At 56.1% G+C, this 272925-nt stretch overlaps 13 protein-coding genes and 3 long non-coding RNA genes across 32 annotated transcripts in view; 9 read left to right on the top strand and 7 right to left on the bottom strand.

Moving 5' to 3' along the window:
* The first annotated feature begins 17968 nt into the window (after window positions 1-17968).
* On the top strand, window positions 17969-26204 carry CSF1 (colony stimulating factor 1). 2 transcript variants are annotated; one of them, XM_066983257.1, is made up of 9 exons: window positions 17969-18122; window positions 19324-19455; window positions 21198-21260; window positions 21602-21781; window positions 22015-22192; window positions 23798-23925; window positions 24221-24276; window positions 24424-24476; window positions 24770-26204. In XM_066983257.1, the coding sequence occupies exons 1-8, from the start codon at window positions 18102-18104 to the stop codon at window positions 24473-24475; spliced, it is 810 nt and encodes a 269-aa protein (XP_066839358.1). In that variant the 5' UTR covers window positions 17969-18101; the 3' UTR covers window position 24476; window positions 24770-26204. The 2 variants fall into 2 exon arrangements, with proteins under 2 accessions (XP_066839358.1, XP_066839357.1); XM_066983256.1 differs by having other exon boundaries at window positions 23129-23925; window positions 24770-26203.
* A 3143-nt stretch (window positions 26205-29347) lies between these two features.
* Window positions 29348-54389, top strand: AHCYL1 (adenosylhomocysteinase like 1). Its single transcript, XM_066983255.1, has 17 exons — window positions 29348-29515; window positions 42946-43057; window positions 43803-43946; window positions 44797-44897; window positions 45159-45261; window positions 45507-45601; window positions 46451-46557; window positions 46640-46756; window positions 46950-47013; window positions 48410-48498; window positions 49092-49162; window positions 49617-49711; window positions 49788-49886; window positions 50455-50523; window positions 51751-51829; window positions 52273-52393; window positions 52517-54389. The coding sequence occupies exons 1-17, from the start codon at window positions 29408-29410 to the stop codon at window positions 52521-52523; spliced, it is 1581 nt and encodes a 526-aa protein (XP_066839356.1). The 5' UTR covers window positions 29348-29407; the 3' UTR covers window positions 52524-54389.
* Window positions 54390-54978: 589 nt separating this feature from the next.
* STRIP1 (striatin interacting protein 1) lies at window positions 54979-65470 on the top strand. 3 transcript variants are annotated; one of them, XM_048055091.2, is made up of 21 exons: window positions 54979-55100; window positions 56320-56389; window positions 56674-56748; window positions 57282-57416; window positions 57804-57924; window positions 58860-58928; window positions 59164-59270; window positions 59370-59497; window positions 59968-60150; window positions 60281-60498; window positions 61077-61142; window positions 61359-61422; window positions 61875-61946; window positions 62219-62293; window positions 62517-62614; window positions 62881-63007; window positions 63102-63202; window positions 63362-63428; window positions 63714-63818; window positions 64119-64323; window positions 64640-65470. In XM_048055091.2, the coding sequence occupies exons 1-21, from the start codon at window positions 55005-55007 to the stop codon at window positions 64885-64887; spliced, it is 2430 nt and encodes an 809-aa protein (XP_047911048.2). In that variant the 5' UTR covers window positions 54979-55004; the 3' UTR covers window positions 64888-65470. The 3 variants fall into 3 exon arrangements, with proteins under 3 accessions (XP_047911048.2, XP_066839354.1, XP_047911049.1); XM_066983253.1 differs by lacking the exon at window positions 54979-55100 and adding an exon at window positions 55111-55266; XM_048055092.2 differs by lacking the exon at window positions 54979-55100 and adding an exon at window positions 55935-56244.
* A 1493-nt stretch (window positions 65471-66963) lies between these two features.
* On the bottom strand, window positions 66964-73436 carry ALX3 (ALX homeobox 3). Its single transcript, XM_048055104.2, has 4 exons — window positions 73164-73436; window positions 70054-70364; window positions 68867-68929; window positions 66964-68065 (listed from the first exon to the last, which is right to left on the bottom strand). The coding sequence occupies exons 1-4, from the start codon at window positions 73399-73401 to the stop codon at window positions 67748-67750; spliced, it is 930 nt and encodes a 309-aa protein (XP_047911061.1). The 5' UTR covers window positions 73402-73436; the 3' UTR covers window positions 66964-67747.
* A 21115-nt stretch (window positions 73437-94551) lies between these two features.
* Window positions 94552-122276, top strand: SLC6A17 (solute carrier family 6 member 17). Of its 6 annotated transcripts, XM_048055099.2 has the most exons (13): window positions 94552-94618; window positions 96289-96362; window positions 107447-107853; window positions 111091-111248; window positions 111515-111641; window positions 112345-112526; window positions 113611-113721; window positions 114782-115023; window positions 115759-115951; window positions 116326-116518; window positions 116712-116871; window positions 117446-117608; window positions 118043-122276. In XM_048055099.2, exons 3-13 carry the CDS (start codon window positions 107568-107570, stop codon window positions 118409-118411), a joined length of 2184 nt encoding a protein of 727 aa, XP_047911056.2. In that variant the 5' UTR covers window positions 94552-94618; window positions 96289-96362; window positions 107447-107567; the 3' UTR covers window positions 118412-122276. The 6 variants fall into 6 exon arrangements, with proteins under 6 accessions (XP_047911056.2, XP_047911055.2, XP_047911054.2 ...); XM_048055098.2 differs by lacking the exons at window positions 94552-94618; window positions 96289-96362 and adding an exon at window positions 99738-99760; XM_048055097.2 differs by lacking the exons at window positions 94552-94618; window positions 96289-96362 and adding an exon at window positions 100002-100291.
* A 3348-nt stretch (window positions 122277-125624) lies between these two features.
* KCNC4 (potassium voltage-gated channel subfamily C member 4) lies at window positions 125625-151358 on the top strand. 3 transcript variants are annotated; one of them, XM_013200394.3, is made up of 5 exons: window positions 125625-125821; window positions 127741-128487; window positions 135056-135992; window positions 137515-137700; window positions 150155-151358. In XM_013200394.3, the coding sequence occupies exons 1-5, from the start codon at window positions 125654-125656 to the stop codon at window positions 150214-150216; spliced, it is 2100 nt and encodes a 699-aa protein (XP_013055848.1). In that variant the 5' UTR covers window positions 125625-125653; the 3' UTR covers window positions 150217-151358. The 3 variants fall into 3 exon arrangements, with proteins under 3 accessions (XP_013055848.1, XP_047911064.1, XP_013055850.1); XM_048055107.2 differs by lacking the exon at window positions 150155-151358 and adding an exon at window positions 143622-144404; XM_013200396.3 differs by lacking the exons at window positions 125625-125821; window positions 150155-151358 and adding exons at window positions 126518-126767; window positions 143622-144403.
* Window positions 151359-170320: 18962 nt separating this feature from the next.
* Window positions 170321-172869, top strand: LOC106048464 (uncharacterized). The gene is made up of 3 exons (XR_001214202.3): window positions 170321-170837; window positions 172522-172668; window positions 172758-172869. It is a non-coding gene; the product is annotated as an uncharacterized lncRNA (long non-coding RNA).
* Window positions 172870-181407: 8538 nt separating this feature from the next.
* RBM15 (RNA binding motif protein 15) lies at window positions 181408-189209 on the top strand. Its single transcript, XM_048054549.2, has one exon. It carries the CDS (start codon window positions 181509-181511, stop codon window positions 184374-184376), a length of 2868 nt encoding a protein of 955 aa, XP_047910506.2. The 5' UTR covers window positions 181408-181508; the 3' UTR covers window positions 184377-189209.
* A 9657-nt stretch (window positions 189210-198866) lies between these two features.
* On the bottom strand, window positions 198867-209764 carry SLC16A4 (solute carrier family 16 member 4). 3 transcript variants are annotated; one of them, XM_013200367.3, is made up of 9 exons: window positions 209600-209764; window positions 209008-209117; window positions 207909-208041; window positions 207391-207534; window positions 206752-206913; window positions 205808-206356; window positions 204340-204551; window positions 203487-203580; window positions 198867-199216 (listed from the first exon to the last, which is right to left on the bottom strand). In XM_013200367.3, the coding sequence occupies exons 1-9, from the start codon at window positions 209613-209615 to the stop codon at window positions 199062-199064; spliced, it is 1575 nt and encodes a 524-aa protein (XP_013055821.3). In that variant the 5' UTR covers window positions 209616-209764; the 3' UTR covers window positions 198867-199061. The 3 variants fall into 3 exon arrangements, with proteins under 3 accessions (XP_013055821.3, XP_066838945.1, XP_047910482.2); XM_066982844.1 differs by lacking the exon at window positions 205808-206356; XM_048054525.2 differs by lacking the exon at window positions 207391-207534 and having other exon boundaries at window positions 209600-209763.
* A 2051-nt stretch (window positions 209765-211815) lies between these two features.
* LAMTOR5 (late endosomal/lysosomal adaptor, MAPK and MTOR activator 5) lies at window positions 211816-213841 on the bottom strand. Its single transcript, XM_066982845.1, has 4 exons — window positions 213692-213841; window positions 213403-213464; window positions 212667-212784; window positions 211816-212173 (listed from the first exon to the last, which is right to left on the bottom strand). The coding sequence occupies exons 1-4, from the start codon at window positions 213724-213726 to the stop codon at window positions 212113-212115; spliced, it is 276 nt and encodes a 91-aa protein (XP_066838946.1). The 5' UTR covers window positions 213727-213841; the 3' UTR covers window positions 211816-212112.
* Window positions 213842-213985: 144 nt separating this feature from the next.
* Window positions 213986-220029, top strand: PROK1 (prokineticin 1). Its single transcript, XM_013200368.3, has 3 exons — window positions 213986-215903; window positions 217148-217273; window positions 218039-220029. The coding sequence occupies exons 1-3, from the start codon at window positions 215832-215834 to the stop codon at window positions 218159-218161; spliced, it is 321 nt and encodes a 106-aa protein (XP_013055822.2). The 5' UTR covers window positions 213986-215831; the 3' UTR covers window positions 218162-220029.
* Window positions 220030-222353: 2324 nt separating this feature from the next.
* LOC106048442 (embryonic pepsinogen) lies at window positions 222354-226158 on the top strand. The gene is made up of 9 exons (XM_048054512.2): window positions 222354-222634; window positions 222756-222918; window positions 223235-223352; window positions 223846-223964; window positions 224070-224269; window positions 224576-224689; window positions 225175-225319; window positions 225560-225658; window positions 225849-226158. Exons 1-9 carry the CDS (start codon window positions 222579-222581, stop codon window positions 225984-225986), a joined length of 1152 nt encoding a protein of 383 aa, XP_047910469.1. The 5' UTR covers window positions 222354-222578; the 3' UTR covers window positions 225987-226158.
* Window positions 226159-230569: 4411 nt separating this feature from the next.
* KCNA10 (potassium voltage-gated channel subfamily A member 10) lies at window positions 230570-232341 on the bottom strand. The gene has a single exon (XM_013200352.3). It carries the CDS (start codon window positions 232339-232341, stop codon window positions 230791-230793), a length of 1551 nt encoding a protein of 516 aa, XP_013055806.2. The 3' UTR covers window positions 230570-230790.
* Window positions 232342-243878: 11537 nt separating this feature from the next.
* LOC136786950 (uncharacterized) lies at window positions 243879-245939 on the bottom strand. Its single transcript, XR_010826612.1, has 4 exons — window positions 245095-245939; window positions 244754-244971; window positions 244225-244319; window positions 243879-244095 (listed from the first exon to the last, which is right to left on the bottom strand). It is a non-coding gene; the product is annotated as an uncharacterized lncRNA (long non-coding RNA).
* Window positions 245940-246009: 70 nt separating this feature from the next.
* LOC106048431 (uncharacterized) lies at window positions 246010-250489 on the bottom strand. The gene is made up of 4 exons (XR_001214190.3): window positions 250422-250489; window positions 248764-248939; window positions 247674-247828; window positions 246010-246818 (listed from the first exon to the last, which is right to left on the bottom strand). It is a non-coding gene; the product is annotated as an uncharacterized lncRNA (long non-coding RNA).
* Window positions 250490-265611: 15122 nt separating this feature from the next.
* LOC106048463 (potassium voltage-gated channel subfamily A member 2) overlaps window positions 265612-272925 on the bottom strand; it is a 10216-nt gene continuing 2902 nt past the window's right edge. For 3 of the 5 annotated variants that reach the window (XM_048054547.2, XM_048054545.2, XM_048054546.2), the window contains exon 2: window positions 265612-272925. This exon is cut by the window's right edge and continues 827 nt beyond it. In XM_048054547.2, the coding sequence (XP_047910504.1) occupies window positions 271037-272536 (1500 nt within the window). In that variant the 5' untranslated portion in view covers window positions 272537-272925 and the 3' untranslated portion in view covers window positions 265612-271036. The other 2 variants (XM_066982987.1, XM_066982988.1) reach the window with 2 other exon arrangements.

Genomic DNA, 272925 nt, shown 5'->3' with positions numbered 1-272925 from the left:
GCTGGATCCCTGTCACCCCGCTGTGTCCCTCTGCCCTGTGGGTGCTGCCTCCCCTCCGCCTTCATCCCCAGAGGGACCTCTTGGTGTCCCCACCAAACCACTCGCTCCTGCGAGTCCTTGGGTGGCATTCCCTTTGCAGGAGCAGGAGGACAGCTCCAGGGGATTACTGGTGCACCAGCTTCCCCAGATCCCTCCTGCAGCATCCTCGGAGGCTTTTGAAAGCAGCACCTGAGCAGCCTCCTCCTCTCACCTCCTCTCCGTGAACCCGCTGCTGCTGCTCCTCTCTCTCATTTCTGCAGGGTGCTGAGAGGATGCTGGCGGGCAGCCGGTGTGCCGGGACAGCTGCGCAGTTGGTGGCCCACGGCTAAGCTGCAGAGACCCGGCTGGAGGCTGGTAATCTTCACGTGTTGAGGTTTTGCTCTGAAGAGGCCAAAAGGTAAAACGGCAGCCACGGAGCTGTGGTGGCTGAGGAGTGCTGGGAGGCTGCGGGGCAGAGGGCAGGGACTGCTCGGGTCCCTCCGAGTCCCAGGCCGTTGTCCCAGCCACGTACAGGTGGGACAAGAGCCCTGGTGAGGGAGAAAGCCATGGAATTTTTTTTTTTATTTATTTTTTCCTCCAGAGAAGCAGCCAGACCCATGGTGTTGGCTGCACACCTGCAGAAAGCAGCTAGGTTTTGGGGTGAAGAAGGAAAGCTGGCATACCTGGGGCCACCCCCGTGCCACTCCCCCATTGCTTCCCTGCTCCTCTCTGACCCCCATGGGCGAGGGAGGCTGCACCCCCCCCCCCCAGATGAGGGTCAGGAGCCCCCCAGACCCGCTGCAGGCACGGCTGCGCTCCCTGTGCCAGCAGCGAGGGCTTTGCCCTGGACCCGCAGCCGAGCCCCAGCACAGGAGCAGCACCCGCAGCCGGCGGCGGCACCCGGGGATTTCCAGAGGCGGTGGGAGACGAGCGGGCAGTGGCAGCACCCGGGTTTAATTAGAGGCGACGAGAGCATGCAAACGAGCAGGTTTCAGCCAAGCCGGGGGCGGCTGAGCTGCTGCAAATGGCCGCAGGCTCTGGAGGTGCTTCTTGGTGTTTCCCAGGCCCCAGAATAGTCGGGAGGATGGGTTCGGGGGGAAGCGGTGGGCGAGAGGTGCAGCGGGGGGGGAGGCCGGAGCTCAGGGGTTGTCCCTGCCCGTGGCTGTGCCCCCCGTGGGGACAGGAGCGCGTTCCCTGCTGCGCACAGCGCGGGGAGGCTTGAGCAGCACGGCGAGCCCAGGGAGAGCTTGGAAGGCTTTTATTCTGCTTCCTTTTTGGTGTTTGGGCTGAATCCCCCCCACAGGAGGAGCTGGCATCTCCATGGCCACAGGCCTATCCCTTGCATCCCACCCCATCCCTCCTTATCCTTGCTGCCCAACCTGGGGGTGAGCCTAACCTAAAAGCTTCCAATGTGCCCCCCCCAGAGCAGCACCCTTCCTAGCAGCAGGATCTGGCCCTTGGCAGCATCCCAGGGATGCCAGGTGCTTCCCTCTGCCCCTAAAACCCCACAAATTCAGGGGTCAGCAAAGTTCAGCCACCGAATCCCTCATGGTGTTGGCAGAAGAAGGAACCCTGCAGAGCCTGGGAACCCCAGTGCTTTCCTTGAAGACAGTGAGTCAAACTTCTTGCCTGGGTGGAGCAGGCAGAGCCTGTTGGGGGACTTGATCCCATCGCTGATGCAGCCTCGACATCCGATTTACTTTCATGCATGGGTGAATGCGGCTGTGGCTGGGGGAGGATGGGGTGATGGTGCTTGCGAGGGGACCACAGCCTCCCTGGGGTCTTTCCAGGAGCCCGGGTGGGTGATGAAGGCTGTGAATAAGGAGGCAGCAGGCGACGTGAACATATGACTCTGAGCTGGTCGGGATGCAGAGGATGCAGCCAAAAAAGGCTGTGACCAGGCAACGCTGTGTTTAATTGCAATAAGTGCTTCCCTTCCCCAAAATGCGAGGGGACCCTACTGGTGACGCGCTCCCCTGCGTCAAAGCCCAACGTGGCCTCGTGGTCGGTGCGTTGAGCCCGGGGCTGCTGAGAGCAGGGACGCATGGGGACCGTGCCACCGAGCACGTGGGTGCAGCGTGCACCGGGCTGACGCTTGACCAAGTAATGCTGGAGGAAATTGTGAAAGGGCGGCCAGATGCCGCCTGCATCGAGAAGCGGCAGAAGTGGTGTGAGCTGGGGGGAGCCCACGCCAGGAGGTTCCCACAGTGCCACCGGGGCGGGACGAGGGGGGGTTGAGCCGGGCACCTCGTGGATGGACTCCATGGGGAGTCACTTGGGTCCGGTCTGTCCTTGGAGGTTGGAGGAGCTGGGTCTGCAGTGGGTTTACGTGGCAAGGTTTTGGTAGCGGGGGGGCATAGGGGTGGCTTCTGTGAGAAGAATCCAGAAGCTGCCCCATGTTTGGTAAGGGCCCCGCCGCTGGCCAAAGCTGGGCCAATAAGCGATGTTGTTTGTGCCTCTGTGAGAGCAGATTTAAGAAAGGGGAAAAAAAATGCTGGGGAACAGCAGCTGGGAGAAAGAGGAGCGAGAAGCAGGCCCGCAGCCCCCAAGGTGAGTGCAGCAGGAGGCAGGAGGTGCTCCAGGCTCACAGCAGCAGTTCCCCTGCGGCCTGTGGAGAGGCCCCTGGTGGAGCAGGCTGTCCCCCTGCAGCCCACGGGTCCCACACGGAGCAGATCTCCACGCTGCAGCCCGTGGAGGGAGCGGCCACCTATGCTGGACCCGTGCTGGAGCAGTTTGCTCCTGGGGGATGGACCCCGTGGTACGGAGCCGTGTGGGAGCAGTTCTTGAAGAGCTGCTGTCTGTGGGCAGCCCCCGCAGGCTCAGTTCGGGAAGGACGGCATCCCGTGGGAGGGACCCCACGTGGAGCAGGGGCAGAGAGGGACCGAGAAGGAGCAGCGGAGACGAAGTGTCATAGACTGACCCCAGCCCCCATTCCCCTGCGCCCCTTTGGGGGAGGAGGTGGAAGAGGGTGGATGTCAGGAAGGTGTTTTTAGTTTTAGTTTCTCACTGCTCTAGCTCGTTAGAAATAGATAATAAATTACATTATTTAACAGACCCCGTGCTGTGTCTGTTTTGCCCATGATGATAGTTGTCGAGTGATCTCGCCATCCTTATCTCAAGCCTTGAGCCCTTTCCATCGAATTTTCTCCCCCTTTCCCTTTGAGGAGGAGGAGTGAGGGAGTGGTTGTGGTGGAGCTCAGCTGCCCAGCTGAGTAAAACCACCACATGGTCAAAGCTGGTTGCAAAAAGGGGGGCCGAACTGGAGAGGGGAAACAGCAGTGGGATGGTGAGTGTGTGAACCCAAATCCCACCCTCCTTCCTGCTGCTCTCACCGTCAGGTGGCATCTCCCGCGCTTCCCGGTGCTCCCTGGTCCAGGATGGGTGCAGACACCCATGGTCCCCAGTCCCCCTGTGCTGCTTCCAGACCAACGCAGCTGGGGTTTACTGGGGACATGCGGCTGCTGAGTGGACACATATGGCTGTTTTTTCCCTGAAAGGCAAATGCTTCCTGCCAGAAAAATGTCATACCATCGATAAATACTCAGAATGGAAAAATGTTTGACCTTCCCTATTGTGTGACTTCCATGGGAAGTTGGCCAGGGAATAGAAGGAGCTGGCTCCCTGGCTTATTCAGCCCAGTGCAGCTTCTGCTGGACACCAGGAGGGACGTGTGCCTGGATGCCATGAGCATCCAAGACCTTTTGCCAGCCAGCAAGGGCCTGATCAATGTCCTAAAAACACTCTGTGTAAACTGTTATAAAAGATTCTCCAAACCTCTTACGACTTGGATGCTCGCTCTGTCTTTTTTGGCACATCTCAGTCTGTCTTATCTGCAAGACCCAAGCAACTTCTTCAGAATAGGCCAAAACAAAAGCTGGTGCTTTTTCCTCCTGGTTTGGAAGGCGTTTGCTGGCTGTGGTACCGACAGACATGGCAAAGGTAAGAGAATAGCAAAACCAGGTGGTTAACCGATGGTTTAGAAGATAACTGCAAGTCACCAGGCTTCTCATCAGCAAGGGCTGAATATGCCTACAGGGTTGGGAAAGGAACTTAAGATTTGGTGTCTTTCAGTTGCTTGTGCATGAAGATGCTTGAATGTCTCACCTCTGCATCCAGGCACTGGGAGACAGGGGGACGGATCGTGCCAGCCCAGCCAGAGGACCATGGAGGCCTCCTGAGATGCCTCCAGGAACTTCCTGGGGCCACTAAGTGTCTGTGTCACTGCTATCATGGGGCACAGATGGTCCTAGAGCGATGCGTGTGTCTGAGCTGGGCCTGCAGAGCGCCTGCGGGTGCCCCCCTGGTCTTTGCCAGTCTGCTTGGAGATGCCTTGGCCAAGGCTGGTCTATGGGACTGCAGGGAGCTGAGCCCGGGGGGGGGGCTCTGAGCCGTCTCAGCCCCTGCCAGCAAGAGATGTCCACAGAGGTGCTGGGGTTCAGGTGCCCTCAAGGTGATGTCCAGAGCAGTGCTGCAGGATGCTCCTCAGGCCTCTCTGGGAGATGCCACACAGGAGGGCTGTGCAGAGGGTGCCAGCCAGGACGGGTCACGCGCACGGGCAGCCCAGCCCATAAAAAGGCTTCAGCATCTGGCTCCAGATGCTGAAATCGGGCGACTGCTTGAAAATGTAAGCTTGCACTGAAAAAATAATAAAGCAGCATGCTTCTGGCTTTCAGGGTGGTGCAAAGCCAGACATCAAGAGCACAGACTGCAAAGTCCTGGGGCCATGGGCAGTCTGGGGCAGGCTGAGGAGCAGCAGATGGAGAGGAAAGCCCAGCTCTGCGGCAGCTCAGACCCCATAAGCAATGCTCCATACGGCACCATCCTCTGTCGCCTTCGCAGCTAGCTTTTTTGGCTACCAGGCTGGTTATTTATAACTCTCCCCTTTTGTTTTTTTTTTTTTTGTGAGCAACATCTCATGGCTGCAGGGAGGACAGACACAGCCAGCCCCGGCACGCAGGAGGCAGCCACTTCTCAGAAGAGCGGAGAAGGGTTTGCAGGTCCCAGCTGGGGACACCAGCCCCAGGGAGGGGACACCACCCAAGGGGATGCACAGCACGGGTGTCCCCGTGCACGGCAAGGTGGCACCCAGCTCCAGGTTCCCCCAGGGCCCAAGGGTGACCCCGTGCCAAGAAAAAGGGGCTTGAGTTGCATTTGACCTGCAGTCCTGCTCGCCGGAGGGGTTAAATCTCCTCCTCTGCTCCTGGGAATTGCCGGCTCCCTTCCAGCCTGCATAAGCCTGCTTCGCCTGCCAAAGTCCCGCTCAGGGCGCTGACGGCCGTTGCGGGGTTTTTTGGCTGTAAACAGCGCTGCTCAGTGGTGTGGGGCAGCTGCGTGTCTGCCTCCGGCACTGCTCCACGGCACGGGGCTGCTCCAGTGGCACTGATGGAGAGAAAAAGCCGTGATGGGGGAATATTCTCTGTTTAGTGCTTTTCACGCTATCTCCAGGTATTTTGATAATATTCATTAATTATGATCTGGCAAGAGTTGCCTCCCCGTTGCTGGGACAGACACCAGCCATGGAGCAGGCGCTCAGCAGCAGCTCCACACTGCTCCCTCGCACAGCACGGGTTTGCTCTCCAGTGGGAGCACAGCAGTGGCCCCAGTCCCCGCCACTGATTTGGGCTCATTTCTGCCAAAAGCTCTTGGAGGGATGGCGCTGGCGCTGGTGGGGATCTGTGGCCACGGCGAGAACGGGATGCACGGGTCAGCGGTCGCTGTGTCTGGCCAAACCCTGCTGCTGGCTATTTTGAAACACGCGTGGGGACTCACTGCCCAGCTTGGTTTTCCCCTCCCTGGCCTCATCACCCCAAATATTTGGGGCAAAGGAAGAAGCGTGCTGCTTCGCACCAGGGGTTCGCTGGCGTCACCTTTGGTCCCTGGGAAGGACTCGTTGGGACGAGAGCGGGGTGGGAGCAGTGCCCAGCTCGCTGGAGGGGTTAAATCTCCTCCCTGCTCCCCAGAGGAGCCAGCTCCCTTCCAGCCTGAGTAAGCCCGTCCTCGCCCCTGCCAAAATCTTGCTCGGGAACGGCACAGACCAGGGAATGCGCCCAGCATAACCCAGCCTTGAGTAATTGATGCCGGCACCCCAAGTGCAGGGAGCAGCAGTGCTCCCCCAAGTCCCCCCAGACACGTCTGGGGGTGAGCACCCAACACCTCCGTGGCTCCACCGGCAGCTCTGGCACCAGCTGCGTGAGAGGTGGGAGCTTTGCCTTTGCTTCCCTTATTTTTTTTTTTTTTGATTTCTGACTCATCTCGGACTGTTGCCGGGAGGAAACTAGAATAAAAAGGATCTCAAACATCGTTTGTATCAGCTAAATAAAAACCCTCCCAAATATGCAGGGAGGAAAGTAAACCAGCTGCTGGGACCGCCCAGGACAGAGCCACTTCTCCTTCCCCCAGTCTCATTCCTATGGAGGAGGAAAATTAAATCTTTCCTTTCTTCCATGCCACAGCTGGTTTCCTGCTCTGCAAGCGCAAAGCCAGGCCCGGAGCTGCTCACACGCTGGGGGGCAGAGGTGATGCTTGGCAGCCCCTGGCAACCTCCGGTACCCCGAAGGCATCTGACCCCCAAACCCAAGGGATGCAGCACCATAGGGCTGCCAAACAGGGCTGGGAACCTTCAACGATGGGACCGGAGCAGGATGTGCTGCAGAGGAGGCTGTCGCGTTAATGAAGGCAATCCATTAATAAGGGTGTCTCAGAGATGAGGGTTCCCTGTTAGCAGCGGCGCTGTTGAGCCAAGGTGGACCTGGAGAGGAGGGTGCCCCCGAACCACGTGTACCCAGGGACGAGGGTGTCCCATTAAGGTTTCCTTGGAGGTGAGGGGACCCCAAAGGTGAGGATGCCCCATTAATCCGGGACCCCTGGTGACACCAGCGCCCCGTTAGTGCGGGTGTCCCTGCATGGCCCTGGCCCGCTGGGCTACCGAGAGGGTGTCAGATGGGGGGGGGGGGGGGAGTCCCTTTTCCTCCGCCAGGTCCCCTTTGCCGGCCAAGTGTGACTCAGCAGCGGAGCCCGGCTGGAATGCGTGAAACCCAGGGGGAAACAGCCCGAAAGCAGCGTGCGGTGTGCGGGGAGGTGTGAGCCGTGCCTCCAGCACGCCAAGCATCCCCCAGCGCAGCCACCTGCTCCAGAACCACTGGGGACGGATCCTGCTCACGGCCCCATCTCCCAGCCCGGCCCTGAGAGCTGCGGGTGGGCATGGTGCTGAGTTCACCCCCCCGGTGCTTGCGTGCTTCTTCCCAGGAATTACCCCCTGCCCCCAGCCTGCCCAGCAAAGCCCCGCCAGGATCCACTTTTCCCTTTCCAGAGGGGAAAAAACTGCTTGGCTGATGCTCAGCCACTTGGGTCCGGGTGAATCCTGGGAGCTGACAGAAAACAGTGGCCAAGTGTTTGCCCTGGTACTGGGGAGGATAAATTTGCCTTCCAGGCTCAGTAAATGATTTTTTTTGGAGAGAAGGAGGGAGGCTGCTGGGCTCCTGTCCCAGTCCTGCTCCTAAATCCTACCCATCTTCTCTCAATTGCAATAACAGCTCAGCTCCTGCTCCGTCCCTTGTGCCAGGTGCCGTGTGACGAGGAGCTAGCGATTTGTTTGCACCTTTTGGGGCTTTATTTCTTCTGAAACCCGCAGCCTGGAGATGGTCCTGCTGCAGGCGCCTCCTGCCCTGGCTGTGGGCACCGTGGGCAGGATGCTCAGCACCAGTCTGTCCCCGCAGCGCCTGGGCCGGGTGCTGGGCTCGGTGTGCTGGGGCCAGGGCCAGCACAGTGGCAGCGAGGCAGGGACAGGGCACGTGCTCCCTCCCCGCTGCCTCTGAGTCACCGGTGTCACCCGTTGTCACCACGCGGCTGGTGGGGCGTTTGGGGGGGAGGCTGGCAGTCAGGCGTTTCCTCGAGGTCTCCCCTCTGCTTTCCGGTCCTGCGGTGCCGCAGCGGCTCCGTCCGCAGCCCCGAGCGCTCTGCCTCTGAGGGTTTTGGTCCAAACAAAACCTTCACCTAGGGAACGGGACGGGGAGCAGGGTGAAGCACCTCCGGGGGCGGCACACGTGCCTCCCATCCCTGCTCCTTGCAAACCTCCCCCCAAAAAGGGATGTCAGCCCACGAGTGGCCCCAGTTTCAAACTGCATTTTTCCATCTGGGGCTGGGAGAGGCAGGGCAACCCCGTGGCTTCCCTGGGGTTGGGTTGGTTGGTTTGTTTTTTTCCCCCTGAAGCAAAGGTGCTGCTTTTGGGGTCAAACATTTTGTGGTGACGTTGAGCCCCAGCTACATGGGGAAGGGATGGGGTGAAGGCAGAGTGCCCCGGGGCCTTCGAGAAACCGCCCCAATGCTGGGGAAGAGGAACCAGCGGCTCCACATTGGCCGGGTACCAATCGGGCATCCCTGGGGAAGGAGATGGGCCCCGTCCCAGCGCTATGTCATGCTCCCTGGAAAGAATTTGTTTTCCTTCTCATTAACTGGCATTTCCCTTCCTGTGCTTGCCTGTTGGCTGTGCTGGCATGGGGCTGGCTGCGGGGGATGCTCAGGGAGCCTGGGGGCGTCTCCAGTGGATGGAGGGGGGGGACATGGCCCACACGGAAACCACAAACGGTTTCGATGTGTTTATTAGCCCAGACACGACTTCCCCTGCCCCTGTTTCCCAATGCTGGCCACTGCATTGCGAAGCCGCTCAGCTCAGCTCCGTGCATGCTGAGGACACGGGGGGGACGCGGCACCCACAGGAGCACGGTGGCAACCTTGGGTGCCCCGGGGGCATGGCAGAGGTGGGTTTGGGGAGGTGGATCTCAGCTACGGCACGGCTTTGGGCTACGTCCCCATGTCCCCATATCCATCCCCCTGTCCATGTATTTGTCCCCGTGTCCTGGGGATGGGGGAGCAGAGTCAGGGCGCCTCGTGGCCAGAGGGCTCACCGTCTCTCACTGTCGTGGAAAGGGTGAATGGTGCTGGCCCTGGGTCACACTCTCTCCCCGAGGAGAAGCCCGGGCAAAGGTTATTTTTTTATAAAAGATGCTTTTCCTCTTTTCCTTCCTCATCAGGAGCACGTGGTGATGAGGTCATGGAGCGCCTCGGCTCGCAGCAGGACGTGCTTCCAGCTCCGCGTCATCCCCTCTCCAGGGCCATGTTGAGCCTGTTCTTGGCTGGGCCCCTCCGAGTGGGCTGGGGGGGGGGGAGCTTTCTCCTGCCTCTGCCCCAAACCAGCGGCGCTCACCCCGTGCCCCTCCATCCCCACTTTCCTCCCGGCCAAGTGACCACATCCTGAGCCTGGCATCTGGCTGCGTCCTCTGCTCCCGCGGGGCTTCCCAGAGCAGCCTCTCCGTCCCACAGGCAAATGTGGCTTTGCCTGGAAAATCAGACCCAGATGTGGCTGAGCCACGGCTGCTGCAGCTCCTCCGAGCGGGGACAGGGCCCAGGAGGGTTTGGGGGGGCCCGGGAAGGGTTTGGGGGCATGGGGACAGCAGGAGAGACCTGCTGGTGGCCGGGACCTGAAAGCTCCTGGTGGGGTTTATCTCATCAGGGAGCATGGGCGGGGGGGGCCGTGTCCCCTCCCCAGCTGGGTGCTCCCCAAAGGGGTGGGGGTGGGGGGCTCCCAGGGCCCCCATCACTGGGCTGTGGGGTGGTGCCACTGCCCTTGGCTGAGCAAAGCCCTGTTTCTTTGGCTATGCTTAAGAGCACAGCAAAGCCTCCGGCTTGGCCTGGCAGCTCCGGGGTGGAAGGTCAGGGGCCAGCTCCCTTTTGATCAGCAGCTGACTCCCATCTTGGGATGGTTTTCTGAGAAACGGGTTGATTTGGGGCAGAAGAAAAGTGCCCCCCCAGCTGATGGGGCAGCCGTGCCGGGGGGGAGGCTGTGAGTTTTGTCAGAAGGGGGCCGCTTGGTGAGGCCAGGGCCCACCTCCCCGGGTGCGCGGGGGGCTGCCGGCCCCGCTCGGGGCAAACTGGCGGGGAGCTGTGGGGCGGCGACCGCACGCTAATCAAAAGAGGATGGAAAACTCTTGTGGTTGCTCGGGAATGGAGCAGGGCTGCGAGCAGACCACGCGAGCCTCCAGATACGACAGCAGTGGCCGCGGGATTAAATTCCGCTGCATTATGCTTAATTAGGAGCACCGAGGGGGGTGGGGGGGGCATTGGCAGACTGGCCCCATTGCACCGCCGGGCAGGGGGAGCAGCATGGAGCCCCCTCCCCTGGGGAAGGACGGGCAAGTGGGTCCCATGTTGAGCTGGGACTTGCTTGGCTCATCTCAGCCCCCCGGATTTGAGCCACCCCCTGATCCTCAGGGATCCTGGGGCCGGTCCTCTTACACTGCTTGGGATGGGAGGAATCCCTCTGGGAGGTGCTGACTCTCCCTGGCTCGGAGGCGCTCAGCCTCCTGTCCCAGTCCTGCCTCGTGCCCCCGGCCTGCATCCCACCCTTGCAGAGGCGCAGAGGACGACCCAAACTCAGGGTCTGGCCAAGCAGGCGAGGGGCCCCAGCAGCCCCCCATGCCCCTGAGCGTCGCCCTCTCTCCAGGGCCACCCCTGCCCTCGCAGGTTCCCCACCACGGTTTCGTGCTCTTCAGCCTCGCTGGGCACCGTTTCCGCTGGCTGCATTGCGACAGCACCTTTCTCCGGGGCAGAGCGTGCACCCAGGCACGGCGCAGCTTGGGGTGAACCCGTCGGGGTGACCAAACGTCCCCCTCCAGGCTTCTGCTCTCCGCTGCCGCCCTTGTGCCAGCACGAGCGAGGGGCGTTTGGAAGAAGCCCCTGGGTGTTTTTTTGCTGCCGATGCATCTCGGCCGCCTGCAGCGGGGTTCACGGGGGATGCGAGGGGCCGGCGGAAGGATGGGTGGAGACGTAGCAGCACATGCCAAGATGCATCAGACTGTTTTTCTGGTGGTGGCTGAAGGTTGTTTGTGCTGTCCCGGGGATGATACAATGCTCTTGGCGTAGGTGCATGTCCCTGCGGCCGGGCACACGAGGCTCTATCGACCGGGCAGGAGGGTGAGCGAGGCCGTGCTGCAGCATCTGCTCCTGCAGGCATTTTCTCATTCCCTGGCTGAGGGGAACAATTCACGTGCTGAAAGGGCCCTGTTTTGAAAAACAAAAGCAAAAAATGCATCAAAAACTGGAATCTACAACCACAACCATGTGCAAGCAGTCCGAGTCCCCTCACCCCCTCGCTGTAGGCTGCTCAGCTCTGCTTTCGGCCGTGGATGGGGGTCATGGAGGAGGATGGGGAAAAAGCGAAAGTGAAGGTGTCAGGGTGGGAAACGTCCCCACAGGAGGGAAGCTGAGGCCACCAGGATGGAGGCTGGGGAAGCCTCGGCCAGCTGCGAGGAAAGGGGAGGCCGGATTTAGCACCAGGGAGCGTGGGAGCAGCTCTGTGTGCTGTACGGCAGCCGTGCACCGCGAGAGCCTGGCTGCTCCTCGGTCCCACCGTGTCCCCCCTCGTGACACGGGGCGAGGGCTGCCTGGTAGCGGGGCCTTGGAGCTGGTGTTGCTTGTGAGGCATTTGGTTTCCCAGAGCCCAAAAGATGATTTTAATAAAAGCAAGTGGATTCCAGACCATTTCCAAGCAGAGAGTTTGGCTGGAGAATAAGGCTGGAAAGCTTTGTGCAACACCCCCAACTCCCTTTCACGCAGTTGTAGTGGGTCCAAATCTCCCCTTTTCAGCCCAAAGCGACCCGTTTGACTCAGCCGGTGCCGGGGCGCAGGGCTGCCAGCCCCGCTGGGCTCGCAGCACTCGTGTGCCACAGGGGCGCACGAAAGCGGGGTGCCAGCGGTGGCCCCCTCGATGCCACGTGGTCCCTCCGAGCATCCCAGCCGGCAAGTGCACATCGAGACCAGCTCAAAACATGTCCCTGTGGCGGAGGGGGGGCTGGATCCAGGCGTCGAGCCACACTCTCCTGCAGCCAAGGCTCATTAGGGCCAAACCACCGGCGGGCTGCACTGGCACCCCGGTCCCCAGGTAGGGCTGGGGCTCCGGGGGCTGTCCTGGAGCCGTGCGCTGGAGGGAGGAGGCAGCTTTACGGTGAAACCGCTGCTCCTAATGAAAAACAGCCTCGCAGTGGCCAAACAGCTGATCCACGGCCGGCAGGCTGAGTAATGCCTCGCATTCCTGGCAGGAGCCACTTCCTCCTGGAGGCGCGGGCTCTTTCCCTGGCGAGCGGGGCCCTTGGCATTCCCCTTGGCATGGGGCAGCCTCCAGACATTGAGGACAGCACCGGGCTGTAAAATTATGGCTTTCTGTGCCATGAAGGGGGTCAGTTTGGTAACTGAGCTGTCTGTCTGTCTGTCCGTTTGCCTTTCCATCCAGATGGCCCCATCGATGTTTGTCTCCTTCCGTCTCCATCCACAACGAGGAAGATGATGGCGTTTGAGTCCCGCTGCACTCTGCAACCTCCAGCACAGAGCACAGCACCCTGGGGACAGGTCCTTGTCCCCCAGAGCGTGACTTTGCCTGGCAGAGGAGGGAGATGCCCCTGCTTTGGGGGCCACCCCAGCTGCCAAGGACGGATGCGAGCAGGGGAAGGGGCTCAGCATCTCCCGGGGATGGATCCTGCACGGGGCAGAGCTCCTGGCCCCAGAGCAGGAGGGCGGTGGGTGTGGAGCAGGCTGGGGCCGTGACTCAGCCCTCGCATGGCTCTCGCACACAGCCTGTCCCGTCCCCCTCCTCCCTCGTCCCCAGCACAGCCCCGGCGGCACCTGGGGAGCCAGGGCCATGGCGGGGGCGCAGGCGGGGACGGGGCCTGCGTGTGATCGGGGCCAGTGGCTGATGTAAACAGCTCTGGCTGCAGATAAACAACCAGCCCTGCCGGGGAGGACAAGCAGCTCCTCTGTTCGTGCCCGGGGTGGCCGGGCCCGATCCAGACCCTCCCCGCGCTGCCCGGGCAGCATCTCCATGGCGGGGAGCGGGGCTGGTGGAGCAGAGCACCCCCCCCCCCTGCCCCGTGCGTGGGGCCGGCACGGGGGTGCGACCCTGACAGCCTGGGGACTGTCCCCTGTGGGGTGCAGGCACCCCGCTCGAGGGCGGCGGGGGGGGGATTCGGCCATCTGGGTGCACACAAAGGACAGCGATTGTGTTGTCCAGCAGAGCGGCCTGGATGCAGCAGCCAGAGCTGTGTCAAAGCTCCTGCCTGGCCCTTGCGGCATCCGGGAGCCCCTGACCCCCCCTGGTTTGGGTGCCGACGGTTCTCCCCCCCGCGGCGCCACTGCTGGGCTTCCCTGGAGCGCTCCCAAGCCCTTTGCCCATCCATCCCCCGCTCCTGGCGCAGAGACGCGCTGTGTCCCGTCCCCCCCCCATCTGTGCCCAGCTGCTCCCAGCGCAGCCCCCGGGCCCCCCCGTGGGGTGGCACCCGCCTGGCTCCAGCCGGGCTGAGCGGGGGGTGCTGGGGCTGCGCCCACGCTGCACCGCAGGCAGCGGGGGGTGCCAAGCCAGCAGTGCGCAGGGCTGCGCAGGGGGTGGAGGGAACTGGGGGCTGCCCACCCCCCCCAGCACCCCAGCACCTCAGCTCTGGCTGTACTGGGGAGCCCCGGGCACCCATGGGTGCAGCCCCCATGTTGCTGCATGGATCTGCGTGGGGTGCGGAGCCTCCTGCCGCCACGCTGTAAGCGCTGCAACCATGGGGCTGCTGGTGGCAGCTCCTGCCCCCACCCTGCCCCCCCCCAAATCTTGATGGGTGCTGGGGCCACGGCAGGGCCCGTCCCGGCGAGCAGCAGCCCCAGGAAGGCGTTTGCCTTGGGCTTGGCTGCATTCCTCGGCCTTGAGGTGCCGGTGGAGGGAAGAGCGGGGCTGGAGCCCGGCGTGACTCAGCCGTGGCGTGCTGGGGATGCGCTGGGGACGCGCTGGGGACACGTTTGGGGCCATCACGCGTCCTCTGTCTCCCCTAGCCACATGGCACACACCACTGGTGTGGGGAACCGCTCCTGAGTGAAAGGGATGGGATTTATCCTGCTGGCTCCTGCCCAGGGACCCCCCAACAAGCTGGGGGGGGGGGGGGGAGCGGGGAAGTCTCCCGAGAGCCACCGTGGTTGCAAGCGGCCAGACCCTGGGTTACGATAACTATAAACAGGACTTTCTTCGCAGATGCAGCCTGACCCTGCGGTTCCCAGCCTGTCCCGCCAGCAGCCACCAAATCCCCAAAGCCCTGCACCAGTGTCCTGCAGCGCTGCCCTCCCATGGGGACCTCAGCACCCACCCAGGAAGGGGGTGCAGGGCCCCGTGCACAGGGGGTGCGCGAGGGTGTTTGTCGGGTCCCTCTGAGGAGCAGGGGCAGAGGGTGCAGGAGGGAAGGAGGGGGGATTTTGTGGCGCTGACTGCTGTGGGGTGATGGCTTCAGCCTTGTCCCGTCATCTTCTCGTGACACCCGCAGTCTCCAGCACTGCCGGCCACATTCCTCTGGCTCCTCAAGGACTGGTGCGGGGCATTCCCACGGGGATTTCCAGCCTGGCATGCACCTCCCTGCCCACCCCGGTCCCACAGCAGCACTGGCACAGGGGCAAAGCAGAGCCCGAGAGAGCGCCTGAGCCCAAGGGTGAATCAGCGGGAAAGGAACAGATGAGGAGCTCGCAGCACTTCCTTGCTGGAAATAACTTTCTCTGTAGTGTGGCGAGTGGGCAGATGTGACTTCAGCAGATTTCCAGATAAGCCGATGGAGGCGTGGGCTGAGCCTGATTGCATGTCCCATGCAGGGAGCTGGGATGGCTTTGGCTGTGCTGCAGGGTTCACCCCAAGAACCCCTTGGTGTTTGCCATCCCTAAAAAGCCTGCCAGAAGGAGGCACCGGGCTGGGCTGTGCTTCTGCTCCCATCGGGGCTGGGAAGAGGGGGAACGTCTGACCGCGCTGCCCCCCTCCAGCTCCCCGCGTGGCTGGGGTTGGGCTGAGGTTTCCTGGGTGCTCCAACCTCGGGTGCGGAGGAGGAGACGTGGTTGCAGATGGGATCTTGCTGGTGCCTGGCCCTTTGGAGCCAGGAGCATCCTGCATCCTGCCCCTTCCCTTGGGGCTGCCCGGGGCTGGGGGCTGGCAGACATGGACCACCAGCCCCTGGAGCAGCAGGGACCACAACCATCGGCAGCCCAGAGCTGAGCAGAGCCCGGGACGACGCCCTCAGCCCCACGGCCTCATCCTGCCTTTCTCCGCCAGGTAACAGCCCCTGGCTTGGGGATGGCTGTGGGGGAGATGGTGACAGCAGCCACCAGGCAACACCAGAGTGGTGATGGGGCCGCTGGTCCCAGTTTGCAACTGGGAAGGGGCCCTTGCCCTGTTCCCCCTCCCACAAATTCGGCATCACTAGGGAGATGCTGCTGCCGGTCACCCCTAAGCTCCCGCTGCCGTGTCTATTTCTGCCCCATGACTCAGGGATTTCGGCAGGTTTGGGAGGGGAGGAGGCGTGACAGCACTTCCCTGCCAAAATAAAAGAGGCGGCTGCTTCCTCTGCCTCCTGCGCGCAGGGGGTGGATTATTAACCCGAGCGCGGCGCCGTCTGTCCAAACCCCTGCCCGCGTTCACCAGCGATAGGACGACACTGTCCCATGACTCTGGGCTGTGACAATTTTCCGGTCACTTAAAGGGGGGGGGGGGGGGGAGTGTGCAAGAGAGAAGGAGCAGCGCAGCCCTCAGCGGGTGCACAAGGGCCCCACGCGTGTGCACGGGGTCCCCGTGAGTCACCCCCAGGCCGGCGTCACCCGGCCACGTCCCTTGGGTGCCCACCTCGGCATCCTCCCACTGCCAGGCGCCGCTAAGCCTCTGACAGCTCATGGTGGAAAATGAGAACAATCTCGGCAGCTGGGGGAGAAGGGGGGTGCTCAGCAGTGCAGCTCGCTTTTAACCCCAGCATCCTTCCTCTCCCTTCCCCACCATCCCCAGCATCGATGCTTATCCGAGCGCAGATCCTAAAGGGCACCCATGGGTGAGAAGGGCGCTCATGCACGTGGCTCCCATGGGTGCAGATGTGATGCCCTCTGGGGGCTGTCACTGCTGTCCCCATCCCCGGATGGCTCCCAGCTCTGCCCTGACCCCAAATCCCCATCGCTCCTCGTCAGTTCCCCAGCCCCGTCCCTCTGCTCTCTTGGGTTATCTCAGCTCCAAGAAAAACCCTCAGCAGCTTCTGAAACCCCGCTGGCGTTTCCGGCCTCGAGGAGCTGATATTGCCGCTTCCTCGAAGCTCGGATGTGGTGGCTGTCACTGACACGTGGCCCCTTGTCACTGCGCCGTTGTCACCGCTGCAGCCCAGGGCTTGCATCTAGTTGCGTTTGCAGAGTATTTTGCTTTCTGCTTCCCTGTTGGTGTGACGAACACTTTGCAAGCAAACATTTTGCCTCTTGGCAACTAATTGTTTCCAGTTGCATGCAAAACAAACAGGCAAAGAGCAGGAAAACCCCAAAAGCAGAGAGTGGGGCTTTCTGCATGCCGAGCGCCTTAACACTGGTGGCTTTTGTGTCCCTGGTGGTGGCGTGTCCCCAGATGGACCTGTGTGCACAGGAGTGCATGAACAGATCTGTGCACTCGCGGATCCCTTCGTGCACACCCACACAAGTGGAGCTGTTCATGCACACGTGGAGCCATCCATACACACGGATCTGTCCTCGCACGCCCATGCGAACGCATCCGTTCATGCATACATGGCTCTGTCCCTGCGTGACGATGCACGCAGACCCATTCCCACACCTCCAAGCCCACTGGCTGCCTGGCACCAGCAATAGGAAAAGCAGCTGGGGGGAGCCGGAATCAGCCGAATGCCCTGGGGCCTCTCATCATCCTCCTGTCCCGGGATGCCTCTGTTCCTGCCCTGCTCACACCTGCCGGCACTCGCTGCCCCGAGCAGCATCCCAGGAGCCCTGCAACCTGCACCCTGCCGGGTGCAGCGTGGGTTCCCTGTCCCAAATCACCTCCAACCCTCTGCATGGCAGAAGTTTTTCACAAGGGCTTTTCTCCTGCAGGATTTCCTGCAGGAAAACGGCTGGCATGGACAAAAAGCAAGGCGCAAAGTCACGTGTGCTGCACTGGTGCGTGTGTTTGTGTATGAGCACGTTTCTGTATCCCAGGTAGGGACTGTGTTTCTACACCCTGTGTGCACAATGGGTGTGTACAGGTGCGCACACAGCTGCATGGCTACACAAGTGTGTGTGCATGTAGGAGTTCATGCAATTGTACACGACAGCAGTGTGTGTTTGGGCGTGCACATGTGTATGTCTGTGCCTGCATGGGTGTCCATGCAGGACTGCGTCCGTGTGCAGGTGTGGGGGCTGTGCACGCATGTGGGGTGCTGTGTGTGCGTTGTATGTACGTGTGTGTGTGTGTGCACAGGGCTGTGCATGTGTGCTCGTGTGTGTGCACGTGCGTACATATGCGGGGGTGTGCCTGTCTGCGTGTGTGTATGCACCGACACATCCCAGGGGTGTGCGCGCACATATGCGTGTGCACGTCCCAGGGCTGTGTCTGCACGCACACGTGTGTGTTCCAAGGGGTGTGCATGTGCATACGTGTGTACACGCCTCAGGGCCATGCCTGGACGCGTGTGCACGCACACACGCACATTCCAAGCGCTGTGCGTGCACAGACACTTGTGCACGTGCCGGGGCCGTGCCTGGACGCGTGTGCACAGGCGCACGATCCGAGGGGCGTGCATTGCGCGCACACGCGCGTGCAAGCTCCAGGGCTGTGCCCGCAGCTGCGTGCGTGCGTGTCCATGTGTGCGCGTGCCCGCGGCGTGCCCGCGCATACGAGCGGGTGTCCGACGCCCCCCCCCCCCCTCCCCCCCCCCCCCTTTCCAAGGCCTGGACGCGCGCAAGCGGGTGCGCGTGCATGTGCCTGCGTGCGCGGGGGAGATGGGGGGGAGCCGGGGAGGGGGGAGGTGGGGAGGGGGATACGGGGGGGGGTGGGGGTGGCGGGGCCGCCCCGCGCCCCCCGGCCCGAGCCGAGCGGGGCCGAGCGGAGCCGAGCGGGGCCGCGCCGCGGCGCGCCGGGGGCTGGCCGCCCGCCAGCCCTTTCTCATAAACCACATGCTGCCGCGGCCCTATAAAGGGCAGCGCGGCGGCGGCGGCGGCTCAGCCCGGCCCCGGTCGCCGCCTCGCCCGCACCGCCCGGCCCGCGGCACCCCGGCCCCACGGCAGCCCCCATGCCCCGCCTCGGAGCCAAGGTACCCCCGCGCCCCCCCGCTCCCGCCCACCCCTTGAGCTCCTCGCCGGGCTCCGGGAGACCCCCGCCCCCCTCCCCTCTTTGCCGCCCCCCCTCCCTCCTCCCCCCCGTTTCCCCCCCCCCTCCCAGCTCCGGTCCCGTTGCCACCTGTGCGCCCCCCACCCCCTCCTCGCGGGTGCCCCCCCCCCCCGCCCCGCCGCGTCCCGGCCCCCGTGTCCCCGCCCGGGGCTCGCAGGGGGACGTGGCGAGTGCCCCCCCTTGGAGACCCTCGGATCCGGCCACGTCCCCGGCGCCGGGAGGCTCCGGCCCCATCCCGGCCCCTGTGTCCGGTTGCTTTCGCTCCCAGCCCCGTCCCGGTTCTCGCTTCCAGCCCGCCCCCGGCGGGGTGCGGCTCCATCCCCGTCCCCGCGAGGCTCCGACCCCGGCTCGGTCCCCGGCTGCGTCCCGGTCCCGGCGCGGGGGCGGCTCCGTCCCAGCGCCGGTCCCGGTCCCGGTCCCGGTCCCCAGCCCCGTCCCGGCGGGGCGAGGCTCCAGCCAGCCGTGGCCGTGGCCCGCCGGTGCCCCGGGCAGCATCCGCAGTTTCACAAGCCGGGAGGATTTCTGGGCCGGCTCCCAGGGAAATTCCCCCCGGCCGCCACCCGGGCACCCCCTCGGTGCCGGGATGAGGGACACGCGTGTCCCCCACGGGGGGGCTCTGCCCAGCCCCTGGCGCGGGGGGGTGAGCCCCGGCGGAGCCCCGCTGCCCCCCGGGGTGCTCGGGCCTCCCCGCGGCTCGCAGGGAGCTGGGGGGGGACGTTGGGGTGATGCCAGAGCCGACGCGTGGAAAGAGCCCTGCGGGTGCAGACGGCGGAGGCTGGGGGGTCCGGAGGGTGGGAGAGCATTTTTGGGGGTGGGTGGCTCGGCGCCCCTGCCCCCAGCTGGGGGGGAGGCAGGAGAGCCACGGTGGGGAGAGGGGACGGGGCTGGATGGGGGGGGGCTTGTGCCTCGGCCATTCGGCCCCTGTGCCTGCCGGGGCCTGGGAAATTCCCCGCTGACCTGGTGCCTGAAAATAGCAGGATGGCATGGGCACGGGTGGGAGAGCCGGGGTGCGTGTCTGTGTGTGTCGTCTGCTGCAAAGGTAGCTCCTCTGGGGGGGGAGGCAGGGAAGGGCGGGGGGCTCAGTGGTCCAGCACCGCTCCAAGCCGTTGCTCTGCTGTGCTCAGGTGTGCCTGCTCCGCTGCACCCTGTTGTCGTCCCTCCTCCTCCTCCTCGTCTGCAGCATCCATGAGACGGAGCAGAACAGCTACTGCCAGCAGATCATCACAGAGAAGCACCTGGCCGAGCTGGAGGAGCTGGTGAGTGCCCTCCTGGGCCCTGCCGCGGGACAGAGGCTTGCTTGGGGCTGGGTGGGTGCCAGTCAGCCCCCGTGAGCTCTTTGGTGGCTCCACGAGCAAAGTGACGGCACCCAGGAGCCAGGCACCAGTGGGCACCCGGCACGAGTGGGAGCTGGGAGCGATGCACCGCCGTGCCTTGAGCGAGGGTGGCTGCAGAAAAGTGCCAGTGGGAGAAACAGCTGGGGCCGTGAGCTGGAAGGGGGCAATGGGCACCAGCGTCTGCCACAGAGAGCACGGGGCAGGGGGCGGTGGGGAAGCGGCGGAGGGGACTGGGGCTGTGGTGTTTTCCAGGCTGCGGCGGCCGCGCAGGGGTTAAGCCAAGGAATCTGGCTGCATTCCTGAGTCCAGCTGCTTGCCTGGAAGCTGGGCTGGCAATGGGGCTGTGGGTGGGTGGCAGGCAGCGAGGGGGGCCGCCGGCCAGGCGATGGAGCCAGCCGGGCTGGTGCGACGGGTGCCTTCGCCCTGCGTGGCCCATCGGCAGTGCCGGGTGCTCGCACTCTCCCTGGGGGAGATAAATCCTGGCCCCGTCCCCGCTGCCGGGGCCGCATCCTGTGCTGGCCCTTGGCTCACCTCTGAGGGGGAATTACGTGGTTGCCCGCGGATGCTGAGGGGAGACACGGGAATCAGGGGCACACAGGGATTTGTACGGATGCGTTTGTCGCAGATTAAATTCTGCCGCTGCAGTGCTGCTGGCCTCGCAGCTAACAGGGAGCAGGAGGCAGCGGTGGTGCCACTGAATCCTGCACTGAGCTCAGCCGCCACTTCTTAGCATGTAACCGCTATGTCCGGGCTCACTTTACCTCTTCCTCTTCAAGCACCAAGCTGCGGTGCCAGGAGCTGGCAGATGTTGTATCTGCAAGCTCAGCTTCCTCTGCCCGGGCTGTTCCTGCAGCCCTGTGCCCCCAGGAAGCCTTTGCTTTGCAGCCCACCGGGATCAAAAACGGGCGCGTGGCGGGGGGAGAAAGGGGATGGTGCAGGTTTGAATGAGAGCCACGGTTTCCCTGCTGGAATCGCAGCCCTCTCCTCCTCTGGCCGTGCAAAGGCGTTTGCAGAGCCGGCCCTCGCTGCAGCCCCGCGGGATAATGGAGCAATTGTTTCCAGTACGGCACAGCTCTTCTGGCAGCCCGCGCCCTCCCAGCCTGGGATGCGGGCCCGGAGGCGGGCTGCACGCCCTGGAGGAGGGCTCGCCTTTGGGGCGGTTGTTTGGGGGATTTTCCTCCTTTTGCAATGGGAAATGTTCATGGCACGGGGCTCGGCTCAGGTCTGGGCGGCCGCGCTGCCTGCGGGATCCCAGCGTTGCGCAGAGCTGGGGATCTGTGACCTCGGCGTCACGGCCGCACCCCGGCGTGCTGCGAAGTGCCCCGGTGCAGGAGGCGGCAGATGCTCTTTCGCAGCCTGGCTGCAGCACGAGCTGGGCTGGGAGGGGGGGGGGGGAGGAGGAGGAGGATGATGGATGGGGAGGGAGCGGAGGGGGAGGCAGGACGTCCCTGGTACGGGGCCATGCTGGCGGGAGGAGAGACCTGGCCTTGACCTTAGGGGAGCGTCTGGAGGAGGAGGAGGGTGTGGGATCGGGGTGGGGGGGAGCGGAGCCCCCAGCACTGTGGGTCCGGGGGGCTGGTGCACACCCAGGCAGCAGGGCTGGGTCGTGCCCCCTCCCGCTGCGCTGCGTGGCTGTGGGGTGACACCCTGCTCTGTCCCTGCAGGCGGACACCCAGATGCAGCATCCGGGCAGGGTCTCCTTCAAGTTCATCAGTAAGGTGCAGCTGGTGAGTGGCTCCTCAGCGGGTACTGGGAGATGGAAGGGGACAGGGACTGGGGCTGGCTCCCTGGGTGCTTTGGGGTGTCCATATCGGGGTGCGCCCCTTTTGCCCACAGACCCCATGTCCCCTCAATCGTCCCCCTTTGCAGGAGGCAGGTCAGGCCCCTCGTGGGGAACTTCCTAGCCCTTCTGGCCAGGCTGTGAAGTCTCAGCTCAGGCAGACCGTGGGAGCACAGGAAGGCATTTTGTGTCTCTGTGCCTCAGTTTCCCTAGGGGGGGTGGGACGGTGGTGCTCCCCGTACCCATGCAGTAACCAGTCTCTCCTCTTGGGGGTCCGTGCCCTCCCAGAGCGACTCCGTCTGCTATGTGAAAGCTGCCTTTCCTCTGCTGGGCAAGATCCTGAACAGAACGGTGTTCAAGGAGAACTCTTCCAATGCCAAGAAGATGCAGATGGTGCGCAGGATGTATGACAGCATCGATGAGAACGTGGACCCCTGCATCAGGGAGGAGGATGACAAGGAGCGCATGGTATGGGGTCCCCTGCCCGGCCTGGTGGCTGCCAGACCCACAGGGGTATGGGGCCGGGTGCTTGCCTGTGGGGTGGGCGCATCCTGGAAGTGGAGCGGAGCTGGGTGGCTGTGGGGAGGGCCCCTAAGTGGGTCAGGCCCAGCCGCGGGTGCAGCACCGTACCCACAACGGGGACACCGGGCAGGATCAGGGCACGTGCTGGGACCCGGTGCTGAGCCCAACTCTTCCTCCAGCTCTCAGAGATGTGCTTCGAGGAGTTCACCACGTCCCCCTACGAGATGCTGGCGCTGGTGAAGCAGTTCTTCCAGGACATCAACCTGCTGCTGCAGAGCAAGGAGACCTTCGAGAAGGACTGCAGCCAGGTGTACCGCAGCATGTGCGTGGGGCCCAGGCAGCCCAGCTCCTCGCCAGGTAAGGCACCGGGGCTCTGCCTCTGCCTGGCAATCCCGGCGTGGGCTCGCCTGCATGGGGCAGCTTGAGAGCCGCGTGTGCACCTCCTGCGCACACGTGGGCGCAGCTCGTGTCTGTGGGTCTGTCTGCGTTGCTCGGCTGGTGGCCGTCCCCGTGGTGTCGGCGAGCTCTGTGTCTGCGTTTGGGGAAGGGGCCAACCACCCTCTGGGGGTGGGAAGAGCTTCAGAGAGGGGGCCGCATCCTGCTGGGATGGGAAATGCAGCTGGAAACAAGGCCAGAGAGAGGCACCGAGGGGTGTCAGGAGGCAGCTCCGTCGGCACGGCTTGAGGCATCATCAGGCTTGGCTTCGTCTCCAAAGACTGAGCATCTGGGTTGGCAAAAGAGCCGGCATGCTGCATGAGCTCAGCTGAGCCCCGTCGCTGCCCCGTGCCTCAGTTTCCCCTGGGAATGGTCCTGTGGAGTAAATGCCTCCAGGCGGGGCGAGGCTGAGCCGCCAGGGCGAGTGCTGCCCGCTGGGGTGGAAGAGCCCCTGCTGCCGGCCGTGCTTGTGCGAGCACCCACGCTGTTGTCTGCATGCCCGTGGAGGAGGTGTCTCACTGTCGTCTGTGCTGGGCTGTGCCTTGCCACCGCACCGTGGGGACGTTGAACCTGGCCAGCTCCTGCCAGCGATGCTGGGCCGTGGATAACCCGCTGCTGTCAGCTCAGGGGACCCGGTGATGGGGCTTGCTTCGTCCTGCCTGGTGCCTGTCACCTCTGTCTCGCTGCCACGTCTGGCCCTGCCTGCTTCCTGCCTCCCCTTCGCTCTCCTTTTTGGGGCTGTTTGGTTCGCATGGGAACGTGGGGGTGCTGGGGGTGCTTCCCCTGCCTCAGATCTGCTGTCTGCCCCTCTTGGAGGCTGGTGACCCCACGGCCGTCTCTTCTCTCTGCTTCTTTCAGGTGTGGGGACAGATCCTGACTGCAATTGCCTGTCCCCTGCCCTCCCTTCTGCCACCCAGCCCTCCCTATCCGCTGCCACCCATGCCAGCAGAGAAGTGGCACCTGCTAGTGCCCGGGTCCCTTTCAGCCTCCTCCATGGCACCCTCGCTGAGTTAGGCAGCAGCGCCCTGTCTCAGTCCCCCAGTAGCTTGGAGGGCAGCTCAGGGACTGACGAGGTCCCAGGAATTGGGCTCGGTGACACGGAACCAGCAGTGTCCCCCACGATGCAGCAGACGGCTGGAGCCGAAGCCCTCCTGGATCTGGCTGCCGCCGCCGTCCCAGAGGCCGAGGACGTCTCCATCCCCTCCCACGGGATGGCGGAGGGGGGCACCGGAGCCTCTGTCCTCCCGGATCAGCCCTCCTCGCCCCGCAGGATCAGCACCAAGACGCCGGCAGCGTCCCCCAGCACTGTCTCTGTGGGCCACCGCGGGGCCAGGATCCGTCCCACGGAGACACCCGAGCCGGTCACGCAGCTCCGCTTCTCCAGGATGGCCCCGTCGGCGCGGGGCCGGGCGCCGGGCAGCCTCGGGGACGGCGCGAGGGCGCGGGGCTGGGGGCTGAGTCGGCTGCGGGATCCCGAGGACGGCGGGGCCGGACCCAGCTTTGACTCGAGCTTTGTTCTGAGCGCAGAGCAGCGTAGGAAGGAGCCGAAAGCCAGGGAGAGCCACCGGGAGCTCCTGATATACGTCGCGGTGGCCAGCGTCGTGGCTGTCTTGCTGGCCATGGGCGGGCTGCTCTTCTACAAGTATAAATCCAAGGTGAGCCCAGCCCTGGGTGCGAGCATCCTCGTCCCTCCCTGCCTCCGTTTCCCCACTCGTCTCTTGGATTTCCAGGGGGGTGCCGTGTGGGTTGACGTGGGGACCGTGTGAACCCCCTTCCTGTCAGTCCCCCCGTTACGGGGCAGGGGGATGCAGAGCAGGGCGGAAGGGTGTTACTGGGGAGATTCCTACCCCCTTCTGGTTTTGTCCCCCTGAGTGTAGGGGGTGGGAGCCTCCCCCACTGGGAGCCCCGTTCCCAGGGCTCACCCCCCCCGTTCCCTCTCCCTCCACGCAGGTCCTGGAGCGGCCACTGGAAGAGGGGGGCTGCGACCCCGAGGAGCCAGAGCGGAGGTGGGTGCAGGGGCACCCGGTGCCATCACAGCTCTTGGTGGAGGGGTCCAGGGAGCCCCCCCACACACACTCTGGCTGTGGCCCCCGCCCTGGGGACCCCAGCTGGGGCCATCCTGCCCTAATCCCCTCCTGGGCTTTTCTTTGCAGGGCGCTGCAGGGAGCGAGGGGGTGCCCGGAGCTGGAGATGCAGGAGCTGTGAGGTGAGTGGGGGGGCCCAGGGGCAGGGGCCGGACCCCTCCCTGTCCCTGCAGGCGCTGACTTTGCTTTTTGTTCAGCTGCTGGCAGTGCTGAGCAGGGTGGGGACGCATGGACGAGCAGGGCTGTGCCCTGGCGCTGCCAGTGTGCGGTTTTGCAGCCTATTAATTCATTATTAGGATTATACGCATTTAAATAATATATTAAATAATGCATTTGGTTTTTTTTCCATTTTTTAAAATATATTGCTCCCCACCATAGCCTCGTGTCCCACTGACACTTCTCCTGCTCTCCCCAGGGCCCCAGGCGGGATGTGAAGCTGCTCGGGGGACGGACGGGGATGCTCCTCGCTGTGCGAAGAAGGGCCGGTGCGCGCTGGCCCCGCTGCAGCCTCCCCCCGGCGGCGATGATGCTCACACTCCCCCCTCCCTAGCCCCACGGCGGGAGACTGCAAAACCACGGGCAAAGACGGAAGGGTGGGGGGGACGCACCCCCTGCGGGACCCCGGCACCCGGGAGCACGTGGCTGGAAGGCGCTGGAGCATCACCAAGGGGCTCTGCGGGGCCGGCGGCGGAGGCAGGGCTGCGGTGCACGGAGCGTGGCGCTGGCTCCGGGATGGGGACGGGGTCGGATTTGGGCTGCGCTGCCTGGAGCTCGGAGGGGAGCAGCTCCCCGGATCCGGCCAGGATTCGCCGCTGCCCATTGCTCCTCTCCCACCCCGGCACAGCAGGAGCTGGAGCAGCACCCCGTGCACCCCTCCTGCACCCCAGCTGCTGAGGAGCCCTGGCCGGGACCCCCCCACCCGTCTGCCTCCCCGTGCCTGCACAGACTGCACGCCCCGAACTGCAAGGGGAAACCCTCACACTGTGAATATTTAATGCCCCCAGGCAGGGGGCGACGCTCGGTGCCATCCCCGTCCTGCTGCCCCTGTGGCACGTCCCACGCACCTGAGCTGGCCTTGGGAGCTGCCTGGCACCGCTTTGTGCATTAGGGTTTTATTTTAATGTGGCGGATAAATGCCTTTATCCGGCAGAAATGTTTTTTTTTTGGGGGGAGGCGGCTCCTGCCTCCCCACAAGGGTATTGCCGCGAGCTGGCCTCGCCCCAGACTGGAGTTTTGCAACTGTGCTTTGGAGCAGGGGAAGGCGGCGGTGCAGGGGCTTTCGCGGGGGTGGGAGCTGGAGCGGCCCCCGCCTGGCACCGCCTCGGGGCGCACCGGCAGCACCTTGGGGTGCAGCTGCCCCGGCCCTGGGCCCCATCCTGCCCCGCTGCGGCGTTCCCCCGGCCCCGCACTGAGCGTGGCCGCGCTGCTCTCTGGATTTGAAGCATTATTTTTATACAGTAGAAGAAAATTGGAACAAACCACACTTTTTAAAGCATTACTATTAATTTTTCTATGTGTATTTATGACGGCCAAAAGGAGATGTTTCCTGGGGTGAGAGACCAGTGTAAGTCAGGAGGGAAGCCCCGCAGCAGGGTGCCCAGGCTGGGGCTGGACCCGCTGCTGGTGTAAGCCCCCGACTTGGCACCACTTTGCACGGGGGGGGGAGACAGCCTGCGGTCGGACCGGGATGGGCTCATTTTGCCTCTGTTTTTTTTTCTTTTTTTTTATACAGTGAAATATTTTATATGAAGTCATTTAAAGAAGTCTATTTAAAGAAAAGAATAGAAAATGGCTTGTATATTTAATATTATTAATAAACACAGATGTGTAGCACTTTGCAATGGTGGGAGCTGACTTGGGGGGGGGGAGGTGGGGAATAGGAGGATGCATCTTGGGATGGGGGTGTCCCAGCCCGGATGTCTGTGCTGATGGGGGGCACGTTCTGCGGGGTGTGGAAGGGGGGCCCTGGCTCCCAGAGCAGAAGGGATGCGGGGATGGGGACAGGGATGGCTCCATGTGCAGCTGCGTACCTGTGACTTCTGCCTGTGCTGGGGGGGCCGTTTCAGCTGCTCTTGCCTGGCCCCCTGCCCCTTGGCAGGGAGCTGGGGGCTGTCCCGCTCCCTTCCCCTGCAGGAAAGCCGGGGGAGGCAGTGTCCCGGCCCCGGGGTGCTCCAGCTGCCCCAGCACTGACCTGGGACTGGTCCAAGGAGCGAGGCTCGGATCTGCAGGGAGCCCCCCCGGGGGGCTGGGGGCTGCAGGGCGAGGTCTGGCTGCGGCCAGGGCCCGGGGCCGGTGCTGGGGTCAGGGTCTGCGCTGCCCCTGCCCTTTTCCTGTTGATGCGCTCTGGAGTTCACGGCCGCGGCAGGAGGGCGGCAAGATGGATCCGGCCTTCCTGCTGCGCGGGGCATTCCACCCGCATCCCTACGCTGCGAGTGAGGGTGCGGGGCTGGACCCCCCCCCCCCAACCCCAAAATGCATGGGAAGGAGGCGAAGCAGCTGCTAAAAGCAAACACACTTGAGGCCGCTTCCTGCGAGCACTTCGCTTGGCGAGGCAGCGCACCGCGAGCTATTTCCTTCTCCCCCCTCCAGCTGCCCCAGCCCCTGTCCCGCTGCCGCCGCGCACAGACGGCTCCCCGGGGGCACGCGGGGGGTCGAGGAGGGGGCTCTGCCGCTGTCTGCAGCCCCGCGACGGGCCTGAGAGGGGTCTGCGGCTCAGGCAGTGTGGGGCTGAGCCCCTATCGCTTGCCCCTATCGCTCGCAGGGGGGGCAGGATGGGGCCGGGGAGCCCTTTGTGGGCTTTGGGGCCGCGTTTGCTGACAAACAGGATTCCTCGAGGGGAGCTGACTCAGCCCTGCCCTTCCTCTCCCCAGCAGCAGCCGGGGGTTTCCCAGGTCCACATCCCCTTCCCAAGGAAGTGGGACCTATATATATCCCGCCGATCCAGGCCACAGTCATTATGGTCTCAGTGGGGGGGTGCTTAAGGGCAGAGGCTGCCCGGGCGGCGGGAAGGGGGTGGGCAGGGTGCCCGGGCTGGGGGGGCTGGGGGCAGGCAGCCCCTGCCCTGCAGGCGGCTCCAGGTGGGAGCCGGCGGCAGAGGAGAGAGCGTTAACTCTGGAGCTGAATGATGGCGGGGCCGCGGCCACGCAGCACAGCTCGGCGGCGTGGCGCTGTCGGAGCGGAGATCCCGGCTGCCGGGGCGGGGGGTGAGGAGCCCCTCCCGGATTTACACCCCACCTATGCTCGCCCCGACACCCCCAAACTGGCAAAAGCGCAGAGAGGAGGTTTGGGGGGGCAAAACCAGCTTTCAGTGCCCGCTTTTGGGAACCATATAGGTAGGGGGGAGTGGTGGAGCCATCCCCGTCGCTCCTCGCGTGTACAGGAGGGTGGAAAATAATCCCCTGGGGCTTGAGGGGGGCAGTGGGTACCTGAGACCCCCCAAAATGTGTTTTTATTTGGTATGCCTTAAAAGCAGACGATCTGCTTCAGCAGTGTTAAAATGGGGCGGTTTTGGGGAAAAGACCCTTGGGCACCGCATGGCTCGGCCTGGGGGCACCCTCCCTGCAGCGTGGGGGGCTCGCGGCCCCCAGGCCCGAGGGGCCCCGGGCAGCCTGGCCGCAGACTGCTGACGGGGCAGCGCCGTGGGGCCGTGGATCCCCCACGGCCCTCGGGCGGCACGAGCTGGTCCCGGCCACCCCTGGCGTGGTGCTTGCCGCCTCTGGCGAGAACCAGCCCGGGGCCGTTTTGTGGCCAGACAGAGCGGTTTTGGTTAAAAACGTTATCTGCAGGCCCCTGTGGGCCGTTAACCAAAATGCTGATGTTGGCCCGCTCCGCGTGCTGCGGGAAGGCCAACGCCGCGCCCCGGCGGGGTCAGGCCTGGGGGGGCCGCGGCTGGCGCCCGCGGGTCAGATCCTGGGGCCTGGGGTGCCCACAGCCCGCGGCCCCCCAGGGACCCCAGCAGGGCGCAGGACGCGGCCCCCCGGCACCACCGCTGAGCCGGGGGCTGCGGAGCTGCGGGTGCCGGCCCTGAGCGGGGCGCGGGGTCCGGACCCCCCGGGCCGGGCACCCCCAGGCCCCGCTGGCTGGGGCAGGGGGTACGGGGCTGCTGCTGCTGCCGGGCCCGCCAGGCCAGCCCGCCCCCGCGGCTTTTTCCGGTGGGTTGTTTATTTTCTTAATCTATTCCCCCTCTCGTGATTTGCTTCTTTTTATTTTCTAATTTTTGATTTAATTGTAATTTTTATTTCTTTTTTTTTTTGTGTTATTTCTATTGTTATTATTTCTATTTCTATTTCTATTTCTATTTCTATTTCTATTTCTATTTCTATTTCTATTTCTATTTCTATTTCTATTTCTATTCTATTTCTATTCCTATTCCTATTCCTATTCCTATTTTTTCTATCTATTTTTATTATTTTTTTATTATTTGTTATTTTTATCCTTTTTATTTTTATTTCTATCTTTTCTTTTTATTCTTTTTATTCTTTTTATTCTTTTTATTCTTTTTATTGTAACTTCATTATTATTGTTATTGATATTTTTATTGTATATTTATTATTTTTAGTATTTTTTTTCTTTAATTATTTTTGTTTCTATTGTATGTTTGTTATTTTATTGTTATTCTCACTGTTACCCCCTCCGTTACCGTGACCGTTGCTGTGGGTGTTACTCTGGCTGGCACCGGCACTGCCCGGTGTCCCGTCCCGCCCCTCCCGGGCCCCCTTCGCCCCCCGCCCTTTGGCTTCGTGCCGCGGTTCGCCCCCCCCCGCCCCCCCGCCGCCCCCCCCGCCCCCCCGCTCCCCGCCGCCGCCGCCAGGGGGCGCCCCCGCGCCGCTCCCGCTCCTCGCCGCGCGCGGCCTCGCTTGCCCGGCGGGTGCGCGCTGACGTCAGCGCGCGCCGACGTCACGGCCGGGCCGCCCCCGGTGCCGAGCGCGGCTCCCGCAGTCCCCGCCGCAGCGCCGGCGCCGGAGCCTCCGCCGCGGGATCGCGCCCCGCGCCCCCCGCCCCGCCCCGCGCGCCCCGCCCCGCCGCGCCCCGGCCCGGCCCGCCCCGCCGCAGGATGTCGGTACCGGAGCCCGCCGGCGGCGAGGAGGCGAAGCAGGCCAAGGAGGCGGAGGACGCCGAGAAGTACTCCTTCATGGCCACCGTCACCAAGGCGCCCAAGAAGGTACCGGCACCGGCACCGGCACCGGGGGGCGCAGCCCGGGGGGGGCCGGCGGCAGGCTCCGGGGGCCCGCTCCCGGCACGGGCACCGGGGGCGGGGGCTGCGGGGGGGCCTCGGGGCCGTGCCGCCGGGGGCCCGGTCCCGGCCGCGGGGCGCTCAGCGCCGCCCGGCTCCGCGCGGCCGTGGCCCGAGGTCCCCGCGGGGCCGCGGGCTGGAAGCGGAGCGGGCGCGGGGGCCGCGAAGGCGCCCGGTGCCCGGAGCCGCCCCGTCCCGTCCCGTCCCGTCCCCGGGGCGCGGCCCTGCAGCGGGCTCGTGGCAGCCGCCGGCCCGCGGAGGGGCCGCTGTGGGTCGGCTGCCCCGGAGGCACCGCCGCCTGCCCGGGCCGGGGCCGGGGCCGGGGCCGGCCGCTGGGGGCTGTCCCCGTGCCCGGCCCTCGCTGTGCGGGCTGCGGACAGCCCGGGGGCAGGAGCGGGGGAACGCGGAGCTGGGACCTGCCTCCTCCGGGGGAGGCCCGGCGCAGCTCCAGCGCAGGGGCTGCTTTCTCCTTCGCGTTGCTCTTCTCTTCCACCGAGCCGGGAAGTTACCGGCCCGCGGCTGTGGCCGGCTGAGCTGGGAGGAAGAGCAAAGTGTGGATCCTGAGGCGTCCTGCGGGGCCCGAATACACGTAGGAAAAAGAAATGCCCCGTGCGCCTAGGGGGGGAGCGTCCCAGCACCCCGAGAGGCAAGGCTTGCTTGTTCCTGGGGGGTGGGGGTATTTTTATTTCCTTGACTTGCTGCTGCACGCGCAGGCTCCTTGCACAGTGCGAAGAGCAGCCGTCCGGCTGCGGCTGCTGCGGCCTCTCCCAGCTGGGTGCCGATATTAAAGGCAGCACGAGGCACTGCAGGCCGATAACATCAGCAGCCAGCGAGGTCTCGGGGAGCGTGCGATGCAGCTGAGGTCAAGGAACAGAGTGCTTCGGGCCGCTGTTCTCCTTGCCTGGCTAGCTCCTGCAAATAGAGCTCGGTAATGGTGGAGGCGTTGGCAGGAGGATGAAAGGCCGGGACGGGAGAATTGCCCTCCTGAGATAAGACACTGACTGCCTGCAGCTCAAGGCGTTTTCAGATGCCTTCGGAGCAGGATGGCAATTAAACCATTAAAATGCCTTCCAGTTTTAATGCAAGTCGAAGCTGCTTATTGCAGTTCTCTGCGCGGCCTGCGAAGAAGAGGGCTGAGAGATGATTTACCTGCATCGAGGTGGGGGATGTGATGCGTGGCCTCCAGGTTTTCGGGCTCCTTGAGCCTGGGGCTGCAGCTCGCGTCAGATGCTCGGAGGTGGGGAGGGCGGCACTGTGGCCAAGCCGAGCGCAGGCTCGGTCTCCTCTGCGTGTCCCGCTGCTGAAGGGGTTTTCAGAGAGGGGCCTTGGCTTGTGCTGGTGGTTGGGCAGTGCCAGCATGCAGCGGGAGGGCTGGTGTGAGCCTGCCCACGTTGCCGTCCCCAGCTCGAGGCCCCTCTCGGGCTGAGGGGAGGATCTCGGGCGCAGCTGGAGGCACGTCGGCCCCGGGGATGCTGTGAGGTCTGGGTCTCCCTTGCCGTTGGTAACGCTGCCCCAGGCACCGGCGCGAGCCCGAGCAGCGCAGCACACCCAGGGGATCGCTGACGTATTTTTTCCCCGCTGGTCATTGACTTGTTTAAGGTGAAAAAGTGAAACAGCAGGAGGTAAGAGATTAAAAGATTAAATATGATCAACTCTGGATTTAAGTTGGAGCCGCAGCAGTAGAGGTGAGCAGAGCTGTAGCCTTTACGCAGAAATGCGGCTGGTTTTCCTCCAAGATCTGGGGTTGCCTGGCTCCGCTGAAACTCCTTTTTCGCGACTGTTTATGGGAAATTGGTCTGTCAGCAAAATCACACCAGCTTTGGTCAGAGCGAGGCGGTTCCTTGGTGGGGAGTGGTTTAAAGGCAGAGGTGAGTGGTGTTGAGCCTTGTACTTTCTCCAACGTGTGCCTTGATGTTGCAGGGGGATTTGGGGGATGCTGAGGCTTGTGTCTTGCCCAGGTTAAGTGGAAACGGATGAAGGAGAGCTGGAGGGCAGGGTGTGCTCTTCCAGAGCTCCGTGTGCGCCTGGGCACCTGCTCTTCTCCGCCCCGGGGACCCGCAGGTGCCCTTGGCAGCGGTTTCTTTCCCAGCCGCCATCAGCCGGTCGCGGAGCCTTAAGCGCCTGGCCGTGCTGCGCCGTGGGTGCCCTTGAGGCTGGGGGATGCGGCGCTGTCCTTGGGGCCTGGTGGCAGAGCAGGGGCTGGCTCTGTAAGCCCTGGCCCTGTTTGTGTCTGCACCTCATCCGTGCCGTGTCCTTGTCGCGTGGGCCCTTCGCGTGCCTCCCTCCTGTGCAAGTGCGGCCCGCTTCTTCACAGCTGGGTGCTGGCGGTCGGACGGACAGACAGACAGACAGACGCTCCCCCTCTCTGCGGGCAGATCTGCTTATTCACGCAGCTGGAGCGTGAAATGGGCTGCGGCCTCGGATTTGCCCTCGGGGAGGTGAGAGCCGCCGGGCAGCCCTGCGCCCCGAGGAGCCGGCGAGCCCGTTGCCGGCCCGCTGGGGTCAGTGCGGTGTCCCCGCGGGGGCTGCGCGGCAGGGGATGCTAACGCACAGCGCCGCAGCTTTGCAGCGGTGCTGAGCCGGAGCCGCGCGGGGGTGGCAGGCGGTGGGAGCAGGGGAGGTGGGAGCAGGGGACGGAGCTGCGAGTGCCTGCAGTCCCCTGGCAGGGCCGGCCGCCGTCCCCCGAGCACCGTCTCCGCTGGGGCTTTTTGAGGTCGCCCCCCCCCCGGAGCTGCTCTCCCGCTGTTGAGCTCCGTCCGACCTTGCTGCGGTCTGCTTCTTTCTGTGCGGCCCCTTCCCGGGGCTGGGTTTTCTGCCCCGTTTCTCTCAGTCCTGACTTGTCTCTGGTCCCAGCTGTCCTGCCGGGGCCAGGTGCTGAGAAATTCACCTTCCCCCTCGGTGTGCTGGGGGGACAGGGCTGCCCTTGTGTGTAGTGACACAGCTCCTGGAGTCACTCATTTTTTCTCTTTAATTTCGTCCCTTAGACTGACTGCTTGTAAATCCTTGTCTGCCTTTGTGAGCTTGTCCACGGCTCTGGCCACCACCTCCTCTGCTGGCTGGTTAACCAGACGTGGTGTGCTCGCCTGTGTTTGCTTCCTTGCCCAAACCGTCTGCTCGTTTGGTTTCTCACCACCTTCTCCCAGCGGATTTTCCTTCCCACCCTGAGCTGCCCAGGCTGGGGTGCTGCTGGAGGGCTGCAGCTCTGCAGAGACCAGTGCGGTGGGTCTGGCCTTTCTCGGGGTGTAGGGAAGCAGCGAGCACGCTGCTGGGTTAGAGGGCTTGGGGCTGATCTGGCTGGGCCCCTGGCGAATGCAAGCCACACGGGTGTTAGGAACTGAGATGATTTACTTGGCGGTTGCTTGGGGCTGGGAGCAGGCAGGTCACTGGTGGTGCTTCATTAAATGACAGAATCTTTAATTATTTCTGGTAGGAGTTTCTCTTTGGGTCCTTTTCGTCGCTCCGACTTTTTGGAGAGTCTCAGCGATGTATGTAAGGGAGGCCCCTGCTTGTGACCCAGCACTTCTGCGGGGTCAGAAAGTGCTTAATTAATTAACGTTGAACTGAAGAGCAGGAAGAGAGGAGGCTTTCTGGGCTCTGACACAAACAGTCTTCAAAGCGATGTTGCGGGGTGAAGCACCTGAAGCGTCTCAGAACAGACGGGTCTTGCCTGTCTGTCCTCCCCCTCCTGCCACGCGTGAGGTGGGTTGGGGCTGGAGGTGCAGAAGGAGGTGCGTGTCCCTTCCCAGCGACATCCGAAAGCGGCTCCTGTCCCCTGACGGCGCGGGCTGCGAGTGTGCGGGCGTCGGGGCCGTGTGCCTGAATGGCACTGGGTCTCCCAGCCCCGCCGGGAGCCTCCTTCCCTTCCCTCTGGACCCTGGGAAGCCTGCTGGCGGCAGGAGGGTGCTGTTTGCCTTTGGCCTCTGCCCAAACGCAGTTGCCTTGTGGAAGGACTTGCCTACGCTGGTACTTTGTTTGGGACCCCGTCCGTTTTCACTGCGCGGCTCCCAGCCCCTGCAGATGCCGGGGCCTGCTCTCCTGCTCCCGGCTGGGCCTGGGGTCTCGCTCTGGAAAGCAGCTCCCTGAGGCGGGCCTGGAGGTGCCCCTTGCAGATAAGCGGCCGGCTCAGCGCAGGGCTGTGAGCCGAGGACCCTGCCCACGTTGTTCCTCCCGGGAGCCAGCGCGTCGCTTGTCCCAGGTGTTTGAGCAGTGCTTAGTCAAAGAGATTTGCTCGTATCTGGCCGGGCCTTTTATCACCGGGAGTTTCCTGCGGGCAGCGCCGCTGTTTGCGGAGGGCTTTGCTGCGCTTCCTGCTCAGCCCTCGGGCCGGGGCCGCTGATCTGGGAGCTCCGACCCGCGTCCACCCGGCAGTCGCGGTGACGTCGGAGGCGGCCGGCCCTGAGCCCCTGCCGCTGCCACGGAGCGCGGGCCGCAGAGGACCTCGCGCCAGCGCTGCAGCAGCACGCGGCCTGCCCCTCCCCGACGAGTGCGGGGACGGCCGCGTGGTTCCGATGGGGCTGCCGGGGGGGCTCGGGGAGCGGCAGGGAGCCCCCCCGTCGGGGCGGGAGGTGGGAGCTGGAGCCGTTTGCGCCCTTGGGAGGCCGCCCCGGTTGCCCTGCCGCGTTGGGCTGCTTGAGCTGTGCATTTTAATTACGCTCGGGGATCAATATGGTGGCCTTGGTAACGAGCTTATTGCTGCTGCAGAATCTGTTTACTTCAGGCTGGTGACAGCCAAAGAACTCTGGTGGCCGAGGACACGATGTTCCCGCACGTCAAACAGGGCGCGCTGTAATCCGGGTGAGGCTCCCCGGCCCTCGGCTGCTCCTGGGGCCCGCCGGCAGGGCCCGTGGGTGCTGCTCGGCTTCGCGGGCCGGGCTTTGGGCGGCCGCTGGTTTACGAGCAGGGTGCGGGCGCGGGGAATGGCTCCTTCAGCCTCTGCAGGGGGGGGAAGGCAGGCGGCCTGGAAAGGAGGCTCCTCGGGGCTTGGCCTCGCTGAAGCTTCGCGTTTTGGTTCCCGCCTTCCCGATGGCCTGCGGTGTGAGGTTCAGCCCACGCCTGCTGTCTTCTCTCTTCTCCTTCACCTCCCTGCAGGGAGCCCCGAATATTACACAGTTTCGCACCATGGGGAGAGGCTTGTGTGCAACCTGGGCCGCTTCTGGGGTGAGAACACCTGGCTTGGAGCTGTCTGCCGCCTGCAGGCAGCGCGGCCTGTCTCCATACGGTTCAGTTTCTTCTCCAAATACTCTCTGCTCTTGCTGTCCCCTCAAGGAGAGCTAGTTCACTTCTCAGCCCTCCTGCAGCCTTTACCTTAACTGAATGAATCCTGTTTGCAGGAGGCGCTCGGCTCTGCCCTGGCACGGTGGGTCGGTGCCCAGGAGGGTGACGTGCGTCCGTGCTGGCGCTGAGCCCTGAGCAGCAAACCGCCTGCGCTGGAGCCTGGCGTTCCTCCCCTGCCTTGCAGCCCCTCCGACCAGGACTTCTCTAAGGCTGAAGGCGTCCGTGTGGGTGGGAGGCAGCCCTAGGTGATGCACTCATGGAAATACCATTGCGAGGGGCTGGTGGGCAGTTGGCCAGGGCAGGGAACACGAGGAAATGGGAGAGCTTGTTCTTACGTTTCCGTCTGCGGGGCTGTATTTCCCGACTCGCCGGGATGCGCTGCAAATGGGCCGCTTCTGTTCTGATGCTGACTCTGCCAGGCGTTCTTCCCTAGAGCCAAGGCATAGGGATGGAACACCTTTTAAGTGTGGCTGCAGTCAAGGTGGGGTGATGTTTGCCATATTAACCTCTTGAAAGAGCAAAAAAGGTCTTGAAATACTGGGACTCTGCAGGCCGGTTCTGGGGAAGAAACGGGGACAGATGGGACACTCACGGTGCGGGGAGCGGGGGGTGAGCAGGCTGGTCCGCTCCCCAGGCACACGTGATGATGCCTTAGGGTTAGGGAGAGGGTTGGGGTCTTCTTGTGTTTGGCTCCCGGCTGTGGCTAACCCTCGCTCTGGCCTGTGCGGTGGGGCTGGGCGAGCCCTCTGAGAGCGCTTCCTCGTGTTCCCGTGGTCTTGGCCAGCCGTGATTGTAGATGAGTTTTGTTTAAGTCAAAAATCAGAGTTAATTACGGTTAATTCCCCGTTACACAAACAAGTTGCTGTGGCCTTCAAGCTCTGAAGTGGCCGGACACCCACGTGGGGCTGTTAGTCCTCCGTCTGCCTGCCAGCCCCTGTGAATGACTTCGCCCAGCAAGGTGGCTCCAGTTAATACCAGTTACCTCAGTGCCCGTACCTGTGGCTTGCCACACGTGCGCAGCTGGGGAGTTGCTGCAGATGTGCTGCCGGGCGGTGAGGCTGTGGTGTCTTCACACCCATCACAGCCAGCTCCGAGCGACAAGCCCGTTGAAGGCTTCTCCTAGGCTGTGCTTTCCCTGTTTCCAAGCCTTATCCGTCCTCTGCATCCCGTGCTGTCTCTGCTGGGGGGGTGTGTGAGCTGACTAGCTGACCCAGCAAGCAGAGCAGGCTGGTTTTCGCGCTGCGGGAGGCGATGCTTGCCTGCCCGGGTAGCCACAGCCCCGCGCTGGTTTCCTAGGGTTAACCTCTGACACACCACGGGCGTTCACTGCCCTTAAAGATCGCGGGTGTCGGCCCCGTGCAGCTCCTGCTCCACGGAGATATCCCTCTGCGTTACGGCGGGGGCGATCCTTTGCCTCGATTCCTGGAGTCCAAGGACCAGGCGCCTTATCTGCTGGGGGAGAGCGCTCGGCTCCTGCCGGAGGGACCGCACCTTTGACCTCGAGGCGTTTATAAGGCAGCAATTACTCCCAGTTACTCTTTAACAGTTGGACACTTAAAATCACATTTACTTTATTTAATCCCGTGTTCTGTTTATTTTTCCCTTAACTAGCAGTCACAGTGATTCAAGCGATGGCTGAAATCTTGTGGCGGTTTCCAGCCTATTAACCTTTGGAACGGGCCCGTTTTGTTCCCGGTGTTTCTTTTCTACCGAGCATTGGGTCTCGTGTGAAAGTTCTTAATTTTCCTCTTGTACTCATGGAAACTTTTTTTTTCCCAGTGCTTTACCCAGCCAGCCCTCGTCTGCCGGTGAAGGATGGAGGCTGGTATTAGGGCTTGGCTGGTTTGCTTTGCCAGGACCTCGGTGCTCTTTATTTCCTTGTCGGGAACGGTGTGAAGGTTTCCAGACAGAGGTCTGGCTGCGGTTCCTGCTCAGGGAGTTGGCTCTGCCTCGCCGGTGGAAAAACCAGCCCCGTGAGCCCTCCTGGAGCCAAAGGCACGGGTCGGAGCGGCACTGACCGTGGCGATGATCCCACCTGGGTCTGCAAAGTCGAGCGGCACCCTTGGGTGGCGAATCTGCCCGGCAGCTCTTTGTGTCAGCGCACCGAAGCACTTTGAGATGTCCTCTAAGGTTTGGGCTGCGGAGCTGTCACGTCCCCGAGGAGTTGCAGGTGAAGTCCTCCGGCTGCGGAGGCCGTGCCTGGAGCTGAAGCGGGTCCTGCTCGTGCACACGATGCCTGTAGCCCGTGCCGTGCCCCTGCTTGCTGTCCCTTGGTGCTCTGCCAGGTGTGGGGAGGTTCGGAAGATGCCGGCGTTGATGCAGGGCTGTTCCCTCCCGTGTGTGTGTGTGGGCAGCAGGTGGTGATGGCTGAAGCCCTGGGCATTGCTAACGCACCCCCTGCCTGGGTCTGCCCTGCCTCCTGCTCTGCCTGGGTGCCTCTTGCTGCCGAACGGATTCGAGCCGGTGGTCTGGTTGTGCCGTGAGCTTGGCCACTGCCTCCTGCGAACTCGTGCTGTCCCTCGTCTGCTGGCCTTGCGCTGGCTCGCTTGGCCAGAGCCGGGAGGAGATGAAGTGGGCTGCTAGCACGGGTCGTGGAGCCAGACGTACCTCTGAAGCCCTTCTGAAAGCCTCCGCTTGCTGGAGGTTTGGGGCAAGGGGTGGCGGGAGGGCGAGGTGGAAGCTGCTTGCTGTGGCTCGCTGGCCCTGACGTCCCCATCCGAGTGCCTGGTTTTTCCTCTTCCCTTCAGTCCCTGCAGGATGCTGCAGGCTAGAAATGCCCTCTGGGGCTGGGTAACCCTCACAGGGCAGGAACCTGCAAACACCCGTAGCTGCCTTAACGCTTTCTGCCCCAAAACCACGTGTGTCCCGTTGGGTCCTGAGCAGGGTCCGTGTCCCCCGCGTGCTGGGGGCTGCGGCCAGCCCACGGTGGGTCCGTGCCCCTCGTCTAGACGCTGCCGTCCTTTGGGAGGCCGCGGGAACGGGGCTGGGCTAACCCAGCCTGCAAGTAGGGCAGAGTGGGTCTGAGGACAGCGGCAGCGCCGCCTGCTCGGGGCCGCTGCCAGCGATTGTGGCAGGAGGCTGCGGGTCGCCTCGGGGAGGGCTGTTTGCTCCCCGTTAGGACATTGTGGCCCTCTCCAGACCCCGTGGTTGCAGGAGCGGTGCCCAGAAGAGTGCTGTCCCCTCTCCGGGGAGGTGGCCCAGGCAAACCTGCTGCTCTGCTCTTCTTATTGACCTAGAAAAGAAGAAAAGCCTCATGCTGTTTTTTTTTTTCCCTCCTCTCCCTGTTGGCTGCTGTGTGGCTGAAGAGACCTCAGCCCCTGGGGTGCTTTTTCCCTTCCTTCCTGCTGCATTGACTGAACGTGCTGACTTGCTTCTGAAAATAAGTGAATTTAAACAATTGCTGTTTAGAAATGTCCAAGCTCGCCAGCACGGCAGGACTCGGCTCTGCATGAGAAAACAGTCGCGGCTTCCCTGGGGGAAACCGTGCTGGGGGAACGGGCTTTCTGCAGACAACGAACCCCCAGCAGTAGCCTGGGTGTTTGAAGCTTCCCATCTCCAAGCCTGCAGAACTCAAAGAGCTGCTGATAAAGTCTGTGTGCCTTAGCAGCAGCTGAGCGTAAGTGGTTTTAGGTGGGTTGCTGCTTCTTCCTCACCTTGTCTGGAGCTCGGAGCCTGTTCTTGTCCCCGCTGCGTTACTGCAGGGCAGAAGTGGCTGCAAGGGCACCTTCCCGTCCCAATGCGGCTGCACCATCGCTCACCTTGTCCCTAAGGAGAGGAAAAAAAGGGGTAAACCCGGTGGCTTCCTTCCCCGGGGTATGGTGGGAGCCTGGCGCCGCTCCCCGGCACGTGTCTGTTCCCCGTGGAGCCTGTGCCTGGGAGAACCGGGTCAGCGCCTGGCCGGGGGCTGGCCTGGAGCTGACTGATGCCTTTTCAAACCCACCTTCTCTTTCCACAGCCCAAGGCTGTGCAAGGCGCGACTGGGGATGCGTGGCACCGTGCTTCCTCTCTGGAGCCGTTCTGGGCACGGAAGAGTTTTAAATTAAAAGTGGGGTCATCTTCTGTGATATGGACGTGCCTGGATCATCTGTGCCCATGGTAAATCCATCCGGATTTACAGACTCCTCTGTGGCTCAAAGGCAGGAGGCACTTTTCGTATTCAGTAGGCACCAAAAGCTGCTCTCTTGCCTGGCTGGTGGGGGAGAGCGTGGGATAAACCGCCGAGGATGGCAGCGGTCAGGAGGTGCCGGTTCACTCTGACGTTAGCTGCCCAGATCCTTGAATCCGTCAGCCCTTCCCGTGCTGTAACAATTAGCTGTGGCTGCGTGTGCTGGGGGCACTTGTGCTGCTGGCTTCAGGAGTACCTGGCCGACGGTCTCTGCACGGGTGCCTTAAGACAGCGGGACAAGCCGGTTGGTGAGGCCGACTTCCAGCTTTGCCGTGGTTTCGGGAAGCACTGGGCAGTGCAGCCAAGCCAGGAGGCTGGTGTTTGCCTCGGGGTGCCTGGCACCTCTCCGGGCCTCCCTTGGGGTGCAGTCCTGCACCGCTGAGGGGGTGCTCCCTCCCCACCTGCCGCGCCAAGCCGGAGGGGTCCCTGCCCCTGAAAACAGGCGGCCGCCGTTGGGGGTCGTCGGTCGGCGTGGGAATGGGTACGGACGTGCCGGGTTTCGCAAGGGGAGAAAACGTACTTCAGCCTCGGCGGGGGTGGCTGAGAGCCGGCGGCGTTCAGCACTGCTGGGCTGAAATTTGGCCAGCTGGTGTCGGATCCTACAGGGCTTCTCCCCAAAACCCTGCTGTACCAAGCGAGGAGCTCGGGCGGGGCTTGGTGCCCACCGGGACCCCGTTCCCATCTGCTGCTGCCCAGCCTGAGTGGGGAAGCGATGCCGGCCTGCCCCGGAAAACACACGGGCTCTGTTCTGGGGCGTCCTGTGCAGAGAAATCGGTGCTATGTTGTTTTGTCTCCTTGGTCATGAATTGCTGGGCCGAACAATATTTTCCTTGCTCTCAACCATTGTGCTCCACCCGGCTGGAAAAGCCGCTTCCAGCGGGACGGAGGCTGCGACGCGGTTTGTGAGCCTGCCCCCGCAGCCGGGCGCGGAGCCCCTCGCCCCTGCTGCCCCCCCTGCCCCTGCCAGCCCGGCGTCGTGCAGCTGCCCCCGCAGCCTGCAGCCGTTCGTTCGAACTCCTGCGACATCCACGGGATTAGGAGATTTTCTCCTTTGCTTTAATGCAGCTGGAGAGCCTGGCACGTGGAAGGTGGCGCGCTGCACCTGACCGCAGCGCCCGCCGCCCCCCCCTCGTCTGCCTCTCGGCAGGTTGCCGAGGCTGCGTTAATTTGCTGGGCTCGGAGGGGGTCTGATGTGCAAATTGGGCCTTAGATTTGGGAGCTGCTTGCGATGTTTGGTGATAATTTTAGACAGGGCAGATTTTGTTAAGCTGCAGAGTTGAGATGAGCCCCGGTAAAGCCACGGCGGGGATTACTGTGGTTAATTCAGCGCTTGGTTTCCTCAGCAGTGATTTTTATTCTTCCCTGGATTCTGACTCCGGTTCCAGAACTGCACGCTTCCCCTAAGCGGGGCTGTGCCCCGGAGCTGGCTCGGCGCCCGCGGCCGGTCCCTGAGGAGGGACCAGAGCCTGAAGGGGCCGGCGGCACGCGGCGGCAGGGAGATCTCGCCTGTCGTGGCGGCACAGGCACAGCGCTTTCACATCCATCCCCGCCCTCCTTCCCGTCATGGCCCCAGTGCGCTTTCCTCCAAGAAGCCATCCAGGCCCCACGGCTGCTGTGCCCCGGCCGCGTAAGCAGGGACAGATGTGTGCCTGTGGCCTGGGCTGCAGCGGCGACGCCTGGGTTCTCTGTTGGTTTTCTTCTTTTACCTCCTAGGTTCACACCTTTCCTGGAAATGTTTCTCTGAGATGGAGAAAATTCCTCAGCTAACACTTTCAGCTGTTCTAATGCCAGCAGCTGTTTTATGGGGCGTGTTTACACCCTCTGGTTTGATGAGCTGCCAGAGGAAGGGTTGGGAAGGACAGGGTGGAAATCTTGCTATGCCGATGTTGCTGTTTTCCCCCTGGAAATGCCCACCAGCAATTTGCCGATGCAGAGTTGTCGCGGGCCTTTCTCCGGCTCTCCGGTGGAAGGTTGACCCGAGCGACAGACGTTGGGACAGCCAGCGACGCCATTCCTTGCCTGGGGACCTGCACACCGGCTCCAGCCCCGAGGACGCTGCTGCTACCTGCCCGACGCCGCTTGCTGGAAGCGTTCCCGAACCTCTTCTCTCCTGGCACCCTGCAGTGTTAGGATGCCCTCGGGTTCCTCCCTCTGCGCTGAGCAGCCTAAAAGGATTGCAAAACCAAACCTGCAAATTCCATTTAGCATTCTTTTTCCTTCCACTAATGCAAATTCATGCAATTTGTGTCTGAATCACGTGGCGTCTGCTGGGAAGGCTGCTCTGGGCAGCAGATGCCAGGCTGTTACGTACCCAGTGCAGAGGAGCTGCCTGAAAACCTTTCAGCAGCAGCGCCCACAGAAACGCCTGGGACGCTTGTCTGGGAGCGCTGATGGACCCGGCCTGCGGAAAGGGTGTCTTCAGGCTGTCCCCGGAGGAGACGCTGGGTTTGTGTCCTTCACCCACGTGTCCTCCTGCTAGCTTGGACTGTGCAGTGGGCTTCGCGTCCCTGCTTCCCCTCCTGAGCAGAATACCAGTGCTGCTTCTGGCTCCTCAGCTGGCTTTCTCCAGGAGCTGTCTCCATTTTACAGCCCAAATAGCCGTAACAGCGCAGCGGCCGCCCCGTCTCAGGCTCTGCAGATTCTTCCTTTCTGGGACAGATGGTCTCAACTAAATGGCTTCATTCTTCTCCCCATGAAGACTGTTTGCCGCATCAGAGCTTTTGGGGAGCTTTTGGGGTTATTGTGACATGGAAAACCCCTCCTCGAGGCCGCTGTGGCTTGTCTCTTTCCATCATCTTGATCTCTTCAGGACTCCTCTCGAGGTCTCCTGGGTCCGTAGGGATGCTTTGTTAATCCCGCTCCCTGTGATGATGTTTCATCCCTGTTAAGTGGCAAAATTAAATCCTTCAGCAACACGATCAGAGGGAAGAGACCACGCTGGGGGTCTTGGTCAGCAGGGTGGGGGTCTCCTGCCTGGCAGCGTGCCGGGGAGGGGGCATCAGGCTCTATTCCTAATTCCCTTTAATCTCCGCTGTCTTTCTCTTGCAGAAGCAGCAATAGGGCTTTTGCTGCCTGATCGCACGGCGTGTCAGCAGCAGCAGAGCAGTTTGGGGCTGTTTCTCCCCTGCTTTGATGAGCCTGCTGTAGGTGCTGGAGCCTCGCGTTGCCTCTGGCTGAGCTAGGAGGGAAGGGTGGCTGATTTAGGACTTCTTTTACAATGGAAACATCTGTAACACAGAGGAGATTGAAAGTCAATGCAATGTCAACTGCTTTTTGTTGAAATGTTCTCTCGTTGAGTTTTCCCCCTGCCTTTAGTATTGCTTTTGGAAGGATGTGCCGTGTTTTTAACCTGCGGGATGCCCTGCTCCTGGGAAGGAGCCCGGAAGCACCAGGGATCTACGTTTCTGCTGGGACCACCCCAGCTTTCTTGCTGCTGCAGCATTTTCGGGCAGGATCAGGTGGACCTGGCTGGGGCAGGGGCTGCTGGAGCCCAGGCTCCTCTGAGCTGCGCGGGGACCTCTGCCTGCCCAGCGCGTGTCCGGAGGGTTGCACGGTACTTGTGTTGTGTGGGCAGTCAGACCTTTCCTGGAGGAGTGTTGTGAGCCAGAGCAGGGCTGAAGGGGACGTTTCCAGGCCTGCTGGGTGCTTTTTGTTTTGTTCTTTTCCATTAACCTCAGGTGTTAGGTGTCAAATTGGCTTTAACCTTCTGGTGGCAGAGATGACTGGGCTGAGGAGGTTCAATTTTGGGCATCTGTTCACAGCCACAGATCTGTTCCTCGATCCGTTTGGTACTGCTCATTTCTGTGTCTGGAGCAGTCGGGGTGGGCTGAAGGGAGCCCTGGGCCCGTGTAGCCTGGCTGATGGCCTGCCCCGAGGAGCACCTGCTGACTTAGCGCTTCTCTTCCTTTGCACGTCGCAGCAAATCCAGTTTGCAGATGACATGCAGGAGTTCACCAAGTTCCCGACCAAGACTGGCCGCCGGTCCCTGTCCCGCTCCATCTCGCAGTCCTCCACAGACAGCTACAGCTCTGGTAGGTTCTGGGCTCCTCGCGCCTGCGCGGCTGTCCCCAGCTCCGGCGTCGGGGCCACATGCTGCTCGTACCAGGTGTCGGGGTGCTCCGTGCTGCTGGGCGGTACTCAGACGTGGAGGGGATAATTCCCAGGCTTTCTGAAGTCCAGACATTGATTTTTTTTTTTTTCCTTCCTTTTCTCTTGGTCTTTCTCTGGCAAAAGTTTTTTTTTTTTTTTTTTTTCTTTTTTTCCCCTACGTGCTGAGTGCTGGGTTTTGTAGCAATCCAGCCTGGTGCTGAGCTGTCCCTCTGGCAGTGCCCCGCGCTCTGAGCAGATCTCACAGTAGGGTGAGACTGGGCACACGCAGCGTGAGGAAGTCTCTTAGTGAGCTCCAGAAGATGTTGGGGAAGGGGTTATACTATTTGATTGCCTCTTCTCTGGCTATGTGGGCTTCATCCACGTTCCACAAAGTTGGGTTTTAACTTACCTGCCTTTGAGAGGTTTGTGTTTGGGTAAACCAGCCTTATTCACTCATAGTTAAACTTCAGTGCATCACTTGGCTCTGGGTTGTTTTAGAGAATGAGAGTGCAAAAGCCCTTATGGGCATTGGCTTTCCTTGTGAAATTCTTAGTTTGAGCCATGAGCGTGCGTGTGCATGAAAGCCGGGAAGCGAAACGGAACAGAAACCTGCCCAAAGGGTGGGTTGGACAGAGGTCCCCCGGCGGCCAGGACCTGGGGTGACACGCGCTCCTCTGTTGGCTTTAGCTGCCTCCTACACAGACAGCTCTGATGATGAGGTGTCCCCCCGTGAGAAGCAGCAAACCAACTCCAAAGGCAGCAGCAATTTCTGTGTGAAGAACATCAAGCAGGCAGAGTTTGGACGCCGGGAGATCGAGATCGCCGAGCAGGGTAAGGGAGCGTGGGATGCGAGGGGTTTGTGGGGCTTGTGGCCGGGTCCTGTGCACACCGGGGGCAGGAACCGAGCCGAGGTGATTCCCAAAATTCTCATTATGGCCTTGGATAGCTTGACTGCACTGTCCCACCCCCCCCCCCAGTCAGCAGATGATGCGGAGAAGAGCTAGACACAGTAGCAAACATTAACAATGTGTTGCGTCCATCTTCTAATGACAGCAAGGGCTCTTGTAGGGTTTGATGTCCTGGTGGCTTTGGATGGGAAACCTCAGTGGGCAAGGATCTTTGCAATGCCTTTGGAGACGCTAAAACTGACTGCCCCAACCCCCTCCCTTGGGGCTTGCGGGAAGCCGAGTTACCATTTCCAGCAGGGCTGATTGGGTAACTCTGCGTTCAGGCTCCTTTTAGACACACGCTACAAAGCCAGAGAAGGGGAAGACAACACAGGCACATTTAGGGCAGCTCTTTTGAGATGTGGCAGCACCATTTATGTCTTCTTTATGTGCTTCTCAGTGTAGTTCTGCTGCGAGGCTGGTGGCTCCTTAGCTGGGGCACATTGGTTACCTGCCATGGGCAGCGCCTGCCCTGCACCCTCTGTTAGGTGGCTGGGGGGATGCTGTGTCCTGAACGGCTCTGTCAGATGATGGATGATGCTTATGTCTTGTCCCAGTTTGGACAGAGCCCCCAGACCAGGGGTGGGGAGTTTTCTCACTGGCTGTATGAAAACTACAGCAAGAACTGTGGGGCTGGATGTGTCCTGTGAGACCCCTGAGAGGGGAGCAGGTCTGGCAGAGAGGGAGTCCTCTGGAGTTACGCCATCATTAAAACCCCTCTTTTCCTTTTGCAGACATGTCTGCTCTGATTTCACTCAGGAAGCGAGCTCAAGGGGAGAAGCCTTTGGCTGGAGCTAAAATTGTAGGCTGTACACACATTACAGCACAGACTGCGGTGAGTGGCTGCTTGTTTGGGGCATCTGGGGTGGGAGAGACCAGCTTTTCCCTGGAGAGGAAAGTCTCTGAAGTCTCCTAGCCTTGGGGAATTGGTGGAGGCACCTTCGCTTTTCTGGTAACCTCTCAGAGAGGTTCTGCTGCCTGCGTTTTCCCAGGGCAATGTTTGCTGAAGCCGGTCCGTGGTCAGTTCGGGGCTGCCCGTAGCACAAGGCTGGGCTCGGGCTGTGCTGGTGCTGTGGCTCACCCCGCTGTCCCGCAGGTGCTGATCGAGACGCTGTGTGCGCTGGGAGCGCAGTGCCGCTGGTCTGCCTGTAACATCTACTCCACCCAGAACGAGGTGGCGGCCGCCTTGGCAGAAGCAGGTGAGTACAGCTGAGCCTGGGTGAGCGCAGTCCCTTCCGGTCCCTCTCCTGGCTCCGTAGCCTTGTTCTAGGAAAGGGTTGGACCAGATATCTTTTAGGGAGGGATAAGCAGGTCTGCTCTTGGTGTGGGCTGGGATTTGATCCCTGCGTGGCCCTCCTGTCTGTGGCTTTCCCAAGCTGGCCAAGCAGAAGAGAGCTCTGCCAAACTCAGCGGGTGCCAAGGATACTCCTCTTTCTCCTTCTAGGTGTTGCTGTGTTTGCCTGGAAAGGGGAGTCAGAGGATGACTTCTGGTGGTGCATTGACCGCTGTGTTAACGTAGAAGGCTGGCAGGCCAACATGGTAATGAGCCTTCTTCCAGCCCTTCCTCTGTGGAGCGGTCACTGGGGGCTCCTCACCCTTCCCTTCCTGGGGCTGTTCCTAGGAGCGTGCTGGGGCTGCCTGGGCACCTGCTGGTGTTGCAAAGGCCTCTGAGACCCTGCTAAAGCGGGCATCCTGCAGAACGGCAGCTGGAGCTGGGCTGGGGGCCACCGTGAGGGTTACGGGAGCTGTGGAGGCAGTGTCCAGAGTTGTGTAGCCCAATGGCACAGGAGCATCTCCTGCCACAGCTGCCAGTGAGTTGAGAAATCACAGGACCTCTTTCCCCCAAAGGGCAGCCCCATGGGAGCTGCCCCAACTGCTGCTGTCTTGACACAGATCCCATCTGCAGGGGTCTTTGAGGGAGACCTTTCCCTTGCTGAGAGCCAGTGATGCCTCTCGCTGCCTTGGCTTGGGGTCTGTGATGACTAGTCATGCGAGAGCATGTGGCACAGGGCCGTGACAGCTCCTGTAGCCTTTCCTCTCGGCTGCTTGCTTTTGGAGCATGAATGTTGTCTTCCTTCTAATCTCAGACTGTTTAGTTAGTGCTGTCTGTGGTCGTGTTTCCAGGCTGCAGAACAATAGCAGGGGCAGAAAACCCTGCTAGGGTTCATCAGCTCCACACAGTGGGTAAGAAATGCTCCCTTCCAGAGGAGACCCTGAATCACTGGCATCTAGGAGAACCCGGTAGTCCTGGTCCCCAGTCTTCGGCCCAAATAGCCTTCCATCAGTGCCTGGAGATGCTTTCCATCTCTATCCCCATCCTGTCCCCTGCGAGTGCTGTTCCCAGTGGAAAGACTGACTGCCCCATGCTCTTCCTTGCCTGTTCTGTAGATTCTGGATGACGGTGGGGACCTGACCCATTGGGTTTATAAGAAGTACCCCAACATATTCAAGAAGATTCGAGGGATTGTGGAGGAGAGTGTGACTGGTGTGCACAGGTAGGAGGTTTGGGAAGGCTGATCTGAAGATCTCTTATCCAGGTGCTGCTCTCTGCTCTGACCTGGCTCTGTCCTCTTCCAGGCTGTACCAGCTCTCCAAGGCCGGCAAGCTCTGTGTCCCAGCCATGAACGTGAACGACTCTGTCACCAAACAGAAATTTGACAACCTGTATTGCTGCCGGGAATCCATCCTGGATGGGTGAGTCCATCTCTTCTGCCCATCCCCACTTCAGCTCCTAATGGTGGATTTGGCTCTGGTTGCCCTCGAGTGGAGATTGTGCTCTTCGCTGCTTCGCCCTCGCTGTGTGTTTGCAGGATCTGGTTTTGGGGCCCCTTGCTGTCAGCGGTGTGCGCCTGACTAATCCCAACACAGGTCTCTCTCTGTCCCCCAGCCTGAAGAGGACCACAGATGTGATGTTTGGAGGAAAGCAAGTGGTGGTTTGTGGCTATGGGGAGGTGAGTTTCGTAAGCTTTGAGTCAGCCTCCTGCCCAGCCATCCTTCCCCCAAGCTGTCTCCTGCTCCTTCCCTGCTCAAAGGCCACTCACCTTTGCTTGATACAGGAGATCAGATCGGGCGAGCCATTATGGGGGAAATCTTGCTAGAGCCTACTGGGAGGCTGGAGAAGAAGCGTCAGATTTCCCAGCTTGCCTGTAGATTAGCTGGGCTGTAAATACGACGGCTGCTGGGAACGCTGGCCTGAATTATAACTACCCATGGGTGCACCCATCTGCTGTCCCTGGACCACGTTCAGCATCCAGCCTGGCTGTCGCTCTGCCTGTGGCAGAGGAGGTGGAGGGGCAGGCTGCATCTTGCTGGTCGATAATGTTCTGGCAGGGGGGAATCGTACCGCAAACTTGTAAATGATTCTGCCCTGGAAGAGCACGGAGCTGGGAGCTGACACCTTCCCTCCATCTGTGTGCTGTCTGTGTGGGTGTTTATCTTCCCGCGCTGCGAAAGGCCTGGCAGTAGCTGCAAATGCTCTTCCCGGCAGGAACATGCTGACTAATTTATTTAGACACCAGTGGAACCCAGCTCTGCTTGACCAAGAGGTTGCGCTGGCTCTTGCCCAGGCCCTCTAGGGTGCTGTGTGCTTCTCTAGCTGTGTGTTGTGCTGGGAGTTGTCATCTCTGGGGCCTGTCCCGAGTTTTACTGGATTTCTGCACATCAAGGGAGCCCTTCCGCCCTCAGTGGTTTTCCCTTTGGGTGTGGGTTGGAGTCCCAGTTTGTCCTTCCTGGCTATTTTCAGTAATTGAGTTTGGAGCTGGGTGATGAGTGGGGGCGCCTCTGGAGACGTTCCTTACCCAGCAGCACTGAGCTGGCCCAAAAACAGGGCTGAGCATGGGCATGTGGAGACTAGCCAGGTGTTCGTGTGGGTAAGTGGCATGGCGAACAGGGCTTTGCTGGGATGTCCTGTGTAATTCTGTAGTGGAGAGAGAAGGCTAGAGTTGGAGATGCTGTACGAGGAGCTTTGCTCTCCCACACGCTGATGAGGGAAGCGTGGGAAGGATTTGTCCCCCCCGTCAGTGCAGAACAGCTCTGAATGTCAAAGAAGCCCCTTGGTTTAGGGGAGCTGCAGGAAGTACACGCTAATCCATGCCGTGCTGGCTGGGAGCGTGGTGCTTTTGGAAGCTCCTGGTGGCTGTGCTGGGGGGCAGGTGGCCACGAGCAGGGAGCTGGGCACAGGGTACCCAGCAAGTGGGGCTTCTGCCTTGCTGAGCTGCTCCTGGCGTCAGGCAGATGGGCAGCTGTAGTGCTGCTCGACCTGGGATGTGCTCGGGCTGTTTTGGGGAAGGGATTTCAGCGCTCGGCGTGTCCTGCGTTTGGCTTCACACTGGTGCTTTGCCTCTGCAGGTCGGCAAGGGATGCTGTGCTGCTCTGAAAGCCCTGGGAGCGATAGTCTACGTGACGGAGATCGACCCCATCTGTGCTCTCCAAGCCTGGTGAGATGTTAAATGCTGCTTGCGAGCATCTCTTCCTCTGTTCTCTGGCCTCCTTTAAACTCTGACAGAAGCTAAACAGAGCCAGGAGAATCTGTGGCTGATCTCAGAGCGTGTACATCTTTTTGGGGTGTGATGGGGAAGTACAGGGGCAGTTTCAGGACTGGTTCAGTGGTGGGATATCAGCTGCTAGGCACCTGCCTAGCTGGCTTGGGAAGACTGCTTGAGGGTTCCTGCAGGGCTGACCGAGTGTTTCATACATCCTCCAGCTCTTACAGCATTTGTGAGAGCAGGTTTGATGCCGGATCCTTTGCACAGCCCTTCCACTTGCATCTGGCATCTCTGGGGGTGTGGAAAGGTAGCCTGGCTGCTGTCGTGAGCGATTCGGAGCTGCTCCAGCAATGTCTGGACACCTAACTGGGCAACCTGCTGTAGGGAACCTGCTTTGGCAGGGGGGTTGGACCCGATGATCTCTTGAGGTCCCTTCCAACCCCTACAATTCTGTGCGTGATAGCACTGAGACCCCTCCTGGCCTAAGGCAGAGAGGGACCAGGCTTCTCCTCCTTATCGCGGTTCCTGTCTCTCTTTTTTGCCAGCATGGATGGGTTTCGCGTGGTGAAGCTGAGTGAAGTAATCCGTCAGGTCGACGTCGTCATCACCTGCACAGGTAGGGATGGAGAAGGTCCTGGGTGAGCCTTGAAGCAGGCTGAGAAGGAGCAGTCGTTCCCAAGCAGGTGTCTCAAGGGCTCTGGGGCTGTTGGGGGTGGAGGACAGTTTGTTGCCACGTGTTGCTGATCCTACACCAGCGATAGCTACTCTGTGGGGAGAGCTTTTTCTCTTAACCCCCGGTTTGCTGTTTGATCGTGGCCTTCCCCAGCCCCTGGGATGAGGAACGTCAGAGTTCAAAGGTATTTGGGGCTCTCCCAGCACCTGGAGAATTCATAGGACCAAAGACCAGCATTCGGCATGTGTTTTTCTGTGGCCAGCCAGGAGGGTGCTCGTCCTGGTTGAGGTCCACTTGATGTTGTCCCAAGCTGGGCTTCTCAGACCCAAGTGCAGGGAAGGAGAAATTTGAGGGTTTATATTGCCATTGCCTTGGGTTCATCTGTGCCCTGCCGCAGGAAACAAGAATGTTGTGACCAGAGAACACCTGGATCGGATGAAAAACAGCTGCATTGTGTGCAACATGGGCCACTCCAACACGGAAATCGATGTGGTGAGTGTGCCTGCTGGCTGCGTCTGCCCTGTGGTCCTCCCACGGTGACTCCAGCCTCTTCCTCCTGCCCCTGCAGACCAGCCTCCGGACCCCCGAGCTGACCTGGGAGCGGGTCCGCTCCCAAGTGGACCACGTCATCTGGCCGGACGGGAAGCGGGTGGTGCTGCTGGCCGAGGTGCGCTGCGAGCTGTGCCGCCACGTTGCTTTGGGCGTCTGCCTGGAAATCACTGCGGGTCGGAGTTTGAAACAGATTTAAGCAGATGGAAAGGTGCTGGGACCCTCGGAACCTAGGAGGAGGTTCAGAGCACAGGAAAGGGTTACTTAATTTTTATTTTTTGCTTGAGGTAAGGGAGGTCTTGCGTACCACATGCAGCCATAGAGTATCTGGTTCATTCTTCTGAGCCAGGAGCCATTTCTGTCAGCCAAACGCCGTCTGCATCTGGCTTTGACAGGGTTTCCCACACAGCAAACTGGCTGGGTGTCTCCTCTTGCCACTCAAGCTCTACTGGCACTAGGAGGGGCTCCCTGTTTTTAGGGACTGCAAAATCTCCCTGCACCAAAGCTGAGGGGTAGGGTGGAAACTAAGAGTCTGGACAGCCTGGTCACATGCATGGCCCTTGAATCACTGTCCTCTGGTTGTCCCCTGGCCCAGGGAGGGGGTAGAGGTGAGTCCTAGCTCAGTTGATTCAATTTGCCTTGGAGGCAAGTTCAGCTCTCGGCACCCTTCTCCTGCTGTCTCCTAGGGCCGTCTTCTCAACCTGAGCTGCTCCACGGTTCCCACCTTTGTGCTCTCCATCACGGCCACCACTCAGGTCTGTACGCTGGCGGCTGAGGGGTGCGAGCGGTGGCGGGTGCCCTAAGGGTCTTGTAGGAGCCTCGGGGTGGGGGCGGTTTGGAAGAAGCTGGGAACCCGCAGCGCTTGGGATCGCACTGGCGCCACAGATGTGGTAGCCACCACCTCTTGGCTGCAGCGTGGTTAATGATGGCGTGAACTTACTGCTTGGGTTACAGCTGGGAGATAACTTTTAAATGAGTCAGGCTTTGTTCTGGCAAAGTTCCTGCTGTGCCATAAGCAACTGGAGAGCTCCCTGAGCACAGGTTTAAGCTTACTTCTAAGCAAGGCTTTGTTTTGTCTTTGGACTTCTGCTTTCTGTATGACAACAACAAAAACACGTAACTGGAGTGAGTTTTGGAGATCTGGGAGTCGGTGGTTAAAATGCTCTTGAGCATCATCACCGCCTCAGCTGGGCGGACACGGCTTGTGTCCTGCACTGTTTGCCCTGACTCCACCTTTCCAAAGAAAACGATGATTGAATTTGGCTCCGCTCTGCGATCTGTGCTCAGCGCTGGCCGCATGAGCAGCGTGGTGCCGCGGGCAGCCGAGGCCAGCGCAGCCTTCAGTCTGCAAGTGGTGGGAGGAAATCGCGGGGCTGCAAACGCGGGGGGGGGGGGCCAACGTCTGGGCAAAAATCACCGCTGTGATCGAGGGGATCGTGCTAATTGTGGGGAGTCTTCTTTTCCTCACACTTGTTTGTGGTGGGGACAGGGGCTGTGTTTTGGACCTCGTTCTCAGCTGCATGAACTGGCCCTCGGGAAGACGCAGTTTTATTTCTGTCAAAGGAGAGGCTGTGGTTTTTGGAGCAGTGCCTCCAGCTTAAAATGAGCAATCCCTTTATTTCCATGCGATGTGGCAGCCTTACGGTTTAAGGGAATTATAGCTGCTCCCCTTTCCTTCATCCCTGTGTTCTGGTTTTTCCTTGGGCGTTAAGGGCTGTGCTGCAAACAGGCTGGGTGGCATCTCATCTCTGACCTCTCTGGTCCTCCCCTGGTGGTGGTAGGATCCTGGAACCTGGACAGGGATGCTCCCTTGGGTAGAAGTACCTCCTTCGGGGCGTTTTGGAAATGGTCACCCCCCTCTCTCAGGCTTCCAAACCCTGATCTCCACTGCTGGGAGCTTTGTGCCGGTTGCAGGTGTTCAGTGCTGCCTGGCTGGTGGCTGTCCCTGACTGTCCCCGGTCTGTCCCCTGTGATCTCTGCAGGCTCTGGCTCTGATTGAGCTTTACAATGCTCCCGAGGGCCGCTACAAGCAGGACGTGTACCTGCTGCCGAAGAAGATGGGTGAGTGAAGAAACTGCTTGCTGTGTCCAGAGCCGCTTTATGCACTGACTTGTCCCCTGACTGATGGGGGGCAGCGGTTTTGGATGTAAGGAGAACTTCAGGTCTGGGTGGAACAAATCCTCCAGCGAGAGGATGAGTTCAGGGAAGCAGCAGCAATCAGCAACCTTGAAACACCTGCACCTTGTTCCCTGTATTTTCTTTAATGTTCTGTGGTGTGCCAGGTGTCCCTCATCCTGCAGGCTTCCTGCTCGGAGGCTTTCATGTGCCGTTTGGTGCACATCCTGCCCTGCTCAGGCACCAGGGCTTGGGCTCAGCTCTGCCACTGGGTTGCCTAATGGTGAATTCACGGTGCTAAACGGCAAGGACAGCCTAGCTAGACCACTGTGTGTACTCCCCTGCCCTGCTGCGGTGTGATGAGTCCGCTTCCCTCTCCTGCTTCCCAGACGAGTACGTTGCCAGCTTGCACCTGCCTTCGTTTGATGCCCACCTGACGGAACTGACGGATGATCAGGCGAAATACCTGGGACTCAACAAAAACGGGCCTTTCAAACCCAACTACTACAGGTCAGTGCTGGCTGGGTGTTGCTGGGGACATCACCTTCCACTGGGAGCTCTGTGACCCCTTTGCGGATGGGAGCTGTGTCCTCAGGTGCTCGTGGCCTCACTGTCACCTCCCTTCTCTTCTAGATACTGATGGACCATACCTATGAAGGACCAGACCACACAAGGCAACATTAGAGAGATTATTTTTAAAAATCATTTTATTTTGGCCTTTTTTTTTTTTTAAAACCAACAAAGAAACCTGTTTTTACATTTATCAGTGTGATTTTAAGGTCACCTATTTTTTTTTTCCTCCTGAGTTTCACCCTTTTATGTGATCACATCTCTGTCTGACCTTGGCAGACAACCTGGGATTTGCTTCCTGCTTTGATGTGGCTGAAGCCACTGGTGGCTCCCAGCCCTGGTTCCCTTTCCTGGTATGCGAAGGGCAATTAATTCCTGCAGTGGTGTTTTTTTGACCTTTCCAGCCCATGTTAGTCTCGTCCAGGATATCTGCAGATGTGGAGATGCTGTTCTACCTTATCTTACGTTTTCTTTCTTTGTGTGGATTATCTGCAACTTCTAAATTGCCTTAAAGAGCCCAGTTTTAGCTGCTAGATCTATGCTCCTAGCTCTGCTTGGGAGCAGAGTGGCGCCTGCTGGCCACCTCGTGAATAGGTGACTGTCCCCACCCGGCCAGGGTCCCTGTGCGGAGGTGGCCGCTGGCCTGGGTTTGGCTGGCTGGGTAAGGGGAGTTCACTGTTCCAGGGTGCTAATCTGAATTTGGACGGGGGTCACTCACCCAGCATTATCCTCATCTCTTCTAGTGTTTTTTTGTTTTTGTTTTTTTTTTTTTAGCCAAACTGCACCTTAGTTGAGTTTAAAACTTTTTTTTTCCTTTCTCCTTTTTGATTCTTAAAAAGATGTTTTAAAGAGGGGAAAAGCACGGGGGATGCGTCTGGCTGCAGAGTTTGGGCACTTGATGCATCAGAGCGGCCCCATCTCCCAGCAAGCGCTGTGGGTGGTTTTTAAGGGTGTCTGGGTTTTTCTGGGGGGCATTTCACTTTTGTTTCAAGATGGAGGCAGAGATCAACCTTCCCCCTGTCCCAGCCTGGTCTCTCTGCACCCTGGACCCCTGCACAAAGCCCTGGGCTCCCCTTTGCTGCCCCATCCCTCGAGCTGGGCTTTCTCAGCTGCCTCCCCTGCTCTCTCATAGTGTTTCAGCTGCTCTCATTGCCTCGTTCTTTCCTTCCCCATCCTTGCTGGTGACAAGTATTTCTCTTTTCCATCTCTTACAGCTAGCCCCAGGACAGGGAAAAGTCCTTGCAACCCAGTGAGGTTTTTCTTAGCTTTTTTTCCTTCCCCAATGCCTCTTTCTTCACCTGGCAAAGGCCAGAGCACAGCGGGAAGGACCCTAGCCCTGGGTTCACTTGTTCCCCTGCTGCCTGTGCAGCCTGCACCGCCCGGTACGCAGATAGCTGCTGTGGTACCCACGAGAGGGCTGCTCTGGCCGCCCCCTCCCCAGGGACAGGGGATGCTGTTTTAGTGCTGGGTCGTGGGCGCTGCTCATGGCGGAGGGTGTAATGCTCCTTTCCTCTTGGTGGGGACTGGAGGGTGATGTAAGGATGGATGGTGTGGCTTTTTTCACCCTCCTGTCCCCACCTTCTCCTTTGATTATCCCTCTGCTGGGCCGCACTTGCCCGGCAGGTATGTGTGGAGCCCTCTGCTGTCCCTCGGACTTCACAGGGGACTTGGGGTTGGGTCTCTGGGGGCCTGGGCTGGGCCCCCCGCCCTGGGAGCACAGCGTCCCCCCCTGTGCCATCCCTCGAGCCCGGGCGTCGGGGCTCCAGCTCTGTATAAGCCATGTTGTGCGGGGCAGCCGGGGCGGCGGTGGCAGCGTCGGGCTGGGAGGGAGAGGTTTATTTTGTATATGAATGATTTTTAATGAATGCAATATTAATCCTTGCAGATGAGCAATAAATCATTAAAGTCTAATTAAACTATTAGGAAAAAGAAAGCACTCCTCCTGTGGGCCCTTTGTTTGAAGAGCACTCGACTGCACCCCCTTGGGGTCCCTGGGGGTTGCATCTGAGCCCCGTGTTTGGCAGGAGCTCTGCCCGGCACCAGCTCTGGGCCGTGCTTTGGCCCTGCCCAGCCCCTGGGAGCTCCTCCAGGGCCCCGCGTTTGGGGTCTGAGCCTCCCTGACCCCTCTGCGGGGGGCTTTGAGCTTCTCCAAGCTCCTCTTGGCCCTCTGAGGGGCTGAGAGTTCCCTGGGGCCCCTCTATTGGCAGCTCGTCCCGCTCTAATCGGGGTCTGAGCGCCCCCAGTCCCCTCGGGTTGAGGGGTCACTGGTTCGAGGCCCCTCTCTTTCCTTCCCGGCCCCTCATTTTGGGGTCTGTCCCACTTCGGGGTCTTGCCACTCCCAACATGGCGGCCTGAAGCTGTCGAGCCGCGGGCGGAAGCGCCGCTCCCAGCATGGCTGCGGGCCGGGGCCGCGGCGGCCGTGCCACACCTAAGATGGCGGCTCGGGGGGCGGAGCTCGGTGCCGGCCGGGTACCGCACCGGACGTGGCCGCCGGGGGCGGGCGACGCCGAGCGGTGACGCGGCCGCCGCGGCGGGACGGGCGGGCGGAGCCATGGCGCAGCCGCCCGAGCGGCCGGAGCCCGGCGCCACTCCCAACATGGCGGCGGCGCTGCCCCGGCTCTCCCTGCCGCTCCCGCGAGAAGGGGGGGTGAGTCCTCGCGAGAGCTCGGCGCGCGCGGCGGAGGGCGGCCGCCATGGAGCCGGGCGGCGGCGGCGGCGCGGGGCCGCTCCCGGGCAACAACAAGGCCCGCGGCGGGGCGGCGCCGCCCGGGAAGGGCCGCGACCTGGGCCGCCCGCCGCGCAAGGACTCCGAGGTCAGCGCCGCCGCCGGGCCCGGCTCCGCGGGGGGCGGGCGGAGGCCTTCCCGGGAGGGGCGGGGCCCGGTGCCGGCGCCGGTCCCGGCCGCGCAGGCCCGCGGCTCCCGGTGCGCCGCCCGGTCCGGTTCCGTCTCGGCCCCCCCCGGGCTGGGCCCCGCCGCTTGGTTCCGGTGCCGCCCCTCCCAGCCCCGCGGCGGGCACGGCCCGGGTCGGTTCAGCCCCGCGGGGCACAGCTCGGGTCGGTTCAGCCCCGCGGGGCCCGGCCCGGCCAGGCCCCGCCAGCCCCCTTCGGGCTGCTCTGGGCTCGCCGCGCCCCGGTGCCGGCACCCCTCGGGCGCTCGGTGCGGGCCCGGCCCGGGCGAGAGGTGCCGGAGCCCTCGGAGGGGCCGCGGGGCAGGGCCGGGGCGCTGCCTCGTCCCCCGGCGCTCCCGGTGCGGCCCCAAAGCGTCCCGGCCCCGGGGCTGCGGAGCTGCCCTTGCCGGGGCAGGGGAACCCCCCGGGAGCGGGGGCCCCGAGGCCGGGCAGGGGTCGCTGGGGGCCCGCCGCCTTGGGCCGCTCGGGGCGGGCCTCGGCCCTCGGGGGCCTCCCGCGGGAGCTTTCCCGGCCCCAGGGCGCAGCTCGGCTTGTTCCGTGCGCGCTCTTCGCGCCCGCTGGCAGCTGCCTGTCGCTGCGGGAACCGGCTGAGTTCTCCGAAAGCCGTGCAAAAAGCTTGAGCGGCTCGGTCTCGCCCGACCCCCTCCTTTCCCGGGGCTGGGCCCCTCCTGCTTCGTGTTGGGCCGTTTTGGGGCTCCCGCAGCGTTCCGGAGGTGGGGCGGTGGCGGGGGCTGCCCAGCAGCGAGGCGCAGCCCAGCTCCATGCGGCAGCGGGGCCGGGGAGAGCGCTGCCGGGGGTTGCCTTGGAAACGTTTACGCCGCTGCGGGTAAATTTTTTATTTCTTAAACGGAAGATATAGTCCTGGATCTGCAGGAGGATGAGGTGAATCGTGATTGTCTCGGGGACGTTGATTTTACTGACAAATGCTGTAACTGAACTGAATTTTTCTGCTTTTAGGGCTACTCTGAGTCCCCAGACCTGGAGTTTGAATATGCAGATACCGATAAATGGGCAGCAGAGCTCTCTGGTAAGGGACTCATCCCGATGAATCAATGAATCAGCCATGGTTTTCTTTCCTGGCAGTGGTTAAAGGAATTCTGTCCACTCCAATATTCCTTTGTTATTGTCTTTGAATACCTCACTGGTGTTAAAAGGGATGCGATATCACGTAATGATTTTTATTTTGCCGTACACAGGGTTTATTTTTTGCATTTCCCTCATCTTAAATAGCAATTAACGTGTCAGGGTTGGAGCTTTCTCTGATGGCTTGGTGCAGGTTGTGGAGGCTTTTTCTCTGTGTTCTTTTGACAGAGCTGTACAGCTACACGGAAGGGCCAGAGTTCCTGCTCAACCGCAAGTGCTTTGAGGAGGACTTCAGGATCCACGGTAAGACCTTTCCCCTGGAGCGCTCGCCCCTCTGGGGGTGGGATGGGGCTCTCGTGGGAGAGACGCAGGGGTTGCTGCACTAATGCTGTGTCAGAGAGCCTGAGCAGGCAGTGGCAGTCTTCGTGTGTTTTGTATTGGAGACCCCGTTAGCACGTGTGGGCCGGCCCTGGTGCGCAGCTCACTGTGTCCAGCATGATCAGCATTTGCTGGTGTTAACGACCAAGGAGGTTCGTCGGTGCCAGGACAGCTGTGCTGGAACATGCTGGCAGCAGCAAGAGCATCCAGCTCGTTTTCCATCTGCTGCTAGTGCCAGTCCGGACGGATGGGATTCATCCAGCCGTGTGACGGGAGGCAGGAGACGGTCCCTCTGCCCTGGTCACACGCGCCTGGGCATTATTCCCAGCGACATCTTGTTTGCTGGCCCAGCCCTGTTTTCCTTCAAGCCGAATCCTTTTGAGCTCTTCCTGCGGTGTTTGTGCCCAGTGCAGACGGAGGTGCTGCATGCCCTCAGCCTGGCTGCTTTGGCTTTCCAGTGCGGGACAAGAAGTGGACGGAGCTGGACAAGAACCAGCATCGCACCCACGCCATGCGGCTGCTCGACGGGCTGGAGGTCACCGCGCGGGAGAAGCGGCTGAGGGTTGCCCGAGCAATCCTTTACGTTGCCCAAGGTACATCCTGACATCGGGCTGGCGGCCTTTACCCTGTTCCTAAATCTGGGTAAAGGATTGGAAGCTATTGATTTAAAATATTTTAAAGTGTTTATTTTTCATTGCATCTTTGCTTCCGCTTGGGATGCCTTGAACAAAGCTAATTCTCGAGGGAACTTGACAGTTTGTAGGAGCTTGGTCCAAAACTTAGAAGTCTTCTATGTGCTATCCCTGCTCTGCCTGATTTGGGCTCTGTTACCCACAAGAGCGCAGTTCTGTCCCTCTGCATCTGACTTTTGGCATTAAATTTAAGGAAGTGTTTGTCGTTCCCTCTGCAAAGCGTGCTGGCTGCACGGGAGGGCCTTGGGGTCCCTGCAGAGACGGGATCCAGTGAGGGTGTCATTGCAGGCACGTTTGGGGAGTGCGGCTCTGAGGCTGAGGTGCAGGCCTGGATGAGGTATAACATCTTCCTGTTGCTGGAAGTGGGGACGTTCAATGCTCTGGTGGAGCTGCTGAACATGGAGATCGAGTGAGTACTGTGGGCAGGCACCTCAGAAGTGGCGCCGGAGCTCTTCCCTGGGTGGGTTTTTTCACAGAATCACAGAATGTTAGGGATTGGAAGGGACCTTGAAAGATCATCTAGTGCGATCCCCCTGCTGGAGCAGAGAAGGAGACCCCACAACCCCCCTGGGCAGCCTGTTCCAGTGTTCTGTCACCCTCGCTATGAAAAAGCTTCATCTCAAATTTAAGCGGAACCTCCTGTGTTCCAGCTTGCACCCGCTGCCCCTTGTCCTATCATTGGGTGTCACCGAGAAGAGCCTGGCTCCGTCCTCCTGACACTCACCCTTTCCATATTTATAAACATTAATGAGGTCACCCGTCAGTCTCCTCCAAGCCAAAGAGACCCAGCTCCGTCAGCCTTTCCTCGTGAGGGAGATGCTCCACTCCCTTAATCATCTTTGTGGCTCTGCGCTGGGCTCTCTCAAGCAGTTCCCTGTCCTTGAACTGAGGGGCCTGGAAATGTACACAATATTCCAGATGTGGTCTCACCAGGGCAGAGTAGAGGGGAGGAGAACCTCTCTCGCCCTACTAACCACCCCCCTTCTGACACACCCCAGGATGCCATCGGCCTTCTTGGCCACAAGGGCACGGTGCTGGCTCACGGTCATCGTGTGCTGTCCCCAGCCCCATTCCTGGTCTATCCCTAATGTGATTCCTGGAGCCTCCGGAGTGACACACGTTGGTTTGGGTCACGTCATGTAGAATTAAATGTGATCAGTGCAGAAATTCACCAAGAGCTGTGTTGTCTGGCAGTGAATGAACCAGCCGTGTTCCTCCTTTCTTGTTGATGGGGGGGGCTTGTTGCAGCAATACCTGTTCCAGGGTTTGGCTCTGGTGTGTGGGTTGCTCGTGGCAGAGTTAAAATGTCCCCGGACTCTCCCTGAGGCTGTTCTCCCTCCGCAGTAACAGCGCGGCTTGCAGCAGTGCTGTGAGGAAGCCCGCAATCTCCCTGGCTGACAGCACGGACCTGAGGTATGGAGCAGGGTTTGGTAGGGTTTGGAGGAGAGGGGGGGACAAGAGTTGCTGGCTTGCTTTGCCTTCCTTTTTTCCTCTGTGCCTGAGCCCAAATTCCTTGGTGTGGAGTGGGTGAAGGGGAGGCAAGCTGTGGTTGTGGCAAACGAAGCCTTCCCCCAGAGCGCTGGCTGCTGGCAGGCTCCTTAACCCGTCTGAGCCTCTGGTAATTAGCCCAATCTCCTGCTCTTCGCAGGGTGCTGCTGAACATCATGTACCTGATCGTGGAGACAGTCCGGCAGGAGGCTGAGGGGGACAAGGCTGAGTGGAAGAGCGTGCGACAGACCTTCCGAGCAGAGCTAGGTGAGGACCCCACGCTTGTTGGGGAGGATGGGATGGGGGTTTCTGGGGCTGAGGGCAGGGTGTGAGGAGGGCCTGGCTATCGCTGCTCTCTGGTTCCAGGAGCCCCCCTGTACAACAACGAGCCCTTCTCTGTCATGCTCTTTGGGATGGTGACTAAATTCTGCAGTGGCCACGCTCCGCACTTCCCCATGAAGAAGGTGCTGCTCTTGCTCTGGAAGACTGTGCTGGTAAGGGAGAGGACGCGGGGTGTGCCAGCGTGCATCTTGCAGTTTTGTGTTTAGCGGAGGAAGGAAGTTCTGCCCTCAGAGCTGTCTGTAATTGCTCCATCCTCTCCTGTCTGGCCTTTAGCCGAGTAGACGTGTGCCCGATTAAAAACCTCTCAGGTTTCACGCCATAAGGGAGCATTGGGGGTTGGTCTCTGGAGCTGGATTCCCAGGATGGACCCAATTCAGGCCCTTAGCCGGGGTCCGTGTAAAGAAAAAGGTCCAGATACCTCAGCTGCATGAACACCCTCCCATCCCTGCTGTATTTCACAATGACAAAAGCAGCGTGGAGACAGACAGGTCTTGTTTTAGACCATGGGGAAGGATTTGGGATTCCTTGAGAGCAGATTTGGGAGGGTGGGTGGAGAAGCCCCCAATGCCATGTACGGAGGAGTCCTACCCCTCTGTTCAGGTTGCCGTGGTCTCCCTTGCAGTGCACCCTGGGGGGCTTTGAGGAGCTCCAGAGTATGAAAGCAGAGAAGCGGGAGGTCCTGGGCCTCCCACCGCTCCCGGAGGACAGCATTAAAGTCATCCGCAACATGAGAGCTGCCTCCCCCCCAGCGTCAGCCTCCGATCTTATTGAGCAGCAGCAGAAGCGAGGCCGGCGGGAGCACAAGGTGAGTCCAGAACCGGGGCCAGCGGTGTTAGTCAGGAGAAAGCTGGGGTCAGGATGCTGATCTTGGAGCAGTTTGTGCCCCGACAGTAGGCAGTAGGACAGAACCCGCCTTCCTGCTTTTTTTTCTCCAGGCCCTGATCAAACAGGATAACCTCGATGCCTTCAACGAGCGGGACCCTTACAAAGCTGATGACTCCCGTGAGGAAGAGGAGGAAAACGATGATGACAACAGCCTGGAGGGAGAGACCTTTCCCCTCGAACGTGATGAGGTGATGCCTCCGCCCACCCAGCATCCCCCAAGTGACCGCATCGCCTGCCCCAAGGGGCTGCCCTGGGCCCCCAAGGTCCGGTGAGTCTGTGGGGCTGATCCTGGGCTGGGCTGCAGGGAAAGCTGGAGCTGCTCAAGGAAAATAGAGGCTGTTACGTGGTGTGACTTCAGCAGGGGCGTGTGGAAGGTGTTGGAGATGGGGTGGTCAATCTGGCGGTCACGTCAGTGGCATGACACCCGCTGTTCCCTTTAGTTGGCCCCAAGGCTATTTATTCCTGATGCCCTGTGCCTGGGGGCTGCGGTGTATCACAGAATGGTTAAGAATGGAAGGGGCCCCTGGAGGTCGTCTGGTCAAACCCCTCTGCTCAAGCAGGGTTACCTAGATGAGGTTGCTCAGGACCATGCCCAGGTGGCTCTTGAAGACCTTCAAGGAGGAGACTCCGCAACCTCTCTGGGCGAGCTGTACCAGTGCTGCCACCCGCGCGGTACAGAAGTGCTTCCTGATGTGTAGATGGAGCCTCTGGTTCCCGTTTGTGTCCGTTGCCTCTTGTCCTGGCGCTGGGCACCACTGAAAAGAACTTGGCTCTGTGTCCCCAGCTGCAAGGGGGATTTAGGCTGACGGGAAGATGCGACTCTTCCTCTTGTCTCTTTTGCTGCAGAGAGAAGGACATCGAGATGTTCCTGGAGTCCAGCCGCAGCAAGTTCATCGGCTACACTCTGGGCAGGTGGGTCCCTGCAGAGCCGTCTCGGGGAACTGTCGGGGGGGGGGGGGGCTGTGGCAGAGGCTGCTGGCGTGGGGGCTGCCGCCACCCTCCGACTGGCGAGCTCAGGACTTCTCTGCTGCCAGCTCCTCTGGGTGGTGGTCCCTGACCTGCCCGTGGGGTGGGTGGCTCGTGATTGCTCCTGTCTGCGACCTGCCCAGCTTTTTCCCTTCTCTCCAGTGACACCAACACAGTGGTGGGGTTGCCCAGGCCCATCCATGAAAGCATCCGAACCCTGAAGCAGGTGAGTACATTGGTGGATTCCTCCAGTTCGTGCCTTTGTGTGGGTCCCCCTCCCCCTGCACTGATCACAGGTCAGGGCCAGTGGTGCGTTTTCCCGACCTCTCCCCACCTTGCTCAGTCCTGTGAGATGAGAGACCTCAAGTTTTCATCTCTTCCCTGGTTTCCCAGGCTGGCCAAGCCTCTTTCCTCACTGGCTTCATCCTTTTCTTACTGGGGTTGTCCCAGAGGTGAGACGAGCAGCCACCGTCCTCCCCTGCCTCCCTTCCCATCAGTGTTGGGTCACCACTAGGATAGGAATAGCAAAGGTTCCTGGAGGGACTTCAGAAGATGAGAGGACAGAGCGGGAAATGCAGCAATGCTGGGGCAGTCTCAGGATGCGCTGTGGGGCAGGCAGGGAGCGGTGACATCGGTGGGGGACCCTGGCCCTTGGTGCGAACCCTCTTCTTTCTGCAGCACAAGTACACGTCGATCGCAGAGGTGCAAGTGCACATGGAGGATGAGTACCTGCGCTCCCCGCTCTCTGGGGTGAGTGTGGGGTGGGGATGGGGCTCCAGAGATGGAGCCGTGGGCACGTGGTTCTGCCTGGCCTTTCAGCAGTCGGGAGGGCTGGGTTTGCTCTGCAGCTCGTTGGGGAAGGAGGAGCGATTTCTCCAGGGACAGAGTGGGGTGTGCGAGGGGACGTCGGGCAGGAGCCGGGGATATCCTACCCTCAGGGTCAGAGCACCCAGGGCTGAAACAGACCCTTTGTGCTGGTGGCTGCTCCCGGTGTGAGGTTTTCTGATCTCTCTTGGCACCAGGGGGAAGAAGAAGTGGAGCAAGTCCCTGCAGAGATCCTGTACCAGGGCCTCCTGCCGAGTCTGCCGCAGTACATGGTGAGCACTGCGGGTCTCCGCGGCTCTGCTCCATCCTCCTGGAGCCGATCTGGGAGCCTCTCGCCCTGGGGTCTCCCTCTGCTGTTCTGTCCCTTTCTGGTCATGTCCCCAGGTTTTCTTCCCTCTGAACATCTGCGTCGCTGTTCCTCTGTCGTCTGGTGGGGAGGGTGGCCTGTGGCTGGTCCCCCCCACCCCCTTTTCCATCTCTCTCTTTTCTCCCCAGATCGCTCTCCTGAAGATCCTCCTTGCTGCAGCCCCCACATCCAAGGCTAAGACGGACTCCATCAACATCCTGGCAGATGTCTTGCCAGAGGAGATGCCGTGAGTGACCCTGGAGGGCGAGCTGAGGTGCCCAGTTGTAATGGGGAGGGAAGGAAGAAAGGTTTGGAGCCGGGCAGGGTCGTGGGGGCTGGGACTGTGCTGAGGCTTCCTGGGCAGTCTGACCATCTTGTGGTGTAGCAGGACCTGAGTGCAGGTGCCTGCTGGTAGCCCGGGGAATGGCAAGGCTGCCCGCAGACACCTCTGGGGCAGCCTCTGGGGCTGGCAGGGTGCAGGCGCTGCCCCAAGGATTCCTCTGTGTGCCCCAGGACCACGGTGCTGCAGAGCATGAAGCTGGGAGTGGATGTCAATCGGCACAAGGAGATCATCGTCAAAGCCATTTCTGCTGTCTTGCTCCTCCTGCTCAAGCACTTCAAACTGAACCACATCTACCAGGTGAGCTGGGCCAGGGTCTGGCCACCAAGCTTCTGGGACGGGCAGCACCCAGGATGGGTCTGCGTTCACCTGCCCACTTGGCCTTTCTCCCCAGTTTGAGTACATGGCCCAGCATCTGGTCTTTGCCAACTGCATCCCCCTGATCCTGAAGTTTTTCAACCAGAACATCATGTCCTACATCACTGCCAAGAACAGGTAGTGGAGGAGGGTATGGGAAAGGGGGTTCCGCTTGCTTCCTCCCTCCCTGGCCAGGGCTTGGGTGCAGGCAGGCCCAGCTGTGGGACTGCACTGCCCCACAGCCCCACAGGGGTGTGATCCATGGGGGCAGCGTGATACCCTCCCTCCTTTCTGCAGCATTTCCGTCCTGGACTACCCGTACTGTGTGGTGCACGAGCTGCCAGAGCTGACGGCGGAGAGCCTGGTACGCTGCTCCCTTCTCTGCTGGCTCCCAGCGACCCGCAGTGCTTTCCAGAGGGGTTTGTGGGCGCGGGGAGGCAGCAGGGCTCCAGCACCCAGCCCCGGCACCCTCAGCACTTCTGTGCTCGGCCTCTGGCGCTGCTGGGGGTTCTGTGGGTACCCTTGGGCTGGCTGCTTGCTGTGCCGTGCCTCTTCGGGCAGCGGTCCTGGGACCAGCACAGCCCCTCCTTTTCCTATCTGCATCCCTGCTTCCATCTCGTGCTTTACTTCTGCCTCTGCTTTCCTGCAGGAGGCAGGAGACAACAACCAGTTCTGCTGGAGGAACCTTTTCTCCTGCATAAACCTCCTGCGCATCCTGAACAAGCTGACCAAGTGGAAGCACTCCCGCACTATGGTGAGGGCTGGGGAGCCCTCGGCTCAGCCCAGGCAGACTAGATTGGGTGAGGGGACCGTGGGTGCCTTGGGGTGCCCCTCACGATGCAACCCAGAACTCGCTGGAGAGCAGGAGAGCAGTGGGGGTGCCTGCAGAGTGGAGGGAGGTGGATGGGGAGTGGGAGACCCCTGGGGAGGGTGCGTGCATGCTGCACGGAAGGTCTGTGTGTGTGCCTGGGCTGGAGGAGGGGCTGGCGCCTGTGCAGCAGGGGGCACCCGGGTGTCCCCAGCTGTGCCGCCACCTGGCCCCGCCGTCCCTCAGATGCTGGTGGTGTTCAAGTCCGCGCCCATCCTGAAGCGGGCGCTGAAGGTGAAGCAGGCCATGATGCAGCTCTACGTGCTGAAGTTGCTTAAGGTGCAGACCAAGTACCTGGGTCGGCAGTGGAGGAAGAGCAACATGAAGACCATGTCAGCTATCTACCAGAAAGTGCGGCACCGGCTCAATGACGACTGGGCTTACGGCAACGGTACGTCCGCGGCAGCTGCCACGGTGTCCTGTTACCCTCAGTCCTTCCGCCCCATGCAGAGGTGTGTTTGTGCCAGAGCTGTTCCCGTGCTGCTTAGGGCTTCTGCAGCCCCTAGGTCTGGGCTGTGGGGAAGGATTTGGGGCGATGGCATTGTGGGGGAGGAGCTGGCAGCGGCCAGTGCTGGAAGCGTTGGTGGCTGCCTGCTCTGTGCCCACGCATACTGCTCTTTGTAAGGATTTGCAAAATCTCACCCTGGGGGATGTTGGTTGCCTGAAGCGCCCCAACTCTCCTCCGACACCCTCTTCCCTCTGCCCAGACCTGGATGCCCGGCCCTGGGATTTCCAGGCAGAGGAGTGTGCCCTGCGCGCCAGCATTGAGCGCTTCAACTCGCGCCGCTACGACCGGGCACACAGCAACCCTGACTTCCTGCCCGTGGACAACTGCCTGCAGAGCGTGCTGGGCCAGCGCGTGGAGCTGCCTGAGGATTTCCAGGTCAACTACGACCTGTGGCTGGAGAGGGAGGTCTTCTCCCGGCCCATCTCCTGGGAGGAGCTGCTGCAGTGATGGCCCCGCAGCGAGATAGTAGGGAAGCAGGAGGTGTTTGGGGACAGGCTCGAGGCTGGGGGGTGAAGCCGCAGGTGTGCGGCTTTAGCAGGGTCTGTGGGTGCCTGGCCCCCTGTGGCAGGGCTGGGAGGGATCCGGGATGCCATCGCGCCCCTCTGCCTCCTCCCAGGCTTTGCCATCCTCAATCCTGTGCTGAGGGTGAAGGCTTTGTAAAGAGGCCACGGTTCCCTGGGTGCCCCTGTTAGAGGGAGGACACTGTGCCCCTGCTCCAGCCTTTCCGATGTGGCGCTGCCATCGCCCTCCCACCTCATCTCACCAGCCAGGGCCGAGGAGGGAGAGCAGTTGGGGCAGATCGAGGTGAGGTGATGCTGCGGGACACGGGGCTACTGTGGCAGGAAAACCGTGGCTGTGTCCCCCCACCAGACCCTGCTGGGGGACGCAGCAAGGGGGCCAGGGGCGCTGGGAACGTGGTGGTGACAGGGCCGAGGGGCTGGGGGGGGCTGGAGGCTGCAGTCTTCCCTTGCCCCGCTGGGTGGGGTGGATGAGCTGTACATATATATATATATATTCGCGATACCTCTGAGCTGAGCGTGTCTGAACTCTCTCCGCGTCCTTGTCCCTTTGGCCCCAGGGAAACAGCAAGGGGTGAAGCCAGTGGTGGGGCTGAGCTGGTGCACAGGTTCGTGGTCTTGTGTTCCCCATCCTTGTCCCCACACGGTCCTCAGGGCACGCTTACGGTGGACCAGATCTGTTGGCCTAGGGGGTGATCGTTCCCCTGTACTCGGCTCTGCTGCGGCCGCCCCTCGAGTGCTGGGTTCAGCTTTGGGCCCCTCACTACCAGAGGGACACCGAGGCCCTGCAGCGTGTCCAGAGCAGGGCTGCGAGGCTGGGGAAGGGCCTGGGACACAAGTCCTGTGAGGAGCGGCTGGGGGAGCTGGGGGGGTTTGGTCTGGGGAAGAGGAGGCTCAGGGCAGAGCTCACTGCTCTCTGCAGCCACGTGTGGGGAGCTGGGGGGTCAACCTCTTCTTGCAGATAACCAGTGACAGGGCCAGAGGGAACAGCCTCGAGTTGTGCCGGGGGAGGTTCAGGTGGGAAATGAGGAGACATTTCTGCTCGGAAAGAGCGGTCAGGCGTTGGGACGGGTTGCCCAGGGAGGTGGGGGAGTCACCGTCCCTGGGGGTGCTCAAGGAGAGGTCGGGCCCGGTGCTTGGGGACAGGGCTCAGGGGGTGCTGGTGGCAGGGGGTGGTTGGGCCAGGTGATCCTGGAGGGCTCTTCCAACCCTAACGATTCCGTGATTCAGTGGAGGAGCTGGAGACCAAAACCTGGAGCCTGGCCGCAGCAGAGCTCCCCATTGTGCCTTGCTGTGCCTCAGTTTCCCTGACCGAGGGGTAGCAGCAGCTGTGGGTAGCTTGGGTTGGTGAATCCCAAAAGATTCCCCCCCGATTTCAGTGAGAGGCAAGGACAGGGGCAGGCTGAACCCGTGGTGCTCCTGCTGGGTGTCCCGTGGCACAAACCACCCCCAGTGCTGCACCCTGACCTTGTCCCCCGCTGAGCAGCGTGGGCGGGGAGGTGAGGTGAGGGGTTTGTCTGCAAAGCTGAGCCCCTGAGGGCTGCCTCCCTCCTGCGGGGGCGCGGGCACCCCCAGCACCCACCTTGTGCCTCCGCTGCCGGGGCAGGAGCCGGCGGCCGAGGTGTGAGCGAGCTGCGTCTCCATCGCGCCTCTCCGAAATGTTCCCCAGCTGTGCGGGCGATCAGAGACCGTGGCTTTTACAGCACGGCCCCAGCCATAAATAACTTATTAAAAGTGTGTTTTATTGTTTATAAATGAGTAACAAAATCCCTGCAGATGGCAGGGGCTGCAGGGAGGGGGGGTGCAGCGTGGGGCCCCTGGGGGTTGTCCACCTGCCGTGGCCATGGTGCTCCTGGGGTACTGAGGGTTTTGGAGGGTTTTGCATGGAAACCTTGGGATTTTTTTGCCCCAGATTGGGCCGGTCAGTGAGGCTGGGCCCTTTCTGAGCGTCTCCACTTCCCTTCCCCAGCACCGGCATGCGGCAGAACTGGCAGCAAAGGGGGAGGGCTGTTGGGGATATTTTATTATTTTTTGGCACAAGGGGGTGTAACAGCATCTTCTAAAGATGGGGTCAGCAGGAGCAAGAAGAGACCTGGTCTTGGCTTGATTTGGGCAATTTGGCCGGGGGGGGGGGGCGTTTACTGTCTGGAAAGTAAGCTCGGGTGCACTGCCTTGAGGTGTTTGGGGGTGCTTTGCAGTTTGCCCTGGGACCCCCCCGTCACAGAGCAAATGAAGCACAGCAGCTGCATGGGGGAATTCAGTTGTGTCCCCTCCCCTCCCCCCGATGCCTGAGGCCACTCCAAAAATGGGGACCCCCCCCTCCCCAAGTGACCATTTCGTCCCCCCCCATTTCTTCCCAGGATGGCTGCAGCTGGGGCGCCCAGGCCGGTAGGGGCAGGGGCACAGCGGCCCCCGCCATCAGATCCTGTTCGCCCTGGGCCGAAGGTGCTGGGGGGGGGTCCCGGGGGTTTCCGGAGCTGATTTCTGGGGTCCCAGCGCCAGCCCCGATGGCAGAGGCAGTGACGGCCGGGTCCCCGCCAGCCACTTGCTGCTTCTCTGCGTCCGCAGGGGGGGGGGGTCGGAGAGGTGCCGGGGTGGGCTGCGTTTGGGGGGGACCCTTTCGCTGCCCCCCCGTAGCACGACGCGGGGGGCGCGGGGGGCGCGGGGTGACCCCGCTGCCGCGGTGCCGAGCGCCTCGGGAGGGAGGAGGCGGAGGGGGAGGACGTGGCCCGGGGGGCTCGGGGGGGCTCGGGGGGGGGGGCTGGGGGGCCGCGTGCCGCGCGGGGGGGTTACGTGGCCCAGCCCAGCAGCCCGCCCGGCTCCTTGCCTCGCATCCGCAGCGCCAGCAGCGCGGCCGCTTTGTGCTCGTCCTCCGGAGGGGGCTCGAAGGGGCGGCCGCTGAGCGCCGGGGGGAGGCCGTGCAGGGAATAGAGGCTGCCGATGGCGGGGGGGTGCCCGGGGGGGGCGGGGATGCCCACGAAGCCGGCCACGTTGCTGTGAGCGGGGGGGTACGGCGACACGCGCGGCGACGGGATGCTCTCGGGGGCCGCGAGGCAGGGCCCCGCCGGGCTCCCGGGGCCGGCGCTCGGCCACAGGTTGCTCTGCAGCTGGGGAAAGGCACGGGAGGCCCCGGGTGAGGCGGCGGAGGGGCTGCGTGCGCCCAGGGGAGGGTGGGCACCGCGTCGCCCCCAGCCCTCGCATCCCCCTTGCCCCAGCGAGCGAGCGCCGCAGGGGCTGCCGCCGCTTCGCTTCGATTGCCTGCGGGAGCGAATCCCGACAGAAATCCGCGCAGCACGGTGCCCAGGGGGGGCTGCCCTGGGGGGGGGGGGGGCTGCCCCGGGGGGCTGCCCGCAGCGCTGCTGCCCCCCGGCACCCCCCCAGCCCCCTTCCCTTGTGGTGCTGCAGCCCCTACACCAAGCAGGGCGGTCACGGGAGAGCCCCGGGGATGTGTACAGAGCTGCTTTTTAAGCTATTTCTGTGCTTTTCAGTGTTTGAAAAGAAGGCGGTTTTGCAGAAAAGGGAGGGGCGAAACGCTGGTGGATTTATAGGGCAACGAGGAAGAGGAGGGAGACCCTGGGTGACCACGCACCATCGGGGGATGCTGGTGGGATTGATGGATCGCCGGCCCTGCAAAAGGGGTTTCCTTTCATGGGGGGGGACCCAAAACCTTCCCGGAGGGGCACGTTCCCAGGGGAGACGGCAGGGCCGTGCAGCAGCCTCGTCCTGCCCTAGCAGAAGGTGACGGTGACGCTGCATCTTCCCCTTTTCCCGGGGGGCCGGGTGCCTTGCCGGGGGGGGTGGACGTAACCACACAGCTCGTGGCAGAGGCAAAAGCTGGGCAATGTGGGTTACCGATGGGGGTACCGGGGTGCGATGGGGGTGCCGTGGGCAGCTGTGGGGTTTCTCACCTCCTGGATTTTCCCATAGCGTTCCCGTTTCCGCCACTTGGCCCGTCGGTTCTGGAACCAGACCTGGGGGGCAGAGGAGGGGCTGAGGCATGGAGACCCCTGCCTGCCCCGGCAGGAAGAGCAGCCCGTGCCCCCCCCATCCCTCCCCTCCACTGCCAAGGCTGCTGATTCTCTCCGTGGTGGGGAATGGAGAAAATTCCCTCATGGGCAGCCCTGGCCAGCCTCAAGCTCCCCAGACTTTTTCTCTAGCCAAAGAGCAGAAATGGCGCATCTCTCTTGGAAAAGAAGCAGTCCTGCTCCACGCGTGGTTATTTTCTCTCCCTTGTGATTCTGGGCTTCATTTACCCCAGGTTTTGCTGCAGGAGGCTCTTCAGGACAAGACGCCCCCCCCCCCACCCCCCGTCTGTGCTGCTGGGACCGTTCAGGTCCAGCAACGTGTCCCGGAGAGCAGGACGTGGTGCTGGGATTCCCACCACATAGCTCCCGATGCTACTGTTAATTTCAGCCAAATCCACCCCAAATCAGGGCTTGGAGCTCTCTCAGAGGCCATGGCAGGCGCTGCCAGGCTGGGTGTTTGCTGGCTTGGGGTAAGTGTCCCCTGCCCCTGCCGTGGCCCCAGCCCCTGCCCCATGCAGGGGGCAGCACCCGGGGCTCGGTGGCTCAGGGCAGTCAGCGCCCAGCCTCGCGCCACGCGCCCCCAGCCTCCTGCCCTGCTCTGTTCGCCCCCCCACCCGCGCTGCTTCACAACATGAAAGTGGGGTCCCGGGATGGGATCCCCAACCCCACCCAGGCTGCACCCTGGGGGCTTGGGCTGGGTGCGGGGCTGCTCCACCGCTGCTCATCCGGGGTTGGGATGGGAGGGAGGCCAGGGGGCGGTGAGGGGGCTGTTTGGTGGGGAACTGGGTACGGGGAGGCTGGGGGGTGCTGGCAGCAGCCTCCCAATTTTTAACTTTTGCTGTCCCTTGGAGGGGACAAAGGAAGAGGCGCAGCGAGGCACCACGGCAGTGGTGGGCGCAGTGAGCACCGGGGCTGGGATTTCCTCCCTGGGGCTTGGCCCAATCCTCCAGGGAGCAACAGCTCCTCGCTCAGCATCACCTCCGCAAGCTCTGCTGCGCAGGAGAGGAAAGTGTCCTCCAGCCCTGCCTGGCACAACCCCTCAGCAAGACGCCGAGAGCCCCGAGCCGTACCTGCACCCTGGCCTCGGTCAGGTCCGTCCGCAGCGCCAGCTGCTCGCGGGCGTAGACGTCGGGGTAGTGCGTCTTCTGGAAAACCTTCTCCAGCTCCTCCAGCTGGAAGGTGCTGAAGGTTGTCCTGTTCCTCCGCTTCTTGCTCTTGCTCCTGCCCAGCGGCAGGGACTCGGGCAGTGGGGGAGCCGGGTGCTCCCGCAGGCTGCCCAGGGGTGCTGCCAGCACGCAGCCCAGCTGTCCCGGGGCTTTGCTGGGGGCCCGGCAGGCTGCGGGCACCGCCTGGTACTCACCTTTGCATCCCTTCTCACCACCTGGGAGGGGAGAGGCACAAGATGGGTTGGTTAACGCAGCAAGGAGCCCCCCGTCCCTGCGGGGAGAGGGTGAAGACTGCAGTTCAGGAGCATTCCCCGTCACCCCATGAGATGTGTGGGTGCAGCTCCAGGGGAAAGGGGCTGCGCCTGGGTCAAAGCCATGGCAAGGAGCGTGGAGGGCAAAGCCCTTGCTCTGAGGGAGCGGGGGGCTGGCTCCCCGGGGGTGCCAGGGTAAAGCTTGGTGGGTGCTCGGCACCGCAGGACCCGCGCTTGGGGCACCTCTCAGGAGCTGCTCTGACGGTTACAGGGTGTGCGGCGGGGCAGAGGCGGGCGAGTGCGGGTTCACCTTCCCAGCCGAGCTTTGCTCAGCTCTCCCTGCTCCCTTCCTGCGCAGGCTGCTGCCTCCCCCCGGGGCAGAGCCGTTGGAGCCAGAGCGCCTGGGCCACATCCAGAGCCCTACGGCTCAGCTCGGTTCGAGGGGGGACAGGCACAGTGCACCCCATAAAGCCTCTGCCTGCCGCTGGTGCTGCATTTCCCTCAGCCGTAACTCTCAGAAAATGATTTGAAAAGGAGTAAAAAAAACAAATAAAAAAACACCCTCTTTGCTCCTTTCCCCTCCCTCCTGCACGATGGGAGCCAGAGCAATAGGTTTGGGGTTCCCCCCTTCCCCCCGCTGCTGCTCTGCCTGTGGGGAGTCCCACGGAATGGGCTCCAGGAGGTAAATCCCTGCCGGTGTTTCAGAGGCACCACGATCGCCTTTGTCCCCCAAGGAGGGGTGCTTGTCCCCACGGAGGGACGTGCAGCGCTCAGTGAGTCTGAGCGGCTCTGGCCAGGACCAGGTGCTGCGGGGTCCCCCAAGGAGCAGAACTGGTGAAGGGGACCTGGTCCCCCAGCAGTCGCAGGGGACACACAGGGGCTTTACCCGGACAGGAGATGAACTGAAATCCATTCTTTTGCCCCCACCCAGCCACCACCTCCAGAGACTTGGGCTGGCAGCAGGTGGAGGCCAGAAGCCCCCCTGGTGGGCTCGGCCCTGGAGAGGGGCAGGATGCGGCCCACCGCTGGGCGCTGGGCACAGCGCAGCGCTTGGGGCCGGCGAGGGGGGAAATCACCTCCTTGGGGACGGATCCTCCTTCCTGGCCTGTTACCGTCACATCTCGGCGGAGCGGGGTCCCCGTCCCCGCACACCCTCATGGGGCTCTGTGCCCCCCCGCAACCAGCCCCCGGAGCGGCCTTTTCTGGACTTTCCTTTCTGATTTTTGGTTGTTTCATAATTAAGGCAATTTGGAGGTTACTGCGCACAGCCACGAGTCGAGGTGCATCTGCTTTGAATTAATGGGAAAATGTTATCTTGGGGCGGGTTTGGGGGGGCGACCGCTCCCCTTCCCTCTCGGTACCGACCTGTGTCCGTGCCCCGGCGGCGGGTAACGGCGAGGGGACGAGGCCGAGCTGCCGCTTCCTCCCGGCTTTGTCTTCCAAAGGCTCGGCCGGGCTGAGCCCGGGTTAGAGCTGGGCCAGGGGGTTTAGCGATAAAAAACAAGCCCCACCAAAGAGCGGAGCAAAGGCAAGAAAAAAAAAATGCAACCGAAAATCAGGAAAAACAAAGTAAAAAAATCCGCTGCACAAACTGGTCTGATAAACGCGGCGGGTTTGGGGTTTTCCCCCTTTCCAAAGGCACCGCATTTCCAAGCGACCAGCGGGTTCCAGCAGTGGAGACAAATAAATAAATGGCCAGAAAGGAGAAGGCAGGAAGGGAGCAGGATACGGGCGCGCAGCTAAATAAACAGAGTCGCAGGGGGACAAAGAGGATGGGAAAAAGGGAAGGTACAGAGACCCCCAAACCGACACCCCCTGACCAATTCTGCGGCGCTGGGGAAGCGGCAGCTGGGGAGCAGCTGCACGGTTATTGGGTGAACCGGGAGGGGAAAGGAGCGCTCAGAGGGATCATTAGCGGAGGGACGGGGCACGGGAAGGGCTCCCGGGAACCGGGGGAGAGAGCGCGGCCGCCGGCACCCGGAGCAGGTAAGCGCGGCCCCGGTACGGCCCGGCCCGGGGGGTGGCGGGGGGGTCCCCGGTGCCCCGAGGCTTTCTCTACCTGTTGTGCCGAGCCCCACCTGGTTCCCATTACACTGCGGTGCTGCCTCTTTTTTTGGGGGGGGGTCTATTAAAGCGAACGGGGACATAAAAGGCCCGCGGGACGGGATGAACCGGAGCCCTTGGTGGTCTCCGACGGCCTCGTCCGGGAGGGAAAGAGCGAGGAGAGGAGCGGGCCCGGGGCGCTGCCCGGCCGGTGGAGACCGGGGAACGACGAGGAGCGCCCGGGGGAAGCGCCGCGTCCTGCCTGAGCCTGGCGGCGGCCCCGAGCCGGGACCCCCGGGCCCGCCGGGACCCCCGGACCCGCCGGGACCCCGCCGCTCCCGGCCCGGGAGCTGCCGTCGGCTGCCGGTGAGGCCGGGCCCGGGCGGCGGCCGGACGCATCCCCCCGAGGGACGGGGCCGCTTTTCCACCCCCGTAGCTTGAGCTCGCGCCGCTCCCGGCCCCGCCGCCCTGCCCGGGATCCCCGCTCCCCTCGGGCGTGCCGGGGTCGAGGCCGCCCGGTCTGTGCTCTAACGGGGCCGTGTCGCGACAGCGGGAGCGTGTCGGCGGGGAGGGGGCCCGGACGCACCGAGGGCAGCCCGCCCGGCGCATCCCCGGGGCCGACGGCAGGATCGGGCTCCGTGCGGGGGCAGAAAGGAGGAAAGGAAAGGGGGGGGGGAGGAACGGCCCCGGCTCCCACCTCCGCCCCGCAAGCCCCGGTACCTGCAGCCCCGGCCGGGTAGAAGGGCTTCCCACTGACGGCCGCGGCGAGGGGGCCCGGGCCGGCGGCCCCCAGGTACCGGGGCTCTGCCTTGTCCGGCGGGCAGTGGGGGCTGAGCGGCGGCGGGTGCCGGGGGGGTCCCGGCAGCCCGGCCACGAAGGGGCCGGGGGTCCGCGGTGGCCCCGGGGGGGGCTCGGCCCGGCGGCCCGGGGGGAAGGCCGGGCAGTCCCTCGCCTCCATGCCGCAGGTTGGAGGGGCCGGGGCGGCCGCGGGGAGCGGATTTTGTGCGGGGCTGGGGAGGAGGGGGGGTGTGGGGCTGGAAGGGAGGGCTCGCCCAGCACCCCCGGCACACTCACACCCACCCACCCCAGCCCACCGCACCGCTCGGGTCACGTGCGCCCTCCCACCCGCTCCGTTAACCCTCGAATCCCGGTGCCCCCCAGCCCCGGGCGCCCCGAGCCCCCTCCCGGGGCTGCGGGCACAAACCCGCTCCGTGCCCGGGCGGGGGCTGCGGGGTCTGGTCCTCGCCGCTCGCCGCTCCCGGGGGTCTTCGGGCTGCAGGAAACGCCCAGGGCCCTTCCTCGATTCAACGCTTCAACCCCAACCCTGGGAGCAGCTCCGAGTCCCAGGCAGGGGGACAAACCTCTGCCCTCGGTCTCTCAGACGCCCGTGGGGTTTTTTCCCCTTCGTGGGCCGCGGGAGGCTGTCTGCGGCCCTTCCCTCCTCGGGGCTGCGGCTGAGGCCTGGGCAGGCCGGGTCAGGGAAGGCGCTGACCCCGAGGCACGGCACGGGGGCAGGCAGGGCTCTGCCGAGGCCAGACCCACGGCTCCGTGTGCTCCGTGTCTCTGTCTGCCCTCGGAGCAGCCCCGCGGGGCTGAGCACCGCCGTGCCCCCAGCCCGGCTTCGCAGAGCTCCCAGCTCCCTTCTCTGCCGCGGGGATGGCGAGGCGAGGGGCCGGGGTTTGCCGGGGCTCGCTCCTCTTCCACCCTCTCTCTCCTCCTTTTCTGCTCCTCTGCATCCATCTGCAGCAGAGCCACTTCGGCTGCATCCTGGGGCCCCGGCGTCTGGATTTGGGGGCTGGGGGCAGGTTTTATACAGCTTTGGGGGTGGTTAAGTGCAAAACGATCGGGTCAGGTTTGGCGATTCAAAGGCCGGGTGTTACAGCAGGGAAGATCAATGTCAAAGAGAGAGGAGATTAGGTAGCAGAAGCAGAGAAACAAGCGGATAGCCAAGCTGCAGGATGATGTTTTGTGCTTCCATTTGCTGTTTTCCCATATGCATGGCACACAGCACAGCTTTCTACTAATCCTGGGACATTGCTCTGTGCTAGGATCTCCAAAAAAAAAATCTAAAAAAAAAACCTGTGGGTATCAGGGTAGCAGGGCAGGGGATGAACTGCTTTGGAGTAGCAAAAACAGGTGGAGAAGAACCAGGTGGGTCACAGACATGATAAACAGCCAAACAACAGCATAACACCGACAAATAATGTTGTACAGCGCGCTATTGCTTTTATTGGCAGTGCTGAGGCAGTATAGGTGTGCTTTGTTAGCCCGTGGCACAAATCTGAAATCAAAAGGCAATCTTGCTTTGAAGATTATGATAAAAATATAATGCAATCCCTATGTCCCATCCGCAGATGCAGGATTGATGCGATGGTGTCAGGTCGTTGCAGAGCCCCGTGTTATTGCAGGAACACCAGGTCTGCAGCGTGTGCTGTAAATCACGGCTGGGTATTCCAGCCCCCGGGGAGGGAAGCCGAAAAGCAAGGAAAGCGGTTGTGGGGCTGCGATGTGGGGCCCCGGCTTGTTCTGGTGGTGTCCCCTCCTTACCCCCCCAAATGCCTGTGATGGCTCCCTCCACATCCTGCTCTGCACGCAGCGCTGCCCAACACTTTCCCTTCGCAGCAGCTGGAGCTGCCGGGATTTTCCCCGTTCAACTGTCCTCAGCTCGCTGCACATTGTAAATTATTGCTAAATAGGGACTTTAAGTCCTCTGGCATGTGACAAGTCATTAAGTGTTATTAAACATAGCATAACTCCTGTAAAGATTTATTAGTTTCAAAGAACCTCTCCCAGTTTTACTGCTGGCATTTAGAGACTTTTAATAGCAGAGGGATGAGTCTATCCATGTGTGCTGCTGGTGTGTGTGGGGGGGGGGGGGGCGGCAGGGACAGGTTTCTGCCCGGGGATGTTCTGTCCTTCTGGGCTGGATCCATGGCGGGGACCCTCCTGGGCAGGCGGACGGCTCTTGGGAGGTGCTTGGTCTAGAGCCAGCAGGGATTTGGAGGATCTGGGTGCTGAAGGCAGTGGTGGGGAGAGAGTTTGTGAGCTCTTTTGGGTATTTGTTGTGCAGATGGCAGCCTGTGGAGGTGCTGGGGGGTTTTGTCCCATCAACCCAGCCAGTAGGGCTGACCCAGGACTCCTGGGGTCTCCCGGGCCCACCACCACCCCTCTGCCCTGCGCTTTCTCGTCTGTGGAGCCAGACCGCAGTGCCTCATCCTCCTGGCTTGGCCCACGGATGGGCTGGGTGCTTTGAGATCAGGGGAAAGGCTGCAGGGGAGGCCAACGTGGCGGTCTGCTTGTGGCCCTCCTTGTGGCCTGTGGCTCTGCCCTTTGCACTGTGCACGGGTGTTGGGACAGGACTGAGCAGGAGAGGGAGGTCACCACGGGACTCATGGGGTTCATTTGTCACAAACCAGAGTATTTGCGGAAGAAGGATGATCGTGACCCTTCAGGGAGAAACTTCACGCTGTCTTAGCATCCAAATGACACCTCTGCAAGGAGACATGCCACTGGTTCTGCTCTTGGATGGAAAAGTCCTTTTGTGTCCCAGTTTTGTCTATTTGCACATGTGCTACCAGATGAACCATGGCAAAAGATCTGCAAAGTGCAGCAGGAGGACTCCAGTGGGATGCTTGGAGTGAAAACATTTTTTGTTTTCGGTTTCTCTCTTGCTGGCTCAGAAGAGGATTTTTTCCCTCTTTGCATCCCATTGGCTCTCCCAACCATCTCAAGCCATCTCAGAGAGCTGTCTTGCCTCCCTGGAGATCACAAGATGTCACTGAAGTGCTCGGCAGGAGTCCGGGAGGGTTTGCATAGCTCTGTGGTTTGTAGGAATATCCCTGCACAGCCAAGACTTTGTAAAGCTACCAAGAGCCTTGGAAAAGCTCGCACGGCATTGAGCAATCCCTACTGCGCAGGATCGGGGGTGTGTTCTCTCCCTCTCGCCCTTCCTGCCTCCTGAAGGATTTGGGGTCCCTGCCTCAAAGCCAATGCTGGGGTGTGCCAAGGTGCTGGGCTGCACCAGCCTCACGTCCAACCTCCACCGGGGCATACCCAGTGCCCAAATCACCCCAAACTCCCTGGGTGCAGTAGATGGAGGCCACAGGAGGCAAGGGCCAGCCTGAGCCCCTTGGCAGCCCTCAGCCAGAGCCAATTCCACTTTCAGCCCCTCTCTGCAGTGCTGCGAGCAAGCAAAGGGCAAGCGGAGCAGCAGGCAGCGCCAAGGGGGGGCCAGCGGCCCCACTTTGACCGATGGGCTTTGTCTCAGGGATTTTGATTTTTTTTTTTTTTCCCTGAGAAATCTGCAGTTTGGGAAGAAAGCACTTCCTGGGAGCCTGCTGAGAAACAGCCACGGCTTCCTCTGGAAAGCGCAGGGGAGCTCAGCTCAGCGTGGCTCTGTGCCTCGGCTTCAGGGTTAGGGCAGGGCTGGGTGCAGGGGCGACTGCCCTCCTGATGCCACTGGGGCACCAAAGCGCAGCCTGTGGCATCCCCGGCTGTGCTGGGCCATTGCAGACTGAGCCTGGAGCAGGGCTTGGAGGCTGTTGTGCGGCTCTGATTCGCCTCTCCATGTCTGCCATGTGCGGACAAAAGGAGCTGGGATGTGCCGCAGGCCTCTGCCTGTTGTGGCAAGGACACGTGTTGTGGGGAATCCAAGAGGTTATTCCCTCCACCGAGGAAGATGTGGGACTTGGCCATACTGGCTGCCTGCATCCCTAGCCGGGGCTCCTCCAGGCTCCGCGCCCCAGGGCAGGAACCTTCTCCTGGTCCCCAGCGGGGATTCACCCCGGCTGGGCTCGGTGTGCTCTGGTGCGGGGCTGGGGCACGTCCCTGCCTCTCGCCCTCTGGGACACGGGGAGCGACCTCAGCCTGGGGGCAGCAGCTGGGCACGTACGTGTGCCCCGAGAACTGTGACCGAGCGCGGCCAGGCAGGGCTCTGCTCCGTGCAGGGCTCCTCATCGCGCTCCTCCCCATCCTTTCCATTGGGTTGTATGGCAAAGGGCTTTGCCTCTGTTCGGGCGGTTATTTCATTACGGATCTCATTTTGCTTTGTTTGGGTCAGCAGTAGCATGGGGCAGGGGCATTTTCCATATTCCCAGGCAGCTTGATGCCAGCCTTGAGCAGCAAAGGAGTCCATTTCTTTGCTCACATTTTTTCCTAAAGCTGCAGCAGTACCATGGGTTCAACCCTCAGCCTTTGCCTGTCTGCGTATCCCTCTTTTCCTCACAAATACCCCAGAAAATCCCCCAATTTCTGTTGCCTGATTCATTGCAGAGCTTTGTCTCCAGCCAAAGTTCGATCTTGCTCAGGAATGTGCGTGGTGATGGCAGGAAAATGACTTTATTAATTCACCTGGGGAAATCTTCCTTGCTGCTCGCGATCCTGGTTTGCGTTAGGCTGAGTGGGAGACAGAGCCCCTCGGCCTGACCCTGCCGGAAATCCATCGGTTCCACCGAGCCGGAGCCAGATTTGCTGTTTAATGAGGCTGGCGAAGTAGAAAATGGTCCCGCTCCCAGGTCTCACAAAGGAAAAGCGTGGACACAAACATATCCCCGCATGGAGTAACAATGCACAAAGGCAACGGCAGCCTGCGTGCCACACACGCGCTTTACACAAATACCTATATACACGCGTATTTATAGCCATCCAGATGTATGCACAGATAATTCAATTGCATGGAAATGTGTATTATAGACGTGCACACAGCACAGGGCATTTCTCTATCAGTGTGTGTTACCAACACATGGACAGCAAAATCGTGCAAGCGTGCATCTAGATTGCGGAGACACAGATGAGCGTGTGGCAGTTGCACCCGCACAACGGCAGAAATATCTCAATTTGTACAAACATATTGTGATCGTATTTCCTATATAATCCAGCCCTGCCTGGCTGGATTACAGCCTTGTAGAAATAGCCAAGGAGTGATATCTGTGTGCTGCAATAGTACATGCGTGCCCTCAGCACTGGTAATGGGGGGAGTTTTTCAGGCAAATCGTGGCTTTGTTGAGAGTACAGCTCTGGGTGAGTTTTTCGGCATCGTTACCGAAATCTCTAAGTTATTGCGTCGTTCCGGCAGCGGCTTGAGTTCTTACTCCAGAACAACATTCGGTGTCAAAGCGCGCCTTAAATTAACGATAGCAATAACAATCAAGGCAACAAAACCCATGAAAATGAACTGCATGGCTGTGAATGGGATTAAACACAGCACGAAAGCCAAGCCGAACTGCTTTTGTTTTCATTTGCATTTTACGGAGATAGATTGAGGGGAAGAAAAAAGCGGCGGTGTTATTTTGGCTTGACTCAGAGCAGAGTAAAATCTAGCCATTTTCTGTAGCTGCCAAATAAAAAATAACACACAAGTGTTTACAAAGTGTGTCGGTGATGCAGTGGCCTTTAGAGGAGCTGCAGGAGTAAATCAGCTTAATTCCCCCAGGCTCAGCCTGGCCGGGCTGCTTTAAACGCGCACAGGATCTGGCCCTGTCTTTGCAAGCGAGAACCCGGGGTGGATTCACGCCGGCTGGTTGGGTTTCCCTGGCTGCTGAGTTAGCCGGGCAGTTTGGTGTCTGTAAGCTCGGTTTTATGCCGGAGCAGAGCCTCTCCCCGCAGGGACACCGTCCCCTCCGTCCGCCCCTGGCCCCGGGCTGGCAGCGCCGTGCCGGCCGCTCTGTGCTGTAATGAGGAGAGATTTGTGCTTTGTGCACCAGACGCGCGGGAGATTTCCAGGTTGCCTCGGACAGTGCTGTGGGGTGCCAAGTTCAGGCTTGATTTTTCTCAGAGCTGCCCCAAATACATAAAAAAAATAAAAAAATAAAAAAGCAAAATGAAGCCTGGAAGTGGCGGCAGCCAGGGTTTAGGGCTCAACATGCTCTGGTTGGGTTTGAGGCATTAATCCTGTTGAAAGTCATGGCAATAGTACTTTCAATTCCTAAATTCTGACAGCATTTGCAAAATCAGGAATGCATCTAGGGATTAAATGGAATTTATTCCAGATTGACTCTGCTGGGAAGTGGCCGGACTGTGGCAGGATTCAAGGGTGCCGATTTTTACTTCTAATTTTAGAATATCACCGTTATACAGCATAAGTTTGAAATAATGACACTAAACGAGCAGTATCACTTAGAATAACAAATATGTAACTGGGAGCTGGATCTGGCCCTGATCTAATGCAGCAGCTGGTTAAATGGGTCTAAATCAGAGTAACTCCGTGCCAGGGCTCTTGCAGATTTCAGTTGCCCGTCTGGCTGCGTGTCCCCCTGGGGGTTTATTCCCCTTTGTGGAGGGCTGGGCTCACCCGATTGCAGTTATTTTGCATTTATATGGGGTGACTGTAGGCAGAATTGAGCCCTTACCTGGAAAGTCACCTGAAAAATAGTGCAAACGGAACAAAAAAAAAAAAAAAAAGGAAAAGGGAAAAAGGGAGATGGTGTTGGGGAGAGAATGCAGCAGGGCTTTTTTTTTTGCACTGTCTGTGCAGTGAGAAAGCGCTGAACTGACTCTGATGCCAGGACAGACCAAGAATAAACCTGAGTCCTTCCAGAAATTGGCTTTGTAGGAGCAAATGTACTCGGCTTGAACTTCTCCTGCATGCTCGGTGTTCGGGGAGCAGCTCCCAAACGGCGCCGTGAGGCACCCCCTGACCTGCACCCAGAGCCAGATCCGCGCCGTGCCGGGACGCTCCCCCCGTGGTGGCTCAGTCAAGCCCTCTGGGGAGAACCCCAAAGCCCCCCCGGGATTCGCCAGCCATTCATGGAGCTTGGCCGGACAAAGCTCTTCCCCTCCCCGTGGGACTGATGGATTTATTCGTCTCATCCCCTAATGAGCCACTTCCAGAGCCCAGTAAATTATACGCACCAGGACGGATGAAACCTTGCTCCATAAATCAGATCTGAGGCTGACAAGTGCTCCCTGCATCATTATCCTGGTGAGTGGCGTTTCGGAGATCCCAGGTATCGCCGCCTGCCTTGCAAATCCCAATAAATCTGGGAGTAATCATTCCCGACAAAGAGCCAGAAAAGCACCGGAAAACATTTTCTTCCCTTAAAATGTAAGTGGAAAATTTATTGCAGGGAAAGGAAAAGTCCACAACAAACAGGGATGCGAGGAACCCCCGGGGCCGGGTTGGCATCGCCTTGCGCTTACTGGGGCAAATCTGGAGCAGCCCCTAGAAATTAGGGGAGAATTTTTTGGGGGGAGAAAACAAGAGGAAAAATGAAGCTGTGTGTCTCCAACCATGTCCTGAAAGGACAAGGAAATCTAAGCGGAGCCAACGTGCCGCAGTCTGCTGCCTTCTGGTTTGTGTTTAGCCTTTGGAAAAAATACCCCCTTGCAAACCTCCCCCTTCCTTAAGGGGAAGATTTATTTTATGAACTGGCCGACACCTGAAAGCAATCGGTTTTTGGCGGGGGTGGGGGGGGCGGGAGGGAGCCATCCCCGGGGGCTCGGCGGGGAGCCTGGGCAGAGCTGTATTTTCTCGCTGCTGTCGCTCCCACTTAGGTGTGAGTCCCGCTGCCGGCTGGGATCTGCTGGGACAGACAGACGGACGCGGTGTGGAACGAGCGGCTGCGCGGCGCGTGGTGCTGTATGCACGCGGGAGCCTCTGGCTCTCAGCATCTCGAGCTGCAGTTCAGCAGGGGGTGCAGAGCTTCCCCTTTCAGACAGGGAAACTGAGGCACCGGGCACCAGCATTGGTCATTTGCTGTATTAAGTGTTGAAGACACCCCACCGTCCCTCCACCTGGTGTCTTTGTGTTGGGTTGGTGGTGCTGGGCTGCGCTTACAGCCAGAGGAAGCTGGGGACTGAGGCTGGCCTTGAGGAGCCTCAGAGAGGCCCATCTTCGTGCGGATTCACTGGGGTGATGGTGCCTGGGGCTCTTCTTCCCCTCCTCATCCCATGCTTTCTCCCGGCTGCACGCTCTGCAGAGGGTGAGCGCTTTTCCAGCAGGCACGTCGGCAGGCATTTCATGCTTCTGTCATCAAATTGTGCGTGTCAGGACTTCAAGAGAGCGGGGTGGTGGTGATCCCTGTACCTGTCAGGGTGAATGAAAGGTGACAACACCAAGCGAACGCCAGATGGGCTGTCAAGGCTTCGTGCTTCCCACCCCGGTTTTGCCGCCTGCCTGCCCTGGCTCCCGGCCTCGAGCTGCTGCCTGATTTAAGGTGAGCGAGGACCCGCTCGGGTGGGAACGGGAAGGAGCTGGGAGCCAGCTGGAAGCAGGCAAAGGGGAAATCCTAGTGCCCCGTGGCTTGGAGCATGGGTTGGGTTGTCTCCAAGCTGCTACAGGCTGGGATGGCTGGAGAGAGGAGGATGGGGTCTGAGAACGAGGCAGAATTGGGTAAGAGCTGAGTCCAGCAGTGTTTAAGCTTTGCTACCGTAGGAGATTGCTTCTAGCATCTGGTTATTTGGGCCAGGAGGGTGAAGCTGGCCAGGCTGGTCACCCATCATCTCACTTGGCCGTGGAGAAACACATCCCTCGGTGCCAGGAACTGTTTAACCTCAGGAGACTTTGGTCTTGTAAAGCAAACGCTGCTTCTGGCTTTCTCTGGGGGATTTGTGCAGAAACACTGCCCTGTTCCTGCAGAGCTCTGGAGGGGTCCAGCACCCGAACCACATCCACGTCAATGATGCAAACCAAACCAAACCAAACCCGGCCCAACCCAACCCAATCCAGTGGTGCTGGGAGGGATATGGGGCAGGTTCACGGGGCTGAGTGGCCGCCACCACTACCAGTGGGGCCAACCCCATGGTTATGTTGCTCAAATCCAATTTGGGCAATGGTACCTGAACCATCACACCCCAGTGCCCTTAGTTCTCCTGTGGATGGGACAATGGGGGCATGCTGGGGTGGTGGGGGGGGTTGCCTTCCCCTCCGTTGCCTTGTCTGTAGGACTGGGGATAGGGCATAGTTCCTGTCTCCTGGGTTTCTTCCCACCTTCTGCCATCGGTGCCTCATCTCCGGACCCCCAGTGCCGCGGTGCTCTGTCCTCGGCGTGACCTCCCCTTCCCGACCCAGACAGCGAAAGGTTTCCTTCTCGCTCGGCCAACTCTGATAAGGGGAACCAGAAACAGCTTTGACCTTTCAACTGCAAATCTCCCTGAGAGGAGCTGCAAGCTGTTCCATGCCTCAAAGGTCCCTTGATAGGAAACAAAACCACGCCACTGAACTTTTAATCAGTTTCACCCCCAAAAATTCTCAGGCACCCAAGGAAAGCTCAGCTGGATATCACTGGGAGGTTGTATCCCTGCCGAGGAAGGAGGCCAGCATGTACTACTCATATGAGCGGTGCCCTGGGTTAACCACTTGCTTGGCGTATTGGGCGTGTGCTCCCTCCTTCCCCTGCGACTTCCAGTTCAGCCTTGAGATTTCAGCAGACGCACGACACAAATCTCCTTCCTTGCTCGTTCTCTCAGCCCAAAGCAGCGTGGGCCAGCTCGCAGCCTGTAACGGAGGCGTGTTGCTCTCCAGGCTGTCGCAGCTATAGGAAGGTGATGGCTGGAGGTGTTGGAGCTCATTAATTGCTCTAAGAAAGCTAATTGGCATCAACACAACAGCGGGAGACGTGGCGGCACTGAGGCCAGCAGAGCTGCTTCGTTTCCATGACTTGAGCTTCTCTTTCTCCTTGCGTTGGGCGTTTATCAAGAACGGCACCCATGCATGAAACAGGGGGCTGTCTGGGTGATGGAGAGCCTGAGTGTCCCACAGAATCAGGCCCTAAACACCAGCAGGCACCCTACATTTCCCCTGATATTAAACCTACATTTTCCCTGCTGTTGGTTAACCGCATTAATGGGATCTGAACCGGTTCAAAGCCTTTAGAGCAGCAGGGGGGGGAGCTCAGAGCAATAAGTGGAGGCGACCCCTGCCAAATTGGAGTAAAAGATGTCTTCCTCCCATTCCTGAAATAACCCACAGCATTTTCACATTAAAACTGTGAGCCCAGACTAGCTGGGGAGGAAGAAACCATGAGGATCAGCCCTTTCTTAGCCCCTTACCTGAGGGAGCACGGATAACGGTCCAGCAGCCGATCCTGTGAGCTAGTGGAGATGCTCTGGGAGGTATCACCAGGGCTGGGGTTTGGAGGACCAGGGTCCCAGGATGTGCAGTCTGTGGGAAAGTCCTCAGATCCAGGTAATCTGAGGGAAAGTTAATGTTTTAGGGGACTGGGACATAGTAAAAATTATGATGGGATCTGATCACTACATTCCTCGTTCAGTGATAAAATGAGATCAGCAGAATCAGGCTGTGTTTGGGGAAATACATTGATTTGTTGTTGGCTTTTTTGATGTTGCTTCTTCTCAGTCATAGAATATCCCGAGTTGGAAGGGACCCGCAAGGATCATCGAGTCCAACTCCTGGCACCACACAGGTCTACCCAAAATTTCAGACCGTGAAATTCCATGGGGGCTCCCCCCGAAGTCCCCAGAGCTGGAGCAAGGTGCGAGGGAAGGGAGTGTGGCTGCCCCACGCCTGGGGGACCCCTCGGTGCTGCCAGGAGCATGTGGCCAGGAGCACGTGGCCGGTGGAAGAGGTACCAGGTGAATCCCTGTCCCATGGTGTCCTCAAACATGCTGCAAAGGGAAGGGGCCACAAGGGGACCCCGGTGTCGTGGGGAGCTGGGGATGGAGCTTGGAGGGATTTGGGTGTTGGTGCTGGGGTCTTGGGGGACGAGGTTTGTAGGGGCAGAGGGTCTCAGAGCACCATGGGGCTCACGCAGGCTACACTTGGCAGCTCAGGTGACCGCCTTCTCTGTGTCTAAAGCTGCCCACCGGGGTAATGCGGGTCCCAGCACACCCCTTGCTGCTCTCAGGGTGATGGAGTTACCCTGTCAGCAGGATCCAGGCTGCACCAGCAGCTCCCCTTGGCTCCCCTCCTTCCTTCCCTTCTCCTGAGGGCATGTGTGACCCAGGAGCACGTGTGACCTGGGGGCTGGCGCTGCCCTGTCCCCAGGACAGGCTTTAATGGGTCCCACCTGGCTCCCAGGCACAGTGTGCTGGGCTTGCTCCTCCAGGGGACTGAATTCAATAACTTCACCCAGGGCAGGGGCTCAGTGCGGCTTCCCTCAGCATTAACCCTGTTTCCTCTGCACACGGAGGAGTCACGGCTATTAGCTGGGGCTGCCGGCACCAGAGGGGATGCAGAATGTCCCCCTCTGTGCCTCTGCCCTGGAAAATGCAGCCTTATACCCCAGGGAGCTGAACTGAGGCTGCCTCTTCCTCACCACCCAACCCAAACCATGCGTGGGGACCTGGTGATCCCGCCAGAGGATAAAATTGCACAGGAAGGTTAATTTGCAGCAGGGAACAATGACATTGCTGCACCTTTCTTTGCTGTCCAGGCTTCTGCAGTGCTGTTTGATTTGCTCCCACGCTCTCTACCTCACTGCCAGCCCTGGCAAGAGCAGGGCACCAAGAGAGGAGACTCGGGGGGTTTAGCAGCGTCTCCCCCAGCCCCTGCCCCATGAAGCATCCCGCGGTCCCTGGCACAGAGGCAGTGCTGGTGAGCTGCGTGTGGGAACACTTTTGCTCAGAGGGGGGCATGGAGCCTCTTGGCCCCCCCCCCCCCCCCCATCCTGGCTTGCAGTAATCTCATTAACTCATTTAATTCAAACGGGGCAGCCTGCGGCAGTGTGTGACACACTAACCCTGTTGAGGCCGTGATGTCTTGTGGGCTGAAATCCTTCCTTTCATTGATTCCAGCAGGGACATCCCTGAGCCCTTGCCTGAGCATGGAGGATTAATTCCCCCCTGCCCATTAATGTGAGCACTTCTGGGTGAGAGTGCAGCAGCCTTTTACTCACCACCCAGGGCAGTGATTTATTCTCGGAAGGAGCAGAGGGTTGGATCTAGCTCCAAAATGTGTGTGTGTGGGGCAAATAGCGGCAGAAATACCCTCCCTGGATGGGAATGAGGCAGGAAGAGCATTTGCTATGGGAAGAAAAATGCAGCTAGTCTGCAGGATATTGTCCGTTCCATAGGTGCAGGAGCAACACGAAATCCACCACCCCACATCCTACCACCCCTTTGCTTGGACATCTCCGCTCAACAGACCTGGTGTGCCCTCCCTGCCCGCGGCGAGCACGGGGCAGCTCTGCGGGACGTGCGGAGCAGCTGCCTGTGGGATGATGCCTTTTTCCAGGAGGCCAGCTGCATCACTCCCACTGCCGGCTCCAGCTTCTGCCAGCCACGCAGCAATGTGCAGGGGCACCCGGAGGCAGAGCCTGTGTTTGTTGTTTCAATAAATACGGAGCAGACAGGCCCGGTGTGGGGGAAGCTCTCCTCCTCTTCCTCCTCCAAGGGGATCAATCCCTTCTGAGTGGCTGTCAATCACTGTCATCAGCTGTCCTGGGTCAGGGTGGCTGACAGCAGGTGGAGGGGGTTGGCTCCTGTTAACTTGCTGCTGTCTGCTCTTTTCGTGTTGTAGGGTAGGGGTTGAGGGCTGAGTGCTGCTCCCGGGGTAAGGGTGCATGGGGCTGGGCTCCCTGCAAACATCTCTGCTTCCTTCTCGTTGTAGAAGAGGATGAGGAGGGGTCTGTGCCATGCTGGCTGCAGCAGGCTGGTGACTCTCTCTGCGTCCCCTCCTTAGATTGCCCCAGGTCTCATGTACCTGCCCCATTTAATGTACCCATCCCAGCATCTGCGTGGTGATGTAAGAAGGCAGGAGGTGAGTGCTGTGCCCTCCCCAAATGAACAATTCCCAGGATAAATCCTAACTGCCCCACTTGGGTGCACCCTGATGTGTTCTATCCAGCCCACAGGGTTGGTGCCCCAAAGGGGCCTGGGCTCTGTGCCTGTCCCAGCAGGGACAGTGGGTGACTTCAGTCTGAAGGCTTCAGCCTGCAAATGCTTTGTGGGCTCCCATCAGCACCAATTTCCTGCAGGCCCCCGTGATAAGAGGCTGATCCTCAGTCATGGAAATTCGATGCCCTGGTGTCAGGGAATGAAATCCTGAGGGACTGTGGAAACACAGCTGAGAATGAGCAGATCTTGCTGCTTTCCCTTGTCCCCTCTGCCAAAGAAACGAATGTGGCTGGAGGATGTGTATGGTCTTAGTGCCGCGCCCCAGCACTGAGGCTGGAGTGCGTTGCCCTGATTTCTGCTGGTGGTGCTGTTCTCAGTGTGGTTAAAAGCTGCTGGACATGAAAGCATCCAGGAAATAACTGGGTATTCGTTGTGGTTTAACTTCATCCCTTTTTTAGGCTTTGCTGTGGTCCCTTTACCTTGCCTCTGAAGACCCAGGGACTCACGGGTCCCACCTGCTCTCTGGTAAGATTTGAGACAAGAATTGCAGACAAAGGCTATGTTTTTCCTGTCCCACTTCACCTCCCATCGTCCCATCTGGGGTCTGACCTGACCATGTTTGAAAGGAGGGAGCAAGCCCTAAAATCTCTTCCCTAAACTGCCCACATTGGGTGGGTGGTCAGTGCTGTGGATTTTGCCAGATGAAGATGCTGGCTGGATACTGGATTTATGGGCTCGGAGGCAATGTCTCACTGCATCTCGGTGCTCTCTGCACAGCATGAACCAGAGGAGCTGAGCAATTCTGGCTTATTTGCTCCCATCCTTCATCAACCCTGTGCTGGAGCCCAGGTTATGCCCATTCCCTGACTTCACCTCCATCCCCATATCCCAGTGCTGCAGTGTCCTGTGCCTGCACCGTGACATCTCTCTGCTCTGCCAAGGCCGTGGGCTTTGTCTTCCCAGCTTGTCTTGAATTTGAGGAGAATTTCTCCCCTTTCAGCTATTCCTGTGCATTTTAACCATGCTTTTCAGTCTGCAGCTGCACCTCCCAGACCTGACCACACCAGAGAGAAACCATCTCCAGGTTTTGCTGCTTCTTTCCCAAGCAGGTACTGATTCAGCTCTGTGCCTGCCCCATCACAGCTGCTGGTCCTGAAGGGCGGAGGGGAGGTGTGAGGCTTAGGCAGGAAAAACAACTCTGAAAGTCTGGCTGGCACGGTCTGCTGTGGATTGAGCCTCCTGTGTGAAGCATCGTTAAACCAGAGCTGTTACACGCCCAGAAATTACACTGATTTAATGGAACTGGTTTCTAGATTGGTTTGTACCGTGTGCCAGACGCGATTGAAATAAACTGATTTCCTTAAGGGGTTCCACGCCTGGGAGGCCGGCTGGGAGCGCTGGCATCGGCCGCTCTGCTGCCGCCGGGTGTTTGCCTGCGCTGCGTGGTGCTCTCGTACCCCGGCGGGGTGTGGGCGCAGGCCGGGGGCAGCAGCACCGGGCAGCTTTTCTTGCCTGCCCGACTCAGTTCGCACAACGCGTCCCCGCTGCGAGGGGACGGCTGGGGTCTGCACGAGGGCCTGGTGGGTTACTTGTGGGACCGCGCGGGGAACTCGGGGCCCGCGTCCTCTTCGTGCCTGGGCTCAGAGACGTGGGCAGCGCACGTGAGCGCCGAGCCGAGCCCGTTTCGGGAGCAATCCCAGCTCAGCAGCCAAAATCCTCCTTTTCCCACCCAAATAAAGCCTCAGCCAGGAAAGGGGCCGTTTCCAGGGCAACGCAGATGCCTGGCGGCTTCGCTTTGCCGCGATCCGCCCCCCCCCGGCCCCCCTCCCCTGCGGCAGCTCCGGGCTCGGCTCCGGGCTCGCTCCGGGCTCGCTCCGGGCTCGGCTCCGGGCTCGCTCCGGGCTCGCTCCGGGCGGAGATCCGGCACCGCCACCTAGCGACAGGGGGCCGGGGGCTGCGGGGCCCCCCCCGCCCTGCGGGAGCCGGGGCCGGTGTCCCCGCGGGGCAGGAGGCTGCTGCCCCGTGCTGCGGGTTCGGAGCTTCCCCTCCTGCCCCCGGGCCGCGGCACCGGCTCCGGAGGGCACCCGGCCGCGTAAAGCTGGAGAAGCCGGAGGGGAAACGGTTTCTCCGGTCCTGGCCGGCCGGAGGGCGAGTGCGTGGTGCTGCGGCTTTATGGATCTCTGGGTCGGGGTGTTAAAACCCTGCCTTTTCCAAAGGAGCTGGCGGGGACGAGCTGTCCGTGCACCCCGATTCCCTCCGGTGGTTTGGACACGCCACAGCCTCCCGAGTATCTCTCCACCTTCGTTCATCAGCACGGGGAAAGTATTTAGTGCCTTTAATGTAATTAACACATTGCAATCCCAAACTGCTAGCAGCTGCCCAGCCCTGTAATTCATTCTTCCACCCAGCCATTAATGCCTCCCTCTGGGCAATCATAAAGCAGCCCTGACCTGGCAGAAAAATGCTGCGAAACCAAGCCCTGTGCCTAGGGAAAAGGAAGAAATGGGGCAGCAGACCTGTATACGTTAAAATAATTAACACACTATGATGCCAAACCGCTGGTAGCTGCCTGGCTCTGTGATTCATCCTTCCACCCAGCTGTTAAAGTTAAGAGACCGCCTTTTGGTGCACACGTGTGTGCAAAAGTGCATGTGCTGCCTGCACCCCCCCCCGTGCCGAGGGGAGCTTGTTCTGCGGCCCTGGGGTCGTCAGTGGTTCCTTGCTGCTGTGCTGTCCCCGTCCCCCCTTTTTGGAGGTGATTTCCCTTCCAGCGTCATCTTCCTGGCTGTGTCTCGCTCCTCAGTTTGCCACCCTGAGTTATGGCAGTCGCTGCATGATTATACGCCTCCGTTCTGTAATTACCTTTGCTCACAGTAATTGTGTAATTGGAAGAGGCAATTACCTGGTGAAATGAGATAGGAAAAGGAGCTGGCTTGGTGTCCCAGCATTTGTGGGATGGTGTCTTGGCCACATCCTGCTCACACTCTTTCCAGTCACCCTGTAACGCTCGAAATCCTGACCTGTGGGGTTTGTTCGGGTAGCAGCGGCTCCCCCCGACCGTGGCCTCTCCCTCCAGTTGCCTCCTTACTTGCTTTCCTGCTGCATTTCCTATTGTGGGGTCACAAAGCATCCCCCCCCGGCTCCCTGCTGCCTGTCCTCCCGTGATGGTGTTCCCAGCCTCGGGCAGACCCTGCTCACCACAGTCCATGCAAATAAACATCCCCTGGGCTGCTGGGGAGCAGACGGCAAAGTCCTTGGGGGATGGATGGGGCAGGGAGGGGAGTGCCAGGATTTGCTCCAAGATTAAAGCTCTGACTTCTTTCAGCCGCTGTTTTTCCTCGTTAGTGCTCTAAGCTGATTGTGTTAAGCCACTTGGTGAGTGATCACTTTTGATGTATCTTCCCACTTTTCTCAAATCCCCTCTGCTGCCCTCAACCTATTGCCTCTGCCCATGCCCCCAGGACCACCTGCAGCTTTTGGCTTTGCTGGTTTTGCCCTGTGGTGCTGGCGAATGGCTCAGAGCCCAAGCACCCACACAGAGGCTGGAGAGAATCAGCCCGGGCCAGCACACAGTGCTGCAGCTTGCTCTAGTCTTGGGGCTAAACATGAAGCTTGCCCGAGGAGGGAAATGAAAGCCCAGGCGTGGTGTGTTTCCTCTGCAGCAGTGCTGAGCCTGGGTGCAAATCATCAGGCGAGGGGCATGCGGCTCTGAGTGCCTCGGCAAGCAGCCACCACTGCAGCCTGGGGTGCTTTGGGTCGTTCAAGGTGAGATGGGTGCAATTTGGGGGGGGTGAAAGACTTGGTGGCACTCACTGGGGCGTGTGCTGATCCCCTGGGTACCGCCCTGGTCCCTGCTGCCCAGCACGCCCCTCTGACATGGGGAGCTGGGCTGCCTTCATGGCAAACGCTTTTTCCCTCTGAACTCCTAAACCCCAGCAGTTTTGTAGGATAAAGGTAAGCCTTGCTACGAGACAACAAAGGGCAGTCAGCACTCCCAGCGTGGAGGCACTGGGACAATTGTCTTCCCCATGGGATCCTGCTGCAACAGCCCACAGTGCCGGGAGCTGCAGCTGGAGCCCCCGGGTCCCTGCGGCACCAGCAGCAGATCGCAGGCACACATCAGGCTCATCTGGTCCGCATTAGAGGTGGGCATCGTGCAGGCACTGGCAAAGGATTTGGGTCCCTCAGGGACCCTGGGGACCTTAGAGGACAGCCCTGAGGGAGGTGATGCCTGGCCTCCTAAATCACTGCTGGCCACAAAGCCAATGGGAGAGCAATCGCTGCACCATGTGAGTAGATTCCTGTGGTGTGGCCAATGGGCAGCTTGCTTTTTGCATATGTGATGAAGGAATAATTAACAGCTGGGTTTTCCCTCCCATGCTGATCCCTCAAATAGGGGATAAAAGGGCTGTGCTGAGCACAATGGCTTGTTGTTATCCTTTTGTTATGGTAGGGCCAAGACAAAGACCTTGTGGGTCCCTCATGAGGGTGGGGTCCCCCCAAAGGCAGCCAGGGTGGGCTGCAGCATGGCAGGGGTTGGTGGCCTCAGCCACCAGCGTAGCGCTGGCCCCAGGAGGGGGGCTCTGGTCTAGTGAGACAAATCCCATAGGGAGGAGGACAGGGAGTACCCAAATCATGGCTGGAGAGTTTTGTGTGTGCTCTTGCTGGCTGGCGTGGGAGCCGTGGGAACCCCCAGGGCCGGGGTGAGGGGCTGAGGTGGGGACAGGCGGGAAGGCAGCACTGGGGAGGGTGAGGGGGGCATTGGGAGGTGCAAATGGTTTCAAAGGAGCTGCTTGGGGAGGTGGGGAGCAATTATAGCACAGAATAGAACTTGGCAGCCCCAGGTACGTGTCCCCTGTCCAGGCTTGTGTGCTTGAATGGAGGCATCATTAAAAAGCCCCCAAGGCTTTTTAATGCCCCAAGGGGCATCTGCCTCATGGTGTAAAGCATCCCAGCTTCTCCAAGCAGATTTTCCTTCCCCTGGGCAGCTCCAGGCTGGCTTTGAGCCTCAGGAGGCAGTTGCTGAAGGTCCCTGACCCCTGTGGGTGCTTCAGTGGAGGAGCCCTGGCTGGTCCTGTCCTGGGCACAGACGCCACCTCCGTCTGTCTGTCCCAGGCTGGGTTCCATCCTGCCCGATCCCACGTGTCCCCTGAGGGCTGGGCTGGTGCTGGGGACCAGCTCCCGTCGGTGGCAGCTCCCACAGCAAAGCTGAGGCAGCGGAGCTGAAACGAGCCCAAGGAATTGCAAGTGCCCGCGGCAGATGGTCGGTGCAGTCTGTCTCCCTGCCGCCGCCTCCTCATTCTTCCCTTTCCCCAGCCTCTCCTCCAGCTCGTCTTATTCTTGTTTTTGCTGACTTCCTCCCATGGACTTTCCAGACCTTCCTCAAGGTGGGACCCCACCATCCCCTGCACACCAGCCCCTATTTCCAACCCAAAGGGAGGCTCAGTGTGCAAAGCCAAAGGCTCATCCGCTGAGCTTGGATGTTTGGAAAAGGAAAGTCCTCATCTTCATGGGGAAATGAAGGCGTGATGGGGGCTGGGACCTTCTGGGTTCCCCTTGACAGAGATGGGCACAGAGCCCTGGTGTCTGGGGACACCCTGGCCCCAGGGTGTTGCCAATTGCCCCCTTTCCCAGCTGCAGAGAGTCCGTGCTACATGCTCTGTGCCATTAGCTCCAGCTTTGAGCGTCTTCTTGAAGGGGCTGTAAATTCTAGGTAATGAAGAGAAGGGGAGATTAAGATGTCCATAAAATTATCCTCAGCAAATGTCTCCCATCAGGTCCAGGATCCTTCTGCATCCTGCTGCCCTCCCCTCGATTTGCAGCTCCCCTCCCCAGCTCCTGCTCTGCCCAGGGGTGAGACGTGCAGGTGCTGCAGCCAAAACTGGGCCACAAGCACTCGCCTCCGATGGGGATGGGGCATGAAAGGTTTTGCAATCCCTGTGCCAGCCCCCTCCCAGACACGAACATCCCTCGACCCCCCCCCGGGGACCCCCATGTGGCTGCATTCCTCTGCGGTCCCTTTCTCAGAGGTGGTGGCCACATCAGTCAGCAGAGGTCGAGCCCTGCAGCGGGGACGATGGGATTTGTCCCGGCTCAGAAAGATTCATTGTTTTTTAGGGTTTATTCCTCTGTTTGTTTGTCTCTTCCCCCCTCCGGGGTCTCTTTCGTGTTGCCAGTTTTGTTGTGCGTCCAAAGCTCCCCTCGGGTGGCAGCGCTTGGGCCTGACCCGGACAATGCAGCGCGCTGCTGTCCTGGCAGCGGCCCTGCGTGCTGACAGCCGTGGGGCAGCGGGGGGGACGGGATGGGGACTGGCAGGCGGTTGGGCCTGGGTGAGCTCCTGCATGGAGGCAGAGGAAGCCCTGGGAGGTCTCCGGGTTGCTGGGTTTGAGGTGTGTTCCTGGGGGTCGCATGGGGCACAGACGCTGTCCCCGGGCTGCACCCATCGGGCAGGGGACCTCTGCACCATGCAGCTGGCACAGAAAGCTCTGGGAACTGGGGAGAAGAAGGAGAAGTGAGAAACACCCGGGGAGCAGGGAGGTATGAAGCCAGAGCCCACACCACGGCCAGCTGTGCCACAGCCAGGGTTGCATCCCATCATGCTGCATAGGCGGCACTTCTCCCTGCAGCTGAGCCACCTCCTGCTGTCATCCCCATCCCAGTGAGGAGGTTTGGGAAGGAAAATCCCCCTCTCCCAGCTCCTTGCAAAGCTGGAGCAAACACAGCCTCGCTGCAGGGTGCTCATGACATGAGCCTGCATCTTTGGCTGGGGCAGCGTGGCCGTGCTGGACCTGCACGGCTCAGCCCAGGGGTGCTACCCAGGCAAAAGTGCTCCTGAAAGCTCTCCTGAGCCCGATTCCTCTTTCTCGCCCTGCTGCAGCTGGGCTGGGTCTGTGCCGCAACCAGCCCTGTTGTGCTGCTCTGTGAGAGAGAAGAATCGACCCTGCGGGGGTTAATGGGGGAAGATGCCTTTGCTTGTGCCAGCTATAGAGGGGCAGCCCGGCTCTCCCTGATGGGCGCGGGCTCCTCTGCACCGAGGCGGGGAGCAGCGGCCCCGCAGGCGGCTGTCTCGCTGGGTGGATGGGAGCTGCCGTATGAAAGGGCTGGCAATGGGAGCTCAGCGGGGAGAGTACGGGATGGCATCCAGACTCCTCTCTCCAGCAGTGTTTCACATACCTTGGGGCCTGTGCTGTCCTTAAAGCGCAGTGAAACCCCGCGCGTGGGGAGCTCGGAGGGTTGGGGGGCACGAGGGAGGAGAGGCTTGCCCAAACCCGCTTGTCTTCATGTGGATGATTATTTCCAGCTGGGGCGCTGGGATGGGTTTTTTTATCAGCTGCTTTAGTCCTCTCTGTGACCTCTCCCAACCCCAAGACCTCCTGCTTTTCCCCCTCCACCAGTCCCTCCCAGCTCTGCCTTACCTCAGATGGGCTGTGAGATGTCCTGCCACGGGTGAGGTGGAGAAATGCCTATCTGGGTTTATGGCCAAGGGATTCAGAGACAAATCGGGGTGTGCGTGGGGTCTGGGATAAGGAAATAGCCCCTCAGCCAGATGTTTTGGGCCTTCTTTGGGGCAGGGATGCCAAGGTAGGCAGTGGGTAACCCCAAGCTGGGATGGATGCTCTCGACCTTGGGCACCCCTAAGGAAGGACACGGAGGCACTCGTGTGACTGGTGTTGGCACTGAGATCCAGTGGGATTTGTTAAGAGAGAGCTGCAGATAAAAATTCTCAAGAGGAGGAAAAATAGCTCTGATCTTTGCCCTGTGCTGCTCTCCATCATTCCTGGCGCTACCCAAACAGCTCAGGTGGGAGGCGACCTGCAGTTCAGATGACGATGATCTCCAGAGGCTGTTTCTGGGACAAGATGTGCGAGCAAAAAGCTCAGTGTGTGCCCGCACTGCAGTGCTGTGAAAGGTGCCCCAGCTGCTGGAACGACGCAATGGCCACACTGCTCCATCCCTGCTTGCCTCCACGTCCCCAGATGGCCGTATCCTGCTCCCATCCAGGATGGGAGGTGGTCAGGGACTTTCCCTCTTGCTCCTTGGCAGGGCAGGACACAGCTCATTTGGGGCTGGGGCCAGTCCAGGAGGGTGGCTGGGATGGAGGGGATGGGGTCTGGCTCCTCATGGGGCTTTTTGGGGTGTGGGGAGGATGTTTCACTTGTACCCAGCTCTGAAAGCAAGGGTGGATCCATCTCCTGAAGCTTCCCCATTCACCCTTTGGGGCCAAGGGACTGTTCCTGCCATGAGTCTGAGTGCCAGGTGAACAGGCCACCTCAGCCTGTGTTTTTCCACATTTCCTTGTTCTCCCAGAAGATTAAATATCACCTCTCTCCTCCCCATCTCTGTTCAGCTGCTGAGGGGTGACCTGGCTGTGCAGCACTTGCAGAAAACGGAGGGTCGGTGTGTTGGTGATGCTGCAGGAAGAGCCCAAGTGGGGGAAGCTGAAGGTGAGATTTGGGGACCATTTTTTCTGGAAACATATAGAAAGCAGCATCCTGGGGAGATGGGGAAGAAGGCGTGACGTCAAAGGCAGCGCTTAAAATACACCCAGGGCAAAATCACACGACAGCTGGTGCGACACGAGCTGGCGGGCTCCACACACGGAGCCCTGCGGGAACCTGCAGGATGCGGTGGGAAACGTCTGAAGCTGGCAGCTCTGCTTTCACCACTCCCTGGGTCCCCCCATGACCCAGGAGTGGCTGTGCCAGGCTGGGGACAGTGGGGAGGGACACTGGTGGCAACGGCCGCGGGTACCCCAGGCGGCCGGCTCGCTCCCAGCTGCTCCCCGCCAGCCGCGACATCACAGCCCCAGGCAGTTCCTGGGTGACTTCTGGTGACAGCAGCTGCTGGTGGGGATGGCTGGGTGGCATCTGGCTGCTGCTCCTTAGCTGGGAGGGAAGGGTGCCGGGAGCCAAGCTGCTGGGGGTTGTTTCCCTGCGGGGGACGAGGTCCAGCTGGGTGGTGGTGGTGCAGGGGCTGTGCTCAGGGCATGTTTTTTTCCCCCAGGGGATGCACACTGGGGTGTAAACCCCACACTTTTGGGCAATTTTAGCTCTGCGTGGCAGGCAGGTTGCGTGGTTGAAATGAGTGTAGGAGGAATGAGACACATGGTGGTCTTCGCAGCATCAGGCACAGACGTGGCAAATGCCCTCCCCTCTGGGCTGTGTCCTCTCACACCAGGTCCGTTGGGATTTGGGAAGGGGACACGTCCCCTCTCAAAGGAGCCAGCCCGAAGGCAGGCTGAGGTCTCTGTTCCCCTGGGAACGCGCCCTGCAGCCAGCAGCGTCCTTGCTGAGAGATCTGAGGCTGAGCAGCCCTTTGAAGGGATTTGTTTTCATTTCCGAGGACAAAATGTCCAAAGACCCCATGGGTCCGGGAGCTACAGGCGCTGCTGAGACTGTCCCAGATCCCCTGAGCAGCCTTTGAGCTGGATCCGGCCACGAGGGAGGGCTTGTGCTGCTGCCTGTGAGGGGCAGTGCCTGGGTGCTGGGTACCTCCCCATAAACCCACCTGTGGGGCTGGCTGGGGACTGCCCCACTGCAAATCCATCAAAGACACACTGCTGGGGCAACTGGAGGACTGGGGTGGAAAGCAGCAGCAGCAGCAGAACTCCAGGAGAAGCCCCCCGAAACCCTCCCAGACCCCAGCTGCAATCACTCCAGGCCCCTCTCTAACTGACCACCAAAACCACCTGGGAGCTGAGCCCGGTGCTCCGAGGGGGTGGGAAACTGCAGCTCCCCACCCGCCTTCTGCTGCCGACAGCGCGCCGCTGACGGGCCCGGCACTCACAAATTCTCCCTCCGTTGCACAATGCAAACTCGGCTGCATCTGATCCGATGGCGGCTAAGCATGTGAAGAAAATTAAGACCAGAAAGCAGGAGCAGCAGCACTTTAAAGAGTGTTGTCCCGCTGCTAGGAGCATTCGCCCAGGGGCAGCGAGACATGGTTCTCATTCCTGCGCCTGTGCTGGTGTTTATTATTTTTCCTTCCATTGTGCAGTCCCCTTTATTCCCTGCATGCCTCTCCCCCGGGGCTGAGTGAATCAGCGTGCTTTCCTTCTTCCACTCAGCCATGGCTTATTGCCTTTCTCCTTTTTTTTTTTTTTTTTGTTTTTCAGACTTGATCTACAGGCCAAAAAGAGTCAGTCCAGCTCCCCAGCAATCTGCAGCCCTGGGGAAAAATGGCCAACAGGTAAGCGCAGAGGGGCAAGGGGAGAGTTTTATTGAGATCACTAATAAATGGCATTTATTTCTTCTAAAGGTCATTTTTTCCCATGTTTCTTGATGTTTCCAGCTGGGGCTTGCATAGGGGACACAACACCCTGCAGGGTCAGCAGCCTGCTTTTGGATGGCGAAAGTGTGAGGTCTGGGTGTGGGAGCCCTGGAAGTACCACCACGCCTGTGCTGGCCCAGGTGTGACAGTCACTGGCCCAAATGTGCCCCCCTGCCCAGGGATGGGCAGGGAAAAGCCCAAGGGGAAATGTCACCTGCTGCTGCTGGGGCTGCGCTGGCCCTGCCGTGATGACACTTGGACAAATCACAGCCATGCCTGGCACCTCTGATGCATTCTTTTACATCCTAACATCTCCAATTCCTGTAGTAGAGGAGCTCATAATTTTGTAAGAGGTGTTTGAGCCTCTCCATGAGGGGTGAAGGATAGATCTCAGCTGTGGCACCTGGAACCTTGAGCAAGTCCCTTCAGTCTACAGCGTTACGAGGCAGGCTGGGTTTTGCAAAATGAGTTGGGATCCTTGGGTGGAAAATGCTACGTAAGAGCTTGAAATTCCACTGCTCTGAGCCAGGACGGGCGCTCCTTGCCAGGCTCCGTCCCTATCCCTCTGTGTTAGCAGTGCTGGACCGTGAATGAGCCATGACAGGCTGTGGCTTTGCAGGCAAATACATATTTAGAAACTGGAGGGCATTTTCCCCTTAGATTATTATCACTTGAATGTAGGTTGGCTTGACAGCTTAGGTGGAAAACCATCTTCTGAGTGTACCGGCAGCTCCGCACTCACTTGCCTCACTAATCCCCTCCGTGTGCACCCTGCTTTGGGCAAAAACTTGTCCCCATGCTGGCAGCACCCTCATGGTGCTCCAAACTCCTGGGGCCAATCTGGGAGGGAGTCACTCATCCCTGTGTGCCCTGCAGATGTCTGTCTGTCCATGCTCCGCTGTCGGCCCTCCCTTCCCATAGCTCTGCCTGTACGTTTTGCAGGTGCTCCTGCCTGCCTGCAGCACGCACCCTCCACGGCGCTTTGGAAATGCGGCTCTGCTGCATCCCTGGTGGGGAGGGCTGCTCGGTCGTCACATGCTCCTGTTAAACCTCCTGTATTTTTCCTCCCCCGAATCTGCAACTTTCATCCTTTAAAGCAGCTTGGCGGTGCCTCCCCTGTGCCAGGCCCCCTCCCCTGAGCCAGTCTTATGAATGAATGGTTGGTGGCCCTGTGATGCCATCGCCATGGTGACAGATGGCAGCCGAAAATGCAGGGATCAGGGTCACATGAGAGCAGCGGTAAATTCAGGCGGTTATTTATAGGCTGCTGCTCAAGCGTTTATGGAAATGCGTCTGTCTTGGACCGTGTTATCAGCCCTTCACTGGCTCTCCGGGGCACTGCACTTCCAGGAGAGACATTACTCATGCACATGCTCCACTTTCATCCAGCCTGTTTCCATTGCCCATGCTGGCTGCTCGGGCTGGCGGCGGAAAAGTACAGGGCTTTGGGTTTTTTTCTGAGTCTGAGTCTTTGGATCAGCCTCCACCTGGTCCCTGCCATTATGAAAGGCGAGACAAATGCAGCCGGAGCCAGAGCTTCTCGCTTCTGCCTGTGGCATCTTCTGCTCCCATCACTGGCACCATCCACAGTGTGACAGCTTGGGCAGCACCATGTGGCTTGGAAATAAGTCAAATTTTTGCTTGATTTGGTTCTGAGTGTGTTCATGAGTCCACACTCAGCCTTGCCTGGTCTTTTTTTTTTTTTTTTTAATAGTTTTGATCCAGCTGGGGACCTTTCTTTGCCTCAGTTTACCAACCGGCAATACATTTTGGTGGTTGTGTAGCCAGCCAAAGGGATTTCTTTAAATCCTCAGGCATGGATTTATCCCACCTCCAACCTCCTCACCTCTGCCAAGTGCACCAGCCCTCGTGAGAAGTGCAGGGACATTGCAGTGAGCAGGCGCTGGGGATTTTGCACGGTAGTAAAACACAAGCGAGGGTGCAGATCTAATGAGGTATGGCCTTGCTTCTCCTGGGGGACTGGAGGAAGAGTTATGACCATTGCTCTCAGGAGCTGGATCTCTGTGCAGGTGCTGGCTGAGCTCCCAAGTACCTGGGAGGATTGATCGTTTTGTGCCTAATAGGCTGGAAAGGGAAATGGGTCCAGAAGCCAGGAAAGTGTATAACCATTGAAATCCAGGGGCTGGAGGGAGTGTGTCTTGGGGCTGGAGGTCTGAATCCTCCATGGTTTTTCTCTCTTCCAAATGTGTTTTTCCTTCTGCCAGGGTTTCTCACAGGCTCCAGGAGATGGATACTGGTACCAATACCCCTGCACCAGAAACAAACTAGTTGGAGAAAAGTGTTCAGGCTACACCACTGGGGTTTGGATGGGCTGAATTTGGGTCGTCAGGGCTTCCCATGGACCTTAATCGTTTCCATCATGTGCTGAACAAGCAATGAACTCTATTGAATACTCCTTTTTCCCACCAGTACACCAACCTAACAGCCCTCTGGCCTTCCTGATGGACCCGTTTAGGTGCTTTCTGATGGCAGGTCTCTCTGCAGCACTGAATAAAGGGTGAGGGCTGACGTCCAGAGGTATGCCTGGGCTTTCTGTTTGACATGCTACAGCATCAAAGCAGCCTAAAGGGCTGTGGTAAATTAAGCCTGTGCAAGAAGCTGGATTTGAAGTTTGGTTGTCCCAAAGAGCTGGTTGGGCACATGTATCTATGTCTTCATCCTAATAAAGTACCTGGAGTCACTATATCCCACCATGGATAGTTGGGAGATGGACCGGGGGAATTGGATCACTGGGTGGGACCGTTCTGTTTGCAGAATTTCATCCTTAGCATTAAAGGTGGACTAGTAAGTGCTGCTGCCTCATCCCCAAACCTGGCTTAGCCCCCAGCTCAGCCCCGCTCCAGCCTGTGCTGCTCCTGGGATGGGCTCTGGGGTGAGAGGCAGGCAGTTTAGCTGGAGAAGACGTGGTGTCCTCCGAGCCCATCTCCGGCTCTGTGGCCCCTGAGTGCCACTGGGCTTTGGACGAGCCCTGAGCATCGCTGCCTTCCGCAGACGGGCTCCAGATGAGCTCCCGAGTTATGGGGAGCAGACTTCGGGTCCTGACCGCTCCTCCTGCCGTTCTTCCCTGCGTGGTCTGAGGCAAAGCAGCGACTCCAGCGCACCAAGCGCTCCTTGGAGGAGAGGGGTGACCAAAACCCAGCTCCCACCCCGAGGTGGTGCCCAGGGCAATCACAGCACTGCGCCCCCCCCTCGGAGCACTCCCCAGGGCAGAGCCACGGCGGCGGCCGGGACAGCACCTCCGGGGCTGCTCCTCTCGGCGCTACAACGGAGGCCGTGCCCTTCCCTGCGGCACCAAGGTGGGCTGAAGCGAAGCCGCCTGTCCCGCCGGGGCCCGGCGCTCTCTTTTTCTTTTTTACGCAAGAGCCCCCTCGGCGAGGTGGGGGGGCCGCGCCGCCACCCCGGCTTTGACGCGCAGCCCTGGTGACTCAAGCCTGCGTCAGGGGCTGCGTGTCCCTCATTATTTATTTATTTCAGTGTGCGCTTTTTTTTTAAATTTCTTTTTTTTTTTTTTTTTTCCCCGAGCCGAGCGGAGCTGCCTCCCCTCGGGCGGAGGGGAAGCGGGGCCGAGCCGAGCCGAGCCGAGCGCGCATCCGCGGGGCGGCGGCGGGGGGCGGCCGGCAGCAGCCCGGTGCCGCGCAGCTTCCCTCGGCCGCGGGGCGCGGAGGCGGCGGCTCCCCCGGTGGGCCTCGCAGGTGCCCGGTCCCGCCGCCGCCCGGGCGGGAGGGGGGGGGACCCCGGTGAATTTCTCCGGGCCCCCCCGGTCAGCCTGTGCCGGGAAGCCGCTCCGCTCCCCGCCGCGCCGGGTCGGTTTCAGCCGCAGCGCAGAGGTAAGGGTGCGCCCCCCGGGCCCCGCTCCCCGCCGGCCGCTGGCTGCTTTAATCCCCCCCCAGCCGTCGGGGTTTTTTGGGGGGAAGGTGCCCAGGGAGAAGCTGGGGGGGATGCCCGAGCCTGGAGGCATCAGGCACGGCCCTGCGGCTGCCGGCATCCAGGGCTGGGGGGGAACCGGCAGAGGCAAGCCGGGGAGGCGGGCGGTGACCCCGGGGGTGGCACCGGCCACCGGGTGTGGGTTGGTGGGGGGCTTATCCCCCCCAAGCCGCTGCCTGAGGGTGGGTAGAAATGCAGCTTCCAGGCTGACCTTGACAATAACATTGGGAGAAGAGAAAGCACTTGGCTGCAATGAATATTTAATTCCCAGCCAGCAAAGAGTTGGGGCTTTATTTTCCCTCTTTTTTTTTTTTTTTTTTATTAGTACTTTCTGAATATGGATGGATTCTTTTGGGGCAGAAAAATGAGGGCTGGGGTCCTGGTTTCATGCAATTCTCTGTATCGGGTGTGGGGAGTCCTTATTCGCTTCTCTGCATTTATTGCATTGCTGGGTATGCCCAAAGGTGTGTGTTTTGGGCTGGCATCTCGACCAGGTGCAGATTTGCAACATTCTGGGAGTGTGGGGCTTAAAGCAGCTGAGAAATCTGGTCCCAGCTCTTTGTAAAGGACACAGAAAATGAAATTGTTCTGCTTCTTGGATCCTGCCTTGTGTCAGAGGCAACTGAGGATTGAATCCGTCAGGAGCTGATGCAACTATTTCTGGTTTTGGTAGGAAAAAACCTGAGATGCCAGGCAGCCGAGCTATTCTCGGGAGGGCGCAGAGTTTCTTGTGAATCTCTCTCTAGAGGTGTTGGGACTGGGTCAGGGAAGCTGGATGGTGGCTTGATTGCAGCTCAGCTGCTCGGAAGTGAAATAAAATTTGGGTCTGTCTGTCCTCCAGGATAAAATGGAGAGGTGGCTCCACAGAAATCAATAGGAAAAAATGGGTTTGGTTTAAATCTAGAGTGACTCGAGTGCCACTTCAGGCTTGCACAGAGCAGGGAATCTGGAGTCAGAGCAGAGCCAAGCCAGGTGAGAGTCACGAGGATTAAATTTACCCCAAATCAGGCGCTGACCTATGCACATCCGGACTAAACCATTGCCTGGGGTGGAGGGGCTCCGATTTTACCCCATCCTGTGCTGCATTTGGATTTGTTTGTTTACAAACACGGATGCTTCATGAACTACAGAGCAGAGTCTGCAGAGGGATTTGGACGCTGCCCATTTGCTGCCTTTCAGGATAAACCTGGGCTGCTTTTGGGTTCAGTCACTAGCCTTCAGCCAGATCGGGTGAGTTAAGAGGGATCACTGAGAGCTAACTGGAAAAAGATCATCTTGTGAGCCTAGCGGAGCCCTGAAGGAATCATATGACGGTTGGCTTTGACATGGTGTCACACTGCTGCAGCTGATGTGTGTTTTCATGATACTAAATGGGACATGAAAGGAGACCAAATCCGATGAATCAATGGGCTCATACACTTCCTGACAAACAAGGCGCTGAGGCTCCCCCTCCTCCGGTGGTGTTGTGTCTGTCTCATGACCCATCTGCAAAACTGCCCTTTCTGAGGGCTTCTGGCACCCACTGAAGAAAAGAGTTGCACCAGAAGCACAGCCTGCCATCGCTGGTAGCAGACAGAGCTGGGGGCTGTGGGAAACGCACCCACCTCCAGGATGAGCAGGTGGCAAGTGGTGGCCGGGCTGTGGTAGCCACCCCTCGGCATGCCTTTAAGGGAGCTGGGGACTATTTATAACATCTGGACACTCTGGCTGTCGAATGGCACTTGGGTAGGTGTAAGACAGAAGCGGAGGCAGCTCTGATTCATCAGCGAATGTGAATCGATCCTGTGTCATGGTGCTAAAGTGGGGCTGAACGTTCGCACAGGAAGGACGGCGCAGAGCATCCCGCTCCTCCGGCAGGGAAGTTCCTGGTGCGTGCCGCCGAGCTGCTTACAAATGTCTGCTGGGGCTGGAAGCCTGCTTTCCTGCGAATCTCCTCGCATGCGTGTGGTCCTCGGCTACCCTGTGCTGTCGCGTGTGCTCACACTGTCCCTGTCTGAATTTTGCAGCTCCTCACGTGTGGGCGCAAGGGGTGAGCACCGTGGGACTCCGCGATGCGGGGCTGCGAGCGGTGCGGATGGTGTGACTGAGTCACCGCGTGTCGTCTCTGCGGGGTGGCAAGAGCCTGGCGCTAATTAGCAGGGATTGTTTAAGGAAGGGGAGAGAGGGAGCAGCCCTAATGAGCCCAGATGGCAAAAACCTTCCCTGTGGAGCCAGTGAGGATGAGCAGGGGAGAGGAAGATCCGAGCCGGAGCTCTGAATTTCCTGGTTTGTAAGCAAGCTTCGGCACTGAATAGCTTTAAGATGGAGGCAGTTCTTCCCGGCCTCTACTCATGGCAGGAGGTTTGCTTGAAGGAGACTGCAGAGAGGCCCCTGGAGCAGGGCTGGGGGGATCAGAGTTGAGGACTCTCCCTGTGGGGCAAAAGTCTCTTCCTGGGGCTTTGCAGTGGAGTTTAGATGTTGCCTGGAGGGTTCTGACCCTGGTTTCTTGCAGCCAAGGGGCTCCACGGGCCCGCACTGCGATGCCTCACAAGAGAAGCAGTTTGCAGAGGTGATCTTGCTCCCAGCTGGGCTGCGCTCCCAGCCTTGGGCAGCGGCATGGGGCAGGCAGGGTCCTGGAGCTGCTTTTCTTGTGGTTTGGCCTCAAAGCTGGGACATGCACCCCGAGTTCCTTCCCTTTGCTGCTTGGCTTTGCAGGGTACAGAGGGAAGATGGGAGAGGTGTCTGCTCTGTCCTTCCACCTCTCCTTCCTGGGCTCGCTGGCTCCCTGGGTGACCTTGGATCCGTCCCTTCTCTGCTTCAGCCTCCCCATCTGCACCAAAAGCCCAGCCCTTGGTGCAAGGTTTCCCTGTCCCTGTGCATGTCTGTGAGGACGGGGAGCTGCAAACAGACGCTCAGATCTCACAGCCTGAACCAGAGAATGGCGTTCCACCTCCTGCAATTCCTCTGTGCCCTGGACCCTTTGCTCTCCCTTCTCCTAGCTCTGTGATCTTGCTGGAGCAAGCTGGACCTTCCTCGGTCTGCAGATCCAGGGGCTGTGCTGGGAGCATCATCTCCTCTCCTTTAGGAGCTGCTGGGGTCTTGCCTGGGAGCAGCAGAAGGAGCAAAGGTGGTGCGGTAGGGAAGGACCAGCAGAGTCCCCATGGTTTAAATGTTATTTTGAATTCACCAAATCCCAGTCTGTTTTTTTCTTCTTCCCCTGTCCCTCCCCCCTTCCCCCACCCCCCCCCCCTTCACTTTCCTCTTTATGGACCCAAATGGGGCATAAGTGCAGAATTTGGACACAGGAGCTGATCTGTCTCTGGGAGAGGAGAAACCTTCCCTGCTGCCCACCCTCCAGACCCAGAGCACAGCTGCTGCTGGTGCCTGCTCTACGTGGAGGCTGCTGTAAATCCCCTTTTCCTCCCTGCCTGCGTCTGCCTAGCTGAAAGCTCTACTGACGTGATTCCAGCCTGTGTTATTGCTCCCCGGCCGCCTCCCTGAGAAAGCAAGGACGGGCCGAGGCAGGACACGCGGCTCGGAGCTCCCTCCCCTGCTAAAGCATGCAGGGCTGTGGGGGCTGCTGGCAGCACTGGGGGACGCACAGCCCTGAGCTCCCAAACAGCGGCATGCCCACAGTGGGGGCTTCCACCTCCATCTGGGAACAATGGGAGCTTCCTGGCGGTGTCAGACCCCTGGGTGTAGCAGAACAGGAGCCTTTCCTTCCATGTCCCTTCCCTGGATGGGATGGAAACGGCTCATTCCACAGCCACCCATGGCTGTGTGCCCTCAACCTGATGCTCCTGGGTTGCCAGAGCAAAGGGACGTGGTGGATGAGGTGTGTGAAAGTGAGAGTCGTCTTCAAGGAGGGTCCTGCGGGTGCTAAAGGGTGGGAGGTGCAGGAGGTGGGTAATCCCCAGGGACAGCCCAGTGATGCTCCTCCCAGCGTCTCCCCTTGCGGCTCCCCATGGGATGTTGGCAACTGCTCCCGAGTCATTTTTCAGGCTCTAGTGCTGACCCCAGAACAAACTGGTGCCTTGCCCGGCTCCTCTCCGAGCACCCACGTTGGGGGCGTCAGCGCGGGTCGTGTCTGGGAGAGGCACCCGGTCCTGCAGCGCAGGGGGGCTCTTGCAGCTGTGGGCTCTGGAAGGCCCCAGTCTTCCTTCTAAAGAAGGAAAAATGCACGTTTAAGAAAATTAAGGTCATAGGGGCTTTGTAAACAAGCTGAATTTCCATCTGCCAGTGACGAGGGGTTTCTATCTTTCTTAAGCTCAGAAAGCTGCTGGTTGTCAGCTGATCTGCCTCATCTTTCTTGCATCGTAGTTATTATTTTGGGAAACGATTTTTTTTACTAAATTCCCCATTCAATCAAATAAATGTGCAGAAATACCTTTCTCAGATGGATTCAAACTGCACTTTCCAGTCTGAAGGGTGCAGGCCTCGGGGCTGATGTAAAATCCTGAGGAAATTAATAGAAAGGGCCCTGCCGTCCTCTGGATTGGGTCCCGGTGCCATGCAGGGTGGCTGGTTCTTACCTAGACCCAGAAGAAAAGCTCAGCACCCATTTTGATCCCCAAATCCTTTGGGAATGTTGTTCTTTCAAGGAGCTGAGGGCCTTTCTGGCTTTGGAGGTGCTTGAAGCCTCCTTTTCCAGGACCACCGTGTCCTGGTGCCCCGTGACTCCTAAGGACAGCACTGACCCGAAGTGAGGAGGGGAGAGGCGGAGACCCAGAGAGGTGCTGGGGGTTTGCCCTGTCCCCATGGCGCTGGCCTGGCTTCACGCGCTCTTCCAGGAGCTGGGCATCTCCCAGGCTTTGCTCTAGGGGGTTGAGTTGTCCCAGGAGAGCCATGGGGCTCTGAGCTTTGGGGCTTGGCCAGCAGATCCTAGGTCTTCTAGGCTCAGGCCCTACTGAAAGACGAGACTTTAGCCCCCAAGGCTAAGTCCTACTGAGGGCTGAGTCACCCTTGGAAGGAGCTGAGCAGACAGGGAGCAGCAAACTACTCATAGGCAGTTCAGCTGGGTGCCTAAATTCAAGGTCCACATTCATCTGCGCAGAATCTGATCCAAAATCGATGGAAATCCCGGTGATTTCCTGGCTGCTGGATGAGACCTTCTCTGCCCTCTGTTCCTGGTCCCAGGAGCTGGCAGCCCCTGGCCAGGGGCTGAGGATGCTCGGTCACGGGCAGCCGCGTGCGGTAATTGCTGCTGCCGAGCTGTGAACAGTTTATGTGAATGGTTCTTGTTAGGAAATTAAACACTGCTGGACCAGGCTGGAAAGAATAATTCAATCGGCTTCTCCGGAGGAGCTGATCCAGCTGAGGCGGCGGAGCCGATGCTGTTGCCTGGCGACGGATGCAGCTTTCAGCTGAAAATAGCTTTTGTGATAGGAACGGGGCCTGGCAGATGGGGAACTTTCTTCAGGGTGAGAAAGCAGCAAGGTGAGGGTGAGGGAGGGTGAGGCTTCCTGCTGTGGCTGACGCTTCGCTCCCCTCTGGCACCAGGACCGCTGGCTGGGGATCGGCTTTGCTGTCTGGCCTGGGGCCCCGCTCTGAAAGGGTTCAGGATTGTGAGATTTGCTTGGGGCTGAATCAAAAAGTTGGGCGTTTCTGCAAAGGGAAGAAGAGCTGGGGACAGCTGGGGGAAAACATGGGGGGGGTCTTCTTCCTGCTCGCCGGGATGGAGAGCACGAGGTCTGTCCCATATTGCCCACCCCAGGGGAGATCAGCTGCCTGTGCTGAGGGTCACCGGCCCGAGGGATGGATTGTTTGTGCAGCGTCACCTTCAGGAAGCCACACGGGTGCTGCATCAGCCTTGAGCTACATGAGAAAGCCACTGGTGAGGGTGAAATGACCCCATGGCCAGCTTGGGGCAGGATGGGTCCCTGGGCACAACACTATTGCTTTTCCAGGGACTGGTGACCATCCTGAGGTCCCTAGAAAGTTGAGATGGACAAGAGAGAAAAAAGGCAAGCGTGACCCTTCGAGAGAATCATTTTTCCAAGACTTGGGATTTCTTGTGGGTTTTCTCCATCTTCTCTCCAGCTGGTGAAGCTCCGTGGTCCCAGCTGGGGCAGGAACACCCAGTCTGGCCCCAGTTCTTCCAGTACGGCTAAGAAGGGCAGGGCTTGGTGCTTTCCCGGGTTGGGGAACAGCATAGACCTCCCTGATGCCTCACAGCTTTTCAAGGGGGATGAACACCGTGGGGCTAAGCTGGGTCATGGGCACCCTCTGAAATGCCTGCTGTCGGGGTTGCTCATGCAGCCAGAGTCATCCCTGGCGCAAACACGCAGGCTGTGTTTGCCAACGCACCCCTCCTCACCTCCCGCTTGTCCCCGCACCGGCAGCAACCCCACGCTCACCCCACGCTCCCCTCTGTGGGTCCAAAAATAAACCCACCCGTGCCTGTCCCAGCCCTGCGCCCACAGGGGCTGGTGCAGGAGTTTTGGGAATGAGGCAGGTGAAGTGTGGGGGGCAAACTGGTGTAACTGGTTGAAGTGCACGGATCCTGTGGCGTGGCTTTCTCTGGCCAAGTACGGCCCACGAGGAAGGCTGGGAAGGCAGAGGGGCTGGGATGATCGATGGCTTCGTGTTAGCCGTCACTGTTTTGCAGATTTTATCTGTTGTAAAGCTGCCCAGGAAGATTTATCTGCAACTCCCAGGCTTTTAAGCTGTTCCTGATAATGTCCAGGGAGGATGTTCGTCACTGTCACCTGCACGCTTTGAGCCCTCGCAGGGCTGAGGCCAGGCTCGGCTGAGGGGCAGGGAGGGGGGTCAGGGGCAGAGCCCTTGCTGGTGATGGATGCAGGATGGCAGAGAGGGGACCAGCCGGTGCTGCGGGCCAGGAATGGGGTTGTTAGAGGATAAAAGGTGTCTCTGTCACCTGCCACCACCCCCCTGTGCCTGGGGAAGGTCCCTCCTGAGGGCCTAGGAGGCTCTTCTCTATGGATGAAGGACCAGGGGAGTGCTCCCTGTTAGCACCCCCCAGCCAGGGATTCTAACCCCAGCTAAATGGGGGTGATGGAGACCCTGCTGTGCCTTGGGGCAAAACCACCTCCTTCTCTGTTGACCTCTTCCCCGTGCAGGTCCTGCTGATGAAGAGGAGGTGAGCCCTGAGCTGTAGCTTGCACAGGTGTGTGCCCTGTGGGACATTTGTCTTCTCCTCTTGCCCCATCCTGCCCCCCGGGGCCACACGGAGCCATCCCGATGCCGAAGAACAGCAAGGTGACGCAGCGGGAGCACAGCAGCGAGCATGTCACCGAGTCGGTGGCCGACCTGCTGGCTCATGAGGAGCCTGTGGACTACAAACGCAGTGTCCTCAACGTGACGGGGGAGGCTTGGGACAAGCAGAAGGACGGGGAGGAGGAGCTGGATGCAGAGAACCGGCCGGCATGGAACAGCAAGCTGCAGTACATTCTGGCACAGATTGGCTACTCCGTGGGGCTAGGCAACGTCTGGCGCTTCCCCTACCTGTGCCAGAAGAACGGAGGAGGTGAGAGATGAGGCAGGGTTGGGCTCAGGTCCTGGGTGGGTTTAGGCACGGTCCTGCCTCCATCAGGGAGTGGATTGCTGGGCAAGGAGGGAGCAATGTGGTTTGTCTGGGCTCTGAAGGAGGAAAGGGGCAGCTGGGAGAGCTGGAAGAGCCTGGTGTGGGTGCTGCTCACTGCAGCGTGTATTGGTGCAGTGATGCAGGAACCCCCAGGGTAGCCTCTTCTGAAAGGATGCTCGCCCTCCTGCCCCGAGGACAAGACAAGCCCCAGGCCAGGAGCCAGGATTTCTCACCACATCCCTGATTCCTGCTGGGGCAATTTGGGAGCTAGGGGGAAAAAAAGAGGAGAGCATCCCTCTGTTTTCCTGTCCAAAATCTGCATTGTGTAGGCTCCTGCCCCTCCGCAAATCCAACTTCCAGCCAGCTCAGGAGCAGACAGGCCTTCTCCAGCTGTGCTGAGCCCCAGCACTGCTCGTGGCACTGATGGGAGGGTGGGTTGCTTCTCCGTAATCCAGATCCCACCCCGAGGCCTCTCCACCGCAGCACCAACCTTTGCAGTGACGGGAGGCGTCCCCTGCAGAGCAGCATTTAACGGAGCCAGGATCAGCCCAGCTTTCTGCTTTGCTTTCGCCTTGCACTCACCATATTCCTGGCACTGCATCGCTCAACGTGCCCCCAGCCCCAGCAAGCCTGCAGTGCCCTCAATGATTAAAACATCTCTGGTGTCATCTTTGCGATGAGTCAGCCTCCCAGGTGGACCCATGCTGTCAGGGCTGCCCACACCCCTTGCCGGCCTGTCCTGGCTGGGGCACTGCGGCTGTGGCCAGCCCCTGCCCCTCTGCACGTCCCCAGCACCTGGTCCCTGTGGCGAGGGGACGCCCACAGCTCCCAGTGCCCTGCTTTGTTTCCAAGCAGAAGGTGCACGGCTGGGTTTTGGTGCAGCGCGGCTTTGCGTGATGCAGCCGCGGTATTGCAAAGCTTGGGGGGGGCTTTTGCACGTTGTCTCAGGTTGCAGCACTCATCTGCAGGTGTGCGGGGCTTGTATGCATGCATTGGCTGCATTGCACGTGCTGGCACACGTGTGCATCACTTGCAGCAGGACGGGTTTTGTGCGTGGCCCGAGGAGGTTGGAGGCTGAGCCTGGGGTGAATGCAGGGCTGGGATAGATTGATGGAGCACTGCTGCCTTGGGTAGAGAGCTCTCACATCTGTTATTGCCTGGTTTTCTTGATTAAATGGGATCAGGACCCAGCTTGGGGCAGGAGGTTATAAACCAGGCTTCTCTTAACCCATCCATGCCTCAGTTTCCACGTTGCCACAACAGCCAGTAATTACCTGTAATTAGTGCAAGGAATGAAATTTTCTCTGCTTACTCTGAGGGTTTCTGGCATCCTGGGGTTTTAGCCTCGTCCACCTCAAGTGCTGGCAAATGGGAGGGGCAGCGCATGCTCCCAGGCTGGGGTGATTCCTGATCAGAATCACCTAGCAGAGCCAGAGCTGAATTTGCTGACGGTGTTTGGGGAGCATTAAGCAGCTGCTTTTTAGTCAAAAGGCCACATGGGATGTGATGTCAGGATGGGGAATTGTACCTCCGACAGCTGTGAGACCTGCTGTGGTGGAGATGGGTGTGCTGGGTTTGAACCCAACAGCTTGGCCACATCCTGCACTGGGACACAGGGGCACAAAGCCAGGTGGGTACCAGGGCAAGCAGCAGCTTTTAGGAGCTCCTTGCTACTGTATAATACCTTCCTGCAGCAGGTCTCCAGACAGGCTTTAAAGGCTGCCTCCATATTTTACAGATGGGGAGACTGAGGCACGGAGCTAGGAACTGGCTTGAGCAGCAGAATGCTGAGCTCTCCTGAACCCCACATTAGTCCCCTCAGCTTTTTGGACAAGTGGCACCGTCTTGCCTGTCCCCTGGTGTGGATGCTGCTTTTCTGCCTTTTCTCCCCACCGCATTTAACCCTCTTGGCCCCCAGGTGACATTCCTGCTGGGCAGGGAGCCTGGTGCCAGGCAGACAGATGCGGGAGCTGGGAAGTGACGGACAGACCACTTCTGGGCTGCCGAGGTGGTGGCGGTGGCTGTTTTCTCTCCCGCTCCCCTTACAGGGGTCTGTGGGGGAGAGTGGCTGTGTGCTGGCAGCAAGATGGGTCGGAGCCAAATTCCCAGGACTTGGTGTGCTGGGAGCCACTGCAGGCTGGCGATGATGCATGGGCATGAGCTGGTGCCCATCTTCCCAGGGGTCACAGCAGGAAAATCTCTGATGTTGGAGAAATTTGCCTCCAAACTTGTCCTTCTCTTTCTTGCTCTGTCTGCTGATGGGTCTCAACCCAGGTGCAGATGCACAGGAGGGTGTTGCAAAGATGGGAAGCTCGTGCTTGTTCCCAGGGTCCAGCTCCGTGCTGCACTCTGCCTTTGCTTTCACCCTCCTAATCACTCTGGGTGGCTGCATCTTGATTTACCACCTCCCTGTGTTTCTAACGTCCATCCCTAACCTGCTGCGAGGGCACTCGTCCTGCAAACAGAGCACGCTGCAGCCTCGTGGCACTATCATGGGCTGAGCTGCTTTGCAGCGCTGCTGCTTGGTGGAGCATCAGCACCAGGTCCTGCCCTGGCCCAGGGCTGATGCCTGTCACCGGGGCGTAAATCCAGCCGGGAGCTTGCCCACAGTGCCTGGGCTCCAGCATGTGCTTTGCAGCCACGTGCTCCAAGCCCCATCCCGCAGCCCCTGGCAGCAGGCTGGAGTAATTCATCAGCCGGGCGCTGCAGCGTGAGTCATCGCATCCTTTACGGCCATTTGGTTATGCTTCATGAACTGCTAATTTCTCTCTGGTCTCCTCAATTAGGCAGAGATTAACCGCCTTTCTATTTTGAGTATTTCTACCCCTACCAGAGGACCTCGCTGTGCAGGGTGGCACGCGGCGTGGCCAGTTGCCGCGGGGCTGTTGCAGCGCAGGGGGTTTGGTCGTGCTCAGGCGTGTGTGCAGGCAGGACCCGTTGGTTTCCTGGTGTGTCCTGAGGTCTGCACGGGCGTGGTGTGCTGTAGGGGTGTATCCTGCATGTACCCACACTGTCGGGGATGTTGCACTGTTCCCTTCCGTGCACGTGTGTTTGTTACTGCGAATGAATGGACCAGACAGAGCCTGTCTGAGCTCTGCCTGTCCCTCCCTGTCTGTCTGTCCTTGGCTGCACGACAGCAGGCAGAGACGGGTCCGTGATGAGCTTTCTCCCCCCTGCCAGGTGCCTACCTGGTCCCGTACCTGGTCCTACTCATCATCATTGGGCTCCCCTTGTTCTTCCTGGAGCTGGCGGTGGGGCAGCGGATCCGCCGGGGCAGCATCGGTGTCTGGAATTACATCTGTCCCCGCCTTGGGGGCATCGGCTATGCCAGCTGCCTGGTGAGTGCACCCATGGGCCCCCTCCAGCCCCCACCTCAGGCTGTGCGGGGCGCTTAGCAATCTGCAAAGTGGGGGGTGGCCTGGAGGAGCCCAGTGTGGGCATTTGAGAGGTTGATGGCAGCTTTTCCAGCTCCATCCGTGGGTGCAGGGCTGGTTTGGGTACAAGCCCGTCCCTGCTCCCCTTCGGTCACTGCCCCACAGGAAGTGTGGTAGAGACGGTGTCACTGCCCCGCGGCCTCACACCGTGTCCTCCTTACCCCCCCCAGGTCTGTTTTTTTGTCGGTCTCTATTACAATGTCATCATCGGCTGGAGCATCTTTTACTTCTTCAAGTCCTTCCAGTACCCTCTTCCCTGGAGCGAGTGCCCCATCGCCAGGAATGGCTCGGTGGCTGGTGAGGAGGGGGGAGGTGCAGCTGGGAGGGAGCAGTTCCTGGGGAGGGGGGGGCTGCAGGACACTGGGGACCCCCGATGTCTGCATCTGTTGGAGGCTGGGGACACTGGAGGCTGGGGAGTCTCCTGGGGGCATGGATTGGGTGGGAGAAGGCGCCGCTGGGTCCTCTGCAGTCCAGGTGCCCTGGCCCCATGGAGGTGTTTCCTCGGGTCAGACAAGTCCTGGCCATGCCTTCAGCCAGATTCTTTCACCGTGGCTGGGGTCTGATGCCCGTTTGAGGACCCAGAGTTTGGGTCTCTAGGCTGCCTTGGTGCTTGGGACCAGGATCTGACCCGGGCTGTGCAGGAAACTGAGCTGGGCTTGTCTGGCTGCTTCGTCAGTGCCCGACCAAGACTCTGGTGGAACTAGTGGTGCTCAACAGCATCTGAGCGTCTCCTTGGGACAATCTGGGAAATTTTATAGTAAATGCAAATGTCTTCAACTGTATTTAACGTCTTGTTTTTGACATGACAATGGCTTTATGTTCTGTTCCCTTTTTCCTGCTAAAAATCAGCGCTGTTATCCTGTCCCTCAGTTCCCAGGGATGCCTACCTTCCCTGGCCAGCTCTGGCACGTCTTTGACATTAATTCATGTTCATCCCCTAAAAGACAATGGATGACTCTCCCCCAGCCCCTCACCCTCTGGTGCCTCTGTTCACTTGCAGTTGTGGAGGCTGAATGTGAGAGGAGCTCAGCCACCACCTACTTCTGGTACCGGGAGGCCCTGGACATCTCCAACTCCATCTCAGAGAGCGGGGGACTCAACTGGAAGATGACCCTGTGCCTGCTGGTGGCCTGGAGTCTTGTTGGCTTGGCCATGATCAAAGGCATCCAGTCCTCGGGGAAGGTGGGTATCTGCAGTCCACCCTCCAGACCAGGCTTTTCCTATGACATGAAGGCAGAAACCTCCAGGTCCACATTCTCCTGCCCTGTTCTGGGGTGTCTGGGGGATGATCACACCTGCTCCAGAGCTGGGGACATCTCCTGGGGGCCCAGAATGAGATCAGAGAGGGTCACAGGGGAGGGGTTTCATCCAGCACACCTGCAGCAATGCCACCACAAGCCAGCCAAAGCACATGTCCAGGTCCCTGTGTTTGGGGGCCGTCAGATGTCCGGACCATCCAAACGGATGCTCTGAGCAGCAGGAGCCTTGTAACTGAAAGAGGTGTGGAAGATCTGAATGAGGCAGCAGCTCCTTCCCTTGCAGATCCCAAAGGCAGCTTCACCCATAGGACACAGGGGCGGGAGCAGAGCCTTCCTCCATGGGGGAGGCACTGGGACTGCACACCAGAAGCAGGGCAGGGAGGAGCGGGAAGCTTTGGGAGAGGGATGCTGAGACCTTGCTGGAGTTGTTGATGTATTAAGGAAGGCTGTGAAGGCAGCAGTGTCAGGTGCAGAAGGGTATGGTCCCCCTGGGACCCTCAAACATCCTCATCTCCAGATGGGCTCTGCAAAACATCTGGCACATTAGCAGGTAGCACAGGGCAAGGGGACTGCTGCCTGCAGCACCGAGAGCTGCGGGATGGGAATATGGCACAGGAGCGGGGCCGGGGCAGCACGTCCCCCCTGCTGAGGGTGAAGCCCCAACCACATCTGCTCTGCCTGCAGCCCTGGGCTGATGCTGGGGAAGAGAATGGGGTGGGGAGGCAGAGCTGGCCTTCCCTAGGGCTTGCCAGACACTGGCAGTTGTGTTCCAGGGATTTTCTGAGCTAGTTCTGACATCTTTGCATTCAGCAGATTTTCCTTCTCTCTCCTCAGTGTGTCCAAGCACTTTGCAGATCCACCCAGGTTTCAGCATTTGTAATGTCCTGCCTCGGGCCATGTCCCCCCTTCTCACCCCTGTTGTGCTGTCCTGTGGATGGATGGGGAGGGAGCTGAGCGCGGGGGGCAGTAAATGAGGTTGTGCCCACGCTGCATCCCTCTTGCCCCAGGTGATGTATTTCAGCTCGCTCTTCCCCTACGTGGTGCTGGTTTGCTTCCTGGTGCGGGGACTTCTGCTGCGTGGGGCGGTGGATGGGATCATGCACATGTTCACACCCAAGGTAAGAACCCCGTGCCCAGGTTCTCCTCCGGGCTGTTCACACCAGCTTGGTTTGCAGGGGGGAGGTTTAGCTGTCCCAGAGGCTGCAGTCAGCTCCCTGTACCCCACAGCACACCCTCGCTGTGCCCATGTGCTCTGGTGCAAGCAAGTGTTGCGTCCTCACCTCTGAGGCTGGGTAACAGCCGCCTGCAGAGGGCTCCTTTACCCGGGGCTCAGCCCGTCACACACACATCATTGCACAGAACCCCACTTTTCCTCTATGATCCCCACCTCAAAAAACAGAGCATCAACCCCAGATGATCTCGCAGGTCCCAATAAATCAGCCAGCAGGTGTTAGCAGCACCCTGAGTAGAGCCAGGACTCGCAGACTGCCGTCCTAGTGCTGCTTCAAGCGTTGGCATCGCTCCTGTTGCCTTCATGTGTCCAGGCACAGGGTGGGCAAGAGGGGTCCCCTAGGTGATGTGTTTAAGGACTCCATGAGATGATACTGGCTGGTAGCAAAATCTCCACTGGTGTTATGCAATTAACCAGCTAATTAATTAATTAAGCAGAGATGTAGATGAATCAGCTGAGCCAGGGAGGCTGTTACAAGATATTAATTGCGATCTCTTGATGAACGGTGCCTGGAGGCCTCCAGCCTGCAGCAGGGCAGGGGGGATGATGTCCAGGGGATGGGCAGTTACCAGACCCCCAGCCCAGCCGCTGGCTTCCAAACGCTCCAGGCACTGGAGGCGGGCAGTGGCAGGGGCAGGATGCGGCCCCGTTGCTGTGCAGCATGTGGCTCCCTTGGGGGGGGAACTGGGATATCGGGTGGTCTGCGGTCCAAATCTTTGCTTGCCCTTCTCCGTGCCTCAGTTTCCTCCTGTGTGGGAAAGAGAAAAAGGACCTCCACGTGCTGTGTAACGCAGAACCTGATTGTGGCAGCACAAAGCCAGCCCATGGCGGCTCCAGAGCCAGCCCAGGCTGCAGGCACAGCAGCCTTTTAGTTTAGCTCTGGCTCCATGAGGATGAGTTATGGCACCACCAAACCACCTATTTTCTTCTTCTGTGTCCCCGCCAAGCTGGACAAAATGCTGGACCCCCAGGTGTGGCGGGAGGCAGCCACGCAGGTTTTCTTTGCCTTGGGCCTCGGCTTTGGGGGGGTCATCGCCTTCTCCAGCTACAACAAGCAGGACAACAACTGCCACTTCGATGCCACGCTCGTCTCCTTCATCAACTTCTTCACTTCTGTCCTGGCCACCCTGGTTGTGTTTGCTGTGCTGGGCTTCAAGGCCAACATCATGAATGAGAAATGTGTGGTGGAGTAGGTGGATTTGCTTTCTGTCTCTTTGGGGTGGGAAATCTGTGCTCCTGCCAGTTGGGGTGGGTCCGAGGCAATGGAGTAAGTGATCTAGAATGGGGTAAGGTTGTGTTTTGGTGGACCCGACTTTCTGTGGTCAAGGCCTGGATCTCCAGAGATGTCCCATTGTAGCTGAGGGCATGAATTCTTCTAGTTCCATCAGGGAGTTGGGCATTTAGCTCCTCCAGCCTAAAATTCAGCCACGAGGCGGACTGTTAGTCTGCACATTGTTGGTGAGTCCATGACTGATCGCACCACCTGGGTTTCCCTGAGTTTCTACTCATGGTGGGGTCTCCTTGTCTGCAAGAGGTTAAGGAGCTACTGTGCTGTACCCCAAAAACAGCTGGAGGAAGGTGAACTTGTGCACCTCGCGTTACTGTTAGACAGTGAGCTGCATCCATAAAAATCCTGACTGTGCCAAAGCAGAAGAGAAGCCACAACAACATGTGGCTAAGCAGGGGCTGCAGAGAGCCTGTCCCCTGGTAGGGTCCCGGCTGCATCCTCTGTCCTGTGGCCTAATGCAATGCCTGCTTGTGCAAATTGCTAGGAGGTTGGACAGCACATCACAGCTGGGACCTGGGCAGTGTGGCCCAGGCAGGTTTATCCTGCCTGATGCAAAGGACTCACATGGTCAGGCCCTGTCCTCCTTCCCAGGAGGAAGGGGACACCTCTGGGTGACTGGGCTCTGCTCTCCCTTAGGAACGCTGAGAAGATCTTGGGCTACCTGAACACCAACGTGCTGAGCCACGACCTCATCCCTCCCCACGTGAACTTCTCCCACCTCACGGCCAAGGACTACAACGAGATGTACAGGGTGATCATGACAGTGAAAGAGGGGCACTTCAAAGAACTGGGCTTGGATGCCTGCATGCTGGAGGACGAACTCGACAAGGTACCTGGTGGCATTCCTATCAGGAGAAGCAGGTCGCCTTGTCCATTGCCAGTCCCAGGTAGGAGCTACTTTATTTGGGTTGCTCCTGGCACATGGATCTGGAGAAACTGTTTTTATAGATCCTCCACAGGGATGGGAATTCCCTTTCCCTGTGGTCTTCCCAGTGCACAGGGATCTTTCCTGGGGCGCAGAAATGGTCTGCCCATAGTGAGTCTGACAGGCACATCACCACTTCCATGCTGGGGTGCAGGAGTGGATTTTTCTTTCCTTCAGGAGTTGTTCAGTGGGACAAGAGAGACCTGAGGCCTGCAGGGGCTTCAGGCTTTGTCTCTGACATGCTTTTTCTGTCCTTTTGGCCTCTCTCCCCCAAACAGTCAGTGCAAGGAACTGGGCTGGCCTTCATCGCCTTCACGGAAGCCATGACCCACTTTCCGGCCTCACCATTTTGGTCTGTCATGTTCTTCTTGATGCTGATAAACTTGGGGCTGGGCAGCATGATTGGGACCATGTCAGGCATCACTACGCCCATCATCGACACCTTCAAGGTGCGGAAGGAAGTGTTCACAGGTGAGGTCTTCTGCATCCTCCTGGGGAAGGGTGGAAGGTCCCCGGTGCTCTGGGGGTCATTCCAGAAGAACGTGGTTGTGGTGGAGGTGTACCGGGTCCTGTTAACAGAGGGAATGGACCACCTGGTTCCACAAGGGAAGGCCTTGCTTCCCCTTTGGGTGCTCTGCTGACCGTGCCTGTTTGTTCCCCGCAGTCGGCTGCTGCATCTTCGCCTTTGTGGTCGGCCTGATCTTCGTGCAGCGCTCAGGGAATTACTTTGTCACCATGTTTGATGATTACTCAGCCACGCTGCCGCTCACGGTTGTAGTGATCCTGGAGAACATTGCTGTGGCCTGGATATATGGCACCAAGAAGTAAGGCTTTTGCACAGGGAAAAGAATACCTGTGCTGTAAATCCTGGCTAAAAAAAAAAAAAAATTAAAAAAAAATAATATATATACCTTCCAGCTCTTGCCTGTAGGACTTTTTTTCCCAGGAGGCAAGCTCTGATGGAACAAATACCCCCATAGCAGTTACCTTATAGAGGAGGGATGTCTGTTCACTGCTGTCTAGGATCAATCCTTTGCCCATCCCTAGGCGTAACACAGCCCCAGGAACACGTCCTGCTAGCGGGTATCTAGCTTTGGTTTTGGTGCTCTCTTATTTGTTAGTATGCTTTTGTTCGAGGCTCCTGGGTCACTCCCAAGGGCACCTTGTCTGTCCCAGTGCTGGCCGGAGCAAGGGAGGCTCAGGCTAATGTTAGGAAGTCTTTTCCTTGAGAGGTTCCCAACCAGTGCTACAGGTTTGAAGGACACCGAGACACTTGCCTGGATCAGCTGGGCTCTTCTTCAGGCTCTACCTTGAGCCCAACCCACAACAGGGTCTCCTGGGAGGGAGTTTCTCTTTTGAAAGCGGGAACAGTGTGGTTCCATCTCTTTCCCTTGGCAGGTTCATGCAGGAACTGACAGAAATGCTGGGTTTCCGACCCTATCAGTTCTACTACTACACCTGGAAGTACGTCTCTCCCATCTGCATGGCCGTTCTCATGACCGCCAGCATCATCCAGCTGGGAGTCAGCCCCCCGGGCTATAGCGCCTGGATCAGAGAGGAGGTGAGCACGGCCCCGGCCCCCGCTGCTGCCCCCACCCGGGCCTGGGCTGAGCAGGGGGGAGCTGAGGGCTGCAGACCACCCTGCTCTTCCCTCCTCTGCTCGTCTCTCCTCCCGCTGCGGGATGTCCTGTCTGAGGCTGCCTGTCCTCTGCAGGCAGTCAGGTTTGTCAATGCTGCCCAGAAGTCTCGAGCTCTGACCACGGGCTGAAGTTTGGCCTTTGGGTTTTGGCTCGGTTCCACAGCTACCCTCTGCGTGCAGGACCATGACCTTTTTCCTGTTTTTAACTTTCTTTCTGCTAGTTTCATGTGATGCCCCTGAAGATGAAGTCTGGCAGGAGGCAGCAGGGACTGGCTAGCACGTAGGATATATTGTACCTGACGTGCATCACCTTTGTTGTAACAATCCCTTGACACTGGCCTCTCTCTCTCTTTAAGGCTGCAGAGAAGTTCCTTTTTTACCCAACCTGGGCCATGGCTATTCTCATCTCTCTGATCATCCTGGCATCTCTCCCTCTGCCTCTGGTCTTCATCCTCCGGCAGTTCCACCTCGTGTCAGATGGCTCCAACACACTTTCGGTCACCTACAAGAAGGGCCGGATGATGAAGGACATCTCCAACTTGGAAGACAACGATGAGACCCGCTTCATCCTGAGCAAAGTGCCCAGCGAGACCCCGTCCCCCATGCCCACACACCGTTCCTACCTGGGTCCGGGGAGCAACTCCCCCATGGAAATGAGCAGTGCCCCCAACGGACGATACGGGAGCGGGTACTTAATGGCCAGCACCCCTGAATCCGAACTGTGACGGTTGCCTGCCGACCACCCCCGTCGGGAGAGGAGGTCACTGGGGAGTGGATCCTGGCTTTCCAGGCAATGGGAAAATTAATAAAAAGACAAAGAAGAAACCCCTCAAAATCGTAACCCAAAGCAGCCATTTCCAAGATGACATCGGGAAGAATGGATTGCGGGAGGGGCAGGACTCCTCCGACAACCCTGGGCTGAACAGCAGGACCTCCGGGGCTTGCCTTCGGGGAAGGGAGGAGGAACAAGAGGTGATGCAGGACCTCTCTGAGGGTCCTTCTCTCGCAGCCCAAATCTGAAGCAAAGAACCTCTCTTTCTAAGCAGTTGATAGTTGGAAAAAGGACCTGGTGTCAGGTGGAAAGCCAAGCACGCTTCCTCCTGCAACCCAGTGCTCTGCCCTCCCTGTCCATTGTCCTTCAGCTGGGAGGAGTCACGGCCTTATTCCAGCGAGCACAATTAACCATCGATGTTCATAGCACAAAAGGGTGCTGTTGTTGTTGCCATCGTTGTTGTTGTTGTATCTCCTGTAGTTTTCGTGGCTGTGGGCACACCCAGATAACCCCAACATTTTGACCAGGGTTGGCAGGGAGCAGTGTGGGGCTGGCTGAGTCACTGTGGTGTGTGGGACTGCAGCTGGTGGATCCTTGGTGTCTGTTTTGTTACCACCAGCACGGTGACGGCGTCTGCAGGTTGTTCTGAGACATGGAGAGATCATGTCCATGGGACAACGTGGACAGCATGCTCTGTGGTTGGGCGGTTATTGTGCTGAGAGGCAGCAGGACCTCTGAAGTGAGTGATTTTGGATGTGTGAGCATGTGTGAGGTCTGGACCAGGGTTACAGTGATGGGTGTCAGGAGCATTCTCCTGGAATGACTCCTGACATGTGGGATGCTCTGCTGAGCCAAAATCCCTGGCGTGGGATCGTCTCCTGTTGCCGCTTGCTTTAGATGTCCCAGTGGCACAAGCAGAGCTGTGGGGCATCCAGTCCTACCGCAGTCCTGGTGTAGCTCTCAGGAAACCACCCCCCCTAACTTACCTCCCTTGCACCCACCAGCTGAGGTGAGCTGGGCAGTGACTATCTCTGGACATGTCTTCACCTCTCAGAGCATCGAGCCGGTGCCTGCATTGCCTCGCTGCTGCACCTCCGCAGGCGCTCACCAGCCTTTAGAAGGGGGTAACCAGCTTTTGGGGACAGCAGATGGAGGGCATGTCTTCTGAGCTGCAATGACCAAAAGTCGGTGCCGGGTCCCAATGTCCCTGCTAGCTCTTGATCCAGGCTGGTGAGCTCCTGTTAGAGCCCAGGAGCCTCTATCATGCCCATCCATGTTATGGGGACCAGGTGGAGGTGATGCTATGTTGTTTCTTCCCAGGCTGTCTAGGAAAGTTTGGGGCCTCCCAGCTCAGAGTTTTTCTCACTGGGACTGACGTTTGTTTCCCTGAATCATACATATGGCCAAGCATTTCTGTCAAGGGTACCAGTATTACGTGGCTTTTTCCTCCTTTCCCGGTGGGTACAGGGGAGAAGCAGCCTGCTCCATGCCCTCTCTCCTTCTCAGCACATTGCTAGTCTCAAAAGCTGAGGGAGCTCCTTAGCTTCAGTCCTTCTGGGCTTAGATGATGTGTGGTGGTATTTCAAGCTAGTTTGAAGGCCAAGTTCATGGTTGCTTGTCCACGAGCCCTTCTCTCCTCCGCTTTCCTATCAATAGATTCTCTTCCACTTTGATTCTCCTTTTGGCTGAGAGTCAAAGGCAGACAGTATCTGGCCCGTTTGCCACGTCCTTGACTTCTCCTGGCACCCCAGGGTGCACAACGTCCCCCACAGTGACGTTTCTCTTGTGGGTTGTAATCCTTTATTTATAGTCCTTCTCCTTTTTGTCATGAGCTCAGCCGGTGGCTTGGGGGCTCTGTCTGGGAGATTAGCACAGGACCTTCATTAGCCATTTTTCCAGGTGGAAATGGAGGCATGGATTGAACCAAAGCAGCTCAGTCTCTGCTGATGGCTCTGAGAAGCACCATCCCCAGGATCAGCCATGCTCTCATCTCTCATCCAGCCTCTTCACCATCCTCTCCACTGTGCGTTTGGTCTTTCTCTCCTGCCCCTACAGAAGAACACAGAAATATCCCCACTGCACCACCTCTGAATGGGAGAAGCACAAAACCTATGCATTTCCCCCCAACACCAGGCAAGATGTTCCCTCCCATCCCTTATTTCTCCCTCTGTCCCTGATTTCCTCCTCCTGACCAGCAGAACAGAGGATGAACCAAATCATTGCAAAATGTCACCTTCCCGATGCAAGTCAGACTCGCCCCTGAGCCCAGGGGATTCCCACTGCAGCTCCCATGGAGTTACCGGGGCAGGACACCTCCCGCAGCCAACGCATGTGGTTCCATCTGTTCCCACGGCACAATGCTCCTCAAACCCTGGGGGGAAGGATCCGGCCCGCCATCTCTCCCACCACTATTCCCAAACCAGCCAGGGAGGCATTTACTTTCCTCCCCTCTTCTTGCAGCGCCAATAAGAGGCAAAGTCAATAACAAGGTAACAAAAAGCTATATTATATATATATAAAATATATACAGAGAGAGGAGATGGAATAATAACCTAGAGATTCTCTATTTCTATTGTATATTTATTCTGTAAATGTCACTGTAAATGATGTTAAATGACAAAATGTATTCCAAAGTGGCCCATGACCTATTTTCATTCCCAGTGCTGTACAGATCAATTCTCACTGTATATCAGACATATTTTTACCTTTTCATTTCTTGTGCGTGGTGGGTGGCCATCCCTCCCCCCGTGCCCCTCCCCAGCCCCAGGGGGTCCCCTAGCATGGGGACCCTGCAGAGAGGAGGAGGGGGGAGGAAGCCTTTCTTTTTATCTGTGGAAGTACTGTATTTCTGTGTGGTATTTGCTTGGTGTTAGGCACAGGGGTCTGTGGGGGGGTAAGTTTTAGGTGATCCGTGTCGTGGCCGTGTGAGCGTGCGCATGTTCGTCCGTAGATGCTGTGCGTGGGGGTGTGCGCGTGTAGGTGTGCGCGTATGTGTTTTGTTCAGGGTCACTTCTTGCTGTTCTTGGCCACTTCTGGAGCCTGCGGCGGGGCTTTCTCCCACCTGCCAGGGCAGGCTCTCCCCTCCACGCACCTTCTTGGGGTCCCGGGGCTGTGGATCAGGCCAAACCCGGTGACTTTTAGCCCTGGCAGCCACTTTTATTTTTTTCCCCCTCAGAGGCACAGGGAATAGCTGCTAGTTGTGAGCACAGGCACTTTTCAGTTTTCATCCAGGCAGTCAGAGCAGGAGGGGGGAACCGCTGCTGATATTCCTGCCCCCTCCTCTCACTCCCTGCCTGGTTCCCAGCCTGGATCCTGCTGCTCAGAAGGGGACGGTGTCCTCGACAGGAGATGCTGGCTGAATCAGGAGGGGTTGAAGTCCTGACTGGGGAGAGGGGCTTACCCTCCTGCCCCCACACAGACCCTGGCAGCTCACATTAAAGCCCAGCTCCTCCTGGGAGCTGCTCCCCCTGCCTCCCTCCCGTCCCTGTCCTCCCCTGAGCCTGGGTCTCGCCAGCAGGAACGGGGCACAGGTGGCAGGGCCGGGTGGCCTCGGTGGCACTGCCAGCCCCAGGGGACAGGGCCCAGCCTGGGCAGAGACATGGCAGCACACGGGTTGTGGCCGGTTCCCCTGTGGGTAAGCACAAGGCTGGCAAAGCCCTTCTGTACAGGTAAAAGCACAGATCTGGTAGAAACTCGTCCCATGTATCCTCGTAGCCAGTGTATTTAACACGTGTGCCGTGCTGGCCGGACTCATTGGCAGTCGAGAGAAACCCTGTAAGAGCCGTAATGGAGTCCGATTAAAAGTCTCTTCTTACCAAGTCTCTTTGCCTGTTTCCTTTCTTGGGGTGGGCTTTGGGGTCTCTCTGAGGTTTGGGGTTGCAAAGAGCTAAAGCAATGGGCTCCAGGGCTGCCAGCACCCATGGACATAGATGTCTCTGTCCTTCCCTGTCCTGTCCAGCCACCCACATCGTCCTTCTGGCTCCCATTCTCCTCTCTGATTCCCTTCCTGTGCCTTCATCAGCCCCTGCAAGGAGCCCACTCTGGGCATGGCTGCCCACAGGCTCTCCAGGAGCATCACAGAGGTGATCTTCCATCCTGGACCAGCTCAACCAGTACACACTAGCATTATGGGGCTCATGCACTGGTAAGACATACGTTCCTCTTCCAATGCCCTGCTAACATTGCTGATGTCTCATTCAGAGCACCGCAGGTGCTGGGAATGTGGAGAGCCACCTTGGAGAAGGACTGGAGCTTTCCAGCAGACCCAAATGATTTCAGCTGCTGGGTATCAGCTTAGTAACAAGCTTGGTGGGAAGCTTCCCTTCTCTTGCATCTTTTGTAGCTTCTTTGGCTTCCCCAGGGCCGATACCGGGGAGCATGGAGAGAGGTAAAAGAAGAGAGGCTGGTTGGGACCAGCAGAGATGTGCCAGCAGTGGGGATGCCATCGGGATACTTCACTGCTGTGAACTGTGCTCGTCCCCTCCGCGGTGGCAGCCACATAGGAGCAGGTCAGGTTTTCTGAGCATCTCCAGTGCTGCATTGTCTGGAGATGCTGGTGCAGCATTGGGGTGAGGAGCTGCACTGGGGGCTGGAGGAGCAGCACTGCCCGCGGCGGAGGCAGGAGGAGGCACACAGGTCCCTCCAGGACCAGGCTCTGGGGCAGCACATCCTGCAGGGCAATGGCCAGGACAATGGGACACAGAGGACAGCTCTGGCCCCAGCACAGCCCTGTCTGTGGTAGCAGGGGTGGAGATGCTCCCAGCTTCTCCCCAGCCCCAGAGACATTCCCAGTGAGGCAGAGCAGAGAGGGATGAAGGAGTATGGGTGCAGAGCCCATCAAATCCAGCTCAGGGTGATGTCCGAGGCCCTGTGGTACCCACTTGTGGCTGCTCACTGCTGTGCTGAGCTGTCGGCCTCAGCCTGAACCTGTGCTCACTCTGCAGCGTGTGCTGCGTGATTACGGACTTGGAAGAGGCTCAGACCTGGGACACGGGGAGGGGACACGTGTTCCCACTGCTGGACTGTGTGTGAGCAGTGGCTGGCTGGCATGAGGGCCTTGTCCCCAGGCCACCCCACAGTACAGAAAGGGAGTCGTTTTGATTTATCCCCTTCTCTCTCAGGCAGGGAAATATTGCAGCTATCTGCAAAATCAAAACCAGAAAAAAAAAAAACCAGCAGCAGGTGATGATGCATCTTTGGGATTGCAGTTACTGCATGGGCTGGGTGAGCTGCTGCCATGGAAAAGCCTCAGGCCAGGAGGGTGAGAGTGGTGCAGGCTTCGGCTTTGTTCACTCTGGGGAGTCCCAGGGCTGAAAGTGAGCTGGGGGCAGAAACATTCAGCTTCTGGTGCGGGGGATCCACGCAAAACCTTCCTGAAACAAATTGCAAAGGGTGATTCTGGCCCACACGGGGCTGGAAAAAAGCCCTGGCGAAACATGGTAAATTTGAGCCGCATGTGTACTTAAAAAAAAACTGTTACAGATTCCCTGTGACAGTGAGGCACAGAGCCTGGCAGGAGGCAGAGGATGGTGCCACTGGAGCAGGGGGTGATTTCTGGGTGTCCCACCTCAAAACATCCCTGGACTGGAGTGTGGACACGGGGTGGGTACAGACACAGTGCAGGGGCGCCCCTGTGAATGAGTAGAGTCCCGCCGTGGGTCTCCGAGTGGCGCTGGAAGAAATCCGTAGCTTGCTCCCGGCTCTTGCAGACAGGGACACCGAGGCACGGCACGCGGCCAGGCGCTGCCCGCAGCCACCCCAACGGCAGGCGAAGGCGACTGCAGCACCTCCGCTGCTCCCGCTCCAGCCCCAGCCTCCTCCAGCCCCGACATTGCTTTGGCGGAGCAAAATCGCATCGGCGACGCCACGGCCGGAGCCGGATCCGCCGCCGGCCGCAGCCGCCCCCCGCCGCCCGCTTCCCCTGCGCGGCAGCCCCGCCAGGTGGCACTTGTGGCACAGCGGCGCGGGGCCGGGGGGGGCCGGGCTGGGAACGAGCCGTGTCCCCCCCGAGGCAGCGGTGGCGGGGGGACGGGGAGGCAAACTCGGGGTGCGCAACCTGCTCTCCCAAGGGAGCGCAGCCCCGCTGCCCGTGCCCGGCCGGCGAGGAGCAAGGTGAGCTGAAAAATTCACCCCGACGGAGGCGCAGGGCAGAGACGTGCCTTGCTCACAGCCTGCAGTAGGTTCCCTGCGAAAACCCCCTTCCGAGAGAGCATCTTGAAAGGTTGCGTGGGCTCGCACCCCGGGGAGCTGCTCTGTGCCAGCAGCACCCTGGGGTGCTGTGGGTGCCACCGCCCCCCGCCCAGAAGCTGGCCTGCCCCGCCAAAAGCACGAAGGGAAGAGGGCAGAGACCTTGGGGCAACTGTCGGCTGCTGTCAACATGTTTTTCTAGTAATAGGATCCTAGTCTTGAAATACATGGTGTGGTTGGTTTGTCCATCTCTACCCCAAAGCTGGATTGTCTCCCTAAACTGAGATGCAGTTCCCCTACCTCCTCTGTCCCCCCGTGGGCAGAGACGCCACATGGTCCCAGCATCTCCCTGTCCTCTCCTTCAGGTCATGCAGCCCTCCAAGCACCCCACAGGCTGTCATGCCAGTCTCTGTGTGCCAAGCTGGGGATGTGCCCCTTTCACTGGGCTGTGGGCCCTGTGACAGAGCAGAGACCAGTGGGGGGAACCTGGGAACCCCATACCTCATCCTTGGGACCCACCCAAGGGCTCTGGCTTTTCAGGTTGGAGCTGATCCTCCATGAAATCTGCCAGATCCTACTGATCCATCCCTTACCCAGAGGCTGTCTGTCAGCCTTGCAGTGGGGATGAAGGAGGTCCCTGCAGAAGTGACTCCCTCTCTCTCCAAAAAGACCCTTATTCATCAAGCTCTTGCTATTTTTTCTCTCTCTCTCTCTCTCTCTCCTTTTTTTTTTTTTTTCATGGACATTAAAAATCTGAAGGCATATTTAGAGAGCAGACAGCTTTGGGCGGGTGTTGCTGGCTAAAAGATCCTTTCCTTCCCCAGATACAACCCATTTGTCTGCCTGGCCACCCCCTCCCGCCCCAGGAGCGGCCGTGCTTGGGTGCACGGCGATCTCTTGGGATGAAAGTCGCTGTATAAAATATTAGCATCAGGTCGCAGCATTCCTTCCTCCTGGCCAAACTCACATTACCGATGATGAGGAGCCGAGCTGTGATGCCTGGCCGGTGATGCAAGGCTCGATTTTTCCAGCACGGCTTTCCCTCGGGCTCCGTGCTCCCCTGCTGGTGCAGCCCCGGGTGGTTTGGGTGTGGAGCCGTGCCAGCCTCCACCCGCTCAGGATCCGGCCCTGGAAGCTGTCGAGTTGCAGCTACAGTTGGAGCAGGGCTTTCTTGGTGGTAAGATTTTAAGCGCGGCTCTGATGTCTCTCATGCCTTTTGGGTGGCGTGTCTGCCCCAGCACCCCTGGCAGGGGGGTGATCATGTCACCGAGGGGACAAACCCGGGCAGGGGGTGAGGAGGGGGCTCAGGACCCCGTGGGGACCCTCTGCAGAGCCTAGGAAGGTGCAGATTGGTGCGGGAGTGGGGCAGCGTTCCCCACTCGCTGTCCCCTCACTCCGCACCAAGGACTCCCTTACCCAGGTGCTGACCCATTGCTCCCCCCCCCCCCAAGTAACAAGCCTGTGTTGGGCTCTGATCCCACTTATAACCCCAAAGCACCCACCTGCAACCCCCTCCGCCTCCCCCCCCCCCCCCCCCAACACCAGCAGTGCCAGTGCTGGAGTAAACACCGCCGACAGGTCCCTGGGGTCTTCGCCTTGGTGACAGGCTTGTCCCTCTTCACCTCCTCCCCAGTCCCAGGAGAGGAGCTGAGCTTCACCAGCCCCCGGGGGTGGAAGAGCCCCCAGCGAGGGGCCTTAGGGGAAGGGCCTGGGGGCTGGGGTGGGTGATGCCCTGCGTCCTGCGCTGTGCCCAGTCCCAGCACCCATGGGCACAGCTCCGGGGAAGGGACAAATTTCATGCGGGAGTCGAAGCAGGGCAGAGGGGTGCTCGGGGAGGGGGTCGTGGGAGGGAAGGGCCGGGGCTGACTGGTGCCGCCGGGCTCCCCATCAGCCGCCGATCCGCACCTAGGGTCGGTCTCTCCTGACCTCTCTGTGAGCGAGGGATTGCGAGCCAGGGAGGGATGGGATCTGCTCGAGCCTCTGCCAAGAGCTGGCTCCAGATCCGCAGGCAGCTCTGGGCTGCATTTCCCCTCCGGCGCGAAGCGGAGCTGGGGTGTCCGGGGCTCCCTGCGCACTGACACAGAGCCCCCCGAGCCTCGCTGCACGCCGCGCCCCGCGGGGAGGTGAGCCGGCGGCTGGGGGCTACGCGGGGGCTGCGGGGGGGACTGGAAGGGATGGAGGGGCGGACGGACGGACCGACGGACGGATGGGTGTGATGGGGGGGCGGATGGCTGGGAGGATGGAGGGAGGGATGCGGGGATGGAGGAGCGTGGCGGGGAGGGGGGGAGGGAGGGAGGGAGGGAAGGAGGGCAGCAGCGGGGGGTGCCGGCGGCAGCGGGGGGCCGTGGGGCCGGGCGCTGGGGCGGGGGGGTCCCCGGCCCCCCGGCGGGGCGGCGCCGGCTCCTGTAACCCCGCCGCTCGCTCCCAGCCCTATAAAAGCCCCGGGCGGCGGCGCTTCCCCGCCGAGCCCCGGAGCAGCCCTCGCCGCCTCCCCGGCCGAGCCGAGCCGAGCCGAGCCGAGCCGGGCGGCAGCCTCCGGGGCGCAACAGGCCCCCCCGGGCCGGCCACGCGGGAGCACCCCCACCCCACCCCCCCCGCCGCCGCAGCCCCCTCTGAAGGGCAGGGCTCCGCTTGGGGGGGGGGGTGCCGCATCCATTCCCCCCCCGCCGCCTCCACCGGGAATCGGGGAGGGGCCCCTGCCCCTCGGCCCGGGGGGGCGGAGGGAGCGCGGAGCCGCCGGAGCGGGCGGCGGGGCCCCCCCGCGGCCGACGCTGCAGGTAGCGGGGGCTGCCCCCCCTCCGCCGGCCTTGGCGGTCTCCTCCTTCCCGGCCTGGCCCCCCCGGCACTGCCCGCGGCTCCCCCCCCCGCGCCCCCCCTTCTCCACTTGTTGCTGCCCGGCGGGGCTGGGCTGCCTGCGGGCGGAGGGCGGTTTTATTCCGGGGGGGTGGTTTTAGAGGGGGTGGAGGTTGCAGCCTCCCCTGCCGGCCCCCGGCAGCCAGCGGTGTCCGGCTCGGCTCCAGCCTGCTCCCCCTCGCCCGGCGCTGGGGCTGGCGGAGGCCGGAGCGAAGGCTGAGCCCCCCCTTTTCCCCTCCCCAGTCCCACCTCTGCTCCCCTCGCCCGCCTCCGCCGACCCCCAGCTCCTCGCCCCGAGGAAGGGTGCGCGAAGCGTGCGTCTCCCATCCACCGAAATCTATGATCAGCTCGGTGTGTGTCTCCTCCTACCGTGGACGCAAGTCGGGGAACAAACCACCTTCCAAAACATGCCTGAAGGAAGAGATGGGCAAAGGGGAAGACTCGGACAAGATCACCATCAATGTAGGGGGCACCCGGCATGAGACCTACAAAAGCACCCTGCGGACTTTGCCGGGCACCCGTCTGGCCTGGCTCGCCGACCCCGATGCCCAGAGCAACTTTGACTTTGATGGTAAAAGCAATGAATTCTTCTTTGACCGCCACCCTGGGATCTTCTCCTACGTGCTCAACTACTACCGCACTGGCAAGCTGCACTGCCCGGCTGACATCTGCGGGCCCCTCTTCGAGGAGGAGCTGACCTACTGGGGCATCGACGAGACCGACGTGGAGCCCTGCTGCTGGATGACCTACCGCCAACACCGCGATGCCGAAGAGGCCCTGGACATCTTCGAGAGTCCTGAGCCCGGTGGAGGGGCTGGTGGAGAGGAGCCTGAAGAGGAAGGGGGTAGGGAGATGGCCCTTCAACGCCTGGGCATGGAGGACAGGCTGCCAGGGGCGGCAGGGGCTGCCGGAGGGGGTGGCTGCTGTCGGAATTGGCAGCCCAGGATGTGGGCACTCTTTGAGGATCCCTATTCATCCAAGGCGGCAAGGGTAAGCTCCCGAAAAGTGCTGGCGGGTGGGGATGGGGCCGTGCTGGTGATACCTTCATCTCCTCATCTCCATGGGTGAGATGGACTCTCCACTGGGTGTCCCCTTACTGCCATGGGGCATGTTGGCCATCTCCCATCCTATGGGAAGCCTCTTCTGTCATCTCCCTGTCCCCTCCCAAGGCACTGCGCATGGGCTGAGACTGGGGGCCACTTTCACACCCTTGGGTGCTGCCAGACACCTCCCGGCCTGTCATGGAGGTGAGGGATTGTCTGGGAGAGCCTTTGGCAGGGCTGAGTTTTAGGTGGAGTTTTAGGATGCTCTAGGACAGGCAGGACTGTCTAGTTTCCCCTTCCTTGTGTGTGTGCACACACCAAAAACAATGTTAATGATGCAGGACAGGGCCTATGCCCTGGCACGTGTGTCAGCAGGTAGGGAAATACTAAAATTGGGTCCTGAAGCAAATGGGATCCTCACATTTGTCCCCAAGGAGCTCATACCCCTCTTCAGGCCCAAAAGATGCCCTCTCCATCCCTGCCAACACCCTTGTCCCTGCACCCATGTCCACCACCATCACCATGTTGATGCAGCCCACACGCAACATACGGTCCCCATCAGCACATTGAGCACAGGCTCGCAGCTGTGGTTCTCACACAGAAACACACATTCACACACCCCTTTCAGAATCATATAATCACAGAATGGTTTGGGTTGGAAGGGACCTTAAAGCCCATCTAGTTCCAGCCCCCTGCCATGGGCAGGGACACTTTGCCCTAGACCAGGTTGCTCAAAACTTCATCCAACGTGGCCTTCCAGGGATGGGGCATCCACAGCTTCTCAGGGCAACCTGTTCCAGTGCCTCACCAGCCTCATAGTAAAGGACTTCTTCTTTCTACCCAATCTAAACCTTCCCTCTTTTAAAGCCATTACCCCTTGGCCTATCCTTACACCCCCTAACAAAGAGTCCCTCCCCAGCTTTCCTGTAGCCCTCTTTACGTAGTGGAAGGCCACTGTAAGGTCTTCCTGGAGCCTTCCCTTCTCCAAGCTGAACCCCAGCTCTCTCAGTCTGTCTTCATAACAAAAGTGCTCCAGCCTCTGATCATCCTCATGGGCCTCTTCTGGACTTGTTCAATAGGTCCATGTCTTTCTTGTGCTGGGGACCCCAGAGCTGAACTCAGGGCTCCAGGTGGGGTCTCACGAGAGCAGAGCAGAGGGGGACAATCCCCTCCATCACCCTGCTGGCCACGCTGCTTTTGGTGCAGCCCAGGGTACGGTTGGTTTTCTGGGCTGCAAGCGCACATTGCTGGCTCATGTTCAGTTTTTCATCCACCAGTACCCCCAGGGCCTTCTCTTCAAGGATGCTCTCTTTCCACTCATCGCCCAGCCTGTGTTTGTGCTTGGGATTGCCCCGACCCAGGTGCAGGCCCTTGCACTTGGCCTTGTTGAACCTCATGAGGTTTGCCCAGGCCCACATCTCAGTCCTGTCCAGGTCTCTCTGGATGGCAGCCCTTCCCTCCAGTGTGTTGACCACACCAAGCAGCTTGGTCTCATCAGCAAACTTGCCGAGGGTGCACTCAATCCCACTGTCCATGTCACTGACAAAGATGTTAAACAGTGCTGGTCCCAACACTGACCACTGAGGAACACAGTTCTTCACTGGTCTCCACCTGGACATCGAGCTGTTGACCGCAACTCTGAGTGCGACCACCCAGCCAGTTCCTTACCCACTGAGTGGTCCAGCCATCAAGTCCATATTTCTCGACTTTAGAGACAATGATATTACGGGGGACAGTGTCAAGTGCTTTGCACAAGTCCAGGTAGGTGATGTCAGTTCCTCTTCCCCTATCCACCAGTGCTGTAACCCCGTCGTAGAATGCCACCAGATTTGTAAGGCATGATCTGCCCGTAGTGGAGCCACGTTGGCCATCACCAGTCACCTCCTTACTTTCCATGTGCCTTAGCAGAGTTTCCAGGAGGATCTGCTCCATGACCTTGCCAGACACAGCGGTGAGACTGCCTGCCTGTAGTTCCCTTAGTTCCCTGGGTCTCCCTTTTTTCCCTTTTTAAAAATGGCAGTGATATTCTCCCTCTTCCAGTCACTGGGAGCTTCATTGGACTGCCATGACTTCTCAGATATTATGGACAGTGGCTTAGCAACTTCATCCACCAGTTCCCTCGGGACTTGCAGATGTATCTCATCAGGTCCCATGGACTTGTGCACCTTCAGGTTCCTCAGATGCTCTCGCACCTGATCTTTGCCTACAGTGGGTGGTTCTTCACTCTCCCAGTCCCTGCCTTTGGATTCTGTGACTTGGGCGGTGTGACTTTTCATCCATGCACATCTCTGGGGACTCAGTACAGCGTGTACACACACTGTGAGCACATGCAGGTGCTAACACCCAGCTCATGACCCCTTTGCACATGCGGACAGTCCCTATCCATAGACACCAATGTGCCTGGGACGTGTTCCCCATAACCAGGAGCATCTTTGGGCTCCCAGCCCAGCCACTATCTTGCATGGGTGTCTCCTTTCGCAAATACTCTTAGATAATCCCCAAAGTGCTGCCCACTGACCCTCAGACACCCGCCCACACAGTTCCAGAGCCATCCAGTCCCATCCATGCACATCCCCCCTGTAACGCCCAGCTTTGAAATCTGCCACACACGCACACATACATGCAGGCATTTGGGATCTAAATGAATTCTGGATGCCTTTAGAGGTGTAAAAAAACATCAATGGTAAGAAATCCTGCAGGCATTTCACACCCACCAGCAGCTCAAAGGGCAGGGGGTCGGTTTCTCAAGGAGGTGTTTTTGCAGCTAACGTAAGAACGACACATGCACACACACAAAAATGTTTGGGCAGCAAGAGCTTTACTCATTTTAAAAGGGGTACCTGATCCTTTCCCCATCTTCGCGGGCTTGTTGCCTCTGAGAGATGTTCTGAGTGTTGAAATGCTTCAAATAAAACACGGAACAAAGCAAAACAAGCAAGCAAGCAAACAAACAAACAAAAAACAACCAAGAAGAATAATTCAATTCAGATTTTTCATGTTATTATTTGCTTCTGCTTTTCGTGTGCGCTGAGGCTGCTCTCAGAAAGGCATTCGCTAAACAGAAGCGGCGGGAGTGCGTCGGAGGCAGCAGGCAGGGCTGTGATGTGAGCTCTGACTGGGGAGATAATGGTGGGATGGAGTGGGACCAGGCTGTACTGGGAGCTCCCCGCTTCCTTCTTTTTTGCCTCTCTAGGATAAGGGCTCAGCTTAGCACTGCTGTGGGTATGGCCACCTTCAAGCCGCTCCAGCAGCGACGCTCTCAGGCTCTCCTGGGTCATATTTTCCATGCTGAGATATCAGTGTGGTTTTGCAACAGCTTAGGAAAAATGCTTTGGCAGAAGGGGAAGCTGAGGCACACGGAGGTGCACCTGACCCAATTGGCAACAACCTGTCTAGTGCACCCAGTTATTGGTGCACTAGCTGGGTGCACTGGTGGACTAAGGTGTCACTGGTTTGGTGTCACTGTCTGGCACAAGGATGCTCTGAGACCCACGAGCACCTCTGCAGGTGCAGTGTCCAATGAGCCACCCCCATCTGAGAGTGGCTGAAATGGGACTTTTTTCTGCTGCCCCATTTCAGAGTTTCTCTGCTCTTTTTCAGAGGGGAAGCAGAGGGTCAGTGCCAACTATCAGCATTTGGCCTGAGGACGTGCTGGGCCCTTCCCAGGGCAGTTTTGGAGCAGTAGGTCCTGCGGGTGCTCGTTCTTGGAGCAGCCAGTCTGGTGCATCTTGCCAAATCTTGGTATCGGCAGGAAGGAGAGCCGTCCCAGGTTGTGTGCATAAAAATCCTCCCTAGATCTTGCGACAGCAGTGCCTGAGAGTCTCAGGGTTGATTTTCTCTGGTCCTTGCTCCTCCCCAACCCCAGAGCAGCCCCTCGGGCCCTGACTCAGTTGGCTTGCGTCTATTTCCATCTTCCCCTCTTTCCAGCATCTCTAGCCCTGCACCTCCAGACCTGGCAACTGCACAAGCATGTGGTTAGAAATTTTCTCCCCGAGTTTTGAACTCCTCTTCCTTGTAGTGTCAATGCCCATGGGTTCATTGCCTGCTTCATCTAATCCAGTCTCAGAGGTGCCAGTGAAAACATGGTGCCCAGTGTAGTTGCTATCCCAGCTCAGTGTAAAACTCTGTTGTTCCCCATCGGAAGCTGCTCTGCTTCTGGTGTTTGGTCTGCTTCCAAGCTCAGCTCATGTGTAGCTCCTATTTTTTTTCCCCTTTGCAGCTAAACCTGACCTCACATCCATTGGGAATTCCAGGCTAGGGCCACCCTGTAGGGTCATGCTTTTTGGGAACACCCATCCCAAACTGTAGAGACTATGTTGAGCCACCATTCGGATCATCAGCAGATTCTGGAGAACTTGTTTGGTGGGACTTTTAGTGCTGTATTGGTTACTGCTAGGTATAGACACGGATTTTGTGTTATTTTAAAGACGTTTTTGGGAGCAAGACAGAGGTTAGAGCTGATGTAAGATGTCTCAAGTCAGATCTTCAGCTGACGTAAAACTGGGGCAGCACTGTCGGCTTTGGAGGGGGAACAGTGGTTGGCACTGGCTGTGAACGTGACTCTCCTATTTTTAGAGGATGCTGTTGCACCTGGGGCTAAATCAGCTCTCACCTCCACAGTTCACACATCAGGGCTGTTTTATTGCCTGAGTGTTTGCTCCTTTGGGGGAGTGGCAGCAGGGTCTTGCTATCTTCCTTGGTAATTTTTTTTCCTACTTTGCTTTGAGCCTAAGGTTTTAATCTTTATGTGTCCTTCAGATTACCCTTATGGGCAAACTCCGGAATGTTACTCAGGACCCAGTTGAAAATTAGATTATTTTGGCCATGCCACCACCTGCGTAGGCACTCTTGTCTGGTTAAAAGGGCTTCAGTTTAAGATCCCACTTGGATTTGCTCCCCCAGTTGCGCAGGGCTGGGCGCAGCTGGCCGGCAAGAGAGGCCTCGCAGCGTGTGGTCCAGCAGGCTTTGGTCTGGGGGGTACGAAGCATCTCAGCCCATCCCTGGGCAGGTGTCCATCATAGGGTGGGAGGAGAATCACCTTCCAGAGATTTCTCCCTCGATTAGGGTCTGGCTTAAACTTCACACCTAACTTCTGGAGGAATGATTCTCCTACACTGGACCCGCACAGGCTTGCCCTTGGGGACACCCCGTGAGGATGCTCTCATGTTACTGCCAGTGTCTGGGGCTGTTTTTTTCTCCAGCGTGACTCAGGCTGTCTCCACTGCTGATTCACTCCAGCCGAGGACCTGGGTTGCTGTCTCCAGCAGGCTCGTGGCAGCTCGGACGGCTGGTCTGATGGCAAAACGAGACGTGAAGCACTGCGAGCAGCAGGTCGCATCCTGCCCAGTGTGGGCAGGCTGTGTTAGCAGCAAAGGATCTGCTCCTGGGAAGCCAAAGCAACCGTGCTTTTGTGCTGGAGGGAGGTAGAAGGAAGGTTTTTCCGCTCAAGAGGCTTTTTTCAGGGGCTCTTGCAAACAGATGCTCTGGGGAATGGACTCATCATGAGCTCATCCTGTTGGGGGGGGAGAGGGCTGAGCAGGATTGATGGGGGGGACGACAAAGTGTTTTCTGTGACACAGCTGCATGCTGCTGGCCCCTCCTAGCTCACACCTGAGGCGAAGTGGCATCATGACGTGGGGAGGAGACGAAGGTCTCTCATGTTGGAGAGAGGGAAGCAGTGGGAGCCACCTGCGTGTCACTAGGTTTGCGCATAAGTACGATGCTGGGCTGAGCTCTGCCAACTGCTCTCCGTGTTCTGCCCTCCCAGTTCCTGGGGCTGCTTGTGAGAACAACACCCAGCACTGACCCTGAGGGGGCAAAAGGACATACATCTCTGGTCCACGCCGAGACCTCATGTTAGATTCATAGAATCTAAAGAATATCCTGGGTTGAAAGGGACCTACAAGGATATCTCAGCTGTGGGATTTTGGATGAGTGTGGGGGAAAGCCCTTTGAATTAGTCCTCTGAAAGCTGCCTTTCATGCGTATTCCTTTTCATGTGCTCAAGTGGAGGCTTGCTCCAAACACAGGCTGCTGCAGGTCTCCCTTCATTCCCATCCCTGTCATCTCCAGCACATCTCCAGCCACAGCTGGAGCCCAGCACACCTTCCTGTGTCCATATCACAGCACTTGGAGAAAGGTCCTGGACCGATGACCCCAGACTCTGAGGTTTGCTGACAACTGATGGGAGAGGTCCAGGGAATGCTCCCCATTCGCCATCCTTGGTCTTGAGGAAGCAGGGACCGAGTGGATGGCAAGCAGCACAGCTCGTGGGGTGTTAGGAGCCTCATTTTTGTCAAATAAGGCCTTCTCCCATCCCTGCTGGGGCTGTTCGCTTGCAGGGATTAGAAGAGACGTACCAAACACAGGTGACACCAGAAGTGTGCCTCACCCTGCCCTGCAGTTACCATCATCGTGGTACATAAAAGCACTGCTCTCCCCCACCAGCTGACCCAAATCTTTCTACGTATTCCCAGGAAGTTCAGCTAATGGCCCGTGTGATTTAACTTTTGCAGGTAGTTGCTTTTGCCTCGCTCTTCTTCATCCTGGTCTCCATCACAACCTTCTGCCTGGAGACACACGAGGCCTTCAACATCAATGTCAACGTGACGGAGACCCTCGTGGTTGGCAACACCACGACAATCCTGCTGACGCATAAGGTGGAGACAGAGCCCATCCTCACCTACATCGAAGGGGTCTGCGTCTTGTGGTTCACCCTCGAGTTCCTGGTTCGCATCATCTGCTGTCCAGATAAGCTTCTCTTCATTAAAAACCTGCTCAACATCATTGACTTTGTGGCCATCTTGCCCTTCTACCTGGAGGTAGGTCTTAGCGGCCTGTCCTCCAAAGCTGCCCGGGATGTGCTGGGCTTCCTGCGGGTGGTCCGTTTCGTCCGGATCCTCCGGATCTTCAAGCTGACACGGCACTTTGTGGGCCTCCGGGTGCTGGGCCACACGCTCCGGGCTAGCACCAATGAATTCCTGCTCCTCATCATCTTCCTCGCCTTGGGGGTCTTGATTTTCGCCACTATGATCTACTATGCTGAGCGGATTGGAGCTAAGACGTCCGACTCCAGTGGGAGCGACCCGACTCACTTTAAGAACATCCCCATTGGGTTCTGGTGGGCTGTGGTCACGATGACGACCCTGGGCTACGGTGATATGTACCCCAAGACCTGGTCGGGCATGGTGGTGGGGGCTCTCTGTGCATTGGCTGGGGTGCTTACCATCGCCATGCCTGTGCCCGTCATTGTCAATAACTTTGGGATGTACTATTCCCTGGCCATGGCCAAGCAGAAGCTGCCAAAGAAGAAGAAAAAGCATATACCCCGTCCGGCCCCACTGGACTCCCCTACCTACTGCAAATCTGAGGAAAACTCCCCCCGCAACAGCACCCAGAGCGACACCTGCCCCTTGGCAGTAGAGGAAGGGGTGGCTGAGCGGAAACGGTCAGGTGAGACCCCAAAGGTTGGGCAGAGGGAGCGGGAGACCTCTGGGAGCCCCCAAGGCTACATCTGTGTTCCCCTGTGTCCCAGAGTCCCTGGGGATTTCCCCGCTGCGGGATGTGGCTCCTGGCTCTCAGGGAGATGAGCTCATGGTGCAGAATGGGCCGAGACACCCGGGTAGTGGGGGCTGTGTTGGTGGGCCAGGATGCTGAAGATCAGGACCCTCCACCTGAGGAGGGCATGGCCCCAGGGGAAGGGCCATATTCTGCTCTCCAGAAATGCACTAAGCCCCCTCGGTGTGATTCAGGGTGTCCCTACCTTGTTCAGCTTGACAGAGATTGGACCATTGGCTCAATTCCCATCTGAGTTTGACAAAGTCCTTGGGGTAGATTTTTTTTTTTTTTTTTACTTCCCACAACTGTAAATCAGGGCCAGCTTCACCAAAATGGATAAATCCATAGATACACCCTGGGGCCTGACCTCATCTTCCCATTCATCTTCTAGTAGATATGGCATTCCTGCATGGCAAGCCCAATGCTGCTCAGGCAGGAGCAAAATCAGCCTCTGTGCATTTTTTCTTTGTTCTCGTGCACGGAGCTGAAGTCTGGGACTTTTGCAGTCCTTTTCTTTGGGTCAGGAGAGAGCTCTGAGCCCAGCTGTGGGCAGCTGTTAGTGGGCAGCATTGCTTGGGCTGAGCTTGTGAGATCAAGGGAGCCTCTCCATGGTGTCTCTGCTTGCCACGGAGGCTGCTTTGTCCTTCTCACCTGTTTGCTGCCCCAGAGCAGCCAGTTTTGCAGCAAGGAAAGGGGAGGGACCATGACAGGGCTGTGTCCTACATGGTGTCCACTAAGTCAGCCCTGAGCAGTGGCCTATCTGGCCACCTGCCTAACACTGGCCCTTCATCTGTGGGGACACGGGGAGATCCCAATGCCCTGTATGGGTGCTTTCCCTTATAAATGTCCTTTCCAAGCGCCTACACAGCCCATCTGCCCCAGGAGACCCACCAGTGGGGAGCAGCAAGAGGAGCTGTTTTGCAGGAGCAGATCAACCCCGTCCCTCCAACCCTACACTAATTCAGGAGCTTGGGACAGGTCCTCACCAGGTGCAGCATCTCAGCTAACAAACCACAGTCAGATGACATAAATTAGCAATTCACCACCACCCAGAAGAGCCCCAATCTCAACTGGTGTGAATTTAGAAGAGCTAATTCCCACCAACTGAGGGGATGGTTTTCAAAGACCAGGGGTGTTTCATTCCTGGCCAGCCCTGCTTGGCTTTGTGCAGGGTATATAACCCTCAGTAGGAGCAAGAGATGCTATTTGCTGCTTGGGATTAAAATTCAGCATGGTCCTTCTTCCCTAGTTAGCACGTCCAGCTGGGACATGCCTGAACTTTTGGGAGTTGCTCTAGGCCTTCTGCAATCTGGTCTTCTGCATCCTTGTGTGGTCTAATCAACCCCCTCTGGCCACCCTGAGCATGTCATCCCGTGGGTTTATCAGCTGCTGATGGGTGTCTGCCACCTTCTTGCAGACTCCAAGCAGAACGGCGAGGCCAACGTGGTGCTGTCGGATGAGGAGCAGCCGCTGTCACCATCTGATGAGGAGAAGCGGCCCATGCGGCGCTCTAGCACCCGAGATAAGAACAAGAAATCCTCCACGTGCTTCCTCCTGGCCACAGGTGACTTCTCCTGCGCAGCGGATGGAGGCATCCAGAAAGGTACGGCTGGTGCTGGAGGTGTGGGCTGGGGAGGGCCAGATGGAGCAGGGAGCTGGAGGTTTACTGCATCTGTCCAAGACCGTGGTTCATCTCCATCTGCCCAGCTGGCTGTTGTTCTCCACTCCCCCCAAACCCACGTGCCTTCCTGCCTTTCCATCTGCTTCATCCCTGTCCACCGCATCTCTCTGTGCTAGCTCTACCCTTTTTGTTTTTTCCTCCCCCAAGCCCTCCTCCCCTGGCTGCCACCATCAGGGATCTGTGACCTCGTGCTGGTCACACTGCCCTCCCTGGGGACAGTCCTGTCCCTTTGCTGCCCAGTGATCTGGCTCTTCTTGTCTCTCCAGCTCTGCTCCCCGGTCCTCACCCACCCATCTCAGGGTGGTGTTGAGAGGATGCCTCTCCTGAGATTGTGGCTGAGGCAGGTCAAAAGGTTTTCAGTAAGCAGAAGAGCCCACGAGATTTTCTTTTTCTCTCCTTCTCTGATGTCTTTTGGTGGGTTTGAGCGTGGGGAACCGCGATGTGTCAACTGCTGCCTTGCCAAAAGCACCAGGTTGCCAGAAAGGCTGTCTCCTCCGGGTTTGGAAAGTGAGCTTTGTGAAGTGTTGAGGTTTTCTATGGGAAACTGTGGGGGATACCAGTCAGGAAAACACAAAACTCTTCTACTTGTGACAAAATGACTGTCTTCTTCAGTTGGGAACCTTTGCACTGCCCTCCAGCCTTTGGAGTCCCCCTCCCAGCACCCCAGCCCCCGGGAGGATGCACCCACTGCCCACCTTGAGCTGCAGAATCTGTCTGCACCCTCAGTTGCTAGGTTAACTCTTAGGACATAGCTCAGTTCTTCAGCTCTGCAGTTTTCTTGCTCATTTGTACATCCAAGGTGGCGTGGGAAGATGCAGCTGCAGATCTGACCTACTTCTGCCTCCTTGGAACCACCTAATCCTAGTTACTCCCAGTAACTAGTCCTAGCTACTGGGATCAGAGCTTGTGACCTGGGACCAGGCAGGAGAAAAGATGATGCCCTGTATCTCTGAGCTGTGCACTGGGGCCTCTTGGCTCGAGGTGTTGGTGCTTTAGAGACCCTCAAGGGTTTGCTGCTTTAGTGTTGCTTGGGATGGTAAAGACTGGATGGATTTAGGATGTAGAAAGGATCTTGATTCTGGGTCTGTGACCTCTAGCCTAGGTGCTCTGGTCCATCTCATGCCCCTGGCATCTCTTACACAGGAGTCACCCACTCTGATGTGCGAGGCAGCCCAGCTTGACCCAGGCTTTTCTGGGCCAGGCTCTCTTGCAGTCCTGGAGTTGAGGGTAGGCATCTGGGGGCAATCACAGTTATTACATGAGCAGAAGCAAATTGGTTGTGTTGTCCTGGGAAATCAGTGATTCCCTTTGGTGTTCCTGCTCAACCTTCTCCCTTAAAAAAGAGGAGGGGGAAAAAAAGAAAAGCCTTGTTCATCTTTGGGCAGAAGAGTATTATACAAATATTTGCTTGAAATACTTCTTATGTTTCCTGGAAGTACCATTTTCTGTAAAGTTGGTCTTTTCTTCTAATGCTTGCTGATGAGCAGAGGTGAGGGGGCTCTAGTCCTGCCTTGGACCTGGGGAGGGCACTGAGTTGGAAGGGATGGGAGAGAAGACTGACAGCCCATGCTGGTCTTTACCTTTACAAGATGCTCAAGTCAGGCAATTCTTCAGCTGAAGCATTTTATCTTTGTCCCCTGAAACCAAGGGAACTACAGGAGATCTAACTGCTGAGGATCCAATGCTGCTCTTGCTGGGCTCCCAAATAAAATTACTGGGTTGCAGAAGGCCAGACTTCTATTTTTTTTTCTCCATGCATGGTGGCATCTACAGATATTCAAAAGGGCACTGTAGTGATCTTTCCTGGCTCGTTCTGGTGTCCTTCCTGCAAACGTCAGAGTGCTACGTACAGTTAAGAACAGACGTATACATGGCTCACTCGCCAGATCACTTCAGCAAGGTAGGGGATGAAAGGTGGCTCTGGAGTTTAGAGGAGCCCAAGCAATGTGTGAGACCTTTTGGGAAGAGAGAACCTCGATATCCGCATCCTGCTTGTGCTGTTGGGTATGGATAGGTGGGACACTGCCCCAGGAGGTCCAACCTGATGTCTTCGCTGGTGAAATGCTCTGGTGTCGTCAGGGTTAGGGGTGGGCAGTGGTGGTCAGAGGGGCAGAGCGTCCTCCTGTGCTCCTGCCCAAAGGTGCTGGGAGCCGAAGAGGCGCCTCTTCCCTCAGTCCTGATTTATCTCCTGCTGAGGCTGTTTGTTCTGGTACTGGGATGTTGGCAGCTCTGCAAATTGAGATGAGTTTGGTTCTGAGCCCGATTTGCTGATGGCCATCTGTCAGATCCTGGGACAGGTACCGATGTCTGTACAAGCTGTGGAAATCAGGAGACGGGGCTGCTTCAGGAATATGCTGCAGATCTTGGCATCCATCATGGTTTGAGCCTGATGCCAGTGGTTGGTTTCTCTGGGGCAGCTCGAAGAGAAGAGCTACCCCTGCCCACTACCCCTTGGACATGGGCCCTGGAGAGGACTGGGCTGTACTGCAGCATGGCACCTGCACCATGGCATGTGTCTCTTGTCCCTGTTGCTGCTCATAGTGGTGTCACCTTGCTCCCCTGCTGCTAGGGTCTGCTTCACACCCCTTATCTCCCTCCAGCAGTCACAGCCTGACCAACAGTTCCTCCAAATGCATCCTGCTGGGACACAAACACTGGCATGGGTCTTTCTTGGCATGTGAGCACCTGCCCTCTGCCTGCATGTGGGCATATGGAGGCAGGATGAGTCCAGCACACCCCTGGCCAGCAGCAAGCAAGATAGGTTAAGATGGTCTAGGAAAAGCAAGGCAGTGATTGAAACCAGAGCGGACTTTCTAGAGAAGCTACAGGGAATGGGGTTAAATGGAGGGAAGGGGATGTACCCTTCTGGCCAGTCAGGTCTTCCACACCTCCCTTCAACAGCACCCAGCGTTGTAAAGCAGCAGTTCTTTAGCTTGGCTGCCAGAGCCCAGCGCATCATGCAGCTGATTTTACTCTTTGCTTGCTGTTAGTGCAGAGTCGTGACCAGCATGTGGATGGCACGGTGTGGGATCGAGTGCAGGGATGCTCATGTGAGCATCTGCCAGTGATGCTTAGCTGGGAAGGAGCAGGGACAAACCCACGTTTGCATGGGGACATGCGTGCAAGTGTGTGCAACCAGCAGGCGAGCGCCAGGCCGCCGTTATAAACACATACACACGTTTCTGGGCAATGCCGCCCGCTTGCATTACCCCATCCCCATCTGCTGCCGGCTCAAAGCATGTGCGAGCGTGCACGTGTGCTCCTGCGCCGCAAGTGTTTGCAAAACGGGGAGCGCAGCATTGCCAGCTCCCGGGGCACAGGCTGCCCTGCCGCTGTTTGTGAGATGCCTCCACACAGCTCCTTGGCAACAAACCTGTTTTTAAAGCAATCCTGGTGACCTCCATTAGCACCTACGCGAGTTGCTGGGATACCAGCTCCGCTAACGAACTACACCGGTGGCAATTAGCAGAGTATGGCCCTTGGGTGCTTTGCAGCTTGACTTCTTAGTGGCACCTGGCCTGGAGCTTGGTGGAAAGCCATGACAGCCTTCAGGGCTGAGGGACGTCATCCTGAGCTTGTTCTCAGGTGCTTGTGCATGGCTCTGGGTGTCGGGAATAAAACTGATGGGGAAAATGAAGTGTTAGGCTCGGGGCAGGTTTGCCCTTGGAGTCATGTTTCAGGGAGGCCCTGGAGCAATCAAGCATCTTTATGAGGTGTGGCCCCAAACTGTGATGCTTAAGACTTAATCAAAACTGGCAGCATGATTTTGGCCCTGGTTCTGTACACCCTTCACCTTTTTTTATTTTTTTTTAAATTCGATAATCTGATCAAGAGGGCAAACAGCACCCCTAGAAAGTGCACAGCCACGTCAGTGAGGCTTTGCATCAACAGGGCAGTGGCCAGTAAGCTCCAGCCCTGTAAGCCCTCTCTGCCTCTGTTGTTTGGGTGGCAGACCCATCACTTACCCCGAGCTTTTGGGGACTGGCTGCAGCCAGGCACAATCACTTCCCAGGGGCGTTTCTCAGGATAGAAAGCAGGCAGAGAAATGCGTGAGCAGCTCAGGGAGCCTCAGCACTTCTGGGAAAAGAGCAAGGTTTGCTGAAGGATGAGCCCGGTGCTGTGGTTAGGGGGGTGTTTTGGGGCAAGCAGGCTCTGCATTGCCTGCTTGCTGTAGGTGGGAAACATCCCTTGCTTGTCACGGGGCTCCCCCCAGCCCAGGGCTGTGCTCGCTTTCCCCCTGGCGTGCTGCATGGATTCAGACCAGTGGCTTCATGCCAAAACGTAAATAAGGAAATTGCTCTTCTGTTTGGAGACTGCTGCCGCTTCCATTGCGGGAACTACAAAAGCTTTGCAGGAGTCAGCAACAGGTTTAGGCAGGTGGCCCTTGGTCCCCTGACCCTTCCCTGCTGCTGGGGCGCAGGGGGGGCTGGCTGATGGGAAGGAGCTGAAAGCTCCCGTGCTGGCTGCTGTGGTCAGGGGGAGGGGGGGGAGTATAAAAGGGGATAGCATCAGATGTGGAAGCCCCCCAGGTGTTCTGGGGCCTTTCAATACTGTGCTCGTGCCAGCACCCTCCTCAGGGGTGCTTGCAGGGAGAAAGCCGCAGCCTCTGCTGTGTGCAGCCAGCCCTGAGCCAAGCCCTGAGCAGTACCCGCCGTGGGTGCCTCTGCACCAAGGCAGAACCCAGGGACTTGCTGTCAGCCCCCTGGGAGGTGGGGGGATGGTCTGGGAGCTTGGCACTGCTGAAGGGGCCATCCGTTGCTTTGTTTTTCTGCTGTCGGGGTGCCGTCCCCCACTGCTCCCGCCCGGAGAGCACAGCAGCAAGCGCTGCGGGGCAGTTTGGCTCCCGCTGGCCACGAGCACCCTCAGCTTCCCTCGCTTTGGCAGCAGAGCTGGCCCTGTGAGGCGCAGCAGTCCAGAGAACAGATCTTCGGGCTCACGTGGAACATCTTTAAACAGGACTGCTGTTTGGATCTAAAAATCCATTTTTCAGTGCAAATACTTAGTTTCTTTCCCAAAGAAAAGTGACTTTTGACCTGGAAGAACACTTGTTCTGGCTGTTCCTTCATTATAAGCTTGAGCAATTTCTGGCTTTTTGGGGAGTGTTAAGGGTTCCCATGCTTAAAGAAATAGAAATGCTTGCTCTTCAGTGCAATTTCTCATGGAAAATCTCAAGCATTTCTACCTGCTCCTCTGCATACAGAAAGGTGTCAGCAGCAGCTTGCTGCTACAGCAGGCTTAAAAACCAGAGTCAGGGGAATAACTCCCTTCAAATCTCACATTTGTTTGAATTCTGCTGTTTCCCCGTTTGCTTCAGCCCACAAAATCCCCAGACTCATGCCTCATTCAGAGAAATCTGGGAAACAAAGCTTGAACCCCCCCAGGACCAGTGTTGGGATTCCTTGTTGCCCTAACATCGGTGCTGGTGGATGTTTGGTCACTGGTCCAGGAGCACGGATCCTTCCTGACCTCGCTCTCGGGTAGCTCCTGCCTTGAAAACCGGGGTGGCCATGGGGTGGGGGTGGGAGGAAAGGGGCCAGGGGGAGGCAGGGCCCCTCGGGCTGGGTTTCTGGCAGGGAAGCCCTGAGCTGAGTGGGGTGCATACTCTCCAGTCCTGGATCTGGCCAGCCCCTCTTGGCTGTGCAGGGAGCCAAGGGGAAGGGAGGGGGGCTCTGAAGCCTGTTAGGATCTGCAGAGACTGGCTGCACTCAAAGGACCAACACTGTCCTTTTTGGATTTTTTTAGGGGGTTGAAGTCAGGTGAGGGGCTGGGTGATGCCTCCCCTGGCGCTCTGCGCTCCTCCCTCCCCAGCTCTAACCTCACCTCTGTCCGTTTTCTTCACAAAGGCTATGGAAAATCCCGGAGCCTAAGCAGCATAGATGGTGTGGCAGGATCCACAGTGGGGTTGGCTCCCCTTGCGTCGCGCTACAGCTCTCCCTGTCCTCTGCGGCGCCCCTGCTCTCCTGTCCCCTCCATCCTCTAAACGCCGCCTGGATCCTGCTTTGTTGTGTCAGCCGCGTGCTCCCTGTGTCGCCCTGTCCCCCCCCACCCCGTGACGCCATGTCCCCGGCCGTGCCCATGCCCAGAGGAGACCCGAGCTGGGACGTCCCCATCGCTGAGAAGTGGGCTCTGACCTCCAGCCGAGTGCCGCTGCTGTGCTCCCCCTGCCCGTTTGCAGGAGGTGTCCTGTCTCCATTGACCTCGTCGTCTCGCGTCCATGTGTTGGGACAGTTCCCAGGGGGGTGGGAGGGCTGCTCAGTGGTTTTCTTCCCCTGGAAACTTTATTCATCCTAAATAAATTGGGCTAAGGGCATGCGATCCCCTTCCGTGTCAAGCCCTCCTTCCTGTGGGCTGTTTGCGCTTGGGCAAAGGAGGCTGAAAACGCAAGAAGGACATGTTGACTCACAGAATTATATATCGTTGTGGTGGAAAATGGCTGAGTTCATATCATTTTAGGTTTTCTTTTAAATCAGCCTTGAATTTCTGGAGGCAACAGATGAATAAATCTCTATTCCCTGCCCAGCAGCAATTCCCATCTTGTTTTGTGCTTTTCTCTGCCTAAATCACACTCTGCTTCCCTGCTTGTGTCTGCTTCTCTGTCTGACCTTGGGGATGGTCCCAGGCCAGTACCCAGTAGTTTTGCAGCCCTAAATACCAGCCCTGAGGTCCTATGGAGGTGGGAGGCTGCAGGGCCCTGGGATGGGTGTGGGGAGCATGTGGAGGCTGGGATGAAGGATCGGTAAAATATGTCAATGGATGTTCCATAAAGAGCTGGGCGATGATGGGGAGGGAAATGTGTGTCTGTTGGAGCAGCTGGGAAAGCTGCTGCTGTTGAGCGGTGGGGAAATGGAATAGTTGAGACAAAATGAGGCCCGAATGGATGGGGGAGTCTTCTGAGATTGGCCCAGGGTGGTGGGGCAGAGCAATCCCACATCCGATGGGATGGGAGCTGGATGTGACCCGGGTCCTCCTGTCCTGGGAGGGTGATGTCTGAGTGCTGGACTCCTCACTGCACGCTGCTGGTTTTTTGCTCGTGTAAATCAATTTTTAGGCTTTTGAATGATCTCGGATGTCCTCCCGACCTAGAACAAAACCTGCAGTCCCCTGAATTTTGGCTTGTTTCTTGCTTGGCTGCTCCGGCTCTGCCTCCTCAGAGGTGGCTGGGTCCTGGGTGGCTGGAAACGGAGCGGTTCAGTGCCAGCAGCCCTGGCCCCGACCCTCATCCCAGCACACACTCATCCTTTTTCCTTACTCTGAGCAAGTCCAGCTTGGGGTAACCGGAGCCTGGGGGCTTTCAGCCAGAGGATGGGGACCAAAGTTTAGCCTTGGTTATGATTAAAAACAAACCCACAAAAGTTTACATGGATCAAGCCCATTTCCTTCATCACAGCCAAGGCAGTGCTCATCGGATGATGCAGAGTGAGGATCCCCGTGGTGCAAGGCTGCTTCCTGGAGTATTTTGGCAGACGCTGCAGCCAGGATGTTTCTGCTCCTTCCTGGGCTCCCTGTGCCTCAATTTCCCTCTGTGTAGAGAAGGGGCTAAAAATGGGAGCATCCTGCAGTAACTCTTGTTGCCACCGCAGTGTAAGAGGTGCTACACAAGGAGAAAGTTAAATGCCTCTCCCAGTTTATTTTCCTTTCCATCAAGTTGAATGAGCTGACAGGAGGAGCCAGTCAACACGTCCCCCTTCATTTGGGAAGAAGGCAGACCCCTGAGAAGCTGACAAGAAAGCCTCACCTTTCATTTTGCTTTACTTCTTCCTCCCTGCCTTCTCCTGCCCCAGCCTCATCAGCAGATTAGGGAGATTCAAAGGAGGGAAGAAGAAAAGAGGGGGGAAAAGCTCAGCTCAGTGCTGAGCTGCTCCCTGGGAGCCTGAAGGCAGGACCAGGCAGCAAACAGACCTGGTGCAGGAGTTTAAGTGTGAACGCTGTCCCCTGCTGTCCACCCCAGGGTGTCCCGTAGGGTTCCCACTGTGGTGAGCCACCTCTCAGCAGCAGTGCATGGGCTCGTCGTGTATGGTTTGTGTAGCTGCGCTCATTGAATTCCTGTAATTAAAGTGCATTTGTGCACCCAACAATTCGGGTAACTCCATAGGTTTTTGAGTCATGCAAAAGGCATGTGAAATGCTGCATCCTCCCCTTGGAGTGGGGTCCTGCACTTGGAGCAGGAGGAGCTGAAATTTCCTGAGTCCGTGCAAGACAGAAGGTGACCCTCCACGCTTTCCCTGGTCTCTGAATCATAAATGATAAATGGGTAAGACCCAAGGTCACATGCTGACTTTGGAGATGAGCCAGGCCCCAGAAACCAGCCCTGCATCATGCAGAAAAGCTTTGGGTTTGGAGGCACTTGCAAGCAGGGCATTAACCCCGCACCAGGTACAGCCACAGGTCCAGCGTGGAAAACCCTCAGTGGACGACGAGATTTCTCCCTGGTTTCGTATTAGAGCTGACATGGAGCTGTGCTTTGTAATTTTTAGATTTGGCGTTATGCAACTCAGTGGAAAGCATGACTAATGTGCAAAAGCTCCTCTAAAACAACAGAGCCCCGAATGGGAGACAGAGGCATTTCTGTGGGAGGCACCAAACTGTTGAAAAACCCACTGCATCTTCGCTCTCTTCCCCCCGCCTTCCTCTGAATAAGTGATTTGGAGGATGCAGGAGGGGGGAAAAGAGATGTTATTTTTAGGAGGGGTTTCAGTGGGCTTGGGGGGTGAGTTAGCAGGGGTTAATCCCTCTGATAATATAAGAGGAGCTGTAGCAGCTCGGGAGAGCAGACTGCTAAACCTCTCTGTAGCCCAGAGTCTTATCTCAAACAGTGGCCAAAATTGGCCGCCTGGAGAATAGGATAAGAATAGAGCAAGCGAATACGATACTTCCCCCGAATATCCTCCCAGCCACTTATCTATGTTTAGGGATCTGGAGAAGAGTGCACGTTCCAGCTAAGGCAAAACGCACTGGGAGAAAGCAAGGTTGTTTGATTTATTCTTGACAAACTGAATAAATCAATAGGAGTACAGCTGCCTCTGCCCAAGTCCTAAAACAGCATTTAAAAAATAAACCAGCGTGCAGTGATTGAGCTTGCTGCTGCCCTCCTGGCCCAGAAGGCAGAGCTTTGGCGTGTTTTGAGGATGTGGCTGGTGCTGGGGATGCGATGTTTGCTCCCGTCGGAGCTGCTGTCCCTGTCCCAGCAGGACGCTGTGCTTGAGCACAAGCATCTGGTTTGGTGTGAAGCACTGCAAGCCCCTGCCGTGGGCACCACGTGCATGGGGCTCTCGCCTGTGTAGGGCATGGCACCAGGCAGAGCTCTTGTGCCCCGTGCTCCTCTCTCCCCATTGCAGGTGCAGATGATGCTCAGTACTGAGGATGGGATCAGAGATGCCTCTTCCTCCTTGCATAGCTCCAGGCTGTTATTTGGAGTCCTTGCGTCCATCTGTCCTGTATCCATGTGCATGTCTGTCTGCTGGGACCAGCAAAGCAGCTGTGCAAGGGGCAAAAGCAGCTCATTCTTTGGAGCCAGGGAGCTTTGGGGCAATTCACCTGCCCCCCCCCCAACCAAGAGTTGCCTCCTGCTCCTCACTTTTGCCTGAGGCCCCCCATCACCGTCCTGTGCCGCACAGAGGCTGCGGTGAGAGCCCGGGTTGCGTGCAAAGTATTAATTGTTATTGTTGCAGCAACCGCTCTGTTTCTCGAGAGATGCCTGAAAGAGCTGAGAAAATAGAAAGGCCTGTCTGTCAGCTGGGCGGGAGGTTAAGAAGTCAAGAGAGTAATTGCTCTACCCAGAAGCAGCCTGTTTCTGACTTCCCCAGCACTGCCAGGAAAAATCCTCAGTGCTTATTTGATGACAATAAAATTAAAAAAAAGCAACCCTATTCCTTGCCCATGCTGACGAGGAATGCGGAGAGCAGAGGCAGATGCAAAATAAGATGTAGCTGAGCTTAAAAATAGGAGCCTCTGAGCTCCCAGTCTGTTCCTTCGTTACCTCCGCTCAGGCAATTGATTCTTGTTAGAAGAATGGTGATGGCTTCTGGTGCCTGCCAGCAGGCGATGGCCACAGTCCTGCCCCAGTGGGGAGGCTCAAATCAGTGCCAGGCTCACCTGAGAGCTTGGGCACTTCTTCGGGCGGTGGCAGTGCTCAGAGATGACCCCATGGGGACGTTCTTGGGGCTGTCCTGATTGCGCGGATGATGTCCGAGGTGGCTTTGCAGAAGAGCAGCCCCGTTAGGCAGCACCTCCCTGCCCCTCGCAGCAGGGTGGCAGCAGGCTTTTGCTCCATCTTTGTGAAAGCCCCGGCTTTTTGTGGCTGGCGGAGGTGGGCACTGCGCTGCAGGAGGGGCAGATGTTCGCTGGGAGGCGTTTCACGCCGACTTGTGGGGACCAGGGCCCTCTGCCCACTCTGCAAATCCCCCCCCATTGCAGTGGCAAAAAGAAGAGGGACCTGCAAAATGGTGCGGGTTGGACGCAGGAGCCTTCAAAGGCAGCCGGGGACCCAAGCGGAGCTGTCCCAGCGCTGCCTCCTGCACCGGCAGCCACAGCATCTCCTCTGTGGGATCGGGCAGCGCCCAGCCTGGCAGCACCCGTACTGCGGCAGTGCTTTGGCTTTTAGAGATTTCATGTTCAGCACCACCTTGGCCTTCTGTATTCAAATGGATCTTACAATGGGAAGGAGGAAAAACAAACAAACAAACAAACAAACAAAAAAAAGGAAACCCACCACCAGAGCAAACAGTTTTAATGTAGGACCTACCCAAATGCTGCACCGGAGCAGCTGGAGGCTGGCAGCCAGTGGAGGCAGTGCTTGGGGCTGTTTGGGGAGATGCTTGTAGGGGGAAAGTCTCTGTCCCTGGAAATTTCTGAGGGGTGGCCTTGGCAGCACTGCCGGCAAACCTGGGGGATTCTGGGGCTAGGCTGTGCTGGGTCTGAGCTGCAGAGGGGCTGGTTCATGGCTGGCTGTGAGGGCGAAGGGCTGGAAACCTGCTGGTGGTGCGTAATCGAGCTGGGAACGATGAGCCAAGATAGGAGGGCGGATTTCTCGTGGTGGCTTTGTCTGGGGATAGCGATTAAATAAAATTCTCTGCTGTTGTTATTTATTTTTAGTCGTGCTAATTTCTCTGAGGCTGGGAAGCTGCTTTCCAAGGCAGGTCCCTGGGGCATGTGGGCAGCAGGTCTCAAGCTAGCACACAAAATGGCTTTGAACAGGGAGGAGGAGATGGGAGTTAAAAGCCGAGTCGTGTCCCTGGTAAATCAATAGACCTGACGGTGAATGTTTCTGGCCAACCACGAGACCTGCAGTGAGCTTTTAGCTGCTTGCAGGAGTGATTGAACCAGGAGCAGCAATATATTTCAGCAGCTGCTTTGTGCATGGCCAGTGCTGTCTTTTCCCAGGGTGTATCAGAATCCACCCCAAATTACTTAGTGGAGATGAATCTGGGTCCCCCAGAACGGTTCATCATTTGGGGACAAACTACCATGGGATTTAGGGACTGTAATCCCAGGGGTTTTGCTGGGAAGTGGCTGTCTGGGGGCTTGCAAAGACTGCGTGTGGGGAGTGAATGTCCAGGCTCTGCGGTGGGCAGGGAGAGCCCATTCCACAGCAGTGATGCTTGACAGAGGATAAGACCTTTCTTTTGGGGAAACCAAGCTGATTTTGGAGCTGTGGGGGGGAAGCCAGGGTGAAAACAGCCATCGGAGCTCAGCATTGGGTTTTGCAGCAAAACTGCTGGCTGGAAAGGGCAGCTCCGTGGCTTATCGGGTGGATCAGGAGCTGTCTCCCTGTCTGACAGCCCCTCGCCTGGAAACCTGGCACATTGGTAGAGGCAGTGTTGTGACTCAGAGCTCCAATCAATGTTAATTAATTCAATGATAACAAATGAGAGAGAGAGAGAGAGAGAGAGAGAGAGAAGAAAAAACACTGGGAGATATTAATGCAGTAGGCTTGGCTTTGAGACATCTGGCTTGGGGTTGGTTTGGAAACTTTTGATCACAAGCAGCTTTCTTGCAGTGAAACGACTTCGTTCCTCTGTTCTTCATTTTTACTTTCAAAGTTGCCTCAACTCCAGTTCTGGTTTCTCTGGTTTCTCCCAAGAAAGAAAACTAAGGAGAATCCAAGGAGACATGGGAAATGTCTCCACCTTGCTGGGGGTGTCTCTGGGTCTATTCAGAGGCATTTTTAGCAGTTTTGCCTACTTGACTGATAGAATAGCAGCACTTTCTCTCTCCAGAGAAGATCGTTTCACTTAGCAGTTCCTCTGTTTTCTGCACCCTACAAAGTGTTGGTCCCCATGAAACTTGGTCTCTCTCTCCCTCGCTTTCTCTTTCTCCACAAATAGCTGATGAAAGCAATCTCTAATGGTGTGTTTAATACCTCTGTCTTTAATTGCAGACACCTGCCAAGATGTCCTCTCTTCCAGTTACCCCCAGGGTGAGGTGGTCACCTTCTCCTGAGCCCCGGCTGGATGCAGGCAGCACCCCGGCGAGGGATGTGTGCCCCGAGGGATGCTCTCCCCGAGGGATGCTCTCCCCAAGGCAGAGGGATGTGCACCCCAAAGGATGCTTTCCCTGAGGCAGTGGGACGTGAACCCCGAGGGATGCATTCCCTGAGGCTAAGGGATGTTTTCCCAAAGGGATGCTCTTCCTGAGGCCAAGGGATGCTCTTCCTAAGGCTAAGTGATGCATCCCACTAGGGATGCTCTGCCCAAGACCAAGGTATGCTCTGCCCAAGGGAGGTGCTGTCACCAGTCCGAGGGATGCTCTGCCCAAGGCTCAGGGGTACGTTCCCCCAGGGGTGCTCTCCCTGAGGCCAAGGGATGCTCCCTTCAATGAGCTTTGCCAGCCCAGTGCAGCAACCCGAAGCTCTGGCTGCCCCCTCCGTGTCTGGGGGGGCTTGGCAGCCGGGTTCCCTGCCAGAGAGGGGCAGCAGGGCCAGGAGGGGAGGTCGGGGGACTGGGGGCTGCCCCGCTCCCCTGCCTGCTACCAGCCCCTCTGTGCACACTGACCCCTCCTCTCGCCCATGCTTTCGGATGCATCCCCTGGCCGCTGCTGTCCCGCTGGAGAGACCCGGCCGGAGCCCAGCCTCCGCCACGGAGCCTCGTCAGCTGCTCGCCCCTCGCTCCCGCCCGTGGCTCCATCCATGCTCTGACCATCTCTGTCGTCAAACTAGGGACTCTCCATGATTTCGGGTGCCACAAGCGGGCTGCTGCACCATCGCCCCCCTGGTGGGTGTACCCCAAGCAGACGGGGGCAGACGGGGTTGGCTGGGGCACGGGGGCAGGGACAGGAAGCAATAGCAGTGCCAGACGCGGGTGCCACGGTGGGGTGAGCCCGGCTGGCCTGGAAGGGTCAGTGTCTTTCTAATGCTGTTACATATCTCTGTGATCAAGGCAATACTACTCCCATTTCCTTTGTCCTGTACGCATGCCTCTACCTGTCCAGCCGTACTAGAGTTCTAATAAAGACATCCACGAGCTGAGTCAGCTCCCGTACCCTCCTGCCTTGGTGTTTCCTCTCCATGCACTGTGAAGCCCCAGGCCCACGTGTCCCTGGCAGTGAGGATTGCAATTCCAGCAGCTGTGTTGCCTGCATGTTGTGGCCAAGCTCCTTGCTTTCTTGCACAGCTTGGATCAGAGCCCTCTTGGAAAGCCCACGACAGATTGATTTCAACATCCACGCAATCTTCATTTGTTGAAGAAAAGGCACCGCAGAGCTGACAAATGCATTGGCTCTGCCTGCCCTGACTAGCAAAGACGAAATAATTAACATTATGACCATACTGGTGCCATCCTTACGTTTCAGAGTGAACGCTGCATTGGGGTGAAGGGAGCGGTGCTCCCGGAGCTGCCTGGGCAGACTGGCAGCAGAACCAAGCAGACAGCGTGAAGCTGGTTTGCGGGTGTATGGCTGCTACTTCACCCTTCTGGGGCTGGGTTGCTGCTGGTGTCACCTTCTGAGCAGCTCCACAGACGGTTTAAGCCCTCTGCACCCCCAGGTGCTGCGTGAGCCCCCAGAACGCTGCAGAGGCCTGGCACGACTGCTGCAGTGAGCTGCAGGGGCCTCAGCTGAAGCCCCGTGGAGGAAGGTGATGGGAGGTATCCTCCCGGGACAACCTGCCCGGGGGGGCACGAGGTCTTTTATTTGGGGCTGGTGGCGCAGGGGGAGAATGGAAGGTTAAAACCAGAGGAACCAAAGAGTTGCTGCTACAAAACCGAAAAGAAAGCAGTCACAAATGTGAGCAATCAGTGGCTGGTAGCCAAACAACAATTACCGAGCGAGCCTTCCTCTGAGGCTGGGAGAGAGATGCTCTGCTTCCCACTCCGGCTGGAGAGAGCCATTTCCAAACGCACACGGCCGCCGCGTCCCTGAGGATGCTGAACGCTGTGGCCCTTCTCCAGCGCTGAGGTGGTTGCGTGCTGGGATCGATGCCGAGTGCTCGGGTTGTCTGGTCAGGGCTGCTCATTCAAATGATGTCGGGCACCTGCATCCCCCTGGGCTGCGCTCGCACAGAGTTTGGAGACTGGGGTGGTGGCAGGAGTGCTCGGAGCTTCTCGGTGATGCACAGGGGGTGGGTGCAGCCTGGCCCTGTGGGAGGTGGGTTTGGGGACAGGTGGGCACGCGGTGGGCGGATGGTCCAAAGCTGGCTGAAGATGCCTCTGCGGTGTCCCTGGGCAGCAGGACAAGGTCCCTTCTCCAACATGGACAAAGCCTCTTCCCATTGCTGGTCCGTGTCACAGCAGAAATGTACAACCTGTTTCTTGCTGACTCCTGTGCACAAATTAATCAGGAGGCACAAACCTTTTGGTCAGGGACCTGTGGCTGATCCCCAGGGATCAGCAGCACCCCCAGGATGGCTTCACGCTGCTGATTTAGGAGTCTGGATTTTTTCTCCATTTGCTTCTAAAACCCTGAAACCTAGTAGGGACTAGTACTTTCCCTGCAAATCCCAGCACAGCACCATGGAGGTATGGGGGCGGCGCATCCCAGCAGCTCTGCACCCCGCAGCCCTTCCCGTTGCAGCTCTGATGGGGATCCTGATGGCGCTTTGGAACATCTGGGCAGACGAGCAAATGGCACAGGGGGTGTGAAGGGGGAGCAGAGAGCCCAAGGCTGGGAAGCTGAAGGACAACGCTGCCTCTGGAGCACAACCAGTGACCAAGACACGTGTGTGGTGGGTGAGACGTCGGCCAGGTGAGATCCTTCCCCCTGGGCGCCGTGGGGGTCTGAGTGGAGGTGGGCAGATGGGCCAGGGTTGTGCCACGGGGTGCAGCCCCTTGCCCGCCCCCCAGCTCTTCCTCCAGCTGTTCCGTGGGGCTGGGGCTGTGCACGGGGCTGCTGGGCATGGCCACGGGCACCCCCACTTCTGATGGGCTCCCGAGACCTACAGGGTCAGGGCAGGTGGAGGGATGGAGATGGGAGAGGCCAGGCCTCTGGGGAGGCTAAAACCCTCTTAGGGGGGGCGATGCCAGGCATGGAGGAGCAACAGCTCCCGGCTGAGCAGAAACGCGGTGGGGAGCAGGAAGGAGGGTTCACTTCTGCTGTCCCCACGAGGAACTGGAACCTTTTGCGAACAGAGAGCAGGGAAGGGATCCAAATGTCACCTCCCCACGACCGCCACCAGCGGCAGGATGCTCCCCACGTCTCCGCAGAGTTGCTCACCCCAGGTGGAGCCGTCGCTAGCACTGCTGCTTGCTGGGAGCTGCCTGTGATCTCCCGAGCACGGCTGCTCCTCGCAGCAAGGCTTGGATTCGGGCGTGCTTGGCACGAGTCCCCTCCTGGCCGGCGTTCCTTGGCTCACGGCCCCTCTAGGTACAAACCCAGCACGAGCCAAGCAGGAGGAGGATGACAAGGGATGGGGAAGGGGTCTGGCACATTCTTACACCCCCTGCTTTCCTTTCCCAAATAGCTCCCCACCCCCCAACTCCCTGAGCATTTTTGATGCTTTCTTTATTTTTGAAGCAAAGAACAGAAGGGGAGGGAAGGCAGGTGGAGCAGGGAGGGGGCACGCAGCAGGGCCTGCAGGCCAGGACGTGGCAGGGAGGGAAAACGGGCAGAAAGCCCCAGTCTGGGGGGGGTCTGTGACAGCATTGCTGGCCTCGGGGCTGGGATCAGCTGGCGGGTTCACTTAAAGGAATTTTAATCAGCCGAAGATGGTGCTGTCAATAAAAACAAGTGAGAGGCTCCATGGTGCCATGCAGCGTGATGAGCACGTTATTTTTAATCTCGGGAAGTAGGCTGGGAGCAGTGTGCGGCCGGCAGCGGCTCCTGGGGTGCTGGCCGAGGGGCTCCCCCTGTCCCCCTGAGCCCAGAACCTGCTGGGGCTGTGAGAAACACTCCGTAGCCAATAACTTAGGCTCAGGCGAGGATCTCAGTGAAGTAGTAATTTATTCGCGATTGCAATGGCGGGCGCCCCACAAGCAGGAGAGCGCACCTACTAGTTCCAAAACACAGTTTATATACTTTTTGATGATAGGACCCTCCCCTGTTTCCCCACTGGAGTGGGTAATCCAGGTTCACAATCTATCTGATGCTTCACAGACAATGCCTGGCCTTCAGTTGCCGGCCTGTTTTTGAGATGGTAATGTTTTCTCCCCTTATCTGGCTTGACTTAACATAGTGATTTTCACCTGATTGCTCTAAGGAGTCTGGTTGTCTGCATTTTAAGAGGTCACCTGCTGAGCTTTCTTATCACTGTAAGCATATCTCAATACCACATTCCTTCCTTCTATACAATGTAACACTGCAAAAACAACATTTCTTTTCCCACAATTCCCCCTTTTCTCTTTTTATAATTTGTTGATTTTTGCAAAATTTTTTTCTCTAAGATGTAATTTGGTAGATGTCTTCCTCTTCTTCCCTTTCTTTGCTTTCCATTTCCTCTAATATCATCATCTTATCTGAGTAGGGTGGTGGATCCATGGTCATTTGTTTCAAAAGTGCAGTTTCAATTAACCGCTGGACAAGTCCCCTTACACAGGGGATAATGCAACAACCAATGGCTGTCAAAACTCCTGCTACTACAATCAAGGATGTAAATATGGACACTACCATCCCTTTCCATTTACCAGACCAAGATTCCAACCATCCTGTGATGGAAGTGTCTGCTCCTGAGTTTTCTGCCAATTCATTGGCAAGGGTGGTAAGCCCTTGCAATGCTCTAGTTACTGTGCCATCCGGGGCAGTATTGTTAGGGATAAAAGTACAACAACGGTTGCCCAGCATCACGCACACACCACCTTTCTCCGCAAGAATCATATCTAATGCTATTCTGTTTTCCCAAGCCATTTTGCTGGTGGCATCTAGTTGTTCAGCGATTCCTCTTATCGCATCTCTTGTATAGTTTATGAATCTCTGCTGATTATAATAGATATAATTAATCCAATCCACATTTTTATTAATTGTTACCCACCAGAACAGTGACTCAAACCCTGCAGCAATTTGATTCCTGGCTTTATGTTCATCAGGAACTCCTCTAGGCACCCCTATAGAATCTATGTATACTCTATCATCAAATGATATTCCAAAGCCTCTTTTACTTCTTCTGGGTATCTGTGATGTTTCACTTTCAAATGCCAGGGTGAAGGGTATAGCTAATTGAACAAGTGCACAAGTGCCTCCCCAGTTAGATGGTAGGGTGGACCGTAAGATCTTCCCTCCATAGTACCACCAGAGATCTGCCCTGGGGATCTCAAGTCTGGAGCAGTTTCCCATCAAGTCCTCAGTAGCATTCAAGGTCCTCGTGCACAAGGCAAATTCTCCCAGATGCCAGGTAGCACTCACAGCCTGCCGTGAGAGGCAAGCTGTATGGTTACCTATAGCTGTGGAGAATACAGGGGGAACCCTGATATTGCTATCATGCGAGGAAGGGAATAGTAAAGAGAGAGACTTACAGGCCTCATTTCCCCAGGCAGTCTTTTCTTGGTACAATGCAATCATACATCGCATCCCTCGGGAGTCCTTGGTCCACCCCAGTGGGCAGGGCACTATCTGGGCAATCAGTCATCCCGAGGCACAAGCATAGCAATTGCTATGGTTGAGACTCTGGACAGTATATTTGACCCATTCTATCCAGGCATTCACATCCCCATACCCTGTTTCAATCTCAAATGTTTGAACTGCCGCATTTCAAAGAAGGCCTCCTGTTTTCTCTCCTGTTTTCTCCTTGAGTTTCTCCCTTTCTCTGATGGCAATAGAGGATCGTTTCCATACAGCTATTCTCAATCTGGCTGTTGGGTCTCTACCAGTTATTTGTTCCCTCTGCTCAATTGTCGTTGGGCATTTAAATCTCCACAAGCTAACACCTCACAAGCATCAAACATGGCAGATTGTGGTACATAACCCTCTGTCACATTCACCCATATTTTTATGGGGTATCCCATCTTACTATTATCTGGTCATGCCTTTTCCAAGTTGCCAATTGACCAAGGCTTTCTCTGAGGCCTATAATCACTAAAAACAAAATTAATAATTGATTTTTCCCTGTCATTATTTTTAAACCTTAGGTTTCCAAATAATTATCAATACAAATAATAAGATATACACTACTACCATAACAAACCCCCCTTGGGAACACTTCAATTCACTATAGGCCAGTCCTTTCTCTCAATCACAAGTCACACTCATTAGTTACCTGTGAAAATAAAAGGTTAGTTTACAATCGCAAGCTCTTATCCCGCTCAGAGTCCACTATGAGATTTTTCTCTTCGATTTCAGCTTCCAACAAGTCTTCTGTAGGAACAGCTTCCCAGGTACTAGGGTCGATGGATGCCTTCACTCGAGTATAGTGAGTCCAACCTTTTTCCGCAGTTCCTATGGCTGTTTCAGTGGTTAGTAGTACTTGGAAGTGTCCTTCCCATTCGGGCCGGAGTTGATCCTTTCCAGGTCTGAATCAGGACCCAATTTCCCACGGGTCCTGAGAAATGACAAAGAAGAGGACAACCCCAGAACACAGTTCTTAAGAAAACTCTCTTGTTTCGAATTGTGGTATCTCATCCCTTCTGCCCAGACAGGGTAATCCGAACAGCATCTCATACGGTGAAATTCCTATATTGTTTCTTGGTGCTGTTTGAACCTGGAGGAGTGCTAAAAGTAAACATTTTACCCAAGGAAGTTGGGTTTTTAACACTAATTTAGTTAATTGCTTCTTTAATGTCTGGTTCATTCGCTTTGCCTTCCCAGAAGAGGAGGGGTGCCAGGGGGTGTGAAAAGCCCACTCAATCTCTAAGGCCTGCATTAACCCTTGCAGTACTTGTGAAGTGAAATTATTTCCTTGATCTGAATCAATGTTTTCAGCTATCCCATATCTAGGGACTATTTGCTCCGGTGATACCTTAGCCACCGTGTTTGCAGTGGCAGATAAGAGGGGAAAGCTTACACCCATCCAGTCACGTGGCCAATTAGGACAAACAAGTACTTAAATCTCCCTCCTTTACGTAACTCAGTAAAGTCTACCTGTATACTTTGTAAAGGTCGAATCCCTGGCTCCCGTCCCCCTCTAGGTTAGTTACAAATGACCTTTTTATTTGCTTTTTGACATATGGTACATCCTCTGCATATTTGCTTCACTAAAGTGTATATTCCTACACAGACATACTTTCTTAGCACAACATCACACATTGCTTGCATCTCCCAATGACTCTCTTGATGTAAAACATCATATTTGCCTCATTGGTGCTTTATTCAGCATTTCTCTCCCATCAGGGAGTATCCATTTTCCCTCAGGCTTCGTGGCTCCTGATTCCTTACAGAAATCTCTCTTAAAAACTTTTTAGTTCTTTCTTAGTTTTCAACAATTCCCTGAATCCTCTCTGGATTTATTCTCAGTTTTCCCTCAGACATTAGATGCCTTAAATACCTGACTTCTCTTTCTACGTATTGTAATTTATTTTTCAATACTCCCAAGCCCTGCTTTCCCAGAAAGTTGAATAGCTTGTTAGTAGCTTCCTTCACAACTGTTTTCTCCTGTCCTGACAATAAACAATCATACACATTTTGTAACAGAAATTCCTCCTTGGGAGGTTGGAATTGCTCCAAAATCTGTTCTAGAACTTTGCCCAAATTAATCAGAGGCCCTGTAAACCCCTGAGGTAAAACTGTCCATATGTATTGTTGCTTCCGCCCCCACTTCAGAGTCTTTCCAGTCAGAGGTGAATATATCTTTGCTCTCAGGGCCTGAGAGCACTCCATTAATACCACTGTTATTCCAGTCTAACAATTTACTATTTGAATGCCCAATTTCATCATCAAATCCCTTCCCAACAAGTTAGTCCCTGCCTTGGGTACATACAATAATTGCCCAGAGATCATTTTATCCCCTAGTCTCAGCTTGGTACCCCCCAAAGGTGGCACTGTTACCCCAGCCCCTTCTACCCCCATCACTTGTTAGGGTTTCATTAGTTAATTTAATCCCTGATACTTTACAGGCCAGTAATGACCTAGCTGCCCCTGTGTATTGTGTTTGATGGCAAGGTTCGGGAGGGGGCTGCAGTGGCAGCCCCCACGAGGAGAATCCAGAAACCACCCCGTAGCAGATAAGGGACAATTTCATCCGGCCCCAGAGGGGCCCACCGCTGCCCAGAGCCAAGCCATGAGCAACACAGTCCGTGCCTCTGTGAGAGCACATCCACGAAAACAAACATACAAACAAACAAAAACCTGCTGCTCAACAGCAGCTGGGAGAGCGAGGAGTGAGAAACCTCCCCGCAGACACCAAAGTCAGCACAGACGGAGGGGGTGGAGGCGCTCCAGGTGCCGGAGCCGAAGCCCCCTGCGGCCTGTGGAGAGGCCCCTGGTGGAGCAGGCTGCCCCCCCTGCCCCCCCCTTCTCGATACTTGGGAAACTGACCAAACACCACAGCAAATATACCAAAACTTCTAGACGGTTACTTAGATAATGCCTACATCCTCTTTCCCTGCTCATTCAACTTTCCCAACTCATTCAAAAAACAGCTCTGTCAAACATTACATACCACACCTTTAACACCTTCAATAACTCTTCTTAACACTTCTTCCTATCTTTCTCCAGCCTGTACTTTCTCCAAAGTCTCAGTCATTAGCCAACTTAATTCCATACCTTTCTCCCTCATCCCATTTTCCTTCTCTCCTCCTTCTTCCACTCCGGATATTCCTACCTGAAGTGGCCAGCCTGCCCACACTTAAAACATCCCATCAAAGCCTGTCCCTGCTAAGATTCAGGCCACAACACGGGTAGCTTTCCTTGCCTGCCATTCCTTCATCTCTCTTCCCCTCTTTTCCATCCTGGCCCTGACTCCCCCTGAAGATTTTCTTCCTCTTTCTCCAACCCTCTGCCTGACTACCTGCTACACTGTCAATACCATTAGTTTCACTCTCTGCTTTTCCTTCTCATCTCCCCTCTTGACACACACGTTCAGGGCCTCCCACAGGAGGGCCCCCCAGTGACTGTTCACTACATCCCCCCCACCTTCTGGAGCATTTTCTGTGCATCTTGCCAGGCTTCAATCACAAAATGAGCTTTCAAGAGCCCTTGGGATACCGGGTCCTCAGGATTCATCCCCAAGTACTTTCTCATTCTGACCCCAAGTCTCTCATATGATTTCTGTGTTGCACACTATTATTCTTCCAGCCAGGATCGGCAAGTGGTTATTTCTGCCCTGCCGGTATTACCCCTGGTCCTGGAGGATGAGTTCTTTCCCATTTTTGTATTGCAGCTCTCCTCCTGATCATTCCCATTTCTTTCCCTGTAAACAACATATTTATATACATAATTCCCCCTCCCCAAGAGTATAAGTTAGGCCCTAGGAAACTCCTAACCTCTCTGCTGGTAAGGAGGGGGGGAAGTTCACTTAAGAGGATACACAGATAGTGTTAGTGCTGTTAGTATCAGGGAAGGCAAAATTCTCAGTACCTCTTCTACCTTGTTCTAATTCTTTTACCAGTTTGGGGTACCTCCTGTTCCCAGAGCTAATGTTATCTATAGTTCCTGTCTCTTCTTTCGGAGAAACTGCTACAGCAGCCGCTGCTGCTGCAGCAACTTGGGGGTTATAAGGAGGAGGTAAGTTATCCAGAAGGTCCCATTTATCACTTGTCTCTTCCTTTTTCTTTCCCTCTTTATTCTGATTTTTGCTCAAAACCAAATTTATTCCTTGTATCCAACAAGCTGCATACTCCGATTCTTCTTCCGAAAATGGAAATTTGTTATTAACATAAAAATTTAAGGCCTGACATACCCAATCTTTGTCAGACCCGTATTTTGGCCAAAATACTGCAGCTCCTTTAATTGGTTCTTTCGTCCAGACTGATACACAATATTTAACCATTTTCTTCCTATCTTTTTCCTTAGTTTTGGGGTTATTCTTCCAATTTCTCAACATCCTTCCTAAAGGACAGTCGGGAGGCACTCCCCCAGGGATATCTCCCTGTCCCCTGGAACTCATATTTCCCATTTTTCCTATCCTGGAAAATGGGGGTGTACTGCCAAGCACTACCCCGTGCAAGGATTACCGCACACCAAATTTCCCTGGTGTACTGCCAAGCACTACCCTGTACAAGGCTTACCGCACACCAAAATTCCCTGGTGTACTCCGAGCACTACCCCGTGCAAGGATTACCGCACACCAAATTTCCCTGGTGTACTGCCAAGCACTACCCTGTGCAAGGCTTACCGCACACCAAAATTCCCTGGTGTACTCCGAGCACTACCCCGTGCAAGGATTACCGCACACCAAATTTCCCTGGTGTACTCCGAGCACTACCCCGTGCAAGGATTACCGCACACCAAATTTCCCTGGTGTACTCCGAGCACTACCCCGTGCAAGGATTACCGCACACCAAATTTCCTGGTGTACTGCCAAGCACTACCCTGTGCAAGGCTTACCGCACACCAAAATTCCCTGGTGTACTCCGAGCACTACCCCGTGCAAGGATTACCGCACACCAAATTTCCCTGGTGTACTGCCAAGCACTACCCCGTGCAAGGCTTACCGCACACCAAAATTCCCTGGTGTACTCCGAGCACTACCCCGTGCAAGGATTACCGCACACCAAATTTCCCTGGTATACTGCCAAGCACTACCCCGTGCAAGGCTTACCGCACACCAAATTTCCCTGGTATACTGCCAAGCACTACCCCGTGCAAGGCTTACCGCACACCAAAATTCCCTGGTGTACTCCGAGCACTACCCCGTGCAAGGATTACCGCACACCAAATTTCCCTGGTGTACTCCGAGCACTACCCCGTGCAAGGATTACCGCACACCAAATTTCCCTGGTGTACTGCCAAGCACTACCCCGTGCAAGGCTTACCGCACACCAAATTTCCCTGGTGTACTCCGAGCACTACCCCGTGCAAGGATTACCGCACACCAAATTTCCCTGGTGTACTGCCAAGCACTACCCCGTGCAAGGCTTACCGCACACCAAATTTCCCTGGTGTACTCCGAGCACTACCCCGTGCAAGGATTACCGCACACCAAATTTCCCTGGTGTACTGCCAAGCACTACCCTGTGCAAGGCTTACCGCACACCAAAATTCCCTGGTGTACTCCGAGCACTACCCCGTGCAAGGATTACCGCACACCAAATTTCCCTGGTGTACTGCCAAGCACTACCCCGTGCAAGGCTTACCGCACACCAAATTTCCCTGGTGTACTCCGAGCACTACCCCGTGCAAGGATTACCGCACACCAAATTTCCCTGGTGTACTCCGAGCACTACCCCGTGCAAGGATTACCGCACACCAAATTTCCCTGGTGTACTGCCAAGCACTACCCCGTGCAAGGCTTACCGCACACCAAATTTCCCTGGTGTACTCCGAGCACTACCCCGTGCAAGGATTACCGCACACCAAATTTCCCTGGTGTACTCCGAGCACTACCCCGTGCAAGGATTACCGCACACCAAATTTCCCTGGTGTACTGCCAAGCACTACCCCGTGCAAGGCTTACCGCACACCAAATTTCCCTGGTGTACTCCGAGCACTACCCCGTGCAAGGATTACCGCACACCAAATTTCCCGAGACTCTTCCTTTCTCTCCCTTATCTCACGCTTCGTCCGTCTCCGGCCGCGCCCCTCGCGGAGCTACGGAACCGCGGATCAGGACTCCACACTCGCTTCGTACAAAAGTACGTCTCAATCACACATCACACATCACACAGAGTCTCACCCGACCCCCAAAGCAATACTTAATATTTCTTACCTTGGTCTGTGCACAGAGTTACCGGATCAATTCTTAAAACCCTGAGTGCCTACCTTCTTCCCTTTCCCCACTACTTCACGGATCCTGCCTCTTTAATCAGTCTCGGGCCCTCTGTCAGCTCTCCGCAGAACCGCCACCGTCGATGCACAGGACCGCTGAAATCAGCGGGGCATGCCTTCCTGCTGCTGCGGCGGTGGGGCTCCCCGGTAGGTGACTGGCTCCCGGACGAGCCCCCAAATTGTGAGAAACACTCCGTAGCCAATAACTTAGGCTCAGGCGAGGATCTCAGTGAAGTAGTAATTTATTCGCGATTGCAATGGCGGGCGCCCCACAAGCAGGACAGCGCACCTACTAGTTCCAAAACACAGTTTATATACTTTTTGATGATAGGACCCTCCCCTGTTTCCCCACTGGAGTGGGTAATCCAGGTTCACAATCTATCTGATGCTTCACAGACAATGCCTGGCCTTCAGTTGCCGGCCTGTTTTTGAGATGGTAATGTTTTCTCCCCTTATCTGGCTTGACTTAACATAGTGATTTTCACCTGATTGCTCTAAGGAGTCTGGTTGTCTGCATTTTAAGAGGTCACCTGCTGAGCTTTCTTATCACTGTAAGCATATCTCAATACCACATTCCTTCCTTCTATACAATGTAACACTGCAAAAACAACATTTCTTTTCCCACAGGGCCCCGTTGCAGCGGGAAGGGGGGGGGTGCTGCAGGGCAAAGGGGCCGCAAAGGCAGCGAGGGGCTGAGGGACCAGCCTGGGGCAAAGCCCAGGAGAGGGGCGCGTGTGCTGAGCCTCCTGGCTGTGAGCAGATAAATGGGGCTGAGCCCTGGGGGCTGCCCAGCGAGTCCCCGGGGGCCCAGCTCCTCTGGCATGGCCCTGCCTCGAGCACAGGGGCTGAGCTTGGCCGCGGCACCCGGCTGCCCCGTCCCCACGCATCCCCCTCCCTGCTGTGACGCTTCAGTCTAGTGGGGTTAGTGCTGAGGTTTTGGCAGGGAGGGCTAAGGATGGTGGGGTTGATTAAGTCCAGTTCCCGCTCATTTAATGTGATGAAATTTAATAAATAAATCAAGCCTGGAATTGCTTTTCTTTACGGCAAGCAACGGAGCTTGCAGCCCATTTTTGGCCAGACCACGCGAGCCTTGCATGGGTTTATTTTACCCCTCTGGCTATTCAGAGCCAATGTCCTTAATCATCACTGGGGGAAAGCTCTAAGAGCCCCACCTTGTTTTTTCCTGCTCTGGGCAGTGCAAGGGGGGAACTTTCCACTACAAAGCCCTGTTTATCACCCACCTTAAATCCTCCCACTGTGAGCTGGGGATGGCATTTCTGCCCCTTCTCTGGTTCCGAGTGAAAGCAGAGGTTTAAAGCGCCTTCCTCTAGGCCCTGGGAATGCTGGCTGTTTCTCTGTGCCAGGGACAACAGCAAATGTACAAATGCAGTTCCCCCTGAAAAAGCAACTCTACAGCCAGCAGCTGCACTGGATGAGCATCCTCAGTGCTGTTGGGTGTGGGCTCATCCTACTGCTCTGTGCTTTGGGAGCCTTTTGTTTAGGAGGTAGAGCTAATTGGGGTTAGCAGGGTGCTTGTGATGCATGCAGGGGTGTTGCAGGCTGCAGTGGCTTTGGAGGCAAAGGGCAGCATCTGGGGCATGGCTGGGGATGTTGGGAAACCTGGATTCACTCCCAGCTTTCAGCCACGTTTCTGTGGTGCTGAGCAAGCAGGCTCATGCCTCAGTTTCCTCATCTGGGTGTTGCTTCCCAGGGAATGGTGTGGTGCTGGGAGAAAGCCTTTAAAAAAGAGAGGTGTTTGTGTATTCTGCAAAAAGATGTTCTCGGAGTCAGCTGAGGACAGCCTCGACTAACTGCAGAGAGGAGAGCACGATCTTGTTTGCCTATTACGGTCCCAGTAATGCTGGGCTGACGTGCAGCTCGGGTGCAGTGAGGGCACTGGCAACGTCCACAGCCCCAGTGTCCCCAGCCCCAGGGTTTCTGTTTGCTGGACCCCAACATCTTTTTTGCAATGTGATGATGTGAGCGAGAAGGGAAAGCACTGTGCCAGGCTGCCGCTCACCAAGGTCGCCCCCTCCCCAGCCCACGCCGAAGCCCCTTGCTGGGGACAGGTGGCTGCACGCCCCAGCCCAATTTGTGCTACGTGTTGAGCCTGGCATGTCAATTAGTGCATTGCACTCCCAGCTGGCTTGGGACCGAGGGCAACCTTGTTTTCTTGCCTTTACCCCTGGAAAGGGGCATTTTGGAGAGGTGAAACAAACCCCCACAGAGCCATGTGGTGCAGCGCCTCCCATCTCCTGTCGATCCTTCTGTTCCATCCCTCGAGCAGGGACATGCTTCCCATGCTGCAGCAAGGGTTGGGACCCCTCCACCACCTCCCCCATCTCCCTTTTTTTAGCTGATTCATGAAATTTCCATGCTGGCAGTGCCGTGTTGCTTTAAGCTGTTTACGCGAGCTCAGGAGGCGACAGTGCGCGGGGTATTTTTAGCTCGCCGGGTAGCAGAGTGGGATTAAAATGCAGTCAGTGTTACAGACGCTGGGGCTGAATCAGTATTCCTGCACAAGCCTCTCTGTGCCAGCATCTTCCATTGAGTGTCTGAAAAACCCGAGTTTCCATGGAGACCCGGCTCCAGGGCAACCCGTTTCCTTGTAAAGCAGCAGCAGGTAGGGAGCGGGCGCAAGGCTCGGCCAAGCTCCGGCTCCAGAAGGCGAATGGTGGCTGTAAATCCCGATCCCTTCTCATCTGGGATGCAGAGAGGAGGGCATTAGGCTGCAAAATGGTATTAAAAGGTGGATGGGTGCAAGCCAGGCGTTTCATCCTGTCCCATCCCCCTGCTATGTGTTTTTCTGGGGTTGGATGTGCTTGTTGGGAGGATTTGCAAAGTTGGTGGTGGCTGGCAGAGGCTCTTGGTGTGGGGAGAGGGAGCAACGTGGTGCCCGGGGGAAGATGGGTCTGGGTTTGCCCTGCTGGAATGGTGGAAATTTGCCCCCCACCTCCAGCAGTTTGTGTCAAATGAGTTAAATTAGCAAATTCTCTTCCTATGTAGAACGAGCAGAAACCCAACAAAGCTGCTTGGGACCACGGGTAGCTGCCCCAACAGAAGCTGAAACCATGCAGTAAAAGCGTGGCGATGACAGCACAAAACAAAGCCCGGGTCTTGGGGTGGCCAAGCCCACCCCCAGCTCCTTGCACGGGGCTGCTGGGTCTGCAGGGGCAGAGCAGCGGCCGTGTGGCCACGGGCACCTCATGGGCAGGGCTCCCCGCAGGTTCCCGGATCCGGCGCTCGCAGTCAGGTCCTCGGTGCCGGTGGGCGTCGTGGAGGAGGAGCAGAGAGCTCGCAGCAAGGCCTCAGGCGGACCCAAGGCAGCAGCCCCCTAAGCCACCACGGCCTCTGTGACACCGTTTGGTGTTTTGGGTTTTAAACCAGTGGAGAATAGCCATGCAGGAACAAAGTCGCTCAGTTTTCAAAGCAGAGTTTGTGCTTTCCCATCTTTCACCTAGGAAAAAAATGAAATCCTGTCTGCAGAAAAACGTATTCAGTTTTTCAAAGCCTTTTTCGATAAAAGACAAATAGATGTTTAAAACCTCATGTCCTTGAAATAAAATCCAAGTTGAGAACTTGTATTAAAAAAAATGCTTTTTACAGCAGCATTTTTCAGCCTGATTTATTAACATTTTTGCCCAAACAGAACACTTTCTGTGGATAGGTTTCTTTTGATCTAGAAACTGTTGTCATAGGCTTTTTTTTTTTTTTTAATTGAAAACCACTTCCATTTTCATTAATAGCTGTTCTGCCATCCCTAGGCTGCACTCAGCATGCCTGAAACAACTCCTATCCAATGGGTTATTCTCCAGCACTGGAAGCAGCAGACACAACGGGCTCTTATCTATGCTCATGGCATACTTAGACAGACTTGCTACTGTGCGGGCTCTGTTCAGAAAATGGTGTGTTTTCCTTTTTCTGGGTAGTAAAATGGAACAAGTCATATTTCAACCCAGCTCCTTGAGTTTGTGTGGTCCTGGAGATTTTCTGTGCCCATGGAGTCAAGGGGATGCTACTAGAGGTACTCTAGCATCTGAGGATCTTGCTTCAGCTCTTGTCACTTTTTTTTTTTTCTTTACTTTTTTTTTCTTTTTTTTTCCCACTGCTTGCCATTGGTTGGTATAGGACCCCCATGATGTTGTTGGGGTTGGGGTTCAGCCGGGCAGAAAGGTGAGACCCTGCTGGGTGCTGGGGTAGTGTCACAAGGAGTCCTCTGTGTCCCTGGGGTCGGGGATTGTGTGATGGGGCTGTACTCTTCCCCCTGCCAGATGCTCACGGTGACAACAGCCTTTTCTGAACGCACACCTCGAGGATGCTGCAGGAACACATGCAAGTGAATTGCCTCTTATCACCGCCGCCTGACCGGGCCCCCTCCGTCATTAGTCTTTTGTTTCTTCCTGGGGTGAGCTATTCTTCACCTTCGCTTTCTGCTCACAGAAAATGATATTTGCTCAACAGCTGGCAGGGAAATAATAATAATTAAAAAAAAAAAAAGCAGCACTCCAGATATCTATCGACACTAATATTTCTGTAACATGCGTAAATTCTCCAACCTGCAGAGGATTTTGGGGAAGAGGGGGACTTTGCTGTTCCACCCGCAACGCCGCAGCGATGGGAGGCAGGGATGGTTGGGCAGGGCATGGCGTGGGGTATGTCAGAGAGCTGCGGGCTTGAAGCCCTGTGGGAAATGCTGCTCTGCTTGCAGCACGGCGTCCTGCTCTCCCTCGTGCAGTGGGACCACGGGAGGCTTGGCCAGGGGAAGAAGGGAGAACCCCAAGAGCACCTTGCCATAAGGATGCTGTGGTTACTTCCAGCTGGGTAAATACCGTCTCCCTCTCTCCGGTTTGCAAGCAAAGGGGAAGTCAACCATGTCCGAGCAGCTTTGGAAGGCTGCAGCAGTGTCTCGCAGGGCTGGTGCCAGCATCGTCCCCTTTAAATGCTGCAAATTGTCTCACTGAGCCCCTTCTCAGTGCAGACCTCCTGTTCCATCTCCATGGGACCCCAACGCTCCAGCCTCTGCTTTGCATTTATAGCTGCCGGTCGCAGCTCTTTGTTATTTTCTGATGTTAATTTAAAAAAAGCAGCTGACACCATCTCACTGTTCACGGAAGGAAACTATTTAGGGACACAACCAGTGGGTTTTGGAAAACTTACCATAATGGGAGAGCTGCAGTTCCTTCCAGCCTCACATCTGCCCTGCTTCGCCTGCCAGCTCACCCGGGGCCCTGCTGAACGGGGCGATGCTAATTGGACGTTAACGGCTCTGAAAATATCTCTGCCAATTTCTGAGCAGAGTAACTGGGAGTCAGCTGGAGCCAGGGGCTCGTCGTGCTCCCCAAGCCTTTGTCCCTCTCAGAGAAGGACGTCACATTCCCGTAACCAGTTTAAACGTGTCTCAGTGCTGACTGGTGAGCCAAAAGCCAGCGTGCGCTGATGGGCTTGGCAGGGCTGGGTTTGGGGGAATAAATGGGCTTTAAGAGTCTGGGCTGAACTGGAGAAACCCCTGCAGAGCAGATGTGGGAAGCAATTAGGGAGAGGCTGGGGGAGATGGGCAAGTCCTCTCTGGTCTTAGTGGTGGCTTTGATGGGAAAACCTGCTGGTCCTGTGCAGCAGAGTGAGGGTTCCTGCACTGCAGAAAACGTTGGGTATAAACGGAGGATGGACAGTGAGGGCCCCCCTTGGTGTCCCCCATCCTCTGCTAAAGCCCTGGTCGTGGGGCTGCTGCTTGGCTTGCAGGCCGTGTCCACTGTCCCCTAATTGCAGTTCATAATTTGGGGCTTCTAAGTTTGTCTCTTTTTGGGTGGGAGGAGTACAGAGGAAGGTGTATGGTGGGGAGGGAGGACAGGGAGAGTTTCTCTCTCTGGCTCCATTGTCTGATCAAAGCGAGCCTGACAAAGTGAGGCTTCCTGTCCCTCCGGGGTTGCCCAGGTGTTACTGCAGTCAATGAGCCTCTTTGGGGTACAACAGCTCGGTTTGGTCCTAAAGACGCTTTTCTCTCTCTCCGTATAGGAGAACAGTTTTGTGTTGCAGCAAAAAGCCACGCCAGCAGGAGGGAAGTGACGAGCATGTGAGGGCTCAGCTCTCAAAGCTGCACAGTGTATATGGGGCAGGACCCACTTCTGTACCCTCTGGCGGAGCAGCACGAGGTCGGGACGCTGCAGAAGGACCTGCTGGTGGCTGGGGGGGCAGAGGGTGGGCAGCAGCCAGGAGGGAGCCACTGCCCACAGGGCTGGGGGAGCTCTGGCCACTCGCGGAGGGGCCCGTGCCAAGGATGCTGCTCTCGGCAAATCGATGCAAATCCCGTCGTGTCTGCTGCGGAGCTGGCAGTGCCCGGGCAGGCGCAGGGCGATGGGCTGGGCGGGATCGCGGCAGGCCAGCAGGGGTGAGCTGACGCGCGGGTGATGAGCTGGCTCACGTGTCCCTGAGGCGCCTGGGTCCCTCCTTGCTGCCGTGCTCCCTCCTTGCCAGCTCAGATAGGCAATCCTAAAGAGGTGCATCCCCGACTTCCACAGCGAGCAGCTGAGCCACGGAGGGAAGCTCTTCTGCCTCTTGTGGCCATGGCCCCTGACCAAAACCTCACCAGGAGAAAGGAGAAAGAGAAGCTTCCTGATGAGCCCCATCACCTTTGCTCCTGGCTCCGCTCCCCACACTTCCTTGCTGCTTTTGTGCTCCAGGTGTCCAGACAGCAGAACAAAACTCTCCGTGACTCCCCTACCTCCCCAGCAGGTACCTTCCAGTCCACCCTACCCCACGTTCCACCTCCATGCCCCAGTGCTAATTGCATCCCAGTAGCTTCCCAAGGACTGTTTTCTGTTTTCTTCCCCGTGGAGGATGCAGGTGGATGGGTTTCTCCTGGCCTGATTGAAGTTCGGATCAGAGGCAGTGAGGCAGCCTTGCTGGCTATCAGCCCTGCTCATCACCGCCCGCAGCCACCGTTCAAAGCAGCTGCTCTGCACAGCTCCGACACCGAGCCGCTTCCCCAGACCCCCGCAGCCCTGACTGAGTGACCCGCCAGGGCTGGGGGGGGGCTAATTAGGGTAATGGTGGAGAAAATTGCTGGAGGGAGATGGGAATAATTCAGCCACGTTTGGCACAAGCCCATTGCGCCCAAGGCAGGCTCATGGGCACAGGTGGGAGGGCAGCAAGGGGCTGCAAACCTCCAGCCCTGGCTTCTGCCATCGATGCACTTTTTAGCCGAGGGCACCTCATTTAACTCCCAGACTCAGCTTTTAAATCCCAAATCAAGGCTGCCAGCCCTTCAGACCATGCTCTGCCACCTCCAGAAGGCTCCACTGACTTTTTCCTGGGATTATTATTATTTTTGTGGCTAGAAGAGCCCATTGTGTTCAGCCACTTTGACTTCCTGCATTAGACAGGCCATGAAATGCTGCGTGGTGCTAAGCTTTATTATTAGCGTTTATTACTGTGGAGGGAACGAGCACAGAAAGCACAACTCCATGGGTGGGTAGCTTTTTAAAGCAATCACCTACAGCCATGCAACCTGTTATGAAAACTCTCTGCATAACTGAGATGGATTTGTTATGTGCATAGGGGATGTGGGTAATTATAGGAAAATCTCCGTCTCTTGACAGATAAGATCCTGCCGTGTTTGTTCTGGAAATTACGGAGGTTGGTGCAATTGTTGTGGGTGTTTTCCCCCTCTCAGGGTTGCAGGAGGGGATGGCGGTGGTCGACGATGCTGGCCTGGAACAGGGCTGGCTGCCTGGCTCTCCTGGTGAGCGAAGGGAGCCGTGCTGGGTTAATACCCGGGAAGGAAACGGCAGTGCTGAACACCAAATGCTTGATGATAGCTTTGCTGATTATCCTCCGTGTTCACCAGTGGGCCCTGGCGATGGTTTCGGCTCAGCTCTGCCTCCCCACCCCAGCTGGCCCTTGCGGCCGAGCGAGGCTGGGGTGTTTCAGCCCTGGAAGCTCCAGCCTAGGCAGGACCTCGCCGTGCGAGGGGCTCAGTGGGCACAAGATGGGACCTGCGTGGCTGAAGCTTGAGCAGGCTTTGGTTGGGGGTGGAAGACTCTGAGATGGGGAAGAGCTGGGAACACGTGAAGGAAGGGATTTAGCCTGGTGCAGCACAGGGGCTGCAGTCCCTTTGGTCTCTGTCCGTCCCTTCTTCCTCTCAACAGCCTCCCCACCACCGCTGCTTCACCCTTAAATCTGCCTACTTGGTCTCTCTATCCCCACTGCTGCAGGACAGTTTCTGTCCCTACAATCCTTGGGGAACAAGCTCTGGGTGGCTGTGCTACCACCTCTAACCACCCTCATACCTGCTGCCAGCCAAACCAACCCCTCCAGGTGAAGATCTCCAGGGTCTCTGTATTCCAAACCGAGCTGCAAAAGGGCTTGGGGGATGTTGACTTTTGCTGCACCTGGATTTTTTTTCTTCCGCACATTGAAGCTCGGGGAGGATGACAGACCCAAGGAGCCTTTGGGGCTGGATCCTGGCACTGGGCACCTTACCTGCTGCTGAAAAAAGGTTGCACGGGGAGGGGGAGGGAAGGGAGAACAGCCTGAACTCATCAAGGCATTCACAGCCTGGCTTCCCTCCTCTCTGATTTTGTTTAAATTAAGCCATCTGCCCACATTAAATGGTAAATTATCTCAGCTGCTGCCTGTCTCCCTGTGGGGAAAGCGGCCGGAGGAGGAGGGGAGAGAAGGGGGGTAAAGGCTGCAGAGCTGCCCCCCAGCTGGGACCTGGGGTGTGCGATGCTCTCGTGGAGGTTTGTGCCACCTCCCCTTCCACGTGCCGGAGGTCAGCCCCCAGCAACCTGGAGCCGGTCACCTTGGTGTGGTCACAGCCCTGCTCCGCTGTCCTTGGCAGAGAGGTAGGAATTGGTCCTTAATCCAGCTGATGGAGGAGAGCGAGTTGCAGCGCGACCGCCCTCAGCTCACGTCCTTGGGAGTCCTTCTCTGGGCGGCAGCACAGCGCCTGCCTGAGCGGCGAGCTGAGAGCCCTCGCCGTGAATCTTCGGCTCAGAGCGGTGGAGGCAGCCGGTGTACCGGGACGGAGGCAGCAGGGCTGCCAAGGGGAATGACCAAGACAGGACCTGGTTTTGGTCAGCTTGTATGCTTGGTGTTTTGCAAGCGGCGCTCGCAAAGGGATGGCTTTTCACCGTGTTGTTGAGCTGGGCAAGACCCTTCTGGTGCTCTGGGGATGTCTGCAGAGATGAAGCCCCCCTGGGTGCTGAGGTGCTGGGTGGGCTCCACCTCCCCTTGGGCAGCTTGGAGCTAGTCTCACACCCTGCAGTGGGGTCGCAGTGATGGATATGGCTTTAAACCAGTCCCCTCTGCTCCTGCCCGTGCTGGGTGGTGGCAGTGTCACCTCCCAGCAACGTGCACATCTGCCACCTCCCCACAATGCGGTGCACGGTGCTGCGTCAGCACCCCAAAAGGAGCCATCCTCTCCATGCAGCTGGTTGGGTGCAGAAAAGACGTAGGTTTTCATGCCAGCTCCTCGCTGAGACCCAGCTCTCGTCGTCGCTGTACTGCGGTGTGCAGTCTGTCTCTGAGCAGGTCCCCACGGTGGTGCTGGGGACATGTGGGTGGCCGGGCACAGCTCGCCACGAGCCACCCTCTGCCCCCAGCACCCTGCAGGGGCCCTTTGCAGGAGGAGGGGAGCATTTGAAGAGGAGGGCTGGGTGTGGGAGACCACCAGTGCTGGGGAAAGGATTGGGGTGACAGAAGTGGGCAAGAAGGAAAATAATGTGAGGTAGAGGGGACGCTGAGGGCTCTGAACTGCCCTGTTTTACAGCCTACATATTTGGGTTTCCCTCAGGAGCCAGAGAAGGGATGCAGTGGGGTGCTGCTACTTCAGGGAAAGACCTCCCTGCTCTGCAGTGCCCCAGCTGAGGCTGCGTCTCCAGCACTGCTCTATGGGTTGTTCCCGCAGAGTTTCTGTGTCCTGCAGAGCTTCTCCATCCCGCCATGCCCCAAATGCTGCTGTTAGGCAGCAGCAACCTCTGGTTCCTCTGAAGTGTAAAGGGTGACAGCGTCATGCACAATATTCTGCTGTCCCTCACTTAAAGCTGAGTGAGCAGTGAAGGAGACCATTTTCTCCCTCTGTCATTCCATCACTCGGCCTCCTGCAGCAACGCTGTTGAAGTGCAGCCGGAGCCAGGACGAGGCAGCGCAGGTCTGCTCTGTGCTGCGTGCCCAGGTCTGCCTTGCAGAAGCTCGGGGTGTCCTGGACCTGCACCAAGAGCATCCGCAAGCAATTCTGTCACAGAAGCTCTTGGCAGGCAGCTGCAGCCGTCCTGGCTGCTCCGTGGGCACGGCCCGGGGATGTCCCAGCCCCAGCAGCAGCACTGGGGCTGCCTGGCTCTCAGCAGTGGGGAGGCAGAGCGGTTAGGTCTGGCATGCAGGTCGCGGCACAAGACTTTTCTCACTTGGTGTAATGAGTGGTGAAGCCGTAGGGTCTCCTCTCCTCATCTCAGTGGTCTCCTGGGGTCAGGCTCCCCCTCCAAGAGGCGTTTCAGGGCATCTCAGCCCATTCGTACTCGTTCTCACCAGGCGTGCTGGGTTGTGTGTAGTATGTGGGTGCTGCTGAGCTCCTAAGAGAGAAGGATCCTGGATCCGTCCTGTGCTGAAATGTGGATGCAACAGTTTGTGAAGCATCTCCAAGACTGAAGGCACAAGAGGGCTTTTAAAGGACCTGTGGTAAGAAGTGAGCTGTGCAGTTTCCCCTGTTCACAGCTCCTATGTCCCACCTCCCAGCCATTATTTTTGATTTTTTTCATTTTTTTCAGCAAGCAGACAAATATTTGCAGCAGCTCAAGTCTGCCTTTGACTGAGGTGTGAGAAACAACTGCAGTGCCAAACTCCTGAATGTGTAGCAGGCACCCAGGGAGGAACAGCGTGCACCAACTCACGCAGTGTAGCTTGCCATGAATGCACCGAGAGTGTCGGCAGCGGTTATTGCGTCTCGGCAGAGTGACGGTAACCTGATTACTGGCAGCCTCTACCCTGGGGTCACTAAACACCGGGGAAAAGCAACTAGAATCTCATAAAGCTTTCTGGAGAGATTTGGATCAAAACCTAAGCTCTGAGTGTCCTTGGGCTGTGAGGTGCCTGTTCCCATGTCCATGCTCCTCCACCTGCCTTGTGGGATGGTTTGGAGGAGTCTGCGTGGGAAGTCCAGGCTGAACCCTGATGGTTAAATCTCACTGGTGAAATGCAGGCTTCAGAATGGGGCTGCTCACCCAGGATGGTGCAGATGTGGGTTAAATCCTGCTTCAGGCTCCGGGAGTTTGATTCCCTCCCTGCTTTGCTACCCGCTCTTGTCTGCATTTCCCATAGGGAGCCTGGGCAGCCTGCGCCTTGCAGACTGGAGGCACCTGGAAGTGCCTGAGCAGCGGGGGAGCTGCTGGAAGAAGGCAAAAGGCAGGCTCCGTGTGAGGAAATCTGGGAGGGAAGACAGCAATGGAGAGCCACTGAGAGAGAACGGAGGAGGAACATTTCTCCCTTTTCTGCTGGAAGCCACCAGGCAATCCCGCTGCTTCCACTAAACCCACCCAAAGGAGTCAGGCAAAAATCTGAGAAATGCACAAACTGAAACAGCCGGGGTGAGGGGAGGGAGGGGTAGAGCTCAGTGCTGGAGTTAATGGCCTGTGAACAGGACTGATGGCATGGGCCATGGGCAGAGCCTGAAGGGCAAATCACACCTGCAGGGAAGACGAACGAGCGTTTGCCCGCGGCGAACAAGGGCAGCTTCTCAAGGGCACCAGCAGGAGGATGGGGCAGGGGACAGCCACGGGGCTGAAAGGGTTAAACAAATAGTTTCTTGGCTTTTTCACTCATTTGTATGCCTCTCCTGGCAGCGTTTAGGTGTAATAAATCCACATGTGTGTGCGTGCACACCCAGTGCCCTTCCCCTGAGGGCTGCCTCAGAAAATAACCTCTTCCAGCTGCAGGGCCCGGTGATTACCCCCAGGTGTCCGGCGGGGAACTGAGAGCGGAGCAGAGGCACGGCTCGGGCCGGGTGGGAAGAGCCCGCGGTGGGGCTGGGGCAGGGCTGGGGGGGTTTTGCTTTCGGGCACGGGCTGAAGGCTGGCCCCAGCCCCAGGGCTGCCAGCAGGTCTCGCGCTGAGCGGTTGGGTTTCCTCTCCCCCGAGATCAGAGAGGGGCCGAAAGCCCCGTGCGTGCCTGGGCAGGGCTGCAGTGGGGTTTTTCGCCCTGGTTGCTCTGGGCTGGACCAGACCCGGGTGCTGTTCTCCCTCAGCTCTTTTTCGGGCTGGCTTTTGTCTGCGCTCTGCCAGGCTCCTCGTCGCCCAGACAGGAGAGATGAAAATGAGCTCTCATCCTCTGCGGAGGAGAAGATCAGGGAGAGAGACGGAGGAAAAGTGAGGGAAATTAAGCAGAAATAGCTTCAGGGGTCATTTAAAAATATCCCCACGACTCCCTTAAATATATATTTAGCAAGAATTCATAGTCCATGGCTGAGGGAGCTCCAGGCACCAAATGTACAGAACGGTTTTTGATGAAGACCCATGGGATCCAGTGAGGGTTGGAGGGACGGGGGCTGCTGGGGTGGAGGAGGGGGAGATGCGGGGCAGGGGCGGCGAGGTGGCTCCCAGCCAGCTCCCCGTGCCCGTCAACTGCCTCGATGCAGCACGCAGCCGTGTGCTGGTCCTCTGGGGCTTCCGAAACAAGGTCACCTTCCTTCAAGGTCTGTCAGCAGGTCAAATCCAGGGCACCTGCTGTGCAACCACCCAGTCCATCGCAGTTTTCCTCCCCCAGGAGTAGCTCTGTCTGGGTGAGAGCTGCCCGTCTTCGCTCCTGGGGCCACAGCGGCTGGGAACGGCCACAGAGGCACAGGGCTGAGCCCGGCCCTTCTGGAAGGGAACCGCTGGAGCTGCTGGTGGACCAGGAGGGGTGGACATGCACGGGATTGAAATGGTCCTGAAATGCCTTCGAGGAGAGAGACAAGTGCTCAGCATGGTTCGCCCAGGAGGATGGTATGAAGCCGCTGCAGGGCTGATGCGTGGCGGGTGAGGCGCTGGGACAGCCGGGAGCAGCACAAGGTGCTTGGCTTCAGCTCGCCCGCTGGCTCTGAGATCCCAAAGTGTTTGTCAGCCCCCAGTGCTTCAGGAGTAGGAAGGTCCCCTTGTTCCTAGGAGCATCTTGGGCTGAAGGAAGGTTAAAATCCCAGGGCTGCGTGATCTGCCAGAGCCCATGAATTATTCACTGCTCCTCCAAGTTGCAGAGGATCCCGTTACGCTGTGCAAAAGGGTCTCCTTGAGCAACAAAGCCTTGCCCACAGCTGCCAGCTTGGAAACCCAAGGGCTGGAGGGAACTCAGCTCACACCTTCCTTCCCCAGGGCCAGCACTGCTCCAATAGCAAAGTCAGGCAGGCTTTTGACTTCGGGGCTCTGCCTGAAGGTTGGTGGGTGTCTCCTTACAGCCCTGCTTTATGGATTGTCTCCTGCCTGAGTTCCCACCCTATTCAGACTGTAACTGCTCCGTGATGACAAATGGGGCTGCCAGCCTCTGATTTATTTTAATTGCCATCTTCCCTTCCCGCTAGCAGTGTAGAGGCACAACAAACCTGTGCTGGAGTGCCTGAACTGGGAGGTGCTGGAGGCATTTTGGTGATTTTGGGGGAACTTTCTCGGTTGGAGAATCCTCTTTCCCCACCTGTCTAGCACAGGAAAAGCCCTCTCTGAAAACCCACAGCATGGGAAAACTGAGGCACAGGAGGTGCTTAGGAGGAGGTGGGAACCAGTGCCTGGGTGACAGCGAAGAGAAACCAGCGTCAGGCTGCCCATGCGTAGCAAGGGCTGGGGAAGGAGGATAAATGGGAACAAAGTCTGCGTTTTGTGGTCAGCACGTGTCGTCAGACTGGAGGGCTCCCTGGCACCTTCTGGCCTCCTTGCCTGCCGAAGGGGTGATGCCTTTCAGCACAACCCCATTTTTGCTTGGGAAGGCGTCAGAGGGAGGAACATTTTGTGAAGATTTGGTGTTTTCAGCTGTAGGCCTGCAGGCAGAGGTGCCCTGACAGGACAGGCTGTGCTAGAGGAGAGGACCTGCTGCTCGGCACGCTGCTCTCCGCTCCCACCCGTGGAGCATGACGCGGGGAAGATATGACACAGGGCACCCCGGAGGCTGTAGAGATGGGTGACTTTTGCATGTGTGTGGCAGTGTTTGGCACCATGGAGAATGAGGTAAGGATGCTTACAAGGGTGGAGGAGAGGCGTGAGGTGCCTGGGTGCAGGCTGGCTCACGGGGCCATCTCCACGGTCCCCCCCTGCAGGTGCTGGGCTCTGCAAGCTGCTGCTCAGCTCATCCCTTCCCAGCTGCTTGTGCAGAGGGTTGAGAACTACCTTCTGCCACAGGCTGTGTCCGTGCTTTCCACCCCACTGGGACAGCAGGGAAAGGCCACGGGTCCCAGCAGCTCGGAGCAGGGCTGGCTTTCCACAGCATCCCTTCGCACTGCTTCTCCTTCCACAGCAAGCCACTCATCCTGCAAACACGTCGCACTTGGCGGTGACATTACAGCTCGCAGCAGGGGCGGGGGCCTCCCCCGTACGTCCCCTGTCCAAGAGGAGCCCTCCCCTGCCCAAATTCCCCGAAGGCGCCTGACAGCCCTGGCTGAGAGCAAGCCAGATCTCTGGTGTTCAGGGCGTTTTGGGGCCCCGTGGTGATGTGAAGTCCTCCTCATCTGGAGCTGCCCCCTGTTTGCTGTCTGCCCAGCAGAGCACAGCTCGTGCAAGGCTGCTGCGGTGCTGGCTCCTTGTGTCACGGTGTGGCAGCGTGTCACCCTGCAGTGACACGGCAATGGCTGGAGCGCAGGATCCAGTGCTTAAAGATGCCAGGAGAGGGGTGAGTCCCGTCTCTTGGTGTGAGCGCAGGTGCATCGAGTTCTTCTGGGACGGGTACCCGACGTCTGGTGCCCATCCCATATGGACATCGCTGTCCGGAGGGGGGGTTGTCCCCAGCGTGTCCCTGAGGAGGGCAGCTGGGGACAGGGAAGGGCAGGAGGCCAAGAGCGCAGAGGAGCCCCGGCTGCTCGAGACTTTGTAAGGCTGAACGCCTGGGACGGGCGTCCTCTGGGCACTGGGCTTCAGCGCAGGATGCGGCCCTGGCTCCCCGATGCCGCCTGAATCCTCTCTCTACTTTGGGGTTTATTCTTCCCTTTCCATTAATCTCCGATTATTAGGTGGAAAGCGAACAATTACTGTGCTAATGGCTCCATAAATTCCTTCATTACTTATTAAACCCGTGCATTTCCCCGCGCAGCGGAGGAAAAGCAATGAAACGGGGTGGGGAAGGGACGGGGAAGGGATGCGGCCAATTCCTGGGCTGCCACCGCCCTCTGCCGGCCGCGGGGCTGGGCTGGGGGGCAGCGGGGTGCCCGGGGATGCTCGAAGATGCTGCCAGGTCTGGGGCACGGAGGGGGGCACCTTGCCTGGGGAGCTGCTGCAAAAGCCGTCCTCAGAGGCCGCGAGGTGGTGCCGAGCGGGGCTGAAGCACGGGGCAGAGAGTTCGGCTTTAGCTGGGCGGTTATCGAGTGCTCCTGCTTGATTTTGGAGCAGAGCTGCAGAGGGAGGAAAATCAGGCAATGCGGGACCAGTCCCCACCGAGCACACCAGCACAAACCAGGAGCAAAGCCCAGGCCAATTCCTCAGGGCCGAGATGTTCCCAGGGACTGTCACGGCTCGGCGCAACAGGAGAAGCGAGCCAAGAGCTGGGGCAGGTTGAGGAGTCCTGAACTCACCCCCATCTTCACGCTGGCTCCTCAGGAGGCTGCAGGCAAACCCCAGGCACCTCCTTTTCAGCTGCAGGAAGGAGCCCGCTCCCTCCTGGCTTTCCTCGAGGTGCTGGGAGCTGCCTCGCAGTTTGCTGCCAAACCTCGCTACGATCCTGCAGGGTGGACGTTCTCCAGCTTTTTTTCTGCTGGCGGAGGCAGAGATCATGGCGAGAACTGCAGTGACTGTGCGGGGGAAGCTTTTGCCTCCCTTTTGTGGTGCTGAGGGTCAGGGTGCAACCCATCTCGCTCCTGCGCTGGCAGCCTGGCTCCTGGGAGGGCTCTTGTAGCCTCACCTAAGTGAAGCTAATGTATTTTGACATCTCTAATGGCCAGCTGGGATGCAAGTGCATCTCCAGGAAGAAAGGCAGCTTGTCTGAATGCAAAACTGCCAACAAGCCGTCACCTCCCCAGCTGAGATGCTCGCAAGTCTTCAGCCCCCGTCAATCAGGCTGTGGGGCTCAGCGTCCTGACGGGAGCCCTCTTTGCCTCTCCTCCATCAGGCTCGCTGGCTCCTCTGCCATCTCCATCCAGGCTTTAGGAAGGAGCCACACGCTTAAACTGTAGAGAAAGGTTTCTGCAGAAAACAGCAAGTTTCTCTGGTTCTGCAACACCCAAGTATCCTCCAGGATGAGCCCAGCTCGACAGAGGGACCTCGATGCCCAGCTCCCACTGACACCAAATGTAATTAGATGTCTCTATCTAGGCCAGGGGCTCAAGGGCCATCTGGCTCCTTAATTATTCATACACATAAATAAACACAGACAGAGTGCTTGTTATCTAGCCCGGGCCTGGGGAGCGATTTCTGCTTACGCAGGACCATTTCTTGGGTCTGACAAAGCGTGCTTTTCTCCAGAGCTCATTTTGGGTGCTGCGTTGCCTTTCCCCGCTGCCAAAACCCTCTCCCAAATGCACCAGTGCTGCCAAACTGCACGTTAGACAGATCTGCATCTGCTGCCGGCTGATGCAGAGGTGGAAAAACTCTGGAGGAGATGTCTCTGCTTGGAAGGAGCAGGTTTGGAGGACAGAAATCAGATGAAATGCCTGTCAGGAGAGCCTGTCCCTTCAGCGATGTGGCCCAGTGCTCCTCCAAGGTGTCTCTCAAACTGTGACTCATCAGCTGTGGAATTTTAATTTGGGTTTTGCTTGCAACCTGAGGCACCACAAGGAAACAGTTAGAACCTCGGCAGATAGAAGTCTCTATCGCTAGTTGTTTAAAGTGATGCATTTCCTCTCAAGCCTGTGGAGCTGTGCCAGGTTTTACCAGATGTAGCCTCAAAGGTGCAGCGGAAATATGGCAATATACGATTTTCCCCATATTTTTTATCGTGACTGGCCGAGGAGTGCTTCCTCTGCTCTGACAGACGCCATGGGATGCGCGGGAGAGGTACTGGCAGGGAGGGTACCTGCGTGGAACGTGGCTGTGTCTGTTCCAAAACAAGGTGATGCTCCTTTCTCTTTCAAACTGGGATATTCTGTTCCCCAAAGCATGCTGTGCCAGGCAAGGTCTCTTTCCTGAGGCAATCCCACCCCAGGCTCCAGAATCCTTTCCAGCAACACTGGCCTTGGAAGCGAGGCATTTCTGTAAAATGGTAACACCCTGACAGAACAGTGAATTTCCTATCGGAAAAAAGCGGCCGTGTTTTATCCTCCTCATGTGTCTCCCCAGGAAAGCAGCACGGATCAGACAAGAGCAGCGGTTGCGATAAGCCTGTCTGCCAGGCTCCTGCACCCTTCTCTGCGTCTCACTCTCCCATTGCTCTTCTGTGCCCGTGGTGCTGCCCCTCCCTCACGTACCTCTGTACCATTTCATCTGGCTGACCCACACCCACATAATTGTGTCTGTCTCCCATACACGCTACAATAATTATATCCACGCCAGCGATCTCCTGTATCGCTGCGGGTCTGTCTCCAATCCGCCTGTTAGGCTAACTCAGTGTTGTTACATAGGAGGAACTTGTTTTCTAAAGCTCAACATATATCTCAAACACAATTTCTATCGCTCCTAGGTCTATATTTAGATACCAGCTATTTACCCACCATTCAAAACCCACCCACGGTTTCGGGAGCCTCTGTGCACCATCTCTGTCAGGAGGAGACGAGCTGACAGGGAGACATGCAGCCTAATGGACTGCTATTAAAAAATCTGATTCAATTCTCCCTCTGTTAGGCTAAGACGTTCCCGGGGAGAGATCTTATTTCCACGGGTGGCACAGGGCTGCAGGGACGTTTCAGTCAGCGGCAGAGCGAGGGAACGCTGCGCTTTCCGCTCCCCTCATTTCGAACCGCTTACGGCGACTACGAAACGCGGCTCGGGGGGGCCGCAGCCTCGCGGGGTTAAAGGCCTTCTTCCCACGGCAGCGCGCGCGGGGCCTTTCCCTCGGACAGGCCCGCGGTTCGACGCGAGGCTCTGAGGGCAGCTGAAGGAAGGGGCAATTCCCCAGCACGGCGCGAGGAGGGGGCGCGGGGGCGGCTCGGGGGGACTCAGGCGGCGTTTCCGCGGCCGGCAGCGGGGCCCCTCCGCCGCAGCGTCCTCCCCCCGGGGGCCTTTCTCCCTTCCGCCCCGCTCTCAGCGTGGGGCTGGCACAGGGGGGCCCGCCCGCCCCGGCTGCCTCTGCTCCGGGGGGCTGCGTCCCCCCGGCCTGGGCTCCCAGCGGCCCCGAGCCCCGGAGGCGGGCCGGAGCCGGAGCCCCCCTCCTGCCCTCGGCTGCGAGCGGGAGCAGGGCGCGGCCTGGGGGAACGGCCCGCGGCGCGCTCCGCCGGGCCTCGGGCGGGCAGCGCGGCACAGGGCCCGCGGGGGAGGGGGCGAGGCAGGGAGGGACCGACCGACCGACCGACCGCCCGCCGGCCCGGCCCGAGGCCCCACCACCCCGTGCCCGTCCCGGCCGCCCGCAGCCGTGCGCCGGGGCTGTCTGAGCCGCCCCGCACGACGCCTGCCGAGCCCTCCTGCCGGGAATCCGCCCTCCTCCACGCAAAGACCAATCGGCGTCAGAAAGCGCGTGACTGAGCACCGCGGTAGCCTATCGGCACGCTATCTGACTGCGCCCAATCGGATGCCGGAGGAGGTTTTTCTCGCCCAATGGTAAACGAAGGGCGGGGCGTGAGCAGCGGCCCGCGCTTCCTCGGGAGCGGCACAGCGTTCGGCCAATCAGAGCAGCGGAGGCCAATGGGGAAAAGGGGCGGGTAACGCGCTGCTCGCGAGAGCTTGAGAGGGACGATGGGAACCCGCGTCTGGGCGAGCGGACCAATGGGGAGCGGCGGGGCGGGGCCGCAGCGGGACCGCTCCAACTGGCAGGTAAGAAAGCCAATCAGAAGGAAGAGATCCGTTCGCCCAACGGCCGGCGAGCGGAGGCGGTCCCCTCACCGCCCGGCAGCCGCTACTGACAGGTCCAGGCGCCCAATCAGAAGGCCGCGCCCTTTCTAACCGTCCAGTGAGCGGGCGGGGCGGGGCGGGAGGGTGTGGGCCCGGCTCCTCCCGCCCCCTCCTCGCGGGCGCGGGAGGCCGGCCGGCGGACGGACGGCTCCCCGAGCCAATCGCGGGGAGGAGGGCGCGGGGCCGGGCGGGCCTTCCGCCCGGCGGGGCCGAGGCGGCCAACGAGGGCGGCGGGCCGGCGCCGGGCGGCCAATGGGCGCCGAGGGGGCGGGGCCGGCGGCCGCCGCGGCTTCCAAGATGGCGGCGGGTGCGTGAGCGCGGCGGGCGGGCAGTCGGGGAGGCCGCCGGGGCGCGGGGGGGGCCCGGCCGCCGCCCGCCGCCATGAAGGGCAAGGAGCGCTCCCCCGCCAAGGCCAAGCGCTCGCGGGGCGGCGGCGAGGACTCGGCCTCCTCCTCCTCCTCCTCGGCGGCGGCGGCGCGCGGCGAGCGGAGCGGCAAGAAGCCGGGCGGCTCCGGCGGCTCCAACGGCGGCGGCGGGAAGGCGGCGGCGGCCTCGGCGGACGGCGGCGGCGGACGGCGGGGCCCGCACCCGGACAAGGCCGCCCGCGCCGGCAGCCGCGAGTATGAGGCCGGGGCGGCGGCGGCGGCGGGCGGCGGGGGCGGGCGGCACGGCTACGGCGGCGGCAAAGCCGCGGAGCCGTCGCGGAGCGGCAGCAGCCGGGGCGGCGGCGGGGGCGAGTCCCGGGCCCCGGCGGCGGCCGCCCCGTCCTCCGAGGCGGGCGGCGGCGGCGAGTACAAGACGCTGAAGATCAGCGAGCTGGGCTCGGCGCTGAGCGACGAGGCGGTGGAGGACGGGCTCTTCCACGAGTTCAAGCGCTTCGGCGACGTGAGCGTCAAAATCAGCCGCCTCCCGCCCGGCACCGGCGCCGCCGACGAGCGCGTGGCCTTCGTCAACTTCCGCAGGCCCGAGGACGCCCGCGCCGCCAAGCACGCCCGCGGCCGCCTCGTGCTCTACGACCGCCCGCTGAAGATCGAGGCCGTCTACGTGGGGAGCGGCGGAGGGAGTGGCCGGCGGCGCGGCAGCCGCTCCCCGGCGCTGCTGGACAAGGAGTCGCCCTACGGCGCGGCGGCCGTGGGGGTCGCGGCGGCGGCGGCAGCGGCTGTGCGGCACCCCCCGGCCGGGGCGACGCAGCGGGCCTTGTCCCCCGCCGGCAGCGGCGGGGCCCTGGGCTATCGAGACTACCGGCTGCAGCAGCTCGCCCTCGGCCGCCTGCCACCTCCGCCCCCTCTGCCCAGGGAGCTGGAGAGGGAGAGGGACTACGGGGGCTTCTACGAAGCGCGAGTGCGGCCGGCCTATGGGCTGGAGCGGGTGGCCGGTGTGGCGGCTGCCGGGGGCTTCCGCGGAGGAGGCGGGGGCGCCGGAGCCGCCGGCGAGGAGGAGATCAGCCCGGAGGACGACCAGAGAGCCAACCGCACGCTGTTCCTGGGCAACCTGGACATCACCGTAAGCGAGACAGATTTACGCCGAGCCTTCGACCGTTTCGGGGTCATCACTGAGGTGGACATCAAAAGGCCGGGTCGGGGGCAAACCAGCACGTACGGTTTTCTTAAATTTGAAAATCTGGACATGGCGCACCGGGCCAAGCTGGCCATGTCAGGAAAGGTGCTTCTGCGCAACCCCATCAAGATCGGCTATGGTAAAGCCACGCCGACCACCAGGCTTTGGGTGGGTGGCCTGGGGCCCTGGGTGCCCCTTGCTGCCCTGGCCAGGGAGTTTGATCGTTTTGGCACCATTCGCACTATTGATTACCGCAAAGGTGACTCGTGGGCCTACATCCAGTACGAGAGCTTGGACGCGGCGCAGGCGGCCTGTGCCCACATGCGTGGCTTTCCCTTGGGCGGGCCGGATCGCCGGCTCCGCGTAGACTTTGCGGATACTGAGCATCGGTACCAGCAGCCCTACCTGCAGCCTCTGCCCCTGCCGCCCCCTGCTCATTACGAGCTAGTGGCAGAGGCAGCTGCTTTTGGGGCTCACCGGGGGGCCCCGCCTGATCCGCTCCGGGGGGCCCGGGACAGGACGCCACCGTTACTCTATAGAGACCGTGACAGAGACCTTTATCCCGAGACGGAGTGGGTGCCACCCCCGCCCCCTGTACGGGATAGGAGTAACCGGGCAGCTGCCTACGACCCCCTGGAAAGCCTAGAACGGCGTCGGGATGGTTGGTCCTTGGAGCGGGACCGAGGGGAGCGGGAGTTGGGCAGCAGTAGTAGGGAGCAGCCAAGAAAGCGGAGGCTGGCAGAGGATGGAGGCCGGCACTTGGACCGCTCGCCAGACAGCGAGCGCTCGTCTTCCTCCCGAAAGCGTCACTGCTTGGCCACCACCTCTCCCCCAGACCGCAGCCCAGAGCTCCTCGGAGGGAGGGAGCGTTACAGCAGCGACCCGGAGCGCTCGTCCTCCCGCCTGCTCCTGTTGGAGCGGCCCTCACCCATTCGGGAGTCGCGCAGGGGCAGCCTGGAGCAGGGCCAAAACGAAAAGCGCGACCGCAAGAATTCCGCTGAAAGGGAGCGGAAGCATCGCGCTTCTGCGGCAGCCGCCGCGCAGGAGTGCAAAAGTCCAGCCAAAAAGGATGAACGCGCTACGGAAGGAGGTGGCGGAGGCTCCCGGCTCAAACCTCCGCCTCAGAAGCAGCAGCAGGATGGAGCGCCGCAGGCCGGGGGAGCCTCCAAGCTGTGCTTGGCTTGGCAGGGGATGCTTCTGCTGAAGAACAGCAATTTCCCGTCCAATATGCATCTGCTTCAGGGGGACCTCGGAGTTGCCAGCAGCCTCCTGGTGGAAGGAGCGACCGGCGGGAAGGTGGCGCAGCTCAAGATCACGCAGCGTCTGCGTCTGGACCAGCCCAAGCTGGACGAGGTGAACCGCCGCATCAAAGTGGCGGGCCCCAACGGCTACGCCATCCTTTTGGCTGTGCCGGGCACATCAGACAACCGCTCCGCAGCCGGAGCTAGCGAGGCCGCTACGACCTCCACCCAGAGGCCGCTCAGGAATCTGGTGTCCTACCTAAAGCAAAAGCAGGCTGCTGGGGTGATCAGCCTCCCTGTGGGGGGCAACAAAGACAAGGAGAACAGCGGGGTCCTGCACGCCTTTCCGCCCTGCGACTTCTCCCAGCAGTTCCTGGACTCCACGGCCAAGGCGCTGGCCAAATCAGAGGACGACTATCTGGTCATGATCATTGTCCGGGGGGCGTCCTAAGGCCCTCGTGTTCTCTGTACCCAACCCTGCCTACTCCTCCACGCAGCCCCTCCAGCGTGTGCCAGGTGCTATGGGATACAGCCTTAGCCAGCCCTGTCATTATTTTTAATTAGATCTTTGTTTGTAGGTGACTTTCCCTGCCCGTTTTTCTGTTACTACATTTTTCTATAAAGTTAGAAGCCAGAAAGGTTGGTTAGCCATTAGTGTGAATAGGATGTTTTGAGAATCCCTTATCCATGGGGATAGCTGGGAGGCTAGGCCTGCTTTGATTTACAAAAAAAAAAAAAAAAAGAAAAAAAAGAAAAAAAAAAACTGGGGGAGGGGGTGGAAGAACAAACTCCCGTCTTCGTAATTTTGATTCGTGTCCTTTTTTCATTTCATGTATTTTAAAGCAAGTTCGATAGCTCATTCTCTAGAGTTACAAACCTAAAAGACCAGATTTAAAGCACTCAGTATTTTAAATGGAAAACCACATCCCTGCTAGCGGACTGGTGTCAGCTCATTTTTGAGTCACTGAAATTCTGTGACGGCCTCAGGCCAGCGGCCCTTTGGCGCGCACGATCCCTTTCCTCAGGAGCCTGAATGGTTTCCCTTTGAGTTGCATGGCTCGAGGTTGATTTCTTTCAGGTGACCAGCACCTGCTCTTGGGTACACTGCAGAACATGAGTTCCTTTATCGGGTGTTTGATAAGTTCATCCGGCCCCACGAAATGCATGCACTGAAGGTATGCTTTTTTAACAGGTGTATTTCTCCTATTTCTCCGAGTTCTGTTGTATCCCATATATGCACTTTGGGTTTGTAGCAGCGACAATGTTTGGTAAATAGCTGAGGACTTTGTTACAAACCATGAATGTCTTGTGCTTACTCTGGTATGCAAGCAACAAGGAGGTGCTTTAAGAATAACCTTAGTTATGTTGTGGTTTTTTGTTTTTACTGCCTTTTTCAAAGAGTTGCAGGTACAGTGGGGTCTGGTTCCACAGTGCAAACTCTGAGCAAGTGTGCTTCTCTCCAGAGATGGTTTTAATTCTGTAATAATTTAATTACATAAAAGTTCTCATTATCATTTTACCTCTTTGTTAATAGCAAGGAACTGCTGTCTGCTAGAGACTTTTCAGGTACAGTACAGTGGGCATTACATGAGGTTTATAATTCTGTGATAACCTGGAGCAAGGTGTTTTCAGCATCTTGGAGAAGTTTAAAAGTAATTCGGGGTGCTGAGGTGAGAGTTCTTCTTCATGTTATCCTGGGAAAAAGGCAAACTGCCTCCTCCTAAGGAACTTTGTTCATTTTCTCGCGTGCGTTTCTCCCCTCGCTGGGCGCTCTGCTCCAGCGGTTTTGGGCGCCTCGCTAATACAGGCAGCTCTGAGGGAGGAAGGGATCCGGGTCCCTCGTTCTGTTTAACAACCGCAGGGGTGTTGCAGCTAGCTTCTCAACTGAGGTGTAAATCTGACTGTATCTCTATAAAGGCCCTAAAATGTAACCTTGCACTTAAAGCCAGAATGTAATCTTGCACTTAGCCACATTTTAAGAGGTGGGCAGTGTACACGCGATGCTGCCTCACTCAGTTGGTGCTCCGATGCGTCCCCTGGGTGACTGCTGTGGGGCAAGCTGGTGTCTGTTTCAACTTAGATGACACAAAAATCAAATTCAGATGTGGGATGGGTTGCCAGTAGTACCTGAAGGAGGAGAGGCACCGAATGTGTTCTGTGGCCACAGAAGTTGTCGAGTTTGGCAGTGCTTGCTGGAGGTTCGCTGCCGCAGAGAGGTGAATTTCTGTAACGCCACTTTACGGAGCCACTCTTCGGAGAGTGCTCTCGTTTCTGTGAGGTGTGATTTCCTTTTTCTGAGCAGGAGGAGGAGATGTTGTGTCCCAGGCATCGCGGTGAACTGAGAACTCGAATGTGGCAGCGTATCTTGAAAACAGATTTTGGTTTTAGAGCTACTTTTCTTTTGAAGTGGAAACGTACAAGCCTCATTTAATGCTCTTAAGTGTTTCAGGGTGAAATCCAGGATTTCTGGATTGTTGTCCTTCAACGTGAATGTAGTAGATTTAGATGGCAGAACTCAGCTGTTCATCTTACTATTAACAATGAGAATTTCTTGAAATGACACCAATAATGCAAATAACTGTGTTTGAGAAGATACAGCGTATTTACCACTTACCGCAACGAATGTCTGTTTTAACTCGTGCAGGTGTCTGTTGTGTGCTTGCGTGTGCAACACTGCTGCGAACTTGCTCGAAGTGCTTCGTGCATTCGGAGTGAGTTCTCTAGCGGCATCTGACGTGAGTCACTTGCAAGCACAGAGTTTTAAAGGAAAGAAACTTTAACTGCTGGGAATTCAAACGTGCCCAACACCAGAACAGAAGCACTAACATCGTTTGTGTCCAACACTTCAAGTTGCGAAGCACAGTGTTCGTTATGCTGGCACGCAGCAGACGCCTGTTTTTAAAGCCCATAAAACTTGGGGTCAACACAGCTCGTCAAAGCAAACTCTTGACAGCTAGCTGGGGCGGTGTGGGATTCCTTTCCGGAGGAGCATCTTGGGTGCCCTTCCTTTTTTCCTCGTAAAATAGCAGTGGTTGTACCTGCCACTGGCGTTTGTAAGTCAAAGTTGTGCTGCACTGGAGGGCAATAAGGAACGGGCAAGGCTGTGTTCGACTCCAGGTTTTCGGGTTTCTTACTGAACGGAGTACCTGCTTCTTTAAATCTGGTTTGTTTGTGGTTGCTGCTCTTGTTTTGTAAGCAAGGATTTTAACACCCTTTGAGGGTAATTAATGTCAAAACATAGCTGACTGGCAATATTTTTTTGCCGGCACTTGGCCACACGCTGCCACCACGTCTGGTACAGCTTTGGCGGCTGTGCTGTTCTCTTGGCTCCCAGGTGTGCACCATTGGAGCAGCTGTCCACTAAAAGTCATCTTGGCCGGGGCTGAGCGCGAGTAGAAGTCCGTCTGTAATATCACTTCTGTATAGAGCAAAACAGATGTAGCAGAATTCAGCTCTCTTGTCGTATTTGGCATTATGTTGCTCTAGCCGGAGCTCAGTATTTCTTCGAACTTTATGTGCAGCTGACGTTCCTATATTTCACGAGTTAGTTTGTTGAATTAGTGTGGAAAAAGGATGTCCTTTTCCTGAATCATTTGGTAGCTGTGCTTTATGCTTTGGGGAAAGAACCTCAAATGACTCATACTTTTGTTTAAGATTGTATTTAATTATTATTTTTTTTAAAATTGGAAACTTTACGCAACTTCCTTGGGTGCTTGCCAGTGGCTTTGTTTGCTCCGGTCTAGTGCGTGGTCTGCTGCGGACTGGGAGCGCAGCACGAGCACCGAGGTTACCATCAGCTCCGGCGGTTTCAGGCTCCTGGCTTATGACTCCTGGTGCATCCTTTTAAGCGTTGCAGAGGGAGGAGCGATTTATGTGCCAGGCAAATCTTAACCCTATTTTTTATACGGCTGTCAAAAGACTGAAATACTTTGGAGACAACTTGCTCAACCTCCTGTGGAGGGTGGAGAAGAGAGTTTAGGCTTCCCGCGTTGGCAGTGGAACGATCTAGTTGATGGTAACTGAGGTGAAAGGCCTTAAGTATTAATGGGAAGGAGGAATCGATGAAAATTGTGAAGACAGGTTCAAAAACTCTGAGGACTCAGGGAAAATGGCTTGGAAAATCGTAGTTCCTGGCTTTTAAGACAAACAGTGCTGAGGGCAGTACTCGTGGGAAGTCTGCTGCACGCCTGTTGAACAGAAACAAGAGTGGAGGAAATCGTTGCCATGCTACAATTACAGAGTTTTTGGGGTTCTTTCCCCCTTGTCTCCCCTTTTTCTAACGACTTTCTGCAGATAGCACCGAAGGACAGGTATTCCAATGAGTTATAAAAGGAATGATGAGATGATTTTTATATCAGGCTTAAAGCAGACCGTATTGTTCAGAGAATGGTTAATTGAATATACAACTTCCTGTAGTTTTAATGGTGTGAAAATGATGGATGAGAAATATTACTTGAATAGTAACAGTTTTGAATGATATTAGGTGTGTCGTTGATTTGCCCTCTTTAATATTGGAATTGCCTGCTGTTGGAATTACGCAGCAAAATAATAACAAAAGAGAAACTTGTAAACACTACATTTCACATTTTTGTCGATAAGTTGCCTTCAGGAAATGTTCTTTGAGGAAAGTCAACTGAATTGTCAAAGATTCCGTTGGTTTTTCTCATGGTTAATTATTTTGACGTGTCCCGTTAACTGTTGCTGAAAGTTGAATAACCATCAATACTGTAAGCCTAGTTTAACCTCGGTCCAAAACCAAGCCCTGCACTACTTGTTATGCATCTATACATGGAAGGTGACTTCATTGCAAGGTTTCGTGCCCGTGGGTGGTATGACATTGGGAGGCGAAATTCTGTCGTATACCTTTGTATTGAAATAACATTTTCTTTCCTCCTGCAAGCAAAGCTGGTGGACTGCAGAAGACAACCGCATGGGATACCAAGCTCTAATGGACCTTTGGGAAGAGAAGCTGTGGCTTGTGTGGAATTTACATGGGCCCCTTGATGGAAGAAAGCTTATCTGTTTAGTATTTGTGCATTTTACTAAAATGGCAGCTTTAAAAAAAAAAAAGTTGTGTATCTGCTATTGTGATGCCAATGCCCGTGTTTTAAGTGGAAAAAAAATGAACCTCTTTGCTTTGTGCTGTGTACACAAGATTGCTGGAAAAGTAAAGGAATACCCTTTTTATGGCTCACACAGCTTAAAAGTAGCTGTCACTCAAACATGCGCTCACAGTTGAGCTGATTTTGTTTCATTCTAAATAAATTGTTTCTTTTGAGGAAAATGGTTTTTCTGCCTGGAAGTGAATTGACGACAAACGTTTGACCCCTTTGTTTGCAGCAGAGGGGTACTTGCTGCTGCTGCTGCTGCTGCTGCTCAATGATAGTTGCGGGTCTTGAGCAAGAAGCAGGGAGACTGGCACTTTGGCGTTGACCAGCGTGTTTTACCAAATCTGAAGAATCTAGTTGATTGTCTGGCTGTGGCACCCCCTTGGTTTGCGGTGAAGGGGGTCACTTGCTGCTTTACTCCTCAACCTTACGAGGAAGCGGTGCTGATGCTGTCATGCAAGAAGCAGGGAAGCACCCCCCTGCGTCTCAGAACGGTGTCCAAGTCTGGGGCTTCGACGAGCTGGAGTTCCTGAATTTTATGTTTCTGATTTGTTTTGTTCACCCAACTTGTTTGGCTTTAGTTCTGATTTTTTTTTTAAGTTTGAAGAAAAAGTTTGAAATTGCGTTGAATCTTGCACGTAAACCTTTGCACCAAATTGCCAAAAGAAAAAGCGAAATGAGTCCTTAAGAGTGTTTAAATGCTGTTAATAAAGCCTTTCCTGACATACGCGAGGCGCTCCTCCATCTCCAGGGGCTTTTCAGCAGTTACGCGGTGCTGGGTGTAGTTCTGAATGGATGAAGAGTTCCTGAGAGCTAGAGTTGGTAATTTAAAACCTTTGCGTTGGTGTCAGTGCCTTATTTTGACCGGTTTTGAAGCAAATGTTCCACACGCCTCGGATGTGCATGCACCCTGATCGCGTCCCAGGTACGGCTGCATGTTTGCTTGCAGTCACCACAATGTGTAGTACAGATGGTGAGAGGAAAACACGGAGGCGTCCTGACCTTGTTGTGTGCCGTAGCCCTGCCTTCTCCTCTGTGGGGGCTCCTGAGCTGTGGAAGGCTGTTCCAGTGCAGGAGCACAACTCCGTGTTCGCTGCAGGAGACTTCGGGGCACATTTGACGACCGCTGAGCCGAAGAGGAAGCTAACACCGCGGCATCGTTGGCTTCAGACACCTCTCGTGTTATGCTTGCCGGTCTGTTAGAGTTAATGTGACATGCAGATGAAGACACCTTGAAATGCAAGCTTGCCCTGGTTGCCTTGACATACTTTAACCTCCTGTGGATAACGAACCTAGTGCTGTCCTGCAGCCGTGCAGGATCACTGCTAGGCTGCAGGCGCCTTCCAGCAAAAGGATGCCGTGGTTGTGCTCCGCGAGGTGTCTCTGTTCCCGGGGCAAAGAGCTGTGTAAATCCCTCAAACAGGTAAGGGGGTTTAAAAGGTTGAACTGAATTGTAATGTAAACGGAGATGGTTTTGTTGTTCACCTTTTTTTGCTTCTCCAGCCTTGAGTGCCTACTAACTTTTACTGATGTGCGTTTGCTTCGGTCAGCGTGCCGCTCCCATCCGTGCTGGGGGTGGTAGCGACGGATCAACCTCTTCGATGTAGCCTCTGTGTTTGCTTTGGGGTTCCTCTTGGTGATCGCAAGGTTTCTTCACCCACGGGGCAAGGTGCCTTGGGAGTGAAGCTGCAGGACTTCGGTGTGGAGAGCTAGAGCTGCGATTTTAACTTCATGAACTGCTTGAATTAACACTGACTTATAACCAGGCACTACCTGTAATTTGTGTATGTCGATGTGGAAAGCCAAGCGATGTCTTAGGCAAAGCCATGTATGTGTTTATGGGATGCTGGTATAAGCTTTTAAATGAAGCTGTTTATGGCAAATGAGAGCGTTTTTAGATACTGCTGGTAATGAGGGGAGGGAAACAGAGAGGGGAGGCTTCTGAGATGGGATTTTCTTCCAGCAGCTGGTGTTTGTAGCTGAAGTTGGTATTTTTGCAACGTAGTTCATGTTCTGTTGAAATGTCACCTCCGAATCTGTGCTAACTCGAAGCACTGTGCGGAAGGCCCGGGGCCCGCAGCAGGAACAGGAGGCGTGCTCGAGCCTCTCCGGCTTCAGCTTGGCCGGTGGTTGGTGCCCCCAGGAGACGAGCGGTCTGGGAGCATAACCCAAGTAAAGGAGATGCTTCTTAGAAGCCGGCCGTCTGCTCGGGCAGCCAGGCGCGTGTTTCGGGGTTGGGCGTGCTCCCACCTCTTGGATGTGCTTTGGCTCGCGGTACGGCAAGCGGGGCCGGCGGTGGCTGCTCCAGGGGGGTGCTGTGGCTCTGACTCAGGCTCCTCCGTTACCGAACTGCGGGCTCGTTGCAGTCTCTTCACGTTACGTGTTTATTCTGGAGGCTTGGAGGTACTGTGGGATGTGGGGTAGGGTGATTCTCCTGTGGCTGTTCTGTAACAGCAGGTTGGTTTTTGTGTGCTGGGTCTGCCTGCTGAATTGGTCAGAGGGATGCTTCGGCTCCAGGAAAACCTGTGCTTTTGTTAAAGCTGGGCCCTCTGAAGGGTTAAGTGCTCTGTATGCATCATATTAATTTGGCTAATGAGACTTCAGGCAAGCAATCTGGGGAAAGTGGATTCGTAAAGAGAACCATTTAATTAACTGCACTGCAGTAGAAAGTGATGCACGTGGCTTAGATGGGGAACCGGTACTTTGAATTCACACATTTTTTCAGAATTGTGCTTTTACCAGCCGCAGCTGAATTAATAAGTAAGTTTTAGACATCAGATGGCCCAGATTCTGCTCTTAGCTAATAACAAGCTTATGTTCGCCTCATGCTGCTGGTTTGCTGTAAAACAGCAAATGCTCCTTGAGGATCGGCTCCCGCCACGTGTGCCGCCTTGTGCGAGCTGACCGGGCGAGTCGCCCGCAGAAAGGCGAGGGAAAGGAGTGGAAAGCACCTTGGGCAGATGGCTTTGTGATTCCTGTTGTATCTCCTCCTGTTATTGTCTGTTAGCTGCGGGCCTGTGTTTAATTATAGCCGGCTTGAGAACTGGGTGAGGTAAACTGTTAAGGCAGGGTAAGCTGCTGGAGGGCTCTCGGCGTCGCCCTGTGCGCAGGTTGCGGGGTCTGCCCCGCGGGGCTGCGCTGCTGGTGCCTGCAGGAGGAGCACAGACCGAGGACGGGGCGGCACTGACGTTTATGACAATGTCTTTTGACAGTCCTTTGTATCTTCCTCCAGTGATGGATGCGTTAATTAAACAGTGCGGCGACACGGCGGTGGTGCTGCGGCTGCCTCTCTGCTGAGCTCCCGGCCGTGCCCGTGCTGGCGTGGGGCTGGCGCGTGTTGTCCCGGGTCGGGACGGCGTGCGAGGGACCGTGCGCGGCTGCCGTGGCTCTGCCAATGAGCCGCAGGTTAATTGTGGGGGCCGGGTGTTTCAGCTGCTTTCTTCCCTGCCTTGACCTTCACACCTAGTTCTGCAGTCGGATTGGGAGGTCAGTCTGTAGATTTTGAGCCATCTCCGGCGTTTCCCGTCCCCAGAGGCAGCAATAGGGCAGGCTGACTCTCGGCAGTGCGTACTGCTTCAGGCCGAGCCCTGGGTGCTGCCCTGAGCTGGCAGCTTTCCCCGTAACGCCTGCAGTTCGTAACGAGCGAGCATCGGGGTACTTCAGTCTGCGTCTTCGTTCCTATGAAAGCACCGTGTTCCAGGCCTGCAAAATCCCAAACCGCAGCGTGCCTCGGGGCCACCCGCGGGTGCAGGAGGCTTGCCGCTTAGGGAGCCTGCGTTTCCCTTGGCCGAGCTTCCCAAGGGCTGTTGGGGAGCTCTGGGGGCTGGTGGAGCAGCAGTGCCCCGGCGGTGCTCGTGGTGCTCACCTCTGGCAGCGCTGGTGCGGGGTGAGCTCCGGAACTGCCTGGGCATGGCGAGGAAGGGGACGGCGCCGTCCCTTGGGGGGGTGAACGAGAGGCCTCGCTGCTGGTGTCTGCCAGCCCGGCTCCCTTTCTCTTGCACTAAGGCATGATTCAAACCGAATTGGCGTGACGTGTTCCTGTCAGAGAGCTGATAACAAATGCCTTTTCTCTTCCTCCTTGACTTTGTTTCCTCCTCCGTAGTTCCCTTCCCTTGCTTGGCTAAAGGCTTGAGGACACAGGGATGGAGCTGTTGGAGTGATGGGGTCACTGGAAGGTTGTGCGGACACCTCCCTGGCCCTATCTTGCCCATGCGAGATATATCTATAGGGGAAGGTGCTCAAAAGCTCAGAGGTGACTTAGGAGGCAAAGTCTGCATTGCTTTGGAAATAGGGACTTTGACCTATGAATTGCTTCTGAAATTGCCCATGGGCTTGAACGTGAGTTCCTCATCTTCTGTGGTTGCTGCAGCCTTGAAAGCATTTCAGTGAGGATCAGGCTTTGTAAACTTATTTTTAGCTTTAGATAAGACTTCTGTATTTTCAAACATCTTATCTTTTTTTCCATTAGGGTAGCTGATAAATTCCCATCAGCTTCAGTGAAAGTAGCTGTGCTACCTTTAAAGATGTTTTTTAAACCAAAAAACAAAGCAGCTCACCTCCCAGGGTGGCTTTCATGTGGCTGGAAGTAAAATTTCCAAGCTCAGGCTGTGCTGAATTTCCACGCAGTGGCAGCCTGCAGCACCAGAGCAGTGCTGGAGGGGCTGGGGCGTGCTGCGGGCAGGAGGGAAGCGAGCACTGAAGGAGCCCAGCGTGCCTGGTATCAGCGTGCGTAAGGGCGAGTAAACAGCAGAAACCACACGCGGCATCTGCCAAACAAGCGGGTGAAGGAAGAACAGCCTTGTTTCCTGTTGCTGGAAGGCCGTGTTGTCATATCCTTTCCGAGCTATTTTAGATTGCTCTCCGCTTTGTCCCTGTGGCTTAAGGGAAAAGCGGAGACCTCAGCAGCGCTGTGAGCTGGAGCACACCTGGCTGCGGATGTGCTGGGTATCGCCTTCCAAAACGGCTCACGGAGCAACGAGCGAGCATTCTTGTTCTTTGAGCTGTCCCTGAATTAAGTAGGCCTTATTTTCCTCGGAGTTAATGAGCGTCCCGCAAAGGCAGTGCTCCTCACGGTCCTGCTGCAGGCATAGCCGCCGTGTGGCTCTGCGCGCAGGGCAGCCGGCTGCAGGCGGTGGGGCTGACCCCAGGCGTCCTGCCCTGGTCGCGCCTCCCGGAGCCTTGCAGCTTCTTGGCCGGGGCTCGAAGTTCACCTTGTGCACACGAGGGAAGGGATGGAAATGATCGAGCCCAGCCTGTGGAGCGGATTTTATTCCGAGATAAAGATTGTTGCTTATTACGCAATAAAGATCGGGATCAGCTTTCCCTGCATTCGGTGCCTGGGTTTATCAGTTGGCAGCACCTGAGGGCAGCAGGGGGGAAGTCCCCGGCTTGGTTATCGCAGATCTTTTTTGTTGAGACAGGCTGAGCGTGTTGAGGGCAAGACGGGAGAGGCTCGCTTGTGTAGCGAGGAATGGCTAAAGCCGAGTTTTTAAATCTTTGCCCTGCCTTTTGATGAGGCAGAAGAGGCCTCCACCAACTCGCAACCAGCAAGAGGAGGCTGCAGCCGATAGCCAGGGCCCTAGAAAGCATACGCTGTGAGGGTGCTTTTGTATAAAAAATTCCAATATGAGTTAAGGGCTTGCGCAGTATGCTTTTTGATACGGTCTCCAATTGCAGCGTCTTCCTTAGCTTTTAGAGAGAGAGCTGATAAATCCCATCTAAATCGGCGTTTTATCTTGGCTTCTGCAAAGCCCGTTGGTGTGGGATTCAGGTCCGCCGGGTGCTGCCTTCTCCCTCCTGCGGGGCGCCCGGCCCAGCTCCTGCTGCTCCTCGCTCCCTTGTGGCCAGGGCTGCTGCTGCGCGGGGTTACACGTGGGAGGAAATCGCGGAATGTGAGTAACGATGGAAAAGCGTTTTTCGCCCCTCTAGCTCCCCGGAAGGATTGCAGCCTCACAGCCAAGCTCTTTGGGCCTCGGTTGTGCGTTTCTCAACATCCCAGCAGGAACTGATGCGTAGTGACAGCAGCAGGTGCTGCGATTTCCCACTGGAGAAGCTGAGCCTGTTTGATCCCCCCCGCCTTTCTTCAATTTTGTGGTGCTAAAATTAATCAGGAATCAGGCTAACAGTTCCCTGTCTGCCATTACTTAGAAGGCTTTTTATCTAAATAAAGTAGATTTTTTTTTTCAAAGGCGCCCGGGGATGTTGCACCAGGTTTCTGTTGGGATATGGTGAGAACTGGAGGCTCTTTCATTAGGCTTTGTGTAAAAGCTTTCGTTACTCTTCTGCATCGGTAACAAGCTGTGCTCTATCTTTTGCAAGATCTCTAGCATCTGGTTTCTCTGCGCTGTTCTCCTGGTGTGAATTTTAGGGAGGTTTTCAAACCAAGGGCTCTTTGCTGAAGTGCTTCCAAACCTGGTTTGTCATCCAGGTGGGAGCGGGGCACAGCCCACCGTGGCGAGTGACCCACGGGCACCACGTGTGCGAAAGATGAGCTTGGGACAGGAGGGTGCTGTACCCGCTGGCTACAAGCGCTGGGTTTCTCCAGGATGTTTTATTTGTTTTACAAGTTAAATTACTTCATGAGAAAGATCTCTATTGGCTTGGTAGCAGTGAGCATTACAGAGCAAGGGCAGAGGTGACACTCGAGAGGCACCGTGAAGCGTGTGGGACTTGGGACTGGGCAGAACCGGGAGGGCACCGCGTGCTGAGCAAAGCCCTGTCCGTGCTGACGATCATGTTAAGCCAACGCTGCTTGTTTTCTCCACCCTATATTCTGCAGTTGACTAAGGGAGCAGGAATGAGGGGGATTTGTTATCAGCCTAAGAGATTACAGCTAGATTTCTTTTGAACTTGTTTGTGTCCCAGCAAACCCTACTTCAGCATTTATCCGATCAGTGTGTGATGCTGTTTACTATGCAAAACTGTCTTTATGAAGTTATTTGCAAGATGACTTCAATGGGATGGAAAATCTTCCTCCGGGCAGATGTTCCCATTGTCGTTGCTGTTTGTTTCTCTAACTTATGTGTTGTGCATACTTTGCGAGTAAATAAATGGCTTTGGTTTTCAGTGTTGCGAGGAAAACTAAAACATCTGTTTTGTGTTTGCCTCCTCAGCAAAAGGTACAAGAGGAGAGGAGTGGATGTGACCAGCAGAGGTTATCCTGAGCCTGCTGAGCTGCAAAGGCAGCAGCTTGAAGACTTCTCCTACCACCCCGGCTGATGGTAGGACTGCGCAGGGCAGCTGGGAGCAGCTTCTCGCAGCAGGAATTCCTTTTCCTCAACCTTTTTGGACAGATAAGAGGGGGTGATTAGGGCTTGAGAAAGGTACCTTGTCTATGCAAAGTTATTTCTGAGGCACATAAAGGCTGGTGGTGGCTGTGTGTGCGGTAGGATGCTGTGGGAAATGGGAACTCCTGAGCTGTCTGCAGAAGGAGATGGGGGTACAAGGATGTTGGAGACCCTAAATTTTCTTATAAAAGGGTAAGGAAGTGGTGGCCTGTGCTACTCTGATGGAGAGCACAAGCAAGGGGGACAGGGAGGGCTCTCCTCAAAATCCTGGAGGCTGGGGAGGTAGGTTGGAGCAGATGGGATGAGGTGTGCCCACCGCATCCTGCAGGTTGGTTCTTGGTAGCAAAAGAGCTGAAAACAGCAGTGCTTGTGTGGAAATGAGAGCGGTGTTCAGCAGAGTGGGTTTATCTAGGGAAAGGGGAGAAGAGCTTGGAGTGTGAGGACAGGTACTATAAATCAGGCAGGGTGGGATCAGTGCAGCAGGGTGAGGATGTGGTGTGTCAGCTCTTCTTCGTCTGCACATTGCCTTGGTCTCTGGATCTTGCACTGTTGGATAGCAAAAGGCACTAGTGAGCTTAAATGTGCATTAGAGATGCAGAAGGAGAGGGATTTTTGAAGCTCTTGAGTTTGGAAACCTGAAGCCAAGCATAAGCCAGTAAAGCCTGAATAGTTTCTATTACAGCAACAGAACCAGTAGTCTTTAATTTGTTCAGTAGGAGCATAAATATTTCAAGAGGTGAAAACTTAAATTTGCAAATGAAAGCTTCGTCCCTGCTGAAGGTCTTAGCCCAATGTGCAGTGCAGGACTGGCTTGAGACAAATTACATGGGATCCGCTTGCCCCTCTTCAAGCCCCAGTGCCTTAAACACCTCAAATAGTCTTTTTTTATCCTTAAACCCTGGTTGCTCAGCAAATGACGTGTGAGATCCTCTCATGGATCTAAGCATAAGCTGGTACAGGTGGATCCCATGCTGTGTTTGATGCTGCGGTTTGGATGTGAAAGGACAATTTTTGAAGCATTTGCTGCCTGTGGATTTCTGCAGGAATTGGAGGAAGCTGTGAACAGGCAGATCTATGAAAAACCAGGCATTTTATACCACTGATATTCCCCACTGAGTGCAAATTCAGGGCTAAAATATTTCCCTTATTTCAGTATGCGTGGTTTCTTTGCCTTTGGTTGGTTGTGTAACTGCTGAATATGGCCCATCACCTGCCAGTGAGCTGTCCTGCCTGCAGCGATGTCTGAGCTGCTTAATACAGCTGTGAAGTTGTGCAGCTTTTTATTAAACATAGGCCACTTAATTTTGTGCTTGAAATAACCCATCGGGCAGTTTAAAGGAATGTTTCTGTAGGGGAATAACTCTTGATGCTGTAAAGGAAAAGGGGGCGAGCGGGGAAGGATTGTGCTAGTGGCTGAGTTGGTGGCCGTGTAAAACCCCTGTGATATCCCAGCTCTGCGTAATAATTTCAAAGGCGATAACACAGAAAATTGCAGCCTCAATAGTGGCCAGAAAGGCAGGACAGCTGCACCCTGCCCCTCCAAAGGAAAGCTGCAGGGTGCTGGCAGAGCACGGGCTTGCTGAGCCCCCCTGCGAGGCTCCGGGTGCCGTGCTGGGAAGCGGGGGCGAGGGCCTGACGAGCGGCTGTGGGGCTGGAAGCTTGCCCTGTCGTGGGTTTTGGTTCCAAGCCCTCTGCCGTGACAACCAATGCCATACTAGAGTTTCTTTAGGCTACGGCCTTTGAGCGTTTCCAAACTCTCCAAACAAATTCCTTTCACAAGGCCTAATAAAATAGGGCTAACAGGGCTACGAAGATGGTGAAGGGCCTGGAGGGGGAGACGTACGAGGAGAGGCTGAGGTCACTGGGCCTGTTCAGCCTGGGAAAGAGGAGGCTGAGGGGAGAGCTCATCACGGCCTACAGCTTCCTCGCGAGGGGGAGTGGAGGGGCAGGCGCCGATCTATTCTCTCTGGTGACCAGTGGTAGGACCCGCAGGAATGGTGTCAAGCTGAGGCAGGGGAAGTTTAGGCTGGACATGAGGAAGAGGTTCTTCACTGAGAGGGTGGTCGCCCACTGGAACAGGCTCCCCAGGGACGCAGTCATGGCGCCGAGCCTGTCGGAGTTGAAGAAGCGTTTGGACTGTGCACTTAGTCACAGGGTCAGAATTTTTGGGTAGACCTCTGCGGTGCCAGGAGTTGGACTCGATGATCCTTATGGGTCCCTTCCAACTCAGGATATTCTATGCCCAGCTGATTTTCTCATCCTGTTGGAAGTTAAAACCTTATCTCTTGTACCAATCTGTGTCCCTGCATCCCTCCCCGTTGCTAATTAGTCATGTCTGAGTAAATAAGCTGAAACCTCCCACTGCGCTTTGGCACTCAGGAGCTCCTGGCCGCCGTGTCCTGGAGGCGAGGCAGCTTCGTGCTGGGCAGAGGCTGGGGGGGCCGGGGGCTGCCGGGCCCCTTGTCCCCAGCTGGGAGCTGGCAGAGCCCCCGCGTCCCCCCGGCCGCCAGCTGTGCTCCTTCCTGTCAAACAGTGCGTTACCCTACGTGGTTCTCAGGTGGCTTTAATCACATGTGGACCAGAAACATCTAGAAATGCTAACGGTGAGTCTGACATCTGAAAATCCCTGGTTTGATTTCGCTGCCGTTGGTAGCTTTGGGTGCAGAAGGTCTGTGCTGGTTGCCGCGTCCGGTTGCGGGTGCAATGAGGCTGGTTCTTCAAAGCTTCTGCTGCCTTAAAGCTTCAGCCCAGCGTGGGGACGTTGCTCGGGTTGGCTTCCTTTAGCTTCCACTTCTGGGCCAGCGGCTCAAAGAAGAAGGACATGGGCGAGATGAGAGCACAGGCTCCAGCAAAGAGGAAAGAGCAGGCATAGGTCTGCGTGTAGTCATACAGCCACCCTGCGGGAGGAAAGATCGTTAGTAAAGCTGTTGGATTTTCTCACCAAAAGCCTTTTGGGAGGTGGGCGGGAAGTGAAGGATGTGTGTTCTCCTTTCAGAATGCCTCCGATATTTTCTTTAGGTTACCTTAACCGTGGCTGTGCAGCACGGACAGCTGGTGCCTGGTCAGGTAGGACGGTTGTGATAGGTGTAACTGGCAAACGTGTCGGATGTTCTTCCTGGGGCTGATGTTGCCAGATCCTTGTAGTGGAAGTGGATTTTAATCTGATGGAATTTAATCCCCAACTTTTTTTTTCCTGTTTCAGTAGGTGGGCAAGAAGTAGCTGCTGCAGCAGATGTTAGGTCCCATTGGTAACGAGTTGACTCCTTTGCAACATCGGCACTGCAATCTCTGGATTCTCCAGACCTGCTGCCTTGTGAGCAGGCCCAATTTAACACAACCTGTCTCATATGAAAGATCCCAGACCAAGAGCAGGGGGTGAACTTGCTTAAAGGTAGCTTTGCCAGCACTTAAAAGGAAAACCTACATTCAGTAGAGACTCAGGTATCTGCAAGGGGGCAGAGTGCCTTTTAAAAATGACCTTTAAGTGTTTTGTTTGGTTACATCGTATCATCTAGTATCTGGACATTTCAGTTTAAATGTGCATAATTCCTCTGTTAGAATCTAAAATATACAAAGCAATAGGAGTTGCTACTGCGTGTAATAAATTCTATAACATACTCCCAAATCTGGCATGTGGATGCACAAGGTGGGTTAGCAGCAGAGTGACCAGCTGAGCTAGATCTGCTACTGGTGTACACCAGAATTCCTCCCTGACATCCATGGATTTACACAATTTACACCAGTGTTAGCTCTGGCCTGAGTCTGGGATTCTTAAAACTGGAAAGGAGTGGAAACAGCAACCTTGTCCCAAGAGATCCCGGCTTTGCACTGAAGCACGGTTCCCACTGTACCTGTGAGCGCCCCAGCTCTCAGTGGGAAAGGGAGTGGTGCTGCTCGGGACGTGGCTGTGTGACTGGCAAGAGGTGCTAACGTTTCCTTCCTGTAGATTTGTACGGCCATGGAGGTCTGTAGAACGGGGAAAAGGCTCATGCTGCTTTGCTCTACTGCTGCTTCCCTGTGGGCTTGCCAGTGGTATTTGGTTTCTGTTATCCCATGCCTATGCTGTGAGGTTTCAGCTCTGTTTTTTCCTCAGGGATATTGTTTGAGCCCTGCATGTGCCTTGGCCAGAGGGCAGAGCCGAGAACCCATCGTGGTTGGACTAGATGATCTTCAGAGGTCCTTTCCAACCTCGGCCATTCTGTGACGGTGCTGTCTGTCGGAAGGGGACCCTGTGGTGTAGGACATGGTGATGCGGGTCCCGCTCCTGGGCCCTGTATGTTGTGCCGGGTTGTTTATTCTGAGAGGTGGGATCAGTTTTTCCTGTCTGAAAGTCTGTGAGATGTGGATAAGGGATGCTAATGTAGTCATTTGTAAGATGTAGGTGTCCAGGACAGAGTGCTCTAGTTGTGGAGCTCTGAGTATTTCTATTATTTTTAAAAATTGCCTTCTGGATATTTATAAATGTGGGATTTTTCTGTTTTTTCCATAAGCTCAAGCTAGTGCTGAAGCACCAGCATAGCCTCCTGGCTGGCAGAGCAGTGATGGTGATGCCTTCACCACCAGACGTCCCAGCCTTCAAAGCCTGCATTCCTGCTCCCTGAGCAAAAAATAAAAGTAAATTCCTGCTGCAGAGAGCAGAATTAGAAGCCAATGGTCTGCAAAGTGCAACAGAGCAGCAGTTTTGCAAGCAATGCTGGTAACTCCCTGGCATGTAAAGTGGTACAATGCAAACAAGCACTGTACATGCTTACGCTGTGGGCTGTGGTTGGGTTGTTGAAATTGCACCACTGCTCTGTGATCAGCAGAGGGATCTGGCACCTCTGGGTTTTGTTTATTACAGATGTCCTAGCAGCAATATCTAGCGTGAAGAGACAGGCAGAATTTAGGTGAGAGCATCTAAATGTATGTGCCAATGCAGCTTTCAAATGATTCCTTCCTCTCCCACTTCACCGCACGTTTGTTGGGGCTGGAGTTTTTGTGTGCTGGCTGCTGGAATCTATTCCGTAATCTCGGATTACGTAGTTTGTTTGGTTTTTTCCTTTTGCAGTGTGAGTTACTGATTTGTCCTGTTTATGGAAATAAAATATCCTCTCCCTCCTTAGCTTGCTTGCGGCTTGCCAAAATAATGTTTGTTTTGTCTTGTTCCACTTTGGTTTTGTTTTTCAGAAGGGCAGGAGCGTCCAACAGCGCTGGCAGGCAAACAGCTGTGAGCAAGCCGTCAGGCTTCTCGCCCCAGGCTTTCAGTCGGGCTGGCTGCCTCCAGACTCAAGGGCTTTAAGTTAAACAGATTTGCAGGTAAGTCACCTTTTCGTTGCATTGTGATTAGGCTTTGCTCTAGTGTGTAAAATAAGCGTTTTTTAATATGCGTGTTAATATTATGTCTTGGGGTTCACTATAAAAATTTGCCTTCATAAAATTCTAAAAATCGTACTTCTGAAGTCGAACTTTTAGGAAAGTCAGCAGCAGTCAAAGGCACTAAACCCCAAGATATTACGTAGCATTTAAATCCCATTCCGTATTCTGCAAGGAGCAGCTGCTTTTGGAAACTTAATCAGTAGTTTCTAGTCCCATTCAGTATTCATGCTTAATACAGCTGTGTTGGAGGTGGAAAATTGCAGAAGAAAGAAAAAGAATTGGAAGAGAAAATTGCAGAAAACTGAAAATTATCTTGTATCACAAACCTAGATCCTGATCTCTGAATCATTTCCCTCTTGCTCTGCTTACATTGAGACGGATCAGTGAGAGTTTTGCTTCTTGGCTTTGTTTGGCCTTTATTTATCCCATCTGTATTAAGAAGACTGATTTCTGTGCAAGGCCTTTTGCAAGAAACCTGCTTGCTTTACAAAATCCAGACATGTTCTCGCAGTGAGTGGTTAGCATCTTCAGAATGCAGAAGGCTTCCAATTAGCAAAAATATATTGGAAGCAGATGAAAATGTAGCTGCTGTGTTAGCATGTATGATGCATGGATAAAGGATTGCCAACTTATTTCTTTTTGTACTGTCAGAGAATTTACTCAGATGGTTTTACAGGTATTGCTTTGTGGTGGACATACATCTTGTATCAGCAGAAGAGATCTTCCCCGGAATAGGCTATGCATCACTGTGACAGTGTAAAGCACACTGTCAATGGAAGTACTTAAGTTGCTTGAAATTGCATCCATATACAGAGTTTGGCCAACCTAGAGATATTGATTAGGGAAATCAATCTTTCTCATGCCCGCAGTACAGCAGGCTTGCTAAAACTTTGCAGCACGGAGGTGGTATTGCAGAATACTTGGCAGCTTGGAGCCAAGTGTGCCTGCAGGCGCGGGGCAGCTGCCAGCGCGGGGCAGGAAGCAGCAGATGAAGAACAGCTTGCCAGGTTTTAGGCTGAGTTCAGGGCACATCTGCTAGGTGGGTGATGGGGCATCGTTCACACCAGTGTTTGACCTTGCAGCTTTTTCTGTTCACTTTCATTGTAGGAACAGCTAAGATCCTTGTTCCAGATATGAGGTGTGGCTAAGGGTCAGGAAAAGGATGAGCTTTGTCCTGCCCTGGATGTATGGAGGAGAATGAGCCCCTCTCTTGTGAACAGAAGCTCATTTCTGAGTGCTTGAAATCTGCCAGATGCTCAAAACTGTCTTGGTTTCCTGGCAGAGGGAGAAGAGGAAAGGCTTTTCATCCTCCTTATCTTTGGGCCCAGGAGCTCTCGTGGCTAAGTAGCGTAATCTTCTTCAAAACAGGAGATTACTGGGACTTCGCTGTACATTTCAGTGCCTCTGCTCGGTGGGGCTGCTGCTGAGCCTGTTCAAGCCTTGCCTTTATCAAGCTGTCTTCCCTCCTGTCTCTCTATTTCTAGCTCAGTATTAATGATGCATTCTTAGTGGTAAAATCTGTGGTAGTGTGGTCACCATTGATCTGCTGTGGTCAGGCTTATAAAGGGGGGGAGGCGGGGGTTGGAGGCCAGCATCCTTTTTCCCATGCCGCTGTTAGACTGCTGGTTGGGCTTTGCAAATTCGTGAGCAAAAACATTGCCTGTGCGTAAAGATAATGTTCTTAAATATGCTTTTTTCTACTTGGACAGAAAGACCATCTGTGGATGCTTACGGGTAGGAGAGTGAACCAGAAGTACATTTAATCAGTGGATGTCTGTGGTGGGTATGTGTGGTATGTAATGTATGAATTACCTGCTAGAGGAGGTCCACCGACGGCTGCTATCCCAGCAAAGAAGGAAGCAAATCCCAAGTAGCTGTGGAGTTTTGGCACACCAACTAGATCTACCTGATTGTAAAACCAAATCAATAATTATTGGTAGGGTTCATGTGAATGAGCAAGGCACAAAGCACCTTTTCTGGGGAGTTTCCTTTTCAGCTGCTGTAATATTTTGGGAGGACTTTGCACATGCAGGTCTGGCTTAGCCTTGAATCCGCTCGCCTCCTTAAGGTCGGCGCTGAAATTACAGGGGTGCAAGGTGCATTGCTCTCATCCCGCTGTTCGGGCATCTCCTGAAACTGGTAATGCTGCTGAGGCTTTGAGGAGGCTGGTGTAAAATCTGACTGCATTCCTTCCCGGGAGGAAATCCCAAACTGTAATGTTGTTTCCCTGTCCAGATCCTGCTGTAACTGGTCTGTGTGTTACAGATAATCCAGGGGTTGGGACCAGATATTCACAGCTCTCTGGTTTTGCCTGAGCGCTTGTAAATGAACGGATTCATTCTGGTTCCCAGGAGCTGGAACCATCTCCTTTAGAAAGAAGGATGTGGGAAGCAATTCGCTGAGTCAAATCACTGACAATCTGCAGCAGACTCTGGGTGCTTTTGTTGCACCTGGGCTGTGCGTGCCAGTCAGCAGGCTGGGGGGAGACTGGGGCTCTCGAGGGGCTCAAACTGGGGGGTCTGGAGGGGGAGACCCCTCTGATGCAAGTCTGCACCAGCCCAGGGCACTTCAGCTTTAGGAAAAGGTTGTTAGGTATTTTGTGGAATATTGCTGGAAACACTGTGTATTATTATTTTTTTGTTATTATTTAAAGAAATATCCTCACCAGCACAGGGAGCACCAGAGCCAGGAATCCACCGCAGAAAATGGCAAAGGCCACAGCGTAGGTCATGAGCAGCGGGAAGGTGGTGGCCAGAGGGCAGAGCAGGTTGGTGACGCCGCAGAGCACCAGGTAAGCCGCGTGGTAGTGGTACTTCTTGGTCCAGTTCTGGTCGGCGATCCACCCCGAGAGAAGTTGGCTGACTGTCTCTGTGATGCCTGGGGAAAGAGGAGGTCATCGAGCCTCAGAGAAGATATTTTTTTTTTACATTTTTTCCCTATTTTGTGAGGAGCTGTGAAATGCATTCTGCCTGCCGCTTGCTTTAAGGATATGGCCACAAAGGGCTGCAATGCCAAGAAGCTGCAGGAAGGCATTTTTAGGCTGTTGTAAAATTCATGCTTTTTTCTTTACCTTGGTGCCTTCTTTGCCTGCGGGTGCACAGAAGTGGTCTGTAGAAATTCAATTAAGGGCTGTGCACTCAACAGAAAATTCTGAAGTGCCCTTCAGTAAAAATAGGAAAGAAAGGTTTGTCACTTGATCTTTTTCAAGAGGAAGAAAAAGCAGACTACTGAGAAGTGTTCATTTGTGTGTGTGTTTTTTTTAAGAAGCAAAAAAGGACAAAAGCCCAGCATTTTTTTTTGAAGGATCAGCAAACCTTTGATACTTGATTTAACGTTTCCGGATGTGTTTTTATAAACTAAAGGTGAAAGGACTGATAACTGTCAGCTCTATCTTGCTGACCCTCCTACTCTTAATTCAAAATGTCAGATTAATTGCTGTGATCTCTTTCTAGTCTCTTCCACAGCATGCATAATTTCTAAATGTTATACAGCACTGTAGAAGACAAATTTATTTTCGTATAATAAAATATTTTATCATGACTGAGAATGGAGCCACTTTTTTAACCTGATGTGACTTCAGTGTAATGCCTTCTTTATGTCATTATTTTTTGGGGGCGGGTGGTATTTTTTTCCCCCCTTTCAGGTGAACATGCCAAATCCAAATGGCTAGATCCGATTTATTAGTGTGTTTTTGTTGTTTTTTTCTCTCCTAACACCGTATTTCTCTCTGCATACATTCCTGGGTCAGACTAGAGGTCCTGGATTTCTGAGTGACTCTGGATTTCTGTGGCTTTTGTGGGTTTAAGCAAAGCAGGGAGATTTGTGGGAAGGCTTGGGAGGACTGGTAGCACCAATGCAATTTGAAACTTGTGTTTGTTCATTGCAGAAGGGATGGGTGATCATCTGGCTTAGGTTGAGAGAACCACCCACCATGTGAGAGCAACTTTGTACTTGTACAGAAGGCGACACTATATATACAGAATGGGGGGTAAGGGCTGTGAGCTCAAGCTCTTCCATGAAGATTTATTCTAGAACACATTTGGGACTATTTCTTGGCAAGATTTGTGTTGTATTTCTTTCCTATTTTGGCATCATTGTAATTATAAATGTGTTTAAAAGATTCTTTTGCCTACCAGCCACTGAAATGAGGTAAGAAGCATCCATGCTGCTTATGCCCAGCGTCCTGGCTCTTGCTACCAGGTGGAAGATGGGCACGAAGTAGGCCAAGTGGCTGAACAAAAAAGACCATGTAAAAATGCAGAAGAGGGGATCCTTCAAAGGGGAAAAGTCGAGGAGAGGCTGTGGATTTTCTTCTTTGGTCGCTGGGAGGGGTTTACAGCTACTCATGGCCTCGCTGGCTGTTTCTGGTGAGCTGTGGTCTGCAGGGGCTTTCTCCAGCCCTTCCGACACCTCCGCAGTTGCCGGCCCAGAGATGTCTCCACTGCAGTGTGCCACGGGTTGCTCTGTGATGGGCAGGTCCTGTGTGTGGCCAAGCTGCACTCCCCTGTCAGGGTCTTCATCCAGGTGTCTAGCAAGGGTTTCTGAATCTTTTTTTGGCACTGAAGACTCACTGTCATGATTTTTAGCAGAGGAGCGTTGAGGCAGCTGGGTGCTGATGGGACGCAGCAGCATGCTGGAAGGCACGAGGTTTAGCATGATGCCTCCAAAAATCAGGAGAGTACCTAAACAAAGACAAAAGGTGCCTTTTTTTTTTTTCCTTTTAGATCTTTTTTAGACAGGATGTAATAGACAGGAATGTTAGACAGATGTTTTAGACAGGAGAAAGATCAGCAAAGAGGTAAAGGTGCCTTGCCGGAGCCGTTGTTCTGGCTTTTGGGCTGGAAGTCCCTTTCTTCCTGATGCATGCAAGAAGAAAACAGAATCTGGGGCGGGTTGTTTTATTTTCACTCATCAAAAGTGATGGACTGTCCTGAAACAGCGTAGTAAAAGCAGATATCCCCAAACTAACCTAGAAAGAGGCCAAGTTGTTCCTTGGTGCATCCAATTTTAGTTTTTAAAAAGAGCCTCAGGTGCCTTCTTCACACTGAGGGATGTGGAAAGCGGGAGATGCGCTCACCTTGCCAGCCGTAGGAATCGATGAGGAGCTGTGTGAAGGGCGCTATCAGGAACGTCAGTCCCATTCCCGAGCGGGCGATGGCGTTGGAGAAAGCCAGCCGCGTCCTGCAGCGCTTGGCCGTCATCACCGCTGCTGCCTGGTAAAGGCAGCAGAAGCCCATGCCTGCGACACGGGTGGAAGTGGGATGTTAGTGCCAAGAAGCGGCTGCTTCGTATCGGGAGGGCTGGGGATTCAGCGGCATGCTGTCCTAAGCTTATTCTCCCTGCAGTGGAGGAGAAAATGAAAGCGGGGGCTGACTGCTGTTGCTATCAGTGGAGAACAGGATTTCAGGCATGTTGTTTAGCGTCCAGGGTTTTTGAGGCTGTGCATTTTTTACGAAGGGATTAAAAGGCCAGGATTTGTGGCATATGTTGGGTCCAGGGGAAAACAAAACAAAGTTAGTGTGGTCTAGCTTGTTGAAATTGGTATCTTATGTTCCCGAGCACGAAGCTTTGGGGTTTCATGCGACATCTCATGGCAGGGGGCTGGTGGCAGTAAAGGGGCCGGTGACGGTGGGGGCACAGCCTGGTTTAACCAAGCTGCTTCTGCTCGTTGTGTGCAGCGAGGTCCCCACGCGCCCGTGCGCCGCAGGCAGCTCACCCAGGAGGAGTCCCATGGAGACGCAGAGGAAGGGGACGCTGGTGGCCTGCGTGCTGAGCAGGCAGCCGCCGCTGACCAAGCCGGCCCCGATGATGGAGGTCGGCCGCTCGCCCAGCCTCCTGCAGACCACGGCCACCAGCGGGGCTGCAAGGGAAAAGAGGCAGAGCTCTTGTGCCCCAAAATGACAGCTGATGCTCCGCAGGGCCTGGAAACTTGGACCCTGGAAATCTGGGGGAAGAGGATGGAATTGAAGCCCAAACTTCCAGATTTCCTTAACCTGCTTCTTGCTGCACGGCACAGCTCTGGTGAATTATTCAGCTGCTGGTTTGATTGGAGACATTAGTAATGCTGCTAGGGCTGAGGCTTTGCTCGTGTCCTCTACAACCAAGCAGCTACAGCAAGGTGCCGTGACCCCGCGGCTGGGGACGGAGGTGCCACCCCCAGAGCACCCCAGTGCCCCGTCCATCAGAGCAACCCGAGGCTGCAGCACTGCCCCAGCCCCCGTGGTGCCTGCTCACCTCCCAGGAAGCGCAGCGAGGACATGATGGAGCCGATCCAGCTGACTTGCTCCGAGGAGCCCCCCACCTCCTCTTGAAAAGCCACGAAGAAAATGCCAAAGGTCTTGAGCATTCCCATCACAAGCACGTTAACCTGAGTTCAGATCAGAAGCAGGTCAGGTGCTGCAGGGGACAGGTGCTGCTTTCCTGCTGCTTTGTGCGCTCCCGCGTTCGGGATAATTTGTTGTGTTCTGGGAGAAAGAAACTGCGAGCGGGGATGCAGCGGGCGTTGGGGGAATGTCGTTAGGGGGGACTCGTGGTGGCCACGTTGTGCTGTAAGCTCACCCGAATCCTGTACAAAACTGGCTTTTTCAAAGAAAAAGAGCAAAACAACACCAGAGCTTAACTCTGCTAGTGTGTTTTGCTTTGCAAATTGTGGTTTTAATATTAAAAAATAACAATGAGTAGGTCTCAATGCTGTGAAACGTTGCCAGCAGAGGATGGGAGACGAGCGGAGCAGGCGCGGGTGTTTGCCAGCCCCGTTTCCTTGGCTGGCCCTGCCACGGGGCAAAGGACAGGTGGTGCCCTCGGTGTCCTGCCTCCCTCCTCCTGGAGCTGGGGTTAACGATTGGCGGCTGTGCGCGCTGCCAGGTGCACTCCGCTGGGGTGGCAGGGGGGAAGGTTTCCTGCGCGTCCCGGCCTTCCTAGCTGCGCGCTGGGGTTTTCTTTGTCACCGATGGGGGGGATCGCCTGGGCTCGGGTGTTGGTATTGAAGCGCGTGGCATGGGGGCGTGCAGGACCCCTGCTTTCCAGGTGGGATTTCCTGGCTCCTGCGTAGTTACAAAACCAGCGTGGGGACAGAGGCGGCTCGGGGGAGGTGAGGATGGTCGCATCCTTGCGAGCGGGGCCTGTGGCGACGGAGCTCTTTGCTCAGCCAGCAGCGAAGCAGGGACCGCTGTCTGCCTGTCCGCGGTGTGGCAAAGCACTTTGTCTCTTAGTGATTGCCTATCTTATTTTGCCATCAGCTGGACAGGGTTAGCCTGTCCTGCATGCGCCAGACTTGAGACTTTCCACAGACCCCAGCTTCCGAAGGTTTTAGATGAGTTTGTTCTCTGCTTACCAGGAAGAAGTGGAGCACTGCTGCCCATGCCCACGCTCCACCTGTGCCTTGGCTTGCGTCTCCCGTCACTGCTGGTGGCTCTGACTCCGGCTTTTCCTCTTTCCTTTCCCCTGGAAATGAGAATTTTGGGGTGCAGTAGCTCCTTGCTTCCTTGCTGTTGCAGTTAACCTGTGAAGCTGCTTCCCTGAGAGCATCAGCTGCCCTTGAACCCCTTTGGTCCTTTCCCATTAAAGAGGAAGCAGCATTTTGTGTTCGACTTGAGAAAGCTTTTGAGGATGGGTGAAGCTTTTACCAAGCCCTTTTCCAATGGATATTAGGTTGCACGTGATCACTGGCTGCAAACAGCTTAGACTCCGTTCTCCTTCCCACCGAATTGCTAGAGCTACTTAATATTCAGTGATTTCATGTGACAACCACCTCCCCGCTGCTTTAGAGCACAGGTTTGCCCAAGGCGGGGGTTCACTGCCTGTTACCTGTCTCTGAGCTCTCGGGGAAGCTGTCCATTTCCCTTCCTCCGCTCCCCTCCTTCCCATCGCCTCGCCTGTGCTGCACCTCCCGTGGCGGGGTTGATGAACCTGAAACTGTTCCTTACCGTCCTGCTGCTGCATGCTGGAAAACCTTCCCTGAAACAGCAGATTGCAAAGAGGAATCTTCTCTTCATTTGCTCCAGAAACGAGATCCCCCCGTTGGGACCTGCTGCCCCCAAGTCTGGTCCCTCATCCGTCTCCGGGGAGGACAGCCAAGGCAGGACGTCGGCGCTGGGGCTTTGTGGACGGAGCCTTCCTCCTCCGCACTGCCTCCAGGCCAGGAGTCCCTCCCCTTCCCTGGCCGGGGCTTTCGCCGGGCAGAAATCCTGCCTGGAGGAAATGGAGCCTCTGGAGGAAAAGCCTGCAAGGCTCCGGGTCCTGCTAGACGTGGAGTGGAGCGGTAGGTGGCAATGGTGGCCTGAAGCCAAGCCCTGGGCGGGCGGCCACCCAGCCCTTGGCCCCAGAAATAGGAGAGAGCCTGGGAAGCTTCGTGTTTTACAGCCAAGGTGCTCCGCAGCGGGATCAGGGCAGGAGCTGGTAGCCGAGTGCATTGAGTTCGCTCCGTGCCTCCGCTGTAAATATGCACAAACTCCAGGGCAAGCACAGCCGCTATGCTTCGTGCCCCCATTTCGGCTGACCTGTCACCCCGATTGGCGTTCCTAAAGTCAGACGGAACTGTAGGATCCTGACGGTGAGCTGTCCCCTCCCTGCCTTGGCAGAGCAGGCAGCACTCCAGCTCGCTGCAGGATCCTAGGACAGAAAGACAGGGTTGGACGGACCGGGCTAAATCAGAGGCTAGGGAGAAGCTTTCGCTATAGCAGGGCTGGTAATGCGTGCGTTGAGCTTTTACTGAAGTGGGATGGGTTTTGCAGCTGCTGTGCCCTTCTGTGCTCACTGGAGTGCTGAAAACCAGCCACGTGCCCCGTCCCCTTGCCTTTTTGCTCTTCAAGGGACAACAGCTTCTGCTGGCTTTTGGCTATTTAAAATGTAATATTACTCTCTTCTGAGCAGATAAGCTTGGAACTTAAGTATCAAACAACAAAGAAAAGGGGGGAGGGAATGATTTAATAGCGCAGAGCTTTGCGTGCTCTGCCTTGATGGTGCTGGAAACACAAGGCATGGATGGGAAATGAAATTGCTCAAAATTTGGGGATGTTCATAGCACCCAAAAGGGAGGTTTGAGGAGCCGAGCACAGACTGGGGCGCCCGAGGTTGGTGTATTCATTACTCCACAGCTCAGGCAGGATCCCCGTGGTGATTTAGCCACATGGCAGCTTTTCATTTTTGGGGCAGGTGTCCGTACGTGGCTGCGGGACACAGGCAGGGGCTGGCCACGGCTGGAGGAGGAGAGTCAGGAAAGCCACTTCTCAGAAGGATTCTCGAGTTTGCAGGCAGCAGACATCCCTCCTCCACGCCTGCAGGCTGGGTGCCTAAAACACGGCTGTTCATCCCACAGCATCTTCCCGAGCAGCGTGCAGGTTACTTTGGGGATGGCCACCTGGCAGCGGTGGCAGTGCTCTGCTTCCGGAGCAGCCAGCCAGGCGGGGGGCAGCGCAGATCCCCCTCCGCTCCTGCTTAGAGGCCGCGTTGTTAATTGAACTTAACAGGGGGGTGTAGCCCAGCTGGGCAGGGTGGGCTTGTCCCTCGTGCCTGTTTCACTCAAAACAGTGACTCTGAGATTGGGAGTGTCACTGACGCGTGCAGTGGTAAAGTCAAAGCAGCGTGAATGCAGATTTTCTCTCTGACCCAGCCCTGTTAGCCTGTGCTCCGCTGTGAAGCTGCCTTTCTGCATTATGCATAAGGACAGCTGCAGGCCAGCTCCTTTTCCCTGTATGGAGGAAGCATCTGAGTGTAGCAGTTTTTGAGGGAAAAGCCTTTCTGCAGGATTGTTTCCCTGTACCATTTCATATATAAAGTGAAGAAAGGCCTGGATTTGTAAGGATGTTGTCAACATCCATTTGCAGTTCATGCAGCCACGGCAGGCAGCACAGACAGGGCCAACAAGTTTAGGTTTGAACTTCAATCCAAGACCTAATAAGCAACTCATTCTCACATGGACAATTTAACTACAGGAGGCTAAACATTTCCTAGGAGAAATTCCTAGGGAAGTGTTTGTACCTTTTCCCCCGGAGGACCCGCCATTAATTCAAGTCTTTGTGCATTACTCCTTTTCTCTGTAGAAATGCTAACGAAGAACGGACTGGCAGATGGTACCTCGCTTGGCTTTTGGGAAAGCAATGGGCAACAGTTTTCAAAGCAGGAGCAAAGAGAAGCAAAGGCATGTTTTTGCAGGTCATTTATTGATTTCTCCAACAAATAAGGCCACACACATACACACACACGCTTTGCAGTATCTATCATTACACAAACTCAGTGAGTGACCCACATTTCATCCTCAGCAGCACACGTGCTAAAATGCAAATTGGAAACCCTGATAGCTGCACAGGAGCTGTTAAATAGAGAGGGAGAGCCTTCAGCCCAGATTTGGTACTAGAAGCATGTTTTGCACTGGAGCACAGAGAGGAGAGTCGTTGTCCAGTGAGGAGCTGGTCTGGAGTGGAGCATCAGGATGTCAGGGTCAGGATGCCAGCTTGTGCACTGCTACAGTGATGCTGTCATGCTTCTGGATCATGATATTCCTAGAACAAGGGAAGTGAGGCAGTTGAGAAGCCAGCTATGAGAGCAGAAGCTGACTTGGGTGGAAAACCAGATGGGCAGCTCTGTGCTAGACCTCTCAGTTGCTGCATCTCTTCCCGTCCCTCCCAGGAAGAGTGCTGGAAAAGTCTTCATTAACAAAACTGGCAAAAAAATGACACTACGTCATGGGCTAAATTATCCATGGGGATCCCAACAGCGGAACAAGTATCATGCTGGAGTAGCCACCAGCCCCTGAAAGGTTTTCTTCTGCTTTTACAGTTCCTGTTATTTGAGGTCCCATTAGTCTAATATTTCCCGTGCCTATTTGTGACTGCCCTCTCCATGTAGCTTTGGAGATGGAGCTTCCTCCAAGTCTGCCAGTTTACTAAAAGAGAGAGAGCACTGCTCTAGAGATTTGACCCCCCTAGGAGATCCCAAAAGATGGGGGGAAAGGTGAACGCAGAGAAAAGCAGCACCCCCGGGCTGGATGCTCACCCGCTGTCTGACTCCAGGCATACCACAGGTATATCGGTCGGGTCGGAGGTGAGCTTGGCTGCCTGCTGGGCGAGGACAGAGATGACGCCGGCGTGCTCATCTGAGAGTGTTCCTCGGCCTGCGAGGCAAGGGAGATGCTGACTAAAACCACGCGTGCACAGGAAGCAGCCCCCGCACAGAGCCAGGTGGGGCTGCTCCTGCCAGTCCCGCTGCCCCTCTGTGGGCTGACACAGCATCTCCCCAAACTGTGGCCCCTCTAAAATAAATTGATTTTAAGTGTCAGGAACAGGTTGAGGTTTAGAATTACAGAATACCCCAAGCTGGAAGGGACCCGCACAGATCATCAAGTCCAACTCCTGGCCCCGCACACAATCACCCCAGAATCAAACCCTATGTCCCAGAGCGTCGTGCAAACGCTTCTTGGACTCCGGCAGGCCCGGTGCCGTGACCCTGGGGAGCCTGTCCCGGCGTGCGACCCGAATCACGGCGCAGACCCCCTCCCCAACGCCCAGCCTGACCCTGCCCGGCCGCGGCTCCATCCCTCGGGCCCTGGCGCCGTCCCCAGGGCGCAGAGCTCAGCGCCTGCCCCCGCTCCCCGCGGGGGGGCTGCAGGCCGCCAGGAGGCCTCCCCTCGGCCTGCTGCGGGCTGAGCCAACGCAGGGCCCTCCGCCGCCCCTCGCGCGCCTTCCCCTCAGGCCCGTCGCCGGGGGGCCCCGGCCCCGGCCCCGTTACTCACAGCCCAGGTTGAGGCCCTGCGAGTCGGTGCACAGGACGCCCACCACGGCCGGGCTCTTCATGCTGCGGGCAGAGGGCGGCGGTGAGCGCCGGGGCGGCCCCGGGCCCCCGCGGCCCCGCTCCCCCCGCCCCCCCCCCCCGCTCCCCCCGCCCCCCCCCCCGGCCCCGCTCCCCCCGCTCCCCCCCCGGCCCCGCTCCCCCCGCTCCCCCCCCCCCCCCCCCGGCCCCGCTCCCCCCGCTCCCCCCCCGGCCCCGCTCCCCCCGCTCCCCCCCCCCCCCCCCCCCCGCACGTGTCCTCCAGGTGCTGCTCCAGGCTCCCCTCCATGCCGCCGGCCCCGCGCCCTCGCTTCCGCCCTGCTCCGGCGGCTCCTGGCAGCGGCGTCAGTCACGTGACGCGCGCGGACGGTGGCGCCGCGGGACCAAAAGGCCTCAGTGCGCGAAGGGCTCCCGGGGAGGGGCCCCACGCGTGACCCGATCCCCGCGCCCCCCACGTCCGGGAGCCTCCGAGCCCGAGCCCTCGGGGGCTGGCTGCAAAGGCGGGGCGCGCAGCTCCTCGCCCCCCCCCCCCCCCCCCCAAGCCGGGCCCAGCGGCGCGTGAGCCCCACGCGTGACCGCGGAGCGGCACCGGGGGGGGCCGGTGGCGGGGCCTCGGGGCCGGCTGGCGGCCGCCCGGCTGCGCCTGGCGCTGGATCTCGCCGCGTCGGGCTGGAAAATTACACCGCGATCGATGGGGGCGTGCAGCGCAGCGGCGATTTTTCTTTTTTTATTTTTTTTTTATTTATTTTTCTTTTACATTTTTCTTCCCCCGGCTCTGCCGGCAGCCAGCGGCCGCCGCCTCGGCGCCTGCCGCCCGCGGGCTCCCCGCCGCCCCCCCCCGCTGCGCTGCTCCCGCCCGGGGCCCCGGGGCGCGTCCCGCGGGCCGGTCCCTGGAGAAAGGCTCTGGGGTTTCTGGCGGGGGGTTCTGGGGGCCGGGCGTCATTCGGGCAAGGCCAGCTGCGGGAGGCTTCAGCGGAGCGGCGGAGCAGCTGCGGCTCCGGAGGAAGCGCTGGTCTTCGGCGGGGAAAACGGCTGGGCTCTTTTTAGCCAATTAAATTGTCAGTTCGGCATTGCGCTGATGCTCTGCGAGAGAAACTTTTCTGGCAGAGACCGCAGGGACTAAACCTGTGATGTTGTTGGGAGCCTAGCTGCCGTGGGGGTGGTGTCTCGCAGTCCAGGGCTGGTAAAACCTGGCTCGGTCGATCCAAATCACAAACCCTGCTTTGCTTTCCTGTCCTTGTGCCAAGGAGCTTCACCGCACCCTGGGCTTGCGTGGCCCCGGCCGGTGGGAATGAGCTCGGTCACGACCAAATCCAGGCGGGACCACGGGAGCCCAGGGCCGTGCGATGCTCACGGGTGGGTATTTGAACGGACTAACGCAGTTTTCTGAAAGCTGATGTTATTTCTTGTTGCGGGACTGCGATGGGGGCTCGTGTCACGGAGCTCTGTGGGGCATGGCGGTGAGCGACGAAGGGCCCCACCTCTGCGGGGACGTCGCCTTGTGGAGGCCGCGGGGATTCATGGCTCCTCTCTCACCTGACAGATGCAGTCCTGGGTGCACGTTGGTGTTTTTGGGGGAGGGCCCCAGAGTGAGCGTGTCGGGGTTTTGCTGATGCACACGTGTAAAAAAGCAAATTTTGCAGATGTGGAAGATGTCACTGTGGGAGCTGGCACAGCCTGTTTAATGATGCCAGCATCTGCAAACTGCTCTGTCCCTTGCACCCTCCCGGGATGTATAAACAAAACCAGAAGGCGATAATTCCACCCGTTTCTGCCTTTTTAGCCACTTTAGCAATCCCTAGTCATGTTTCCACGTGCTCTCAAGAGATATTCCAAATACAGGTATGGGGGACATACTTCAAACCGTAAATCAAGATATTTATACATTCTGTTCATTTACAAACATGCTTTCATTACTGAAAAATATATTATTCACTCCCTGCCTCATTTTATTCTCACAAATAAATGCAGCTGAGTCTTATCTTTCTACAGGGTACTTATCACAGACCCACATTATTAAACATTATACTCTTACCATCATGGATGTACCGGGCTAACTTTTTTCTTTTATTTTCTTTTAGCTCAATAATCACAAATTCTTAATTCAATTCTTAAGTACACCTGTCAGGGATAAATATGTATGTACTTGGAAAATCCAGCTGTGTTGGCTTAGCTGAAAAATAATCCTGGGAAATAGATGAGGGTGGATGACTGCTTGGTGTTGGTTTTTTTCCCCCACCCTACATGGGGAAAATATTTCTTCTATGACGTTAGAGATTCAGGTCTCATCTGCTTATTCTGAGATCGTCAGGAGGAAAAAAAAAAAAAACATTGGAGGAGAGGGCAGGGGGTATATAAGGTGCAGGACTGCGGTCGGCGCGGGCAGACGGCACCATGCGACGGCTCCTGCAGACCCTCTGCTTGCTCCTGCTGCTGCCCTTGCTCCATGGCGCTGTCATCACGGGGGTAAGTGCAGCTTCACTGCTCCCGTGCCCAGCTTGGGATGGCTTTTGGGCTTTGGGGTTGTTTTGCTTTTTTTTTTTTTGCTTTTTTTTTTTTTTTAAATAGGGCAGAAATTGTGCTTGTCACCCTAGGGGTTGCGGTTATAACACTGTAATTAGATCTTCTCACTCTCCAGAGCTCATTGCACAGGTTTGGTGTTTAATCTTTTTCAATTAGCAGTTTATCTTGCTTTATCTGTGTGGAGCGTAGCGCAGGGAGCAGCAGCTGAATTTGCTACCCTGAGTTCAAGTTGCTTTGAACTTGCCCTGCCGTCCCCCACCCGTGTGGCGCAAAGTCAAATTGGATGTAAAACCAACTTCCTTCCCTGCCTCTCTCCCCACCCCATTATTTGCACTGAGAAAATGATCAGGAGAGGCGCTGGAATGCCAGCGGTGCCTTTCACTGTTTGCTTTAGGTATTTTTTAGTTTATTACTTGCTTTTTCAGTGCGTCGGTGCTGTTCCCTATCAATCCTCGATTTTCTGATTGCGCTGCTCCTTGCACACGAGTGTAAAGTCACCCCAGAGCGCAGCTTTTTCCCTCCGTTTCTCCTCTAAGCACTGCATTGGATCCAGCACACATGAAAATGGGGATGTTTAGGAAGCTTTCCAAATGGGGAAAAACATACCTTGATGGGGACTGTGTTCCAAGCAAGGGCTTGGAGCATCTTGGATTGTCCTTCACCCTCCCAAATTGAGACAAGTTTTTAAGAGGAGGGAGATGTCTGATTGAATAGAAGGAGGCCGGGTGCTCTCTCTGCTGTGTTCGGGTGCTGGTGGGGCTCAGCTGAGCGTGCAGCCCTGGTGGTTGGAGGAAAGGGGCTGCATCGAGAGCCAAGCAGTGGTCCATCACTACTGGGACCTGATTTTTAACATTATTTGGGTGCTAAGAAGTGCTTTGGGTGTTCGGCGAGATTCAGGTTCCCTTAGGGGTTTGAGCTGGGAAGCTGCAAACTTCTCCCCCAGGGATGGCTCCCTCCCTGCACACGGGGGTTTTCCTGGTTTTACAGCCTGCATCCAGACCGTGCCCTGCCCCAAAACCCCTGCAGCCGAATGGGAGAGCTGCGAGCATCCCTCACCTCTCCCTTAAATCCCCATGCAGGATTTGCACCCAGTCGCCAGGAGCAGATTTCTTGGCTGCTCCCCAAGGGATTTTGGGGGCAGACGCTGACCTCCCGCCCCCCCACCATTGCCTTTGTGTCTCTCCCAGGCCTGCGAGCGGGACCTGCAGTGCGGCAGCGGGACGTGCTGTGCTGTCAGCCTCTGGCTCCGGGGTCTGCGGATGTGCACCCCCCTGGGGCAGCAGGGGGACGAGTGCCACCCCTTCAGCCACAAGGTACCGGGGGGGGGTCCGTGGGTGGGGGAAACGGGGCAGTTCAGGGACGCTGGGCCAAGCACCAGCTTGGCTCTTGCGGGGCACTGAGCTCCATGCGTGGGAGGAAAACTCAGTTAATGCCCTGGGGGCTGGGGTGGATTTGGGAGGCTGGGGGCAGCCTTGCGGGGGTTCCCAGGCTGGCGTGATGCAGCTGCTTTCATCCTCTGAAGTGTTTTCTGCTCCCGCGGTCTGTCCCCGCCACCCTAAACCCTGCTGCCATGCGCCAGCAGTGCCTGGGGAGCTGGGGCTGAGTCGCCCAGCACATCCGTTTAAAGGAAAGTGCTCCAAATTGACTTGTAAATGCTCTGCCGAGCAAGGAGAAGCCAAGTTAATACCGCAGAGCCACCGAGCACTGCAATCTTTGTTGGCTAAGACGCCCCGAAGCATTTGGATTATCCCGAGCTGCCATTCCTCTTCCGCGCGCATTCAGTGCCAGACACCCGGCCTCGGGGGGCTCTGCCTCCGGGCTCGCATATCGATTTTGCATGGTGGTAGTGATTTAGCGATGCCGTGCCTTCTTTTCCTGCTCAGATGAGGAGTGAGCAAAGGCAGAAGGATCAGAAATTCATTTCAGGCATACCCATTAAACTCCTGAGAAGCAGCAGAGAGAAATTCCCAGGGCTTTTGTTACATTTGATAGTTTTTCTTACCTGCTTGCATCCCAAGGGCTGACACAGGGGTGACGCGGGGGGGTTTCCCCATCCTCTCTCCCATTTCTCTCTGTAGGTCCCATTCTTGGGGAAGCGCCAGCACCACACCTGCCCCTGTTTGCCCAACTTCATCTGCTCCAGGTTCCTCGATGGCCGCTACCGCTGCTCGCTTGACTTCAAGAACATCATTGACTTTTAGGTGATGGAGCTGTGAGTTTCATCCTGGCTGCCAGCCCTCAGTGCCCATTTTTTTGCTCCCTCCTGTGGCTTTATGCACTGTCCCACCAGGCAACCCTAAAAATGCTTTTTCAAGGTAGAAAACATTGTTATAAGCTATGTATCTGGAGAAACTGAGGCACAGTTGGGCCAAGCTGCTCTGGCACATTGGTTAGCAAAGCTCTGCCCCAGAGCAGAGCCCTGTTCTGCAGAGGAGCAGACAGAGGACAGGACACATCTCTGGCCTCAGAAAAACATTTCACAGGATATTGTCTGGCTGTAATGGATGCTGTCCGCTACATTTCACCTCCACCCTTTATTTTATCAAAATAAAGGGTGATGAAACTTGGGAAGAGTGAGAACACAGAACTCCCACCTCTGCAGCCAAGTGCTTCCTCCCATGCGGTTTGCCCCAGTGCACAATAAAATTTGGGAGGTGAAGCTGATCGGCACCATTTCACCTGCCAAAGTGTCTGCAAGAGCGAGGCCAGCAGGAGGAGGTGGCAGTGGCAACCTGAGCTCCTCTCTGGGAGGCTGAGGAGTGTTGGCTGCAGAGCTCAAGGCACCTTCCTCTGCACAGCCCCTTCCTGTTGCCTCCAAAATGAACAGTGATCTTTGGCTGCTTTCACTAGAAATTCGTTTCAGGGAAGGGGAGATTTTTGGCAGTGCCAAGCCATTCCATTTTCACATTTTGCAGGCAAAAGAGGGGAATGGAAAGCTTATTTCTGCACGTTTCAAACGTGCAGGAAAAGACAAAAGGAAAAAACAAAAGGAAAGTCAGAGGAACAGAAATTTCCCTTTGTGAGAATTTGAGCTTTTTGACTGACAACCAAACTTCAGCTTCTTCCCAAGCCAACACAAACCCAATGCCTCTGCAGTGCCCCTGTAGCCTCCCAGCTGCGCTGGCTCCCGTGCAGTTCCTCCTGCACAAATCTGCTTTGTGACCGATGCACGACAACTCCTGTTGTGATTGTGTCTTATCCACATATTTCCTCCTGGAAGCAGCTCTGAAAGCTGGTGCTGAATGAGCTAATGCCTGCAATTAAAAGTCCATCAATTGTCTTGTGTAATTAAGGGCTGGGTTTTCCCCAACATTCAAGCTTTGGTGCAAAGCATTTTGCAATGCAACTTCTTTAGCAGGGGGTGAAGCAGAGCTGGCTGGAGCTGCCTGATGCGGGCCTTTGGGACATGAGGAGAAGTTTTCCAGGCTCAGCAGCTGCCTGAGGTTCAGGCACTATGCTGGCCTCTTTTTATGCTGGTCAAATTTGGGAGGAAAATGGGACATTAAATTTAATTAAATGTTTTTTGTTAACTTAGGTCCTAAAGGTTATCTCAGACACATGCTTTCAGTTCCCCTCCTAAAAAACACATTGTGGGAAAAGCCTGCCTCATTTGACCATCCCTTTGACTTCCTAAAGTAACCTTCAGCAGCTTGAGGAGAAATTAAAAAAAAAGAATAATCAGCATTAACAGAAAAAAAATTGTTTCCTTTAAAGAAGTGGCAACACTTAAGTGAGAAGCTTGTTTTAGGGTGTGAAAGCGCTTGCATGCAGAGCTGCTGCCTGGGCAGCTGCAGGGGTTCACCTTTGGGAGCAGCGCCTTGGGGCGTGGGAGGGAGCTGAGCTGCAAACCCCTCCTGTGGCCTAGGCACCCCTTTTTGCTGGATTCTGATGGGTTTTGGTGCTATTGTAGCAACCATTTCTATTTCTAAGGACACCAATTGTTTTTCTGTGGCAGAAGCTGTGTTAATGGAGAATGTAAAATAACTGAGATTGGGTGAAAGCTTCCCCACACTTGTGTCTCCCTCAAAAAAATATTGTAAATTGGATGAAAATAAAACACTGCAATGACTGGGTTGGTTTTATTGTTTTTTTGTTTGTTTCGTTTTTTATGTGAAGAAAGACTTACCTCAATAGGCAGCTTGGTTAAAACAACAAACAAATACATTTTATTGATTTCGAGGGCATTTGCCCCATCGCTTGGCATAGGACACAATGGCAGAAGGGCTCTGGAGCTGTCCTGGACAGACCCTTTCCCCATATGGAAGGGGTCCCACAGCAACAGGGGGATGGGTGTGGTGGGAATCAAAAAAAACTACAAAACAACAACAACAAAAAAAAACCCCACAACACTATTACTATTTTGTAACAGTGTAAAAAATACATAGCTTCATATTTGAGGTTTCTTTTGTTATGTTGCATTGCTTTACTTGCTTCTTCTGGTTTTCCTACAGATTGGCATTGCCAATCTCCTGGTGGCTTTAAACTGCGGGAGATCACAATTTAATGGGAAATCACTCGGTGACGGCAGCAAGTCTCCCCCCTGCACTTTTTCATCCTAAGAGCTGCCATGCAAGAAAACCTCTGTGCACGCTCCCAGAGGGGATAAAACATATGTAGCGAAGCAAAAGCTCATGTCCTCCCCTGGGACGTGTGGAAAAGCCGACACAGCCCTTAACCTGGAGCACCAGTGGCCGTTTGCCTCTCACGTGCTCGTTTCCCACCGCAGCGTGGTGCCGAGCACCCCCTTGCCTGCCGGGACATCCTCCCTGCAACGTCCTGGCTTCAAGGTGAACCGCGCCCAGCAGCAAGCGGCTTCTGGCGGCACCGCAGTGCCGGCGCCGTGCCCAGGGGATGCTCGCTCCCAGGGCTGGACGTTCAACACCCGACGTAGCCGCAATGTGGTTACTCAAGAGCATCGTGCAATTTCCCCCTAAAATCTACATCAAATTCACCCTGCTTTTACAGCAAGAATAAATCAAGCCTCCTGCTACTTGAATTTCTCTTTCAAGTCTGGGAATGCAGCATTGCTCCCACCACAAAGCTCTCACATCATCACAAAGCTCTCGCTTCAGCAACTCGTGGTGCCCTGGAGCAATTTGCTGCTCCTGGCAGTTGGATGGGGCCTCTGCAAGACAAAACCGTGGTGCTCACTGGGGCTTCAGATCAGATGCCCTTTGTGGGCTGCAGTTTGGGTCTTGCAACCCCTTCTTTGAACGGCACTGGGACAGCCCTAACTCCAACAGCAGCCCTCGAAAAGCCAGTTTGGTATAGGCAGGGTTGAGCGTGGATTTTGAGGGCTTCAGTTGAAGAGAGGTTTTGTTTCCCAGGGTGGTTTCTGGGATGTGCCATGGTGGGTCTGACCGGATGGGAAGGGGCTTTCCTTGTGTGAGACTGGACGCATCCCTGGAGCAGGCAGGGGCTGTTTTTCGATCCAGTGGAGCCCAGCCCGTTCCCAGTTCTGTACTAATCAACAGGACAATTTCAGCTGGTTCCCATAATGCTGCCGAAGAAATCACTATTAATTCTTGCTTTACTCTATTACAAAAGCAGGGCCCCATTGCAGAAAGCTGCCTTACCCTGCAGCGGTGGGAGGGGACCTTCCCAGCAGCTCAGGGGCGCTCAGCATCACTTCTAACCCAGGCAGTGAAAAGTCTGAGAGGGGATTCCAATGACAAACATAAAAGGAACATGACGGCTTTTCCATACTGCCATCAGAGAAACCCTACACCCTGCTGCGATGCTGGTGGCTGCCTCTAGATTTTGGGGCCTGGAGGTACTCAAACAGAAGCCGCCAGCACCGAGCTGATAGGAAGCTCCTTATCCCGCGGGGCACAGCATCGCCCTGCATCCTCCGTCCTCCAGCCAAGCTCTCTTGTGCTCCCCTCTTGGCCAACTGCAAAAGGTGAGCCAACGCCTTTAGTGATTGTTGGTGTCGCTGATAGCAGGGTGCTCATTAGGCCTTTAATCTTGGTTTAATGGTCCCTGTATCGCTGGGCACACAGCACATGGAGAGGGGTCAGCATGCTGCGGGGTCACCTTTCCCGTAGCCTGTTTGCATATGCCTTAACTAATCAGTTCTGCAGATAACAGCGGGTGGCGGAGGGCCAAAACGTGCGCACAGCCCAGACGCCCACGTCCCCACACTGTACGCACATGGTGGCACCCAGTGGGACCCCCTTCTCTGTTCCTACCAGGGACAGATCCCCCCTAAAGTGGGGGCAGGGAAGCATGAAGCTGGGGACCCACTATTGCTTGCGTTTTGGACGCCCAGGTGTAAAGCGATGGCTAATTTTGATGCCCACAATGTGCAGATCCTTGTCAGGATGAAGGATTTGGGGTGCTAAAAGGATGAGGAGGTCAGGGAGGAGGAGCACAGGGGTTGTGGAAGGAATTTGGCACAGAGCACCTGGCCGTCACCCCCCCGCTGGGTGACGTAATGACATTGGGTGTTGTTTGCCATGGGCTCCAGTCCCTGGGTGTCACCGGGGGGGGGTCTTGGCTGGGTGCCCGCCAGGGAGGGGATGGTTCTGTGGCAGTCCCAGCCGCCCTTGGCACCAAAGCCGGAGAGCGCTGGGACTATATAAGCCACAGGACATTTGCCCCCTCAGCCCCGGCACGATGCAATCCCTGGTCCTTCTGTGCGTGGTCCTTGCCCTCTCTGAGGGCTTCACCAAGTAAGTCCCCACAGCATCATGATGGGCTTCAGCACCAACGGTGACGCTGTCAAATGCTGCTTGCAGGAGCTGCAGGCAGTGAGCTCCTGGTTAACTCTGTTTTTCTTGTTTCTTGTGCCAGGCTGCCCTTGGAAAGGGGGAAGAAACCGAGAGAGATCCTCCGGGAGAAGGGGTTGCTGCGCCACTTCTTCCAGCGCCACCGCTATGACATCGGCATGAAATTTCCGCACGCTTTTCCCAATCTGATTGACGTGGCTGCCGAGCCCCTGCTGAACACCCTGGATGTGAGTGCTGGCTTTGACCCACAGTAGTGCAGCCCTGGGGTGGTTTGTGGGATGCCCATCCCTGTGTCTGTCCCACGTGTGGGCCAAACCTGATATTTTTTCCCCCAAAGCCTTCAGCTCACTTCCTTTGCCCCTGCCCACCCATACTGTTGGCCCTGGACAGAGCCTGGACTCTGAAATACCTCCTCAGCAGCTCTGAGTCCCATGAGTCCCATGCATGTGCAGAAGGGGACCACAAAAGCTACAAGTGGGTCTGGGGCAGTTCCAGGCCTGGGTTCATGCCCTGAAAGCATCCTTTTGTCCTGCTGCCATGCAGATGGAGTACTACGGGACCATCTCCATTGGCACCCCACCGCAGGACTTCACAGTGGTCTTCGACACCGGCTCCTCCAACCTCTGGGTTCCCTCCATCTCCTGTGCCAGCCCAGCTTGCCGTAAGTATCATCAGACAGGGCTCCCCATTTTGCCAGAGTTGGGATCCAACAGCACACCGTGGGCTTATCTCTGCAGAATCAAGCCCAGATTTTGTGGTGACACTGCAGGGAGACCAGGGGCCCCCTAGCCAGTATAATGAGCAGACCCCATGGTGCTGGGTCCCGTCAACTCTGCGGAATGTGCTGGGATGAGTATTGGGGATGTAACACCTACTCGGTGCTGTACTCCACAGGGTGATACTCCTAGTGCTCGGTGCCTCAGTTTCCCCATCTGTCCCAAAGGGGAGATGGAATATCCTGCAGATCCCTGGCATTAGGATGCTGGAGAAGCATCTGTAACGTATGGCAAATGTTTACAGCTAAATTGTTCCTGCAGCACAAGTAATAAATGGCAGGTCTAAATAGCAATTCAGCAGGGTTCTTACTCCCACGCTTTCTTGATGGCTCAGCCTTCCTGAAAATCTTCATTTTTGGTTTCCCACTTACCTTCTAGAGAGCCATCAGATGTTTAACCCATCGCAGTCCTCCACCTACAAAAGCACAGGGCAGAACCTCTCCATTCACTACGGCACTGGTGACATGGAGGGCATCGTGGGCTGCGACACTGTCACTGTGAGTGTCACAATGGCATCTCAGGGGGTTCCTCTGTGCCTTCTCCACCAAATTCACACCCATATTGCAATGCCTGATCCACCTAACTGTCGTCCCCATCCCTAGGTTGCATCACTGATGGACACCAACCAGCTCTTTGGCTTGAGCACCACAGAGCCCGGCCAATTCTTTGTCCATGTTACATTTGATGGGATCCTGGGACTGGGCTACCCAAGTCTGGCTGCTGATGGGATCACTCCAGTCTTTGATAACTTGGTGAATGAGAGCTTGCTGGAGCAGAACCTCTTTTCGGTTTATCTATCCCGGTAAGATGCATCAGCTGTGACAGCTGGGGGAGGTAGCAGATGTGTCTGGTTCAGATCGTTGCATTTGCTGGTCACTGCAGCTCCCCCACAGTCACTGCTGCTATCCAGCTGTTGTCTGTGTGCCGTGATGCCTGAGGGCAGGGGAGCACGCTGCTGTATTCCCGGCAGTGAGGTGGGGAGTGGATGTGACTGCGGCGTCACGGGCAGCACCTTCCCCCACGGGGCTCACGGTCCCCTTGTTCTAAGGTAACTGCACTGAAGAGACATGGCAAACCCTGTGGTGTTTTCCTTTTATGCATCACCCAGCGAGACGATGGGGAGCGTGGTCATCTTCGGGGGAATCGATGACGCTTATTTCACTGGCTCCATCAACTGGATTCCCGTCTCTTACCAGGGTTACTGGCAGATCTCCATGGACAGGTAAGGAAGTGACTCTGCTGATTTATGTTCATTTCTAGCCATCGCTTCTGAAGAGAACTGAGACCCATGAACATCGTGGGCTTTCCACTGGCATTTAACACATTGTGGTGCAGAAAGCCAAGGAGCCAAAACCCACAGAACTTTGGCAATTTCTATCTGGATTGGGGATGCTTTGTGCTGGGACACAGCCTAGTTCCTCTGTTGCACAAAGCCTATTTCTCTTGGGGATGTGTCTGGTGATGAGCAGAGCAACTTACTTTGCTGGGCTTGGTTGGGTCCCAGATTTTGGCCGTTTGGTGCCTCCGTCTGCATTTATGCAATGGGGCTGTGATACCAGCCGTCATTGCAAACCCCAAGAAGCAGAGGGCTCAAGGAGAGGAAAGTTGTCCTAGCTCTAACTCTTATAGAACAAGTCTGAAAGTGTCATGAAGATTCAGCAGGCCTAGCAGCCCCTCCCTTGTCTGTTCTTCCCTCCCTGCTGCCAGCATCATCGTGAACAGGCAGGAGATTGCGTGCAGTGGTGGCTGCCAAGCCATCGTTGACACGGGCACGTCCCTTGTGGCTGGGCCACCCTCTGACATAAGTGACATCCAGAGCGCAGTCGGGGCCAGGCAGAACACGTACGGAGAGGTAAGAGCATCTGTGTCTTGCTCTGCTGGCCCTGGAGACAGCCTGGCACAAGCCTGGATCCCAGGCTGCTTCCACACACAGGCAAACAGCATCACTGCTCATGGCAAAGCAGCCCTGCTGCAGTGGTATCTCCAACAGAGAGCTCCATGAGACTCTACCAGAAAAATCAAAAACCTTCCCTCCTCACCACCTGAATGTGTCGCTTCTTACCTAAGAGCCTCTTTCCTCTGCTCCCTGCAGTACAACGTGAATTGCAGCTACATCTCTGCCATGCCTGATGTTGTCTTTGTCATCAATGGGGTTCAGTATCCTGTATCCGCCTCAGCTTACACTGAGCAGGTAAGGAGTGAGTACCCGGCTTCCAAGAGCCCGTCTCCATGTTCTTTTATTTTCTCCAATGGCTCTCATCACTTTGGCCTCTCCCATTCCTGTGGGGGACAGCAGATGGATGGCCATGGGCCTCCAGAGCAACCTGACAAAAGGTACTCACCCACATTTTTCCCCTTTGCCTTCTCTTGCTCAAATGCAGAACAATGAAGAAGCATGTATCAGTGGCTTCCAGAACACCTCTGCGGACCTCTGGATCTTGGGAGATGTCTTCATCAGAGTGTACTACAGCATCTTTGACCGGGCCAACAACCGTGTTGGACTGGCCAAGGCTGTTTAAAACCTCTGTGATGCCAGCAGTGCTGCGGTCTGATCACTCAACCAGACCACGACCATATTTTTTGGAGCAGCAAGAGATCTTCTCTCATGAGGAATCCCTTGCTCACACACGAATAAAGTGTTGATGATATAGAGATGGTGGCTGCACATTTATTTGTGATAAAAAGGCAGGAATTACGAAGGAGGTGTCATACAATTACTGCTTCATGGTGGCTTCGGAGCATTCAGTCAGCTCCACAAGACTGGGGCCTTTGGGAGCTGTGGTTGTGGCCGGGACGGGCTGACGACGAGGTCAAGTCAAGGCTGGCTCTTGTACGGGGGCTGCATCAAATGAGCGGTTCTGAAAAACCCAAATTTCCTACCAGGGAGGATAAACTCTCCATCCCAAACACAGCCCACCTCAGAGCAGATCCCTGCAAACCCACACCCAAGGAGACAGCTTGGAGACAGTTCTTGCCCATTGTGAAACTTTTACAGAAGTGCATCCACAGCTGCTTGTGTGTAGCAGTGATGTCTCATTTCAGTTTCCATGGTTTAGAGCAATCCATTTACACTTAGTTGTTTCCCCCCAGAAGAATCTCAATTTAAGGTCCCTTTCCAAATAACAAACCAGTCTGTGCTCTCAGACGGGTACTAAGAGACTGGAAACACCAACTAATCCTCAGTTATAGTCCTTAATACTGTTGGGAAGAAAAAAACTGAACAACTAATATTTTTATTTATTTTTTTTTTTTCCGCGCAATGGTCAGGATGATTCCTTCTCTAATTTTCCTTCATTCTTCTCAAAGAGCAGTTCTCATTTTTGAAAAGGAAATTACCGCCATCCATATAAAACCTAGTTAAAACTGGAGGCTGTCTCTCTCCTCCCTAGCAGCTGTAGTGAAAGTGCTCAGCAGAAGGCTGGAAGAGAGCTCCAGGCATGACCACTGCTTCTGCCTTCCTGCTGGGCTGGGGATTAGGGGCTGGTTGCATTATGTATTGATAGACAAGGCTCCATCGCTGATGGCGCCAGGAGGCTGTTTACCCAATGGGACCAGCTCTGGATGATGTGGAGGGACAAGTCCGGGTGATCAGAAAGGAATTTCTCTCCCCTCACTGTTAAAACCTGGTCTGGTGGGAGGTGTCCCTGCCCACGGCGGGGGTTTGGAACCAGATGATCTTTAAGGTCCCATACAGTCTAACCCAAACCATTCTGTGATTCTAGGATTCTATTATTCTGAATCTATGATTCTATGATATAACATATAATATATAATGAGAATATAATGAGTATATAATGTGGGATGGTGGAAATGTGATTTATGCCCAGGCTCCCTGGGCTCACATAGCCCCGGGTCACTTAACACCAGGGGGTTGGAAAGTGCATGAGAGGTGGGGCCCAAGGCTGGACTTTTGGGCAGATGGGGCTTTATCTTGGCTCCATCTTTGTTATAAGCAACATGAAATGGGCCCAATGCAGCTGGAACCACAGCTCCAGCAGGAGCACCTGGGGCTGTACCCATGCTCATGACGAACAAGAAGGGAAAGGGAAGCTGTGCCCTTGGCCTGGGCAGAGCTAATATCCCAAATGCTCTGCCAAGTGGCATATTCCTCATAGCCAGATCCTCTGGGCATGGCTATTCTGCACTGATGCCAGAAGACTTTGGCAAACAGCCCTTTAAGGGGCTTTCTCCATGTGAGCATCCCCCATGGCCAGGGGAGCCCTTCCCACATCTGCATTCACTCAGGCAATAAAGAAAGAAATCAGCTAAAAGCTTCCAAGCAAAAATTAAAAGGGGGAACAAACACATTGGGACTGCTGTAGTAGTTTCCTACTGTGTCCTGGGAAATGTCTATCCTGGAGTGCCATCTCGTGGCTGTGGTGCCAAAACTGTACCGTGCACAGGGGATGCACAGAAATACCTGTGTGGTGGCAAAAGGATGTTCCAGGGTTTGCTTGGAAATTATGGCCTGAAGGAGGAGAAAAATGCTTCTAGTGGACAAATATGTCCAAGGTTCAGGCTTGCTCCATGGAAAGAAAAGTAGCCAGGACACCTTTCTGATACAGCAAAGAGGTTTCATGCCATCTTCAGATTTTTATTTTATTTTATTTTTTCCTGGGGAATTCTTCCCTGTGTCCCAGATGACATGACAGATTGCCTCATTAGGGCTTGACTCATGAAATGTACAGTTAATAAGAGCCTTTTATGGATTTCTTTGAGCTTTGAGCTTTGGAGCTGTATTTGGGAAAATGCTAAGCTGCAAATTGTTTGGGAAAATGCTTTTTTTTTTTTTTAATCAGACACTAGATGGGTGTTTGTAGGACATTCATAGTCTGTTTTTTTTCTACTGTTTTATGATAAATCAGAAATCAGCTGCTGTATCTGGACAAGTTTAATGTCTCTGACCCCATCCTCACAGCATAAGCTAGGGATCTCCCTTGCATCTGCCCCCCCACCCCGTGACAGCTGGCATAAGCTGAACTGCGGGGGAAACTGTTGCAGAGTTTGTCCTCATCCGGCAGGTCTTGTGCCTTCAGGTCTGTAATGTCCCATGCCTCATCCTGCACACATGATTCCCAGGCAGGGACCAGCTCCTGCTGTTTGTGAAATTGCAAAATCACAAGAACAGAACATTGGATCCAAATAACCAGTATTTTCTGCATGCTCTACTTTGAAGCATCTACTCTTTTATTTGAGAATAAAATTTACAGGTTAATAAGAATCAAGTTGTTCATCCTGCTACCTATCTCTCCGCGCATCCATCCACCCACCTGTCAATCCATCCATCCCAGCATCCCTCCATTTCAATCCCTCCCTGATTGCTAAGGGAGCAAGAGCAGTGAGGATGTGCTCAGAGCTTTTCCATAGGAAGCAGGCTGAATATTTCCCAACCCAAACCTTTTCATCAGAGTTTCTCATGATCACTTCCCAAGGAATAAACACCAAAAGTGCTTCAGCTTTGATATAATGGGAGTGAGGTTTGGGAAGGAGAGCTCAAAAAAATAAAAGAATTTTAAAAGTTTCATTCTTTCTGCTATGAAATAAAAATAGAGAAGTGGCAGAACAGCTGGAGAGAAATGAGGAGTGACTGGAGAGGAGCTGGGGATGTCTCAGAATGCTGCTCACCAGCTGTGCCCAGCTGTGCCTCCTCCAGCTGTGCCCAGCTGTTCTTCTTCCAGCCATCCTCGCAGATAATGAGGTATTTCCCCCTTGAGCACAGAGGGAAGGAGCGTAAACAGCTCTCACTGCTCCTCCTCTGTCTGTGTTGATGCTCTGAGGGTGGCAAGGGATGGGGTGAGGAACAGGGTCATGGAGGGATGGGAGAAAATTAGGATAAAAGGGAGATTTGTCCCTGAAGGACACCTGTCCTGATCATGTTCCAGATCCACCTGCCTGGGGTGCAGGTGGACCAAAGGTGTTGTTGCAGAAAGCCCACAAAAAAAACCCCACAAACCAGAATAAGAACCCCCCAGACCCCGAGCTCCGCAGCAGAGCAGGTTGGTGCAGGACTTCTGCCAGAGGGAAAATCCCAGCACACCCTCTCTCACATTGTCAATCAGAACAGGTATAAAAATAAATAAACATTCTTTCATCACTCCTTTCTGAATGAAATTGCAAACCAAAGATGTTGGCACATTGTGCAATGATCATGCTGAACCTTGAGGAGATGAGACATCATATATAACAGATGTGGGATATAAAAGCGGATGTGTAGACACTGTATGAGAAACTGTGATTTTAATGTAGGCAGAAACATCAAAAAAGCCAGCTGAAACAGTGAAGTTGGAACAAAATGTTTTTGTCAGAAGAAAACCTGCTGGCATTAGAGAGAACAGCAAAATGATTTGTTTCTGTTTCTCCCATTAAAAATGCCTATGGAAATTTGTATGTTTTCAAAACCAGAAGTGATTTTTACAACGCAAAGCCAAACTGTCAGGAAACGTCAGCCCTCATTACTCCGTGCCCCATTTGCAGCAACATAAGTGACAATAAAATCTACAAGGTCACAGAGGCTCATCCCCAAAGGCATTTGTGCACCAGATAACCCACGCATCAAGCATTTGTGGCAGGAAAAATCCCCCCTGTCCTTCTCAGAGATCAGCTTGTCCACCAGGAACACCCGTGGGCACTGAGCCACCACGCCCCAGGCCTTTCTTGGTGGCTGTGCGACTGGAGCTGGTCCCCATCCCTCTTGTCTTAATCCCTACACCCAGTGGCTCAGTCCCACCCATCGCTGCCCACCCTACTGTGTCACTCAAATTATTTAGGCAGACACACCAGGGAACTCATCCAGCTAAAAATATAACTTATTTTTCAGCCAGAAAAATAAATGAATAAATAAAAGCTTATTTTTCCAGCCAGACCACTCCCAGATCTGGGGATTGCTCAGATACCCACATTCTGAGTAGTGGAGGAAATATTTAAAATGGATTAAGAAAAGCAGGGAGATGGCAACCAGCTCCACCCCTGGACAGCTGGGTGCCACCAGGCAAAGCATTTCATGTCATTTTGCCTTTTTTCCCCTTCTGGTATATGGGGAAAATCTCTGCGTATGGGGAATGGCACTCTGATATCATGGACAAAAAAGCTAAACGTCAAGCAGATGAGCATCAAATAATAAAAAAATAGACTGATGGGCAGGGAAGAGAGATAAGAAAGATGGTATTTATTTGAACAGCCACAGGAAATCAGAGATTGAAAAATGTCTAGAAAAAAAATAGCAGCAGCACATTCAGTTTAAAAAAAAAAAATCACAGCGTGCAGATGCTTTATACCTTATGCAGACAATCCCACCTGAGAGTGCTCAGTCCCATCACAGCAATGTCATTTTTTGGCCTTGTCTCGAGGGTAACCCCCATTGGTCTTATTGAGCGACTCCATGCTGCCGTTTCCCGTCACCACACTGGCGAGCATTCTCTCCACCTCCCCAGGCAGAATTTGCTTCTCTTCATTTTCTGTCTCCCTGTGGTAGAAATAGTTGAAGTTTGAGACTATGACGGGGACGGGCAGTGCAATGGTCAATACTCCTGCAATCGCACACAGAGTCCCCACAATCTTCCCACCCAGGGTGGTGGGACACATGTCACCATAGCCGACGGTTGTCATCGTGACCACGGCCCACCAGAAGCCATCGGGGATGCTGGAGAAATGGGACTGTGGCTCGTCCACTTCTGCAAAGTAGACAGCGCTGGAGAAGAGGATGACGCCGATGAAGAGGAAGAAGATGAGCAAGCCCAGCTCCCTCATGCTGGCCTTGAGGGTCTGCCCCAGGATCTGCAGCCCCTTGGAGTGCCGGGAGAGCTTGAAGATGCGGAAGACCCTGACCAGACGGATGATCCGTAGGATGGCCAGGGACATGTTCTGCTGCCCATTGAGTTCGCTCTGCTGGATCAGCTCGGTAGTGAGAGTTACAAAGTAGGGGATAATGGACACAATATCAATAATATTCATGATGTTTCTGAAGAAGTCAGTCTTGCTGGGGCACACAATGAACCGGACAAACAGCTCGAAGGAGAACCAGATGATGCAGGCAGTCTCTATGACGAAGAAAGGGTCTGTGAAGGTGCTGTGGGCCAGCAAGGTGTCTGTCAGATTCTTAGAAAGCTCCTGGGTGGACTTAAATTCCCTTTCCTCCCTGAACTCTGGCAAGGTCTCCATGCAGAAGATGATGATGGAGATGACAATGACCAGGACAGAGACCAAAGCTACACCTCTGGCTGCACTGGAGCTTTCGGGGTACTCAAAGAGCAGCCAGAATTGCCTATGAAAGTCATTGGTTGGTAAGAGGGTCTCAGGGTCCTTGATAAACCCTTCATCCTCCCTGAACTGGTCCATGGCTTCATCACCCAGCTCATAGAAGGTGATTTCATCAGCAAAGACATCAATGGGTACATTGGCTGGACGCCGGATTTTCCCACCAGACTGGTAATAGTATAAGATCCCATCAAAACTGGGCCTGTTCCTGTCAAAGAAATATTCATTCCTCATGGAGTCGAAGTAACGCATCCTCTTTTCCGGGTCCCCAAGCAAGGTCTCCGGGAACTGGTTGAGGGTCTTGAGCCGCGTCTCAAACCTCAGCCCAGCAATATTGATGATGACTCGTTGGTCCCCCTCCTCCATGCCCACCCGTTCCCCCACCAGGTGCTCACTGAACTCAGCAGAGAACCTGGAGAAAATGGTCTCATTGTTGGCGTTTTCGCTGTTGATGAGGATTCTCCAGTTGGAGAGGAGGTTGGCGCAGCTGGGATGGCCTTTCCGCGACTGCCCAGCGGGACTGAGGTCATTTGAATAACAGGGATCCTCCACGATCTGATCAGCGTTGTCAAAACTGACTAGTGCCACCTCCATCTCCTTCCAACTGGACACGTCCATCATACACTAATCAGATTAGCAGCATAAATCCCCAGGTCGAATACCAGCAGCTTGCGTCTTTCCCACGCTATGAGGATCTGCAAGCAAATGGACAGGGAGAGAGAGATGAACTGTGCATGTGGATCGCTTTGCTTGACTGGAAAGAATGAAACAAACCCAAGGTCAGAAAAACCTGTTTGTTTTAATGCAAACATTAATTTCATGGGCATTATACTTCCAGTATATCTTTCAGCTCCAGATCCTGCAGGCCCTTTTTGGGATGGCTTCACTATCACCACTAAACCTCCCAATACTGCTTACAGCATCCAAGGATAAAAAGTCAGGCAGTAGCAGAAGACAGGGGAGAATTCAGGTATCCCGTGCAGACTTTCCTCACCACTCCCAGCCCTGAGAGCAAGAGGGGCTATTTCAGACATTTCCAAGTGTGCACTAATCCACAGGCTGCAGGTCCAGTGTTTGGAGCAGGATTTGAAGGTATTTATCTCTTTCGCTTGGAGGAGACTGAGGGGTGACCTCATTAATGTTTATAAATATGGAAAGGGTGAGTGTCAGGAGGACGGAGCCAGGCTCTTCTCGGTGACACCCAATGATAGGACAAGGGGTAATGGGTGCAAGCTGGAACACAGGAGGTTCCGCTTAAATATGAGACAAACTTTTTCACAGTGAAGGTGACGGAACACCAGAACAGGCTGCCCAGGGGGGTTGTGGGGTCTCCTTCTCTGCAGACTTTCAAAACCCAGCTGGACGCGTTCCTGGGTGACCTGATCTAGGTGTTCCTGCTTTGGAAGGGGGATTGGACTAGATGATCTTTCAAGGTCCCTTCCAATCCCTAACATTCTGTGATTCTCTGTGATTCTGTGATTCTGTGTGTTAAACACAGGTGTCCTGGTTAGCCACAGCCCCTGATCCAGCTGGGAGAGTCACTGGTGGAACCCCAGGAGTTGGGTCACCTGGCACTTAGAAAGCAATTCCCAAATGAGGGCCAGGATGGGACTTGAGAAAGGCAGGTCAGGAGGAGAAGGACGTGTCCACCAGCCCTGGAGAACCCCTCCACTCTGCGTCAAGAGGCACATGAATGGGGACCCCTTGTCTTGATCTGAAATTTGGGGTAGGCAGAGGACAACATCCTCTCTAGCTCTCCTAGGCCTTCCTTGTGGTAGAAATGATATTCCCAGCCATAGGAAGAAGATGAGGTTTAAACACTCAGGTTACTCAGAGAGACTGGAGCATTTTTCAGGCCATGGGGCGGATCTTTTCCCAAGACTGGGCTGGCAGGTGCTGTTGGCACTGTGTCCCCAAAACACTCCTGGGCCTCATATCCCCAGCAGGCCACCACTGTAGTGCTGAGCTCAATGGCAAAATCAAAGAGGAGCTCAGGGACCAGGCCAAGTTATAGAACTGGGAACGGACCTGTCCCGCCTCAGGAAGAACCACAAAGGGAAATTAGAAGTTAACAGAGAACAGTTCTGAGGAGATTTCCCCCCAAAATGCACTTTTCTAGTCATGTTCCCCACCCCACCCCCGTTTATTTCCCCTCCTTTGCCCTCCAGCTCTTTCTCCCCCAGATGTATTTTCCGAACATAAGAAACCACACAAGGACACACAGGGTGGCTCTGATTTCTGCGTGCCCACTGATCACCAAGGGCCCGCTGCCTTTCTTACCCAGTGAAGTTCAGCAGAAGGCAGTGAAAAACACAAATGCCCTCAATTGCCAAGAATAGCAGTGCAATTTGGGCCACGTCTGCATGGAGCAGCAGCAGCACGGGGACCGGTCCCGTGCTGGGGCCACAGGGACATGGCTCGGGACACAGCCGGTGCCCAAACCTCCTTATAGAGCTGGAGCCATCGGGGTTCTGAAATTGTTCCTCTGTCTTTGCAGAGGACTCCAACTGTGCTGAAGTACTGCTGTCCAAATTGGGTACACACCAGCTAGAAACCCAGATCTGCAGCAGAAGATGTTAGCATCCTGGCTCTTCTGCTGTCAGCATTATAAGCCCAAAAGCAAACCTTTGTGCAGGAGCCAGAGTCCTTATCCAAGATAAGGTGCCGAGCTCAATGGCTCAAAGCTGCTGTGGACAGGGTGAGGTGTAGCATCGGGGCAATGCGGGGTGCAGACAGTGCAGTGCAACGGAGAGCTGCAGACAGCCCGCACCTCAGTGACCCCGCAGCATCAGCAGCCAGGCTGGGAGAAGGGATGCTGAGGTAAACCTGGACCGAACAAAGCTCGTTTAGAGGGAAAAACAAGTGTTAAAGAAAAAAAGGAAAAGCGACACAGCTTTCTGTTTTGTGCTTTCTTATTTTTCCTTAATACTAAACCCCAAAGTTGACTTTTAAGTCAGGGAGAAAAAAAGAAAATCAGTTTGAATGAGGAGAGCAGGACTGTTCAGCCAGAGCAGGGAGCTGACCCCACGCTCACCGCTCCTCGGTCCTGCTGGGAGCCCAGAAGTTAGCCTGTGCCCAGGAGCTCTCTCAACACCAGAGCAACTTTAGAGCAGCTTAAGCTGACTGTGAAATTGCATCCAAAGTCAGCACCGTGAGATGATCTTAGCCTTAAAAAGCATTAAGGGTGCTTAACTCCTAACACTGCATGCTGGCACTCTGTGCAAGGAAATTCCCAAGCCCTTGCTTGGTAGGGGTGGTTCAGCCTGAGAATTTCCACCACGGAGGCAGTTGTGGTGTGTTGAATCATGGTATATTGAATTGCAATATCTAGAAATCTGGCTTAGCTCTAAAGCCTGCATGCACATCGAACTGAGCCCACCCAGCATCATCCCCCATGGGACAATGGAGGCTTGAGAGCTGTGAAGGGACAATTTGCATGTCATGGTTACTGCTGGGAGGGGAAAGTTGTGCTCATCCTTGCCAGCAGGGCATGGAAAGGAACATTTTAGCTCAGTTTCAAGCTTTTAAGCTCTTTTCCAAGTTTTTTTAGCCCCATTTTGAGCCATCGGGGAGCTGCCCAGAGGGTTCAGGGCTGTGACTTTCTTTTCATTGCATTCAGAGCCACAAAGTATGCTGACATCTGCCTGTCCCCATCACCAGAGATGGGTATCCCACCTGTCCCCAGACTCCAGACCACCCTTTATGTCTCACTTCAGATTTAGGCTAAAATTACCAGCACTTCCCAAATGCACAAAGCAATCTCTCAAAGCAAGAACAGAGCCACATGGTTTGCAATGCGCACTGTAGGCTCTAGCAGAGGCTCGAACTAGAAAGTCTCATTTTTTCCTCCTAAATCACCTAACATCTGCTTCTCAGAATCTGATTAACTAATACGCTTCATCCAAAATCCCTGGCTGGGAGGAAAAAAAAATGCAAGGGAGAGAGACTGAAAAAAGAAAGGTCATCTGAGAGAGAGTTTGTGTTTTTCTCCTCACATCCCTCTAGCAAATCAGTAAATTGGGTCTGTGGTTTCCACCAGCCCCTCTGCATCCGTGCAGTCAAAACCTCCGCATGTACAACTTCCTCCTGCTTCCCACCAGCTCTGCTTCCCTCCCCAGCAAAACCTCACACGCCTGGGCAAATGACAGAATTCTCCAAGGTCCTCCCAGAAAATCAGAGGTGCTGCACTGCTCCCCCCATGCCCTCCCCATCACCCCTGTGCTCGATGAGAAAAGAAACAATTTGTTCCATAGCCCCCCCATGTCACCACCTATGGGGACTTACCCACGCAGGGCATGGAAGTGCCAATGCTCTCTGCATCTGGGAAGAGAGTTGTTAAACACACATAGGGATGTGTAGGGGAAGTAGAAAAAAAAAAAAAAAAGTCCAGCCATACCCTTGAGAGGTCCCGCTGGGATAAAGCAGGCAATGTCATTTAGAACGCTCTCCTCTATTTGGTTCACTGTATAATTGGCAGCCCAGCACACCGGGGATGGGCTTTGGCAGGATCCGATGTGGTTTGGAGCCTTGGCCCCGACGTTGCCCTGGGAAAAAGCACCCTTTCTGCCCTGAAAAGAGCCAGGGGTCCATCAGGAAGGGGGGCTGGAGGGGCCCCTGGCCCCCCACCTTCTTCCCCCACCCACTCATTGTGGAGCGGGCTGGGGTGGGATGTGCCCTTCTGGCGGATGCCACCTTTAATCCCCAATAATGCTCCGGCTGGTCCAGCGGGGACAAGTCTTGTCTGTGACGTGGTGAGGTCTGAGCCGGTCCCCAGAAGGGAGGTGGAGAGGGGGCCGGGGACCCGAGCACTGCTGGCACGAGGAGACAGATTTACAGCAGGGAATAAGGCTTTTTTGTTGTTGTTTTTGTTATTAATATATAATAACAGCATTAAAATGAGGAGGGAGGGGAGAGCCCAAGGGTTGGAGCATCCCCAGATGCCCACCTACCTCTTGCCTGTGGTTGCAGGTACAGTGGGATCCCTTCCAGGAGGGGATGGTCACAGTGCCACAACCACGTGGGACATCCCCGTCCACCCCGAAGGGTCCAGGAGCTGTGGCAGCAGCAGGCAGAGCCTGAGAGGGCATCGGCAGGGACGGTGAGAGCGGGGACAAGCCCCTTCCGCACACCTGGCTGGGGCACCAGCACCACCGGGCTTAGAGCAGCAAGTAGTAACTAAATAAACGGCCCCAAGGAATGTCACCGGGCACGACGGCGTGAGTCACTGAAGTAACTGACATTTTTTTTCTTTCCCCACTTTTTCTTTCTTTCTTTCTTTCTTTCTTTCTTTCTTTCTTTCTTTCTTTCTTTCTTTCTTTCTTTCTTTCTTTCTTTCTTTCTTTCTTTCTTTCTTTCTTTCTTTCTTTCTTTCTTTCTTTCTTTCTTTCTTTCTTTCTTTCTTTCTTTCTTTCTTTCTTTCTTTCTTTCTAGAGCTGGTTGCACTCATAACCTCACTGCGTCCTTGCCATAAAGACCCTGGGGAGGTTTCAGCCCTGTTGGGTGGACTCGCGCAAGGATGGATACCGTCTACACCCCCACCCAGGTGACCCCACACCTTCCTTCTCCCTCCCCCCGCCTTAGCGCTGTGTTTTGGTACATTTCTACCCATGTGCCACAGCCTGAATTACTCCACAGTGACGCTCCTTTGCTCCTGAGGGACCCGGTCACCTCGATTTCCCTCCCTCCAGCTCCCTCCACTGTCCTCAGAGATATTTTCCACCCATGATGTTAATGAGCACATTAAAGTGCCCTGTCCTGGAGGAGAGCCTGGGACCCGCAGGCTTGGGGCATCTTATACTCAGGTCCAACCCTCTGCAGCTGCAGTGATGGAAGTGGGACACGACGTCATGCAGATTTATTTTTTTTTGGCTCTTCAGGGCTGGTTCATCATTTTGCACATCCCCTTCTGCACCCCTACAGACTGTGGTGCTTATATGTGCCCACCTGCTGGGAATCTACCAGCAGAAGGGAGCTAAAGCAATATTTCCAGCACCTAAATTCAGCCCCAGCCAGTGCCTGTCTGCCCTCCAAACCCATCCTTTGGGAGGACTTCGAACACAGGGTGATGGTGTTATAGGATGAAAAATGACTTCCTTTTTGTTTTATTTATTTATTTATTCTCTCAAATCTCCCTGGTGCTAATGAGGGTCACATCCTACACCCAGGCAAAGAGCATCTGTGGCTGAGGGAAGCCTGAAGCATGCAAACCACCCACAAGACGCCAATAGTTTGGATCGTGCTTGGGCTGAGAAATCAGCTCTGGCAGGAAAAGCTGCTGTGACCAGCAACATCCCTGAGGTCAATGCAGGCTGATGCGTGCAGCATCACACAACGCACCCGCCACATCCCCATGGGAAAGTTCTGCTTCACATTCAGTTGAGGAGATTTTACACACGCAAGGGTTTCCACACCCACAGCCGGGCGCCCTGTCCTCCTCCTGCACTTCCGTCCCACTAATCCCCCCGGCAGCAGCTCCTGGCATCCGCTGGGATTTGTCCCAGGGGAACTTTGCCCCCGGGGGGCAGGCAGACATCCAGCAAGCGCTGCTGAGGAAGTGCTGCCCAGCAGCTCCGCACGCACAGTGCTGCTGTGGATGGGGAGGACAAACCTGCAGAGAGGGATTGCCGGCTGAGGGTTTTTTTGCAGCAGGTCCACGAGTTTTATTTTGCATGGGGAACTTATAACATGCGCAGGGGGCAGCAAAGGACAAACCAGCTCGTCACACCAGTTTCTCCTGTGGTATGCATGGGGCAAACTGGAGGCGGGTGGGAGCAGGGGGGAAGCCAGGAGGGGTCCGGCAGACCCCATCACCACTCCATGCAATGAAGTGAGGGCACCCAACTTGATTTTTCCTTAATTCTAGGGCAAAATGATGCTCACAGACTCTTCTGTAAACAGCCATGCCTGTTGTGCTCTGCTCTGCACCAGCCAGACCTGAGCTTCAGCCCACAGATCAATTTAGTGCAGTAATGAGCCCCTGCTAATTTTTCTCTTTCTTAGCAGAACTAATTAGCTGGGGATGCAGCACTCATTTCAGCTACGTTGCTCCTGGATGGGGCTGGACTGACTCCATGACACCTCTGTGGATCTTTGAGACGTTGGGGTGACTTTTTCTTATTTCTCAGCGCTGCATAAAGTATCTGTAAATCACGGAAACCCCCAGCACCAGGGAATGCTGGATTTTGGGGACAGAGGAACACACGAGGGCTGCAATGTGGAATGAGCACGACCCAAACTCCAACCCCTCAATGTATGGCTGGGTCAATGGACTGGCTCCGGCCTGATGGACTGCTCTGGCACTGAGGATAATAAAATGGGGAACTGGCGATAATTAAAGGAGCTACAGATCCCTGGCTCAGTCACAGAGGGCCCTCAGAGGCTTGGGGAGCAGCACAGGAGTCATCCCTCCAGGAAAACTGAGGTCAGGCAGCACCAGTGAGCTGCTTGTGACTTTGTTTCCAGGAAAGACCCTGCCAAAGTTTGTGGGGCATCCCCCTCCTCAGGAGAGATCTTTTCAAATCAAGTTCCTTAAATTCAAGGCAAATATTCACACCTGAAGGGGACCAAGCAGGGCTGGGGCAAGAAGAGGGTCACTGTTTTTTTGTGGATGATAAAAAATAGGATATACTAATTCAAACTTTTGATAGCCGTCTGGCAAAAGCTCCCTCCACTTTCAAGTGTGGGAGCAGCAGAGGAATGGAAAAGGGGCTGAGAGATGGTGAAATAACAGCATGTCAGCATGGGGTACAGAGAGGCATGATTTCTGCTGCCCCACAACACCAGCGGGCCCCAAAGTCCAGTCTGTGACATCTCCATGTGTAGAGAGGCCTTCGCTTTAAAAAGGAGAGGCTAGGATGAGCCCCAACATTTAAACCTTTTAATCCCACCACCAAAGAAATGCCTGGCCTAAACTGGCAGCCACTAACTGCTATGGGCTGCAACCTTTTCCATGCCTCAGTTTCCCCTGCCCTCACGATGTGCTGCACAGCCAGGCCAGACCCCCATGGAAAATGATGCATAGGAGGAAATTCCCAAGCTGGATTCCCAGTCCAGGACAGAGGCATCCTTCGCTGCCTCAACCCAACACATCAGGCAGGGTGGCACGCCTGGCCCAGCCTTCCTGCACGCATCTTCCCATTTGTTTTTTCCCCCATATATATATATAAAAACCAGATTAACAGAGAACCTGGTACATAGAGTACACACCATGAGACAGATGAAACCTTTCTGATACCCAGCCATACAGCCCAAATTAATCAGCTATGGATTAACCAGGTCAGGATGTAATTTAATAACGAGCTAGGTCGAGAGCAGCCATCCCTGCTTGGAGGAAGCTGCAGTGCTCCCAATCTCAGGTGCCTGTACAAAGCTGCCGCAAACCCATTTGGGCAGTAGGAAAAGACAGATGAGGTGAAATGAGTTCTGCGGCGAGGCTGGCTGCAATCGCCTGGGCCTGATCCAAGCTCTGCTAAAACGGAGCCCTCCCCACCTTCCCCGAGCCCAGAGTCAGTGTTTTAGCTTGATTCAGAAAAAGGTTTAAGTGGGTATTTAACACAAAACCTGCCTCGGCGCCTTTTGGTGCTGCTGAATGGGCTTTTGGAGGTAACGCGATAAAGACAAGTCGATGCCAAATCAATGGGAAACTTTTCTGGTCTGCCCAAAAGTGCTGTGAGGTTGTGTGCGCGGGCAGAGCCCGGCCCCATGGGGATCTGAGTACTGAGCCCAGTGCTGTGACCTCCTCCTGCTCCTGGGGACAAGCAAACGACCTCACCCCAACAAAACCAGCTGCCTCTGCACCGGCAGCCTCTAGGTACAAACCGTCCCCGGAGGCTGCGGCCACAGCCAAAAGTGGATGGGTGGTATAAATGGAAAACAATAGGAAGCTGCTAATCAGGTCATGCTGATACGTGTATCGATCCTGATTTTTGCATCAACGGCAAAATAGGAGGCAGTGACAGGGGCTGGAGACCTGGGGTCGCTTGAGACTGGCAGCACCGTGCACTGAGCTGGAGCCTCAGCAGAGACTGGTGCGGTTCTCACAGGACGGTCACCATGACCCTGCGGTCCCAGGGGACGACATTATAATTTGGGCACAGCAGGGACATAATTAAGATTTAAAGGGACTGGGATAATGTCAATGGGACCCTCCAGCTCCTGGCAACCCCAGGGTTGCTTGCTACAATCACCCAGCATTCAGGAGCAACCTTCTGACTCCAAGGTTTTTCCTCCAAGGACCACCCTCCCCCCCCCCGCCCCGCAATAAATAAATAAAAAACCACCACCACCAAAAAGGAGTGCAGAACACAATTGCCCCCCAAGGCCACCTGCCAACCCCTCCTCTCTTCCACCCCCATCTTTTAACCTGATGCAAAAAGAAAGGAAGAGAGCAGCAAACCCAGCTTCTGTGTCATTCTCATCCTCATCCTGCTCCGGCTTCGGGGTACCCGGTCCCACTGCCTCCAGCTGCCTCCTCCAGCCCCCACACCTCTCCCAGTGTGTGGCTGTGGCGGTGCGGGACGTTTGTACCCCTCCTGCACCGGGCGGAAAGGCGATGCCAGTGCCCACGTGAGCCCGGTGGGACTCCTTGCCCTCATTCTCCTTGTGCCTGAAATGGGATTTTGCTCCATCGCTGGGTTCTGCTTGCAAGTTGCAGCAGTGTTCAAGCTCCCAGCCTGCCACCCTCTTGGCTGCAGATGTGTGCATGGCCTTTGCTTTCCAAGTGAGAGTGAAAAAGGAACAGCATCAAATGAAGGAAGATGGGGTGATACAACCCCCCCCCCAACCCCCCCCCCCCCCGTTCCCCCCTTTGCAGAGCTGCTTGCAGGGTTGATTGGCAGCCAGGACGGTGCCAGTTTCACACGGGCTGCATTAATTTGCCCCTGCTCAGCCCCTCTGGTGCTCCCACCCCCAGCATGTCTCCGTTCCAGGTGGAGGGGTTTGGGGCTCCTCCGGCCATGGGTCCTGTTGACCAGGCATTCCCTCAGCTGCTGCTGCAGAGGGCTGGGCCTGACTCTGCCCCGGTGCATGGGAAAATGCATTTCCTGGAACCTGTGATTGCTGTTGGCTCCCAAACCGCTGAAGTTTCTGGAGCCTAAGTTGCATCCTTGCGTGCTTTTTGCATCCAGTTTGCATCTTGCCTTGTCCAGGGGTGTCCATTCCTCTGTGCACCCCTGTGGATCATGCATTGGCGTTACCTGCCCACATAGCACAGGGTCCTGGCCATACCTGGACACAACCAAAAAGCAGCCCCAGCCAGGTGCAGATCAGAGGCTGCTGGATGCAGGCATAGCCACTGGGTCTGTCCAAAGGGCTGTTAGGGCTGCGAGCATCATCTACTGCCTTCAATGAAGGCTTCCAAGCTGCTGTTTCAAGCCCCTGCCTGCTTATCCTGCAGGATTTGAAAAAACTGCAGATACTTCCCTTTCTGTTTCTTTCTCCAGCCCATGCAGGCAGCATCGCCTTCCATGCCACAAAACTTGCCACGCAAAGGCAGCACTGGGGCATTGCCCTAGACGGGGACCCAGCACACAGGAGTGGGGCAAGCATCAGCCAGGGCATTTCCCATCCACCCCAGCATCTCAAACCCTCCTGCCAGTGGCTTGAGATGCTGAGCCTTTCCCCCGAGCTTCCTTCCAGCTGGTGCAACCAGGACAGGCTTCCACACTCTGCTGGTGAATCTGTGCTGAGCCCTTTCAGCAGCACCCTGGCAGTCAAGCACACAAAGTCAGGGTCTCCCAGAGGTGCTGCTCAGGAAAAAAAAAAAAAAAAAGAAAAAAAAAAAGTAAAGGACACAACTACCTTTTTAGGTGCTGGAAAACCAGCCCTGGAAAATCTCCCCCCAAATGTAGGGAAAAGGATCTCAATGCACAGAGTTAGACGTGGCCACTCGGGGCTATTTCTCCCAAGCAGCCCCGGGCTACTTGTGCCATGTTGGAGCTGATTTCTGTTTTGGTGTGATTTCCCGACCTCCTTCCCATGACCTTGGGAAATGGATATGTCTGAGCCTAGCAGCAGCCAAGCCCAGTGGTGAGTCCACTCACCGCAGCAGTGGCCACGGCAGACCCACAGCTTTCCAAGCTGTGCTGTGGGCTGAGCATCTTCTCCCATGTGTGAGGGGAAATTATTCACCAGGGCACAAGTTCATAGTCCAGGCTGGATGCAGAAGTTGCTGTTTCAAGCAAGTGTTTTGATTTTTGGAAATCTGAAGTGAGAAGCAGCTTGAGTTTTTGGAACTTTTTTAGTGGGCAATTTGAGAAGAACAATAGAAACAAAACACTGGTAGAGAAACCCATCTTCATCCATTTGATATACGTCAGATGCCAAAAGGAGATACTTTCCTGGCAGTTGGCATGGTGAGACATCCCGTTTGCCTGTAGTGGGTTTACGTGGCAAGGTTTTGGTAGCGGGGTCCATAGGGGTGGCTTCTGTGAGAAGAATCCAGAAGCTGCCCCATGTTAGATAAGGGCCCCACTGCTGGCCAAAGCTGGGCCAATAAGCGATGTTGTTTGTGCCTCTGTGAGAGTGTATTTAAGGAAGGGGAAAAAAAAATGCTGGGGAACAGCAGCTGGGAGAAAGAGGAGCGAGAAGCAGCCCCGCAGCCCCCAGGTCAGTGCAGCAGGAGGCAGGAGGTGCTCCAGGCTCACAGCAGCAGTTCCCCTGCGGCCTGGGGAGAGGCCCCTGGTGGAGCAGGCTGTCCCCCTGCAGCCCACGGGTCCCACACGGAGCAGATCTCCACGCTGCAGCCCGTGGAGGAGCCCCCGGTGGAGCAGGTGGATGTGGCCTGGAGGAGGCTGCGGCCCATGGAGAGCCCCCGCAGAGGGGGGGAGCATCTCTTCTTATTGCAGTCTGAATCTAATGTAACCTGCTCTTGAATCTCACCCACTCTGCATTTAATTCATCCCAATCGAATGGATGCTCCTTCCCCTTTTTTGGGTTTTAAGTGACCACTTGGCAGCAATGGATTTCAGCCTGTCAGAAATATCTATGAATTATTTGTCCTTACGGTTTAATTTGAGTGGACTGGATGCAACTAATGTTTCCTCTTGTGTCTTCAGTGTTTCTTGCATACGCTCCAATAAAGCAGATTGCAATGGCTGATCATTTCCAATGGAAGATTTGCAAAACATTCAAACCCATTAAAAAAAGATCACAGCCAAGAGTAACTACTTTATTTAAGTCTTGGGAAAGAAATAAAGGCTGTAAATGCTGAAAGCACAGAGCGTATCTGCCTGGGATCAGGCACAAACTCAAGAGCATCCAAAAATCCTGTATCAGCACAAGCTGTGGTATACAGCCTCAAGCCAAGCACCATTTTATCTGGAGATAAATGGGAACCTTGTCAACCAGGTGATTCTTCTGCATCCTATGGGTGATGAACTAAAATAAAAGGAGTGGCTTAATGTAGGTAGGAGCTTTGCACAGGTGTCAGCTCCGTTACATTTCCATGATATTATTAATGCCATACAGACCTTTATAAGCAAAATAAAACTAAAAGCAGTCACTCACCTGCAGCCAAGTTCAGGCAGCCTAAATTACAGTTCTTCCTCCAGCAATAGAAGATCCTATGGGTGATTACGGATGTGGTCGGTGTCTGTGCGGCTCTGACATGCAGGTAAGGATTAGAAAGAGTTTGTCTCAGGAAAGACTCAGATTCAGAAACCCTATACCCTCGTGAAACCCTATCTTGCCTTGCTGTCCTTGGCTTTAAAGGAAACCCGGGGAAGAAACATGGCACTGCAAGCAGGGCTGTGCTGACAGCCCTGGCACATCTTCACAGGTAATGATTGCCGCAAATGAAGCAAAACACCTCTGCAACTGACCCCAAGAGGGGTGTACCCCCGAGAGCTCAGCCCCCGCGCTGGTCACCCAGCCGATTGCTTCAGTACTTTGAAGTAGTTGCTCCACGGATATCACGTGCACAGGGAGAGGGATTCCCCTTGCCACTAAGAACTTCGTACTTGGGGATGTAGAAGCAATGCTTGTTTCAAGAAGCAACATTCACATTTTAAGACTAAAGGACTCTAAAGAGTTTTACCTGCCCAGGTGTGGTCTGTAGCTCAGTCCTACCAAGGCATGTCGCCACCTTGACGGGAGCTGTGTGGCTCCAGGCTTGGGTGCTGGCCTCACTGCTGCTGTCCTGTGCAATGCCCACGGGATACCAGGTGCATACTTGGGGGACCAGTTGAACTGTGGCACTTCCATGGCCCAGGGAGCTTTTCAAGGGGGTTCCCAGGTGGCACCAAACATCCCTCACTACAAGAAAATGCAAAAAAAAGCAGCCATGCACTCAGCTCTGAGCAGCAGCATTAGGCAACGTCAGGGAAGACGTGATGTGTCCCAGATCACAGAAGTGTCTTCCCATTAGTACAGACCCACCTTATTCCCTGAACCATGAAGAAACAGGCAGAGGAGGCCTTGGCTGCTCTAATGGGTCCTTCCAAGCCTACTGTATGGTGTCCTGGTCACCACCCTGTAAATATGTCTCTAAGTGCATTTTCTCCCAAGAATACATGGGAAGGGTTAAACCCACCTCTTGTCCATCTTCAAGCTTGGCAAGGAGGATGGGAGGAAGGCACACACTGGAGGCTGTACTCACTCAGCTCAGCAGGGTAGCTGTGAGTTTGCTGACCAAGATGGATGGGTCTTCTCCTCGCTACATTCAGCTGACCTGCATCTTGGTATCAAGTATCACAACCAGTCCTGCAGTAATCATGGACAGCAAAAGGTGGAAGGGAAGGTCCATTGCTCGACCAGGCCATCAGCTTGGCCATTCTGCTTTAACACAGCTCACAAGGAGGGCCCAAAGACCTCCCTCAATCTTTGGACACTACCTAAAGCAATACATGCGCAGTGTCCCTAGGAGATATTCCCACCTCACAGGTATTTCCTGGAGGTTACAGTTACGGTGCAGCAATGGGGAATCACATTAATTACTTGTTCAGCTGAATGGTAGTAACGAAGGTGCAGTGCCGGGTGAGGGACATATCAAGAATCATGTTAGCATGGCAAGTGGCATAGGAACGCCCAGAAAGGGTGATGCTCTGCAGAAAGGCCTGAAGTTGTTACAAGGACGTCGAGAGACTTGATACAAAAGGCCAGCTTATTAATAGCTAATAGGTAAATAAATTATGTACCCACTTGGGTGGATTGTGTTTCTTCCTCCTTGCTGCACCCTGCTGTCTCCATCACCACCTTTCTCCCTGGTTTCTGTCCTGCTTGGTTCTTTCCTCTCCTTTATTTTCGTGCTTTGCAGGACTTGCATGTGTTTGCTTTGAAAACTTCAAAGCTGTAGCAGCGAACCCAGCCTCTCTCCTGCATCTCACCTGTCCATATCTATCCAGACCAGGACACGACACCACCGGCCCTGCTGAGGCTCCCTGAAGAGGGCCAGACACCCCCATCACCCCAGGGCTGCTCCTGCTCGTAGGGCCCCATTGATGCCCTGGAAACACCAAGGCTGAAAGAAGAGCTCCGGCAGCAAAACAAAAGCTTCTGGCAGAGGCTTTCTCTGTGTCCCTTTGTGGGATATGGCCCAGCCTGTCTGCCATCTGCCCAGCCCCAGCAGGAGCAGTCCAAGCTCTGCCGTGCCTCCAGCCAAGCACCAGCAGCTCTGCACCCTACAGGCTCCAGCAGGTCCCTGGCAGGCAGAGGGGAGAGCACAAGGCTGGGCAGCGCTGCAGGGGGAGAGAAGAGGCACGCACTGTACCCACCTGGAGGGGGCTGCATGCACGTGGGAGTTACAGACCCCAGCACCCAAAAACCCCAAGCAGGAGGCTGGAACGTTGAGTCCAACGTAGTACATAAAAGCAGGTTTGGGTTCTGTGTTGCCTGCATGACTCCACCACAGTTTCCTTCTGGTTGAGGGCGGGAAGCTGATACCTGCCAACACCTCAACTACCATCCTTCCGCCATGCCCAGACTGCAAACACCGCTCACAAGCCCACATGCAGCAGTTCTGGGGGAGCTCACAGCCTGCTGGAGCCTGCGTGCCAGCACGGTGTGCTCAGCCTGCCGCAGGCCCATGTGGGGTACAGCAGCGCGTCTTCTGGAGCACCCTGGAGCCTGCCGCGCAGACCCTGAGCTTTGGGGCTGGCTCCCACCTGGAGGAGCATAGGAAAGAAGGGGTGTTCATACAGGTAAACCCTTCAGAAGCAAGCTCCCACCCACGCATCACTGGGCATTGCAGCATTTCTGGTGGTGATACAAAGCCATGTTCTCGGGTGAGCTGGGGATCTCGGCCATGTCCATGGTAAATTCCCATCCCCAGCACACAGCAGATGTGAGGAGCATTCAAAGAAAAGCCCAGAGGAGAATGCCAGGCCCCGTGCTCTCTCTTCACCCCCAGGAACAGCCCCAGTGCCTAAGCCCCTGTTTCCCAGATGCTGCCCCTTTACTACTCTTTCGTGATCACTTTCTCTGCTTGCTCTGTTCTCAGACGCTGTGCTATGCTATCCCTCTGCCTGGGCAGCGTTTGGCAATCCGATCACCATCTCCTCCTCCAGGAGGGCTATGAGCGCTGTCACGAATTGCTCCAGACCCCACTCTGACCCCGATGATGTTCCACCCCGTGGGTCTGCATTGCCCAATTCGACACTGCCCCGTTAACAGGCAGGCTCCTGTTCCCTGCCTATTACCTTCTCGTTGGGTTTGCATAACCCTAACTCACGTCATGGCAGCTCCTGACCACCGAAATCAGGCTATTCTGTATCAGTAACAGGAAACTCTCTGCACCACTCCTGACCTGAGCACACATCTGCTCTCACTGCCGCTTCCTCCCTGGGGAGAGCAAAGTCTCACCCTGACACCCATGAAGGAGGACACTGAAGCAACCATCTCCAACCCTTATTTAATTCCCACAATTGCCTTCTCCATGAAGGGGCCATTGCTTACCCATTTTGTATCATGTAAAGGCTGAGGAATCAGTAGCAAAGGGAGGAGGAGCTGTGCTCACTCACCTTGTCTCTGCCGCCGGACCTGTGCAAGGGTGTGGACATGGCTGTCTTGTGTTTAATACATTTTGGGACCTCTGGCAGGCAAAGGAGAGGGGGATTTTTTTTAATTTTTTTTTCAGAAAATCAGGGACAAAAGGAGATGGATGGCAAACAAAAATCTGTAATGGAGAAGAGAGGGTAGTAATTCAGTTGGTGCCCCTGCAAACTAGGGAAGGAGAGATAGAGGAGCAAAGAGGAAAGTCTGAAACTGGGACCTTTGCTAGAGCCTTTCTTCTCCTTGTACATGGTCAAGACAGCAAGGAAGAAGGTGAGGAGATGGCTCTGATGCCCTGGCTGTAACTGACCTCACTGGAGCCGTGGTGGAGAGAAGGCTCCCTCCCGCAACAAGGTGCAGGACACAAGCATAAGGCAACATCCACCTGAGGTGATGTTCCTGCCATACAGAGAGTTGTTAGGCCAAGCATGACATTATTGCGTTGTCTCAAAACTTGGCCCAAGGCAAGGTCATAAACAGGGAAACTGAGGCACGGAGCATGCAAGGAAGCTGAGCTGCAAAATCAGCCCTCCGGCACTTTGCAGGGAGCAAGGGAGGTGCAGGCGTGCTGCCTTCAACCCTCTTCCAACACAGGCAGCAAACTGGGGGAGCAGCTCTGCCCACTGCGGCCACTGCTCTGCCAGCACTATCAGGCAGCTCCCGGCAAGCTGAGACAAGGCAGCAAAGACTTCCTGAAAACTCCCAATGCTGGAGAAGCAACAAAAAGCTCCATCTGGCCAGGGGAATAACAAGATGACTGGCTGCAGCAAAGAACCAGCAAAATCTGCCCTCAGGCTCCAGACCCCAATGCAAGCACTGGGTCGGACAGCAATGGGTCGCTTCACGGGAGATCTGTGCCTCCCAGGCTTGCCCTTTCCAGATCAGTTTGGATGGTTTTAGGCTTTGTTATTTTTCAGAGAAGGATTCATGCAGTGCTGACTGCTTCTGGTATTTTGCATGGCTCTATCCTTCCTTCACTAACTTTTTGAAGGCAACCTCTCCACAAAAAGCTCTCTCCACCCACCCAAAAGCTTCATTCATGGCTTTTAGGCACCAAACCTGGGGTATCTTGATATGCTGCTTCTCACTCATCTTTTCCTGGTTTAATTGCTGGTTCCAAATAAAGTTTCTGCAGCAGCTGAAGCCCGTAACGTCAGAAAGCGCTTGCTGGTGTCTCCAAAGCAGCAATTTTTGTTTGCTCTGTGGTTACTGGGTCTTGCTGGCTAAGGACAGCTCTGAAAAGCGACCAAGGAAATTAAAGTTACTGTCAGTAAGCTTAAATTTAACTCACAGGCGAATTCGCACTCCTCCTGGACGAACTTTAAAGGGCCCTAAAACGAGAAAGATCAAAATCCCTTGCACCCAGAACGAAATCCAACAGCGCCCCTGTCTGGGGGATGGAAATACAGCAGCTTCGTCCCAGTCGTTTCATTTCCACAGTTCTGCCTCCTCACGGTTAAAACCACCCATTTCAATGCACGCAGCAGGTGTGACATGGGGCTGAGGATATTCTCAGCCATGAAAACCCATCCCACTTCCAGCAGGGTGCATGGATGAGCCCCTCAGCTCTAACAGACTTGGGCTGCTGGGGGTGAGCAGGGTTGCACTACAACGAGGCAGCTGTTCCATATTCTGGAACTCAAGTCTTTACATAGTCCCCTAAAAACTGCTCACCCTCATGATGAAAAGCCAGGTTATCGCATAAGCAGTGTTTTGCCACCTATGAAATGGTGACAAGCTGCCAAGGTCTGCGTTGGCCTGAATGCTGCAGGCACCGGAAGGATCCCATCTCCCCTCTCTTGGCCCCCTCCACTTGCTCACCTGCTCCAAAACCACTCACTGGTCTGCCAGTTCACAGATCACACAGGCTCAGCAGAGGGCTCTCACACTCTAAAACCTGGTTTCAGCAAAGCTCCCCGCCATGGCAGATCAGCAGTGCCCTGTCACATCCCCCTCCGTAAGCCCCCTCCACCACTTTGTGCAACCACGCAGCAGTGACGGGAGAAGAGCTGACAGCAAAGCGACAGCACCTTTGCTCATATTCATCCATCCTCTCCTTTTTCTCCTCCAGATCGAGTTTAGAAAGCTGCCGTGGATCATCCATAGGTGCAAACTTACCTCAATCCAGCTCCTGGAAATTAAGGCACAAATGCCCTCTGCGGAAAGGAAAGGACTCAGCACCATGACACACGCCCTGGGCAGGACATTACACTATGGGAACACTTGGATGCTGATACGCTCATCAGCCCAACAGCCTTTACACCACACAGCCTTCCACAGGTGAAATGTTAGAAACGGACATTTGATGGATCCTTGGGGGCTGCTTTCTCATTGCTGCCCCAAAGGGTCCTCCCCAGCCCCCTCCAGCCCTCCTCCGACATCCACCGGCTCTCGCTGGCACCCTGTCACTCTGACAACGTATGCCCTGAAACGAGTCTGTGAAATGGGATGGCGTAAAGCAGAACAGGCTGGCGTAAAGCAGAACAGAGCAGAGAACCCCACCTCCCACCCCACCCCTGCCATTTACCCAGCCTCTGCCCCCTCCCTGGATGCTGCAGGGGAGGACGACACAGACAAAGCTGCCAGAATCCTGTCACAACATCCCCAGCATTGCTGTCTGGGAAACACAGCTCCGCACCCTTAAACACTCACTCTAGGCTTTGTTGCTGTCTGATGCAGCCTCAGCTTCCCTCTAAGCTCTTCCTAGCCCTGCTCACCTGCTTTAACCCCAGAGCAGGCCTGGCCATGCCCCACGGGGACCAGTAGTCCCAGAGGCACCCCCAGGCTGGTTTCTCTCTGGCCAAGGCCCTTTTCTAACCTCAGGCAGGTGGAGCTGCTCACCAGATTATTGGCCTCACTGCTCTGGTGCCCAAACAGCCCACAGCTTTGGAAGGTTGCATCTCCTTTTGTGATGCTAATTTGCAGGTTTTCCTGTTGATCGGGAGCAGATGTACTAGCTGGGCTGAAAATCTGGGTGAAAATCTAGAAACTGAGCAGGGAATAGGAAGGAAAAGGCCATTGATGGTGAGGAACACCCGTGACAGTGGGCACCCCATTAGAACCAAGCTCCACCACTGGCTGCATCCTCCTCCTTCCCTATGCCCCTACTAAGAGGGTGAAAAGGAGTAGTGAAGATACCAGACCATCACTGGAAGGTGATGGACTGTAATCTGAGGGTTACTACATCTTTCCAGGCTCACAGATCTCATGCAGGGTCAAATTCATGCTGAGCCAGCCAGGGCTCTGCAGTTCAGCAGTGCCAGCAGTGCACGTCCCTGGAGCTGTGACGTGGGAAGGGTCTGCAGGCACTGTCCCCATTCCTACGTTCTTCTGTGGGCAGTCCGTGTTGGTCACTTCTGACAATAGGATCCTGGGAGAGATGAGCCTCTCTCTGCGCCCATAAAACTGCATATGTGCTACAACCTGCCGAACAAATCCCAGCTGGCTGCAGGTCCCAGCTCCCAGCAGGACACAGCTCTGCTGCTGTGCACTGGGAGCCTGAGGAGGGGCTGAAACTGGAGTAGCCAGAGCATGGATTTTGGAGGTTTCATTGGGGGAACCCCTTGAAATCCCACATCAAGATGGGGTGCCTCCAGTTTGGACATGTAGAGATGGCCATGGACATCAACAGATGGACATGGAGGGATGGCCCGCGGTCCTTGCTGCAAGGAGAAGGGCAAAATCAGAAATACCCTCTGGTGGCCAGCAATGACCTTGCTCTGAAAGCAAGGAAATTATTATGGGTCTTTCCCAAGGAAGGGATGGCCCTTAAATACAAGGCTGGGCAAACCCTCAGTGTAGCCTGAATTTCTCCCCTGCTCAGAGAAGCTCCTTGCACCTCATTTCCCCACCCGTTAAATAGGAACGATCTGTCTCTCAACCCACAGGAATGATCCTGCCCTCACTGGGATATCTCCATGGGATTAATTAAGAAAAATCATTTTAGTGCTCTTTTGATTATGGCTGAATAACAACTTAGAGAAGCCCTGGTGCTGGTACATAGACACTCATCCACCAATGGTGAAATGCATACTTTCCCACCTGCAAAACCCTGAGGTTTTGTCTGTTTGCAGACTGATAGCACTGAGCCTCTGGCTGGGCATGCAATGCTGCTGCTCCATCAGAGCACCTGGGCTTCAGGGCATCCAAGAGTCCCCTTTAACTTTGCCCTGGAGGGGAACACAAGGAAATACCCCCACCCCCCACCCCCAGGAAAGGCTGAAAGCTCTTGTGTTCCATAAGTTGCAAAGCTAGAGCTTTGCATGGTGGCTCTGGCAGGCATGGGGAAACTGAGGAACAGAGGGATTGCTGCCAGCACAGATATTCAGTGGGGCCATGGGATCTGAGCCTGGTGCCAAAAGGGTGCAAAACACATCAGGGAGTAGGAACACCCCCAACGGCAGCTACCTCTGCCAGAGCCAGGGGGACTAATTCCCAGTTGGGGTTGCACAGAGCATCTTCACTGAGCTGGGCTGGCCCCCGTGCCTGGGATGGCTTAGGAGGGAATTTTTGAGGATGAATAATGGGAAAACGCCTTTTAGAGAAAAAGTCTCTGGGGGGTTCTCTCACATCCTGGCAGCCTGACTGGGGCTGAATCGGCACTGAATCGCCTTAGCTGCACACTCCCCTCATGCTGCTCCACCAAGGACCTGCAGCTTCCACAGGGAGGCAGAAGCTGTAAAACCCGATTTAAATTTTGCTCTCACTGGGGATGGAGAAGGCAACAGAGCTGCAAATCAAATGGTCCCATGGAGGCGGCTGGGAAGCACTCAGTGCCTCCCACTATAGACAGATAAAACGCAACAACCTGGAAAGCCAGAGAGGGCCAGATCCTCCCACAATGTAATTCAGTGTAGCCAAGGGCCACGGATGTCATGCCCACTGCAAACTGCTGTGGCTGGCGTGGCTCAGCTGCCAGGCATGTTCCTGCCTTGCTCACCCACCCCATGGGACAGGTATCAGTTTTGCAAAATACAATATTTTGCAAATACAGCTCCTTTCAGAGCAGGCAAGGGAAATAGGCATCAGCTTGCCTGCCCCCATCTGCAGCCCTATATGTGCTATTGCCTTTTGGGAGACAACCAGGTCAAGCAGCTCTGGGTATCGCAGGCAAGCAGAAAGCAATCCTGGCAGGGACAAACTGCCAGGGACAGACAGGCCAAAGGGGGTTTTCCGTCCCACGTTTGCACTTGTGGTTTTGAACACTTATTTTTGCCTCAAGGGGACGATTGAAGTAATCCTCAGAGTCCCCAGTAGAAGTGTCTTGTAGAGGGTTGAGTTATGTTTTCTGTGAGCATCACTGGGGCCCCACCACACTGATAAGTTACTTGGTGTGAACAAGAATATGGAGGGATTTGCAATGTTTCACATTTGTTGGAAACTGCTCCTATGTGGGAAATCACTGCCTTTCAAGCCATGCAGGCTGTGCTACAGTTACCTGGTGCTAGGGATGCCCAAAGAAGTAGCAGCTCAGGGGGATGCAGAGCCTTATGAAATTGCCACCTTGCCCCACAAATAGGTCTGGGGACAGGCCTGGAGCCGTGACTTGTACCCATACGTGGGGTCGTGCAGGTGACACAGCATCCCGTGCTCTGACGTGCTCACGGGAGCACCCAAGCCTGGAGGCTTTCCCTGCTGCTGGTGCTGACTGGAGCTTCTGTGGCACCAGGCACATCCACAGGGTACCAGAGCATTGTGCTGATGTGCCAGGGCTATGCCACTCAGAAGGACATCCAAGGAGGAGAAAAAAAGAAAAACTTGTATTGGTGCCAGGTCCCTCTCACCATGCCACATGCATGGACGCTGCCCCAGTAAGCCTGAGACCCTCCTCTCCCTCCCTGCTTTCTTCAGCACTTTGCTCAGCACATCCCCCACCAGAGGAATCCTCCATGCAAAATACAAATGCGTGGCCAAGATAAAAGCGAATCTGTGAATAATTCATGTTTCAATCTTTTTTACCACCGTCTGCTGTAAATATTTAAATAGCACCAAGATGTCTAGAGCTGAACTTCAGGAGGGCGAACCCAAGCCTGCAGCCTGCTGCCCTCAGGGCGTCCACATGGTTTGCTGCTGGGAGGAGGCAAAGGGACCTGGTGGGGACAGGATGGGCCATTTCCTTGGTGGTGTGTGCACTAGGGCACGGACAAGGGAGCCCCAGGGAAAAAACGGATGTATATCTTGGGAAGAAGCAAATATCCAAGCCTTTCTGCCCATCCACAAAAGGGCAGCTCGGAAAGGGTGATATTTCCACCCTAGGAAAGAGGTGCACTTTTTGTTGGAAAGAGCAGCAAAATGACATGGTTCAGCTTTCAGTGCTCTCTTCTGCCTTCCCCTGGCTCAAAACCTTGGAATTTCACACAAAATTGTAATCACCACAAAACTGACCAGCAAATTTCCTCTGCTCTGGTGTGCAGCTCCCTGCATTCTACTCTTCATCTGGAAAACAAGAAAACAATGTCTGGCATTAAAATAACTCACAGCCCCATGCCATCTCCCAGCTCTTGGTGCAGCATCTGGCCTGGACATGAGGGATAGCTATTTTGGGACATTTATGGTGTGGGTCAATATGTCCGACTGGGAGCACTGCAGGAATCAGGGATGCGGTTTGGGTACAAACCCCGTACTGATACCAGGTTTACTTTATTTTCACTCACAGCGTGCTGAACAATGAGTCCTTGGGAAGCCGCTGCATGCCCATCTCCTCCTGCTTCAGTATTTTGCAGTCCTTCTGTACGTGATGGCTCACAGCAATTATTGCCATGGTGTCTGTGGAGCTGTAGTGCTCCTGGGTCCTCAGCTGTCATGTCCCTTGCAGGCCATCACATCCCCCAAAGGCTTGGCTTCAGGTCTCCTTCGGGGATGCACTCAGCTGCTTGTGCCAAAGTGGAAATTCTGGGCATTTTCTTCCTGGAGATTTAAGTCATTTTCACCAGCACCGGGAGTATTGCAACTTTGCAAGTGTGGTTTTAAAAGCACAAAGTGCCCTTTGTTATTGCACCTCTCCCTCCCTACACCAGCCTGCGTGTACGAGGATGGACACATGGTGCTGTTGGTGCTCCACCTGGCGAGAAGCAGATCTGGTCACAAATCCCTATTATCTTTCTTTTAAGACAATTTCTGGGCTGGAAACAGCTTTTCTACCTCTGGATGCTCTTTGGGTGTTGGTTGTATTTCCTCCCTAAAATTGGAGTTTGAGACAACAAAAATTTTACAGTTTGAAAATTTAAACAAGTGTGACTCCTAAGCCAAGTGCTTCTCTTCATTCTAGCCTTTTTCAAGCCTTTTCCCAACCAATTTAATATCTAAAACCAAGGAGAGTTTTTTTTTTTTTCTAGAAAAAGTGACATTTCATTTTGCAAATTCCCAATACAATGCTTTGAAAACTTCAAATCTTTTTCATCATCTACATTCTCAAGCCAAGATATTAATCAAAACAATATGTTTCCCACAACAGCAACAGAAAAAAGGCATTCAGTAAATGAGTCATCATGTTTCAGTGAAAAAAGCCATTTCCCCAGGCTCCCTGCTCAGGAATGGCTCTAATATCTGCACCAGCCCCTGCGGCCAAAGCACTTGTGGTGGGTCCTGGCCAGATGGTGGGGTTTTATGGGTGTACGTTGAGGTTATCTGGGCAGTGTTTCCTTCTTTCTCTGAGCTTGACATCCAAACCTGCAAGATTCTGGGCATTGCAGACTTTGTCTGTTTGGTTTATTCCACCTGTACCCACCAATTTTGGAGCCTACAAGGGGCAAGAAAAGTATGCAGATGAACAGAGCACCAACCTTCAGGTCAGCTGAAGATGGGTGCCCAGCTCTCAGTTGCTTTCCCCACCTCTGGAAATGAAGTGGAAAGGTCCCCAGACCCTGCTGTCCGTAGTTTCCTGACCCCAGGGCTGAAGGGGCACTCTGCTGGGCATGGAACATTGGTCGCTGCACTAGAGGTGGAGCAGGATGGGGTGCACTGGGTGCTGGGTGCTGTCACTGGAGGTAGTCCCAAGTGGTTTCAGAAAAAGAGAGAAAGGGGGCAAAAAAAGAGACAGCAAGATTCAGTCCCCGCCTGATCAATTTGCTGCAGAAGGCCGCTGGTAGGCTGGCAGGTTCGCTCTGTACTGAGTGGTTTATAGATTTCCTCTAAATAGGAGGCTGCAGCTGCTGGTGCGCCACATCAAGGAGGGCATAAATGTGGTATGGGGGGACAGGGGACAGAGGCAGGGGCTGCTGCCAGCTTGGCCCTTTTCCCACTTTTTCATGCAGCGAGCGTATTTAGCAGCAGGTGAGGGGTTAATGGGGGGTGTGAGGGGAAACCCCTGTTAACACCCCTTCCCACCCACCATAAAATCGGACTGTGCATAACCACGAAGAAGTGAACTGTTGCAGTGGGACAGGGCTTTTGAAGTACCCACAGGACGCAAAGACCCTTTTTAGAAGGGTTTGTGCCAAAGGAACATGTCCACGGCCCTGCAGGGAAGAGAAGAGGCAGAGTATCCCCTTGCTGTGATGCACTGGGCCAGCCTAGTTCACGGGCATGATTCTGCTTTAATTAGCCCCCTTTGGACAAGTCCCAGCAGTGAGGACCCTGGTGGTGGGTCATCTATCCCAGGGGTCTGCATATGCCATGGATAAGCAGGGGAAAAAGCCAGCCTTATGTCCAAACCAGGTGGGAAAAAAAGGTGAAGAGGAGATTTTCCTGATGCTTAAACACTCCTGCTTCGTCCCATGGGGAACTGCACACTGGTACTATCTAGAAGACTTAGGGGAAGTTTCCATTTAAGCCAACAAATGGTCAGGGGTGAGAGGCCTGGAGTCGGAGGGAAGTGACTAATCAATCCACTCATCACTTATTTATGAATACAGCAGTTGTGAGCATGAGCTGAAATGCTGAAGACAGCAGCCAGATACAGTCAAGGCAGGAAGATTTTGGAGGAAAAATGGACAGTCGAGGCAATAGCTTTCAGGAGAAGATCTTTTTTGGAGGGTCCGATCAATAGGAACAAGGACCATGTGAGACTTCTTGTCTCTCCTGAGGCCACTGAAGATCTCCGCATCCTTCCCAATGCTTTTATAAAATAAGCTGGAAGTCACTAAAAAGGAGTGGCTTTGCTCCAGGGTGGAAACATCACCAGGACATGCTGAGAAGGATGTTTCTCACTCCAAGACACTTGGCTTTAGCCTGATCTGCCTGTGGATGCCTCATCAGCCCCCTTGCAGTGCCTTTTATTCCTCTGTTGAGCATGGAAATTCTTTTGTAGACAGAACTGGTGGAGAAGACACACCAGCTTGGTCTGGGAGTGTGTAGCCATGAGGTCATGCCCATGGAAACAGCTTTCACCCAATTATTAAGACAGCAAGCAATACAGGATATCATTAGAAATAACATCTCATAGCATGAGGAGTCTGCATGGAAACACATGCAAAGCATTCCCCTCCAGGCACTGTCTGAGCTCTCCCCTGGGACCCAAAGGAATGAGTCTCCAGCTCCTATGGGACTTGAGCACCTGCACCCTCACCATTACCCCCCACAGCAAAATTTCACCCTCAGTGAAGCCAGAAAAGGAGGACCAGGATGAGAGCCAGGATCTCTAGGCATTTTAAGGTCCATTAACTGGCAACGTAAGGCTTGAGCCTCATAAGGCATAAAATTGGAGGAAGTCCAGGGCCATGTGCAGGGTCAGGGCACTGGAGCAGTGGCAGAGGGGTGCCAGGGCTCTGGCAGTGCCGTGAGCCAGAGGCAGGCTGAGCTGCACAGCTGGGGCTGAATCAGCTCGGCAGCAAAGAAACAGGGTGCTGAGCTGCCATGAAGCCTTGTCGGCCCTCGCATGGCCATGGGACCTTGGTACAGCTCTGGCCTCCTCTCACATTGCCAGAAACCACTGCAACGAGCGGAGAGGATGGCTCATATTTGGTGTGGGGAGAGATGGCACCTACAGGAACCTTCAGCCCCGTCAGCTAATCTCCTGTGGGGATTTGTCTCATGCATGTGGAGGTATCTCCAGGGGTCTTCATGGGGTCTTGTTGCCAACAGCACTGTCATGATCAGCGGAGGACCTCCTCCTTGTCATTCATCCACAGCTTAATTTAGGCATCTGCCTGCAGGTCAGAAGAGGAATGTCTTAAAAAACCCATTTCTCTGCATTTGTGTTGAAAGTAGTCAGAGAAACAAGTTGAGATAGATGTAGATGGTGTGCATGATACCACTGAGCAGAGCCACATGAGAACCCTGCAGTCCTCTGCTGCCCCCCAAACCACTGTCCCTATGGCCACCACGGCGTCATGCAGCCATGCAAGCCATCTTGCCTTGCAAAGAGCTTTGGGGAACATCTGATCAAGGTGCAGGTGGGCATCATGCCACAGCAGCAGATGGTGGGGCACAAACAGCCAGGAAGGCACAACACGGTCATGGTGTACACCCAAGGCGTGCAGCCCAGATGAGAACATCCAGAGGGGTCTCCTCTTTGCAGGCATGAAAGGCACCAGCTGATGGAGTAGCGCTATGCCCTTATGGCTTCATTGCAAAACTAGAGGTCCAGGCCTGGAGCCAGTGATGGGGAGCAGTTGTAGTTGTACTGACCCCACATCTCAGCACTGCCATGGTGCCTAGGCATGTATCAAAGCCATTCCATCCCGTGCAGCTCCTCGCAGACAGGTTTTACTGAGGGGCTTTCAGTCATTGGTGCCTTGTAAATCAGAGTGGCATCTCTTACACCATGAGCAGGCATCTCCATCCATCTGAGTTTGTTTCCCCGACTCCTTTCACCACGAATGCAGAAAAATGGGTTCTTTTAAGGCATGCCTCTTCTGGCCCCGAGGCACATGGCTAAATTAAGCTGGATGAATCATGCGGAGGAGTTTCTTTTTCTCTCCACTATCTGTAATGGGGCTCCTGACACTGAGACCAAATTGAGATGTCCTCCTGGGGGTCCCTCCATAAGCATGAGACAACTGCCCAGGAGACCAGCCCAGTGGGTCAGGGGCTGTGGCTGGGGCTCCTGGCTCCTGAGTCCCAGCACAGTGACAAATCCCTGGCTCTTGGTCACAGGATCAGGGCCTCAGGTGGTTGCAGAGTGACAGGGTCATCTGTGCTTGAGGAAGCTGGGGAGCAGGACGAGGATGGGGATCGATAGTGCGGTCATGTTCCTGTACATCAGCAGCCGCTTGGAATACATTTAATACGCTAAAACACATTCCCCCAATTTTCTATTTATGGCAAATGAATGCCTAATCCTTGAGCTGCGATGCTTCAGCTTTCTGCTGAGCTGGCAGTTCTGCTGATGCCGGTGGGGAGGAGAGGACAAGCCAGCAGGAGCTGCACCCATGCGGCAGAGCTGGAGCAAGCGCCCCGCAGCCCCCACAGAAACTTGGGGAGGAGCTGGGGAGCAAACCCTCTTCCTCCAGCAGAGCATTCCCACGCCATCCTGTTCATCCCGCACAGCACCAGAGCAGTGCATGCGCTATTTTCAAACATGCCTTTGCTTCTCCTCCTGGAGCTGTTAGGAGCTGTTTTCTACCTGTGACAGCTCTCACCTGCCACCATGGCCAACGTGGCACAGTCCTGCCTGGGACCAACTGGAGGGATGTCCCCAAACTCTTGGGACGTTTTCTACTGCAGCATCGTCACTGAGGCTGAACTAGGGCATGGAGGGGATGGGATCTGAAATCAGCGCTCCCTGGGACTTAATGGATGTATTTGCATGTGTTTGCACACGGGAGCGCATCCATGTGCATGTCCCACGATGGTGGAGCAGAGGCTGAAGGTTTACACCTGCCAACGAACACAGACATTTTCCAATGCTAAAAGAGCCAAACAGCAAGGCAGCCCCAAAATCCCTACGCCCCCCAAGCTGTGGGAAGCCCCAGCCAAGGCCGAGCACCCCACACAGCCTGTGCAGCCAGCTGTGCCAGTGCTTTGCTCAACATCAATGCCGCGCTCCTCTTGGGTGCTGAACGCCTGTGGCACCCGGCACCGTTCATGAGGGCCCTGAGCACGCCCAGAAGGCCACGAAAACAAGGCTCAGGCACCAGCTGCCTTTGGACTGGGATTCTTGTTCTTGCCAAAGCAGCTTACCTTATCATTTTCAGGGGCATTTGTACCACAGAGCTGTGCCAGGCAGCTCTGGCAGCGCTCTTTCTCTCTGTCCCTGTACGGGGTGTGCAGAGCAAACACCTCCAGGGCAGGAGACCGAAGCCAAGGGGGTGCATTTCCTTTGGGGTACCATGGCAAAGCTGGTGCTCAAGTAGATGTGCAAGTGGGTAAAAACACTTGGGTTTCACATCAGTCTGTCCCATTTATTGCAGGTGGAACTGGACTGTTGGGGAGCTCACCAGGGCCATTATTTATCAAAGAGTGTGTCCTCCCCAGCTCCACCCAGGTCTGTCAGGAGCCACCCCCCCCAAGGGCTGTGCCACACAGAGACGTTTCCAGAAGCTGAATAATAACTAAAATGCCATTAGGGTGGCTGGGAGCTGAGCAGAGGAGGCCCCTGCCCTGCAACCAGTAAAACTGCAGTAAGAGCTTCTGGATGAGCCCTGCGCCTGTGTTCCTCTGCTGAAATAGCTGCAGACATTCAAGACATCTGAATCTCTTCTTTCGTAAAGCACTTTAGAGCTACTAATGAAAAGCACTCTGTAAGAGCCACGTAATGTCATCATCAGAATAAGAATAGTTGCTATCAATACTTGCCTCTTGCCAGTCTTATTGGATGCCACGACCAATATATTTTTTTTTTGTCTTCACAAAGTTATGCACTGGTATACCAAATGCTCAACTGTGGTTTGGTTTTTTTTTGTTTGTTTGTTTTTGTTTTTTTTTTTTCATATGTACGGTTTTCAGTGCATTTTAGTAACTGAACACATTTAAAAACATCTTTGAATTAAGTGCTTTGGGCTGCCTGGCTAGGGATGTTACAAATGTCCAGAGCATTCTCCTTGTTTAATCGAGGTGCTTCGGGGTTAAATTCTCATTCTGCCCTTAAAAGAGTGGAAACAACCAGCATGTGAATGCTTAAGAGTATGGACTGGACAAATCTAGAAGTGGAAGGAGCTGCAGCCATCTGGACCCCCTGTGCAGTTGCTGGAGGGAGACCAGCAGCCAGAGGGAGGCTTGTCCCTCCACCCCTCGGAGGTGCCAGGCAGACAGAACCATGCGAACATCTCCCTGGGGGTGAGAGGACTTGCACCTAGAAACACCTGCCCAGAGACCAGCAAACATCCTTGGCTGCTCCCCTGGGGCTCACCCAAGCCATTCCCCACAGCAGCCGTGCAGAACCAGGAGGCTGGGAGGAGCTCACCATGACCGTGTCACCTCCAAGGTCCTGCCCAGGGATAACTGGGGAATTTGGTCTGCCCATTTGACTGATCCTTTTGTAAATTCAACCCGTATGGGGCTGGATCTGCTGTTGCCTCCTTCTAAACCTCAGAAGTTTATTATCCCTGGAGCCAAAGCTGGTGAGCTGTGAGATAAAAATGCTATTTCTGCCTGGGATTTCTGCAGCTGCCTCAGAGCATTCACAGCCACTTTCTAGTTATTAACGCTTAAATGTGAAGAAGTGTGTTCCTTCTGCAGAGATTTGCCTTTAATTAGCCAAGGATAAAAGGACAGTGGAAGACAACCCTGTGCCTAGTCAGGAAAGGCTATGCTTTCAAACAATGTGCTGTTGGCAGGTGTGGTGTTTTTTTTGTTTGGTTGGTTTTTTATTTTTTTATTTTTTTTTTTGCAAGGCAGGGAGCAGGTGCCTGGCAGAAGATGCTTGTTCTGCTTCTCTTGCCTGCCCCCAACGCCATCTCTTGCTGCATAAAACATGTCCTTAGGGCCTGATCCTGGCTGGTGCCAGTGCACCAGGAACGTAAAGGGGGCCGGTGCAGGAGGATGATGGCTGCAGATGCAGGGGTCGTGGTGGATCTCCATGTGGATGCAGGGAGCTGGGTGACCTTGTCTCTCTGGCTCCCCAAATCAGTCCTGCTCTTTCCAGGAGCTGATTTTGGCTGCATTGAAGGAGTAGCAAAGCAAAATCAATGAGTTCCCGCCAGCCCTGGGGTCTAGCTGCAAACCCTGACACTGCACTGCCCAGTCACCTGGGGTCCCTGGGAGCTCAGCAGATCACCCATCAGACCAAGGATATCCCAAAGACTCATCTGTGGAGTATCACGCAATTTTGAGATTAATCCCCTTCTCTCACGCCCATTGGGGATGGTGAGCTAGGGGGCAAACCTTCTGCTGAGCCTTTGCTAAATCTCCCAGGTGCCTTGGATACAGTTTCTCCCACCCTGGGTTTTAAGATTAAAAGCTCAGACACTTTCCCTGTGTCTCTGTTTCTGCATCTCCCCAGCTCAGGGGGGCACAGGGCAATGCGGCAGCCAAGCAGGATCTCAGCAAGTTGGGCTGAGAAAGGCAACTGGGTGCCTGCCTTCCCCATGAAATCAGGGTAGCCTCAGAGCAAAGGACAAATGTTTGGGTATCTCTAAATAATATTTAGGTATCTCTGGCTTTAATCCTGTTGCTCCTTGCATCACTCCTCATTACCCTGTCTGCACTAATGCTTTGAAGATCCAGGGCCTCACCAGTATCAGTTCTAAATCTGTAAAAGGGGGGGACGTGTGTGTCTTCCTTTAATACACCCTGATATAGTTCTCATGTAAAAAGCAGCCAGTAGCCATTACCTAAACTCCCCTTCTCCTGCCCTGTACCTCGTGCCGGGGGGTGGATGAGCACGGCTCCCAGGAATAGGCTTTTCAACACCCAGCACAAATGCAAAGGAGGGAGAAGAAGGAACAAGAGAAAGTGGGAAGGAGAAAGAGGGACCTGGCCTGATTTCCAGAGCTGCAGGATAAGTGTGCGTCTCAGCGAGAGCTGTGCGAGTGCCGAACCTTTGCCTGGAGGTTACCTAAAGATAGGCTGCGGGGGCCCCTCTTCGCACACCCACACTTGCAAATTTTGCACCCAGCTGCTCAGTGAAGGCCACCCTGAATCTGAGGCATTGCAGCAGTGATGGTGCAATCCTACACCAGCTCATGCTCGAGTCCCGCCACACTGACATACACCCAGCGCTTTGTGACGGGCATCACTGGGAGGGCAGCAGTGTCTCGGCTGCAGGGCCATTTTCCCTTCTCCTCTTTCCATCCTTTCCCCGTCCACCCTCACTCTGTCAGCATTGTACTGATGGCCTTTCTGCAGCCCTGGTCCAGAAGCTGCTTTCAGGATCCAAGCACCCTCTTTGCCAAATGGAAACGGATTTGGTAATAGACAGCCAGGGCAGCTAAAAATCCCCGCTCACCCCTGGGGCATGTGTGATGGGCTGTAATGGGGTTTTAGCAACCTGCATTTCCCAAGCAGCAGTGGAAGAGTTTTCTTGGCACTTGGCTCATTTCCTTCCTCGATGTAACCAGGCAGGATTTTGAGGGCTTGAGCACGCGCAGACCCCAATGAGCAGAATGCCTTTTGCAAAGGTGCGCAGTGTAGTCCTCCCCAAGACAAAGAGCATCCCTGTGCCACTGCCTTTAAGGCCTCTTTAATTTATGAGCTGGAGCAGATAAACAAGGGTTTCATGGGCTCTTGCCTGGCAGAGAAGCAACACACAGTGAAGAAAGTGCAGAAAAGTAGGTCAGGCAGCACTGGCAGGGTCAGCTGCACACCCAGGATTGCCAGCTCTGGGAGGTCTCTGTGTTGGATGTGTAGGTCTTCCTCCCCATCCTTGTCTCTGAAATGGTGCAAAAGACCAAACAGAAGGATGCTCACCCCTGACATTATCTCCTGCATCCTCCACACATGGCCAGGATGGTGCAGCATGCTGACAGACTGGCAGTTTAAAATAATTACTGCATCCGCCTCGCCGCCTCCTCCTGACATCCCCTCAGAGAGCCTGCAAAGCAGACTTCTGCAAACCCCTCGCACCAAGCAGTGTTTAGATATTGATGAGCCCAGAATGCTGCCAGCCAGAGATAAGAGCAAGGGTTTGGTGCCTGCTGAAGCTGACCAGAGCCTCTCCTGGGCTTGGAAATGGGGCTGAGGAGCACCAAGTGGCTCAGACTGGGCACAGCTTCCACCCAGCATTACAGCAAACACTGCGACAAGGGTGCTGCCGATTTAGCTCAGGATGCACTGCTCATAAATAGTCGTATTACCTTGCATGGGTTCAAATGCTTTCTGTATTTAAATGTTCAGAGTTAAATACTTCCTTTCCTGCTAAATTACCCATCCATGGGCTCCTCTACCCATTTACGTGTTTTCTCTGCCCCAGTATTGAGCTCAGCTTTGCAATTTGCTGGCTCCTGGGGCACAGCATAGCAAGCTGTGTTACAGGCGTGGAAACTGAGGCACAGAGTGAGATGTGATGTTCCCTGGGTCATACAGCAGCTTGCTGGCAGGACAGGCACCCCAACCCAAGGACCTCAACGTCAAGCCCGGGGCCTCCACCACCGAAGCCAGGGGGGTTGAGGATGCTGAGGTGCTCAGTCCCTGTGCAGAGGCTTGGAGCTTGAGAGAGCTGCCCCAGGAAGATGGAAATCAGCGGTTGCCTAGAGAACAGACTTCTGCAAGGACCAGGAGGCTTGAAAACAGCACCAATGCCACTGGTACATGTGTCCGGCCAGTTCAGACAAAATTTAAGCACCGCTCTTCGCGTTGTCCTTGGGTTATTACTCTTCTGTGTATACATCCAAGAGTGATGGGGCTTCCTGGAGGTGGGGAGGCAGCTTGGGAAACCTGAAGTTGAGAGCTCCAACTTGTTGCAGGAGGCTTGCAGCAAGGGGCTGGCTCAGTGGGGTTTGCTGCTGAATCCTTCCAAGGTCTCCAGCAAGTGATGCCACATCCTGCAGCCAAACAGCACCAATCTACAACACAGGCTTTAGTCATGTCACTGACAAGAGTCTCATCTTGGGGGAGAGAGGTTTGAACTTTTTCATCTAAAAACAAGCCATGCCTAGGATAGGATATTTTTTAGAGTCTGGGTTGTCACCATGGCAAGAAAAAAACTTTTCCCCAATATGCAGAAGTGAAAAATAACAAATCTCTGCCTGCAGTTCCCACAGTGTCCCTAGTGCAGCTAAGAGCGTCCCAGTGAGATGCAAGAGGATGAAAAATGCCGACCCAGAACTGGGCTGGTTTGGTTCTGTGCAGGTAAAACTGAGTCCTACCTGGGGACGCACCTACAGCCCAGCTGTCCCTGAGCATTCATCTCAGACCCTTCAGGGAGAGGAGAACCTGCCCCGGGCAGATTTTGGATAAAATATTTGCATTTCAGTCCCCATTGCTCTCTCTCTTTTGCGGAAGTTTGCCAAAAGCCTGAAGCACAAGTACCAACTTCCAGCTCCTTCCCTCCCCTTTGCTCCCCCAAAACACGTGTAGGAGAGGTGAGGACAAAGCAGCAGAGAAAGCAGGGCTGAGTTTGCTTCCTGGGGATTTAGCAAAGCAACCATCCCTCTGTGAGAGGAGCTGATGCCTTCACAGGGAACCCATCCCCATTCCCTGTGGCAGAGACTGTTCTCAGCCTGAAGTCCTACTAGGACACATATCTTGGGACAAGAGGTTTGAAACACCACTGAGGACTTGCTGCTAGCACTATTCCTGCCCATTTGCTTCTCCCTCTTTCAAAAGTGATCACCGCCTTAAAACCCACCAGCTCAGTGCCTGGAGGTTTTCCCAGAGGTGTATCCCCCAGCACAGCACCCATGGGAGATCTGCAGACACAGCATGGAGCGGTCTGGGTGAAGAGCACCAGGTCCTCCCCACTGTCCATCACCGAGAGTAAAGCCCATCCAGGGGAATTTCCCCTGGGCTGATTTTTCCATGGTTCAGGCAATTTCCTCCTTTTCTTACAGAAGGTTTAGATGCACAGAAAAAAAAAATACTCAGTCTACCAAAAATATATTCGCTTGTCTTTTTCTTCCCCACCCTCCACAGAACTGATATCAAAATAACTCCTCAATAATATACATATTTATTTCCTCTTAATTAGTGCTGATATTTACAAAATTTGTGATACTCTGTGAAGAATATATTATGTACACTCATGATAAATCAGACAGCAAATGCTCATTTGGAATACGTATATACACAGATCTGTATACCTATATACAATGGTCAGCCTTATTGATGCGGGTGTCTCAGACTGCAGACGCACCCAACCCCAAGGACACCCCCACGCTGTCAATAAGAGCGGTAATGTCTATACACACTGTGCAATTCAGATACAGCTGGTGTCTAAATTTTTGTCTAGCAAACACATGATTAAATGACTTGAAATTCCCACGAGTCCTCCTTTACCAGTTTATAGGCCTCTCTCCATTCCCGGTCCCATTTCTCCCGTAACCATGGCAACAAAAGGTTCGGCTCCAGCATCGTTAGGATGAGTCCTTCTTGGATTTCCTCTTCCTATCGATTCGCTCAAATTAGGCAGCACACACAGGCTTGATCCAACGCCTGTTTTTCCCTTGTGCTTCCAGCAATGATTAGTAGATGACATTGGAGGACAATAGCACAGTCTCAAGCAATGAAGGAGCAAGTACAAATGGATAATTGCAGTCTTGTAAACAACAGAAAAATTAAAGAAGAAGAAGAAAAAAAAGCCCAAGCCCCCCAAGCCCTGAGCAGCCAGGCAGGGCATTAAACACACACATGGACCTTGCAACAGAGCCATGGTCATACAACGTCCAGGAGCTCTGGGAAGCAAACCCATCCCATCCAGAAGAGGAACTGGGCTGAAGGCTTTCCCGTTCTCCATGCACGGTTGGGTCAGGGGGAGCTCATCCCTGGGTGTAAATCTGTGCTGTGCTCTCAGGGCTGATTTACATGGCTGGAGACTGGCCCCTTGCCCTCACCATGGGATGCAGCAGGATGGGAGGCACCCAAAAAAAGAGCTTGGAGGGTAACATTTGGGCAGCCAAAGCAGTAATTTCACAGGGAGACCAAGGCAATGGGGGATGAGGAAGGGCATGAAGACCCTTGATCTCCTCAGGGCTCCTGGAGCAGGGCAGCAGCCAGTCCCCAGTGGGAGGAACCACGGGGGGATGTGCTGGCTGCTGCCAGGGATGCAGGGAGAGGGCCACAGAATTTGGGGGGGGGGGGCGGAACAAATGCTTTGGAGCTGGCTCCTCCTCTCTTCACCTCTCAGCCTCTCAGCCCCTTCCACCCCAGCAGCATGCTGACCAGCTCCCACCAACTGAAGAAACCACTGGGACCCCCCCATGAACACAGACCCCAAGGTAAGCACACCCCAGCTCCAAAGTGGAGAGGTGCTTCCATTAACAAAACAAAACAAAAAAAAAAAAAACACCCTCGCAAACAAATCCCTTCAACTTCTTCTTGGCTTTCCCTGCACAATCACAAAAATATCAAGAATGGGCCCAAGCTGGGGATTCAGGATCCAGACCAAAAATGCTGCAAAGCTGCTGGGATGCAGGGGTGCATGGAACTGGGTGCCACTGGTCCCCACCACCAAGGCCAAATCCAGACCTCCTTCACTTGGGCCCATCCCTAGGGGTGTTGCAAACTCCAGAAAGGCTGCAAGACTTTGGCAGCAATTTCAACGTTGACCCAAGAATTATCTGATAACAAAGCAAGGCCCTTCCTGAAATACCTCCTCCTCCTCTGTCTTTTTCTCTCCTTCTGTGTATTTATGCACAAATATGCCCATATTTATACTCCCACATGCCACACTCACATAACACTAATGTAGAGATCCTTTTCTTGGTATAGCTCTGTATTCAGATTTGTAAGACTTCAACACAACACAGAGCTACAGAGATTATTTTTCCTGATAAAACACATCACCCCATACAGATAATTTTTTTCCATCAGCCCTAAATCACTTGGCAGTGTGCAGCCAGTACATGAGCTTCCCCTCACTGCCCTTAACAGCAATTTCAGAAGATTTTAAAGGTCTGATGGGTTGTTCACAGGCTTGGGCAAGTGCTGGCTTTTAGAAAACAACTGTAATCACCACTTTCCGTCTCCAAAGCTACAGCACAAAGAATAAAACTTAAGACATGGCTACTGCCTCCTCTGGGTGCCTATGCAGGGGCACTTCCATAGAGCAGCAGGTTTCAGTTTTCCATCGCAACTGTGGCCAATACCTCCATGGGAGGAGGGAGGGGAGACTCAGCCCCTGCGTTTTGGCATCCTCAGTCTGAGGCACTTCCCATCCCAGTTTTGTACCCATTCAAAGCAAAGGGAAGTTTGGGATGCTCAGCTTTCTCTGCGGATGCAGGCCCAGAGTTGCTCAAACCAAATTCCTCAAGAAAAAATGAAAGAAAAAAAAACAGTCTCCTCCTGAAAACTGGTTCAAGATCACATCAGTGAGTCAGAAGCAAAGCTAGAAATAGCACTAGAGCTCCGACCTGCAGGCACAAATCCCATTAAAAGCTATAGGGGAACCATTTCTCCATGCGGGGGAGAAATCTGGACCCTTCTGTTTCGTGCAGCCTGATGGATGGCTTCTTACCACAGCCCCCACAGACCCTTTTTGCCCTGAAAACCCATCTGAGCACACATCCAGGCACACCCCCTACTTCCCACACATAGCGCCAGGGCCAGTGCTGAGGTGCTCTCCCTCCAGGGCTGGTTTCCCCATGTGCATCTGCCTGGGTGACTGCAAGAGGTGCAGGATCCATCCAGATCCAGAGAGGCCAGGAGGTGAGTGGTCTGAAACTCGCAGGAGTTAAGAAACCAGGCCCTTCGCAAAGTCTTGTTGAGTGCCAGCGTCCTCTCCAAATGCCTGTAGCAGCCTGTTTTTAGCACTGCTGCTTTCCCGCACAGCAGGGTTGGGACCGCCCCAGTTCTGGGACACCCACGGGTGGGCAGCCAGCATCCCAGTGCATTGGGTGCAAGGTCGCATCCCCATAGACCTGCAGTGAGCTGGATTGACAGAGGCTGGCTGGTTGCTGGGAAATCACACCCATGCCATCCCATGCAACAACAAGCTTCAGAAACAGATTTATTGCTTTCAGTTGTGTTGCTTCTTTTGTGTGTGTTGCAGGTGTGTTTATGGGCTTCAGGGACACCCATTTCAGAGTTGCAGCAGCAGAGAGGAGGGGAGGACTCTAAACACAATGAGATATAATTCAGTACAGGCTGCATGCCCAACCCTGTGCAGTGCTGAGCACCCAGAGCCCAGTGCAGTGCATTGGTGCTGCTCTGCACCAAGCAGGATCCAGGACTCTGGCGTGCTCACCGTGAACACTGGGTGGTAATTAGAGCCAGGCCTGAATCAATCAATCACTTAAGTAAACATGAGCGATCCCACCTGGTTGAGTGGGGCCATGTCAGCACAAGAGGTGGATCAGACCCTAAGCAGCATTTTGAACCATTGCTGTAGAATACATTAGCACCGTTTGTTGTATTGTTATGAATATTGTTTTCCTCTTGGAAGTCAGGAAGGGTCCAGCTGACCTCACTGGCATGCTCTTCAATGGGCTTCCTTCCCCGCACTTGTGCTTGGCAGCAGTGGTGAAATGCTGACTGTGCCCAAATTCTGGCTGTATTCACCCTGACTCAACAGGCTGCTAAATGCCAGCCTTCACCCAGGGACTTGCTTGGCAGGGACCTTGGCAGGGGTTTGCATCCCTCTCCCCTGCCCTGGCCCATTCTGGGTTTTGTCAGCAGTGGGGGGACAGACAAGGAAATCCAGGTGGGATGGAGAAAGCAGATAAGACCCCTGAACCAACAGCTCCCAGCTATCCCCAAATAACATCAGAGATGAAGAAGAAACATGGGCAGCCCTGAGGTCTCTGCACCTCGACACAGCCCTAAAAAAAAAAAAAAAAAAAACACCCTGGGAGAAGGCAAAACAAAAGCAAAGTCTTGGAAGTGCGAGCTTGGATCCAGCCCAGCCTCCACCACGCAGGAAAATAAACCACCAGCCCTAGGGCTCTACATGGTTGTAAAAGGGTTTGCCAGCGCAAAGCGTGCCCCAGGACAGGTCACGTCTGGTGGCCCCTGAGCCAGGAAGCCCTGATGCTCTGAGAGCTCACGTTTGCTGAGGAGTTGGCCCTATAGTCGCTCTCTAAATATCTATACACACACACACACAATAGTTGTATAGGAAAGGGCTGAAATTGCTGAACAAGCAAGTCTGAAGAGCCAGTACCTGCTATTCCACCTGCTCCCTGTGCCTTCTCTGATCAGCTGTGGTTTCTGCTCATGACACCACGATTAATGACTAGTTACTCACCCCATAACGAGTGCAGGTGTTTAACTTTCAGCTCACCTTCCCTCGCTTGCAGTACTCGGCTCTTGTGGCTGGATGCTTGGACACTCAGTCTTTGCCTTGTTATCTATCAAACTGTTGTCAGCACATGCCTTCCTCATCCAGTTTGAAACATATTAGAGATTTTTTTAGCTTCCATAAATTTCCTTTGAGCCACCGGAGTATCTATAAACACTATAAACATGAATACTGTATAGTCTACTAAGAAAATATATATTTGTGTGTGTATTAAATATTCAGATTCATGCAACAAATACCCATGCAGCCGTACTGTATTACTGGTTAAATTTCACTGCAGTATAAATATATTATAGGCCACAGCATAGTTGCTCCAGTTTTATATATAGATATATAAAAAAAGATGCTTTTTCCAACTAATTTTCAATGTGTCAGTGGAGGTGTCTTTGGTGATCCTGGAAACAGTGGTGATGGAAGTGTCATCTAAATAAATCAATAAAATCCAAGCGCTCGATTTATTTACTCATCCCTCCTGACGCCTAGCATAGAAAACTTAAGACTTAAGAAATAATGTGCCGTCAGACTAATTATCCCTCCCCTGGGCCTCACACTGGCATACTGCAGTGGCTGAAACTATTGCAGCATGCAGCATTTTCAGTTATGAAACGCGAGCCTGGGTGATGCGTTCGCACTTGGCATTCCCAAGGCAGAAACCCAAGCCTTCAAATAAATGGGGTGGCCGGCGGCATGCCGCCCTCCCCAGCCCTGCCTGACCTTTCTCTGCTGCTGCCTGTGCCTGGAGCTGGCAGTGACCCAGCACTGGGGACAGAGCTGTGCCCAGCCGTGCTCCCAGCCAGCCGGGGAGCATTCCCTGCATCTCTGCTATTGCACAAACAGGAGCGGTGCTTGGCTCGACTAACCGCTCCACACCTTTGGAAACCCACAAGCTGGGATGGGAGAAGGGAAACGAAATGGTTTGGTTTGGTTTTTCTGTTTGTTTGCTTTCACAAACACTTATTCGGTGTGGAAATCAAAGGTTAAAAGTCACTTACATAGCTATTGCTTCCCATGCAGAACCAAATATACACCGTAGAAAATACTGTATTAACTACAATGCAGAGCAGCACTCAATATCTGCAATTGTTCCACTTTAGCTTTAAATACATTACTAGGTTTTAGCAACTAGACATCAGTTAGCATTTTGGTGATATTCACATAATTTGTGTTAGCTAGGGTGCAATTGGCTGTCTTCAAGTTCTCCTCCCTAAAATCCTCATTGCTATTGTTTACACCTTCCTGAATCTCCATATAATCAGACTTACTAATGGTAGAGGCACTTCTGCTTTTCTTTAGGTCAGGGGAAGAGGGGATCTTTGGGCAGCTGGTTACTTGCAAATATTGAGCCTGCTCCTCTCCCTCCGTCTCCCGGTGGTAGAAGTAATTGAAGTTAGACACTATGACGGGCACTGGTAAGGCAATCGTTAATACGCCAGCGATGGCACACAAGGACCCCACGATTTTCCCCCCGATGGTTGTGGGGACCATGTCTCCGTAGCCAACAGTCGTCATGGAAACCACAGCCCACCAGAAGGCGTCGGGGATGCTTGGGAACTGGGACTCGCTCTCGTCGGCCTCTGCAAAGTAGACGGCACTGGAGAAGAGGATGACACCGATGAAGAGGAAAAATATCAAGAGGCCCAGCTCCCGCATGCTGGCCTTGAGAGTCTGCCCCAGGATCTGCAGCCCCTTGGAGTGCCGGGACAGCTTGAAGATCCTGAAGACCCGCACCAAGCGGATGACTCGGAGGATGGCCAAGGACATGGCTTGCTGGCCTTGCTGACCATCCTCTGGCTTCTCGGCCAGCTCCGTCCCTAAGGTGATGAAATAGGGAATGATGGCTACAATGTCTATAATGTTCATGATGTTGGTAAAAAATCCAGCCTTGCTGGGGCAGGCAAAAAACCTCACCAAGAACTCAAAGGAGAACCAGATGATGCAAAGTGTCTCTACGATGAAGAAGGGGTCTGTGAAAGAGGTCGACTGCTGGTACCCCATGCTGCTGTTGGAATAAGGGGGATGGCTCAGCCCGCTGCCATGCATGTCTTCATTCTCATCACGAAAAATGGGCAATGTTTCCAGGCAAAAGCTCACAATGGAGATTAAAATCACCATGACGGAGACAATAGCTATAATCCTGGCAGGGCCTGAGCTCTCGGGGTACTCGAAGAGCAACCATACTTGTCTCTGAAACTCATTCTCCGGCAGTGGTCTTTCCTCTTCTTTGATGTAGCCTTCATCCTCCCGAAACATTTCCATTGCTTCTTCCCCCAGTTCATAGAAACGAATCTCCTCCGAGAAGATGTCCAAGGGCACATTAACTGGCCTCCGCAACCTCCCACCAGACTGATAATAGTACAAAATCGCGTCGAAGCTGGGTCTGTTCCGGTCAAAGAAATACTCATTCCTGAGAGGGTCAAAATATCTCATTCTCTTTTTAGGATCCCCTAGCAAGGTCTCTGGAAACTGGGCTAGTGTCTTGAGCTGAGTCTCAAAGCGCAGCCCTGAGATGTTAATGACCACCCTCTCGCAGCATTCATGGTCGGTCTCAGGGTTGTATGTGTCCTGCGGGTGACCGGGAAGAGCTGCAGCCTCGTCTGCAGGATCTCCGGTAGCAACTGTCATACTGGGGTTTAAAAGAAATCCTTATGCTAAACTCTTCCGAGTGCCCGGTGGTGGGATCGGACTCAGGGCACGGCTACTATCCTGCAGAAGGACAGGTACGTAGGTTTGGAAGTGTCTCATGAAAAACGAAGGGATGTTAAAATAAAAGAAAATAAAAAAGGAAAGAAAATTGCCCCTGCTGAGAAAGAGAGAGATGAAATAAAGTTGGGGGGAGGAGAGCAGCTCCCTGCACTAGCATGTCTACCACCTTCCTCGAGGGGTTAATTTGCCTTCTCTGGGACAGAGTTCAGAACTCCCATCTAAACCAATTAGGTGGAAGAGAGAAAACACCTGAGGAACCTTCATCTATTCACAAACAGTGTGAAAAACTGGCATTGGCAAAACAGAAC

This window comes from Anser cygnoides, chromosome 25, assembly GCF_040182565.1.
Source record: "Anser cygnoides isolate HZ-2024a breed goose chromosome 25, Taihu_goose_T2T_genome, whole genome shotgun sequence".
Lineage (NCBI taxonomy): Eukaryota > Metazoa > Chordata > Aves > Anseriformes > Anatidae > Anser > Anser cygnoides.
The sequence above is the reverse complement of the archived record's forward strand: the minus strand, read 5'-3'. Positions and strand labels throughout refer to the sequence as shown.

Excerpts from the sequence above, each read along its gene's own strand:
- CSF1 (XM_066983256.1), top strand. The coding sequence starts at position 18,102 with ATGCCCCGCCTCGGAGCCAAG. Across the intron at positions 21,261-21,601 it reads TCATCAGTAAGGTGCAGCTG|AGCGACTCCGTCTGCTATGT; the intron begins GTGAGTGGCTCC and ends GTGCCCTCCCAG. Across the intron at positions 24,277-24,423 it reads CCCGAGGAGCCAGAGCGGAG|GGCGCTGCAGGGAGCGAGGG; the intron begins GTGGGTGCAGGG and ends TTTTCTTTGCAG.
- AHCYL1 (XM_066983255.1), top strand. The coding sequence starts at position 29,408 with ATGTCGGTACCGGAGCCCGCCGGCGGCGAGGAGGCGAAGCAGGCCAAG. Across the intron at positions 43,947-44,796 it reads GATCGAGATCGCCGAGCAGG|ACATGTCTGCTCTGATTTCA; the intron begins GTAAGGGAGCGT and ends TTCCTTTTGCAG. Across the intron at positions 48,499-49,091 it reads ATCTGTGCTCTCCAAGCCTG|CATGGATGGGTTTCGCGTGG; the intron begins GTGAGATGTTAA and ends CTTTTTTGCCAG.
- STRIP1 (XM_066983253.1), top strand. The coding sequence starts at position 55,147 with ATGGAGCCGGGCGGCGGCGGCGGCGCGGGGCCGCTCCCGGGCAACAAC. Across the intron at positions 55,267-56,319 it reads CGCCGCGCAAGGACTCCGAG|GGCTACTCTGAGTCCCCAGA; the intron begins GTCAGCGCCGCC and ends TTCTGCTTTTAG. Across the intron at positions 62,615-62,880 it reads GTCTTGCCAGAGGAGATGCC|GACCACGGTGCTGCAGAGCA; the intron begins GTGAGTGACCCT and ends TGTGTGCCCCAG.
- ALX3 (XM_048055104.2), bottom strand. The coding sequence starts at position 73,401 with ATGGAGGCGAGGGACTGCCCGGCCTTCCCCCCGGGCCGCCGGGCCGAG. Across the intron at positions 70,365-73,163 it reads CTACCCGGCCGGGGCTGCAG|GTGGTGAGAAGGGATGCAAA; the intron begins GTACCGGGGCTT and ends CTCCCCTCCCAG. Across the intron at positions 68,066-68,866 it reads GCTATGGGAAAATCCAGGAG|CTGCAGAGCAACCTGTGGCC; the intron begins GTGAGAAACCCC and ends GCCTTTCCCCAG.
- SLC6A17 (XM_048055099.2), top strand. The coding sequence starts at position 107,568 with ATGCCGAAGAACAGCAAGGTGACGCAGCGGGAGCACAGCAGCGAGCAT. Across the intron at positions 107,854-111,090 it reads GTGCCAGAAGAACGGAGGAG|GTGCCTACCTGGTCCCGTAC; the intron begins GTGAGAGATGAG and ends CCCCCCTGCCAG. Across the intron at positions 111,642-112,344 it reads CAGGAATGGCTCGGTGGCTG|TTGTGGAGGCTGAATGTGAG; the intron begins GTGAGGAGGGGG and ends GTTCACTTGCAG.
- KCNC4 (XM_048055107.2), top strand. The coding sequence starts at position 125,654 with ATGCAAGGCTCGATTTTTCCAGCACGGCTTTCCCTCGGGCTCCGTGCT. Across the intron at positions 125,822-127,740 it reads GGAGCAGGGCTTTCTTGGTG|TCCCACCTCTGCTCCCCTCG; the intron begins GTAAGATTTTAA and ends TCCCCTCCCCAG. Across the intron at positions 137,701-143,621 it reads GGATGGAGGCATCCAGAAAG|GCTATGGAAAATCCCGGAGC; the intron begins GTACGGCTGGTG and ends TTCTTCACAAAG.
- RBM15 (XM_048054549.2), top strand. The coding sequence starts at position 181,509 with ATGAAGGGCAAGGAGCGCTCCCCCGCCAAGGCCAAGCGCTCGCGGGGC.
- SLC16A4 (XM_013200367.3), bottom strand. Across the intron at positions 203,581-204,339 it reads CTCTGGTGCTCCCTGTGCTG|GTAGATCTAGTTGGTGTGCC; the intron begins GTGAGGATATTT and ends TTTTACAATCAG. Across the intron at positions 199,217-203,486 it reads CGGTGGACCTCCTCTAGCAG|GGTGGCTGTATGACTACACG; the intron begins GTAATTCATACA and ends TTCCTCCCGCAG.
- LAMTOR5 (XM_066982845.1), bottom strand. The coding sequence starts at position 213,726 with ATGGAGGGGAGCCTGGAGCAGCACCTGGAGGACAC. Across the intron at positions 213,465-213,691 it reads GAGCAGCACCTGGAGGACAC|CATGAAGAGCCCGGCCGTGG; the intron begins GTGCGGGGGGGG and ends CTCTGCCCGCAG. Across the intron at positions 212,174-212,666 it reads TGCCTGGAGTCAGACAGCGG|GAATATCATGATCCAGAAGC; the intron begins GTGAGCATCCAG and ends CCCTTGTTCTAG.
- PROK1 (XM_013200368.3), top strand. The coding sequence starts at position 215,832 with ATGCGACGGCTCCTGCAGACCCTCTGCTTGCTCCTGCTGCTGCCCTTG. Across the intron at positions 215,904-217,147 it reads ATGGCGCTGTCATCACGGGG|GCCTGCGAGCGGGACCTGCA; the intron begins GTAAGTGCAGCT and ends TGTCTCTCCCAG. Across the intron at positions 217,274-218,038 it reads GCCACCCCTTCAGCCACAAG|GTCCCATTCTTGGGGAAGCG; the intron begins GTACCGGGGGGG and ends TTCTCTCTGTAG.
- LOC106048442 (XM_048054512.2), top strand. The coding sequence starts at position 222,579 with ATGCAATCCCTGGTCCTTCTGTGCGTGGTCCTTGCCCTCTCTGAGGGC. Across the intron at positions 222,919-223,234 it reads CCCTGCTGAACACCCTGGAT|ATGGAGTACTACGGGACCAT; the intron begins GTGAGTGCTGGC and ends GCTGCCATGCAG. Across the intron at positions 225,659-225,848 it reads CCTCAGCTTACACTGAGCAG|AACAATGAAGAAGCATGTAT; the intron begins GTAAGGAGTGAG and ends GCTCAAATGCAG.
- KCNA10 (XM_013200352.3), bottom strand. The coding sequence starts at position 232,341 with ATGATGGACGTGTCCAGTTGGAAGGAGATGGAGGTGGCACTAGTCAGT.